The following is a 288,358-nucleotide window of genomic DNA, read 5'->3' on the forward strand; positions in this document are numbered from 1 at the left end:
ATTGTGTGTGTATGATACGCTGATAAAACTATGTGTTTATACACATAAGTTTCTTCATCAAAAATGATAATATCACCCTAGGTGAATGCTTATTTTAATTTAACACCATCATTTGCACTTGAGAATAATCCAGTTACATAAATTCATTGATTTGGTTTCATTCGTTAAACAAGTTTTGTTGTTTCAGTGTGAAAATGGTTAATTTTACTGGTAATTCAGAAGCTAGTAAAAAGAAAAAAATCACAACTTAGTTTTGATTAGCAAATAAACCAAAATGTATTTATTTTTAACTCAGAAAAAATGCTTTTGTTAGTTTTAAATTTAAGCATGGTGTATAGCTCAGGAGATTTGGATAAACTATTTCCATTCCAACAATGGTTTATACCTGAGATGGGTCTCTCTTCATACTCAGTCAAAAGCTTTTATGATTGTCTATTTTTAAATATATATACACATATATATGTATATACACACATACATATATACAGTTATGTATGTGTGTGTGTGTGTGTGTGTGTGTGTGTGTGTATGATTTTCCTAGCTGTTAAGGGAGTCAGAAAACTAGGAGATATTCTGCATTCCTTATTGATTTGCACTTCCAATTAGTATAAAGGATTGTTCCTGTCTGTGGTCTTGTTTCATCTGCTTCCCAGAAATTGGTATAGACAGGAAAAAGTAGATGCTGCCTCCATCTTGGGTTTAAGACCCACTGTGGCTTTTAACATGAAGTAACATTTTCATCTTAAAAAATATAAATTGTTCTATTTTGTAGCTGATTGGTTTGTGCTGCAAAACTAAGGAAACAGAAATAGGAAACCATGGGCTGAGCTTTTCGAAGTTAGAAACATTTTAACTTTATGGTTTATCAGAGGGCTTCCCAGGTGGATCAGTAGTAAAGAATCTGCCTGCCAATGCAAGGGACGCAGAAGTTAGGGGTTCAGTCCCTGAGTCGGGAAGATTCCCTGGAGGAGAAAATGGCAACCCACTCTAGTATCCTTGCCTGGGAAATCCCATGGACAGAGGAGCTTGGCAGGCTACAGTCCACGGGGTTCCAAATGGTAGGACATGACCCAGTGAGCACTCACGCACGAGCAACAATGGTTTATCTAGGTGACTGATTCTTCTAAACAGAAAAAATGAGACTAATAAATAAACAAAAATAGCTTATAATTTACACAGGTGAATGTTTTATAATATGACTTTCTTTCCTTTTTTTTTTTTTATTTATTTATTTTTTTAATTATTATTATTTTTTTTTTCCAGTGGGTTTTGTCATACATTGATATGAATCAGCCATGGATTTACATGTATTCCCAATCCCGATCCCCCCTCCCACCTCCCTCTCCACCCGATTCCTCTGGGTCTTCCCAGTGCACCAGGCCCGAGCACTTGTCTCATGCATCCCACCTGGGCTGGTGATCTGTTTCACCATAGATAGTATACATGCTGTTCTTTTGAAATATCCCACCCTCACATTCTCCCACAAAGTTCAAAAGTCTGTTCTGTATTTCTGTGTCTCTTTTTCTGTTCTGCATATAGGGTTATCGTTATCACCTTTCTAAATTCCATATACATGTGTCAGTATGCTGTAATGTTCTTTATCTTTCTGGCTTACTTCACTCTGTATAAGGGGCTCCAGCTTCATCCATCTCATTAGGACTGGTTCAAATGAATTCTTTTTAATGGCTGAGTAATATTCCATGGTGTATATGTACCACAGCTTCCTTATCCATTCATCTGCTGATGGGCATCTAGGTTGCTTCCATGTCCTGGCTATTATAAACAGTGCTGCGATGAACATTGGGGTGCACGTGCCTCTTTCAGATCTGGTTTCCTCAGTGTGTATGCCCAGAAGTGGGATTGCTGGGTCATATGGCAGTTCTATTTCCAGTTTTTTAAGAAATCTCCACACTGTTTTCCATAGCGGCTGTACTAGTTTGCATTCCCACCAACAGTGTAAGAGGGTTCCCTTTTCTCCACACCCTCTCCAGCATTTATTGCTTGTAGACTTTTGGATAGCAGCCATCCTGACTGGCGTGTAATGGTACCTCATTGTGGTTTTGATTTGCATTTCTCTAATAATGAGTGATGCTGAGCATCTTTTCATGTGTTTGTTAGCCATCTGTATGTCTTCTTTGGAGAAATGTCTGTTTAGTTCTTTGGCCCATTTTTTGATTGGGTCATTTATTTTTCTGGAATTGAGCTTCAGGAGTTGCTTGTATATTTTTGAGATTAATCCTTTGTCTGTTTCTTCATTTGCTATTATTTTCTCCCAATCTGAGGGCTGTCTTTTCACCTTACTTATAGTTTCCTTTGTAGTGCAAAAGCTTTTAAGTTTCATTAGGTCCCATTTGTTTAGTTTTGCTTTTATTTCCAATATTCTGGGAGGTGGGTCATAGAGGATCTTGCTGTGATTTATGTCGGAGAGTGTTTTGCCTATGTTCTCCTCTAGGAGTTTTATAGTTTCTGGTCTTACATTTAGATCTTTAATCCATTTCGAGTTTATTTTTGTGTATGGTGTTAGAAAGTGTTCTAGTTTCATTCTTTTACAAGTGGTTAAAAATCAGGGCAGAAATAAATGCAAAAGAAACTAAAGAGACCATAGCAAAAATCAACAAAGCTAAAAGCTGGTTTTTTGAAAAAATAAACAAAATTGACAAACCATTAGCAAGACTCATTAAGAAACAAAGAGAGAAAAACCAAATTAACAAAATTAGAAATGAAAATGGAGAGATCACAACAGACAACACTGAAATACAAAGGATCATAAGAGACTACTACCAGCAGCTCTATGCCAATAAAATGGACAACTTGGATGAAATGGACAAATTCTTAGAAAAGTATAACTTTCCAAAACTGAACCAGGAAGAAATAGAAGATCTTAACAGACCCATCACAAGCAAGGAAATCGAAACTGTCATCAAAAATCTTCCAGCAAACAAAAGCCCAGGACCAGATGGCTTCACAGCTGAATTCTACCAAAAATTTAGAGAAGAGCTAACACCTATCTTACTCAAACTCTTCCAGAAAATTGCAGAAGAAGGTAAGCTTCCAAACTCATTCTATGAGGCCACCATCACCCTAATTCCAAAACCAGACAAAGATGCCACAAAAAAAGAAAACTACAGGCCAATATCACTGATGAACATAGATGCAAAAATCCTTAACAAAATTCTAGCAAACAGAATCCAACAACATATTAAAAAAATCATACACCATGACCAAGTGGGCTTTATCCCAGGAATGCAAGGATTCTTTAATATGACTTTCTTTCCTTTTAAGCTCACACTTAGGAGAAGCAACTTGCCCACACCTAGGAGTAGTTTTAATAAGATAGTCATGAAATCAGAGAAATAGGTTCTATGTCCCTGTATTGCTAGAGTCTTCTAGAAACTTCTAGATCCTCTTGTTAACCTTCTCAAAACTTTACAAGGTGCTTGTTCTGCTTCTGGGTCTTTTTACCTGTACCCATTTCCCAGGTCTCTTTACCTGCCTTGAAGTTCATACATGGCAGAGGATTAGAGAAATTGATGTTTTTGAATGCCAACTGTGGGGAGAGAACAAATTAGCCAAGATGTCATGGTCACGGTTAGGCTCTCTCGTCCTATGTTTTGTAAATAACAACTATGTAACAGCTGAGTTCATTTATAGCACTGTACATACACGTCATGGGGTACTCACTTGGTCACGAGGTGCTCACTTGGTCATGAGCTGCTTTGTGCAGTACACCTCCAAGAGCTTCACCATGAAAGCTCTGGCTGCTACAGCATTGGGGCTACATTGGAATGGCATCATGGTTATGTTATGTGAGGTTATGTCATGGCTATGTTATGGTTATATTATGGTTATGTTGTGGCTGCTGCTATGACTGCTGCATCAGCCAGGAGAGAGGCTGTGTTATGGCTGCCAAGCCAACCAGGAGAGAATAAACGTGTCTGCAATTCCTACAGCTCCTCGAGTTCCCTTCTATCTTCTGAGCTCATGCCTTGCCTACCCTGGATTCAGTGAACAGTATGCCCAGTGTAAACAGCGAGACAATTGGCGCTATGAACAGGAGGAAAAGTAGTACACTAACTGTACCAAAGTAAGATCAAATGGGCTTTAAGGATGTTATAGGGCAATGATTAAGCTCTGTATCTTGCAAGCTGAGAAGATTTGGGCAATTACTTAACCTCACTGCCCTTGTTTTGCTCATCAGTAAAATGAGATGGCAATGGTAGCTTCCTCTCATTGACATGGTGGAATTTAAATGAGGTAACAGATTCTTAGAACAATGTCTGGACAGAGGATAAACTGGTAAGGATAGCTATTTCTCTTTTCATTCTTCTTGACTGCTGCCAAGAAGGAATTTCAAAAGCAGACACAGTAAGCCTTCCTCCTTTTTTTTTTTCATTTATTTTTATTAGTTGGAGGCTTATTACTTTACAACATTGTAGTGGTTTTTGCCATACACTGACATGAATCAGCCATGGATTTACATGTGTTCCCCATCCCAATCCCTACTCCCGCCTGCCTCCCCGTCCCATCCCTCTGGGTCTTCCCAGTGCACCAGCCCTGAGCACTTGTCTCATGCATCCAACCTGGGCTGGTGATCTGTTTCACCCTTGATAGTATACTTGTTTCAATGCTATTCTCTCAGAACAACCCACCCTCGCCTTCTCCCACAGAATCCAAAAGTCTGTTCTGTACATCTGTGTCTCTTTCTCTGTTTTGCATATAGGGTTATCGTTACCATCTTTTTAAATTCCATATATATGCATTAGTATACTGTATTGGTCTTTATCTTTCTGGCTTACTTCACTCTGTATAATGGGCTCCAGTTTCATCCATCTCATTAGAACTGATTCAAATGAATTCTTTTTAATGGTAAGCCTTCCTTCTGGGTGCCTCATTTGCTGACCAGGGTGCAATGTACTTATACAGAACAGAAAAGGCAGATGCCACTGAAGGGCAGGGAAGGAAGGAGACCATAAGTGTGCCAGTTCCCTTCCTCCTGAACCCTTGTCATTTTTCTCAAATGAACACTTGCTGAAGGCATAAATACCATGTCCTGATTTTTGCACTCAGTTATAAATAAGGCTCTCAAAGCCACCTATAGAGAGGAGACACATTAGGACATCAAACGCTTCGGAGCATAAAACATTAACTGCAGGGAACTGCCAAATTCTCACATTCATAAGTGAACCACATAAAAATTAAAACATGAAAGAAATCCAGTTTGGGGCCATCTTTCCAGGACCTAGCACTGCTCACTGGTGTTCTTAATCAACCACCTTCTTTCTGCTAAAGGGACCAACCAACACACTATTACTGAAAATCATACAAATGGCTTTTGGGTTTTGTAATTCATTTCCATCAATGTGGATTTTGAATGCTCTTCAGCTTTTAAAGAAATTTTTTTGTTTTTCAAAGCATTGTTGAAAAGGTTTGTCATTTGGGGCTATTAATACAACAAGGACCCTTAACAAAACCATCGGCAAAACTTTAAATGAAGAATAAAATGGTAAGGGGTGACATGGAGCAGAGCTTATAGGGCGAGGTCGGGGATAAAGGCAGTGGTGTTGACAGTCAGCACAGACTGGCAGTGGCTAGGACTATAGGTGGGCAAAGTAAAGCCTGGCTCAAACTCAAAATATTTGGAGCTGCAGTGGGGGAAGTCCTGCCATACCAGCCTGATCTGTGTCCCAGCTTGCTTCCATCTTTGATTTTAAAGCAGTTACAAAGATTACCACAATGGTTGCTCATCTACTGAGGTCAGTTTTCTTGTGACAAACAAGATATTATTTACATTCATTTTAGCTCTTCATTAGAAATTGTCATGTAATTCCAAGGCAGCATTATTGGTTCAAATGCCAGTGTGATGGCTGTGTGCATTCTCTGTAAAGAAACTTGATGGAAAAGGGTATGTGTGCCATAGATCATTAACTATACGTGAGGCAAAAGCAATCTACTTTGCACGTTTGCACACAATCACTTCTACGCCTTTGCAGCACTTTGCACGCCTGTCTGTGCATGTGTCCTCTTGAAATTGTGCTTCTCTACCGGAGATTTCTGCATGTGTGTCCTTGCAAACATTGCTCCAGCATAATGGTGCAGTGGCCTCAGGCAAAACATTTCCTCTGAGCTCAGTTTTCTAATTTGAGAAATAAGAACCAGAAGGATTCTGAAGTCCTTTCCAAATCTGAGTCCATGCTTCACTGGCTGCCCTGGCTGCCCATACAGCCATGTGAAAGCTGAAACTCATGCCCCACAACTGTTAGGGAGAGCTGTCCATTTATAAGCCTGTCTGCAACCTTAAAAGGTTCAATCCCAAATTGTAGCTTTGGCAAACCATTCCACCCAAAGTTTGACAGATAATTCTATTCCTGAGGTTTTAATAAGGAGAGAAATGGAGAAGCAAAAGTAGCAGAGTCTAGAGCCTGAATCATAGAGCATCCAATGATTCAGATCCATAAACGGCAGTTTTTAAGGCAAGGCTTGGCACCTGCTCTTAGCCCCAGTTTCGCCCCCTGGAAAAGGTCTTGTGACATCAGCCAGTCACCTGAATATATCTCTGCTCTGAAAGGGGACGTGACTTGGGACCACACACACTTAGTTTCTGGCAAGACATCAGTATAAGCCTTGCCTCTCCTAATAAAAAACACCTATCCAATAAACAACTTCTGTACCCACCAGGAGAGGCTAGTAGAATGTTGGCAGGAGCCCTCCATGAGGAAATGTGAATCCAGGATAGAAAGCAAAGCTTCCAATTGAGCCCTGTGTACCATAGCAGATTTCCTCAAGTCACCTCCTTGATTTCCTCCACTCTGACCTGGCAGTGGAAGCCTAGGCCTTCTGCACTGCCAAGCCCCACAGAGGGAAATTCATGTCCTTTTATCAGTAGCTATCTTACCATTTTTGTGTGCTGTCTCAAGTCTGACACGCTGTATTTGGTGCACAAAGATGCAATGAGCTCTCCCACATTGTCCTCTTTGCGGTCTTGCTTTGACGGCCACCTTGCCAGCATCCTTGGTGCCTACCTGGCTTTCTTGGGCATCCCTAGTGCACACCTGCTCTCCAGAGTGTCTCTCTTGACTATTTTGGTTGACCATTGTGCTCTTAGCCTCCTGAGCTATAGACAGCTCACAGTTAGTTACTTTCATATTCAGTTTGAGCAAATTTTAAAGGGGAGGGGTTTATTTTTATCTTTTTTCTTTATATTCCATTATATCAAGTTACTTTTATTTACATGACAGATGAGCTTAGCCTTCTGTCATTTTATAAGAATTTCATCTTAAAACTTCCATTTTCATGTCTTTGCACTTGATCTTTGCTTTATATATGAATGCTCACCTGTGTCAGATTTCTGCAAATTGGAAAGTCGTATGTCTACTGTCCGTTCTTCTCTTGCTTAATTGTCTTTATAAAATTGATATAAGCCTCAGTTTATTGCATTTTAACTCAGGATAGGCCTGAAATATCCTTTGACTCTATAAACAATGAGCAAATTTTCCAATAACTCTGCTATTTTTCTCTCCCTATCACTTTTGCATGTTTTTCAATTGTATGATGATTTTTCCACTCTTCTATTTTGTAAAATTTACCCGTCATTCTGTAACCGTAGCTCCCATACAGTTCAGCTTGAATTCTATCACCCTAGTCCTCTTACCACAATTTTCCAATTTATCTCTTGTTTTTCTGGAGTTCCCCATTCCTCTGACATAAGGTCTTATGCTAGCTAGTATTTTAATTTCGCTCTGTGAAAACATTTGGCTTATGTCATTTTGTGTGTGTGTGAGTTAGTGACAGTATATCTAGGGGTAATAGTCTATGTCTAATTTTATTGAACATTGTCCTAAAACTCTTCTATAAAGTTTCCATTTTCTACATGGAATGTGTTGTGGAGAAAGTCTACAGCAGCCAACCTAAATCCCTGCCTTTCAGGGGGTTTTGCTTCTGCAGGAAGGAGGAGGACCAGATATTTATCAGATCAAATTCTTTATTTAAAAGACAATAAACAGCTCATGTTCAGGGTTAATTATTCTGTGTTTACCTTTCCTAGGACATGTCATGTCTTTTAAATACATACAATTAGTTTATTTGTTTCAGAGAAGTGTTTTTCATTGCATGTATGTTTAGTCATCCTTTTCTGTTCAATTTTTCTAGGAAGACCATTTATACCTAGATCAGTATTCCTTTCCCTATCTTCCATACTTATACATTTCTCTCCATATTGGGGGGCATGGTTTCAGTGGCAAGAAAAATAATACTCACAGAAATTGAGCAAATATAAGACGACACATGCCTGTGCCTAAGTATTACACTCACTGTGATGCCCTCTTTCCTCTTCTTCTGTCTTCTTTCAGAGACTGCCAAGATTGCATTTTGCCCTTTTTACCCCATTCCAATGCAGAGTATATCTATCAACGGCAGAAGAAGGTAAATCTAGAGAGGAGATCTCAGGTGGACAGGGTCTGGTCCTGCAGAGCAGACCCTCCAGATCCAACTTTCCCCATATCCCCACTGTGTTCTCAAACTCATTGTAACTGAGGACAGAGTGAAAGGGAGAACCCTCCTTTCCTCTCCCAGGGCGTATCTGGGGAGATTATTTCAACAATATCACAAATTCAGATTATTTAATCCCTTGTGGTTTTTGAAGTACCCTTTCTGATAGACAAGCAGCTAAAATCCCAGCCTCCGCACAGCAGCTGTGGTTCTATCTAAGCAGGCAGGTGCATTACAGCCCCCATGAGGGATGCCCACAGAGTGCCTGACTCGTGACCACGGCAGGTGGGGGGGATTGAGTTTCTGGGCCACGTGGAGCAACTCTTACACAGACCACTCCTCAAAACTGAGAAAGGCAGCTGTTTTATCTAATACATACAGACAAACACACAGAGACAAGCAAAATGAGGAGACAGAGGAATAAGTTTCAAAGCAAAGAACAAGGCGAATCCTCCCCAAAAAGAACTTAATGAAATAAAGATAAGCAACCTAGCTGGTGAGGAGTTAAAAGTAACAGTCATAAATATGCTAAGTGGTCTTGAAAGAAGAATAAATGAATACAGTGAGAACTTCAATAAAGACAGAAAATACCAAATAGAAGTTATAGTTGAATTGGAAAATACAGTGACAGTGAAAGTTGCTCAGTTGAGTCTGACTCTTTGTGACCCCCCATAGACTATACAGTCCATGGAATTCTCCAGGCCAGAATACTGGAGTGGATAGCCTTTCCCTTCTCCAGAGGGTCTTCCCAACCCAGGGATCGAACTGGGGTCATCCTGCATTGCAGGTGGATTCTTTACCAATTGAGCTATCAGGAACGCTCAGGGAAATTACAGTGGAGGTGTTCAAAGGACTTTTTTTTTTAATGAAAAGAAGTGAGGGCAACTTCAGTTATCTCCGAGACAATATCAACTAGAATAAGATGCATATTATGCGAGTTCCAGAAGTAAACATACAGAAGAAGAGCCATAAAACTTATTTGAACAAATAATGGCTGAAAAATTCTCTAATCTGGGGAAGGAAACAGACAATCCAGGAGCATCAGAGAGTTCCAAATAAGACGAACACAAAAAGAAACACACCAAGAAACATTAAACTTTAAAAGGTGAATGTTAAAGAAAGAATCTTAAAAACAGCAAGAGAAAAATACACCACATATCCAAGTTTATTTATATACAAGGGAAATCCAATAAGTCTATCAGCAGATTTTGCAAGAGAAAATTTACAGACCAACAGGACAGACAGGAGTGGCGTGATATTTACAAAGGGCTGACAAATACCACATGGTCATCTCAATAGACACAGAAAGGCATTTGACAAAATTCAACATCCATTCATGATAAAAACTCTCACCAACATACATATAGAGGGAACCTGTTTCAACATAATAAAAGTCATTTATAACAAATGCACAGCCAACATACTCAATGATGAAAAGCTGAAAGCTTTTCCATTAAATCTGGGAACAGATATTTATATTTATTATTTTATTTTCCTTGCTAATTATATTATTTGTACTGCTGTTGCCTTTAGTTACTTGAGTCAGTCAGTAGTTAACTGACAATGAAGACTTGATTCCACCTTTTAATAGTATGTTGAAAATTTTAGAAAGCAATTATCCTTTAATTAAAAATAAATAAATTTAAAAAATATTACATTGAAATAGATTTCCTATTGTATTTCCTGCTATTTTTTGCTTTATTAATTCTGAAGCCATATTAATGGTGCATAATCATTTATAACACCAGGGATATAAAAAGTTTGTCTTTCCTAAATACTGATTTTGGTCTTCTGTAATAATTTTTTGACTTGAATACAAAATTGTTAAAACAAAATTAACAAGATCTCAAGCCATTGTTGTTTTCTTCTTCTCATTCATCTTCTTCCTCCTCCTCCTCATTATCACAATCCTTTTATTTTTCCGTGATTTTCTTTTTGTACCAATTGTCTAGAATTCTGTTTCTTACCTTCTCAATGATCAACCTGTTGGTGTGCCCTTCTTTCGGGAACAGAAGTATACCAAAAGGTTGATCTATAGATAGATAGATAGATAGATAGATAGATAGATAGATAGATAGATAGATAGACTGATCTATATATATATATATAAGAGTTCCCCACTTGGTGCTAGTGGTAAGGAATCTGCCTGCCAATGCAGGAGACATACGAGACATGGGTTTGATCCCTGGATCAGGAAGATCCCTTGGAGTAGGAAGTGGCAACCCACTGCAGTATTCTTGCCTTGGAGATTCCATGGCGAGAGGAGCCTGGCAGGCTGTAGTCTATGGGACCTCAAAGAGTCGGATACAACTGAGCAGCACAGCGCAGCACAGCACAACAAAAATATGGCTTATTTTTCAAATTGAAATATTTCTTTAATTGTGGTTTATTCATATTATATTATTTTTATATTATTTTGATTGAGATATTTTCTTTAATTGTAGTTTACCCCAATTATATTTTTGAGATATTGTCTATAATAGTGATATTTTGAGATATTTTCTTTATGATATTTTCTTTAATTGTAGATATTTTCTTTAACTGTGAATTGAGATATTTTATTTAATTGTGGTTTTAATTGTTGTTAATTATGTTATTTTTATATCATTTTGGTTATTTTGATATGGCCTAATTCAATCAATTTATATGACAGTATGCTGAAACTGCATATTCATTTTTGATCAATATTTGTATTCTTTTACTGTAATCATGCTTGTGAGTATGTGTGTATATGCCAATATATAAATATGTTGTACTGTGCCTTCTATGAAGTTAGAGGTTTGTATCCTGATTTCTTTTATTTCCCACTAATTATTTTTACAATTCTAATTAGTATAAAAAAATTTGTGTGTCTTTAGTAAAATTTGAGGCTGCTGACTCTCTAGGAAAGATGAGGAAGCTAGCACAATTATACTTTTTTTTTTAATCCTGTACTTTGCTATTTTAATTTGACTATTATTGTTATCTCTGGTAGTTACTTTTAGAATACTGAATAAGATACCTAATTTTCTTCTGCTTTCACTTTCTATTAACATGGATGAGTAAAAGGATGTATTGATAATAGATGACATCATCCTTCACCACCTCGGGGCTTGTGTTTATACTGACAATTATTTAGTACTTTTTTCTCTTTAAGCATATTCTTTGTACCTTTTTAGTTTTTTCATGTAAGTAAGTATTGGAAGACAATTCTCTTGATCCTCTCACATTTGTGCTTCTCTGAGGAATAAGACACTGATTGCATCTTACCTTGAATTATGTTTCTAAGAAAACTTGTATAGCAAACAGCCTTGGAAGATAGAGACTGGCTTGGGACAATAGGACCCAAGAATCAACACAATGGCAATTTCCATGGGTTTTTTCCCTCGGACTTTTATGTCCCAAACTCGATGCTAAAGAAACCAGCAGCTAGAAACACCAACAAACAAAAGCCTCCAAACAATCTTGCTGTCTCTCTAGTCAAACATTCAGAAACATGGGAACCAAGCAAGACAGAAAGTTTTCAGATAATTGCTCTACTCCAACCAAACACTCAGAAAACTCTGAACTCCCTTGCATAAACTCATCAGCAAAGTCTAGTAGGAAGCCTAGATGTGTACTCTCGCATGCTGTAATGAGAAGTATCTCTTCTCCCAGACCACCTTTCCTTCTGAGCGGTGTCAGAGGGGGCCAAGCACAGAGCCTAGACTTCCACCCCTACCCAGTAGTAATGAGGGACTTCTCTCTGCAGTGTAAATAAAGAATAACATCTGCAGCAGCAGCAACGCAACCTAGTTCTCTCAGGAAGAGTGGTATCTTCAGAGGCCTTTTTCAGGGCCCGAACACCCCTCTCCATCCAGCAGAAATGAGGCACCCCTGCCTTCTTAGGGCGCCAATTGAGGCCAGTAGGGAACAAATAAGTGAAAATTAAATTAAAAAATAAATGAAATAATTAAAAAAAAAAATGGAAAGCCTCTCCACAGAGATAAAAATATGAAGATAAGCCAAGTAGAATTTTTAATCACTCTCACTTTTAGTGCCGTAATAATGGTGTTAGGAGAAAAGTCATGGTAAACAAGGGTCATGGAAATCAAGGATAAATTTTTTCATAGAAAATAGTCAATAATCTCTAAAAGATATTATCAGTAAGTACATGAACTCTAATTCCTGGATATTGAGCTAAGCCACATGGGTAGGATAACAGATTTCTTAAAGATGGATATCATAAATATATATAATTGATATGGTCCATTTTACCAACTTGAGATACAAATGTAAGCATTTCTCACTTATTTATGCAATCTTTTTCTTAATACCATATGTTTCCATCAATAAGAAATTCAGTAGCTCCCTTTTGGCCCTTTCTCTAGTGCCCATTCCACTAGTCCAACAAACCTCAGGTTAATTTGGGTTTAGACCTACTCAATTCAAAAGGGATAGAGACCAACTTCAAATTCCAAGCTTACAGGGAGAACTGAGAAATTCAATCAACCCACTAGCACTGCAGCTTCTGTTACTGAAAAATCTTGACTAACAGAGACCCACAACACTTGTTTACTGCTGTGCAGTCCTCACTGGTCCATATCCCTGTGGGGTCCCCTGCTTAGACTTCAAAGTTATAACTCTTCTAATTCGTATCCATGTGGTCAGTATCCTATCAAAGCTTGCTAGAACATCAGAGTGTCTAGTGTTAAAAGCATACACATGATTGGTAGAAACATGCCTCTCAGAGTCTCATGTCTGCACTCTTCTTAAAATTTCTTTCCCTCCAAGAGTTGCACCTGGGGCATAGGAAGTGTTTCAAAAGCTTTGTATCTCTTGGTGGTATAAGTTAAAGTCTTAGACTTGTTATTATGTATTGTATGTGGTAGGCAGAATAATGGCCACCCAAAGAAGATTACATCCTAGTCCCTGGGAACTGCGAATATGTTATGCTATATAGCAAAGTATAGTTAAGTTTGCTAATCAGCTGATCCTAAAATAGATTATACTGAAATATCTAGGTGAGTCCAATGTAATCACAAATATCTTTAAAAATATGAAAGAGAAACAGAAGAGTTGGTGTGATTTGATGTGAAAAATATTTATCTAATCATTCCTGGAAGAAGGAGTCATGATCCAAGAAATACAGGTAGCCGACAGAAGCTGGAGAGAGCTAGGAAATGGATTATTCTTCCTAGAAACTCCAGGAAGGAGTGCAGTTCTGCTGACTCCTTGGTTTTAGCCTTATGAGTCTCATGTCAGACTCTGACCTACAGAGCTATAAGATAATATATGTGTGCCTTTTAGGGCCACTAAGTTTGTGGTAAATTGTTGTAGCAGCAGTAGAAAACTTAACACACCTTATCTTTGCACAATGAAGAAGTCACAGAGGGCCTCTTTGAAGAATAGAGTGCTCCCAAAGTGCCTCTCCACCTCTGCTCATAGAGAAGCAGCTGGCAGATAATCTAGACCAACAAGGGGTCCCTTTGACTACAACTGGAAGTAAAGTGGCCATTTTCACCCATGAGCATAGCTTCTGGTCTTCATACATGTACACAATGTTGCAGGAAAGGGGACCCCTTCCAGGGCCCGAAACTGGGCTCTTGTCTAACACTCGGAAATGAATTGTCCAAGGAGACACATGTGCTGACAAAGGAAGAGATTTTATTGGGAAAGGGCACCCGGGCAGAGAGCAGTGGGATAAGGGAAGCCAAGAGAACGTCTCTGTCACATGGCTTGCAGTCTCAGGTTTTATGGTGATAGGATAAGTTTTCGGGTTGTCTTTAGCCAATCATTCTGACTCATAGTCCTTTCTGGTTGTTCACGCCTTGTTCAGCTAAGATGGGTTCCAGAGAGAAGGATTCTGGGAGGGGGTCAAACATGTGGTGCCTCCTTTTGAGCTTTCCAGAACTGTTCTGGTTGGTGGAGGCTTATTAGTTCCGTGTTCCTTACCAGAACCTCCTGTCGTAAAACTCAGGCAAATAGTTACTATGGAGCCTGGCCACGGTGGGCGATTTCAGTCAGTGTGCTTCCCCTAACACATACATGCTTATGTTGAGGTGGTTGTAGACATTTTCTTTTTATTTCCCAGTAAGCATTGAAAAAGAACTAAAAGAAAGAAAACTTAAGCATTGAACTCCCAAGTTTACAAATTTTATCTTCCTGCCAAACTCTAAAATTGAATTTTACTTAAAGGGATCCCATGCTATTGTTGGGCCTGCTTCCTCTGTGAAAGCTGCCAAACCACTTAAGGAGGAGTTAACCTTTTACCCTAAAAACTTCTTTGTAAGAAGTCTTCAGAATTCACCAAGACAACCTGCTCTTACACATTGTGCAACTTTGGTTTTCAAATCATTTCAGCAGGCAGATAGGAAGTATTTACTCAGCTAAAATGGAAAAATTTGCATAGTAAAAGATAGAAGCCATGCTATTACCATAATAATACAGAATTGTTCTGCAAACATGAGTGGAGCTGTGAATATAGCAGTATTCTTAGTCTGAAAGGGTAACTTTATATACCCAATTAATATAGGAACTCATCAGACTTCTACGGAGAAAAGGGGGAAGTTGCTTCTTACAAGAAATGTATTTAAACAGAGAAATTAAGGAACTGTTTTTCGAAAGTTTTGAATACAAAGACATAATTAACATTGATGAGCCCATACCTATTAGAAAGCAAAATGTAAGAAATATTAGGAAAAACTGGTGGCTATTAAACTGTTAGGTGGCATTTTGGGGGCTCCAAGAAGCTCTGGTCTTTTATGTCTCAGGGAAAAAAAGTGTTCAGTGAGAGGCAAAATGATAGTTATGCAAATAGGATGTGATTTATTCAATTTACTTATTTATTCAAATACTGATTTATTTGAATTGGATGCTTGTGAGGCTTACAAGTGAGTAGGTGAGAACTTAGATCTTAGTGGGCTACAGTTTTGTAATCAAAGGAAAAGTGGTGAAGAGGAGAAGGCCACATTCTTTCTCATTCTTTAGCTGGGTGAAGGAGTTTGCTAGTTTCTACATGGTCAAGTCAAGACAGTTACGGCACAATGAAAATGAACAAAACCTGGTAACATATGCTAAAAATGGTAAGTCATCTCAGGTTTCAGTATAATGTCCCCTTTTTCTTATATTTTTGTTTTTAGTGTACTGAGAGGAGGGTGTCCTAGGAATAATTAACTTACTGAAATCGCTGGGCAGGATATGGGTCTCATGCCACCGTTGTTTTACTGTTTGGGGTCATGTCTCATGCTTCTGCTGCATGGCTTTGTTGCTAAAACAAACCTGCTTGGTTTTGTGGTTAAGCAAACCTGCATTCTTCTTGTTGTTCAGTAGGTCAGTCATCTAATTCTTTGTGACCGCATGGACTGCAGCATGCCAGGTGTCCGTGGCTTTCACTGTCTCCTGGAGTTTGCTCAGACTCATGTCCATTGAATCGATGTGGCTATCTAACCATCTCATCTGCCACCCCCTTCTCCTTTTGCCTTCAATCCTTCCCAGCATCAGGGTCTTACCAGTGAATAAGCTTTTTGCATCAGGTAGCCAAAGTATTCTTGAGTGATCTTTAACTGACAGGGGTCTCCATACTTTTTTCTCTACTTACAGTCCCCTGGGGGATTAGCTATTTAATTACCTACTTTGTGCCTTTCTTGTTGTTGTTGTTTAGTTGCTAAGTCACGTCTGACTCTTTTGCAACCCCATGGGCTGTCGCCTGCCAGGCTCCTCTGTCCATGAGATTTCCAAAGCAAGAATACTGGAGTGGGTTGCTATTTCCTTCTGCAGAGGATCTTCCCAATCCAGGAATCAAACCCACATCTCCTGCATTGGCAGACTTCTTTACCACTGAGCTTACTTTGCCCCTTTACTCTGCCCCTATCAACTATGGGCATCACTTGAAGATCTGTGTTTTTGTTTTTGTTTTTAATTTATTGGAATAATTATGAGATACTTTTAAATGAGCATGAGTTGAGTAAAGAATGACCAGACAGAAGGTCTGAAGATTTCTCAGGGCTTCTATTTAAGGCATGTCCTAACCAGTCATTTCAGTGAATGACCTAGAGGGGGAAAGTATAGAGAAGGAGGAGGATATAGGAAGGGTATTATAGACAACAATACTCAGAGAGATTTAATTTCAGAAAGAAAGAATAAGGAGACAGAAAGGCAATGTTGAGTCAGAGAAAAGGAGGAAGAAATGGAAAGAAAAAAATTAAGACAAATGCAGAAAGTGAGAAAGAAACTGGCATTCCTGGCTGGAACTGCTCAGGGTGATGATGTCCTTGTCAAGCCTGGTCTCTTGTCCAGCACGGATGTGAAAGACTGTCCATCACAGCTTGCCATACTACTGCCGTGTCATCCACATTGAGGAAGTGTCTGAAAAATGCTTAGCGAAGACTCAATATGATGGGGATGGGGGCATAGGCCTCTTTCTTAAGGGGAAATTCAGGTCTCACCTTCCATTACTAGTGAAATTTCCAGAGAGAAGAGACGTCACAGCCAGCACTTCTTTGGCCTCTGAGAGAGAGAGAGTTTTTCATACCTCATTCTTTGTTTACCTCTTTGTGAGGCTGGGATGTCCCAGACTACTCATTATTTCACCAGCACTTGTATGTTCTTATTGATGCAAATAACCAGCAGGCAATCTATAGTAAGGATACATGGCCATTTTATTCCAACCAAATGTAGCCCAGGAAGCATCCACTCAGTGTCTCTGAGGGGACTGCTTTGAAAAGTAGGGGATAAGTAAGTACTTGTGAAATTTCTTTTGGCTGAGGAAATATATGTAGTCAAGCAAACATCTTGGTAAAATATTACTGCTAATCACGAAGAACAGATATCTCATGTTAGTGAATTTAATGCCTTTCTTTTTTTAATTAAACTTTTTATTTTATATTAGCATACAGTTGATTAACGATGTTGTGACAGTTTCAGGTGGACAGCAAAGAGATTCAACATATACATGTATCCTTTCTCTTCCAAACTCCGCTCCCATCCAGGCTGCCACATAACATTGAGCAGAGTTCCATGTGCTATATAGTAAGTTCTTATTGGTTATCCATTTTAAATATACCAGTAGGTACCCATCTATTCCAAACTCCCTAACTATCCCTCCTTCCTATCCTTCCCCCTGGCAACTATAAATTCATTCTCTAAGTCTGTGAGTCTGTTTCATAAATAAGTACATGTGTATCATTTGTTTTTCAGATTCTGCATATAAAGGATGTCATATAATTCTACTGCTTCTCTGTCTGACTTACCTCCCTCAGTGTGACAATCTCTAGGTCTATCCATGTTGCTGAAAATGGCATTATTTCATTCTTTCTGAGTAACATTGTATATATGTACCACATAATATTCATTCATTCTTCATCTGATGGTCATTTAGGTCGTGTCCAAGTCTTTGCTATTGTAAACAGTGCTGCAATGAACATTGGAGTGCATGTATCATTTTGGATTATGTTTTTCTACAGATGCATACCCCAGAGTGGGAATGCAGGGTCATATGGTAGCTCTAATTTTTGTTTTTTAAGGAACCTCCATGTGGTTCTCCTTAGTGGCTCTACCAATTTACATGCCCATTAACAGTGTAGGAAGGTTCCCTTCTCTCCACACCATCACCAGCATCTACTGTTTGTGGAATTTTTTTTTATCATAGCCATTTTGACTATTGTGAAGTGATATCTCATTGTAGTTTTGATTTGCATTTCTCTAATAATTAGTGATGCTGAACATCTTTTCATGTGCCTTTTGGTCATCCATATGTCTTCTTTGGAGAAATGTTTATTTAAGCCTTCTGCCCATTTTATGATTGGGATTTTTATTTTAATGATGTTGAGCTTTTAAGAAATATTTGTAGATTTTGGAGACTAATCCCTTGTCACTTGCTAATCCCTTGTCACAATAAAAAAAATCCCTTATTTTCTTCCAATCTGTGGGTTATCTTCTTGTTTTGTTTACTGCTTCTTTCACTGTGCCCAAGCTTTTGAGTTTAAGTAGGTCCCATTTGTTTATTTTTGCTTTTATTTTCACTATTCTGGAAGATGGATCAAAAATATACTGCTGCAATTTATGTCAGAGAATGTTTTGCCTATGTTTTCCTCTTGGAGTTTTATATTGTTTGGTCCAACATGTAGGTCTTTAATCCACTTTGAGCTTATATTTGTGTATGGGGTTAAAGAATGATCTAATTTCACTTTTTTACCTGTAGCTGTCCAATTTTCCTAGCACTGTTTGTTGAAGAGACATTTGACCACAGGTGCATGGGTTTATTTCTGGACTGGCTATCCTGTTCCATTTATATATAATTCTATTTTTGTGCCAGTATCATACTATTTTGATCACTATAGTTTTGTAGTATAGTCTGAAGTCAGAGAAACTGATTCCTCCATATTCAATTTTCTTTCTCAAGGTTGTTTTCACTATTCAAGGTCTTTTGTGTCTCATACAAATTTTAAGACATTTTGTTCGAGTTCTGTGAAAAATGTCATTGGTAATTTGATAGGGATTGCATTGAATCTATAGATTGCCTTCAAGGGTATAGTCATTTTGACAATATTTATTCTTCCAATCCAATAGCATGGTATATCTTTCCACCTGTTTATGTACTTCCATCAGTGTCTGATGGTTTTCAGAGTAAAGATCTTTAGTCTCCTTGGTTAGGTTTATCCCTAGGTATTTTATTCTTTCTTAATGTGATGGTAAATGGAATTGTTTCTTAAGTTTCTCTTTCTGATCTTTTGTTGTTAGTATATAGAAATGCAACAGATTTTGGTGTGTTGGTTTTGTAACCTGCAGCTTTACAAAATTCACTGATGAGCCCTAGTGATTTTACCAGTTCTCTGGTAGTGTCTTTAGGATCTTCTATGTACAGTATCAAGTCATCTGCAAAGAGTGACATTTAACTTCTTCTTTTCCTAGTTGAATTACTTTTATTTCTTTTTCTTCCCTGATTGCTATAGCTAGGACTTCCACAACTATGTTGAATAAAATTGGTGACCGTAGACATTCCTGATCTTAGAGGAAATGCCTTCAGCTGTGCACCATTGAGTATGATGTTAGCTGTAGGTTTGTTGTAAATGGCTTTTATTATGTTGAGGTATGTTTCCTTTATGCCCACTTTCTGGAGAGTTTTTATCATAAATGGGTGCTGAATTTTGTCAAAACCTTTATCTGCATCTATTGAGATGATCATATGATTTTTACTCTTCAATTTGTTGATGTGGGGTGCCACACTGATTAACTTGAGGATACTGAAAAATCCTTGAATCCCTAGGATAAATCCCATTTGATTGTGATGTATGATCCTTTTAATATATTGTTGGATTTGGATTGCTAGTATTTTGTTGAGGATTTTTACATCTATGTTCATCAATGATATTGGCCTCTAATTTTCTTTTTCTGTGGTATCTTTGCATGGCTTTAGTATTAGGGTGATGATGGCCTCATAAAATGAGTTTGGAAGTATTCCTTCCTCTGCAACTTTTTGGAAGCATTTCAGAAGGATAGGTGTTAGCTCTTCTCTAAACACTTGATAGAATTTGCCTATAAAGCAATCAGGTCCTGGACTTTTGTTTGTTGGGAGTTTTTAAATCAAAATTTCAACTATAAAACACTGATGAAAGAAATCAAAGAGGACACAAATAGATGGAGAAATATACCATGTTCTTGGATTGGAAGACTCAATATTGTGAAAATGGCTATACTACCCAAAGCAATCTATAGTTTCAATGCAATCCCTATCAAGCTACCAACAGTATTGTTCACAGAACTAGAACAAATAATTTCACAATTTGTATGGAAATACAAAAAACCTCAAATAGCCAAAGCAATCTTGAGAAAGAAGAATGGAACTGGAGGAATCAACCTGCCTGACTTCAGACTCTACTACAAAGCCACAGTCATCAAGACAGTATGGTACTGGCACAAAGACAGAAATATAGATCAATGGAACAGAATAGAAAGCCCAGAGATAAATCCACGAACCTATGGACACCTTATCTTTGACAAAGGAGGCAAGGATATACAATGGAAAAAAGACAACCTCTTTAACAAGTGGTGCTGGGAAAACTGGTCAACCACTTGTAAAAGAATGAAACTAGAACACTTTCTAACACCATACACAAAAATAAACTCAAAATGGATTAAAGATCTAAATGTAAGACCAGAAACTATAAAACTCCTAGAGGAGAACATAGGCAAAACACTCTCCGACATAAATCACAGCAAGATCCTCTATGACCCACCTCCCAGAATATTGGAAATAAAAGCAAAAATACACAAATGGGACCTAATGAAACTTAAAAGCTTTTGTACAACAAAGGAAACTATAAGTAAGGTGAAAAGACAGCCCTCAGAATGGGAGAAAATAGTAGCAAACGAAGCAACAAAGGATTAATCTAAAAAATACACAAGCAGCTCCTGCAGCTCAATTCCAGAAAAATAAATGACCCAATCAAAAAATGGGCCAAAGAACTAAACAGACATTTCTCCAAAGAAGACATACAGATGGCTAACAAACACATGAAAAGATGCTCAGCATCACTCATTATCAGAGAAATGCAAATCAAAACCACATGCCAGTCAGGATGACTGCTATCCAAATGTCTACAAGCAATAAATGCTGGAGAGGGTGTGGAGAAAAGGGAACCCTCTTACACTGTTGGTGGGAATGCAAACTAGTACAGCCACTATGGAGAACAGTGTGGACATTCCTTAAAAAACTAGAAATAGAACTGTCATATGACCCAGTAATCCCACTCCTGGGCATACACACCAAGGAAACTAGATCTGAAAGAGACATGTGCACCCAAATGTTCATTGCAGCATTGTTTATAATTGCCAGGACATGGAAGCAACCTAGATGCCCATCAGCAGATGAATGGATAAGGAAGCTGTGGTACATATACACCATGGAATATTACTCAGCCATTAAAAAGAATTCATTTGAACCAGTCCTAATGAGATGGATGAAACTGGAGCCCATTATACAGAGTGAAGTAAGCCAGAAAGATAAAGACCAATACAGTATACTAATGCATATATATGGAATTTAGAAAGATGGTAACGATAACCCTATATGCAAAACAGAAAAAGAGACACAGAAGTACAGAACAGACTTTTAGACTCTGTGGGAGAAGGCGAGGGTGGGATGTTCTGAGAGAATAGCATTGAAACAAGTATACTATCAAGGGTGAAACAGACCACCAGCCCAGGTTGGATGCATGAGACAAGTGCTCAGGGCTGGTGCACTGGGAAGACCCAGAGGGATGGAATGGGGAGGGAGGTGGGACGGGGGATCAGGATGGGGAACACATGTAAATCCATGGCTGATTCATGTCAATGTATGGCAAAAACCACTACAATATTGTAAAGTAATTAGCCTCCAACTAATAAAAATAAATGAAAAAAAAAAAATCACCATTTCAATTTCAGTGCTTGTGACTCATCTGTTCATATTTTCTATTTCTTCTCAATTCAGTCTTGGGAGATTGTACCTTTCTAAGAATCTGTCCATTTCTTCCAGGTTGTCCATTTTATTTGCATACATTTGCTTGTTGTAATATCTTTTATCCTTTGTATTTTTGTGGTGTCAGTTGTAATTTCTTTTTCATTTCTAATTTTATTGATTTGAGTCCTGTCCATCTTTTCCTTGACGTGTCTGGCTAAAGGTTTATTAATTTTGTTTATCTTTTCAAAGAAGCAGCTTTTGTTTTCTCTTTCTCTATTTCACTTATTTCTGTTCTGATCTTTATGATTTCTTCTACTCATTTTAGGTTTTATTTGTTCTTTTTCTCATTGTTTTAAGTATAAATTTAATTTCTTTGAGATTTTGCATGTTTCTTGCCATAAACTTCCCTCTTAGAACTGCTATCACTGCCTCCCATAGGTTTTGGATCATTGTTCTTTCATTTTCATTTGTCTCTAGATATTTTCTAATTCTCTATTTAATTTCTTCAGTGATCCATTGGTTAGTAGTATATTGTTTACCCTCCACATTTGTGATTTTTATAGTTTTTTCTTGTAGTTTATTTCTAAACTTATAGCATTGTGTGGAAAAGATGCTTGATACTACTTCAATTTTCTTAAATTTACTAAGGCTCATCATGTGGCCCAGCATGGGTTCAATCCTGGTGAATGTTCTGTTTGCACTTGAGAAGAATGTGCGATCTGCTGCTTTTGGATAAGTCATTCTGGTCAGATGTGTCATTAAAGCCTTGTGTTTCCTTATTAATTTTCTGTTTGGATGATCTGTCCATGACGAAACTGGGGTGTTAAAAGCCCCCCACTATATTGTATTACTGTTAATTTCTCCATTTATGGTTGTTAACATTTCCCTTATGTATTGAGGTACTCCTATATTGGGTACATATATATATACAACTGTTATATATTCTTAGATTGATATCTTAATCATTATGTAGTGTCCTTTGTCTCTTGTAACAGTCATTGTTTTAAGATCTATTTTGTCTAATATGAGTATTGCTACTCCAGCTTTCTTTTGATTTCCGTTTTTGTGGAATAACTTCTACTGCCCCCTCACTTTCAATATGCATGTGTTCCTAGGTCAGAATTGGGTCTCTTGTAGATAGCACACATACAAGTCTTGTTTTTGTATCCACTCAGCTAGTCTATGTCTTCTGGTTAGTGCATTTAATCTGTTTGCATTTAAGTTAATTATTGATATGTATGTTCCTATTACCATTTTCTTAATTTTTTTTCTTGGTAGCCTTTTTCGTTCTTTTGTGCTTCCTGTCTAGAGAAGTTCCTTTAGCATTTGTTGTAAGGCTGGTTTAGTGCTGAATTCTCTTATTGTTTGTTTGTATGCAAAGTTTTTGATTTCTCCATCAATCTGAATGAGAGCTTCACTGCATAGAGTATTCTTGGTTCTAGGTTCTTCCCTTTCATCACTTTAAATATATCATGCCAGATCCTTCTGCATGATATATTTTTCTGCTGAGAAATCAGCTGTTAACTTTATGAGAGTTCCCTTATATATTATTTTTCTTTTTTCCCTTGTTGTTTTTAGCATTTTATCTTTGTCTTTAATTTTTATCAATTTGATTTCTATGTGTCTTTAAATGTTCCTCCTTGGATTTATGCTGCTTGAGACTTTCTGTGCTTCCTGGATTTTCTTGATGGTTTCCTTTCTCGTGTTAGGAAAAATTTCAAATTTCAGTTATTATCTATTTAAATATTTTCTCAGATCCTTTCTCTCTCTCTTCTCCTTCTAGGATCCCTATAGTGGAAAGATTGGTGCATTTAATGTTGCCCCAGAGGTGTTTTAAGCCGTCTTCATTGTTTTCATTCTTTTTTCTTTTTTCTACTCTGTGGTAGTGATTTCCACCATACTTTCTTTTGGGTCACTTTTCTATTCTTCTGCCTCAGTTATTCTGCTATCGAGTCCTTCTGTTGTATTTTTCATTTCAATTATTGTATTGTTCATCTCTGTTCGTTCTGTAGTTCTTCCAAATCTTTGTTAAACATTCCTTACATCTTCTCAATTTTTGCCTAAATTGCTTCCATTCTTTTTCTGAGATCCTAGATCATCTTCACCATCACTATTCTGAAATCTTTTTCTGGTAAGCTGCCTATCTCCACCTCATTTAGTTATTTTTCTGGTGTTTTACTTGTTTCTTCATCTGGGACATAATCGTCTGCATTTTCATTGTGATTAACTTTCTGTGATTGTGTTTTTCATTCTGGAGGCTGCAGAAATGTAGTTTTTTCTTATTTCTGCTGCCTGTGCTCTGTGGATGAGGCTATCCATGAGGTCTGTATAAGGTTCCTGATGGGAAAAACTGTTGGTGGGTAGAACTAGGCCTTGTTCTGGTGGACAAGGGCACTGGCAGCAGCAATCCTAAAAAATACCCATTGGCATAAACCCTCATGGAAGTTATTACCATTAGCCCTACCTGTAGCTCCAGGGCTGGATTGCCTCAGGTCAAACAACTAACCAGGAAGGAGTACAGCTCCAGCCATCAGCAAATTAGAGTAGATTAAATTAGCCATCAGCCATCAGAGTAGATTAAATCTTTACTGAGCACAGCCTGTTCAATCCCTGGGTTGGGAAGATCCTCTGGAGGAGGGCATGGCAACCCACTCCAGTATTTTTGCCTGGAGAATCCCCATGGACAGAGGAGCCTGGTGGGCTACAGTCCATGGGGTTGCAAAGAGCTGGACATGACTGAGTGACTAAGAATAGCACAGGACTGCACATAGGCATAATACACAGAAGAACTGCACAAGAGAGGCATTAATGACTAAGCACAGCAGTTTTGGTGGTTTTTACACTTCCCATCATGGAGCCAGTGGAATATAAAGCATCAGGACTCCACCTACAGTAGGTCATGTGTAAGCCCCAGGCCAACTCTTTGCTTGTGTGATATCTACCAAGATTCTAAAGCCTTAAATTTCAGTTCTTTCTCCATAAAACAGGCGTCATGGTGGTTTACAGGATTAAATAAAAGAACATATATAAACCACTCAAGACCAAATAGTGTATAACCTATGGACAAAATACCCAGAAGACTTAGTGATGGTGCTGCATGAGTTTCCTATTGTTGCTACAACAAGCTTTCAAAAATTTGAAACAATACAAAAGTTATCACCTTACAGTTCTGAAGATCAGAGGTCTGAAACAGGTCTCACTCGGCTAAAATCAAGGTGTTGACAGGGTTGTGCTTTTTCTGGAGCCTCTGGGAAAAAATCTTTTTCCTTGTCCTTCTGGCTTCTTAAGACCACTGTGTTCCTTGGTTCCTATGACCCTGGCTCCCTCCTATTCTGACCTCTGTTTCCATCACATCTGCTCTACTCTGACCCTCCAGCCTCTCTCCTTCCCTTGTGAGGACACTTATGCTGACCTTGAGCCTACCAGGATAATCCTCCCAATTTAAGATTTCCTTAACTTAATCCCATCTGCAAAATTTCTTTCTTATACAAAGTAATGTATTTCCAGGCTTTGAAAATTGTTGTGGGTGTTGTTGGGCACTATTGTTCCAACTACCTCAAGTACTAGAACACAATGCAAGTGCTTTGAGTCTCAATCAAGCAAAAGCAAAGATGTGGTTGGAGAGAACTGAGAGGGAGCAGTAAGAGTGAAATCCTCTTGTCCTATGTGGGAGGGGGTATGTGTCCAGAGATAGATCTAAATGGACCAAATAAGATAGAGTCTGAATGCTACTTAAAGATACTAGGAAGCTAATAGAGAAATTGGAATAACTCATGTCAAAATTAGAAGGCTGTGAAGACAAGTAAACAACAGGTTAAAAGTGAGCTAAAATGTACATTCATTTTGTGAAATCTAAAGGTATAATATGAACTTAAGAAATACGGCACTTAAAGCTATGGCAATAACCAGTGGCAGAATTTAAATATTTTTTTGTGTGTTACAATATCCATATTCTTTCTCTCAATACCTCTTCTTCTTTCTCTCTCTCTCTTTAGTTTGCTTCTTTTTACTTTTCTTTTGCTGGAGTGAAACATCTGGAGAGACAAAGCATCTTTTGAGGTCTGTGCTTATTGAAAATTCCCCTTGTTTGGCTCTCACAGAACAAAGTTACGTCCTCTGGAAATAGAAGCTCTAGTCTGCTGGCGTTGCTCATCCAGTGTTCTTTGCTATAACATGCTGTCCCTTTTCTTCAAATCTTGGCTGATGGAACCTCAAGTGGGTGGGGGGTTAAGCACACGTGCTCAGCCAACTGCATTCAACCAGACATTCTGGAGCCGTATCTGTGCAGGCCTGTAACGCCTTCCCGAAACCAAGGGCATGAACCTTGCAAAGAGCAGCTGGGTGAATCACTGCCCTTGACACCTTCATGCCATGTACCCTGGAAACATACCCCAGCACCAGCTAAAGGAGGCAATCCCTGAGGGTGTGCACTGATTTGATTTGTGTGCACTGATTTGCTTTTTAAAAACTATGAGGCACAGATGTCTTGCTGGAGAAAGAACTGTGTAAAAGACATCAGTAAGGATGTTGCTGGAAAGGAGTCAAGCATGAATAAGAAAAAGAAGAACTTGGGAACCCTCTTCTATCTTTGGTTTTGGTTCTGTCATTGGAAAGTATAAAACAAAAGGTAGCAGAAAAGTAGTTACAGGCTGGGGCTCTGACACAAGGAGTCTGGGTTTGTGAAGTCCTGTAGGCACCACTCACACATTGTAATTCATGCAAGCAAAGCACTTATAATCATGCCTGGCACATAGGAAACAGTCAATTAAGCTATTAAAAGGACCCCCCAGTTCATAGAATCAATTGATTAACCACTAGCATAAATAGAGTGCCCTCCTTCAGGCAGAAAAGCAGTCATCAAAGGGAGTCTACCTTTCGGCTTTAAATCCAAGCGGAAGAGATTCTTCCTCACACAGACTGTAAACCGGGCCTAGCTCCAGGAAGGTGGGCACAGATCTGAAAACAGGTACAATGCACAGATCTGAATACAGGTACAAAACAGGAGCAAGGCCACAGTCATTGGTGTTAGATCTGGACACTCAGACCCCTTACTGTCCTTCTTCCCCCAGAAGCAGAGCTGGAGATGGAACCCCAGTTTATCCAGCAAGAATAAATGGAGGAGTTTATCCAGCAAGTGTGGCCGGCAGCGTAGTGAGAAGGGGGACAGGAGACAGGAAGGGAAAAGGACAAGAAGGCAGTCATTAAGGGGCCGTGATCAGGTCAGCATCACTGCAAGCCATGGAGCTCCACCCAACCAGGAAACTGTGGAACCACATCTTAGAGGGGTGAGGAAGGTGGGCATTTATACACCAACCTGTCAATCATGGTGGAGGCACTGCCAAGATTACTAATTCCCAGCACTGAGACCATCTGGACATGGGCAGAGAGGCTCCTGAGGTTTAGGAGATGCTCTCAGGTCATGAGGAGATGCAGACAGAAGCGGGGGCAGAATCCACAAGCCAGACAAGTGTGTTGGTGACATACCAACAGTTTCTGCAACATTTACATTTAAGGAGAAGGTTCTGGAACCTGCCAGAGATAGATCTAGGTAAAGATCATCTCGTCCAGAAAGCAGCTTGGATATACCAATCCTCACAAGACTTGTTGTTCCTGATGCTGAGGGCAAGAATGGTAGGTGAGAGGAACACAGTTTCGGAAGACACACTGTCTGGAACAGAATCTCTGCTCTGCCACCTGCTAGCTCTGGGCTCTTGAGCAAGTCACTTATTGTCTCTGTGCCTCACCTTCCCCCTCTGTAAAATGGGAATGATAATCATACTTCCCTGATAGAGTTGCTGTGAAGGTTTTCTTTTTAATTGGAAGGTAATTGCTTTATAAAGTTGTGCTAGTTTCTGCTGACAACAACCTGAGCCAGCTACAAGCATACATATATCCTTTCCCTCCCGAGCCTCCCTCCCACCCTGCCCCACACCACCCTTCTAGCTCATCACAGGGCAATGAGCTGAGCTCCTTGTGTTACACAGCAGTTGCTGTGAGGGTTTAATGTGTTCATATACATAAAGCACTTAAAAAGTGCCCAGTCACAATAAGTGCTCAAACACATTTTATTTTATTATCCTTTGTGAATTGCTTATAAATGCTTTGAAAAAACAGGTGCTCAAAGGTTTTAGCAATCATTCATCCACTATAATGCACCAAGAACTGATGGAGTAATTGCTGTGAAGAGAAGGCCTCCATTCTACATGAGCTGGTCTCCAGAGAATAAGGGAACGTGTGTGGCCAATGAGCTGGCTGTAGAGGCCACTTAGACAGAATAGCTTGTTACCTGAAGAGCCCGTGCTAGTTTATGATGATAGTATGACCTTCAGTTCAGAATCCTAGTAGCTTAAATATCTAAAAGGAAGTAACTAGAAAATAAATAAGGTTTTAAGGTTGTGACATGTGCAAATTCTTTAAATAGGTAGTTTTCAAAACATCTGACTATATCTAATGCTAGGCAGCAGGAGACCATGTTCTCTGTCATTTAGCATCACAATCTGTTCCAGCGAAAGTGAGATAGCTTCTGTTAGAGATACAATAATAAAGTTTATACATAGGGATGAAAGAAAGCACAAAACCTTTATCACTTCTCTTTCATGCAAGGAATAGAAGGAGAATTCTATTTTTTTTAATGCTTTTTCTGGTGCCTTCCAAAGAACAATGTTCAAACTGTGTCTCCTAATGAGGTAGGATTTCATCTGAATCTGTTGCTACGCATTCCTCAACGTCCTCTCCAGGTGGATTCAGTGGTTTCCAGCTGAGACTGGTTTTTGTTAGAAACGGTTTTTCACAATCCCACCCAAAGGAAGGCAAGTGCACTGGCCTGGGACTACAGCGCCCTCTGCTGGACGACAGGGGCCAAGTCAGGCAGGGAAATTCTCAAAAGTGTCAGTCTTCATTTTAAATAAATCTTATAAACATTATACAGGAGGGTCGCACCGAAAGCAAATTTGAGGCTGTTACAGTTGCAAAGCCTCCCACTCTTCAGAGGTAAACTCAGATGGTCAGTGGTGTATTTGGAGACCAAGGGGCTGTGTTTCAAGGACAGCTGGATCTCAGGTCTGATGGTCCCAGCTGTGCCATCTTGAGCAAAATTGGTCAATCCCTCTAAGTCTGTTATCTCATCTGTGGAATGGGATAATTCATTAGGATATCCAAAAATTAAAGGAGAAAGTATATACCAAATCATTCTTTAGCAGAATGACACATATTATGTCAATAAAAGGTGGTTATCATCAACCTCCTCCTTTAAGATGCAGAAATTCGAAGGTCTTGACTGAGGTTTCCAACCTTATGTGTCTGCTTAGGAATGGAGAAAGGGCAATTCTAGGCTAGAACCTCCCACCTTCCCCCAGGGGTCCTGGACTCCAGTGAGCTCCTTTTGATTCACCCGCCCTAGGTGCTGCCTCAGCGGACACTTGGACTTGGCCCTTGCCTGACCAATCACATCACCCCACAGGAGGAAGAAAATGTTGAAATGCTGCTTTCTCCCCCAGCAGAGAAGATCACTGGTAGGCACTACAGGCTCTGCTCTGCAGAGAGCAGTGTGAAGTGAGTACAGTTCTCAAAGTGGAGAGAAAGTTCCCTATGTCGTGAGCAACTGGATTGGGGCAGCAGGATCCAAGACCAGAGACAATCAACTGACTGACCTTACTGAACTATCCGAATGTTCATTCATTAATATTGTATTTATTCATTTGTAAGTATTTACTAGCACCACTTGCCAATCAAGCCTTCTCAGAACTCACAGAGCAAAAAGAAAAACAGAGTATGAAAATGTGGCTCCAGATGGGTTCTGAAACACCCTTGAGCACCTGGTAGGTGGACTGGTTCCCCTTTTGTGTGGTTTGTCACACTCCCAAGACTGTGACTGAAACCCCTACCACGGTATTTCCATAAGATACTGCAGAGTGAATAGTCCCTCCAGTAAACAAGTTTGAGAAGATGAAGGCTCACATTGCCTTAAAACACTGTGCGACCAAAACAACATATGTGCTAACCAGGGCAATCGACACTATGGTTGTCCTTTTAGGGGATTCCGGTAAAGAATCCGCTTGCAATGCGAGAGACCTGGGTTCGATCCCTGGGTTGGAGGAGAGCATGGCAACCCACTCCAGTATTCTTGTCTGGAGAATCCCCATGGATAGAGGAGCCTGGGGGCTACAGTCCATGGGGTCACAAAGAATCGGACACTACTGAGCAATTAAGCACAGCACAGCACATAGGCATGATACACAGGAGAACTGTACAAGAAAGGTATTAATGACCCAGATAATCATGATGGTGTGATCGCTCACCTAGAACCAGAGTGTGAAGTCGAGTGGGCCTAGGAAGCATACTATGAACAAAGCTAGTGGAGATGGTGAAATTCAAGCTAAACTATTTCAAATCCTAAAAGATCCAAAAGATGCTGTTAAAGTGCTGCACTCAATATGCCAACAAATTTGGAAAACTCAGCAGTGGCCATAGAAATGGAAAAGATCAGTTTTCATTCCAATTCCGAAGAAGGGCAATGCCAAGTAATGTTCAAACTATCCCACAAGTGCATTCATTTCACACACTAGCAAGGTAATGTTCAAAATGTTTCAAACCAGGCTTCAACAGTACATGAACCAAGAAATTCCAGATATACAAGCTGGATTTAGGAAAGGCAGAGGAACCAGAGATCAAAATGCTAACATCCATTGGATCATAGAAAAAGCAAGGGGATTCCAGAAAAAAATATCTACTTCTGCTTCATTGACTACGCTAAAGACTTTGACTGTGTGGGTCACAACAAACTGTGGAAAGTTCTTAAAGAGATGAGAATACCAGACCACTTTACATGCCTCCTAAGAATCCTGTATGCAGGTCAAAAAACAACAGTTAGAACCAGACATGGAACAGTGGCTGGTTCAAAACTGGGAAAAGCATATATCAAGGCTGTATATTGTCACCTTGCTTATTTAACTTATATGCAGAGTACAGCATACAAAATGCCAGGTGAGATGAAGCTCAAGTTGGAATCAAGATTGCTTGGAGAAATATCAATAATCTCAGATATGCAGATGATACCACTCTAATGGCAGAACGTGAAGAGGAACTAAAGAGCCTCTTGATGAAGATGAAAGAGGAGAGTGAAAAAGCTGGCTTAAAACTCAACATTCACAAAACTAAGATTATGGCACCCAGTTCCATCACTTCATGGCAATAGATGGGGAAACAATGGAAACATGGACAGACTTTATTTTCTTGGGCTTCAAAATCACTGCAGATGGTGACTGCAGCCATGAGATTAAAAGATGCTTGCTCCGTTGAAGAAAAGCTATGAGAAACATAGACAACATATTAAAAAGAAGAGACATCACTTTGCTGACAAAGGCCCATCTAGTCAAAGCTATGGTTTTTCCATAGTCATCTATGGATGTGAGAGTTGGACAGTAAAGAAGTCTGAGCACCAAAGAATTGAAGCTTTTGAACTGTGGTGATTGAGAGTCCATTGGACTGCAAGGATATCAAATCAGTCAATCCTGAAGGAAATCAACCTTGAATATTTACTGGAAGGACTGATGCTAAAGCTGAAGTTCCAATACTTTGGCCACCTGATGTGAAGTACCTACTCACTGGAAAAGATATTGATGTTGTGAAAGATTGAGGGCAGGCAGAGAAGGGGGTGACAAAGGATGAGATGGTTGGATGGCATCACTGACTCTGTGGACATGAGTTTGAACAACTATGAGAGAAATGCAGGACATGGAAGCCTGGCATGCTGCAGTCCATGAGGTCACAAAGAGTCAGACACGACTGAATGAACAACAACAGGCATAACTGAGCATCAGGCCCTCCGAGTCATTACACAAGGACAGATCTAAATCATTACTGCTAATGGGTTTGAATTGAAATTCCACAAAAAAACCCCAGATAGGTTATATTAAGTAGAATATTCAATCTTTCCTGTCTTCAAATTCTTATTGCGTCATAGGAATGATCATATTAATCTTGAAAAATTCTGGAAAAATTAGGGAAAGTTAATGTCAAGCTCCTAGTTTCCTAAATAGTATGGACACTAAGTAAATGGTTATTATTTTAGCCATAGTAAGCATATTTATCCCTTGTAGTATCAAGAGTATCATTCTTTCCTCTTTTCTAATATAGACTAAATATTTTACATACAGAAACAGGAATCAGCATGCATGTTTTTACAATGCACCAATATGTGCATGTAAACTTACATATACATACTTCACATGTGTACTTTGTTTGGGTGTGAAATAATAACAAGGGCTATGTATACCCATTTTTGTATGTAAAATATTTACTCTATATTGGAAAAGAGGAAAGAATAATACTCTTGATACTATAAGGGGTAAATATGCTTACTCAGCCAAACGAAAAATAAAAAGGATACTGCTTTGGGTAATGAAGATAGTTACTTTCTCATCCTTTGAGGCAATGAAAAGACATATTATAAGGAAAGCTGTGGAGACAGTCACTAAATTAAAATGTGATTTAAAATTTGGGGGGGGGGTATGAAATAAGTGTTCCTACTCATTTGTTTTCTTAAGTATTTTGAAGAAATAAAAGAGAATTATATCTATGTAAGTATGTACTGTAGGTTGACTTACTTACATCTTTGTCACGCAAGAAGTTATAACCACGCCATAGAAATGTGCTGCTACCATCACATTAAGCAGTCATCACATTTCCATCCCTAAAGAAGGTACTGTTCACTAGCCTCTGCTACTTTTGTGTGAGCAAGTGAACGTAGAAGGGAGTTACAAAGACAGCAAAACCACACATGAGGTTTTAGGAGCAGATCTTCAAGTAGGAATCACAGAGAATCCCAAACAAGGTGAATCCAAAGAGACACACACCAACACATATTTAAAGTCGTTAAAGATTATCTCAATAGATGCAGAGAAAGCCTTTGACAAAATTCAACACCTATTTATGATTAAAACTCTCCAGAAAGCAGGAATACAAGGAACATACTTCAACATAATAAAAGCTATATATGACAAACCCACAGCAAGCATTACCCTCAATGGTGAAAAATTGAAAGTTAAAGAGATGATTTTAAAGACAGCAAGAGAAAAACAAAGAGCCACATACAAGGTAACCCTTATAAGGTTGTAAGCTGATTTCACTGCAGAAACTTTACAGGCCAGAAGGGAGTGTCATGATATATTGAAAGTGCTAAAGGGGGAAAAACCTACAACCTAAGTTAATCTATTCAGCAAGATTATCATTCAGAAGTGAAGGATAGATAAAGAATTTCTAGGACAAGCAAAAACCAAAAGAATTCATTAATACTAAAATGACCATATAAGAAGTATGAAAGGGCCTTTTCTAAGTGGAAAAGAAAAGGCTACAACACAAAGAAAAGAATTTATAGGAAAGAAAAACCCCACTAGTAAAATATAAATATATAATAAAGGCTGTGTATCAACCACTTAAACAAACAACTATAAAGACTAAAAGATAAAAATTGTAAAATAAACTATAACTACAATAAACATTAAGGGATGGACATAAGAGAAAGAGAAGTCGCTCAGTTGTGTCCGACTCTGCAACCCCATGGACTGTAGCCTACACAGGCTCCTCCATCCATGGGAATTTCCAGGCAAGAGTGCTGGAGTGGGTTGCCATTTCCTTCCCCAGGAGATCTTCCTGACCCAGGGATAGAACTCAGATCTCCCGCATTGCAGGCAGACACTTTACAGTCTGAGCCACCAGGAAAGATAAAGATACACAATACAACATCAAAAACATCAAAACATCAAAACACAAAACATAAAGGAGGGGAGTAAAAAATGCAGAACTTTAAAAATATGTTTGAACTTAAATGACTAGCAGTATAAAAAACAAGTAGATATAGGTATAGGTCGACAAATATGAACCACATGGTAATCACAAATCAAAACTCTTTAAATAGATACATAAAAACCAAAGAAAAACGAACACAAGCATATCGCTAAAGAAAATCATCAAACCACAAGGGAAGAAACTAAAAGGACAAAAGAACATAGAATAACTATAAAAACAATCAGAAAATAAGTAACAAAATGGTAATAAGTATATAATTATCCAAGATCACTTTAGATGCTAAAGACTTAATGTTTCTGTCAACAGACATAGGGTGTTGGACTCATAGAATGAGTTTAGAAGCATTTCTTCTTCTGCAATTTTTTGGGCTAAGTTTGAGAAGGATAGATTTTAACTCTTTTCTAACATCTGTGTTTGGTAGAATTTACCTGTGAAGCCATATGATTCTGGACTTTTGTGTGTTGGGTTTATTATTATTACAGATTAAATTTCTTTACTGGTTATTGATCTGTATTTTCTGTTTCTTCCTGGTTCAGTCATGGGGGATTGTACATTTCTAATAATTTGTCCACTTCTTCTAGGCTGTCCACTTTATTGGCATGTAGTTTTTGACAGCAGTTTCTTATGATCTTTTGTACTTCTGCAATGCCAGTTGTAACTTCCTTTTTTCATTTCTGATATTATTAATTTAGGCCCTCTCTTTTTTTTTTCTTAATGAAAAAATAGTTTATCAATTTTGTTGATCTTTTCAAATAAACAGCTCTTAGTTTCATTGAACTTTCTATTTTTTTTCTTAGTCTCTATTTCATTGATTTATGCATGAATGTAAGGACAAAAGTCTTCAACAAAATATTAGCAAACCAAATGCAACAATACAGTAAAAGCATCATACATCATGATCAGTGGGAATTTACTCCAGGAATATGAGGATTTTTCAATATCTGCAAATCAATCAATGTGATATATCACATTAACAAACTGAGTTTTTAAAATCATATGAACATCTCCATAGATGCAGAAAAAAAATTTTTGACAAAATTCAACATTCATTTATGATTTTAAAAAACTCCAGAAAGTAAGTATAGAGAGAACATATCTCAACATAATAAAGGTCATATATGACAAATCCATAGGTAATATCATACTCAACAGTGAAAACCTGAAAGCATTTGCTCCAAGATCAGGAAAAGACAAGGATGTTCACTTTAATCACTTTTATTCAAAATAGTATTGGAAGTCCTAGCCATAGTAATCAGAAAAGGAAAAGAAATAAAAGGAATCCAAATTAGAAAGGAAGAAGCAAAACTATCACTGTTTGCAGATGACATGAAAATATACATAGAAAATTCTAAAGATGCCACCAGAAAACTACTAGAGCTCACCAATGAATTTGATAAAATTGCAAGATACAAACCTAATATAAAGAAATTGATTGCATTTCTATATACTAATAATGAACTATCATGAAGAGAAATTAAGGAAACAATCCCATTTATCATACCATCAAAAAGAATAAAATATCTAGAAATAAACCTACTTATTGAAGTAAAGCACCAGTACTTGGAAAACTATGAGACACTGATATAACAAATCGAAGATGACACAAACAGATGGAAAAGTATACGGTGTTCATGGATTGGCAGAATTAATATTGTTAAGATGACCATACTACCCAAGGCAATCTACAGATTTAATGTAATCTCTGTGCTGTGCTGTCCTTAGTCACTTCAGTCATGTCTGACTCTTTGCACCCTAAAGACTGGAGCCCACCAGTCTCCTCTGTCCATGGAATTTTCTAGGTGAGAATACTGGAGTGGGTTGTCATGCCCTCCTCCAGGTCATCTCCACAACCCAGGGAATGAACCTGTATCTCTTATGTTTCCTGCATTGGAAGGTGGGTTCACTACTACTAGTGCCACTTGGGAAGCTCAATGTAATCCCTCAGTTCAGTTCAGTTCAGTCTCTCAGCTGTGTCTGACTCTTTGCAACCCCATGGACTGCAGCACACCAGGCTTCCCTGTCCATCACCAACTCCTGGAGCTTGCTCAAACTCATGTCCATTGAGTTGGTGATGTCATCTAACCATCTCATCCTCTGTCATCCCCTTCTCCTCCTGCCTTCAATCTTTCTCAGCATTAGGGTCTTTTCCAAGGAGTCAGTTCTTTGCAGAGAGGGAAATGGCAACCCACTCCAGTACTCTTGCCTGGAAAATCCCATGGACGGAGGAGCCTAGTAGGCTACAGTCCATGGGGTCTCGAAGAGTTGGACACGACTGAGCGACTTCACTTTCATTTTCACTTTCATGCATTGGAGAGGGAAATGGCAACTCACTCCAGTGTTCTTGCCTGGAGAATCCCAAGGACAGGGGAGCCTGGTGGTCTGTTGTCTATGGGGCTGCACAGAGTCAGACATGACTGAAGTGACTTAGCAGCAGCAGCAGCAGTTCTTTGCATCAGGTGGCCAAAGTAAATTGGAGTTTCAGCCTCAGCATCAGTCCTTCCAATGAATATTCAGGACTGATTTCCTTTAGGGTTGACTGGTTTGCTCTCCTTGCAGTCCAAGGGACTCTCAAGAGTCTTCTCCAACACCACAGTTCAAAAGCATCAATTCTTTGGCACTCAGCTTTCTTTATAGTCCAACTCTCACATCCATACATGACCACTGGAAAAACCATAGCCTTGACCAGATGGACCTTTGTTGGCAAAGTAATGTTTCTGCTTTTTAATATGCTGTCTAGATTGGTCATAACTTTCTTTCCAAGGACTAAGCGTCTTTTAATTTCATGGCTGCAATCACCATCTGCAGTGATTTTGGAGCCCAGAAAAATAAAATCAGCTACTGTTTCCACTGTTTCCCCATCTATTTGCCATGAAGTGATGGGACTGGATGCCATGATCTTAGTTTTCTGAATGTTGAGCTTTAAGCCAACTTTTTCACTCTCCTCTTTCACTTTCATCAAGAGGCTCTTTAGTTCTTCATTTTCTGCCATAAGGGTGGTATCATTAGAGCAATGCAAATTAAAGCCACAATGAGATATCACCTCACACTTGTCCGAATGGCTGTTATCAAAAAGAACACAAATAACAAATGTTGTAAAGGATTTGGAGAATAAGGAACACTCATTCACTATTGGTGAGAATGTAAATTGGTACAGCCATTGTGGAAAACAGTATGCAAGTTTCTCAAAAACCCAAAAATCAAACTATCATATGATCCAGCAATTCTACTCCAGAATATGTATCTGAAGAAAATGAAAACACTAATTAGAAAAGATATATGCACCCCTCAATGTTCCTAGCAGCATCTTTACAATTACCAAGATATGGAAGCAACCTAAATGTCTATCAACAGATGAATGGATAAAGAAGATTTAGCATGTATATATGTATACACACAATGGAATATTATTCCACCATAAAAAAGAATGAAATTTTGCCATTTGCAACAATATGGATGGATCTGGAGAGTATTAAGCTTAGTGAAATGTCAGACAGGGAAAGACAAATACATGCTTTCACTCATATGTGGAATCTAAGGTATAAAACAAATGAATTTATATAATAAAACAGAAAGAGGCTTCCAAATATAGAGAAAATTTGTGGTTACCAGCAGGAAGAGGGATGACAGGTGGTGGAAGGGACAAGACACAGACAGTAGATTAAGAGGTACAAACTAAATAAATATAAGATACAAGATACAAGGATGCAATGTACATCACAGGAATGTAGCCAACATTTTATAACTTTAAATAAGCTTTAATCGATAAAAATATTGAATCACTCTATTGTATACCTTAGAGATTCCTTGGAGGATGTATGGCAACCCACCCCAGTATTGTTGCCTGGAGAATTTCATAGACAGAGGAGCCTGGCAGGCCACAGTCCATAGGATTGCAGAGTCAGACATGACTGAAGCAACTCAGCATGCATTGTATACCTTAAACTAACATAAAATTATAAATCAATTCTGTATGTGTACATTAATTTTAAAAATAATAATAGAAATGTCATTATGCATATAGATTATGTTTAACAACCATTGGTTGTCAGAGTAACTAACATCACAGTGAGCTATCACTACACCCCCACAAGGTCAAGGATAGTCATATAACATCAAGCATTGGCAAAGATGCAAAGCAACTGGAATTCTTTGCACAAATCTTTTACATAAAATGGTACAATCACTCTGGAAGTATTTGGCAGCTTCCCTTAATTAAACAAAATCCTATGTAGAGGATCATGTCATCTGCAAACAGTGAGAGTTTCACTTCTTCTTTTCCTATCTGGATTCCTTTTACTTCTTTTTCTGCTCTGATTGCTGTGGCCAAAACTTCCAACACTATGTTGAATAGTAGTGGTGAGAGTGGGCACCCTTGTCTTGTTCCTGATTTCAGGGGAAATGCTTTCAATTTTTCACCATTGAGGGTGATGCTTGCTGTGGGTTTGTCATATATAGCTTTTATTATGTTGAGGTATGTTCCTTCTGTTCCTGCTTTTTGGAGAGTTTTAATCATAAATGAGTGTTGAATTTTGTCAAAGGCTTTCTCTGCACCTATTGAGATAATCATATGGTTTTTATCTTTCAATTTGTTAATGTGGTGTATTACATTGATTGATTTGCGGATATTAAAGAATCCTTGCATTCCTGGGATAAAGCCCACTTGGTCATGGTGTATGATTTTTTTAATATGCTGTTGGATTCTGTTTGCTAGAATTTTGTTAAGGATTTTTGCATCTATGTTCATCAGTGATATTGGCCTGTAGTTTTCTTTTTTTGTGGCATCTTTATCTGGTTTTGGAATTAGGGTGATGGTGGCCTCATAGAATGAGTTTGGAAGCTTACCTTCATCTGCAATTTTCTGGAAGAGTTTGAGTAAGATAGGTGTTAGCTCTTCTCTAAATTTTTGGTAGAATTCAGCTGTGAAGCCATCTGGTCCTGGGCTTTTGTTTGCTGGAAGATTTTTGATGACAGTTTCGATTTCCTTGCTTGTGATGGGTCTGTTAAGATCTATTTCTTCCTGGTTCAGTTTTGGAAAGTTATACTTTTCTAAGAATTTGTCCATTTCATCCAAGTTGTCCATTTTATTGGCATAGAGCTGCTGGTAGTAGTCTCTTATGATCCTTTGTATTTCAGTGTTGTCTGTTGTGATCTCTCCATTTTCATTTCTAATTTTGTTAATTTGGTTCTTCTCTCTTTGTTTCTTAATGAGTCTTGCTAATGGTTTGTCAATTTTGTTTATTTTTCCAAAAAACCAGCTTTTAGCTTTGTTGATTTTTGCTATGGTCTCTTTAGTTTCTTTTGCATTTATTTCTGCCCTGATTTTTAAGATTTCTTTCCTTCTGCTAATCCTGGGGTTCTTCATTTCTTCCTTCTCTAATTGCTTTAGGTGTAGAGTTAGGTTATTTATTTGGTTTTTTTCTTGTTTCTTGATGTAAGCCTGTAATGCTATGAACCTTCCCCTTAGCACTGCGTTTACAGTGTCCCATAGGTTTTGGGTTGTTGTGTTTTCATTTTCATTCATTTCTATACATATTTTGATTTCTTTTTTGATTTCTTCTATGGTTTGCTGGTTATTCAGAAGCATGTTATTTAGCCTCCATATGTTTGAATTTTTAACAATTTTTTTCCTGTAATTGAGATCTAATCTTACTGCACTGTGGTCAGAAAAGATGACTGGAATGATTTCAATGTTTTTGAATTTTCCAAGACCAGATTTATGGCCCAGGATGTGATCTATTCTGGAGAAGGTTCCGTGTGCACTTGAGAAAAAGGTGAGGTTGATTGTTTTGGGGTGAAATGTCCTATAGATATCAATTAGGTCTAGCTGGTCCATTGTGTCATTTAAGGTTTGTGTTTCCTTGTTAATTTTCTGTTTAATTGATCTATCCATAGTTGTGAGTGGGGTATTAAAGTCTCCCACTATTATTGTGTTACTATTAATTTCCTCTTTCATACTCGTTAGTGTTTGCCGTACATATTGCGGTGCTCCTATGTTGGGTGCATATATATTTATAATTGTTATATCTTCTTCTTGGATTGATCCTTTGATCATTATGTAGTGTCCTTCTTTGTCTCTTTTCACAGCCTTTATTTGAAAGTCTATTTTATCTGATATGAGTATTGCGACTCCTGCTTTCTTTTGGTCTCCGTTTGCATGAAATATTTTTTTCCAGCCCTTCACTTTTAGTCTGTATGTGTCTCTTGTTTTGAGGTGGGTCTCTTGTAGACAGCATATATAGGGGTCTTGTTTTTGTATCCATTCAGCCAATCTTTGTCTTTTGGTTGGGGCATTCAACCCATTTACATTTAGGGTAATTATTGATAGGTGTGGTCCTGTTGCCATTTACTTTGTTGTTTTGGGTTCACGTTTATACAACCTTTCTGCATTTCCTGTCTAGAGAAGATCCTTTAGCATTTGTTGAAGAGCTGGTTTGGTGGTGCTGAATTCTCTCAGCAGAAAATTACTAGAGCTAATCAATGAATATAGTAAAGTTGCAGGATATAAAATTAACACACAGAAATCCCTTGCATTCCTATATACTAACAATGAAAAAACAGACAGAGAAATTAAGGAAACAATACCATTCACCATTGCAACAAAAAGAATAAAATACTTAGGAGTATATCTACCTAAAGAAACAAAAGACTTATACATGGAAAACTATAAAACACTGATGAAAGAAATCAAAGAGGACACAAACAGATGGAGAAACATACCATGCTCATGGATTGGAAGAATCAATATTGTCAAAATGGCTATTCTACCCAAAGCAATCTATAGATTCAATGCAATCCCTATCAAGCTACCAACAGTATTGTTCACAGAACTAGAACAAATAATTTCACAATTTGTATGGAAATACAAAAAACCTTGAATAGCCAAAGCAATCTTGAGAAAGAAGAATGGAACTGGAGGAATCAACCTGCCTGACTTCAGACTCTACTACAAAGCCACAGTCATCAAGACAGCATGGTACTGGCACAAAGACAGAAATATAGATCAATGGAACAGAATAGAAAGCCCAGAGATAAATCCACGAACCTATGGACACCTTATCTTTGACAAAGGAGGCAAGGATATACAATGGAAAAAAGACAACCTCTTTAACAAGTGGTGCTGGGAAAACTGGTCAACCACTTGTAAAAGAATGAAACTAGAACACTTTCTAACACCATACACAAAAATAAACTCAAAATGGATTAAAGATCTAAATGTAAGACCAGAAACTATAAAACTCCTAGAGGAGAACATAGGCAAAACACTCTCCGACATAAATCAAAGCAAGATCCTCTATGACCCACCTCCCAGAATATTGGAAATAAAAGCAAAACTAAACAAATGGGACCTAATGAAACTTAAAAGCTTTTGCACTACAAAGGAAACTATAAGTAAGGTGAAAAGACAGCCCTCAGATTGGGAGAAAATAATAGCAAATGAAGAAACAGACAAAGGATTAATCTCAAAAATATACAAGCAACTCCTGAAGCTCAATTCCAGAAAAATAAATGACCCAATCAAAAAATGGGCCAAAGAACTAAACAGACATTTCTCCAAAGAAGACATACAGATGGCTAACAAACACATGAAAAGATGCTCAGCATCACTCATTATTAGAGAAATGCAAATCAAAACCACAATGAGGTACCATTACACGCCAGTCAGGATGGCTGCTATCCAAAAGTCTACAAGCAATAAATGCTGGAGAGGGTGTGGAGAAAAGGGAACCCTCTTACACTGTTGGTGGGAATGCAAACTAGTACAGCTGCTATGGAAAACAGTGTGGAGATTTCTTAAAAAACTGGAAATAGAACTGCCATATGACCCAGCAATACCACTTCTGGGCATACACACCGAGGAAACCAGATCTGAAAGAGACACATGCACCCCAATGTTCATCGCAGCACTGTTTATAATAGCCAGGACATGGAAGCAACCTAGATGCCCATCAGCAGATGAATGGATAAGGAAGCTGTGGTATATATACACCATGGAATATTACTCAGCCATTAAAAAGAATTCATTTGAACCAGTCCTAATGAGATGGATGAAACTGGAGCCCATTATACAGAGTGAAGTAAGCCAGAAAGATAAAGAACATTACAGCATACTAACACATATATATGGAACTTAGAAAGATGGTAACGATAACCCTATATGCAAAACAGAAAAAGAGACACAGAAATACAGAACAGACTTTTGAACTCTGTGGGAGAATGTGAGGGTGGGATATTTCAAAAGAACAGCATGTATACTATCTATGGTGAAACAGATCACCAGCCCAGGTGGGATGCATGAGACAAGTGCTCGGGCCTGGTGCACTGGGAAGACCCAGAGGAATCGGGTGGAGAGGGAGGTGGGGGGGGGGGGGATCTGGATGGGGAATACGTGTAAATCTATGGCTGATTCATATCAATGTATGACAAAACCCACTGAAATGTTGTGAAGTAATTAGCCTCCAACTAATAAAAAAAAATAAATAAAATTCACAGTTTAAGTCTAAAAAAAAAAAAAAAAATCCATGATGCACCAATTCCATTCTTGATTCTCTGAATTTTCTCAAGAAGAATAAAAACAAAATTCCACAAAAAAGAGACTTATACAAGAATTTTCGTAACAGCTCTATGTAGAACAACCAAAAACTGGAAGCAGCTCAAATATTCACTAATAGGACAATGGACAAATAAATATATACCCAATAAAAATAAATGAACAAATAACATGGATTAATTTTCAGAAAATGACAATGAGGAAATGAAGCCAGACACACAAGAGTACATTAAGCATATGATTTCTTTTAAATAAAGTTCAAGAACAGGGAAAACTAAGGTGACAGAAATGAGAATTTTTGACTCTGGGGGAACAGAGCCTTGCTGCAATGGGGCAATTTCTTGAGAATGAAAGTTCGCTATGTCATCATTGTGGTGGTGGTTACCTAAGTATGTACATATATATACATTTGTCAAAACTAACTAAAAATATGCCTATAAAATTTGTATATTTATCATACGTGAATGATGCCTTAATTTTACAAATAGATCAGGGTCAATTCAGTGAAATTAAAGTTTTGCAATGCAATAGCTTCCTATGTCTATTAATTTAAAAATAATCCAACAAAGTCCCTCTTGTCATCAAAATTTTCCTATGGCCTCTTTGGTCTTTTCACAAAATCAAAGTGATTTCTGTGATTTACAAGATGGACCTGACGTGGCCTCTCTCTTGGCCACAGTTCAGCTATCACGCACCCTAATGCTCACTTCATCCCAAACACCCTGGCTTAAACAGTCCAGGTCCCTTGCACTTCCCTTGGCTTCTCTTTAGAACACTCTTGCTCTACATCTTCCCACAGAATGTTAACTCATGAACCCCTTCATTTATTCATACCCCAGATGTCTTTGCTTCAGAGATACCTTCACTAACACTCCATCTCTTCCTTCCCATTTGTTACAATTCTTCATAGCACTAACTTTACCTGGGATATAACTGCTTATGTATCAGTTAGCTAATTTATCACTTATCTTCCCCTGGACTGTCAGTTTCTGGAGACAGAGACCTTGCCCGTCTTGTGTCTCAGGACTTAGAACTGCCTGGTGCACATTAAATGTGACATATATACATACACACATGTCCAATAAGAAGAGTGGGCAGAGTCATGTAAGACAGCTTCTCATTGATTTGTACTTACAAGGTACTTATTTCCACTAGAAAGATAAGATCTTATAAAGCTCAACTATCTGGCTTGGGTCATTTTTCTTGAAAAGTAAGAATATTGTTTCAATTATATCTCAAATTTAAATAGATAAATAAAAGGGTAAAACAATTAAACTTCAATTTTAAAAGAAAGAAAGAGGAAAAGAAGGGGAAATGGATGGATAAATAAATTTGTAAGAATTGAACTAGGTAAGTTAGATAGTAAATTGTAAAGATATTGAATGTCATGCTAATTTGTCTTGCTGGCTAAATGTATGAATTCAATCAGTAGCAGTCTGATCAACTATACATTAGTAATAGCATTCTTTTGTCAGCAGTACCCAGGCCCTTTCTAAGGCCAAAGTTACTGAATTTCACACAGAAATAGCCTGCTTTCAATAATGCTCCCAAGTCTTGACAAATCTATAAAATTTATTCCCCAGGCACATCTCTGAATTAGCTATGTGAAAATTGCAGTGGAATGTGACATGTAAATATGACTGTCATTCTAATTTGGGAGTTTCTTTGATCCCATAAGAAGAATGATAATAACCTCTCTCCCCTCAGCTCTTCTTATACTATCCCAACATGCACTCTGGACCTCAAGGGCCATTTCTGGTTCCTACATCAGATGAAGGAAGATTACAATCCCCGGTGGCTGCTGCGCTCTGGACCTGTGTGTTTCTCCCAAGTTGAGGTAGCAGCCTGCAAGAATGATCACATGAAGGACTCAAGGAGTCACCATTGGTGACACTTGTCTTTTCTCATTTTTCTGGGATCCCAAAAACATCCTTCTTGTTTGGTGGACTAATACAAAGTCATTAGTCTGTGTTTTGAACTGTGAAAATGCAGTACAGAGGTTCTGAAATAATTGTACCCTTACTCCAGAAAACTATTCTCTGGGTTGGTATGTACACTCTCTGGTCCCTGGAATATTAAAGATGAAGTCAGGAACAGGGGTCCAGAAACAGAGAAATCTGGGTTCAGATTTTGGTTCTAAAACTTCCTGCCTATGTGACCACGGCACATTACTTCACCTCCTCTTCCTCAGCATCTCCATCTATACAACAGAAATAATAATGATCTCTAATTCACAGGCTATGGTAAAGAAAAAATATAGATAATATGTGTAAAGAATATATTATTTAAAAGCCTAGAGCTTCTAAGTATATATTTAGAGATGGCCAATAAACACATGAAAAGATGCTCAACATTGCTCATTATTAGAGAAAACAAAAACTATAATCAGGTATCATTTCATTTTATACTAGTCAGAATGGCCATCATCAAAAAGTTCATGAATAATAAATGTCAGAGAGAATTTGGAGAAAAGGGAACCATACTGCACTGTTGGTGGGAATGTAAATTGATACAGCCACTGTTGTGAACAGTATCAGCCAGTTCAGTTCAGTTGCTCAGTCGTGTCCAACTCTTTGCGACCCCATGAACTGCAGCCTGCCAGGCCTCCCTGTCCATCACCAACTCCCAGAGTTTACTCAAACTCATGTCCATTGAGTCAGTGATGCCATCCAACCATCTCATCCTCTGTTGTCCCCTTCTTCTCCCACCTTCAATCTTTTCCAGCATCAGGGTCTTTTCCAGTCAGTCAGCTCTTCACATCAGGTGGCCAAAATATTGGAGTTTCAGCTTCAACATCAGTCCCTCCAATGAATATTCAGGACTGATCTCCGTTAGGATAGACTGGTTGGATCTCCTTGCAGTCCAAGAGACTCTCAAGAATCTTCTACAACACCACAGTTCAAAAGCATCAATTCTTCAGCACTCATTTTTCTTTATAGTCCAACTCTCACATACATAAATGACTACTGGAAAAACCATAGCCTTGACTAGACAGACCTTTGTTGGCAAAGTAATGTCTCTGCTTTTTAATATGCTGTCTAGGTTGGTCATAACTTTCCTTCCAAGGAGTAAATGTCTTTTAATTTCATGGTTGCAATCACCATCTGCAGTGATTTTGGAGCCCAAAAAAGTAAAGTCTGTTACTGTTTCCACTGTTTCTCCATCTACTTGCCAGGAAGTGATGGGACCGGATGCCATGATCCTTGTTTTCTGAATGTTGAGCTTTAAGCCAACTTTTTCACTCTCCTCTTTCACTTTCATCAAGAGGCTCTTTAGTTTTTCATCATTTTCTGCCATAAGGGTGGTGTCATCTGCATATCTGAGGTTATTGATATTTCTCCCGGCAATCATGATTTCAGCTTGTGCTTCTTCCAGCCCAGCATTTCTCATGATGTATTCTGCATATGAGTTAAATAAGCAGGGTGACAATATACAGCCTTGATGTACTCCTTTTCCTATTTGGAACCAGTGTGTTGTTCCATGTCCAGTTCTAACTGTTGCTTCTTGACCTGCATACAGATTTCTCAAGAGGCAGGTCAGGTGGTCTGGTATTCCATCCCTTTCAGAATTTTCCACAGTTTATTGTCATCCACACAGTCAAAGGCTTTGGCGTAGTCAATAAAGCAGTTGTTTTCCTGGAACTCTCTTGCTTTTTCGATGATCCACTGGATGTTGGCCATTTGATCTCTGGTTCCTCTGCTTTTTCTAAAACCAGCTTGAACACCTGGAAGTTCACGGTTCACATATTGCTGAAGCTTGGCTTGGAGAATTTTGAGCATTACTTTACTAGCATTGAGATGAGTATAATTCTGTGGTAGTTTGAGCATTCTTTGGCATTGACTTTCTTAGGGACTGGAATGAAAATGGACCTTTTCCAGTCCTGTGCCCACTGCTGAGTTTTCCAAATTTGCTGGCATATTGAGTGCAGCACTTTCACAGCATCATCTTTTAGGATTTGAAATAGCTCAACTGGAATTCCATCACCTCCACTAGCTTTGTTCATAGTGATGCTTCCTAAGACCCACTTGACTTCACATTCCAGGATGTCTGGTTCTAGGTGAGTGATCACACTATTGTGATTATCTGGGTCGTGGAGATCTTTTTTGTATAATTCTTCTGTGTATTCTTGCCACCTCTTCTTAATATCTTCTGCTTCTGTTAGGTCCATACCATTTCTGTCCTTTATTGAGCCCATCTTTTCATGAAATGTTCCCTTGGTATCTCTGATTTTCTTGAAGAGATCTCTAGTCTTTCCCATTCTATTGTTTTCCTCTATTTCTTTGCATTGATCGCTGAGGAAGGTTTTCTTATCTCTCCTTGCTATTCTTTGGAACTCTGCATTCATATGGGTATATCTTTCTTTTTCTCCTTTGCTTTTTGCTTCTCTTCTTTTCACAGCTATTCGTAAGGCCTCCTGAGACAGCCATTTTGCTTTTTTGCATTTCTTTTTCTTGGGGTTGGTCTTGCTTCCTGTCTCCTGTACAATGTCATGAACCTCTATCCATAGTTCATTAGGCACTCTCTCTATCAGACCTAGTCCCTTAAATCTGTTTGTTACTTCCACTGTATAATCATAAGGGATTTGATTTAGGTCATACCTGAATGGTCTAGTGGTTTTCCCCACTTTTTTCAATTTCAGTCTGAATTTGGCAGTAAGGAGTTCATGGTCTGAGCCATAGTCAGCTCCTGGTCTTGTTTTTCCAGGTTCCTATGCAATATTGCTCTTTACAGCATTGGACCTTGCTTCCATTGTAAACAGTATGGAGATTCTTTGAGACTAGGAATAAAACTACCATATGACCAAACTATCCCACTACTGGGCATATACCCTGAGAAAGCCACAACTCAAAAAGACACAGGTACTCCAATGTTCATTGCATCACTATTGCCAGGACATGGAAGCAACCTAGATGCCCAATGATAGATGAATGGATAAAGAAGTTATGGTACCTACAAATAATGAGTAAAGAGAGTGAATCAGTAATTAAAAAGTTCTCAGTAAAGAAAAGCCCAGGGCCAGATGCCTTCACTGGTGAATTTTACCAAACTTTCAAAGATTTAATGCTATTCTTTCTTAAACTCTTCCAAAAACCTGAAGAGGATGAAACACTTCCTAATTCACTTTATGAAGCCAGTATTACTTGTTATCAAAACTAGGAAAATATACCACAAGAAAACAAAACTACAGACCGATATCCCTGATGACGATAGATGGAAAAATCCTCAATAAAATACTAACAGACTGAATTCAACAGCACATAAGAAGGATATACACCACGATCAGGTGGGATTTATCTCTGAGATGCAAGGATGGTTCAATATAGGCAAATCAATAGATGTGATACATTACATTAACAAAATGAAGAATAAAAAAAAAATCACATAATCATCTTAACAAATGCAGAAAAAGTAATTGACCAGATTTAGCATCCTTTCATGATAAAAACTCTTGATACACTATGAACAGAAGGAAATGATTTCAACGAAGGCCTTGTATGAAAAGCCCATGGCCAACGTAATAATCAGCAGTAAAAAAAAAACTGAATATTTCCCCCCTCATACCAAGAAGATGCTCTTACCACTTCTATTCAGCACGGTGCTAGAAGTCCAAGCCAGAGAAGCCCAGAGTCTATGAACTTGACTACACTGGTAACATCTCTAAACTAGACTTTTGTGACAATAAAAGATCAAGTTTTAGTTCCAGATGGCAGCCTTAACACCAAGAGGAGATACATTACGAAGAACAAGTGTTAAACAATGTGAGAAAGAACTTTATAAAAATTGGGTTCTCCAAAGATGGAAGAGACTCTGGGACTGCTCTGATCCTACGTGCAGGAACCTAGGAACATAATGGCGGCCTTTTGATGCATCAAACTGGCCCCAAAGCAGAGTCAAGTTTCTAAGGGTGTGCCTACCACTGTAGGCACACATGCTCAGATGCAGAGTTTCTGCCACTGGACGGAGTTCAGGGGCGATCACGTACTAAGTAGAAGCACAAATCTCTTAACACAAGCCTGCTCCTGGTGGGCTGGGCTCTCTGAGTTCCCTCAGGGGAGGGATGTCTCCAGCACAGCTAAGGCTGACCTTGGGAGAATCACTTGGAAGCAGAGATGGAGCTGCCTTTCCCTCTCTTGACCTGGTACACTGGCAATTTTCCTGGAAGCAGAACTGACATCCTGATGGAATACGAGTGAATTCAACTGTCTCTCTCCAAGGTCATCGACAGAATGATGTTTTCTGGAAACACAAGAACATGTGGTTTCTTCAAACCAAGAAAAAGGGAAACAATTTTAAATACAAAGGCGCATGTTCAGTGTGAAGCCTCAGCTGGCAGGAGGAAGCTGATATGCTCCCTGTGGTGTAACTGCCACTTTTTCTGAGAGGTTTTCAGGGGGGTTTTGGCAAGGTTTTAGGTGTTTTGCCCCTGACTTTGATTTCTAGTCATCGGAAACTAAACAAACCCTGATGCAACTATTCACTCAACCGAGACTGTTCTAAAGTAGAAATGCTGACAGCTTTGACAAGAGACTCAGTGAAGCCAGGGTGGCTGGGGGGCATGCAGCCTCTGGGGTCTTACCCCACACTCACTTGGTGAAAAGAAGGGGTGTCCTGGCAAAGCCAGCAGCCCTGTCAGAGGGAGTGCTTCTGTCTCTCTTGCCACAGCAAGGAGACTCTTCTGTGGTTCTTGACTTGCTTTTTCTCTGATGGCCCCCAAACTTCCCACCAGGACCCTGATTCTCATGATGAGTTAAAGCAAACAACCGTTGATTCTACTTTTAATGATGACAATGATAAACTCTTTGTTGTTTCTGCTGAATTAGATTGCCACAGAAAGAATTTAATTTGGAATTTAGGAAGAATTTTCTATCAATAATTTATGAGAGTTTTGAATTTCTAAGAAAAATTACTAAGGATTTCTTTCTGTCAGTATGGCATCTGTCCAAAAATCTTTGTTATTTAAAAGCACTTGAAGGTAGAGGAGTTTTTTTGTCTCTTTCTCTCATTGGTTTTTACATTACAGAATGAAGGAAAATCATATCTTAAAAGAATCTTCAAAAGTAGAAAGTCCAGTCTTTTCATTAAACACCTAAGTCTGAATGTGATATTGTCTTAGAGGAGTTTAAGCCCAAAAGGGCACTGACTGCAGCCTTGAACCTTGGTATGGATCCTGAAACAGGAAAGCTAGTGCAGTAGGATAAAATCTTCAGTTTAGCTAACAACATTGCACCAATATTGCACCAACGGTAATCCTTCTGTTTTGATGACTGCTTCATGGCTATATAAGATGTTAATGCTGGGGAAGTTGGCAGAAGGGTACATGGCCACTCTCTGTAGCTTTATGGCAACTTTTCTGTAATCTAAAATTATTCTAAAATTGAAAGTCTTTTTCTTAAAAAAAAAAAAAAGTAAAGGACAGATTTCCACCTATTAGTATGTTTCTCTGAGTCAAGTTTGTTTTTCTGAATTGAGTAATAATACATTTTTAATATTTTAATGTATGATTAAATCAGGATCTTTATTCAAGATTCCCAAAGTTAAGCAAATCAACACCGCTTTCTCATTGCCATCCATAAAGTAAAATGAAGATATTCAGAACAGTTAAAATCTTTATAAATTTTAAGAAGAACTTAGAGTGAGCACCACAAATGGATACAAAAACATTTGAACCTGATATTTTTATGTAAATCAGTATGCATCCTAATTTTTTGAACAGAATCATTCTTTTAAAAAGTTTGCATAAAACTTCAATGAAAGGTAACAGAACTTTCTTTTATCCTTTCATCTTTTTGCACTTTCTTCCTTTCATTATTGGGCTTCCCTGGTGGCTCAGTGGTAAAGAATCCACCTGCAATACAGGAGGCATGGGCTCAATCCCTGGGTCGGGAAGATCCCCAGAAGAAGGAAATGGCAACCCATTCCAGTATTCTTGCCTGAGAAATCCCAGGGTCAGAGAAGCCTGGCAGAATTACCCTCATGGGGGCACAAGAGTCAGACACAACTTTGTGACTAAACCACCACCATCACATTTCATTATCATATGTAAAAGAGCGAGAGTGGGAAAGCTGAAGACAAATATTTCATATTTAATACAAGATCTAGTATAAGCTTAGACATAACCTCTGGCTTCTGGAGGGCTGTGGGTGGGTGGGGTAGTGTAGGAGGTGATCAGGTCCTTGCAAAGGTCACATGGAAGAAGGCAGGAGTCGGCAGACTTGGGATTAGAGGCAGCCTCGGTGTACTCTGTGGGTGGTGAGACCCTTTTCTCTTTTCCCTGACTATGACCAGGGTAAACCAGCTCAGAACAGCTAGCTATTCAATCCCAATGACTTGCATGTGCATTTCAAAGTAAAACCTAACTTCCGGTTAAATAGTTTCCATCTCTTAGACCTACTTAGGGCTTCCCCGGTGACTCAGTGGTAAAGAACCCACCTGCCAATGCAGGAGATGCAGTACACACAGGTTTGATCCCTAGGTTGGGAAAATCTCCTAGAGGAGGAAATGGCAGCTCGATTAGGTACTCTCGCCTGGGAAATCCCATGGACAGTGGGGCCTGGCAGGCTACCATCCATGGGGTCACAAAGAGTCAGATGTGACTGAACGACTGAGCACATAGTACCCAAACTTACTTAACGTGTTCTCTCCGACGATGCACTAAGCCGCCTGTCTCTGACCTAAATGTAAGGAATTCCTTAGTGTAAGGAATCCATGCACTGTACAGAAGGACCACAATACTCTTACTTAATAAACACCTTGAATAATTTAGATTATCTATGTCACAGGGGAGAAGGAAATGGCAACGCATTCCAGTACTCTTGCCTGGAAAATCCCATAAATGGAGGAGCCTGGTAGGCTGCAGTCCATGGGGTCCCAAGGGTTGGACACGACTGAGCAACTTCACTTTCACTTTTCACTTTCATGCATTGCAGAAGGAAATGGCAACCCACTCCAGTGTTCTTGCCTGGAGAATCCCAGGGATGGGGGAGCCTGGTGGGCTGCTGTCCATGCGGTTGCACAGAGTCGGACACGACTGAAGTGACTTAGCAGCAGCAGCGGCAGCAGCATGTCACAGGTCCACACACTTATTACAGAGAGCCAGAGAGTAAAAATGTTAGGTTTTAATGTTAGCAAAATTGCCCAGGCCACAAGGAATCTCTGAGGCATAGTCAACAGTGTTTAGTTGTTCTTTCTTTCTTTTTTTTTTTTTATAAAGAGAAAGTTTATTTTCATCAGGAGAAGCACACAGACTATATATAGTACACTCCAACAGAAGGAAAAACAAAAGTACATTATGCATCTTTTTCTGCAAATTTATAGTACAAGAGATACTGGCTTTTAAGTATACCATATAAAAAAAACAAGAACAACAATATAATTTTAAAAATCATTGATATCATAACACAACACACAGAAACCCACTGGCAGCTTCTGAAAACCAAAAGGCAGCCCATCTTGGGGACTCCTGATTGGAGGGGTAGTTTGTACCTGAATTTTTTTTCAAAAGAGAGGAAAACAGGATGGCCTATGTGGCAATAAAAACTCTACCAAACAGGAGAACAATTGTGTGATGGGGGAGATAGAGGAGGGACTGGGCTACAGTCCAGTGTTTAATTCTTGTGTGAGTTTTTAAACACCCTTTAAACAGTCGTTTAAAACTGTAAAAACCATTCTTGGTGTGGGAGGGCATATACAAAAGAGGCCACTGGCCAAATCTGGTCAGCTGTTGCAGTTTACCAATCTCTGACCGCTGTTCACAGCATCTTTAATTTTTACTTTTTATAAAATGCCTAAAAGACAAAAAACAAATGAAAAGAGCTGTTAAAAAATGTAAAACAATGTTCCCGTGATGACAAAACATTCCTAAATTTACAGCGCTATTCCCTGAGTCAGGGTTTGTTCAGACAGCACCCTCTGCAGATTCCAGGTAGGAGGTTGTGGATTGTGCCAATAAGCAGAAGCTCACGCAACCACTGGTTAAGGATCTTCCTCCCAGATGCAGAGGGTCCCCGAGAGCTCACCAGCGTCTGAGAGTCCAGACCCTGGAGGTACAGCCTGCAGCCTCTGACTTCAGGTGTGTATATGAGTCTACCTGATGACTGCTCAGCTGATGCCCACTCACCAAAGTTCAGTAGCCAGCTGCCTACCCAACTTCTTCTCCCCTGCATTTCATACCCGCTTCCCTTCACAACCTGCTCAGACAGCACCCCCAGGAAGCTCTAGTCCTGCTTCTCCTCTGAGATGTCCCTGCACTACAAGGACTCTAAGACCAGGAGGACAGTAGAGGACGGCCCAGTCCTGATGGAGCCATCGTTAGCTTCTCACCAATCAGGAGTTATTCTAATGCTCTGGTTGCTCAAGATGTTTTCAGTTCTGGTGTAGCCTCTGACAAGCAGAACGGAGGACCTATTTTGGGTCGCTCCAACCCACACCTTCCATGATACTGAAGTTGATTCCCTCTGCGGCTGAGAACTCCACAGGCTGGAATGTAGGACTCTGATAGAGCCCCTGCTCCCTAGATGTCTGTCTCTAGATGCCCATTCTCTGACTGTGACCACAGACACAGTTCTTTCAAAATCCTCAATGGTCCCAGCCCATGTTCTAACATTTACCTTCTCTAATACAGAAAGTTAGAGTAGGGAATGTGTCTACATATCACCTTACAAGCTATAGTCCTCTTAACTGTAGAAGAAATAAATAGTTTTTAAGCTCTAAGTTCTATGTAGTTTGTTTGTCTGTTTCATGTAACAGAAAGGTTGTCCAATGTATACTTTCTGTTAAGGATTATCTCCATAACATCAAACATATACTGAAAGGGGGACTGTCTAGTTATAACAATCATAAAAGAAACTGTTGTCAACAGCCATCAGCCTCTAAATTATAAATTAACATAAACATATTCTATATCATAAATTATAGTTTAATAAATTTATATTAAATACAAATAATTCCAGCTGCATGTGTGAAGAGACAACAACATGTAGAGTGACCCACACTTGTTTTTTTAGCAGTTCACTCTGCTGCAAGTCACCAGAAATATCAGAAAAATTTAACACTCAGTGTAGACCACTGTTAGAGAAATGTGTTGTATCACTATACCAGACTTGCTTTTCCACTTAACAACCATGAATTGGAGAACAACTTCCCTCTGTTTTCCTCCTTTAGCTCCTCAAAACTGAATCAGAGAATCTGTGATCTAAGAATGCACATGCATATGTGTTTTCTCAGCCTACTGAAAATAAAAGTAAACATCCTATCATGTTGGGGGAAGGACTTTTGCTAGCAAAGAAGACATTTTCAAATCTTGAAAAAGAATCAGAATGAAACAAAATTACAAAGCATCAAAATTACAAAGGTAAAGCAATTAAAAAAGTAATGTCCTAGCATATTAGACAGATAAATGAAACAGAACAAAAAGACCAGAAATAGCTCCAAGTATTTAGCAATTCAGTATCTGATAAAACTTAATTACTAATCTTTGAAAAGATGGACTATTGAATGAACTGACTAATCATTTGGGGGAAGAGACTGAATATCTATTTCACTCCTTATGCCAAGTAAATTTCCCATGGATTATAATGGATTCTAAAGATTTAAATGCAAAAACATGTGAATACTTTTATATATTTGAAGATAACAAAGGCATTAAAGCTAAAAACAATAGGTAATTTTTCCATATAAAATACTGAAATATTATTTTGGTACAGATACATAAACAAATGAAATATAGAAAGCTGAAAGATAAAGAATAAATGGGAGGAAACATTTACAACATAACTGGTGAACACAGAAATAAGGTTTATAATCTACAAAAACTTTTTATAAATCAACACAAAAGTTAGCACCTGGTGAAAGTACTGTGAAATGCAATGAGTAGGCACTTCCCAAGAGAAGTAAATATTAATAATCAATGAACCTATAAAACTACATTCAATCTCTCTAGTTAAAATGATATACATTAGAAATTAAAACGAGATGCTTTTCACCTCTCACATTACCTGATACAAAGGCATCATTAAGCAGAGTGCATGCTAGACTTTGGCTCCACCCAATCCTGAGCTGAGTGCCCCCTGTACAAGGTGGAAGAATACTATTATCGGGGTCACATCTCCCCAGAGTGCAATTAAGCAAAAAGCATCATAGATAAAATTGCACCTCCTCTGACTAAGTAAGTTTGTAGAAATTTATCCCAGAAAGATCCATTAAGGATCAAAGATGTACAAACAGGGATTTTTATGGCAAGGCAGTTCATAATAGCAAATCTCTGGAAACAATTAATGGTATATCATCAGCGATTGGTTATCATTCATGGTTCATGCATTACAGTCAGTAGGAAGATAAAAAGCATTTCCTGACATGCTATCTAATCCTATAATCAAGTAATAAAAAACATAAATAATCACACATTTATATGTATGCAGACAAATGACTAAAACCACATCAAGAAAAGTTTTAGTTGCCTCTAAAATTGTAACTTGGGTGTCTTTTATATTTTACCCCTTTTATTAAAGTGTCTATGGCTCAGTGGGTAAAGAATCTGCCTGCAGTGCAGCAGACATAGGAGATGCAGATTAGATTCCTGGGTTGAGAAGACATTCTGGAGAAGGGTGTGGCAACCCACTCCAGTGTTCTTGCTTGAAGAATCCCATGGATAAAGGAGCCTGGCAGGCTACAGTCAAAGGCCACAGAGGATCGGACATGACTGAGCGATTACACACACACATATTAGATATATATTTTCTTTGGAAAATCAGAGTTCTTTCTTGAGCCATTTCTATGTATAAATTCTGTCTTCATTTAACCCTGCCTGTCTAGTAGCCCCTTGTCTCTCCTAGCCATCTATTTTGTCTTTGACTCAAATCAGAGCCACCATTTAGAAAGCAGGGAGCCTTGAGGACCCACAGACTCAAAAGCAAAGAATGTAGATAAATTCAATCAATCATTCCTTGCTTCAGTTTCTATATGGCAACAAATTTTACAACAAACTATATTAATAGTTATAAAAGATACATTAATTTGAAACCTTTTCATTTTTAACTTTAAAAATAAAGTTTATTTAAACAACAAAAAAAGACAAAAACAGCTCATTCATTTCGCTTAACTTCCCAACTCCTAGTTCATAAACCACCACTCTGGTCTCTGCATACCTATATATATATGTGTGTGTGTATAAATCTAATATATATATTAGATCCCACATTTAAGTGAGATCATATGGTACTTGTCTTTCTCTGTCTGCCTTATTTCACTTAGCATTATGTTCTCGAAGTTTACCTATGTTTTCACAAATGGAGGGTTTTAATTTATTTACATGGCTAAATAATGTTCCACTGTATATATGTATATATATACATATGTGTATATATGCCACATATTCTTTATCTGTTCATTAATCAACCAACACTTAGGTTATTTTCTTATCTTGGCTATTGTAAATAATGCTGCAAAGAACCTGAGGGCGCAGATACCTTTTTGAGTTTATGTTCTTATTTTCTTTAGACAAATACTGAGAAGTGGAATTCCTGGATGATATGGTAGTTCTATTTTCAATGTTTGGAGAACTCTCCTTACTGTTTTCCATAGTGCTTGTATCAATTTAGTGCCCACTAACAGCACAGAAGGAGAAGGGAATGGCAACCCACCCCAGTATTCTTGCCTGGAGAATCCCAGGGATGGGGGAGCCTGGTGGGCTGCCATCTGTGGGGTCGCACAGAGTCGGACACAACTGAAGCGACTTAGCAGCAGCAGCAGCAACAGCACAGAAGTGTTCCCTTTTCACTACATTTTCACCAACGCTTGTTATTTCTAGCCTTTTTGATAATAACCATTCTAACAGGTGCAGGGTAGTATCTCACTGTGGTTGGATTTGCATTTCCCTGATGATCAGTGGTGTAGAACATCTTTTCATGTGTCTATTGGGCATCTGTATGCCTTCACGTACCTATTTGCCATTTGTATGAATGAAAAGAATGACAATTTTTCATTCCTAACTGAGTTTCAAAGTGACAACTTCAACGCCAGATCAAAACTGAAGATTCAAATCAGTCAAGATTTTCAAACATTATCAATGGAAGAGATGTATGGGCAAGAAGGAAATGCCCATTCATGGAACTGAAACATATTCTGGATCAGAAAAAAATAGCGTCTATTCTTTGTTTCTAAGAATATTTTTTCTAAGTAAAATTGAAATAGATTATGATTCCCAGGGGAGATGTAGGCTGAGTTGCTCCAGCTGTGTCTGACTCTTTGTGAGCCTATGGACCATAGCCCACCGGGCTCCTCTGACCGTGGAGTTCTCTAAGCAAGAATACTGGAGTGATCCCCATGCCCTCTTCCAGGGGATCTTTCTGACCCAGGAATAGAACCTGCATTTCTTACATCTCCTGCATTGGTAGGCAGGTTCTTCACCACTAGTGCCACTGGGAAGGGTAATAATATTTAATAGGGTTTCATACCAATATGCTTAATACTTTATATTAGAAAATTTTTAAAAATATTATATTTTTCAAGTTATTTACTTTTATATTTAACTTAATTTCCTCCACAAATCACTCACCATCTCCCTAAGACCACATATACTGGCACTAGCCACAGTACTGGCACTGACTTAAAGAAACAAAATTCACTTGAGTACTGCTTAACTAAAAGAAAAATGCCAGTGATATTTTAGAAAGCATCAATTTTATAAGTTTAATTTTCTACTGTCTGAGATAGATATATATATAATCTTTAGCACAAATGTCGATGAGGGTACAACAATTATTTGTCTGGGTCAGGGGTGAGTAGGTTCATAAGAACCAATGTTAATTAACGAGAGTAGAACATAAGGAAGTTCACATCATATTCTTCAATATATGAAAACCAATCAAGTGATACACTATATTAACAAATTAAAACATAAAAACCATATGATAAACTCAACAGATGCAGAAAAAGCTTTTAACAAAATTCAGCATCCATTGATGACAAAAAAAAAAAAAACTCTTCAAAATATGGGCATAGAAGGAACCTACCTCAACATGATAAAGGCCATATATTGCAAATCCACAGCAAACATTCTTAATGGTGAAAAACTGAAAGCATTTCCTCGAAGATCAGGGACAAAACAAGGGTGTCCATTCTCACCACTATTATTCAACAAAGCTCTGGAAATGCTAGCCATGGCAATCAGAGAAGAAAAAGAAATAGAAGGAATCTAGATTGGAAAAGAAGTAAAACACTCACTGTTTGCAGATTACATGATACTATACATAGAAAACCCTAAAGATACTATCAGAAAAGTACTAGAGCTAATAAGTGAATTTAGTAAAGGATATAAAACAATATACAGAAATCACTTGCATTCCTATACACTAGCAATGAAAAAATTAGAAAGAGAAATTAAGGAATCAATCCCGTTTATCATAGCAACGAAAAGAATAAACCTACCTAAAGAGACAAAAGAGTTGTATACAGAAAATTATAAGACATTGATGAAAAAAATGAAAGGTGACATAAACAGATGGAGAGATATTCCATGTTCCTGAATTTGGAAGAATCAATATTGTGAAAATGACTATACTACCAAAGCAACCTACAGATTCAAGGCAATCCTTACCAAATTACCAGTGGCATTTTTCACAGAGCTAGAACAAAAAATTTCACAATTTGCATGGAAACACAGAAGACCCCAAATAGCCAAAGCAGTCTTAAGAAAGAAGAATGGAGCTGGAGGAATCAACTTTCAGATTTTAGACTAAACTACAAAGCTGCAGTCATCAAGGCAGTATGGTACTGGCACAAAACCAAAAATATAGACCAATGGAACAAGACAGAAAGGTCTGATATAAACCCACGCGCTAATGGGCAACTTATCTTTGACAAAGGAGTCAATAATATACAATGAATGAAAAAAACATCTTTTCAAAAATCGATCCTAGGAAAAATGGACAGCTGTACATTAAACAATGAAATTAGAACACTTCCTGATACCATACACAGAGATAAACTCAAACTGGATTAAAGAACTAAGTGTAAGACCAAAAAATATAAAATTCTTAGAGGAAAACAGAGGCAGAACACTCTATGACATAAATCACAGCAAGATCCTCAATGACCCACCTCCTGGAGTAAAGGAAATAAAAACAAACAAACAAACAAAAGTGGGACATAATTAAAAGCTTTTGCACAGCAAAGGAAACTATAAACAAGGTGAAATGACTACCCTTGGAATGGGAAAAAAAAATAATAGCAAATGAAACAAATGACAAAGGATTAATTCCAAAAATATACAAGCAGCCCATGCAACTCAATACCAGAAAAACAAACTACCCAATCAAAATGTGGGGAAAAGACCTAAACAGACATTTCACCAAAGAAGACATTAGGAGGGCTAATAAACACATGAAAAGATGCTCAATATTGCTCATTAGAGAAAAGCAAATCAAAACTACAATGAGATATCACCTCACATCAATCACAATAGCCATCATCAAAACATCTACAAACAATCAATGCTGGAGAGGGAGCAAAAGGAACCCTCTTGCACTGTTGGTGGGAATATGAATTGATACAGTGATTATGGAGGACAGTAGGGCGATTCCTTAAAAAACTAGGAATATAACTACCAATCAATCCCACTATTGGGCATATACCCAGAGAAAACCACAAATGAAAAAGATACATGTATTTCAATGTTCATCATAGCACTATTTACAATAGCTAGGACATGGAAGCAAAATGTTAAACAGAGTGAGGTAAGTCAGAAAGAGTAAAACAAATGTCATATATTAATGCATAAATATGGAATCATGCACTATATGCAGAGCAGCAGTAGAGATGCAGACATAAAGAACAGGCTTGTGGACACAGCAGGGGAGGAAGAGGGTGGGATGAATTGAGAGACTAGCATTGAAATATATACATTACTTGCTGTATGCAGAACAGATAGCAGTGGGAAGTGGCTATATAATTCAGGGGACCCAACCTGGTACTCTGTGACAACCTAGAGAGGTGGGATGGGGTCAGGAATGGGAAGGAGGTTCAAGGGGGTGGAGACAGATGTATACTTATGACTGATTCACACTGTTGTATGGCAGAAATCAAAACAACATTGTAAAGCAATTTTTCTCCAAATTTAAAAAAAAACAACACCTTAATATCATCAAGATGGAAATGTTCCCAAATCGATCTACAGAGTCAACAAAATTCCTTTCAAAACTCTAGCTTCTGTTTTTGCATAAATTGATGTTAGTCCTAAATTTCATATAAAAATGCAAAAGAAACTATTACAGCCAGAACAATCTTGAGTTAGAACAGAGCTGAACGCACACTTTCCCATTTCCAAGTTCACCACAAAATGACAGTAATTAAGATTCTCTAGTGCTGGTATAAGGACAGATACATAGATCACTGAGATGGAATGGGAAGTCCAGAATAAATCTTTACATTGATCTCCAACAGGGTGTTGAAATGACTGTGGACAGAATAGCTGTTTCCACAACTAATGTGGAACAACTGGATATGCCCCTGCATAAAGGCTGAAGCTGGACCTCAGTTTTATTATTATGTGTAAAAATTATATGCTGAAATTTATATGTAAAATAAATTTATATACTCAAAGTTATATGTAAAAATTAACTCAAAACGGATCTGAAACATGAATGTATGACCTAAAGCTATAAAATTCCAGAAACAGAATGAAAACAAAAGAAGAAAACAGAAGAGTAAAATTTTAAGATCTTGAGTAAGACAATGGTTTCTTAGATACACCACAAAACTATAAGCAAAAAAATAGAAAAACTGGAAAAATTGAACTTCTTCAAAATTAAAGCTTATGTTTGGCATATGATATAATAAAAAAGTGACATACAGATGTTCATGGCAGGATTATTTATAATAGTCAAAGAATATCCAATGTGTGGATAAATAAAAGAGTGTAGGTATATCCATACAAAGTGATACCATTTGGTAATAAAAAGGAATGAGATACAAATATATGCTACGAGAACACAACTTGAAAACATAATAAAGAAGTCAGTTGCAATGAGCACATATTGTATAATTCTATTTGTATGAAATGCCCAGAATAGGCATAACTATAGAGAAAGAAATAAAGATTGGTGCTTTCCTAAGGTATGTGTGAAGGGGTGGAATGTGTGAGGTGGGGAGAATGGAGAGTGACTACTGATGGGTACAGCATTTCTTTTCGTGGTTTAAAGAAAAAAATCTTAATATTGAATTTGGTGATGGTTATACAACTTTGTGAATATACTTAAAATAACTGAATTATACATTTTAATTTGTTAAACTGTGTAAATGTCAATTATATAAAAAATAAGTTTAAAACTGAATTGCATTTTTATAAAATAAGAATTGAAAGATCTTCCTATGAGAAAATCCTTTTGATTGAAGTGATTTTGATTAAGTCAAAAATAACAGCTTGAACTTCCTTCCAATTAAGTAATTCTATTTTTTAATTAATTAATTAATTTTAATTGGGGGCTAATCACTTTACAATATTGTAATGGTTTTCGACATGCATTGACATGAATCAACCACGGCTGTACATGTGGCCCCCATCCTGAACCTCCTCCCACCTCCCTCCCCATCCCATCCCTCAGGATTGTCCCAGTGCACCAGCTTTGAGTGCCCTGTTTCATGCATCGAACTTGGACTGGTGCTCTATTTCACATATGGTAACATACATGTTTCAATACTATTCTCTCAAATCATCCCACCCTCGCCTTCTCCCACAGAGTCCAAAAGTCTGTTCTTTTCATCTGTGTCTCTTTTGCTGTCTCGCATATAGGGTCATTGTTATCATATTTCTAAATTCCATATATATGCGTTAATATACTGTATTGGTGTTTTCCTTTCTGACTTACCTCACTCTGTATAATAGGCTCCAGTTTCATCCTCCTCATTAGAATTGATTCAAATGCATTTTTAATAGCTGAATAATATTCCATTGTGTATATGTACCACAGCTTTCTTATCTATTCATCTGACGAAGGACATCTAGGTTGCTTCCATGTCCTGGCTATTGTAAACAGTGCTGCGGTGAAGATTGAGGTACATGTGTCTCTTTCATTCTGGTTTCCTCGGTGTGTATGCCCAGCAGTGGGATTGTCGTATGGCAGTTCTATTTCCAGTTTTTTAAGGAATCTCCACACTATTCTCCATAGTCTCTGTTCTAGTTTGCATTCCCACCAACAATGTAAGAGGGTTCCCTTTTCTCCGCACCCTCTCCAGCATTTATCGTTTGTAGACGTTTTGATAGCAGCCATTCTGTCCGGCATGAGATGGTACCTAATTGTGGTTTTGATTTGCATTTCTCTGAAAATGAGTGATGTTGAGCATCTTTTTATGTGTTTGTTAGCCATCTGTGTGGTTTGTTAGCCATCTGTGTGTCTTCTTTGGAGAAATGTCTATTTAGTTCTTTGGCCCATTTTTTGATTGGGTCGTTTATTTTTCTGGTATTGAGCTGCATGAGCTGCTTATATATTTTTGAGATTAATTCTTTGTCAGTTGCTTCGTTTGCTACTATTATCTCCCATTCTGAAGACTGTTCTTTCACCTTGCTTATTGTTTCCTTCGTTGTGCAAAACCTTTTAAGTTTAATTAGGTCCCATTTATTTTTGCTTAGTAATTATATTTTTAAAGAGTAGCCTTCTAGGCAAATGTATGCCTACCTGTTCAGACTTGTGAAGCTCTCTTCACACTTATTTTTTTTTTTTTCAAGTTGATAAGCATCTTTTTTTTTTTATTATTAGTTGGAGGCCAATCACTTCACAACATTTCAGTGGGTTTTGTCATACATCACACTTATTTTTGAGCATAAATTTTCCCAACCTTTTAAATCTCCAGTGCTTAGGATTATGTCTGACAATAAATGATACACAATACTTGCTTGCTGACTTAAACTTCATGGAAAACAAGAAACCAGAAATTCACACAGACTTGATTTGCTCAGAGCCACAAGGAAGGGGGAGCACGGGGATGACAGCCCAGGCTTTGCAGCCTCTGCTCAATGTTCTCACCACTAGCTTAGATGCTGGCGTCCAAGTTCCAATGCTTTACTTGGTTCTTAAGTAATTTTTCTCCTTCTCTTTCTGTTCAAAGCCTCACTAACTATAGAAAAGGAAGGAAGTCTGTAATTTGTAGGTGGAAAGTCACATTGAGATCAGGGTTGAATTGGCAGGGGACCCCAGCAGCAGAAAGAGGCTCTTCCTCCTGCTGTGTTCAGTGGCATTTTAGAAGAGAGATGGATGTGGCCAGGTTGGAGAAATCACTGAGATAAAGGAATTCATCTCATTATTCTGGCAGTGATTCTGCCTAATTAATCAAAATTAACTTGTCTTCATAAGATAAGAAAGGGCTGAGCTACAACATTTTTAAAAGTTTCACCTACATTATAAAATGATTAAAATGGTAGATTTTGTGTCACATAACTTTTATCTCAACTTAAAATAATTTGTATAAAAGTACACTTGATACTGTCCTAATTCTGGGATTTTCCTCCTTTATATGTCAGCAAAATTTTACTATTCAATCTTCTTATTTCATTTTTAAGTATTTATTTATTTGGCTGTGCTGGGTCTTAGCTGTGGCACATGGGATCTTTGGTCTTTGCTGTCACATGTGGGATCTTTAATTGAGGCATGCAGGATCTAGTTCCCTGACCAGGGATCGAACCTGGGCCCCTTGCCTTGGGATCTCGGAGTCTCAGTCACTGGACCACCATAAATTGAATTACAGTTGATCTACAATGTTGTGCTAGTTTCAGGTATATAGCAATGTGATTCAGTATACACACACACACACACACACACACACACACACATATAGTTACAAATAAATGTTCTTTTTCAGATTATTTTGCCTTATAGGTTATTATAAGATATGGAGAACAGTTCCCTGTGCTGTATAGTAGGTTCTTGTTGGCTATTTATTTTATACATAGTTAGCATGTATATGTTAATCCCAAACTCCTAATTTATCCTTCTCCTTTGGTAAGTATAAGCTTGTTCCTTATATCTATGAGTCTATTTCTGCTTTGTAAATAAGTTCATTTGTATCATTTTTTTGATCTCATATATAAGTGGTATTATAGATATTTGTATTTCTCTGTCTGGCTTATTTCATTTAGTATGACAATCTCTAGGTTCATCCATGTTGCTGCAAATGGTATTATTTCCTTCTCTTTATGGCTGAGCAATATTCCATTGTATATGTATACTACATCTTCTTTATCCATTCAGGGTGTGGAGAAAAAGGAACCCTCCTACACTGTTAGTATCTATTAATCTAACATCATTGTTAGAATGTATGAATGAATTGGTACAGCCACTATGGAGAGCAACATGGAAATTCCTTAAAAAACTAAAAATAGAGCTAAGATATAATTCAGGAATCCCATTCCTGAGCATATATCTGAAAAAAACTAGAACTCCAATATATACATGCACTCCAATGTTCATAGCAGCACTATTTACAATAGCCAAGACATGGAAGCAATCAAAATGTCCAATGGCAGATGAATCAATTTTACTGTTTCAGCAGTAGTAGTTAAATACTATTTTATTTGCAACCTAAAGTGTCATGTGTAATTGTGTATTTTTCATCTGAAAGAGAAAAATGAGGACTTTGCATTCTAAATTTTAAAATATATGATCTATACTCTATAAAAAAATATGTGGCATTAAATTCTGGATAAAAGCGGAGAGATATTCAGGGAGTATCAAGTTTCTACCATCTAGAAAAAATATAAAGAACCCTTCCTCCCCTTTCACCCCCACCTCTCTTCTACCCTACCCAATAAAAAAAGGAAGGGGAAGAAATAAAAATGTAAAAGTTACCAACAGTAACCAAATAAGAAAAGGAGAAGCCCTTAATGGCATAAACTTAGAAAAGTGCTGGCTCATCCACAAAACAGAACTTTGAGAGTGTCACGATGAGGTCATGTCCCCACCTCCCAGAAACTACATCTTGCGAGTTTACAAAATCCTGCCAATTCTCACAGAAATCTTGAGAGAAGTAAAAATGACTGTTTATTCTTAGCTTTCCCCAATTTTGACCAAGAAGTAGTAAAAATAGTTGCTGTGGAGATTAGGGCAAAAAGAAAAATGTCAGGAATCTGGCACGACTCTCATGCGTGTGAAGAGCTGGGGAACTGAGCGAATGCCCAAAAGTGCTCCCCAAAGAGTTAACTCTCCCTTCTTCCTCTGCCAGGGAGGATTGCACATGCTCACTCAGTCGTGTCTGACTCTTTGTGACCCCAAGGACTGTAGCCCACCAGGCTCATCTGTCCATGGCATTCTCCAGGCAATAATACTGGAGTGGGTTGCCTCCTCCAAGGGATCTTCCCTTGTCTCCTGCGTCTCCTGCATTGGCAGGTAGATTTTTTACCACTAGTGCCACCTAGGAAGTCCCAAGGAGGAGTGAACCCTCATATATTTATCATGCGGGATGTGGGAGAGAGGAGCCCAGTTAGTACAACATAACTCCAGCTAAACACCCCCACCTTCCCTGTGCAAAGCCTATAGTAAAACAGGCATTAAGTGAATAAATATTAATAGTTATTATTCATGTCAATAATAATATTTTATTATTAATATCAAACTATCAATATTACCCAGAAAGAGCAAAGAAAAAGATTCTGATACAAGATTCAAGGAGCTATCTCTCACGAGTGTGCTAAGTCACTTCAGTCAGGTATGACTCTTTGCAACCCTATGGACTGTAGCCCTCCAGGCTCCTCTGTCCATGGGATTCTCCATGCAAGAATACTGGAGTGGGTCGCCATGTCCTCCTCCATGAGATCTTCCCTACCCAGGGACTGAACTCAGGCCTCTTATGTTTCCCATATTGGCAGACTGGTTCCTTACCACTAGCACCACCTGGGAAGCCAGTCTGGCACAAAGAAGCGAACAAAATGAAGGGTTGCCAGCATGGGTAAAACAATGAACTAGTAACAATGCTGAGAAGATAAAGAATCAGAATAAAAGTAGAAGGATGCAAGATGAAGAATCAGAATGGTTTGGAATTCTCAACAGCAACACTAAAAGCAAAAAAGCAATAGAATAATAACTTTAAAATGTGAAGAGAAGTCATTTTTGAACTACTATTTGAACTACTATTTTCTATACAATCTAAAAGTGAAAGTGAAGTCGCTCAGTCGTGTCCGACTCTTTGCGACCCCATGAACTGCAGTCCACCAGGCTCCTCTGTCCATGGGATTTTCCAGGCAAGAGTACTGGAGTGGGTTGCCATTTCCTTCTCTAGGGGATCTTCCGGACCCATGGATCGAACCTGGGTCTCTCGCATTGTAGGCAGACGCTTTTACCGTCTAAGCCACCAGGGAAGTCCCATATATTCTAAACCATCAATCAAATTTGACAGTAGAAGCATTTTGGATATGGAAGGTCTTTAAAATACCTATTTCCACTTCCTTACCTGGAAGTCACATCCCCGTTGGCGGTCAGCTAGAGTTCTAACCACTCTGGAGGCCAACCACTACATGGCTTATCTTATCAGTGTTAAGATACCCACCACAGGTATTGATAATTACCATAAGAGACATTAAATATAGAGATATATGACTGCCTATCATCAAAAAAGCAAGAGAGTTCCAGAAATACATCTATTTCTGCTTTATTGACTATGCTAAAGCCTTTGACTGTGTAGATCACAATAAACTGTGGAAAATTCTGAAAGAGATGGGCATACCAGACCACCTGACCTGCCTCTTAAGAAACCTATATGCAGGTCAGGAAGCAACAGTTAGAACTGAACATGGAACAACAGACTGGTTCCAAATAGGAAAAGGAGTACATCAAGGCTGTATATTGTCACCCTGCTTATGTAACTTATATGCAGAGTACATCATGAGAAACGCTGGGCTGGATGAAGCACAAGCTGGAATCAAGATTGCCGGGAGAAATATCAATAACCTCAGATATGCAGATGACACCACCCTTATGGCAGAAAGTGAAGGTGAACTAAAAAGCCTCTTGATGAAAGTGAAAGAGGAGGGTGAAAAAGTTGGCTTAAAGCTCAACATTTAGAAAACTAAGATCATGGCATCTGGTCCCATCACTTCACGGGAAATAGATGGAGAAACAGTGGAAACAGTGTCAGACTTTATTTTGGGGGGCTCCAAAATCACTGCAGATGGTGATTGCAGCCATGAAATTAAAAGACGCTTACTCCTTGGCAGGAAAGTTATGACCAACCTAGACAGCATATTAAAAAGCAGAGGCATTACTTGCCAACAAAGGTCCATCTAGTAAAGGCTATGGTTTTTCCAGTGGTCATGTATGGATGTGAGAGCTGAACTGTGAAGAAAGCTGAGCACCGAAAATTGATGCTTTTGAACTGTGGTGTTGGAGAAGACTCTTGAGAGTCCCTTGGACGGCAAGGAGATCCAACCAGTCCATCCTAAAGGAGATCAGTCCTGGGTGTTCATTGGAAGGACTGATGCTGAAGCTGAAACTCCAATACTTTGGCCACCTGATGCAAAGAGTTGACTCATTGGAAAACACCCTGATGCTGAGAGGGATTGGGGGCAGGAGGAGAAGGGGATGAGAGAGGATGAGATGGCTGGATGGCATCACCGACTCGAAGGACATGAGTTTGAGTGGACTCCGGGAGTTGGTGATAGACAGGGAGGCCTGGCGTGCTGCGATTGGTGGGGTTGCAAAGAGTTGGATACGACTGAGCAACTGAACTGAACTGAAAGTATTTTAGAGACATGCATCACTCTTAAAGATGAATTGTGCTGTATCTTCTTATTATGTTTCTTTATTTTGTTTTATTATGTTTCTTTTTTAAAATAAATATCTATGTAGAAATTGTGTTCTACCAAACGATGGAGTGAACTAAGGGAGAAAAAAAACATGGAATACAAAAAATATGGACTTAAAGATAGAAGAAATGTGAAAAGAAGCACAAAGCAGAATCAAAGCAAATGAATCCTTGAGAAACTGCAGCCACGAGTTGAACATAGAAAGAAAGAAAGTGAAGTCGCTCAGTCATGTCTGGCTGTTTGCAACCCCATGGACTGTAAGCTACCATGCTCCTCTGTCCACAGGATTTTCCAGGCAAGAGTACTCGAGTGGGTTGCCATTTCCTTCTCCAGAGGATCTTCCCACCAGAGGGATCGAACCCTGGTCTCCCACATTGTAGACAGACAATTTACCATCTGAGCCAGCAGAGAAGTCCAAGTTGACCATAATAGGGCCCAAATTTCCAGTCCAGATTCATGTTCCCTAGGTGGTCGCTAAAGACATAAGCTGAGAAGTTACCTTAAATTGTTGACATACTAGTTGCACTCCAGACTGCTGACAGAAGCAAAGGCAAATTCTCTCTGAAATCAAAAACAGATAAACAAACAAACATAATTTCACCCTGGACCTCAACTAATTTCCATAAATAACTTTTCAAGGACAAGGAGTGGCTCACAGTCCAGCGTAACTGCTGCTGCTAAGTCGCATCAGTCGTGTCCGACTCTATGCGACCCCACAGACAGCCGCCCACCAGGCTCCCTCATCCCTGGGATTCTCCAGGCAAGAACACTGGAGTGGGTTGCCATTTCCTTCTCCAATGCATGAAAGTGAAAACTGAAAGTGAAGTCGCTCAGTCGTGTCCGACTCTTAGCGACCCCATGGACTGTAGCTCACCAGGCTCCTCGTCCAGTGTAACTAAGTACAACTAAAAAAGCCAGGCTCTGTAACACTCAGACAATATAAGTATATATTCAAGATTTCATAAGGTGAAATTAACATGGCAAAATCATATATATAAATATATTTAGTTTTTGAAGAAATAAAAAAATAAAGAATCTATAAGGAACAGGAGATTTTAAAAAAGTAACTGTATCTGGAGTCTGTAGCACCCTTTGGGTACAGGGCTTTGTTAGGAAGGCTTCCAGGACTCAGCATATAATCATAGCTAAGATTTATTTCAATGAAAGCTAAAACAGCATAGTCAGCGAAGGGAAATGACACATGCAGTGAAGGAAGAAAGAAAGACTGGAAGAAACATGTTGACTTTTAGGAAGTTTTTTTTTCCCCTAGGTATTTGTGGATGATTTTATTTTTTAAATTTTATCTATTTATTTCTGACTGCACTGGGTCTTTGTTGCTATGTGCAAGCTTTCTCTAGCCGCCACAAGCTGAGGCTGCTCTCTAGTTGAGGTCCACAGGCTTCTCATATCAGCTCTGGCTCTAGCTCACACAGGCTAGGTAATTGTGCTGCATGGGTTTAGTTGTCCTTCCTCCCCCTCCCCAGGTGGAATCTTCCCAGACTAAGGATCAAACTCACGTCCCCTGCACTGGCAGATGGATTCTTAACCCCTGGAAAACCAGCAATGTGATAATTTTAACATTTTTTAAAAAGATCATTAAAAGCATGCTCATTAACTTTTAAGATGACTCAGAGGTGGGAAGGACTATAGCAGTGCTAAAAGGTGGCTTAGAGATGGATGGAAAACCTCATCTTATCTCCCATAAGCATTACCTAAGGAAACACTGTAATCTTAGTAAAAGCAAGACAGATTCTGTAGCCTCTGTTTAGACAACAATGGCTATTTCCTTGGCTATTTGCAGTAAAATTAAGTCCAGTGGTTAACAAATAAAACCATAATAAAAATCCTTCACTTAGTTAAAATTTTAGTGGTAAAAATAAATGGAAGAGACTGTTCCAGTGGAAAAGTCTGAGGGGCCCCACTGGAGTCTAAAGGCCTCCTATTAATGTTTTTCTCCACGGCAACTTTAATCTAACACCCTATATATTTTATTTTATTGATTATATTTTGGTTCAGCTTTTTCAAACGGGCAATAGTAGCCAGAGTTACCAAGGCAGCCAGGGTCTGGAAGCTGTTTTATGGGAAGATTCTAAAGAGGGCTAACAGAAAAAAAAGGGGGTAGGGGGTGGGGAGAGAACCACCTGGTGTTTTTAAACCATTTTAAAGACTACAGAGAAAGATGAAACTTTATTTAATGTAACGTCAGAACCTTGTGGGTAAGAGGGAAGCAAGTTTAACTCACTGTCAAGAACCTCGTAATAATTAAATCCCTCACACAACTAACCTTGTTGGACAGGCTGGCCTCACCCAAAGGTGAGTTGTGAAATCTGATGTTCGCTTATGTCAGGAGACCACCTGTGAGGAAGACATGAGCCTTCCGATCACCAGTCAGCAGGAGCGTCTTGGGCTGATGATTAGGAATAGACCATACTGTGAACAAAATTCTCTTCCCAAACAATTGCACCGGAAATGGGCGTGACCCTGAGTGCCTGTTGGTCCTTGGAAGAATCACGCAGCAGGCAGGACAGGTGGCCAGAGGGTCCAGTTGTTGGCCATGCCCCCTTTTTGCATATGAAGTCCCCTCGTCTGGGCTTCCTGCGCCCGGGGAGTTGGGGCCGAGCGCCCACCTGGCTCCCTTCCCTTCTCCCCTCCTGCCTCCTGCCTCTCGGGCCGACCCCGCGAGCCGGGTTCCGGCGCGCTCTGGCGGCCGATCCCCTGCGCTGGGCGCTGGGGGCGCACGGGCGGCTGGGCGGGCCTGGGGCAGCGGGGCGCGGCAGCAGGGAGGAAGTTCAGGGCCTGCCAGGGCGCGTTAAGGAAGTTGCCCAAAATAAGGAAGCGTCGTGCACTGGGCGACTGAGGTGACTCCGGCGATTGGAGCAGCGAGGAGGAGCGCGGGTGGCCCGGCGCAGTGCCCGAGCTGCCCCCGCCATCTCGCCCGTCCGGTTCTCGGAGCCCCGCGCCCCGCCCTCGCCTCACCTGGCACAGGTAGGTGTGGCCGCGCGATCCCGCCGCTTTGGCTGCCGGGCTGGGGAAGGCGGCGTGGGAAGGGAGAAGGCGCCGGCGCCCAGAGAGGGAAAGATGCGGCCCTTCCTCGGCCCGCACAAGACCCGTGCGCCCAGGCACAGTCGGGCAGGTCCTCTCAGGGCCTTCCTGCTTTGAAAGTCGGAGGGAACATTTGATAAAATATTTCGATTGAGAGTTAGTCGATTGTGCCAGCTTTTCTCCTAAACCTAGTTAGTGTCTCTTGGGCTCCGGTTTCTGTACGGGAAGCCAGGGGCTGGGCCTGGGGGGCTGGGGGGCTGGGGGCTGGACGATGGGGCCCCCAAACTCCAGGTGCTGCCGCGTGCGCACGAAGTGCGGAAGCTGCTGGGTCCTGGGAGACTAGCTGGAATCCGCAGGCACAAGAAACTCGGTGTCGGGTCTCGGAAAGAACGTTTTCGTTTGGCCATTTACAGAGGTCACTGGAAAATTCCGCTGAATTTATGGAAGTGACTCAATGTAGAGATGTTCATACGCATGCAAAGGTTTTATTTATACTTTTACTACAGAAAGAGCAATTGTATAAAAACATGAGTTTCTGAACCTTTACTAAATGTAGCATGATTGCCTTTTTTATCCTTCCTTCACATTCTCATGGTAAAATAACTTAATTAACCAGTAAATGACTCGAAGAGCAGGAAAGCTGGGTGTAGTAAAATGCGATTTTGAGTTAAAGATTTTTTTTTTTTGCACTATGGCAGTATGGCTTTAAAGGGCTTCCCCTGTGGCTCAGCGGTAAAGAATCTGCCTGCAATGCAGGAGACGCGGATTGGATCCCTGTATCAGGAAAATCCCCTCGAGTAGGGTATGGGGTCGTCAGTATTCTTGCCTGGACAGAGGAGCCTGACGGGCCACATCTCATCGGGTCGCAAAGAGTCAGACACTACTGAAGCGACTTCACACATGCATGCACGGCTTCAAAACTTTAAACCTAACCTACATAATGATACAAAGGCGATTCATTTTTTGGTTTATTTGAATATCAAGAACTAAAAAGACAACCATTGGAGAAGTTAGAGTTTGAATCTTTGGCCGTTTGCAGTGCAGTTGTTTGGCAAAGAGACTCCTTCATTGTGCTGTATTCACGGGAACCAACCCAAGACACCCCTGCTGACTGGTGACCAGCTGGCCCTTGCAATCTTGCCAGGTGGCCTTTGGACACCGGATTGCAGATTATTTTAATGAGTTTGCCTGACTCCGTCAAAGATTCCCATTGACCCAAATAAAACTCTTGGCTGGAGTTGTTCTTTTTCTTAAACCCTAGAGGTGGTTCAGTATGTAGTTAAAAAACTTGGAGATACCTCACATCTGAATCTTTGTGTTAAAAAAAAAGGTGGGGAGGGGGGATGATGGAGAATTCCTGAAAGAAATGGAATTGATTCTAGCATGTGTTTTCTTTGTTGTAGTAAGAACAAATTCATTGCTGTTACTCAGGCAACATTTTCATTAGATGCAACTAAATTTGTTGATGTGCACATCCCTCTCCTGTCCCCAGATATGTTTGTCTTTGAACTAAAAGGTTTACATACTTGTAAAGTATTAGATGTTTTAAGTGAAAAATCTTGTCTACTAAAATTATTTTATTAAATTGTTTTATCTACACTGAACTTTTGCTTTGATCTGTTTAGAGAAATGTTGCAGGAAGATAGAAACTTTATTTTACTTTTATATAAATAAAAAATTTATTCTTTGTATTTAGAGTGCTTCAATATGTAGGATTTTAGGAATCGTCTAAATAACTATAATGTTCTTAATGTTTTAATCCAGGAATAAAAATGTGTTTATTTTAGCTCTTTACCTTTCCTGAGGGCTAAAATTGTCAGAAAGTTCATTTTATCGCTAGATTTGCGTTTCAGAAACCATTTATCTTAGCCTTCTTTAGGTTTGTTATTTATTGTTCTAAGTGCAGGTCTGATTTCTCTGTTTTTAAATCAAAGACTTCTTAATAGAATGTAACTTATGCAGCACATAGCATATCCATAATCATTATCCAAAACCCTGTGCCAAGATAATGTTTTGGAATTCAAGATTCCTCAGAATTTAGAATTCAAATTTAGAATATGAGTTTCAGCCTTGAGAAATCCATTTCTCAGAATTTAGAAAAGTGTGCATGCAAACTGACGCTATATATTGCACACCACTCCAACACAGCCTGGGCAGCCTCCTGTAATCTCACATGTTCATATTTCTGCACCAATAGTGTGAAAAGTCTCACTAAGTGGAATAAAGAGAGGCTACAAATAATTGTGTGCCAGTTCAGGGCAAGTGTTGTCACTTATGAGGTTCCCTACAAAGTTCACCAAAAACCTTATTTTTCAGAGCTTTGTGGAATTAGGGCTAAGGAACTGAGTCTGTGTTAGACTTCATGGAGCTACTGTTTGCTTTTGAAAGCAACTTGCATTTCTGTTGCCCAACAAGTCACACTTTCCAGTAATGAGACAAATAGTTCCTCCACCTTTACAGAAAGTTTGAAATAGCAAGACTTCCGTGAATTTTCAATGATAATCAAAATACAGATCCTCCAAGTGAGAATAGGAGGTTTCATCCTTACTTATAGACTTTTCAACAGCAAAGTTTCTGCCACTCTGATTCTAAAAAAAGAATGCAGTAGTTACTTAAAGAAGAGGTATTATCACCCTTCACAACTAAGCCTGTCCTTGGAAGAAATATTGCTTCCTGTTCACTTTGTTCTGTCTCCATTATCTGTGCCTAAGGAATGGCCCGGTATTTTGTACAATCTAAGTTACTGTTTGCTTTCTCAGTTCTCCACCATATAGATTTTTTTCTGATTCCCTAAGTCACCACCCCCCCCCCAACAATTTCTTCCACTTCTGTACTGTTTAGCAGCAAATGAAGGAGAGAAAATTAGGAACTTAGGCCAGTGAGTGAAATTTTTTAAAAAACATATATACGCTGATCATTGCTTTTCTTTTAAAGCAACTGAAATCAAAAGGCAGAGTCTTAAAGAGAGACTGGAATTAAATTGCTTGACTTAATTATGTCTCACCATCTTACCTTCTACTTTGGAACTGAACAAGTTGGGTTTGCTTTTTTCATTCAGAAAAAAGGAGATTTTTTTTTTTTTCCTTTCTCTTTAAAAGTGGGTGAAAAAGAAAGGAATTGTGAGAAGATTAAAAAAAAAACTCAGCTGATTGGATTTTAAAGGAAAAGCTTTATTCATTCACTGTGGCTTAGCATCAGCAGGAATATTTTCTATTAGCTTAGAATTTTTTCTGGCAAAATGTTAGCTTGTATCAATTTGATTTTTTTCTTTTAAGAATTAATTATGTAAGTTTTGCCCTATGAATCCTGAAAGGTGGTTAAATTGGAATCTTAAATATAGTCAAATTTAGCCACTGCCAAAGACACCAATAGAAGGAAGAATATTTTTTTTTCATTTATTTTTATTAGTTGGAGGCTAATTACTTCACAACATTGCAGTGGGTTTTGTCATACATTGACATGAATCAGCCATGGAGTTACATGCATTCTCAAGGAAGATTATTTAGTTTCTATTGCAGTGGGTCTAACAAATCAAAAAGGACTCTCTCGATTCTTTTGTTTCTGGGAAATTATGTATCTATTTTTGGTGGCTGCCAAAGGCTGAAGATAGGAAGAGAACGGTGAGGATGATGTAACACCTCCATTACCAAGGGGGGTGTACCGAAAACTTATGATGGACAGTTTCTGGTAAGCAGCATTCTCTGTCCTGAGGGTACCTGGCTCTGACACTGGAATCCTAGCTCCTGTTGGTGGAGAAGGCAGTACCTCTCAGTACTGTGCTGGAGCCCTGGGGGGAGGACAGATTTCAGAGGACACTGGGCTTCCGGACAGGCACACTGTTAGTGAGATATTTGATCTGATCTGAGCAGAGGCCGGGCAGACAGCAGGGTTGACGAGGAGAGTGTAGGGCTGGTGTCAGGTAAGTGAGGCTTAGGCCTGGATACAGTCAGTGGGGGCATTGTGAAAGGATGGAAGAGGGCTGAGCGCCAAATTTTTGAAAAAGTCACAATTTAAACATTGGTTTCTTTAGTTACACTCAGTGAGGCTACAAAGAGCATTTGAATGTGCAACAATTAATCTTCTACCTTCCCACTCCATCCTCTGTCTTAAATGCTAAATCTTCATGCTGTTCTGGTCAGTCTGACAATTTATTAAATCTATCCATTTCTTTTCAGTCATGGAAATGTTTTGGTGCAACCAGAGTTAATCTTTTTATTTGATTTCAATTTATAACAATACCTTCCCATTCTCTAGTATTGTTCCCCCAATGCAATCTTTTAATATTTTTAGCTATTTCTTCTAGAATTTTCCTTCTTATTTCCTGATGCTATGTTCAATTGCTTTATATATATATACATCAGTTTAGACAATGCTGACTTCCTATTCTGAGAAGTAAGGACATGGCAACCCTAGGATAATTATTATTATTACCCAAGATAATCTTTCTGTGTGCTTCCCCGATCAATGGCTCAAGGGGTAAAGAATCCACCTGCAATGCAGGAGACACAGGAGACATGGGTTCAGTCCCTGGGTCGGGAAGATCCCCTCGAGGGGGAAATGGCAACCCACTTCAGTATTCTTGCCTGGAAAATTCCATAAATAGAGGAGCCTGGCAGGCTACAGTCCGAGGGGTCACAAAGACTCAGACCCTACTGAACACATGATGAATGGATGGCAGGAAGCTTAACCTAGGGTTAAGATGCTATTTGGTATTTACCTTGTGATTTTGTTTACTAATAGAGCATGTTGTATAGTATAGTTCCATTTTCTTTCTTGTACCTCAAACTGTTTTTCATGGGGTAAATTCTTGTTTCATTTTTGTGTTTTCTCAGTTGGTCCTGGGCCTGTGATGGTTCTCCCCAACTCTCTGACATGAAGCTAAACCGCACCCCCCCTCCCAACTTGGACTCAATTTCCTACTGAGTCAAATATATCAAGCACTCTATGAGTTCCATTTCTTTCTTTTTCTGGAAACCCCTGCCTCTTTGCATCAGTCTGACAGTTTCTTTTCAGTCTTGCTACGCACCTATTAATAACTGAAGCATATTTGGGGGTGTTGGTTAGCTAAATATATTTTCTGCGAGTTGCTGTCCTGTACGTATTTTGTAGTCTTAACATAATTCTTATCAACATTCATGTACCTTTTAAATCCCTTGGAAATCCATTGTCATAATTGTTGAAAACATTTCCCCCAAACTTTTGATTTCTATGGTTATTTGCTTATTTGTATAATTTATTACTTTTTGTAGTTTTTGGAACTTTTATACTTTCTCAGGTCGGGGCATATTCTGAATCATATTTAGTGAATGATTATTCTTAGCTCCAATTTAGCAGTTAGCATCTATATTTTAAATCAGTCTCAGTGTCACCTCTGTATTTGCTCTGACCCTGATGTTTTATTATTTGATTAATGGGAATATGTACTTTCCTGGGAATGGGGACTCCACAGATTTTAAAAATCAGATGACTGGCCTCAATTCTCTTGATTTCTGAAGCTGGTGCTATGCAATTTTAAATGATATTTCCTAGGAAGCTTTCCTTGTTTAAGCTTCCCTTGTTCCCTTATCCTTAGACAGAATAAAGGCGAGTAAGCAGGATAATTGTGCTGGGCTTGTTCATGACGGAGGTGCAGGTGGTATGCATGGTCAGGGCGCATGTCACTGAACTCTCACACCCCTGTGATCATGGGGTACACTGGTTCTTGGAGCATCTTGTATACAGGGGCTCCCCAGGTCTACTGTGGGAAAAAGCGGGTAACCTGCTGCCCCTTAACAAGATCCTCAGGCTTTGCTTAGATGGAGGCAGAATGCTAGGTTTATTTTCACCTCACACACTAAGAGTATTTGAAGCACTTGATTGCCCTAATGCTTCAGTCCCTGAATATTTTTTATCAACAGTGGTTGAGAGTAGGGGGTCTGAACTCTCATTGGGTTCAAATCCCACTGTTTTCAAGCTACTCTTTCAGTCTTTGTAGACGGAAGGATTACAGGGGATTTCCTCATGGAGCATCGTGGAGACAACGTGTGCAGTAATTGTACCTGGCCTGTGGTTATAACGGTCACAGTCTTTCCCGGGTGGGTAGCTCTGGGAGTCTGCCCTGTAGTCTTGGCTGGAGACTAATAACAGCAGTCCCAAATAGGTCACAGATGAGTAAGTACTGTCTCTGAAGTTTTTTTTTTTCTCTGACCTCCAAGATGGGAGGACTTTCTATCATTTTCTTTTTGAAAAGTGTTGACTCACATAACTGATGTCTGAGTACATAACCACTGGTGAAGAATTCATATATGACAGGTGACACTGGAACCCTCCGTGACCACCACCCTTAGCCCCAGCCCACCCCAGCTGAGGGAAGGCAGCTTGATCTATCATCCTGTGCATTCATGCGTGTATATATACATGTGTATTTTTAGAAGATATACTGTGTGTCTTCTTAACACCAATGTCCTCCTGCAACTAACTTTTTTAATCAACAGGTTTGGGGGAGCCCTTCCTATCAGTGATCCCTGTGTTTTATTCCAGAGCAGAAAATATGATTACTTATTGATAGACATTTAGGATTTTTCTCTAATTTTTGATATTATATACAAAGCTGCAGGGAGTGTACTTTTTCTTTCATTCGTTCCCTCTCTTTTACCCTTTTCATTGCATTTCATGGAACTGACAAGTTGATCATTTGCTCAAGAAAGATCTTCAGCCCTGTCCATCCTGTTTTTCAGTCCATCTCTTGAGTCATTTGTATTTTATCAAGCAAGGAAGGAAGGTAGTTAATTCTTTATTTTTTAAGTGATACTTTAGGCTCTTCCAGATACTTGTTTTTGTACTGCTTCCAGCATGGACATTCTCTTCTCGCTTCATGAGCTCTATCTCCTTTACACCTACTCATTTGTTTGCCCATTTGGTTCCTCACCTTTGTGGGGTTAGCTTTCTTGTTGTGCTAGGATGTGTGCTGGTCTTGTTTCAGAGATGCCCTCGGAGTTAGTCTTTAAGGCTGTGTATGTTGCATGGCCCTCTTTCTACCTGTCACCCATGAGATGGGTCTGGAGAAGGGAATGGCAATCCACTCCAGTATTCTTGCCTGGAGGATCCCAAGGACAGAGGAGCCTGGTAGGCTACAGTTCGTGGGGAAGCAAAGAGTCGGAGACGACTGAGCGATTAACACACACACACATGAGATGGGAGGAGCCTGAGATGTGAGCAGGACAGGATGAGCCAGTAACCACGGTGTGGGGTGCAGGCACTCTCTGCTCTTTGCAGATGTGGCCATACTCTGCCTCTCCAAACGCACGTCTTTCCTGCAGAGGGCCTTCTGCTGCTCTTAGGGGTGCCAGCAGCTGAGGAGTTGGAGAGGGTTTGGCTGGCTGCCTGCTTCCCACTCTGCTTCTCCCCCACCTCACCCACCCCATCCCACCCAGGCTTTGTCATTTCCAACGCACCACACCCTTGACTCTTTGCAGCCATCCCCAACTGCCTGTACCTAGGCTGTGGTTTCCTAAGTTTGAGCCCATCTTTCTTTGAGTCCTTCGAGAGTAGTGAGAGTTTCCATTCCACTAGCAATCTGCTTCCTTTGCTCCCAGCATGGTTATGGATTTATATTCTATATTATTGTTTTTAGTGCTGTTTCTTTTCTTTCTCTGCATTTTTAGCTGCTGTTTATACTTGAAGGGGAAGTCCAACACTTCCTTTTTTTCAGCCACACCAATCAGCTGATGGTCATAGCTGTGAAGGAAGTGACAGGGAGGAGGAGGAGGAAGGGTAGCTCCTAGAGCAGCCGTGAAAGGCAGACTTGGGGCTTCTTTCGTCTTCCCTATTGCCCTGGGAGCTGGGCTAGCCCTTCTACAGCTTAGGCAGGAACTGTTTCTAGAGAGAGGGCTGCATTGTCAAGCCTCTACTGATCATTAGGCAATTGCTAGTCCTGAATCATGTTTCTTAGAAGTGTGTGTAAGGATGCCTGGGATGTTAGAGGGGGGAGGGATCTTAGGGACCATCTAATTCAACGCCCTGAGAAGCCGTGAGATGCAGAAAGATGATGTCACTTGGACTTGTCCAGCCGCTAAGTGATGCTGCTGTGAGTTGAAACCTAAGACCCAGGTGTTTCCAATCCAGAATTAGACTCTGTGTCCACTTCTGTAATGAGGAGCCTAAAGGGACCTGCTGTCATGCCTGGTGCTAAGAAGATTTAAAGTCCTGTCAGTGGAGGCAGCCAGGGGGCAGAAGCCCAGTTTGACATGTTGATTTTACTCTTTTATCAGCAGTTTTAGAAAACTTGTTATCTTCATAAGTTTGTGTTGAGAAATTAAGCAAATTCAGTAGGAATAGGACAAAAAATTCCTGAATCTATGAGAGGTTAACGTGGGAATGTCTGATGCTTTTGCACATGTTGCTATCCAACTGAGATTGAGCTGACTTTCAGATCTACCACCCAGAGTGAACTAAAGTAATGTGAGAAGCTTTAAGTAAGGTTTAAAAGGATACTCTGAGCCTTTGTCTGCTCAGATATCAGGCTGATATCTCTGCCACTGTCCCCACACAGGATAGAATCACTGCTCTCTGCACATGTTATTGTTGAGACGGTTGGGAGGGTTCATACATGGGGTCCTGAAGATTAGAATGAAGCAGGAGATAAAGGAAAATTTCAAATGAAGTTCTGTTCCATGGTGGAAATATTTGTGATGCAGGTGGGATTTCAATGGTTTCAGTAAAGGAACGCAGGTTAACAACTGCAGGGGAAGGATGCCTTCTAGAAAGAATATAGAAAAGTCATGTATGTTTCCCCAAGAAGCCAATACCTGCAAAAATATGTGCAAGATATTCCTTCTAGCTTATCCCTTTTCTAGAGAAAACTCTGGAAACTATCAGCATTCACTAATAGAGGAATGGTGTGTTAGTTTCCTAGGGTCCTGGAGCACAGTACCACAGACATGTATCGCATCACAGCCCTGAAGGCTGAAAGTCTGAGATTAAGGTGTAGGCAGAGTTGGTTTCTTCTGAGGCCTATCTCTTTGGCTTATGGATGGCGTCTTCTCTCTGTATCTTTACATCTTCTTCTCTTTGTGCATGTTTCTGTAATTTCCTCTTTTTATAAGGATATCAGTCATAGGGAATTAGGTCCTATGCTAATGACCTCATTTTAACTTACCTCTGTAAAGGCCTGATTTCCAGCATCCCATTCTGAGGTACTGGGGGTCTGGACTTCACCATGTTTATTTGCAAAGGGAAGTGGTTCCTCCCACAACAGGTAGTTAAGTGGAGCCTGCCAACCCCCCCATCCCCATCCCCCGACCATGGACTTGCTCTGTAGCCCCAGGAGCATGAAGGAGCTCTCCATTATCACGATGGAGAGATTTCTAAGCCAGCCGATGTGAGCTCTGTGCACAGAAGCTTATGGAACAAGATGTACATCACACAGAAAACTAAACAAGTTAAAATGCTCGAGATATGATCTTCCTTCCACCTGAGACTGGCAATTTTATTTTTTTTTTAAATGAAACCTATGAGACCCAAAGGAAAAAAAAATGAAAAGTAAGAATGATGAAGAGAGACAAATTCTACAAGATCTTAAGGGAAAACTGCAAAGGAAAGTGGGGCAACAGACCCAAATTCCACATGGAATTTGGTGCAAAGCAAGGGTGGCCTTTCCCATCAGTCAGGAAAGGGAGCATAGGTTATTAATTATTGGTTGTGAGAAAGCTGACTGATGATTTGGGAAAAATAAAGCTTTGCTCTGTATATGAAAATAAGTTCTGGACTGAACAAAGAATAAAAATATAACAGTGAAATTGTAAAAGTGCTAGAAGAAAAGAGTTGAATTATAAAATAACTCTGGAGTGAAGGCCTCTCTAAATATGGTAGAAAATAGGAAACCATAATAGAAAAAGGTTGATGAGTATGATTTCCTAAAATTGCAAACAAGTCCTTATACAAAGGGAAAATATAAATAAGTGAGGGGGGGAACACAAAAGATACATTTATTTTCAAGGTCTGTGGTAAAGGATTAGTAGCTTTCATATGCAGTGCTGTGCTTAGGTGCTCAGTCGTATCCGACTCTTTTCAACCCCATGAACTGTAGCCTGCCAGGCTCCTCTGTCCATGGGATTCTCCAGGCAAAAATACTGAAGTGGGTTGCCATACCCTTCTCCAGTGGATCTTCCCAACCCAGGGATCAAACCTTGGTCTCCCACATTGCGGGCAGATTCTTTACCATCTGAGCTACCAGGGAAGCCCTCATATGCAGTGAGTTCTTTCAAATCAATGAGAAAAATAAACACATTCCAATAGAAAGATCAGTCAAGGACACAAACAAGCAGCCCCAAATGCAAAGGAACCAAAAGCACAAGAATATGCTTTGCCTCTCTGTAAACTCACGTTGATTTAAGGGTTTACAGGATGGTGAGATGTGGGGCAAAGGGCCACTCCCACAGGTCAGCGCCTGCAGGGCGGTTGGGTAATTTCTTTGGAAACGTAAAACACACGTGTTTGACTCAACAATTTCACTTTTAGGAACTCATTACACACATAAATGGATAAAACTGGGGAAATATACATATGCATACGGTAACTCATTGCAACATTTTATTTTGTAATAGGAAAGAAGGAAGGAAGAAAGAAATTTGTATCAGGCTTGTTTAAATGAACTGTGGTCTATCCATGCACTGGAATCATATGTGGTCTTTTTCTTAAATGTGGAATCTTATAAAGTAAAATATAAAGATGGTCAAGTTAAATTCAGTGAAAAAGCAAGATGTAGTATATCACTACATTTTTAAAAACGCATGCACATAACAATGTAGGCTACATTGGAATGTTATTTGCTATATAAAGATGCAGGTCTGCTTATACCAGTGTGTGTGTGTGTGTGTGTGTGTGTGTGTGTGTGTGTGTGTAAATATGCAGAGAGATTCTAAAGCAAAGGCACCAAACTGTGAGCAGCAGTTATCTAGTGAGGGCAGCAGGGGAATTGGTTTGGAGAAAAAGAAGTGAAATGTGCATTTTTACTTTGCATACAGATGTTTCAGTGATTGTAATGAAATGATGAGGTTTGCTTATGGGGCTGCAGGCTAAGGAGGAAGAGACCAGGAAAAGAATTCAGAAACAAAGCATCAGTTATGACTGTTGGGACCCTACTACTGTCCCCAAGGTGTTAGACTTGGAGAGGTTGGGTAGTTTGCCCAGAGATGTACAGCCAAGGTTTGCAACATGCCCGTACATAGCCATCATCTGAGCTTGTCTCACTCACAGATGCCCAGGCTGCCTCCAAAGTTTCTGACGTGGTCTGGCATGTGACCTGCCTTGGATATTTATCGTTAAGGTCTCCGTACCCCTCTTGCACCAAGGGCAGCAGCCAAGGCTGAGAACCACTGGTTTAGAATTAGTTAATGGGATTGTATAGCACATAAGCACAGCCTGACACAGTTCCATCAAATGTGATTTTATTGGTACACTGGGTATAGTGGAAGCTATGTGTGCCTTTGATCGAAGAGACTGGGCAGATTAGGTGTGTGTGAGAGAGAGAGAAGGGGAAAGGGAGAGAGAGATTGATTGAGAGGAGAGTAATGGAGATAGAGAAAACTCACATATTTTTATGCTTCAAGCACTCTACTCCTTGGAAACTTGCACTCATAACATCTGGAGGCCTGTGGAAGTTTTGGAAGCATGAGTGAGAACATGAATGTGTTCTCAGCACCCTGCTGTGAGACTTGTAGGAGGTGAGCGCACCTGAAATGACTGTCCAAGAAAGAATGTGTGCACTGGTCTGATTAGACAAACCACTCAAAACATTTTTTACCCAAGATAATGTGAACGATTAGTCCATCTTTCGGACTAGTTTTTAGCATTACTCCAAGTCCGCTGGCCTTATTTACTCTCAGACAGTGTGTCGTCTGCCTGTTTCATGTGAGATGGTTTTTTCCCTCATGAGAAGGATGTAAATGAACTTACTCTGGGTGGAGAGCTGGGGGGTGGGGGCTGGGTTTCTTGGTGACTGTGGCTTCTGGGCTTCGAAGGCTGCAGCATATGTTGACGGAAGGGCCGCTCTCTGGGTGGACCATTGGGGGATTCCCGGGTTCTGGGCTTCCTGGTACTGGCCCTGTCCATCCAGGCATACACGAGGAAGCATTGAGCAGCACCCACATGGGAAGCCCTGGGGGGTCATCACGTGCACTCACATTTATATTTTATAATGAAACTTCTAGGACCATGACTGTGACCTATAAATGTCCAGCTCTGAAAGTCCCTCTGGGAGGTGGTATGGGTGGTGGGAGCAAACCAAGCCCATGGCTCTAATTCTGTTACTGACCAGGGCTTGTGGCCTCCTTAATCAATGGAAACTGGTCAGAAGCCAGACAAGAAATTCAAGCAAGGCTTTACTGGGGCCCCCACAGCAGTGGGGAGCAAAAACAAGGAACAGTTTTCCTTGCTTGCTGCTCTAGGGGAAGCGCCTTAGTTCCTTGTATGAAGTGAGGGTAGGGGTGGGTCCGGGGGTCAGACTGGAGGGGTGGCTTATGTGGGCTGCCCATTCCTTTAGTGGTGCTGAGTGCAGGCGGCTTGCACAGTATCCTACGTTTGCTTTCAGTCCACAGCTTTTGTTCCTGGCTCTTCAGAAGTGATGGTTGAGGCTTGTAGGTCTTTTTTGTATCTCATCCATAATTTGCCCCAATTGCACATGCACGCAGTTACTTTAGTCCCTTAAAGCTTCTCTGTAATTTTTTGCTTGAGGAGATGTTTGTCCAGGTACAAACACTGCAGTAAAGGGTCCCAGGTCCCAGCCTGAGCTAGGTGTCCTTACCTGGGGTAGGTGTCAGAGGTGAGCAGCAGGCAGTGCTCAATTCCATCGTTCCTTGAAATTGCTTCAGCCCTGGCCACTTACTCACCAAAACAAGGCTGAAAAGACCTGCCCCAGGGTGACTGTGGCTCCAGTGCAGAGCGCTCAGCAGACTGGCTTGCAGACAGGTAGGTGTTCTGCAGAGCAGTCATGGTTGGGTACAGGTAGTCAAGGAGCTACGTAGCCTCTGGTTACCTGAGGATTGAAAAGGAGGGCCTCCCGGGGCAAAATGATATTAGAGGACTTTATGGGAAGGTCACAGAAAGAGTCAGACCTAGACAATGTAGTAAAAAGCAGAGACATCACTTTGCCAACAAAGGCCTGTACAGTCAAAGCTATGGTTTTCCAGTAGTCATGTACGGATGTGAGAGTTGAACCATAAAGAAGGCTGAATGCCAAAGAATTGATCCTTTTGAACTGTGGTGCTGGAGAAGACTCTTGAGAGTCCCTTGGACTGAAAGATCAAACTAGTCAGTCCTAAAGGAAATCAACCCTGAAAGGACTGATGCCGAAGCTGAAGCTTCAGTCCTTTGGCCACCACCTGATGTGAAGGGCCTACTCAGTGGAAAAGACCCTGATGCTGGGAAGGATTGAGGGCGGGAGGAGAAGGGGACAACAGAGGATGAGCTGGTTGGATGGCATCATCAGCTCAATGGACATGAGTTTGAGCAAACTTTGGGTGATAGTGAAGGAGAGAGAAGCCTGGCATGCTATGCTTCATGGGGTTGCAAAGAGTCAGATGTGACTGAGCTACTGAACAATGACAACAACACAGAAAGAGTGGCTCTGGCCCAAGTATCACTTGACTCTGAAGCAAGTGTGTGTCTATTCTTTGGTGGTGCCCTGGGGAACCCTGCTGGGTTTTAACAGGCAGCTCTTATGGAGTGTTCTTTCCTGTCCCCAAGTGACTGGATGAGGACAATCAGCTCAGGGGCACTCTAACCCTGAAGCTCTAAAATACAATATGACCTTATTTTGGACCCCAGTCATGTACTTTTACATTGGTTTGGAGACCATGCTGAGGACATTGTTGTGAGCTCTATGCTTCCAGCATGGAGCTCTCTGCTCATGAGACTTTTAATGTCCCCTCCTTACATTTCAATATGTCATGTAGGGTTTGAATACAGTAATCTAGGTATTTGGAATAAAGTGTGTCTCTTGTTAATTAAGAGAAAACCTAGAGCCCCAAGCTTGGCACAAGTAGGAAAAACATCTGGAAGGGAGAGGTGTCTGGACCACATAGTGTGTTCCTTGGGGTGAATTTATGAGATTGCCTTTGCTGACCTGCAGTCCTATCTCATTGGTCCAATGGGGGAACTGCCTGCTGCTCCCCTCTGACATCTTGCCCAGTTGAGGACACGTGGCCTCTCTCCAGCTTCCCTGGCAAGGATCTAGAACTGTGCTGCTCAGAGCATTGCTCGCAGCCACATCTGGCTATTTCTACTGCAAATACTTAAAATGAAATAAAATGTAAAAATCAGTTCTTGGTCACAGTGGCCACATTTCAGGGGTCACTAGCCTCATGTGGCAGGTGACTCTGTGTGGGGCAGAGTAGAACTAGTATCTCCATCACTGCAGTATGGTCTTGGGACAGATTAACCACTCTGTGTTATACCCGGGCCCTATGGGGTCCTTCCTGGGGAGTCAGGAGACACAAGTTTCTCTCCCCTGCACACCTTTCCTCATTCTTGATACTGCTGTGTGTCAGCAGTGCATTGTTGCACTCTTTTCCATGTCTGGATCCTGGGTGCCTCCTGTTTCTTTAAAGGACTGCAGCCTCGGAGGTGATGGCGGCAGCAGGATGCCCACATCCCTGAGATGAGACCACAAGAATCAGTTCTGGCCCTTTCATTCCCAACACAGCAACCTCCATCAACACAGATACACACACAGCACACATACATGTGCATGCATACGCATGCACATGTGCACACACCATGACAATCTAGTTTAGTGACAGGTTACTCACATAGGGCCTGAAATGGTTCCCAGATGTGCTCTTGGAGCAGTCTAATGGGAACCTCATCTTGGAGAATACTAAGTAATATATCTTGGAGTTAAGCACACTTGATTCAGTATAGTTTTTGAAAGAATAGTCTAGTTTTTTGTTCAAAAGGATTTAGAGGTAATGGGGAAAATTTTAGTACTGATGAACTTCTCTGCAGTAAAATAGAAAATCCAACGCCATTTTCTCAAAATATCTGGAATCCAAAGTCTGTCTATTTTAAAAGGAAGATTTGAAGAGGGAGCGTATTCTTCCTCCAGGCAGAATGAGGAAAACGCCATGCTGATCACATGACCATGCTCTGTTCCTGCCAATACAAGAAAACAAGACTCTCACTTCTGGGAACGGAACGTGACCACGTGCATCTGAGAACTCCGAGGGCAGTGGAAAGGGCAAGGCGGGCCGAGAGGCAGGTGCATCCTGTAGCGGGCGGCACCCGTGGAGCCTGTGATGGGGAGGGGACGGGCAGAGGGACCCACCCCGTGCGGGGGACCCACCCCAGCTGGGCGCCTGCCCCTCCCAGGTTCCAGCTTTGCCTCTTCCTCCTTCTGGGCGGCGTGAGAGAGATGTGACATTTGCCTGTCTCTGAAATTCCTGTGCTGCTCAATTTCGGGAGAGATAAAATACCACAAGAGAAGCAGTTGGAAGGGTTTGCGAATTATAGAACTTCCTTTCATGATTCAGCCCGACATCAGGAAGTGGAGCAACACGTGTGGATTCCCAAGCTGACTTCATGCCCCACCCCGTGCCCGGCTGTTACGCATGCGCGATGGGCAAGGAGGCCTGGAGAGCAAGATGCTTTTACCTGAATCGCTGAGTTCGCAAAATCAGTATGTCTAAAAATCAGTGTGTGAGGAGGCTTTATTGAACTAAACATGGTTTCCTGAATGCCTTTCTTATTTCTTCTTTAGAGTTCTATGTAAAACTTTGAATTTTCTACTCTGCATTTTTCTTCCATTCGGTAGCCCACGCTGTTGCTCACGTCATCAGCCAGCTCTGTTTGGGCCAGTTTTGAACCTTCGGTACAGAGGCAGCAATTCTAGAACTGTGGTTCTCTGTCCCCACTGCTCACGAGAATCACTTGGAAAATTAAACAGACAGTGCTATCTGGGCCCCACCTCTGGAAGTTCTGAGTTTGGGTTAAGGCATGGTCACCAGTACTTAAGGTACCCGGGTGGTTGTTACCTGCTGTCCCCGTGAAGATTCACTGTTCCGGCCTAGAGCTTTGCTATTGAACTTACTGTTGAAAACATTCTTCTGTGATTTTATGTGCTCACCCAACACTGGGGGCAGCAGCACAGGCCCTCAGACTTAGACTCTGTAGGCTGCTGTACTGACCTCTGTCCTCCCACCCCGATCTGCACAGGTAAGAAGCATCTGGAGTGATTTTGAAGCAGTCTTGGAGGTGTAATGGGCTTGCTTGGCCTTTGGACTTTTAGCAGAAGCATTAGAACCTTCCTACCACCGACAGTACTTTTAGTCCCTGTCCTGAAATTGTGATGTTTGCAGCCAGCCCTTAGCCCAGCTGAACCTTTTGTTTGTGGTCTAGACATGCCCGACCCCTCTGGGAACATCGGCCCTCTGTCTGCTGGCTTGGAGCATGGCTGAGAAGAAGTCTGAAGCCCAGAACTTTCTTTTCTTTTGTAAGATCCTGGATAAGGGAATCCAGGGGAAGTTGAAATTTAATTGAAACTCTAAACATCTGTACCACCCCTTTATTTAAATTCTCCACTTCAGGAATGTCAATCTTACATACTTTGGATCTCCTTTGTCCTTCTAGTCTTCTTCTGTTGAATTCTTCCACTCTTTGTTCATTTCATTTTTCTCAAGCTACTCCATCCTGTCCACCGCCTTATTCACGGTGTTAGTGTCTGTTCTCTTTTTTTCTGTTGGAAATGACAGACATCATTTCTTTCCTGTGTTTTCCCCTGAGTGCCAGCTTATTTTCCACGACTTTTCTTGCCTCCCCACCTCATCCTCTGCCTTTCATGTCTCCATTTAGAGCTACTGTTTCTAACAGTGGCTGTTCTGTTAAGTCCTTTGGCTCCATGGCTGTATGTGTGGCTGTGATTTCATCTGCCCCTTGGGATGATTTTCCAGCCACTGTTCTTTGTGTGCTATTTGTTTCTCTTGTTGCTTCTCTCCTTTTTCTCCTCTTAGTGTCACTGTACAGATGCAAGGTAAGTTCCTCATCTTGGAAATGAATCATGTCAGGGAGAAGCTTAGGATGTGTTCTAGCCTAACAGAATCTTTTCTTCATTTTCAGTAATGTTGTGTGTGTGTCTGCGTGTGTGTATGTGTGTGAGAAGGAGGGGAGAAAAGAAGGAAGGAAAAAGGAAGGAAGGAAGAAGGAAAGAAAGGAAGGAAGGAAGGGAGAGAATTGGCTAAATCTTTACTTCGAAAAGGTCAGTTTTCATTCCAATCCCAAAGAAAGGCCATGCCAAAGAATGCTCAAACTACTGCACAATTGCACTCATCTCACACGCTAGTAAAGTGATGCTTAAAATTCTCCAAGCCAGGCCTCAGCAGCATGTGAACCGTGAACTTCCAGATGTTCAAGCTGGTTTTAGAAAAGGCAGCGGAACCAGAGATCAAATTGCCAACATCTGCTGGATCATCGAAAAAGCAAGAGAGTTCCAGAAAAACACCTATTTCTGCATTATTGACTATGCCTAAGCCTTTGACTGTGTGGATGACAATAAACTGTGGAAAATTCTGAAAGGGATGGAATACCAGACCACCTGACCTGCCTCTTAAGAAACCTATATGCAGGTCAAGAAGCAACAGTTAGAACTGGACATGGAACAACAGACTGGTTCCAAATAGGAAAAGGAGTATGTCAAGGCTTTATATTGTCACCCTGCTTATGTAACTTATATGCAGAGTACATCATGAGAAACGCTGGGCTGGATGAAGCACAAGCTGGAATCAGAATTGCCAGGAGAAATATCAATAACCTCAGATATGCAGATGACACCACCTTTATGGCAGAAAGTGAAGAAGAACCTAAGAGCCTCTTGATGAAAGTGAAAGAGGAGAGTGAAAAAGTTGGCTTAAAGCTCAACACTCAGAAAAACTAAGATCATGGCATCCGGTCCCATCACTTCATGGGAAATAGATGGAGAAACAGTGGAAATAGTGTCAGACTTTATTTTGGGGGGCTCCCAAATAACTGCAGTTGGTGATTGCAGCCATGAAATTAAAAGACACTTACTTCTTGGAAGGAAAGTTATGACCAACCTAGACAGCATATTAAAAAGCAGAGGCATTACTTTGCCAAGAAAGGTCCATCTGGTCAAGGTTATGGTTTTTCCAGTGGTCATGTATGGATGTGAGAGCTGAACTGTGAAGAAAGCTGAGCACCGAAGTATTGATGCTTTTGAACTGTGGTGTTGGAGAAGACTCTTGAGAGTCCCTTGGACTGCAAGGAGATCCAACCAGTCCATCCTAAAGGAGATCAGACCTGGGTGTTCATTGGAAGGACTGATGTTGAAGCTGAAACTCCAATCCTTTGGCCACCTCATGCGAAGAGCTGACTCATTTGAAAAGACCCTGATGCTGGGAAAGATTGAGGGCAGCAGGAGAAGGGGACGACAGAGGATGAGATGGTTGGATGGCATCACCGACTCAATGGACAGGGGTTTGGGTGGACTCGGAGTTGGTGATGGACAGGGAGGCCTGGCGTGTTGCGGTTCATGGGGTTGCAAAGAGTCGGACACCACTGAGCAACTGAACTGGACTGATTACTTCTTTCAGGGAGGCTGCCAGACATTTAGAATCTCCTCTCTACCCCCAGGGGATGGCTGGCTTCCTTCCCCCTGCTTAGTAGAAGCTCCAGCTCTGCAGGCTTTGGCGTCTGCAGAAGCACCTCTGCTTCCTTGACCATCTTCCTTAAAGGTATTCATGCTCCCAGGACAAGCCTTTGCTGCATCTTGCTGCTCCCCTCAGATTGTTGATCAGGGTGAGTAGGGTCTATTAGTTCCATGGCATTTCTCTTGTTCTTCCTAGAGGGTGATTTTAAAGTGAAGGGAATTGTGACATCTTTACTCTACCAACATCCAAGCTATCTGATATTTTGATATTTATCATATATGACAACCTAGCATGTTTCGCATTTTCATGGAACAACTACATTTCTACAGGAACAGTTAAGAACAAACACAGAGAAAACAACTTCAGAATGACCAAAAAAGTTCATGTGACACTCTTTGCTTCTGCCAGCCTCTCCAATCTACCTGTCCAGCCAAGGCTGTTTTGTTGGCTGGCTTCTTGATCTGTTCATTATATTGATTCACTGAATACCTCTCACCAGCAGGAACGGTGCTAGGTGCTGGGACTATTGCAGTAGCCAAGATCCCTCTCTGCACTTAAACGGTTTACAGTCAAGTTGAAAGAAAGAGCAGGCCCAGCACCAGGTCTTGATCAGATATAATCTCATTTATTCTTCACTGCAACCATTTAAAAATTTCAGAAAAGTGCAACATCACTTATAATTAACAAACACTGCCAATTTACCATTTTTTCCCTTTCTTTCCTCTAAAAGAAGAGCATCCCCAATAAAGTAGAAGTCCTACCCTTTTTGTGGAGAGTAACTTCTCAAGGCTGGAGAGCTGGTGAGCAACAGGCCCCTCTGGGTGCAAAGTCTGCTTATTCCCTTACTTATTTGCTGCATTGCCTTGTGTACGTGGCGTTGATTATGTCTTGTCAGCTGTACAGCTCATCTACAGCAAACATCAACACCCACGATAGTAAACCAGACAGATTTTTTTTTACATAGTAGACTGATTTTTAGTAAATGTAAATACTGCTTACATTTTTTTGAGAGTGCCAAGACACATCTTATTCAAGAGCAAAGCAAATAAAGGAAAACGTGGTTATCAGGAGCTGAGATGAATTGAGATATAAATTTTCCAAATATTAGTATCTCTTAACCCTTGTATTGATGTTTTACAATAGCCTGTACTTTCCCATCTAGTTTGTGACCACTGAGCCCCCTTGTGAATAAAAAATGAATCTAAGACTTATATTTCACTTTCTGCAGATTCCATATTTGTCAATTTGCCTACTCATCACAAATTTTTTTTGTGATCCTTGAATCAGTACCCATGGTGCTTCTGTGGCTCTTTGTGGACATGTGCAGAGCAGCAGAAAACTTGAGTCATCTGATGTGCTTGTTCCTAGCTGAGGCTGAATAAGGTGAAGTTCTCAGCTCACCCCAAGAAGAGTGTTCTTTTTGACATCAATTGAGTAGTGTATTTTTTGTGCTTTTTGTTGATGATTTTGCTGTTTAAATTGACTCCCAAACACAGTGCTGAAGTGCCGTCTGGTGAGCTGCGCTCAGGAAGGCTGTGATGTACCTTAACAGGGAAAACACATGTGTAGGATAAGTTTCCTTTCAGCATGGGTCATAGGGCTTTTGTTGTGAGTTCAATATTAACGAATCAACTATATATATATATATATATATAATATACATATATATATATATAAAATAAGGTTTCTTTAAACAGGAACATCCATAAAACAAGGTTATGTATTATTTGGTTGATGAAAAGATGCTCTGAGACTCTTAGGAACTTAGCCGTGTATTGCCCCTAGCGGCAATGGGTTCAATATTTGCTAATCCAGTGTTAGTGGCAACTTTATAAAACATAACTACCACAAATAACTAGGGATGGCTGTATTTTATTTCATTTTTGTACAAATCAGGGAAATAATTTTTAAAACCCAGTAAAATTTGACTGTTTTTATGAGACATGGTTTTGAAACAAATGGACTGTTTTATAATCCAGTGAACATCTCCTCAGCCTTGCATTTTGTATAGTTATTAAATTAGCATGTTTTTTCTTGAGCTCCTACCGTGTGCCTGTCACTACTCTGGTACCAGGAGGACATTGGTGAACAGGTCCAGAGGTCAAGTGAATCCTTTTAATTCATCAGTATTTAAAGTCCTAACAGTAGGACTTCCCTGGCAGTCCAGTGGTTAAGTCTTCTCCTTCTCGTGTGGGGGATGCAGGTTCGACTCTTGGTTGGGGAGCTAAGATCCCACATGCTATGCAGCCAAAAAAACTGAAGCATTATTGTAACAAGTTCTTTAAAGATTTTTTAAATGGTCCACATCAAAAAAATCATGTCCTGACATTTCATCAAGGTCATTTCTGTTTAAACTTGGTAGCAAACCTCCTGATTTCTCAAAATAAGAATCAAATTCTTACACAAGTGTTTTTCTTATGAGAGATTAATTTTTCATAGCCAGTGTTTTTAAGTAAATATCTTTATCATAACCAGGGACTGATTTTATGGCAAGTTCCCTCCCCTCTAGCTGCAGAGTGGGAAGCTGGTAATGATATACAGTAATATGCACCCACCAGAAGGTCCTCGTGGCCCACTGTATTCAGACCCCTCAGTCCTCACAGGTCATATTTGGCCTAGGCTGACTCAGAGGCTGTCAGACACAAACCCCTCTGCACAGCAGGATGCCGACAAGCATTGTCCTCCAGTGAGGTCTTTACTGCATCATACAGCTCAGGTGTAAAGAGACAGGTCCACACCTGGAGCATGCCTGGGGAGCCAGCACTCTCCTTGTACAATATTCAAGACAGCTTCAGGGTCCCACTGGAAACAGGCCAAAGCTTTGGTTTTTGTCAGAAATTTATAGTTCCCCCAGTCCAGATGCAATTTATAAAATAAAATATTAACTAGCAACATGAGCGTAAGCAGTGCTGCCTAAATAGGTGGGCACCACCCAGCCAATAGGAGAAGGACATCTTCTAGGGGGAGCAGAGCCTATTTTTTAGGTGGGAAATGTTGAACCTAAACAATTCTTGTGAGAAAGGTCGTATGTTCCTTGGAGGGTAAAATGGTAGTCATTTTAGCAGCTGGAGGTTTCTGTGAACAAAATATTTTAGGTAACATCATAATAGAGAATCTTTTGTTTCAGGCTCTCTGTTTTCAAAGTTTCTTGTACCTAATTCTTTGATACTGTCCATCACTTTATGTGCTTGGAGGGAGGGTGTTTGGGTCTAGCAGGCTGTTGTCATCCCCACTTTTTCCAATAAGACCCAGGTGCTGTCCTTAGACACTCAGTCATGTCCAACTCTTTGCGACCCCATAGACTGTAGCCCACCAGACTCCTTTGTGATGGGATCCTCCAGACAAGAATACTGGAATCTCCTCCTCCAGGAGATCTTCCCAACCCAGGGATAGAACCAAGGTCTCCCACATTTCAGGCAGATTCTTTACCATCTGAGCCATCTGGTTAGCCCTAGTAAGACCCATAAATCCACACTTTTTCCAGTAAGATCCATAAAACCCAGAGATGTCCTCGTGTATAATCATGGACCCTCATGCAGTCAAAGTGGAGGCTGATAAGGACAGGCTTAAAATTTGTCTTTAAAGCCCATATTATGCAAGATGCATTTTATGCTTATTTTTAAAAATATTTTTGCATGAAAAAACTTACATTTTATCTTGAATATTTTCTAATAAGCAGACCCTAATACTCAAAGCTTAGCTGTGGTACTATTTTGCCTTTTTTTTCCTGAAGTGCATTCCAAGTAAACTACAGATGTTATGAAATTTCACCCCTAAACACCTCAATGTTCCTTTCTGAAAAAAGGCATGATAATAATATAGTTATCCCCCTCCCACCACAATTAGCATTAGGGGAACACTTGTAATTATGGTGTCATCTGAGCCTGCTTACAGCCACAGAACCATGGAGACAGGTGAACAGGCCATCCTAGGAGTGAAAGGATGAGAAAATCTACCCAAGGAAGTCATTTCCACCAATAGTGAAGGTGTGCACTGTTGTTACCCTGACTGCCACTAGGCCACCCTCATTATCAACCCGGGGCATGTCCCAGGTGCCAGGCCATACACTGTGAGCACTTCACACAGATTGGCAATGGAATCCCCACACCACTATTGGAAGTGGGTTCCAAAATGATCCTTATTTTGCTAAGGAAGAAACCTGAGGCTCAGCTGCATGATTTAAAAGCAGTGGAGTCAGTGTTTGGACCCCGGGACTCTGTCTTGAGCTGGGTCCTGTGACCCTGTCACAGACCACCTCTCCACCCCAAGAATGCAAGACTTTCTGTGACTCTACAAGTGGGTTGACTGCCTAAAATAGGGCATGGAAAATGCAGCTTGATCTTGCTATTCAAGTAAAAGGGAAATGTGAACATTGCTTTCAAAGCACAAGACCCTTAATTTTGCAGAGTTATTGTAATTTTCTTGGTTTAGGCCTCAAATGTTTTTAATAGTTATGCAGAAGGAAAAGAAGGGAATTAAGACAATAAGGTCTACAATGTCCCTGTAATTTGGGACAAGATTATGATTTATTAATTAACCAGGGCTTCCCAGGTAGTGCTAGTGGTTAAGAATCCACCTGCCAATGCAGGAGACTTAAGAGACGTGAGTTCAATCCCTGGGTTGGGAAGATCCCCTGGAGAAGGGCATGGCAACCCACTCCAATATTCTTGCCTGGAGAATTCCATTGACAGAGGAGCCTGGTGGGCTACAGTCCATAGGGTTGCAAAGAGTCAGACATGACTGAAGTGACTTAGCATACACGTGTGCAAGTAACACTGGACAGTATCTAAATGGGACATATGAAGGTTTTCTAACTGTATTGTACTGGGGGGAGTGTAATTTTTTTTTTTCCTTTTGCATTCCAGATCCACATGAAAAAAAAAAAAAGGAGATCCAGTCAGTTGAGGCAGAAGTAGTTTAGGACTGGTCTTAGAGTTCCTGGGGAGAAAGTAGAGAAAGGGTCTGCACTGTATGTCAGAAGAGGTTGGGTTCTCTAGTTATTTAGAGTGAAATTGGGTGGACCAGACTTAGGACCCTGAAGCACCCATGGGTTGCCTTAGATTTGAGATGGGTTGCCTGTCTGGAAAAAAACTGCAATCACATCTCATTCACTCACTCATTCATTATTCATTTGACAAATGTTTATGGATCAGATAATCACATCTGAATCATTTATTAATTCATTCATAAATTCATAGGTATGATGTAGTTATAGACCATCTACTATAGAGTAATCATACCTGATTATTCACTCTTTCACTTGACAAATGCACATGGATCATCTGTTAAGGAGTAATCACATCTTATTACTTATTCATTTATTTATTTATCTGCCAAATATTTGTGGGGTGGGCCATCTCTAATAGGATAGACACCAGTAGGGTAAAGAAAAGAGACACCATCTTCCAGTTTCAGCTCCAACAAGTAAAGAACTTAAAATAGGTGTTGTCACTTTTATTCTTAGACTATTACAAAGCTGGACCAATTGAGAATCAGTGATACTTTTTTTAGACTTAGGAAACAGAGGTGTTAGGACAGATTGCCACCTAGAAATTTTAGATTTGAGATGAGCAATTGGGGCACCCATCTGGATAAAACTGCAGTTACATCTCACTCACTCATTCATTATTCATTTGAGAAATGTTTATGGACCAAATGTTATGTTTGGTGCTTCCAGAAACACCAAATCCTGCTTACCTAGAGCAGAAGCTATTGGAGCCCTAAAGAGACAGAACTCTTAGATGATCATTTTGGTGAGGCCAATTGTGGACTAGGTTGAAAGAGAGAAATTTCAGTGAGTCATAGTCTCAGGAAGGTCTCCACTTTCTCTGGCTTTATCTCTAAAAACCTTGTTTTAAGGGTACCTGGGGTATGGTAAGACACACAGGCACAGAAATAACTGTCATGAAGACAGAAGTTTTTATATCCACAGATCCCTAGAAATAGGAGGTATAGCACACCATGCAGGGCTACATTAGGAAGCACCAGGGTTTGCCAGGATGCAAAGGGAGAGAAGAAAATACTTACAAGAGCCTTTGTTGTGATTTCTGTGGGAAAGAACAAGTGAGATAGAGTAAGTAAGCTTGGAATTGGCTAGTTTGAATAATTTCAGTGGACTCTAGTGCATGCAGGCTGTTCCTAGTTGCCTGGTACCTGACCCTGGGATGACTGAGGAATACTGACTTGGCATGTAAATGAGATGGGTGGGGGACTGGTTGTTTCAAATATAAAGGATACACTTGTAGGAGAGTCCAGTTGAAAAAACAAAACTGAAACTCTTACCTACAGAGGAATAAGGATAAGAATCATAGCAGACTTCTCATCAAAAACAATGCAAATGAGAAATGGTGTGGTGAAAGATATGAAAGAAAAGAGAAAAAAAGTAACAACCTAGAATATTATATCCATCAAATTTACCCTTCAAAAGTGAAGGATAAATAAAGACTTTTCAGAAACAGAAAATTTGGGGACTTCCCTGGTAGTCCAGTGGTTAAGACTTCACCTTCCAATACAGAGGGTGCAGGTGCAATTCCTGGTAGGAGAGCTGAGATCCCACATGCCTCATGGCCAAAAGAACAGAACATAAAACTGAAATACTATTGTAACAAACTCAATAAAGACTTAAAAAAAAATTCACCACTAGCTGACTGCCCCTACAGCAAATATTAAAAGAAATTCTTACTATTTAACAGTAAAAGGAAAATGATATAGGTCCAAAGCTTGGATCTATGTGAAAAAAGAAAAAAAAAGTAAGTTATTTTGTTTTTCATAATCGTAATTGATCAAAAGATAACTGTTTAAAGCAATAGAAGTAACAGCATATTGGATTATTATAGCATATGGATACACAAAATGAGTGACAGCATTGTTTTAAAGATAGGATGGAGGAATTGAGAATACCCTGTTATGAGGTCCTTGTATATGTAAAGTGGTGTAGTGTTACTTAAAGATGGAATTTAAGTTTTAAAATGTATAATGTAAGCTACAGGACAATCACTAAAATTTTTAAAGGATATGCTGAGAAGATATAAAATGCTTGATTAAAACCAGAGAAAGCTAAAACAGGAGAAAAAAAAGAAACAGCAAATAGCAGTGAGTTAAAAAAAAAGATACAAGCATTGTAGATATTAATCCAAGTAAGTCAATAATCAGTTTAAATGCAGATGGTCTAAGCATACAAATTAAAGCACAGAGATTGTCAGAATGGTTTAAAGAACAAGACACAGTTATCTACTATCTACAAGAAACCCACTTTAAGTGTAAAAACACATATAAAGTAAAAGTAAAGTGATGGAGAAAGATATTCCATGCTAACACTAATCAAAAGAATATCAGAACAGCTATATTAATTTTAGACAAAGCAGACTTCAGAAAATGGAAGATTATCAGAGATAAAGAGGCATGTTACATAATAATAAATGGATCAACTATCTAAGGAGACACAACAATCTTAAACATGTGTGCACATGTTTAAGCATCAGAATACATAAGCCAACCACAGATAGAACTGCAAGGAGATTAGGCAAATCCACTATTACAACTGAAAATTTCCATCACCTCTGTCAGAAATTGATATATGAAGTAGATAGAAAATCAGAAAGTATATATATGACCTGAGCAGCACTGTTTCATCTACTTGATACTTATAAGATATCCAATCCAACAATGAAAAAAATCAAGCAGACCTTATTTTATTGCACTTAGCTTTATTGTACTTCATGGGTATTGATGCTTTTTAAAAATTGAAGGTTTGTTGCAACACTATGTCAAGTGATTCTGTCAGTGCAGTGTTTGCAACAGCACTTGCTCACTTCATGTTTCTGCATCACATTTTGGTAATTCTCACAATATTTCAAACTTTTTCATTACTATATTTGATATGGTGATCTATGATCAGTAATCTTTGGTGTTACTATTGCAAAAACTTTGTGACTCACTGAAGGGTCAGTTGATGGTTAATATTTTTTAGTAATGAAGTATTTTAAATTAAGATATTTATATTGTTTTTAAAACAATGCTACTTCTCACCAGTATAGTACAAACATAACACTTATTAATATATGCATGCACTTCTTGAGAAACAAAAAAATTCATGTGACTAGTTTTATTGATATTTGCTTGTGTGCCAGTACCCATTCTTCTCAAGCTCACATGGAACATTCACCAAGACAGAACAAATTCTTGAAAACCATGTGAACAAATTTAAGTGAAAAACAAATGCAAATTATGTTCTCAGAACACAATGGAATTAAACCAAAAATTAGCAACAGAAAGTTATAAAATCCCCAAATGTTTGGAAATTGAACAACTAACTTTGAAATACAATGTGGGTTCAGAAAGAAGTCTGAAGATAGATTTTAAAATATTTTGAACTGAATAAAAATGAAAATACAACTTACCAAAATTCATGGGGTGCATCAAAAGCAATGCACACGTTATAGCATTAAGTGCATACGTTAGATAAAAAGAAAATATAAAATCAGCAACCTGTTTTTTAACATGAGAAAACTACAGGAAAAAAGAGCACATTTCTCTAAAACAAGAAGAAGAAAATAAATAATTAAAATTGAAATAGAAATAACTGACATTGAAAACAGGAAGACAATAGAGAAAGCTGACAAAATTCAAAAGGGGTTCTTTGAAAAAGATCAATAAACTTAAAAAACTTTTAGTTAAGGTAAACAGCAAAAAAGAGAGAATACACAAATTAGCAATATCAGAAATAAAAGAGAGGTTAGTGCCACTGATTCAGTGGACAAGTGGACAATAATGAAATATTGTAACTCAATTCTGTTCTCACTAATGTGGTAAATTAAGTGAAGTAGTCTGTCTTGAAAGACACAAACTGTTGAAACTTGTAGAAAGAAAACTAGCTTGAATATCCATGTCTTTTCAATTTAAATCAATAATTTGTAACCTCCCTCCCAAAAAAGCACCCAGAAAAGAAGGTTTCATTGGTGAATTACTTAAGGAAGAGATTATATCGATTTTCAACAATTTTCTCTTCCAGAAAACAGGAATGGAGGCGTCAGTAGAAACTCTCATGTGGATTAATACAGATACAGATGGATATATACAGAAATACCTTAGACATGTATTACATATACAGGTTAAGTAGACACATGTATTTCTTTGCTCTGTCATGTGACAAGGTCTAGAAATAATGACATCGTGGTAGCAGCAAGCTTGCCTAGTGCCCAGATCTTGGTTTCTAATACCCTCTCAAGAAAACGGAATCCAAACCATAGATTCTGGGATAGGAACAGGAAACATACAAGATAAGCTTGGAGTATCTTGTCATGCCAAAGGTAAAAAAAAAAAAAAAAAAAAAAGGTGCTCAAAAAGCCCCACAGTGATGGAGGTGTGTCAGAGAGACACAGAAGCCAGCCGTAAGTGCTCCCATAACCAGGCTGGAGTAATTTAAACCACAAAATAAAGTAGTATTAGATTACCACCTAATGGATAAAAAATGAATAACAAGGAATCCATACTTACCTAAATAAATTATTAAATAAATGAATAAATGGAGAGAATAGACAAATCTACTCTGCAGGAGAATTTCAAACAATTGATATAGATACTCTCCCCTCAAGGAGGTATCTCAGCTGTCCTTAAGTGCAGGTCATGCAGAAATTCTTCCTTCCAAGGAGGGTGATATGGAAAGGGGATGGGGTGGGAGAGCAGCGTTATGGTGGAGAAACCTGAGAACAACCACCTCTGCCAAGGATCAAAGATTAACATCAGTGGTGACAAGCCATGTTGATAGGACACACCTTACCTCTGTGTTCTTCCTCCCCGAAACACATAACCCCCAGTGTAACCATGAGAAAAACATCAGACAAACCTCAGTTGAAGCACATTCTGCAAACCACTTGACCAGTACTTCTCAAAACTGTCAAGATTATCAAAAACAAGGGAAGTCTGAGAACATGTTGTAGCCAAACAATTGCCTAAGGAGGTATAACAACTAAGTATAATATGATATGTTGGCTGGGTTCCTAGAACAGAAAAAAAAAAAAAAAAAAAAGACATTAGGTAAAGACTAAGGAAACCCAAAGAAAATAATAAAGTATAATATAATAATTTGTCACTGTTGGTTCACTAATTATGAGAAATGTACCATAATCATGTAAGATGTTAATAATAAAGGAAGCTGGATGTAGGGATATAGGAAAGCTCCCTGTACAATCTTTGCAACTTTTCTGTAAATCTAAATAATATCATAAAATTAAAAGTTCATTTAAAAAGTAAAAGAGAGAGAGGGATAAATAGGTATCTCAGCCTGCATTTTTCAAGATAGGAATTCATCAAATAATCACGCACATCTAAGTAAAGGTAAATTAAAATTAAGTCAGAACTGTGGTCAGGATTACAACAGAAGGGCACTTGGTACCTTGAGGGGAGGTGGATGGTCTGAGTGCATCTGGGATGCTGTACAGAGAAAGCCCAGGATAGTGAGATCTGAGGGTAACTGATGTGGATGCTAAGAAATTGGTGTTCATCCTGAGATCAGAGAGCAGTGATGAATCTTTAGCAGAGAAGTGGTATGATTAGGTTTTGTTTGAAGAGTGGACGTGTTTAGAAGGTTAGAAGATAAGATGCATGAGATTGGTGATGCATTATTTGCAGGAATGAGGAGGAGAGAGAACTGTCTGAGAGGGCTTAGCCTTTTTGTCCTCAGCAGTTATATGGATGGAGTTCTTAAACCAAAATTCTTGCAAGTTCCTGGTGATGCTGGTGTTGCAAAGCCCTGATCTTGCATTTGGATGTGCTGATAGAAGCGTGTTTTCACACTCAGCTGAGGTCCTAAAGGCAGTAGCTAAGAGAAGGGCTGGCTTCCCACACTGGCTCTCCCACTAATAGCTGTGCGTTTTTTGAGAAGTAACTGACTTTTCAGAGCCCAATACCCGGATATGTGAGTTATGGATTACAGAGCCACTACCTTTAGGGATATTGTGCAGGTCAGCCAATGCCCTGCAAGGGAGCTGCTTCTGGTTGCCATCCTTGTCATCATCCATCTCACAGTCATCAGATGTCAGCACGAAGCCTGTTTGTGCCTTGGGTTTATCACTCGTAAAATGGTAATGCTTTTTTTGCATTGAGCTATCATTTTTGCTAGCTTTAGGTACAGGTTGGCTACTGTTACTTTTCTGAACACATCCTTGCGAGTGTCCTGGCCTCACCCAAGTAAACCACCCACCGAACTCCTTCCAGCTTCAAGTATCTGGAGAGGGTGTTTCTCCATCTTGCCTTTCCAAGGACATTCCCTCACCTGTTTCTGGGTGAAGCCTGGCTAGGCTCCTCCCAGCTGTTTTTCCAGGTGAAAGGAAGGGCACAGCCTGGAGTGAGACATTCAAATTTGTGCTTCCTGCAGAGCATGTGGATGTTTAGTAGATCCTCGGAAAGCACCTCCTGTCTCCACTTGAAGGACCTCATAAAAGGCCCTTTCTGATGTTGTGTCTCCTGCTGGTACTATGGGTGGCTGTCTGCCAGGAGGTCTGAGAGCAGAGTCAGAGATGGCTGACACAGGTACTCTGACCCTGAACTCTGGCCTTCCTGCCATAAAGACCATATCTGCTCACCTCTCCAGTCTCCAGACAGGAATTAGCATCCTAAGATCACTGATAAGTCCTTTCCTAGGATTTCTCTCTTATTTGATCCAGAGTTCAGGTGGAATTTGATATTTATAATGTCCTAGGGCTGTTTAACGGAGAAGGCAATGGCACCCCACTCCAGTACTCTTGCCTGGAAAATCCCATGGATGGAGGAGCCTGGTGGGCTGCAGTCCATGGGGTCCCTAAGAGTCAGACATGACTGAGCAACTTCACTTTCACTTTTCACTTTCATGCACTGGAGAAGGAAAGGCAACCCACTCCAGTGTTCTTGCCTAGAGAATCCCAGGGACGGGGAAGCCTGGTGGGCTGCCGTCTATGGGGTCGCACAGAGTCGGACACAACTGAAGCGACTTAGCAGCAGCAGCAGCAGCAGCAGGGCTGTTTAAGGGATTTCCCGGGTGGCGCTACTGGTAAAGAACCTGCCTGCCAATGCGAGAGACCTAAGAATTGCAGGTTCAATTCCTGGGTTGGTAAGATCCCCTGGAGGAGAGCATGGCAACCCACTGCAGCATTCTTGCCTGGAGAATCACATGGACAGAGGAGTGTGGCGGGCTACAGTCCATAGGGTCTCAAAAAGTCGGACCTGACTAAAGTGACTTATCACATATGCATGCACGCAAGGGCTATTTAAAGTATAAAATAACCAAGATGACTTTGGTGTACCCCACCTAGCACTTCTGGGCGTCCCTGGTGGCTCAGACGGTGAAGAATCTTCCTGCAATGCGGGAGGCCCAGGTTTAATCCCTGAGTCAGGAAGATCCCCTGGATAAGGGACTGGCTATCCACTCTATGGGCTTCCCTGGTCGCTCAGCATAAAGAGTCTGCCTGCAATGCAGGAGACCCGGCTTCAGTCCCTGGGTCTGGAGGATCCCCTGGAGGAGGGCATGGCAACCCACTCTAGTCCCTGGGTCTGGAGGATCCCCTGGAAGAGGGCATGGCAACCCACTCTAGTACCCTTGCCTGGAGAATCCAACGGACAGAAGAGCCTGGCAGGCTGCCTCCATAGGGTCACACAGAGTTGGACACGACTGAAGTGAGTAAGCAGCAGCATCAGCAGCATCTACTCCTGTGTTCTTGCCTGGAGAATCCCCACGGACAGATGAGCCTGGTGGGCTGCAGCCCTTGGGGTCACAAAGAGTCAGACACACACCTAGCACTTCAGGACACAGTTCCTTCAGTAAGAACTCTTGGGAGGGTGAATTTCCGTCAAGCAGGCTCAGCCATTGGCACGCTGTGTGTTCTGGTGGGTTCCATGTCCCTGGGGTGTCGATTTGTATGTGCAAGTGAACGAGGCCCGTTGTGTGGGGATCTGCACTTCTGCTTTCTGGCTGGTTCGCTGAGATGGGAGGAGAAGGCCCACTTCCCTAATTGCAGACACAGCGCAGACAGGAAGTACTCCAGTTGGTAAGGCTTGTCTTCTGCTTTCTCTCCATATCTCCTATTCTCCCTTTAAACACTTCTCTCTGTCTTGGGCTTTTTTTGCTTCCCACACTCCATGCTGTCCTGGGCTTCTAACTGCAGACCTGCACTTGAATCCAGGAAAGGAAGGTAGGTCAGATGTGTGGGAATCAAGGAAATCCAGAACGGTGACCTTGGAGCTCTCCCCTCTGTGACTGCCCGCAGGAAGGGTAGTGCACTTGTGTTTCAGGGAGTGCACTTGTGTGTTCTCTGCCCTGTGAAGGCAGTTTTTTCCCACTGAACACATACCCAGAAGAGCGGGACTCAGGTCTTTGCCATCCTACTTCTTGCCTATGGTTGCTGTGTAGTCAGACCATCTCTCTCTCTTTCATAGAACCCTTTGCCAGCTATGGAAGCACTGGATATATTTATGTCACAGGTTTATGAAATCTAAGGATACCATCATAAGCTTCTATAGTATTTTGCCATCATGAATCACCCATAATTCTTCTTTCACCGACCAGAAAAAAGTGATGGCAATTTTTCATATATGCCTAGTAAAACTTTTAGTAGTTGTAATCCTTTCATTTGTGTGTGTATGTGTGTATGCTCAGTTGTGCCTGAATCTTTGCCACCCTATGGACTGTAGCCCTCCAGGCTCTTCTGTCCATGGGATTTTCCAAGCAAGAATACTGGAGTGGGTTGCCATTTCCTCCTCCAGGGGATCTTCCTGACCCAGGGATTGAACCTGTGTCTCTTGAGTCTCCTGCATTGAAGTGAATTCTTTACCACTGTGCCTCTTGATTTAAATGTGTCATTTAAATAACATGGTGTGGTTTCTCCAGCAGCTGCAGGATCCCTGTGAATATCGTGTGAATGAGGCAGGGGTACAGGAAAGTAAAATAGTGCTCAGAAGCTAAAATCTTTTTCCAGGCACCACCAGAAGGGACAGGAGAGGCCAAGTCACTGTGACCATGGCTTTGCCAACAGGTCCAGACGTTCTCTGAGTGGGAAGGGGTCTTGGAGGGTCATCTGGATCAGGACCAGGGAAAACTCAGTAATTTTGCTGCCTGTTCAAATTCCCTATGTGATATGCCCAAAGGAAGAGAAGGGCAGTGAGGGATATCAGCCACCAACAATGTGAATTCTCTCATCTGTGACTTTATCTGTTGTTTTTAAATTTCCCCAGAGCAGAGTGGAAGACAAGGTGGTTTTCAGGACACAATGGTTGAGTGAAGTTCATGGTGGGGGGTGCAGGTGGGGAGATGTCCTAGGAACCTCTCTGGGTTGACCCAGGCTTCAGCCCACAGTCAACAACCCCAAGAGAGCATGAGGGGGCATCACTAGCGACCACTTGGATGTGTTCCTGTGCCCACTGATTCTTCACTGAATCTAGCTCACTTTTAATAACTGAGTCCTTGTGCATAAATCCAGCTTCATGACGAGCATGCCTCTGACCCGGTGCCCTGGCAGAGGAGTTTCTGAATAACCTTCCCTCCCTAAGGGAGTTGGAGCTGGATTTTCCTGCCTTGAGGTCAGCAGGCACCATGTAGGGGACTTTAATCTTCTTCCCTGGTTCCCTTCCCTGCTGTGGCAGCAGACAGCCCAGTTTCACCCCATCTCCAGACTCCCTTCTTCCCTACATCCTGGAGGGAGACAGCTCAATTCCCTTTTCTCTCTACCAGCCCCACTTGGGAAATGAGATATTGGATTATGGCAGAGGTTCGCAAAAAAGTGCTTGAAAATTGCCAGGAAGTTATTTAAAATCCAGACTTGCCTTCTGTATGCTGTATCTCTGGGCCCAAGCTGGGTCAGGAGCCCCATTTCAAGCTCTGAGCCTCAAGCGCACAGCGTGGTGAATTTCCGCCAAGTTACATCTGCAGTGGCTCTGGCCAGTCACACTGGGAGGTGAGGAGAAATGTAGACAGTAGAGAATCACAGTCCTGGGGATGGAAGCAGGGCCCCCGGAGAAGATCCTACCACCCATGAGCCACTTCTGCTTACTCATTGTTTGGAGGCAGAGAAGTCCCCTTCCTATTCCATGGGGTCCTCGACAAAATGAATTGCACATAGAAGATGCCCAACAAACATCCTGAATGAATAAATGATTCATATTTTGAAATTAAATTCATGATGGTTGGCTGGTTGCTTATTTGTAACCAAATATTTTGAGAGTTTATGTTAAGTGTTAATGTTTCTGTAGGCATTGTATCTGTGATTTATGCCAATTATGTTGAGGGAGTATTGGGTGGATATAGTAAAGAAGTTCTTGAACATCTTTGTGGAGCCTGAAAATCCAGATGTTGGCTGAGATACATCAGTATTTCCTTGATGCATTCCTTCAGGGTTTTGAAGGCAAGGCCAAATAACTTGGTTTTGAAGGTTTGGATAACATTTTCAAGTATTGGAACATCTCATCTCTTCTAAATATCAGTGTAACATCATGTTTTCTCCAGCCTCAGACTTACTTTCTGTTTCTTAAATGCGTGTCTCTGTATCTAAGAATCTTTGTGCTTTACCACAAATGCAGAACAGGGGCCACTCCGCAGAAGTTGTGAAGTATGCCGCTGCCTCGGGAGTCCCGGTCTGAGGCAGTGCGGCCAGCCCAGCAGGCCTCAGAGGGCCTGGGGACAGCCCTTCAGGGTGGTCTCCCAGAAGGCCAGCTGGTATCACTCAGGAAACTGGACGGACCTGGGGCCAACTCAGGCTGGGGACTTGGGTTCTGTTTCTCCGTGTTGCGGCCGCAGGTCTGTTCACCTGTTTTTTTTAATTGCAGCCAAACCCTATTGCGGAGGGCAGCGCCCAGGGCCCTTTGCAGACGGATGGAGGGCAGTCACCTGCTGGTGTTGTTTGGGATGGTCCCCCTGCGTCTCCCTGCGCCTGGTCATTTCTCATAACTCATCAGCCAGAACCTGACTGGCCCAGGAAGAACTCTTCTCCTGCCCCGGGCCAAACTCTGTCCTCTTACATATGAAAATGAATCAAAACTACAGATGCGGTTTTGCCTTTTACCCGAGTCCAAGTACTTAATTTTCTCAGCTTGAAACTGCAGAGGGAATTCCCAGGCAAATTTTATCAGGGTTGCTTTGCATTGAGGTGCCTGTGTGGCTTTGAGCAAGATATCTTTTTCTATCTTCCTGGTTTTGTTCCCCTAAGTGGTAGGGCTAGGACAGAAATTCTCCCCAGATGGTGTTCCCCCCAGAGTACCATCTACTTTTGCCGCTGTCACCTCCGTCATAAGGGGAAACTGATCCTATGATGAGAAATCAGCCACCTTTAACGTGCGAAGTGCTGTTGAAACGTTCTCCACAGGAAGTAGAAGGGGCTGAATGCTTAGTCAGGGGCAGCACCTGCAGTGGCCATGGTTTGATGGGTCTTAAGAAAAGCCTTGAAGTGCAGGTCAGGGCTGGTGATAACCAGGGCAGATGGGGTTTCTAAAAAAGAACTTGAAAAAGAATAGACACATGTATTTGTATAACTGAATTACTTTACTGCACACCTAAAACTAATATAATATTGTTCATCAACAATACTAAAATATACAATAAAAATTTTTTTAAATATGAGGGAGAAAAAGAAAAAAAAATACAAATAAGCAAATGATCATTTTGTAGCTGAAATTTTTAGCATTAAAATATTGGGATTTTTATGGAATCTATGATTAAGATAGACATTATGATCAATAAAAATATTCCTCACTCTAAAAAATGAAATTAAATTTTTTAAAAAATTACAAAGACATAGGCTTTGTATATACCTAGTTTATACCAAGTTCTATAGTTCTATACCAAGTTTAAAAGCACTGAAATGAACACAGATTTAGAAAACAAGAATAATACATTTAAGTACACAATCTTATGTTGCTGTTGTTTATGCACTAAGTCATATCTCACTCTTGCGATCCCATGGACTGTAACCCACCAGGCTCCTCTGTCCACGGGATTTCCTAGGCAAGAATATTAGAATGAGTTGCCGTTTCCTACTCCAGGGGATCTTCCCAACCCAGGGATCAAACCTAAGTCTGCCGCATTGCATGCAGATTCTTTACCACTGAGCTACCGGCAAATCCCTTATACCAAGGCATCCTTGTGTTTCTACCCATGAAGTGGAGGCTCTTCGGGGCAAGTGGAAGAGAGTGACGGAGAGTCACATAGAGCCGATCCTCATTATTCATGGATTCCCTTTTTACAAATTCACCTTCTTGCTAAAATAGATTTGCAACCCCCACATCAATACTCACCTCGCTTTTGTGGTCATTTGTCTACATGCACAGGACAGTGAAAAATGTGAGTCACTCAAGTTGTTTCCAGCTGAGGTTGAATGAAGACTCACTCTGTCCTCTTGTCTCAGCTCGTCCTGCAAACAAGTATCCTTTCCTTGGTCTCTTTCATGACATGTTTTTTGTATATTTTTGTGTGTTTGTTGTTGTTGTTTAAAAGGGCCCCAAGCATAGTGCTGAAGTGCTGTCTGGTGTTTCTAAGGGCAAGAAGGCTGTGAAGTGACTTATGGAGAAAACACTAGATAAGCTTCCCTCCGGCATACATTATAGTGTTGTTGGCCATGAGTGAGCTGTTGATGTCAATGATGTCTATGAAATGAGTTTCTTTAAACAGGAACACACATAAAACAAAATTATATGTTGATCTGTTGACAAAAATATCGTGGATCAGAGGCTCGAAAGAACCCAGCCCAATCTTTCTCTACGAGCAGTAGTTCAACATTTGAAAATTCATTGTTCACAGCACCTATACAGAACGTATATATGCACACTAAGTTGCTTCAGTGGTGCCTAACTCATTGTGACTCTGGACTGTAGCCTGCCAGTCTCCTGTGTCCATGGGATTCTCCAGGCAAGAATACTGGAGTGGGTTGCCATTCCCTTCTCCAGAGGATCTTCCCAACCCAGGGATCAAACTCGCATCTCTTATGTTTTCCTGCATTGGCAGGCGGGTTCTTTACCACTAGCACCACCATAGAACATAACCACAAATAATGACAGCCAACTATGGTTTGTTTCATGCATTGGATGAAGAGAGAATATGGGAAAGGATGCTATGAAAGTGAGTGACTTACAATGTTGTCAGAGACAGTAACTTACTCTGAACTTTGGGGTTTGCCTCTGATCCCGGTTTCCAGGCTGGGATACCAAGGCCTTTGCAGGACTTGGGGTCAGTGCCTCTGATGGTCTTCAGTGTGAAGTGGGGATAGAGGAAAACAGACTGAGGTGGCAGTTCCTAGGGGCACTCACTAGGTACGTGTACCGTAGTTCCCTCCCTTCTGACCTTAGGGGTTCATCTCTTCCAGCCTCAATACCTGGAAGTTTTATTCTGACTCTGCCAGAACCTAGCCTCTAGGTACCTCCCTCACTCAGTCCAAGATCTGGGGGCCTTGTTTGTCAACAAGTCATTCAGATATTTATGAAGCAGCTTTGTTCCTCTCATCTGACCCTATTCCACATGATGTATTAGTTATCTGTTGTTCCACAACTGATTTCCCTTGGTTTAGTAGCTTAAAACAGCAATAATCATGTGCTATCCCTCACAGTGGCTGGGGGTCAGGTTTTGAGGTGGCCTGGCCTGGCTCACGGTCTCCTGTGAGGCTGCAGTCACAAGTGCTGCATTGTCTGAAAGCCCATTGTCCTCCCTCTTCTGAGGTGGCTTTCCTCCTGGCAAGTCCACTCTGGCTGTTGGCTGGATGCCTCAGTTCCTCAAAGAGCTGCTTGAACATCCTCATGACTTGTTATCTGGCTTTCCCCAGATTGGGACTTCCCTGATGGCTCAGATGGTTCAGAATCTGTGTGGGTTCAATCCCTGGGTCAGGAAGATCCCCTGGAGAAGGGAATGGCAACCCACTCAAATATTTTTGCCTGGAAAATTTCATGCACAGAGGAGCCTGGCAGGCTCTAGTCCCTGGGGTTCCAAAGAGTCAGACATGACTGAGCAACTAACACTTTCACTTCTTTTTCCCCAGGGTGAGTGATCCAGAGACAGGGGAAAATTGTAAAGGCCTTTATAGACTAGCCTCAGGCATCGCACATTATCACTGTGCAGTCAGCCCTCAGTCAGGGTGGGAAGGCTGGGAAGGATCTGTGGAGCCATCATGGAGACTGGCTGCCATGTACACATTCTAATTCTCCACCAAGCTTTGCAAGGTTGAGGCCCATTTTTAGGGGCGCTTCTGTTCTAGACAGGGCTTCCCTAGTGCCTCCAGACCTGCAATGTGGGGAACTCAGGTTTGATCCCTGGGTTTAAAAGATCCCTGGAGAAGGGCAAGCAAACCCACTCTAGTATTCTTGTATGGAAAATTCCATGGACAAAGGAGCCTGGTGGGCTACAGTCCATGGGGTCACAAAGAGTCAGACACAACTGAGTGACTAACACTTTCTGTTCTAGGCAGCAGAAAACAATACAGTAAACACACTGATCCTTATGAAGTATCTATTCTAATGGCTTTCAAGATGCAGGCAAGGAAAAAAATAGAAGATTTTAAAAGCTGAGGTGGGTGGGTGTGCAGACTCCAGCCCTCCTTTCTCATGCTGAATTCACTCTGGTTGTTCTCTGCTAGGGACAAAATTTCTTTCCACCTGAGTCGTGGGTTCCAAACAGCTTTTGTAGCTGTTATCCTGGGTGTGAGCAGCTGTACCTAACCTTGCACGCAGGCTGCCCCCAGAAGCATGACTTTTTCTTTTAATTTTGCTTATCTTATCTGAGACATTGTGTTTATGATGGCAAGCATGGGCTATTCCTCTTAATCTATGAAACTGCTGTGTGATAAGCTAGAACTACACAAGTGATATTTCCAAGCTAAATGCATTGTAAAGGGCAAAGGTTGTGCAGGCAGCCTTGGCCCTGGGACTGGGGAAAATGGACTTTGAGAGGCTAGTTGGAAGGGAAGATTGTAACATGACAGAAGTGCAGAAGAAAACAGTGCTGCTTAAATGGAACAAGGAAGTAATGAGGATGCTCATCGGATTCAAGGGGTTCATCATCTGTCCCAGGAATTAGTCTCTGTAGGCTCAAGGGGGGGCTGCTGATGGGGCTCCTTGGGTGAGGCAGCCAGAATCAAAGCCCAGTGATGAAATAGGCTCTATTCTAGAGATAGCTCCTCAGAGGGGAGTTGAATGCAGGATGAAGCCTTACCTGATTAGGCAGGGTTTGGCTTCCCTGGTGGCTCAGACGGTACAGCGTCCACCTGCAATGTGGGAGACCAGGGTTCGATCCCTGGGTTGGGAACATCCCCTGGAGAAGGAAATGGCAACCCACTCCAGTACTCTTGCCTGAAAAATCCCATGGATGGAGGAGCCTGGTAGGCTACAGTCCATGGGGTCACAAAGAGTCGGACATGACTGAGCGACTTCACTTTCTTTCTTTTTCTTTTTTAAAGTAAGGAATCATTGTCTGTGGTTTAATTCAAGCTTCCATCATCCTTGTGTGAGAATGTCTGTTGGGGGTGGTGTGTGCACATGCACATACACACAGATACACACTCACATACACACACTCCTTTCAAGTGTGGGCTGACCATACCTCCCCTTTTACCATCCTACCATGCACCATTCCTTTTGCTTTTCATTCAGAGCCTCCGTTCATGAAGCCCCAGTTGCCATGGGCAGCCCCCTCGCTATCCATTGTGACTGTAGTGAGTTGTGGTGACTTTGGTGCTACTGCCACCACTTTCAGAGGTACAGAGCTGTGGCTCTAATGGGTCTGGGAATCAGGAACTGGGATGGGATGCCAGCCTGTATGGCGCTCAGGCTCTGCTCTGCACCCGACTCTGCTACCTTCGGAGTCAAGACACACTTACCTCCACAGGGCTCTGTTCCTTTCCGCCCCTCCCTGTCCTGAGCTTGGAGTGATCGTGGTAATAAATGAGACAGGGATATTCATTTATCTAGTTTATTGGTGAAGGTGCTCTAGCAATGGAAAGAACACACAGATGTGTGGGCAGACCTAATGATTAACGCAATGACTTCCAGTCAGGGGACATTTGGGGACTGTGTCCAGGGAACTTTTGGCAGTGTCTGGGGATGGTTTTCATGACTGGGAGATGGGGGGAAGCTGTTGGCATTACTGGTGGAGGCCAGGATTGCTGCCACCCGGCCTATAGTTGATAAAAAGGCCCAGAGCAAAGAACAATCTGGCCCAGATGTCAAGTGTATGAGGTTGAGAAGCATGCTGCTGATGCAATGAGAGGTGACAGATGGAAATGGGTGATACCAATCAAAAGGGTATGAGTTGGGCACATGCAGCCTTCGTAGTATGTAAATAGAGGGTGGAGGACATGCTTTGATCACATGCCAGTAGCCCAGTATGGATACCAGGAACTGAGGCCAGCCAGGGCCACGTCTATAGGCCACTGACAGCAGCTCCAGAGGGACCTGTGCATTTGCGTGTTTAGATCTCGGCGGTGGTGGCACATAGCCAGCTACACCATTAATAGGGTCTTGGGCAAAATGGAATCGTGTGGATCTTGAAAGAGGCTGGACACACACCACGGTTCTCTCAGTCTGGCACCATGCTCTCCACCCGGGCAGGGCAGCAGCTGCACAGTGAGAGTTCATATTACTAAAGCAGTGTGTATTCACTGTGGAAACTCTAACATGGTGTGATCAGCACATCTCCATTTATCAGGTATTTTGCGAGCCCCTGGGAAGCCCCTAAGTGTTTGGGATGCAGGTCAGCTGTTGGGGTTGCAGGTCAATTGGTAGACCTCGGAGCTTACATTACACATGGGCCTGCTTGTGGTGAATGGATTCAGGAAATAAACCTTTTCAGGAGATGAAGATAAATGGGTCATGAAGCCACCTTAGACTCGGCCATCAGCATCACCCCTCTGAGGAGGTGACATGAGCTGAGACCACAGGCGTGAGCAGGAGGAAACCAGCGGTCAGTGGGAGGGGGTAGGGGGTGCGGGGGAAAGTGCCAGGACAGGAAGAAGGGCCACGTGGCTGGATGTGGTGAGCACGGGTGAGATGGGCAAATGGGCAAGAGGAGGGAGGAGGATTTGGGATGTATCTGAGAGAGAGTGATGCTTCTGCCTGCTGTGGTGGGGAATGGACCAGAAGGAGGGTCGGGCGGAAGGGGGAATGAACGAGGTAAGACTTCCATTCACGTGAGTGAGAGCTGATGAACATTTCACTCAGGAAATGTCAAGGGAAATGAAGTGAAGCCATGACTTTGGGATACCTTTAAGAGGAAAACTGATGAGAGCTTCCTGGAGATCAGCTGGTCCAACTTCCTTCAAGAGTCCCCAGGCCTTGATGGAGCCCCTTTGGGCTTTGAATGAAGCTCAGTGTTTCCCAAGGGGGCACATTACTGGGTGGGCTGGACCCATCTGAAAGAAAATATGTTCTTTTTCTTAATTTATTTTTACTGAAGTATAGCTGATTTACAATGTTGTGTTGTTAGTTTCTACCATACAGCAGAGTGAATCAACTATATGTATACATGTATCTCTTCTTTTTTGGATTTCCTCCCCGTTTAGGTCACCACAGAACATTGAGTAGAGTTTCCTGAGCTATACAGTAGGTTTTCATTACTTATCTGTTTTATACATTGTGGCATATATATGTTCATCTCAATCTCCCGGTTCATCTTGCCTTCTCTTTTCTCCTTTGTATCCATATGTTTGTTCTCTGTATCTGTGTCTCTATTTCTGCTTTGCAAATAAGATCATCCAGTTAGCAGATTGGGCTTCCCAGGTGGCTCAGTGGTAAAGAATCTGCCAAAGCAGGAGACGCAGGTTCCATCCCTGGGTTGGGAAGATCCCTGGATGAGGGCACGGCAACCTACTCTAGTATTCTTACCTGGAGAATCCCATGGACAGAGGAGCCTGGCAGGGTACAGTCCATGGGGTTTCAAAAGAGCTGGACATGATTTAGCAACTAAACAGCAGCAACAAGTGAGTGGATTAAACATGCATGATGAGTGAAAGGGAGGGATCCTGAAAGTCTTTAGGGTCTTGTCCTGAGCAACTGGTTAGAGTTAATGTCATTTCCTCAATTAAGAGGGGCTCAGGGGAAAAAAAAAAGAGGGGCCCAGGGAGACCATACATGAGCAATTGAAAGCCCGTTTGGGGCCCCTGAAGGTTGAGTTGCCTTTTAGATTTTCAGTGGAAGCATCAGATAAGCAGCATTTAGTTCAGAAGCTCAGCCAGGAGAGGTGGATGTGGGATCCATGGGCACATGGGGGCCATGTGCAGGGAGAAGACGCAGATGAAGACCCCACACTGGGCTTCAGAGTAAGCAAAGGAAGGAGCCATGGATGGGGGAGGAGCTGGCCAAGCAGAGGGACTGATCCACTAAAGTGTGGGTGCTGGGCAGCATCCACTGCTAATGGGAGGTCAGGCAGGACAGGGCCCTCGGAATGACCTCGAGTTTGGCCATGTGAAGATTGATGATACTGGTGAGAGCAGATTCATGGAGCATGGAGTAAAGGCCAGGCAGAGGCAGGTAGACAGAAGAAGATGGGGCAGAGCGGACGCTTTGACAGAAAATACAAAAGAGGCCAGTAAAACCAGCCACAGCCCTTCCTCCATACCCACCGTCCCTTCAGACCTTCTCCCTCTCTAGCTATATATTATTATATACTTTCGTACATACAACCTTTTAAAAGCAAAACTGGATTACTCTGGACACATTATTTTGAAAGCTGCTTTCACTTAATCATACGGTTACCAAGCCCGAGATCGCCACACCGCAGGCCAATAAGTTGAGCACGAGGTGTGGGGACAAGGAATAGCAGCTTTATTCAGACCGAGAAGATGATGGAGTGGTGTCCCCATCTTGCCGGGGTTTGGATGCTAGTTTCTTTTCTAGAGCAAAGCGGGGAGGTGAGAAGATAAAACGAAGTTGGCGCTAAGTTGTTGCAAATATTTCCTGGTTCCGGACAGACTCTGCAGGGGGTGTGCTAATTTCTTCTTTCCTGCAGTCATTTGCAGGTTGACCAGGTCAGGATATTTCCTGTGAGCTAATCAAAGATATTTTAGCTTAATGCTCAGGCATGGAGGGTAGGGTTCCCGGAGGTGCGTTCTTATGTGTACTTTCAGCTATTGGGCTTCCCTTGTGGCTCAGCTGGTAAAGAATCTGCCTGCAATGAGGGAGACCTGGGTTCAATCCCTGGGTTGGGAAGATCCCTTGGAGAAGGGAATGGCTACCCAGTCAAGTATTCTAGCCTGGAGAATTCCATGGACTGTATAGTCCACGGAGTCAAAAAGAGTCAGACACGACTTTTACTTAAGCTATAGGCAGCATCCTTTTAGAGACTTCTCAAAGCCAAAGCAATAGAATACAAAGGTTAAAGAGAAATAGATCCAATATGGAGTCAGACTTGTTCTTCCCATTATAATACCTAGGGCTTCCCCAGTGGCTCAGCAGTAAAGAATCCACCTGCCAATCCAGGAGACACGGGTTTGATCCCTGGGTTGGGAAGATCCCTTGGGGAAGGAAATGGCAACTCACTCCAGTATTTTTGCTTGGGAAATCCCATAGACAGAGGAGCCTGGTGGGCTACAATCCAAGGGGTCACAAAGAGTCAAACATGACTTAGCAATGAAACAACAACAACATCACAATGCCTATTTATTTGCCAGCAAATAGTTTGGCCACCTGCCATATACCAGGAACTGTTCCAGGCATCAGGACAGGGCAGTGAACAAAATCTTTCCCTTTTCACCTCCCAGAGCTGGCACTCTGGGGGGAGGACCAAGACAAGAATCTGTCTTCAATATCAAATTACCACATATTAAAAACTTGTCACCCATGGAGATGTGCTCTGGAGAGAGATCAAACTAAGCTGGGAAGAGGAATGGGCTACCTCCGGCATCACAAAACATTATTTCATGTTATAAAACATTTTCTGAGTGTGAAATCCACCTTGAACCTGTGTCATAAAAAAGCCCCAAAGAGCCAGTCATGCTGCAGTGTTTTTGGTTTTGCTTTTAAGCTGAAGTGTAGCTGATTTACAATGTCGTATTAACTTCAGGTATATAGCAAAGTGATTCAGCTATACTTATATACACATTCTTTTTCATCTTCTTTTTCATTATAGTTTACTACAGGACATTGAATATGGTTCCCTGTTCTATACACTAGGGCCTTGTTGTGTATCCATTCTACATAGAATCATTTGCATCCGCTAGTCCCAAACTCCCAATCCAGCTCTCCCCAGTGCTGCCATGTTTTGAGGCTCTCATCTGGCAATAGCGTGAAGCCTCACCTTACTCAAGAGCTACCTGTGCAGGTATGCACCAGCCGAGCTGCTGGGGGTGTTTGGGAAGATTTGAAGGACCTGGTCCATGGAGACCAATGGCCTTTTTTGCCTCTCAGTTTTTGAACTTTAGAATAAAGTGATTTCACACATGGCAGAAAATAGCTGGGAAAGTTGAAATAGACAAAAAATGGGTAGCAAGTTCTAGGCACTGTCGAGGAGAATATTACCCTTGTTGTTACTTAGTCACTCAGTTGTATTTGACTCTTTGTGGCCCCATGGGCTGTAGCCCGCCAGGCTTCTCTGTCCATGGAATTTCCCAGGCAAGAAGACTGGAATTGGTTGCCGTTTCCTCCTTCAAGGGGATCTTCCTGACCCTGGGATAGAACCCGCATCTCTTGCATCTTCTGCATTGGAAGACAGATTCTTTACCAGTGCACCACCTGGGAAACCCCAGGTGGAATATTATCCTATTATCCTGGAAGGCATATTATCCATCACAGTGGGTGTTAAACAGAGTTTGAGCTACAGATTTCCTCTGGGGTCCAGGGAAATGGAAGATTTAAGCAGTGCCTGTGAGCAAGTGCAAGCGGAGAGGGGAGCATTGCAGCGGGGAAGCTGCTGTCTGTACCACTTCAACAAAGTGAGCGAGAGCTACTGTCTGAGAAGCAGGGCTGAGAACAGCAGGGCGGGGATGCAGCTTCTGGGCACAGTGGCTACAGCCGAGGTGACCGTCGCCCATCACCACAGCCTGTGTTATGGAGAAGGTGCCAGGTGGGTGCTGGTGGGAGCTGTCTGAAGAAGACATAAGCGGGGCATCACAGATATTGTTCCCCCCCAAATTAAATAGCCCAAGAATCTTCCTTAAGCTGTCCTTGCAATAAACCATCTCTACTGTCAAAACCACCACCAAGAGCAACGGCCCAGTGCATCTTTGTCAGGCCCTTGCCCAGTGTCACCTCCAGAACAGGAAATCACACCATCAGAAAACAGCTACTCGGCCAGACACTGCTCACACTGAGGGCAGCCAGGCTTTGCTCTCGCAGGGAAGCCAGAGAGGTGCCACCTGCTGGGGGTGAGCCTGCCATCTCCATCAGAGCCATTCAGGAGCCTCCTACTTGGGGCCTGGAGGATGGGCCGGCAGGCTGCCTCTCTGCCTGTTTCCTGTCCTGTCACATTGATTCACTTCAATGTGGGATTCACAGCAGAGGGCCAGCACCGATGTAAATATTAGTGGCAAACTGACGAAGTTTCAAAGTGATAGTGGTTAAAGGTTTAGATAAATTAAAAATATTTATTAACACTTACAGTATTGTTTTTGAAGACTTAACGGTTTTCGTTGAGCCTAAGGGTGGGTGGCAGCTCTGTAAAAAGTCCCAAGAAGTAGGAACAGCCGAGAGTGAGGGTGCATCTGAGGCAGGTGTGCAAGATGGTGTGTGACCCAAGCAGAGGGGGTGTGTGAGCCAGGAAACAGGAGGGGGCAGCCATGGCCTGTGGACTGAGCCTGCTAGGAATGAAGCTGACAGGAAGACAGGGATGGGGTGAGCTGTAGAGAACAGTGTGGGTATGGGCAGATGAAGCAGGAATAAGAGGGGAGAGGAGGGGAAGGGGAGAGCAGCGATGCTTACAGCTGTGCATTTGGGGGTGATGCGAATTAAAGAGCCAGTGGTAAGAAATACAGGGGGCTTCCCGGGTGGTACTAGTGGTAAAGAACATGCTTGCCAATGCTGGAAATAAGAGATGTGGGTTCGATCCCTGGGTCAAGAAGATCCCCTGGAGGAGAGCATAGCAACCCACTTCAGTATTCTTGCCTGAAGAATCCCATGGACAGAGGAGCCTGGAGGGCTACAATCCAGAGGGTCGCAAAGAATTGGACACGATGGAAGCAACTTTACATACATGTATAAGGGATACAGAGAAACAGAACACATGCTAAAGCCATTTGAAAAACAAGCCCAAGAAAAAGCAAGTATTTTCAAAGGACTGTGGGTTCCTGGCTGGGGCAACGCCTGGGCTTTGGAAGGTAGGCACGTAGTACATGGAATTCTCAGCCTCAGATGCAGTCAGAGCCAGCTTCAACATCACCTAGATTGTTGGCACGGCAATGAGGCTGGTCCTTGCTCTTAACAGAGTTCAGGTGATGTGCAGGCACATGGAAGTTGGAAAACTGATGGGCTGCAGGGGACAGGAGTTGGAAAGGCAGGTGGGCTCACCGCACATGGCAGGTGAGGACCTGAAAGACCCGTTGCAAGATCAGAGCAGAGCATGAGAAAGGAGTGCTTGGGCCATCACTGCGGAGAGGGGCCTGAACTTGTAACACAAATGGCACAGAGGGGTTATTAGCCTGAGAAGGAGGAAGAAGCAGAAGAGCAATATTGTTCCCAAAAGACATGTCTACTCACTGTCTTTCCAGAGAGGGCTTTTGGTTAATAGCAGATGTCTTTGCTTTAAGAGCAAATACGAACTGTGCTTTTAAGAGAAAACAAAACCTTGCTGAGTGATGAATGTTTAGAAATTTCCACAAAGAAAAATTAATGATTGATGGTCAAATATTAAGTAAGCAATAAAATTATTTGTACAACCAAATTATAATAAAACCTATGTCTTTTTTGGGGGGGGATGGTGCTCACTGAGAAATAGCGATTTGGCAATATTACCTGGAGAAAAATTGTACCTCTACCAGGCAGGTATTACGTCCTATGGTCCTTTTAAGGTAATTCGTATTGAGAAGAAACTGTTTCATGTAATCATGTGTGTGTACAGGTGTTTGTGTATCTGCATCTCTGAGTGTGTAGAGTGTGTGTGTGTGTGTGTGTGACATGAAGGGGTATGTGCTTTGCTTTCTCAATGCACAGATGCAGCCATCTAGATACTTTTCCATTGATGACAAGCCCCTCTTGGTTATACCCTTTTGTATACTTTTTAGACTGGTAATTTAGATTCTTCTCATCTACAACCACAACTGATCAAACAATCTTCCTGTCAAATTGTCTTCACGCTTCCCTTCTGAAGTGTGTGTCTGTTTAGTGCAAGAGGGAGCTTTTTGTGTGACAGATGTCTTTATCAAATGTGGAACCTACACCATATGTTCAATATCAGCCGTGTGTTTGGTACAAGGTGGGTGCCAGGAAGTGCTGTAGAGGAGAGCAGGGAGGGGTCTGCATGTTACTGAGGCCTGGGGCTTCGGGAGGATGCCACTGTTCACGCCTCAGGGCACCTGCTTGCCTGTCCTACCTCCCAGCCAAAGGTTGGACGTGGTATATAAACATGGCCAGTGCTCAGCTCTCTGGGGTCCAACTATAGCATGTGACACAGTAGTCCCTCAGTGTTTATGTAAAAGGACTCCAGTAACATCTTCACTGAAGGTAACTGACCAACATGAGTGGTCTTGACAGCCATCTCCAGCTCCAGAGAGGAATGGACTCCTCTGGGTTCGGTCCCTGTGTCCCGGTGACCAGAGTGAGGGCTCCTAAGCCCTGTTTTGCAGAGGGACTTCTCTTTTTAGTTTGTCTCTTATAATTCTCTGTCTCCAACTACAACTTCAAAAAAAGAGAGATTGATTTGGCCACATTGGTCCAATGCTCTCTTTTTTGGTTCAATATTGAGAGGGTGTATCTGAAAATCTAATGGTTACATGGGCAGAAAGGAAGAGGGCAGATTAGCTCAGGCTCTAGACCTGAGTCCCAGAAGGAAGAGCATCCCGCTGACTGGAGGACTTTCCTCCAGGGCTGGAGGGTGGGTCCTCCAACAGTATCTTGCCATTCGGGTCTTGACCACTGCCCGGTCCTTGTTTTGCCAGGTGGACACCTGAAGGAAAGGCGCAGGCATGGGGGACAGCGCCAACCACCTGCCCTTCTTCTTTGGCAACATCACGCGGGAGGAGGCGGAAGACTACCTGGTCCAGGGGGGCATGAGCGATGGGCTCTACCTGCTGCGCCAGAGCCGCAACTACCTGGGTGGCTTCGCCCTGTCCGTGGCGCACGACAGGAAGGCGCATCACTACACCATCGAGAGGGAGCTGAATGGCACCTATGCCATCACGGGTGGCCGGGCCCATGGCAGCCCAGCCGAGCTCTGCCACTACCACTCCCAGGAGCTGGACGGCCTCGTCTGCCTCCTCAAGAAGCCCTTCAACCGGCCACCGGGGGTGCAGCCCAAGACGGGCCCCTTTGAGGACCTGAAGGAGAACCTCATCCGAGAATACGTGAAACAGACGTGGAACCTACAGGTGGGTGGCGGGCGGTCCTCTGGCAGGTGCGAGGCAGGGTCTCGTTGCTCACAGGGGCCCTGGAATTCCACACAGGCACCCAGTTGCATGAGAGCTGTGCAGTGCTGCTTCAGATAAGCAACCTTCTTCTTAGTCATCAACATGGGCCCCCAAATGCCTCACTCCAAGAAGGCAGCCTTTCCTCTTTTGTGGTCACGCTTGAGGGGTGGGCCCCTTCGTGCCAGCGATGTGGGTTTCTCCACCACAGGAAACCACTGTCACCCAATTCACGCTGGGCCCTTTCAGAGCGGGATCACAGGGCAAATACTGGTTTTTGTTTACCTAAGAGGGTCATACTGAACACACTGATTGGCATTTGATTTTACCCCTTCCTAACATCTCTTCCAGAATTTTCCATGTCAACAAACACACAGCTGCATCAGCCCCTTACCAGCCATATGATAGTTCTTCCTGTGAACTGTAATTCATTTTACTAGTACATATTGGTAGACATCTTCATTGTTTATAAATAATGCCCCCCCAACATTCTCCTAACCTTTTATGCAGTATCAGCAGGGTAACCCCAAACTGGTTGGATTGAACACAGTGAAGGATTTGGATGTGATGACAGGTTGTCATCCAAAAAGGTTCCAAAGGTTGTGACAACTTACATTCCCGTCAAACCCTCCGTAGCACTTGGTATCAGGAGCCACCAGTCTGGTTGACAGTCTTCTGATCGGACTCATGTGTTGAACCATTTCTTTGCACTTTTTGGATATATGCTTTTTATATATACATGTGGATAATGGTAAAGACTTCTTGAGGATTCTATCCACTCCTTTACTCCTATAATATGCTCTGCACTGAATTCAGTCTTGCAGACCAATACTATGGATTCAGTATTTTTCATTAATATTTATTGGATATGATTTACACCAGGGGTCCTCTAGGATCTAATGCTTGATGATCTGAGGTGGAGCTGTTTCAGTAATAATAGAAATAAAGCTCACCATAAATGTAATGTGCTTGAATCATCCAGAAACCATCCCCCACGAGGTCAGTGGAAAAATTATCTTCCATGAAATTGGTCCCTGGCGCCAAGACTTAGACCATCTTTTTACTCTTTTAGTCAGATTTACTGAGGTATAATTTACACACTATGAAAATTCATCCTTTTTGAGTGTACAGTTCTATGATTTTTTATTTTTTTTTAATTTTTTTTTATTTAAAGCTTCTTTATTTATTTATTTATTTTTTCTCCTGCATTAGCAGGTTGATTCTTTTTTTTTTTTTTTTTTAATTTTTTTATTAGTTGGAGGCTAATTACTTCACAACATTTCAGTGGGTTTTGTCATACATTGATATGAATCAGCCATGGATTTACACACGTTTTTTTTTAATTTTTATGTTTTATGATTTTTTTTTTAACAGACAGGTGATACCTACCCCCACCCCCAATCAAGATGCACAACAGTTCCATCACCCATCAAGCACCCTCAGGACCACCCCCTGGCAACCCTGGCAACCCCTTACCTGATTTCTGTCCCTATAGTTTTGCCTTGTCCAGAATGTCATGTAAATGGACTCACACAGCATGTAGCCTTTTCAGACTGGTTCCTTGCACCCAGTATAACACATTTGTGAGCCAGCTATGTGTCAGCGGTCCCTTCTTTATTGTGGCTGAGTAGTATTCCACACTCTGTTGATTTTGCCCTTTGCTAACTTTGAACCGGTTACCTCCTTGGTATGTAACTGTTACTGCTTTTGTTTTTCATCCCATCTATGAAGCATGACAAAGTGTTCAGGTTCACCTTCCCTTCTGCCTCCCCTCCTCTCTTTCCTCTCCTCAGAGGTTGGTTATGTTTTTGTTTTCACTTCTTCTGGTTCTTTTTATAACTTTGAATTATCAACTTGTGTTCTTCATTTACTACTGTGATAGGTATCTGTTTCTCTCCCACTAAGTATGATTAGAAAGTTAATTCACCCAGCTGTCAGCCTCCTTCTCATTCTTGTTTTCCATGTTGTCATTTCTGCATTGTCAAGGTTTATCTCTTTTTTCTGTGATCACATCTCCTGCAGTTACAGGCAGCAGCATGTATAAACTACTCAGAGTGAAGCCTTTTAGGGGCAGACAGAGAAAAGCATGTCTCCTTGGTTGCACACGTCTTTAAGTCTTCCAGATGGTCATTAAATGATAAGGGTCTAATATAAAACAATCAGTTCTAGGAGGTGATTGATTGGGAGAGGGCAGGAGGCCCCTTCTCTAGACCTCATGGATTATACCTGATGGTTTCTAAAGCCCAATGTGTCTTTGCAAAGGCCAGCATCTATTCTAAAATCTATTTTGTTAGTATATACATTTGAAGATACTTTAACATATAAGGTCTATTGACTTTCTTTATTGAATGAACAAACAAACAGATGTGATTTCATTTTACCGTATCAGGACTTAGGACAGATTGGACCTGCTTCATGTGTCTTTCTTATCACTTTCACTTATTATGGCTCCATCTCCTCTCCTCGTGACAGGGCCAAGCTCTTGAGCAGGCCATCATCAGCCAGAAACCTCAGCTGGAGAAACTGATCGCCACCACAGCCCATGAAAAAATGCCCTGGTTCCATGGAAAAATCTCTCGGGATGAATCTGAGCAGATTGTCCTGATAGGATCAAAGACAAATGGAAAGTTTTTGTAAGTATTGTGTCTTTTCCCTTCAACCACTAGTGCCAGGCCTGCTTGGACAGTTAGGGGTCACTCAGCCTTCCCATCCCTGAACTCCTGGTGATCCTGGGGAAGGGATCATGGGCTATCAACTGAGACACACATGTTGGTCGGCCTCATAGACATCTCAAATTGAAGCCACCTCAAGTAATTCAGCATTTGTTTTGCTCAGTCTGGCCCCAAAGTGAACCCTCTTCTTGGGCACTGAGGGACATCATTTAAGAAAGTCTTTTCAGCCACATATTCTGCTTTTAATGACAAAACATGGCATATGTAATAGTATGCATTCATCCATGTTAAAAAACAGTGCAATATATTTGCCCCAAGATCTCAGACTTTGCTTCTCTTTTTGCCTGGAGAGACATGCCAATGGGGCAGATAGAAAAGAAAATTTTCTGATAGTCGCTCATATGAAAGGTTAGCACAGGAACTTGATCACAAGCAGGTGTGAACTCTGGCCTCATAATCTCAGAAATGAGGTGTGCATCCCGAGCCCTGCTCACTGTTACCCTTGATGGTCAATGCCAGAGCTGCTGAAGATGCAGGCCATCTCGGGGCAGGGTTGGTGGTCCAGGGAAGGCAAGGAGCTGTCTCAGACAGCTGTTGACTTGTTCCCCCAAGATGCTGTGACCAAGGGGATGGAGGTATGCTCACCTGTGCTTGTCACTGTTCAGTAATCACCCCCTGGCCATGCCGACTGGGTGCCCCATCCTGGCCTTGGACATTTGGACAGCAGTGTAGCCCTGTAACCAAGAATGTGGAAACACACCCAGCTGGTGTTTTAAACTTTTTCTGGAAATAAAAGTGTTTTCTCTGAGTATCCATCTATTTAAAGAATTTTCCTCAGACTTTACCGTAAAAGTAAAAGTAAATTTAGTTGCTCAGTTGTGTCCAACTCTTTGCAACCCTATGGACTATAACCCACCAGGCTTCTCCCTCCGTGGAATTCTCCAGGCAAGAATACTGGAGTGGGTAACCATTCCCTTCTCCAGGGGATCTTCCCCATCCAGGAATCAAACCCCGGTCTCCTGCACTGCAGGCAGATTCTTTCCCATCTGAGCCACCAGGGAAGCCTGACTTTACCATGATCCCTTTTATTTAAGAGATGATCTTAGACACAATATTCTTTAAAAAGTGATCCTAAAAGCAAGCATGGAGCAGCCCGAGTGGGCACACAAGCTGACTGGGATGATGCTTAGTGGATGCAGAAACAGCCACGGGCAGAGATCCTGGAGCAGCAGGATGTTTTCCCCTCAGTGTAGCACCTCTTGGCTCATTGTCCCCTGAGGTTTGGACTTTTACCACCTTCTTAAGAGTAATTTCCAACACACGTGTCATGGACTGGGGCTATAGCCTCCTGTGGGTTAAGTCAGCCCTAAGTTGTGTTATCCAGACAGCAGGGCCTCGTGCCTTCTTGCCGGTTCAGAAGCCTGCTGTCAGGCTTGCTGGGGAGTGCTGCACTTAAGGAAGCTGCCTTCTCCCGACTTAGACGAGGGGTTGCTGCAGGGGGCACCCACCATGGAACAGCCCCACAGCTATAGAGTCCTTCCCACTGAGTCTTCTTGGGCCTCATTCAGGTTTCCCTAAAGAATGTGCCTCCTCCACACTTTCCCATCATTTAAATGAACTTGTCCACCTGTGGACCAGCATTTACCAATGTCCACAGCTGTGTGTGTTCTTGGGCTTCCCTCATGGTTCAGATGGTAAAGAATCTGCCTGAAATGCAGGAAACCCAGGTTCGATCCCTGGATCAGGACGATCCACTGGAGGAGGGAATGGCTACCCACTCCAGTATTCTTGCCTGGAGAATCCCATGGACAGAGGAGCCTGGTGGGCTACAGTCCGTGGGGTCACAAAGAGTCGGACATGACTGAGTGACTAACACTTTCAGAGTCGTGTGAGGTGCTAGATGCTGACTCCACCTTGGGCTTTGGAGATGGGGGTCTCTGCCTTGTGAAGTCCACATCACACTGGCAGAAGTAGACACTGAACAATTGAACAAGAGCTGCCCAGTTCATTGGCGCATTTAAGGAAGGGACTAGAACTTGCTGTGATTGGCGGTCTGGGATTCTGTTTTATGCTGGGTGATCAGGAGGGGCCTTGCTATGAAGGAGACATTTGAGCAGAGACCTGAGGGCAGCTGGGAGCCATCCTGATTGAGGGAAAAGCACTTGTGGGTTCCCAGAGACAGGAGTGTGTTCGGAAGGTCAGGCCACCATGAGGCCCCTGTGGATGGTACAGAGTGTGGCAGGGAGGGATGGAGAATAGGGGCTAGGCCACTGAGGGCTTTCTGGCATTGACACTTTTCTTTGGGCAAATTAGTGCATATACTTTTGGGAAGATGTTGGGGCAAATACAGTTGAAGTTCACGGTGACCCATCTGGCTGGGCACCAGCCAGTGCAGAGGAACAAAAAGGAGCAGGCTCACCAGCCACACTTGTGTGCATTTATATACATTTAAACCAAAGTATGATGTCTATTTTTCTGCAGAGATTTCAAGGTCTTCACCTTCTCATGTCTGAGCACAAGAACTGCCTTTAATGAATGTTGGGAGGAGGAGAGGCATGGGTGCTGGTGGCTGCACCAGCATGGCTGGGCTCTGAGTCTCTTCTGTGCAGACAGGCTCTTATTGTTGGGAGCAGCAGTTCATTTGCCTCCTCTGTTGTCCCCAGTGACCCTGGGGAGGAGGCCGATTTCAGCACCAACCTCTGTTACCCTGATGTTTACAGTTCCTTGTCCAATCTCATCTTGCTGCTTGATTTTATCACTGAGGGCTGATGATCCAGCTCATCATTTTTGCAGTTCTTATGCAGATCCATTCCCAGCCCTCTGGACATGGTTTGGCTCCAGTTGGCTGCCCATGACCACCATGTGCTTCTTATACCCCCACCAACCTCTTCACACCTGCTCAGAGGTGTTGTTTCCTGTGCCACCTTGTCTAAGACTTGCCAAGACTGGCAGATCTTACCTGGAACACCCCCACAGCACCTGGAAGATGCTGAGAAATGTAGGAGGCTTTCAGATTCAGAAACAGAACCTATTCTCTGTGATTCCTAATAATGGGCTTTGCTGTGGCTCAGACAGTAAAGAATACGCCTGCAATGCAGGGACGTGGGTTCAATCCCTGGGTCAGGGAGACCGCCTGGAGAAATGAATGGCTACCCACTCCAGTATTCTTACCTGGAGAATCCCAGGGACAGAGGAGCCTGGTGGGCTACAGTTCATGGGGTCAAAAAGAGTGAGACCTGACTGAGTAACACATACATATTCGGATAACACACGAATAGTCACACATAATGTTAAGTACTTCATAGAAGGTTAATAAATATTAGTGGATTTTGAGTCATTAATGAACATAGGATGAAAGGCCAAGGGACACCCATGGCTAATGTTGAAGGTTTACAGTTCCCATTTAGGAATATCTTGGAGAATCGAGTGTGAAAATATTAGATTCATTTTGGAATCTCTGGTCTGCATTGTGGTTCAATGGAGCAGATCCCCAGCCTCCATCTTAGAAAAACAGTCTTCTTGCCACCCACAGAAACCAGGGATGAAAAGGCAGCATATCTCAAAATGTCTGAGACCTAAATGAGGTTATAAATCCTCTCTAATGCAGTTTAAAATGCAGAAGGTATGTTCCAAAGACTCTAAACTGTTGAGATGGATTGTGTCTGGGGAATCTGGCCAACTCAGATTGTAGTTTTTCCTCCTCTTGAATTATGGTATTAGGTACATTTGTGGTGGCAGAACTTCTGAGCCAAGAGGGGCCTCACTGCTAAAGGTCTAAATTCTTTGATTTTCAATCAAGGACTTAGACAGAGAAGGCAGTGACACCCCACTCCAGTACTCTTGCCTGGAAAATCCCATAGACGGAGGAGCCTGGTGGGCTGCAGTCCATGGGGTCGTGAAGAGTCGGACACGACTGAGCAACTTCACTTTCACTTTTCACTTTCATGCATTGGAGAAGGAAATGGCAACCCACTCCAGTGTCCTTGCCTGGAGAATCCCAGGGATGGGGTGGCCTAGTGGGCTGCCGTCTATGGGGTCGCACATAGTTGGACATGACTGAAGCAACTTAGCAGCAGCAGCAGCCTTAAACTGGCTGATTAGATTTAGCTGAGGCTTCTCAGGGGGCACTAGTGGTAAAGAACCCACCTGTGAATGCAGGAGACATAAGAGACACGAGTTTGATCCCAAGGTTGATAAGATCCTCTGGTGGAGGGCATGGCAACCCACTCCAGTATTCTTGCTCGGAGAATCCCATGGACACAGGAGCCTAGTGGCTACAGTCCACAGGGTCGAAAAGTGTCAGACACGACTGAAGTGACTTAGCATGCACACACACACGAGATGGTGAAAAGGCAGGCCTGACCATCAGGAGGCCTGACCTCCTCCAGCAGGAGGGAGGAAAAGTCTCAGTGGGAAGAGTGCTGGGCGACTGTACCCAGAGCCGCTGGGTGAGGACAGTGGAAGGAAAGGGGTGGGTTGCAGGTGCTGACTGCAGGTCTTATTTTTGGAAATGCCTGGTGATGCCAGGCCAGCATTGCCACGGGGCTGGGAGGTGGAGGGGATTGAAATAGAGATCCCAGGAGAGTGGTGGGTGTGAGGTGCTGCCAGGCCGAGTCTCCAGGGCCAAACCAGTGGGGCTGTCAGGTCTGGGAGACTTGTGAGGTCCTGAGGGAGACCCTGACCTCTGGGCTTGCCCCCTCCCCGAGTGTCAAGAGAGGGGGATGAGGCTTCTGTTGGGGGAGAGATGGCAGTCAGGTCTTGGACCAGGCACAGTAGTTTGCAGAAGTCAAGAGCGAATGTGGCCTATGTGGTAGCTGGGTTGGGCAGGCAGGGGCAGGAAGGTGAAAACTGAGGCCAAGAGGAAGCCCAGGGGAGCTGGAGTCCAAGGGTCTGAGAGGCACCTGTGCTGGGGAGCCTGTGAGGAGGGCGAGAGTTGTGGCCTGTGGGCTTCCCCCATCCTGAGGTCATAGAGCGTTACAGCTCCTGCACTTGGGGTGGGCCCCAGCACCCTGCGCCGGCCTGTGGTTGTTGCATGTGATGGGTGGGACTCCTCCGCCTGCTCCTTTCCCATGGCAGCTTTTTAATATGTCAAACATCATCTCGGGTACCCCGGGGCCCTGTATACCGAGTGAAGAAGAGAGTGCAGAGGCTTCTGAGCAGGTTCCAAGGTGCCATTTGCCCATCTCAGGCCCTCCACAATCATCTTCCCACCCAGCCCAGTGGAACAACTGAGTCCTCTTATGTGCTCTGCATCTGAAATCCAGGTGCTCCAGACCTTCCTTCTTCATACGTTTCAAGGAGAAATAAGCCCTTTGATCTTTGCATTGTCCCTTCCTCATTAGCCATTTTCCAGAAGGAGTGTCACCCTCTCATCATTTCCTCCCTTGCTCCCTTCCATTGCCCACTGTATTGATTTTCATTATAACCCCATGCCCTTCACACCCTCACCTCCCTTACACACATGGGTGCACAAATTATGCACACACACACACATTCACTTATTCATGCCTCTTAAGTTTCGGGGCCCTGTGGGAAGCCCTCCAGGAGAACTTACAGGTAAAGAAATGAGCAGCATGTATAGATGGTCTGATGAGGGTGTACCCAATTCAGTACACAGCTGGTCATTGGAAGATTTGGTGACAATGCCTTTCTAAGGGAAAAGGTTGTGTCCAGCCAGAATCAGAGGTCTACAAAACCACATGGTCCTTGTCCAGGATGGACTTGGCTTGGGCACACCAGATAACATATTACCTGCCACCCCTGAATCTTAGAACCATACCTTTCACTAATGCCCTCCCCCATCCCCTGCCCCTGTCCCTCCAGATGGACTGGGAGGCAGGTGGATGCCTCTCTTTGGAAAGAGCTATGAGGTATCTTTTTCAGTGTAAGTACAATTCAGTATAAGGTAGCCAGGGAAGAAAATGTATTCAGAATGTGACACATTTTTCAGAGACATTGAGATAGCTTGTAAGAATATACACTTGTATTCCCTATGAGCAAGGAACAAATGTAAGCTAGGAGAAAGGATGAAGAATGAGGTTCCACAGGATGGATACAAAGTCCAGAGCAGATGATGTAAGCAGTGGTTCGCAACCTTCTGTTTGTGTGCAAATCACCTGGAGGCTGGTTAAAGCACAGATTGCTGGGTCAAACCACAACCCCCCCACCCAGTTTTTAGCTTAGGTCATAACCTAAGTTTGGGTTATGACTCAGAAATTTGGATTTCTGACAAGTTCCCAAGTGATGCTGGCCTGGGGACCACATTTGAGCCTGTTCAAGGGGCCCAGTGCCTACCTAAGCAAAACTAAGAATAGTGATAATTTGAGGTGTTCCCAGTTCATTGGAGGATCTTTAAGTATATGTGCAGTAAGGAATGTTTCTGTTTTATTTAATTGATTGAGACATAGTTAACCTTGAAACTGCTTCTATTTGTAGAAACTTAAGTTCAGACAAGCACAACCATTTAATAGCTCTGTGATTTAGACAGCCTAGTTAATCTCTCTGACCTCAGTTTACTGAAAGATAAAAAGGGAAAGCTAGTATGCTATCTGATTTGTTAATCGAGATGAACCAAGGTAATGTGTTCATTACAACCATAAGATTGTCCTATAGTTGTGCTTCCTGCAACTATGAATCTCTTTCTTTCATCAGTTCTGGAAAATACTCGTCAATTTTTTTTTCAAGTATTACTATCCTTCTTTCTTATCATTTCTTCCTTCATAGGTTGCTATTAAACATATTTTAGACCTTACTCCATCCTCTATTCTTTCTTATTTTCTGTTGCCTTTTCTCTATGTGCTGTGCTATTTAATGTTCTTGGATTGTCTTTTGGTTCATTAATTTTCACTTCATCTATATCTAATCTGCTTTAAACTCATCCACTGTATTTTTCCATCAGTTATATTTTTTAAAAATTTCTAGCAGTCCTGTTTGTTCTGGTTGTTTCTCAAATAGTCCTGTACATTTTTGAGAGCATCTTATTGCTTGCTAGTTTTTGTGAGTCCCTCATTTTTTTTTAAACATTTGATGTATAATTAGCTTACATTCTGATTCTAACGATTTCAATACAGAAAATCCTTAGTGTATAAATCTATGTCTCTCCTGCTGCTGCTCTTTTTCTCTTCCTGCCCTCTTTCTCATAACTCCTTTTTCCTTTGATTTCGAGTGATCTTTTGAGCTTGTATTTGAGATATTTATCTGTGGGACTCCTGAGTGTTCTGTGCCAGGGACACTGTCCTCCAGGGTTGAAGAGGTTTTCTTCTTCATGGTCCTTGCTTCGTTGTGGGAATCCCAGGTTCAGATGCTCACCTTGCTGCTGACTCCAAGAATGGGATGTTCTCCCTGTGTCCACGCCAGTACTGATATTGGTATTTGTCATTAGGTGAAACACACTTTTTTTCCCCTTATTTGTCACTCACTTTTCCTTGCTCAAGTTATAGCTTACTTTTTTCTGATATACCTACATTTCAAAAGCAATCTGTGGGTTTAGGAAAAAAATCTTACTTTTGCTCATTGATGAATGAGACTGCGTGACCCTCATATGCCCACAGTAAAAGCTGAGTTCTTTGAGTGCCCGCAGGTGCTGCCATCAGGGATCAAAATGTGCCATTTCATTCGGCACGTGTGGCCCTGCAGCTATAGGTCAGCATAGAGAGTCATGGCCTGTCTGAAGTGAAAAGTTTAAAGGGGATTGTGGACTGATGTGAGTATCTCTTCACTGGTCTGATTAAGGTCCCCATGAAGCTGGAGCAGAAGCAGTGTGACCTGGTTTCACCTCATGAATTAGAGCAGAGGGAGAGAGCGGGGAGTTTGTGATAAAACTTTTAAGAAGGCAGATGTGTGAAAGAAGAGCTTGGCGTGGCCCCATGTTTGGACCTGTATTCCAGCTTATCCTGCTTTCACTGCATGTGTGGAAGTTTCACGTGCCTAAATTTTGCTGAAGTGCAAGACAGAAGCACCCAGAAGTTGCGTTTTCTTTTCCATTCTGTGGATCATTAAGGCTGGTACCTCTCCTGAGTCCAAGGATGCTCTTGGCATTATGCTGGCAAGCCAAGTACTGAGCAGGCTTCCCAGGGCCTGCCATTCCCATATCTTCTTCCCCGCTCCCAGCTCCTCTCTTAAGAAGCCACTGTCGGGCCCCATGCTGCAGTATCTGACCGCCTGATACAGCATGAACTCTGGAAGGGAGCCCCCCTCCATGTCTCTCTGTACCTCCCGTCCGCACTGTAGGTATACAACTCATCCCCAGCGCCCTCCTTCCCCCCCAGCCAGCCATGCTCTGCTCTGACATGGGGGGGGGGGGGGCAAATATTACGCAGACAGTGAGAATGCCTGGTAGGCCAGGCTGTGCCCCGGCTGTTCTGTTCTGTCTGCAGCAGATGCCATGACCCCAGACCTTGGTGGGTGAAGATCACCTTGAAGGTCCTACCACCTCTTGGGTGGTATTGTCTGGGCATCGTTACTACATGTTTTCTCTGATCCAGGAAGTCATAGGAAGGGGGAGCCCCTCCAGGCTGCGTCTTGCAGAATGAACACTCTCCTGACCTCAGTTTTGCCTCCTGCCTCATGTCCGATGTGCAAAACCTGCTCATGGCAGAGCCTGAGACGCCTGGAGGCAAGGTGGAGCTCCTGCTGTCTCACCAGGGACCTCAAGTCAATCTTAAGGCCAGTTAGGACAGCGTCACACTTTGAAAGCGCTGAAGTCCCACACCTTGTAACAGCAAAACACAAATCTGTCGTGAGCCAAGATTTGTCTTGGCTTCTTCTGTCTGCTTCTTCCAAGAGACTCCCTGGAAAAAAATTCTTCTGGGGCTTCTGGGGACATGCTAAAGATAGTGTTGACCTGGAAGGTGGTCAACCTCAAGAGAGGCTGCAAGACTGGCCTTTGCTTTTTCCACTTTGGGCACCCACGTGACAAAGCCGGTGGGTGTCCCAGGACAGTGGGGGTCTTTCTGATGAACAGGAGGGGGCCAGGAGGAGGAGGAGCTACTTCAGCTTCCAAGCCAGTATTTTCCGTGTGTTAGATTAAAAATAACCCAGCCCAGGATCTGCCTGCAGCCAGCCAGCAGACACCTCACAGTTGCTGGCCGTTAGTGTCACCAAGCCTCTGGTCTTTGCCACCTACAGATGCTGGGCCTGTGGGTTTCCCTTCTTTGCCTCGTTTCCTGCCAGCTGCCTCGGGGGCTGCTCAGGCTGCATGTCCACGGCCTGTCCCTGGGCCTGCTGTTCCTTAGACTGTGCTCGCCAGGTAGCTGTTGTCCCGGGAGTTGGCATAGGCTGCCTGTCTGGAGCGCTGCAAGAGACTCCTCCAGGGCCTGTTCTTGGGAGGATCCTCAAGGAAGTGTGTGCCTTTACAGAAATCACTGGTCTGTTTCTGTCTCACACCCGCTCTCTTCTAATGCCATTTTTCTTATGAAATATTCAACACACACCAAAGTGCCTCACTCTATACGTGTATCTTAGTGGATAATTATAAAGCGAATGCTGCCAAAGTCAAGAACTAAAATAGGAGCAGCGTCACAGAAGGCCCCTCACTCACACCCATCCCGGAGAGGACATCACTTTCTGTACGCTTGTGTCCAGCATGCTCTGGCTCTAGAAAAGAGCCAGAGCTCTTTTTTTTCTTTCACTTTTTACCACCTAGGTATACATTTCTCAATGAAATCGTTCAAATTGACCTACCTGGAAACTTCATACCGGTAGAGTCACAGTGTCCATTTATACTTATGAGAGTCACTTTTGCTTTGTATCACTGTCGTTTGCTCATTTTATTCATGACCTTCTGTGGTATGAATACCCCAAGACTGACTTACTCTGTACTCAGCAGATACTTAGCTTGTTTATAATTTTTCATAGTGACAGATAAAACTGATATAAACATCCCCAGACAAGTTACAGGTGCAGAATGCATGCATTTTGTATATCTTGGAGTGGATTGCTGACTCGGGGAATAAATAGGTTCAGTTTCAGTAGAGAATTCCAATTTGTTTTTTCCAAAAATGATTGAACCAATTCATGCGCCTGCTGGCAGTAAATGAAGGTGCCTATTGCCCTCATTCCCAGCAATTTATTCAGCCTTTTTAACTTTTGCCAGTCTGGAGAGGGCATAATGTTATTTCAGTTGTGGGCTTCATTTCCATTTCCCCATTTCTAATGAGGTGATTGCACCATTTCCCTGTTATTCTGCAATCCTCTGTCTGTTTTAACAATAAAAGTTCAATCAAGACTTAAGGCAAGATAGACTGGTGGGCACTGGGCATGGATTCAGAAAGTCAGACTTCAGATCCAGTTAATTGTCTCCAGGACCCAGAGGTCCAAGATACAAAGGTAAAAGTAAAGTTAGTTGCTCACTCGTGTCCGACACTTTGTGACCCCATGGACTGCAGCCCGCCAGGCTCCTCCATCTATGGAATTTTCCAGGCAAGAATACCAGAGTGGGTTGCCATTTCCTTCTCCAGGGGATCTTCCCAACCCAGGGACTGAACCCAGTCTCCAGCATTGCAGGCAGACTCTAAGCCAGCAGGGAAGCCCAAGACACCAAAGACTTGAAATCAAAGAGAATGTATTTTGGAATGGCCTATGGACATCGTTATCCTGTTAACCTTTTATATATATTTGCATAAATTCTTAATGCTTAGTATTTAGAATTTGTATAATTGTTTGAATCTTCAAACTATCCTATTTGTTTGCCACTGATGCTTATAAACTAAGCAAAGCAGGGGTGAGTAACCCTGCCTTATAAAATAGCTTCCCTAAGAGATAAACTCAGTTCTTCCTCATATAAAAATATGTTTTTCCTTTTCTGTGTGGTTGTTTTTCGATTTGACAGCAACCAACTTGCCTTAATGGGCCATGTGACCATGAAAGGGAGCTTACACTTTGGGGTGCAGGCGACCTGCTTGGGTTTGGGGGAAGAGCTGTTTTCACAGTGCAGAAGGTTTCAGAAGCAGTCCTGCAGAGGTCGAGGGGAGTCTGGGTGTGTCCCACCACCCACACCAGCTGCCCTGAGCACTGAGGCATGGAAGGAGCCTGTTCGCCGCGCACAGCCAAGCACAACTTAAAAGAAACTTATTTTTAAAACAAAGTTCCAGCCCCATGTGACACAGCTTAGCTCTCATGTCCTGGGTTCACTTTTTGAGATGAATCTACAAGGCCAAAAGTGACTGCATCAGCTTCCAAAGCTGGTCCTATGGACGTGGTCTCTTACAGCCAAGGGGAGGCATCAGAAATTTCCCCACGACAGGGAAATCCCACGACAGTTTTGGCACATTTGGCCTCTTCCCAAAGTATAGTTGAATGGACACATTGCTTAACAATTGGGGGCCTCAGTTTCCTCATTTTAGAAAATGACAAGGCCGCCGAGGCTTTCTGGGACCTTCTGAGATCTTGGTGACTCACCCTCTCACATCTTGTGATCCCAAAGGCTTGAGTTGCTGAGAGGGGAAGATGGGCTGAGGATGGTGATGACTAAGGAGTTCAGTTGGGGAAGGGGATTCATCTCCATTCTGTGCCTTTGCAGCCCTCACCTATACTGCACCCTCCCACAGTCCCGCAGGTCTTCCTGGTCAGGCCAGACCTCCCCCTACAGTGCAATGGGTGCTCTGATTGGCATCAGGCTCACAAGTCTCATCCCTGGATAAGGGAAGGGAGTGGCATCAGGGAGGGGACCAGGAGTCAGAGCCTGGGCAGTCAGCACAGCCCTGGTTCTGCTCATTGGTCCCCAGCTCCCAGTGGAGGACATTTTCTTCTCCTGGTGACATCATCTGACGCTCTCGCATGGTGGTTTAGTCACTGAGTCGTGTCTGACCCCATGGACTGTAGCCTACCAGGCTCCACTGTCCATGGGATTCTCCAGGCAAGAATACTGGAGTGTGTTGTTATTTCCTTCTCCAGGGGATCTTCCTGACCCAGGAAACGAACCCAAGTCTCCTGCATTGTAGGCAGAGTCTTTACCATGGGACATTTTAAATCCCAGTCCTGCTTTCTCCTCCCAGTAAAAGGGAGAGTGAGCTTAAGGGAATGAAGAGAGTCCTAGGGAGGGGGAGCCTTTCCCGGCCTCCATCTGGGGTCGAGAATATTCCTAGTTAAAATGCCCAGCAAGCACCCCCTCCAGTGGCACACCCTGGGCTGGGTGGGGGATCTGCCCTGTCTGGAATCTAACCCAAAAGCAGACCTCAGGGAAGAGAGGACCCGAGTGCAGAGGGCTGCACAGACTCCACTGTTCTGGGGTGCTGTGGGGTTCACATGCCCGTGCCCTGAGCCAAATTGTATTCCAGATGAATGGAGGACTCACCCCCAGAGCCTGGGCCTCTCCTGACGTCCCCTCAGTGCTCCCAAGCCCGCTGGGTGTTCTTTGTCTGGGACTCGAGGTGTCATCGAGCTGTGAGCTGGGCCTCCCTGGGTACAAAGCCCTTGACCCCGAGGTCAAGGCGCTGCTGCAGGCTGCCTGCCCAGGGCACTCCTGCCCACCCCCGGCGGGCAGTAGGAGTGATGGTGACACCCTGTCTTCTCTCTTCCAGGATCAGGGCCAGGGACAACGGGTCCTACGCGCTGTGCCTCCTGCATGAGGGCAAGGTGCTGCACTACCGCATCGACAAGGACAAAACGGGGAAGCTCTCCATCCCTGGCGGGAAGAATTTCGACACACTCTGGCAGGTACCTGTCCTCCTGGACCTTTATAGAAGACCTGGGTCCATGCCGAGACCTGCCCAATCAGAGTCCCCATTGTACGCTCCAGGCTCCTGGATGCACTGGTCTAGGGTTACCATGTTAGGTGACTGAGGCTCCCGTAGCTTGTCCAGGGCCCCTCAGCTCTTGGCACCAGGCAGCAGTACCTAGCCAGGATTACACGTGGTTTAACAGGAGACCCTGCCTTAAGGCACTAGAGACGTTCTACCTGGAATCCAGAGCATCCTTTCAGACAAATACAGAGTAGAGAAAGGTGTAGATGGCTGGGAAGGGAGTCTTAGAGGTGGCTAATCAGACTATTCTTTGAATCGCAAGAGGCCAAATTTAATACAAAATGTCAAGTGCCATTCTCGCTGCAAAATGAATCACTGCAAAATTAAGGCAACCTAGTGGTTATCATTTCCTGCGTGTCAGGCCAGGACTTGTATAGGATTATCCACCCCTGGCCTAAAAAGGGGTTCTTCTTGACCCACCTGATAGGAAAGCCCGAAGCAATGTGTAATATGAGAGTTCCTTGGGTGCTAGCTCTAACCCGATGTTCACCCCTGCTTTCCACCAGGTACGAACGACTTGGCTTCATTCTAAATCACAGCTCCATGAGGAAATGGCAAAACATCCTATAAACTGTAGTGGGCCCAGAGGCAGAGAAAACCAAAGGACTCTGCCACCCCAAGAACGACAGCTACGTTGAGTTTTGTAGGTGCAGGATGTCACTGGGGACAGATTCAAATGTCCACACCAGGCCCCACCAGGAACTTCATGGGTAGCACCAGCAGGAAAGTACCAGGCTCAAAAAATCTTGTCTTTTTAAAATCTGAGATCAGGGATCCCCATTACCTTGAAAGCACTCAGAGTAACCATCACATGATGTATTTTGGCTCCTAACTGTAGTTGGAAGAAAATCTTCTTCTTTGAATGCTGGGTATTTTAATATTCATGCATATTAGTCATAATGCTGACATTATCTTTTGGTTTGTAGCTCATTGACGTGTAGCTCATTATTGACCACAGACTTTGCTTTATTTTAATGGTATCGTTTTGAAAGAGTGTTTGCCCAGTGCAAATCAGAGAGATGAGTAGGGAACATTGCCTTCTGGAATTAATTTCCCATCAGAGACTCTCACCTCCTACAAGAATCGCTGATGGTGTGCATTGAAAGGCACTGGCCTCCATCCGTCAGTCTGATGCTTGAAGGTCCTGGGCTCCATCACTGCTACACGGCCATTGGATTTCTCCTGAATGACCATTTTCCCTGAGTGAGTCCACTCACAGTCTCCAAGTCTGCATGCTGACTTTAATGTTAAACATCTTTAATTGTTGGAAAATTCCTTCCCAAGACTTTTTCCCGTATTTACTGATTCCGCTACCATATTGTAGTAAGTAAGTAAGTAAGTAAAGTCGCTCAGTCGTGTCCGACTCTTTGTGACCCCATGGACTGTAGCCTACCAGGCTTCTCCCATGGGATTTTAGCAGTCAGCCTTAATTAAATCTTTCCCTTGTATGTCTGTTTAAGAAAGAGCCTCGAAAGTGCCAGGAGTACCTTCCATTTTCATGAGTGTGATTTCATTGTTCTTTCTTGATAACAGTAAGGTTCCATGGCACCCTTCCCCTACCCAGGAATCTGGTGCTGTTTTTCTGAGAGTTGGTAATTGCTACACTCCTCTAGTTTTCCTTTCTGTAGAGAAAGAATCAACACACTTATGGATCACGTCTGGCCCTGAGCTGCTTTTGTGTAGTCCTTGAAGAAAAATGGTTTCTATATTTTAAAGGGTGATTGTTTATTTTAAATAAAGAACTATGTGACAGAGATGATACCTGGAATGAAAAGACCTAAAATATCACTGTCTGGCCCTTTACAGAAAATGTTTGTGTACCCTTGCCCAAGAGGGAAATCTTTATGTGCATGCCCACCTCCCACCCATCCTTTTGGGTAGATTGTCTGAAACCGTAAGCATGTAAGGAGATATTTGAATGATACTGGAGAGATGCATGGGATATTTCAGCTATTGTAGCGACCTCAATACTATGTCTGAGAACACACTGTTGCATTTAACAGAACAGAGAGAGCTTTGCTCTCCATTTCAGGAGTGTGTTAGTGTTGGTCATATTGGAATATTTATTAAGAGGGTGGATCTCCTTTATTGTGTTCTTTCACAATAAAATAAAATTTAAAAAAAGAATGCTCCCTGGAAGGATAAAATATATTCATTCAATGAACATTTACCCAAATAGGTAAGTTTTGAGAGAAAGAAAGGTTTAGGAGCCCGGAGTCCATAACTGGAAAAGGAATTAATAAATAGGTAAGAAAAAAATATTGGATAGAAGGATTTTAGTTTGTCTGCAGAGGAAATGTCTGTTTGAGAAAAGAAAATGTGAAAACTAAGGCTGTCTTCCTGTTGCATAATTTTGACTAGGTATAAATAAATCTACTTGCCATTCATTTCCTTTTTAATGTAGGAATCAGACATCATGATTCATAGTTTCCTGGGCACCATTAGCCAAGGGTGTCCATGTTCTGTGAACATAAGGCCATTCTTCAAAGGGTCAGCTTTCTCCAGGCCCTCGTTCTTATATCACTCATGCTGTGATGTCTTCTCTCTGAAACTTTTGGGTTGCGTTATTTGGTCCCTCCAAAGTCTTTGCCCAAAGCACTAATACAGAATCAATTACTCTACTTTATAATTCATTTATAGCCTTCTCCACCAAGGAAGTAAGCACCTCAACAGTAGGAAATGTGTCTCATTCACCATAGTTTACCTTTTGTCCTGTCTCAGGGCCTACCAAACAACAGAATGTTTGTTGAAAGACCGAATAAATGAATTCATTATTATAGTATCACATGGATATAGAAGAATATAAACAAAGACATACAACTTACCACCAAAGAAAGAAGGAAGGAAAGGAAGGAAGGAGGGAAGGGAGCCAAGGGTAGAATAAGGTCAAAAAGGGAAGGTGGCATGTGGACTTCTGCCAGAAGTCTGAGGGTGGCAGGAAAGAGGAGTGGGGAGGAATCAGGAAGACCACCAAAGAAGCACCTTTTGTTGTTTAGGGCTGTCCTTGAATCACTTTTAAAATCCAAAAGGGGAGTCAGCTGCTCCAGGTAAGGAGCATTTCCTGCCCCCATTATTTATGATACTTTCTTACTTTTTTTCTTTTTCAGCTGGTCGAGCACTACTCTTATAAATCAGATGGTTTGTTAAGAGTTCTTACAGTTCCATGTCAAAAAATTGGTGGTCAATCGGGTGAGTAGCCAAGACACTGGAGTCTCCCTCTTTCAGATGCTGATAATAATCAGCCTCATTATAGATTTGATCTGTTGCAAAGTCAAACCAGATGGGATGAGACTTTGTTTTTACTGATTGATTAAAATGATTACTCCAACTGTATATTTATCATTCATCAAAAACTAGTCAATAATTTTAAAATGGATTTGTTTTTATTGCTTATATGAGAAAATTGAGTGAAAGAGGATAACAAGAAATGTATGCAGAAAATATATCTGCTCCTCAAGCAGTAATATTTTACAGTCACATTGATTGATATGCAGTGGGGGAGGAGATAAATAGATGGTTTTCACTGACACAGCAGTAATTGTGCATGTTCTTTCTAACCAGGAAATATTAACTTCCGTCCACAACTTCCAATTTCTCATCCTGGGGTAAGTGTTACTTAGCCAGGCCATTAAAGATGAAGCAGTTGTATATTAGCACAATGAAAAGTATTTTTAGACAAAGGAGTAATGGTCATTGTTCTTATCACACTTGATAAACTGGGATTGCTGGTGCAGCTAGAATCAGCCTATTTTCAGTTCTTAGCTAGCTAAGTTAGTTTCTTTGGTAGGTTAAAAATCCCTCCATTTTCTAAAAGTATATGAAATATCCATGTAACCCAATGTTAAATCAGAAATATACCTCCTGGTAGATTTTTGAAATGGTAACATATTGTTCAGGCTCAGCCCTGACCCATCCATGAGGAGTCACATATATGATCCATGTGACTACATGCATGATGGGTAGTAAGCTGGGTATATAAGTTGTCTCAGTGAGGTTGACTGCCAAACTCTTTTGGTTAAATCAACCAAGACATTGTTAGCAGAAAACCCACCCTTTCCAGGGGAGCTGCTTTGGCTATAGCTTGGTGGAGGAAAGCTTGGAATGGGGGTGCCTGGTGCTATCACTTGAGAGAAGAAGCCTCTAGAAAAGGATGGAGTTGAAGGCTTGGCAAGAACCCACCACCCCCTCCACATCAGTGGGTGGTGAGAATGTGATCTATCCATACTTCTACATGTGGGTTTGGCCAACACATGCCTGATGCTTCTGAAGAGAGAGAGTTCCAGCTCTCTCTTCCCTCCAGACTATTAGGAGGTGACACACAGATTTATACTCCAAGCAGGAATGATGTCCTGCTACTTTGAAGGGGACCTCACTGTGGACCTTTGATGCCCTTTAATGCCATTTGTGAGTTCTGAAAATTCCCCCAACACGAACTGTGTGCTCTGTACCTCACTTTCTGCCTGTTAACCCTTAAAATCTGCAGAAGGTGGAATGAACCCTCCACCCGTGGCAGGGGCTATTGACTTGTTCAGAAGCTGCACCAATACTGAACCAAGCAGTCTTCCTGCAGCAGCTCTTGTCCCTGAATCAGGGGAGCTGAAATGCCAGTGAACTTTGGGATCAACTTCTAAAGTAAAGCCCCTTTATGGAGTCATCATTTTGTTTTACCCTTTACATAACTCATGGGCCTGGCGAGTCAACTTTAAGATTTTATCCACCATGAGGCAGGTCCACTTTGCTCTAAGAGGCAGGTGGGCTTGAGATGAGAACTTTAAAAGAATATCAAGGCTTCTATTTAGTTGTGCATGACGTAATGGCTTCAAGGTGTTAGACATTGTGGAAAAACTTTTTACTGACTATATAAAAATATGCATGTTCCCTAAGGGTCCAACTCAGTGAATTTCCACAAATATCATGGAACCAGCACCCATAAGTAACAAAATTGGGCTCTCAGAATTAGTTTCTTTAGGATGATTTGTCTTCAGTTTGACAATAATTATATATGAAAAGTGGGCTATTTAATATGAAAACTTGAATCTTATAGCCTTCCATGGAAAATATTGCCAAAATATTTTTCCAGATCCTTCTATTCAAATAGTAGGCTTTTCCTGAAGGCTTTCTAATGATCACATGTTACCTCTAGTGCATTTCATCAACAGAATCTGGAGGGGGTTACTGTAATGATAAGAACAGCTAAAATAACATGTCATGTAAAGTAGCCTGTATTTGTTTTCTGAAACATTTACTATTCCTCTTTGCCATTATGGTTTCTAGAGTTGGTCAGCGGGTGGAATAATCTCAAGAATCAAATCATACTCCTTCCCAAAGCGTGACCACAGAAAGGTGCTAAGCGTCCCCTGCTTGCTGCCCCTGACTAAGTGGTAGGACAGACCCGCACGCAGCACCCGCGCGCTGCCCTTGGCTGCCCCTCCGTGCGCACCGCTGCCCACCTCCCTCTGCTCTGGTCTCATGTCCCTGCCATGTGTAGCCTCCCGGGCAGCCCATGCCCATTCCTCATCGTGCTTTCCGTGTGGGTCCAAGTCCCTCTGCTGCAAAGTCCCTCACCGTGAGCACACTCTCTCTGCTACAATGTGCCCTTGGAAGTCGTCTCTGTCAGTGTGATAGGTGGGAGGGATTTCTCATGTGGGAAGGTCTTTTCCAAGGAAACCAGGATCAGATGCGGCAGTGGTATGGTAATTGACTAGATAAATTACACGTTGGTGGAAAGAATAGCCAAAGTAGTGTGGATCCTGCCCAGTGACTACACAAGGTCACTGATTTTATAAATATCAAGTGCCATAGTAACGTCATTGTGGCTGTAGAGTTCCAACACAGAACCTGAAGTATAACATATACAAAGACAAGGTGGAATTTGAGGATTAGAAAAACATCATTTTTATTTATGAGACAGTAAAGTTGACATCATATGGGCTTTCCTGGTGGCTCAGTGGCAAAGAACCCGCCTGCCAATGCAGGATACGTGGGTTTGATCTCTGGCTCGGGAAAATCACCTGGAGAAGGAAATGGCAACCTACTCCAGTATTCTTGCCTGAGAAACCCCATGGACAGTGGAGCCTGGTGGGCTACAGTCCACAGGGTTGCAAAAGACATGATATAGTGACTAAACAACAGCAACAAAATCTGATATATAATGCATATTCATATTTTGCTATATGATTGAATTATGGGGTAAATAAAAAGTTTTTTTAACAACTCAGTTATAATGAATCACCTCCCTCAAGAAAGATTTATAACATGTATATGGATTTCTTTTTTTTTTTTTAGTTTTATCATTGTGGTATAAAATTATTTTATTAATAATTCTTTCCGTTTTCATATCCAATTAGTACTTTTCCAGACATGTGTGCTTAGTCACTCAGTCGTGTCTGACTCTTTGTGGCCCCATGGATTGTAGCCCACCAGGTTCCTCTGTCCATGGGATTCTCCAGGCTAGAATACTGGAGTGAGTTGCCATGCCCTCCCCCAGGGGATCTTCCCAACCCGGGGATCAAACCCAGGTCTCCGCATTGCAGTTGGATTCTTTACCATCTGAACCACCAGGGAAGCTCAAGAATAATGGAGTGGATAGCCTATCCCTTCCTTCAGGGGAGCTTCCCAATCCAGCAGTTGAACCGGGATCTCCTGTATTGCAGGCAGATTCTTTATCAACTGAGCTACGCAGAAAGCCCCTTTTCTAGACATGTCAGCATATAATCAAGCATTAGTTCATGAAGCAGATTGGCTGAAGTACTTAGCAGAAACAACGTAAATGAAAAGCATAAAAGCCCTGAGATTTTCTTTCCAAGTGGGCTGTTATATTCTAGATATGTTCAATCTTGTTGACTACAAAAAAGAGAAGTGAGTTTAATGTAGTGTTTGAGGGGGGAAGTTAGGTGATAAACCTGAACGGAGTAACTATCTGTTTTGAGGCCACATTCCCAGTCAGGGTGGATCAGCTTGTGGGGAACATCCGGTATGATGGGGTGTTGCTCTTAGAGGGGTGACCCTGAGGGCTGTCCATGCCAGGGTGGCGTGTTAGGAGCTGGAAGGCTGGGGAGTTTTCAAGGGAATGCACGCTCTATGCCAGTACCCCCTTTGCCCCATGACTTGGGGTTTGTTTCAAGTCACCAAGGCAAATAGGCGATTGAGGCTTTGACCTTGAGGAGGTCAACATTCCCCATGGTCCAAGGTGAAACTCTCCACGGCTGCCACTTTCTGGCCCTCCTGGCCCTCAACCCCTGTCGGCATTCAGCCCTTCTCCTTGGGGAGGGTGCACCTAGTTGTCAAGATGGCATCTCATAGGACTATATTCTGGGGAAAATAGGCCAGATGGTGCCTCATCAACTGAGGTGATTCAAAGTATGCTCTGGTTCAGGGTGCTTTTCAACCATAAGTCATCTCTTTGAGTCCTTAATCAAATACTGCATTGACAAAACATCATATTATAGCACAACTTGGGGAAGGACACTCAGTTGCCCATTCGTGGAGCCCCATCGGTAGGCTCAGAACCTTTCACTCACCGGGCTTCCGTGGCCCCTCCGTGCATGGAGTCTGTGTGGCAGCCATGAAGGAGTCCCTGTGGGCTTGGACCACACTCTTGACTCTCACCACTTGTTTATTCATCATTGTCTTTCTGACGGCCCAAGGCCAGTGTGCCGATGCACAGCCCTCCACCCATGTGCAGACCCAGACATAAGTAGTTTCACTGCAGAGAAGACACAGCTTTCCACATTTACCTTAATTCTGTAGTGTCCAAGGGCTTCATTCAGGGTTCTACCAGGAGAATGTGATCAGTCAGAGGTTTATGCATGAAACACACCCACAGCACACTCTCACACGCACACACACACACACACACACACACAGAGGTACATTTTCAACACACATAAGTACATACTTATATACACATCTGTATACATGTACACACACATATTGGCTTATCACTAGGACTTGCCTTACACAACTGTTGGGGCAAGTTCAATGTCCATAGGGCAAGTCATCAGGAAGGGAGGGTAAGCAAGGTGGAGCTGTCATTAACACCAAGGGTCAGTCACCCCCCACCCCACCCCTCTTAGCAAAGTCTCAACCTCTTCTAAGAACTTTTGACTGAGTAAGTCAAGCCCACCCAGGATAATCTCCCTAAATAAAATCAACTAATTAAGAATTTTAGTTACCTCTCCAGTATCCCTCCACAGCAGTACCATGATCGTAGTTTGAGTCAATAACACAGCATTATCATTCAGGTCAGCCAGGGTGACACATCAAGACGCTATCACCCCAGGAAACAGTAACCCAGCACTGTGAAGAAATAAGCCCCACTCCCACCCCATCCTTGTCCCATGCAGCCTGAAGCCCACTCCCCTACAGTGATTATAGAAATATCCACAATTTAAGATTTAGTAGGTCTTTAGATTAAAGAAGAATGTCTAATGAAATTGAAGAAAATATCAGTAAGACTACCAAAAAATAAAATACATTTGTGGATAAGAACCAAAACATCTTCCAAAGAAGCATAATAAACTTAGAATAAATATTAGCAGTGATCATATATATATATATATATATATATATATATATATATATATATATCCATATAGGAGGTCAATATCTTTATAAAGAAATTATATAAATCAATAAAAGTTTTAACTATCTAATAGGTTAGTGGGCATAGGATAGTTTATAGGAGAGAAAATGTAAATAGTTCTCAAGCATAGGAAAAGCTGTTCTGTTTCATAATAAGAGAAATCAGAGTTAAAACTATGGTGCTCTCTTATGTCCATCTGTAAAACTAGCCCAAATAAACAAGTTTGGTGACACCACACAACAAGTGTGTGTTGAGTAAGCTGTACTTTATTGGAGAAGTGTGAAATGGTACATGTCTAACATTGTATCATTGACATTCTGACATTCTAACATTCTAACACTGTATCATTGACAAAGTCTGGAAATAATTTAGAAATCAATGGGAAATAAGTGAAATCAGTTGTTAAAATTCATACCATGATGGGTAGTTGAGATATAAAGTCATTTCCAAAATGCAATGTTAATTGAAGATGACAAAGTCAGGCACATATATGTGTGCTGATACAGTATAGAAGGTTCTAGAAGAATATAGCAAATACTGATAGCACTAGTTGCCTTGGGAGTAGGAAATGGCATGTCAAGGAGACCCATTTTTTCATTGAAACCCTGTTGTGCCTTTTAAAATTTGCCCCTCTTAAATTACTTAATCACTTTTAAAAGATAATTAAATATTAGAAGCTAATTAATCTGGTTAATACTGTGAAAATACTTTTCTGGCTAAACAAGGGCTGTTGTCTATTTAAATTTATAACAGCTTTGAAGTATGCATTGAACTTTCATAAAAGCCAAAAATATCAGTAGTTCATTGATAAAGAGAAGCATTATATGATTTAAGCAATGAATTAAAAATATTTTAATTGCTCAACAGAAATATTTTAGGAGACCTAATACTTAAAAATAAAAGAAGAATTTTCCATTATTTAACCAGTCATGAAAAAGACTTGTGGGAATTATGTCAAATATCCCATCTGTTAAGGTATAAATAACTTTCTTGAATTTTTTTGTTCAATATGAAGTTGTTTTTTAAATAATTCAGGCACAAAATGGACATGATAGAACCTGAATGAACTCTAGCATGCAGATAGTTAATGACAAATGTGTTATGATTGGCAGAATATTATTAATCAGATAATTTTGAAATTTTATAACAAAAACTTAAGGGCAGGAGTATTTTTAAGAGATTAGTAACATTTTAACACTTGAAAATATGAATGAATTTAACTGAAGAATAATACAAGTATAATCTACTCTCTCCTTGCTTCCTGCCATCACTTACTCTAAGGACTGGTAATCCTTACATGAATAAAATTCCTCCTATTAGCATTGGAATATTTTTCTTTGCTACTTTAAGTATGTAAACCAATCTTTCTATTGAGGATGGCTGTCAGTTTGAACAAAGCAGCCTTAAAGACTGTGCTTCTGTGTCAGAGTTCAAAGGCACATTCTCTAAGATGAAACATAGCATTCACATTTTGTCTTAGTTGTGGAAAAATGTTCTAGAATTTCAAATTAAAATTCATTTTTCATGTTTTATTCCAGCACCTACATTGCTGATTGGAACACTTTTAGACATTTTAACACAATTTACTAAGAATCAGCTAGGAGAAAGAAAGAAGGGGCTCTTAAATCGTACTCATGTACTTGGTAATGTGGAAGCAGTGGACCAAACCCTGGAGAAAATGTTTCCACATCATTATAAAGGACCAGCTTTTAGATCTTTGCTTCTAAGTTGAAGGAAGATTAATTATGACAGCCAAGTGCTTATTTTTATGGATCTGAAGCAAACCAAAGATTATTTCAAGCCCTGGCCAAGCAGAGTCTGCCTTTAGCTCTGGAGCCTTGGACTGGGACCAAAGTCATTCCACTGAAAACCAGAACTGTGTTTGGTTTGAGCAGCTAAAATTTGTGAAGCCTACTGGCTCTTTTTGTCATTGCAGTGGTGACAAGCATTAAATATATTGTCATCATTATTACCGCTGTTACCTGACTTGAAAATGTGTTTTAAGTCTAAAAATTAAGGTCTAGAAATGAAAATCAGAATACCTGGCAAACAATGTTCCCGAGTCAGGAAACTCTGAATTAGCTCCTTAAAAGCAATGCATTTTTCTCTTTTGTTCACTTCTGAATCTGTACTTCTTAAAAATAGGTACTCAAAGGATATTTGTCAAATATATTCTCTACTTGCAGCTGAGTAGCCAACAAGAGATCAGGGATCATAACTCATAACCTGTGCGGTGCTTCGTCACCCAGTCGTGCCTGACACTTTTCAAGCCCATGGACTGGAGCGCGCCAGGCTCCTCCGTCCATGGGGATTCTCCAGGCAAGAATACTGGAGTAGGTTGCCATGCCCTCCTCCAGGGGATCTTCCCAACCTAAACAAATATTATTTTTATTATTGTGGAGTGATCTGTTTTTACTTGAATTTACAAAACTTAAAACTCTCAAATTGCTCTTTGGAAGGTGGAAAGCTAAAGTAGCTAGTGCCATCTAGTGGTGTCCTGCGGGTTTGACTTCAGTTTCAAATGTCAGCAAAAGTAGGGGGAAAGCAACAGTCAACATTCATTTATACCTTGTTCTCTATGCAGAAAAGGGGATGTTACTGATTAGGGCAGAATAGATGATAAAATACAGAGCAGAAATAATAACGACAGATGATGGAATGGATCAGCAATACGTTTTTCATTAAATTAAAAGGCATTTCAATTCTAAGCATTAACAATACTTTCCTAATTTATCATTTTGCCTTAGAGTTCATTGTTTACAAAGTCCTCAAATCTTCTTTTCAATCAAGCATTTGATTCCATACGGTTTTGCTGTTGTTCTACTGAATGGTAGAATCACCAAGTGCTTTGGGAAAGATGAAACTTGCATTTGTAGCTTCATCTTCAAATAAAGTCAATACGGCCTTTTTAACAGACACAGTAGAAAAACCTCCCATTCCTTCCAAAGAGCATTCTCTTTGGAGTGTATTTCCATTTCTGTCCCAGTCAGGGCAGGGAGGGCCGAGGGGTCCAGGCAGGGAGCTGATGTGGTTATTGAGGGAAACTCAGGGTTTAGACTGCAAAGGTTGGTCTAAGTGGGCAGTGTTGAAATGAAGCCCTTGAACCACCTCGGCTTAAAAGATGGGGTTCAACCTTCTTGAGAGGAGACCTGCAACCCATTTTCTTATCCATAGACAAGACAGGCAAGGGATGAACACCACACAGCCAATCAGAGTATGCATCCCTCTGTGCAGGGCTGTAGGCAAACTGTGGCCATCACTACTGATTCCTACTCCTCATGCCCTAGTGTCTTTTTCAGTACTTTTTACATCCCCACCTCTGTTTCTAAATTCTCCATGGGAGGATTCATATTGCAGATCATTGCATCCTGACTTCAAATGTAACAGCCCTTATGAAGTCTTTCTGCTCCAGAGAACATCGCGTCAGGGTGGAGGGGCTGCAGTCCTGGGATACATCCCTAAGTGGGCAAATAGTGGGAGGTCTTCCAGTGCAGAGAAGGGGTATCAATGCCTTCTCCGTGTCCATGGTGGCTGGTCCTGGGGTTGTGGTTTTGCTTTTGAGTTCAGAACCTTCCTACCTCAAGGGAAAAAATCAGAGCAGTTGAAATGATAGTCAATGTGAACCTAAAAGAGAATTTATTTTTTAGTTTAAAAACTATTTCAGCCTTATAGTTTGATTACCAGAGGGGACTAAGCAGAGCAGGAGTATGGCAAGCTTTGGGAATTACCTAGTTTCCCCTAGGACAGTTCTGTTGAGACAGGGTAATTATATCATAAATAAAAAGTGAATGAACCGTATATCCAAGAGTCTTATAATCATATGTTAATTTTTTAAAGTGGTGTATTGTTATTTGGAATTAGCCACACCTATTAATAGAAGAACTTGAGAGAGAACTCGTTTTTAAATCACATTAAAAGTGTTTGCATTTCACACCTCCCAGTTTGAAATTTATCTCCATTCACTCATTCATTCATTCATGTTATGTTTGTTGAACACATTTTTATTTAGCAGTGGTTGAATGAACAATTTAGCAACAAAGCTCTGATGCAGTGACTAAATGATTATATCCCCTGTAACTTATATTCTCTTTTCATTCTTGATACATCACAGCTGTTTCTATTAAACAATTTGATAAGAATGCTGAGATAGTCATCAGAAAATGGATACAATGGCATTCCATTGACCCATAAGAGCGGATGTTCTTTGGCTTCTCAGAAGGGCCTTTGCCATGGTGAGCCGGGGCTCTATAGAGCTCGATTAGCAGGAGGAAGACAGTTTCAGGAACAAGTGACCATGTCGCAGCAGTGATGCACTGTGACTTCATTATTGTACTTTCGGATCCCGAGCTGGGGATGTCAGGAAGGCAGGTGAACATTTCGTGTGTGCCAGTAGATAAGCGACTGTGTAAAATTCAGCTTACTGTCTCTGTTCCTCTAAATTTCTCCAAAATATGGCAGTATCTCATTTCTTCATGGCCAGTGTTTGGGCACTGCTAAAAAAAAAAAAATCGGTATATAAAATTTCTTTGTACTCAACTCATGCCAAAAAGATTATTTGAATCGTGGTTTTCCTGTGAACCAAATTTAGTAATAATACCCTTGCTTGGGGGGCTTCCCAGTTAGCTCAGCTGGTAAAGAATCCGCTTGCAATGCAGGATGACCCTGGTTCGATTCCTGAGTCAGGAAGATCCCCTGGAGAAGGGATAGGCTACCCACTCCAGTATTCTTGGACTCCCTTGGTGGCTCAGACAGTAAATAATCCACCTGCAATGCGGGAGACCTAGGTTCAGTCTCTGGGTTGGGAAGATCCCCTGGAGGAGGGCATGGCAACTCACTCCAGTATTCTTGCTGGAGAATCCCCATGAACTCAGGAGCCTGGTGGGCTACAGTCCATGGGGTCACAAAGAGTCAGACATGAGTGAGTGACTAAGCACAGACCTTTGTTTTCAGTTGAGGATAAAGGTGGATCAGGCAGAATTGAGATAGAGACTTTTGGAAGGGAAAAGATATAGGAATATAACAGTGGATTCCCCCCCCCCATTATTTCCTGCTGCAAATTGATGCAAATCAAATAAATAATAAGGAAAGTTGCCATTAATAATGGCCAGCAGGGCTTTTTTATACACGTCAGTTACCTACTCTGGGTTCAAGGAAGAAATACCTTCCTTCAGGTTAGCAAAAATAGGCTTCCCTGTCTCAAAGAGTTAGTTGATGATGATGACGACGATAGTGACAATTAACAGGTGGGGCACTTAGATCCTGGGATGCTAGCAGCCGCTTAATCTCGGTACCTCTAGCTTACTGACCAGACCACCACTACCCTCTGGCATCTACCCAAATGTTGCCAGATCTCCACATATTGTAAAGATACATGTGGATACTGGGAATTCATGGATGCTTTAGAGTTGGGAAATGGGTTGAAGCAGCTGGTAGATACTTAATGTTTCTTTTTCAATAACTTCTCTGTAATATTAGAAAGAATTAATGGAGGAGACTGAATCCAAGGGGATAATGAAAATCCTCAGCATCTTTTAGCAAGTGGAAGTAGGATTTGAAAGGGCGAGTAAGTAGGCGGGAATTCCACCGAAACAGTTCTGGTTAATTCTCTCACAACACCGCCTGGGATCCCTGCAGGCCCCTTCTGTTACAGGAGCATGAGCTTTATTTAGCCTTCACAGCAACCCATCAGTTGCCCGGAGAATGAGATAAGCCATGTCGTCCTTGTTGTTGTTTTCCTGTCTCTTTGCCTGGTTCCTTCCTTTGTCTTCCCTGCTTAAGTTAAGACGTGATTATTTGAAAATAAAAATTAGTATGCAGGCCAACTGAACAGTGTTATTCATGAAGAAAAATGAGCTGTTATCATCTGTGTGCCTCAGGCCTCCACATCCCCAGGGAACCAGGCAGATAGCTCTGCAACATTCAACCCTTACGAGCCAGACCGAGGGCCGTGGGCCAACGAGAGAGGTAAGAGCTGCCCCTTTGGTCCTGGGTGTTCACAGCACGAGGATGCCTCCCACAGTCCCTCGCAAATGGCAGGGCCGGCTCTCCCTGCTGTCGGCGGCTGTTACAGCGCTGCCTAGCAGGGAGTGATCCTGTCATCTGGGGGCAGGTGGAAGATGCCACGTGTCTGCGAGTAGTGGTGTCTGTTGGATGAAATGGTCTCTACAGCCTCCCTCGCAATAAATCAGCCATGTTGAAAATATCCTTCAAACCCACTGCTTCAGAATGCCTCACCTTTTCCAGTAATAACTGAAGCTACTTAAAGTTTCCATTTCTAAGATCTATTCTTGAAAAGATGTCTGTGTCCAGGAGTAAATTCAAATGGAAGTCCAGCAACAGGTAGCTAGTAAAAACTGAAGAAATGTCTTAAGTTTGGGGATTCTAGACACGTTCAGGGAACTGCAGCGATTCTGTGAGGCCAGGACAGGAAACACCCCTTCAAACTCACAAGGCCTCTGTTATACTGGTCAGAAATGGGGCCTCTGGATCAGCTTCTTAGGTTTTCTAGGTGGACCCAGGTTTTTGTGTTAGTTGGTAAACTTGATCTATTTAATGCTACAAAAAATCAGCCCCAAACTTTGTAGCTTAAATCAGCAGCAGTTATTTAATTATCTCATGCAGGTCAGGAATCTGGGCAAGGCTGAACCGGGCCGTGGCGGCATGGGGCCTCTTGCAGGCAGATCGGGGGTGGAGCTGGGCCAGCAGGAGTGGAGACCATGGTGGGACTAGAACCAGGGCGCTGGAGGCCGGCCAGCATCTTTCATCTCCAGGGTACGGAGCCTCAGATGCTCTTCATCTGGTCTTTCCACCTGGACTGGCTGGGGCATTCTCACAGCATAGAAGGAGCCAGGGCAGTTAAACAGCTGCATGGAGTCTGAAGCTTCAAGATTCCCAGCAACCCAGACAGAAGGTGCATGACCTTTAGGACCTGAGTATATCACAAATATCACTACTGATGTACTCTATCAGTGGACATGATTACAGAAACCACAGAGGGGAGGTGATGTAGACCCTGCCTCTCAGTGAAGGAGGGCCAGATTTTCAGAGTTTAAAGGCACCACAGTCCATTAGGAGGGCCACATCCCAGGAGGTGCTAATGGTAAAGAATCCACCTGCCAGTGCAGGAGAGGCAAGAGATACAGGCTCAGCCCCTGGGTTGGGGGGATCCTCTGGAGTAGGGGGTGGCAGCCCACTCCAGTATGCTTGCCTGGAAAATTCCAGAGGAGCCTGGCAGACTACAGTCCATGCGACCCCAAAGATTTGGACACGACTGAGCACACCTGTCTCTTGCTGCTGACAGGAAAACTCTTTCTTGATGTACATTAGTGCAAGAACAGGGGTCAAGTACAACAAAGATGAGGGCCTTTTTCCTACCCTGACATAGCCGGGAAAGGCTATGTCTCGAGTGCTCACAGGCGCTATAAATGCCCAAGGTAACCAAGATCACGAAAGGCAAGGCACGACCCCAGGAGGCAAGAGCAGGGGACGATGGCAATTTCACGTGGGATCAGGTTCACAGGCTGTAAGTTTCTTAACTCCTTTTCAGAAGCTCAGAGAGAAGCCTTGCCCATGGACACTGAGGTCTACGAAAGCCCCTATGCAGACCCCGAGGAGATCCGGCCCAAGGAGGTCTACCTGGACCGGAAGCTGCTGACCCTGGAGGACAAGGAACTGGGCTCTGGGAATTTTGGGACCGTGAAGAAGGGCTATTACCAGATGAAAAAGTAAGTCAAAAGTTTGCACCATTTCCCTGCACTTATTCTCACGTGAGCTTACATTCTAGAAACTACCACATATACATGTATCATGTTCTTTTAATCCCAGACACAAAATGTAACGTGACATGGCTAAATGCTTTGTGATTGACCGTGTAATTTTTGTTCATTTCTGGTACAATTACAATGAAAGCATCCATTATATATATTAACTGTGTATGTAATCATTATGTACATATTAGTTTAGATGTATTGTGTGTCCCTTATAGAGAATTAAGAAATAGAGTCAATGACAATATAAGAAAATAAAAACATCATATTTTACCACCCAAACATAACTGTTAACAAACCTGAGTGTGTATAATTTTTAGATCTTTATATGCACATGCATACACATATGTATTATTTAAGATGCAATCATTCATTGATAACAGTGTTTTCCCTTATTTTCTTTGATTTTTAAAAATTGTGTCTCACTTCTCTTAACCAGAAAATTCTTGATGACAAGTATCATTACTATAATTTTTTATTTGCTCTAGTCTATAATTTCAAAGAGCAGTATGTATTATATGTGTGCACGTGTGTGTTAAGTTGCTCCAGTCGGGTCCGATTCTTTGCAACCCCATGGACTGTAGCCCATCAGACTTCCCTGTCCATTGGATTCTTCAGCCAAGAATACTGGAGTGGGTTACCATTTCCTTTTCCTGAGGCTCTTCCCAACCCAAGGATTGAACCCATGTCTTTTACGTCTCCTGCATTGGTAGGAGGGTTCTTTACCACTAGCACCACCCAGAAAACCCTAGTATGTATTATATAACCCATGGCTGATTCATATCAATGTATGACAAAACCCACTGGAAAAAAAAATAATAATAATAAAAATAAAAAAAATAAATAAAATAAAATTGCTAAATTACTAAAAATCTCTTTGTATTTTATTAGGTGCTTAGAAGGTATCTGTCGTGGAATTTTCAGTAAGATTATTGGTTTCTAAAGTCCTTTAAAACAAATCCTCTGGAAATCTATGTCCAAGCTAGGATGTTACTGATATGAATATAATTGGGTTTGATTGTTTGATGCTATTTTAAATTTAAGGAATTTGTATACAGTTTTTTCTTGAGTAGATAATTTACATGGCTCAAGGGTCAAAAATACATGCAAGAGTATGCACAGACACTTATGCTTTTAATCCTGCCCCTTTCACCATTTGTGTTTATACATGTATATATATGTTTGTTGTTCAGTCACTAAGTCATGTCTGACTTTTTGGGTATATATGTATATATATATATGACATGTGACAGATATATAAAGTCATATATATATAGATATATGACTGCTATGCTTACTTTTAAATAAATTAAAATGATATATGTCCATTATCTTATAAAATTAATATAAATTATCCTGTATTAAGGCATAAATTTTCTCAACTAGTTTGTAATACTCAATTCCCTGCTTAATTAAATATGCAAATTGACATGGACATGACTATACATACATAATTTCAACTCGAGATGTGGAGAGAGGAGAGGCCATATAGGTTAACTGTGGGCAAAATGATGTCTTTGCTGTATTGAGTCTTCATATCAATAAGCATGACCCATCCTTCCATCTACTTAGGTCTTTAGTTTCTCTGAGCAAAATTATTTAGTTTTTTGTGTAGAGGTCTTGTACAGCTTCTTTGCTGGATTCATTCATAGGTATTTAGTATTTTTGGTTTTAATATATGTGGTATAATTTTAAAATTTTTACTTGCTATTCCTTGGCATTGCTTGAATGCAAGAATATGATTTAGTCTGTTTGCCTGATGTCCAACAACTTTTCTTAAAGTCTTCTATTATTTTTCACTCATTATTTCCAGTAGTTTATTTGTGTTTTGTTTGACCCAGAAATATGTCATCTATAAATAACAACAGTTTGATTTCATCCTGTCCAATTCTTATACTTTTATACTTCTTCCTTGCCTGTTGTATCAGCTAGAAACTGTGGTTCAATGTTAAATAAAAGTGCCAGTGGTCACATTCCTCATTCCTGATTTCAGGGGGAAAACTTTCAATATTTCACCACTCGGTTCACAGCTGCCCTTTATCATATTATGGAAGTTTCCTTTTTTTCTACTTTTCTGAGAGATTTGTTTTTAATCATAAATGTGTGTTACATTTTTTCTTTACTTTTTCTCCTCTGCTGATAGGACCACAGACTTTTTCTTCTTTATTGTGTTTGTGGATGAATTACACTGATTGATTTTCAGATGTTAAACCTTGCATTCCTGGAATAAACTTATCTTATTCATGAATTATATATTCACTATATCTTTCTCATAAAACATTGAATTAAATTTTCTAATATTTCCCTTTGAATTTTTGCATCTACATTCATGGGAGATATCAGTAAATTATTTTCCTGTAATTTCTTTGTCTGGTTTTGGCATCAGGTTAATGCTAACTTCATAAAATGAGTTGGGAAGTTTCCTTCCTCTTTTTGTTTCTGGAAGAGTTTGTGAATGTTCTTTCTTCCTTAAACATTGGAAGAATCAAGAGATTTGTGCTTGTTAATTCTGAGCCCTACCTCACACCATACATGAAACTAGTTCCAGATGGATGGTAGACTGAAATGTGAAAGGTAGAACAATAAACTATCTAGAGATGGCATAAGATTATATTTCCTTGATCTCAGGAGGAGAATGCAGAGGCTTCTTAGGTACTGGAGAGGTTCTATACTTCCATCTGTGTAGGAACGACATCTTGTGTCTAATGTGTAAATACTCTTGAGTTCTACACTGCAGCTATATGTTCCTTTCTGAATGTATGTCAGACTCACTCTGTTATTCTGTTATTTAACCTATTTTATTTGATACTTCTGTTTTTAATTTCTACTTTTGAAGTTCAACAAAAGAGTTATACTTCCTGCATTTGTGGGAACTGTATCATGAAAAGATGCAGTTTTTCAAATCGTACATAGTTAAGTGCTATGTATTTATTTAAGCCCCACTATGTCAGAATATTTTCAAGAGTTCAAACATGACTTAGATGATGCTTTTATTTGAAAATGGAAAAGAATTAGTTTTTTTCAAACTTGTTGAAGCATGCTTAAAATTAGCAAAACTCAGTTTTTAGAAGTGTTTTGTAGATTATAAGCTTCAACAGTGTATGCTTTTTAATTCTGCAGCTAGAAATTCATTGTAACATATATTAAAGGCATGTTGTAATTACATACATTACACATAATGATGTGATAAATCTCAAGATGTTACCGGAATCTGTGCATGTCATAGTTTTTAAAGGTTTATTTGAAAGTTATTTAAATATTCTACAGTGTGTCAGCTTTCTGGTTGGTTGTGGCATTCTTCAGCACTCTCCCATTATTTTCAACTAATTAGGTATTACTCTCTGTCTATAAAATGAGAGAACATGATTGAAGAATTAGCCATGTACAACATGGCTTCTTCAGACACATTTCCTCTCTGTGGTAGGTATTTCCATAACATCATTTCCAGCACAGGAATTATGTTTCATGGGAGATAATTATCTATACGTGAGACACTTTGAAAAGTTTCTTATGTGTTCCAATTTCTTTTGCAGAGTTGTGAAAACAGTAGCTGTGAAAATCCTGAAAAATGAGGCCAATGACCCTGCTCTTAAGGATGAGTTATTAGCAGAAGCAAATGTCATGCAGCAGCTTGACAACCCTTACATTGTGCGCATGATAGGGATTTGTGAAGCTGAGTCCTGGATGCTGGTCATGGAGATGGCAGAACTTGGTCCACTCAACAAATATTTACAACAGAACAGGTATCCTTAGGTGCCCCAGCAGCTCATATGTGAGGGTCAGGGCCTGCCTGCCCAATGCACATCATAGCCTGATTTCTTCCAGAACCCTTGTCTCCTCCCATGCCTTCCCAGAGTTGGCCACTCAGGGACCTTGAGTGGGGAGGTTTGAGAGCTGTAGTCTTTGGATCGAGTGTTCTTTAACTCTTAATACATAAACTCTAATTCAACAATTTGGACTCCTTTGCTCACGTCATACTGGCCTGGTGATAGAGTCAGCTCTAGACTATCTTGGCAAGCATTCTCCTCTCACCAGGCAGAAAGAATGTGCTCTTTTAAAAGAAACAATTAAATAAACATTTTATATGGGAAAACCGTGATATTTTACATATCTGGCTGACTACTGCATTCCCATAAATAATTATTTTTTAAAATATCCATTGCTGTTAATTCATTGCAACCATCAATGGAGTAATCATGCTATGCTCATCTCCAGCCATGGTTGAGATAGAGAGTCATGAGGAATAAATCATAATAACAGCCACTGATTACTTTATCCCATTTGCACCTATGTTTGTACTTAAGTGGGACTCAGGGTTGGCATTCTTACCTTTTCAATATTGGAATGAGGGTTCTAACTGAATCCTGGTTCTCCATGAGCCAGGTCTGACCACCCTGTTATCCTGCTTTTCATGTAATTCAAAGCACACATTGAAAATTCTAGCAGCTGAATACCAGTCACTACCACTTGTGATTCTTGCTTTAGAAGAATAGGAAATAAGTGAGTTCATATTCTCTCTGTATGAGAAGCATGGTTGGTTGTTCTGAAATGTACTCCTGTTCACTATCATTAATGACATATGTGTGACTTTCAGGCATGTCAAGGATAAAAACATCATAGAGCTGGTTCATCAGGTGTCTATGGGAATGAAATATTTGGAAGAGTGCAATTTTGTGCACAGAGATCTGGCTGCAAGGAATGTATTGCTGGTTACTCAACATTATGCCAAGATCAGTGATTTTGGACTTTCTAAAGCACTTCGTGCTGATGAAAACTACTATAAGGTACGAACAACTTACCCACCATTCGGAGCAGCTAGTAGTAAAAATCTGAAATGCAAATATATGTTTTCTTTATTTTATTTTGGTAAGATTTCAAGAAGCAATTTCCCCATAGAAAAATAACTGTGTAAGAAATGTTCTTCTTAAGCTTTGATTCTATCGTTAAAAAGATGGAAATACTCTAATATGTCACAACTTAAGATTTACTCAGAATAGTATCTTCAAACTATGTTCCTTAGAACAATAGGGAATCAAGGTATTAATGATGATTCATCTGGAAAAAAACAAGAATAGAATTCATTTGTTAAATTACTTTGGAAAATACGTATTGGACAGGTTGACTCTAGTAGGATTTTTCAAAGCTCCTCTATAAACCCTCAAATGAACTAATAGCAAGTAAAAGAAGGGGAAAAAGTCTTTATATGAACTCAGTCAGAGTGTATGTAGAGTCTAACCTGACCCATTGGAAAATGTAACAGAGACCAGATAGTAGAAAAGGGTGTCAAGAACATGTTCTCAGTTCTTCGTGTCCCTGGGAATGTCCAGCAGTCTTAGAAGTAGATGACATACCCTGATGATCTAACTAGTGAATGGCAGGATGAGAGTTGTGGAGTTTCCCTGAGTGCCACACCACAAAGTGGCTGGAGAAGACACCTAAGTGACCACATACACCCACCCATGCTTTCTCTGAGAGACAGCAGTGGATATGGCAGATGGTGATGGATAGCAGATCTTAGTCAGCTAAGGGTCAGCACAAAGGCTGAGCAACAGAAGCAGAGCTCCCATCACAGCTCCTCACTCCATTCTTCATAGACAAGCTGGCCCCAGAGAAGCCACTTCAGAAATGAGCCAGAATGTGTAAAGCATCAAATGATCCCTTTGATGGGACTGCTAGAAGATGGAGCAAAGGAAACAATAGCCCTCAAGTAATAACCACACATACACACCAGAAAAAAATAGATTTTAAAGTTAGAGACACTTTGGAACATACACTTCCATGATGATAAGTAGGAAGAAGAAAATAGAGACTATCTAAAGCAAGGGCTTAAAGAGGAGACAGAGAAGTTGAGATAACAAATAGTCCCAAAACTTAGTGCATTAAAACAACACCAAGCACTTATTTACTCTCAGTTCTGCAGTGTGAGCAGGGCTTGGTGGAAATGGTGCATCTCTGCTCCATACAGTGTCATGGGGGTGGTTCCAAGAGGTCAGGAGGATTTATTTCCATTCTGCTCACTCACACCACTAATGACTGATTTGACATGGGCCATAATCTGGGACTTTCACTGGTCTGTATCCATTTAACAATAACTTATCTACATGTGGCCTCTCCATGTACCTCTGGGCTTCCTCACAGCATGGTGACTGGGTCCTAAGACCAAGTTATTCAAGAGGCAGGAAGTAGAGATTGTCACACTCCTAACTTCAGGGCCTAGGAACTGGCTTAGAGTCTTGTCCACTTACTCTATTGGTCAGAGCAACCACAGATCACCCATATTCAAGGCAGAAGGGAGGAATGTCAAAGAACATGAGGGTCAATTTTTCCAACTGCCACAGATATTAAACAGCATATTTTGAAAAGGGAACAAGCAGATCTCTGAAAATCTATAAAGAAGGGGAAGAAGATATAGAAGACAGTATAGAAATAAAAGGCAGTGGATCAGGAACAAGACAATGGGGTAGGAGATCCAGATTCTGTCCTCCAAAAATGATCAATGGTCAGATAGCTATCCATGAATGAAACAGCTTTGAGAGAACTCTTGTTGTTCAATCACTCAGTAATGCCCGACTCTTTGCAACCCCATGGACTACAGCACACCAGGCTTTCCTGTCCTTCACCGTCTCACAGAGCTCCAGGGAGAACTCTGGAGTCCACTTAAAAAGCTTTAGCAACACAGCAGAATGAAAAACATGAGAATAACTGCAATAAAAGGAAAGAACAATAGCTTCATTTTGCCTGCATCATCTCATCCTTCAGGTCAGTACTACTCAGTGCCAGGCGAGAACCCAGCTAGAAAGAGTTCTCTTCATCAGGAAAGGGAAAGCCTCAAGAATTCCAGACCACTATCTCTGACTTCTTATCAACCTGCCTAGGAAGTGATTCCCTCAGGACTTCCCCAGTGGTCCAGTGGTTAAGAATCCACCTTCCAATACCAGGAACATGGGTTCAATCCCTGGTCAGAGAACTAAGATCCCACATACTTCAGGGTAGCTAAGCCTATGCACCATGACTAGATAGCCCATGCACTGCGATTGGAGAAAGCTTGCGTACCACGGCAAAGGCTCAACACAACCAAAAAACTGTCTTAAAGAAAGGAATGGGGAAAGCCTATAGGACTTAAGGGACACCATAAAGCAAAATGAGTTATGTATTATTGAAGTCCAAGAAGAGAGAATGAAAGGGGCAGAAAGTGTGTTTTTAGAAATAATGACTGAGACTTCCAAAATCTGAGGAGAGATTTAGGTGTCCAAGTTCATGAAGCTCATAAGTCCCAGATAAATTCAGTTGAAAGAGATCTTCTCCAAGACATACAATAATAAAACTGTCAAAAATCAGAAAAAAGAATCATAAAAGCAGCAAGAGAAAAAAAAATCTTGTCACTTACAAGGGAGCTCCCCCTAAGGCTACCAACAGATTTCTCAGCACACATCTATAAGCCATAAGAGAGTAGAATGATAGAGTCAGTGTACTGAAAGAAAAAAAAAACAGCATGCCAACCCAGAATACTATATATCCCAAAGAACGCTTTATATCCTTCAGAAATGAAGATGAGATAAAGACTTTCCCAGCCAAAAAAAAGCTGAGGGAGTATATTACCACTAGACTTATGTTACAAGAAATTCTGAGTTCTTCAAGCTAAAATAAAAGGAGGCTAATTAGTAACATGAAAAATATGAAAATATAAAGCACACTGATAAAGGTAAGTATATAATCAAATTTAGCATTCCCCATTACTCTAATATGGTATTGTGTTAATCACTTGATGCTGGCATAAGGGATAAAGGACAAAAATATTAAAAATAGCTATGGCTACAATAGTTTATTATTGGATATATGATATAAAAAGACTTTAATTGTGATATCGAAAACATAGCATGTATGGGGAAGAGTGAAAGGGTAAGAGTATTTGCATACAATCAAAGTTAAGTTGTTATCACCTTAAAATAGATTTTTATTTGTAAGATATTTTATGTAAGCCTTAGGGTAACCACAAGGAAAAAACCTGCAGTAGATGTGTAAAAGATAGAGCAAAAGAAACTAAATATACCACTATGGAAAATCTTCAAATCACAAAGGAAGACAACAAGAGAGGATGAAATGAACAAAGGAAATCTAAAATATCCAGAAAACAATAATATGATATTACTAAATCTTTACCTGTGAATAATTTTTGTAATTGTAAATGGATTAAATTTGTCAATGAAAAATCATACAGTGACTAAAAGGACCAAAAAAAAAAAAAAGACCCAGCTAATATGCTGCCTACAAGAGACTCATTTCAACTTTAAGGACACACAAAATCTCCATGTGAAGAGATAGAAAAATATATCCCTTACAAATGGAAACCAAAAAGTAGCAAATGTACCTACGTTTATATCATACAAAATAGACTTCAATCTAAAAACCTTAGCCAGAGACAAAGGAAGTCAGTCATCATATAATGGTAAAGGGGTCAGTCCATAAAGAAGATATAATAATTGTAAATATACATGCCCCAACATTGGAGAACCTAAATATATTAAGCAAATACTATCATATATGAAGGGAGAAATAGATAACAATATAATAATTGTGGGAGCTTTCAGTACCCCACTTTTAACCATAGATAGGTCATACAAACAGAAAATCAGTAAAGAAATATTGGGCTTGACCTATACTTTAGACCAAATGGACCTGGCAGAATTCATAAGAGAATTCTACCAAACATATCAAAAAGAATTAATGCCCAAAATGGAAGAGGAGGAAATACTCACAAATTCATTTTACAAGGCCCATGTTCTTTTGATACCAAAGCCAGATACAAGGAAAGAAAACTATAGGCCAATATCCCTGATGAACTTAGATGCAAAAATTCTCAACAAAATACTAGCAAACTAAATTTAGCAACACGTTACAAAGATCACACATCATAGTGAAGTGGGATTTACTTTTGAATGCAAGGATAGTTCAATATATGCAAATCAGTAAATGTGATACCCCATATTAATAGAATGAAGGATAAAAATCATATGGTCATCTCTTTAGATGCATAAAAGGCATTTGATAGAATTCACATCATTTCATGATAAACAGTCTTATAAAGGTTGGTGTAAAAGGAACATACCTCAACACAATAAAGGCCATGTAATGGCAAGCCCACAACTGACGTCAAACTCAGTGGAGAATGGTTGAAAGCTTTTTATCTAAGATCAGGAATAAGATGAGTACTTATTAAACAGTACCAGAAGTCCTAGCCAGAGCAATTAGGGAAAAAAAGGCTTATGTATCAAAGTTACCTCAAGTTAAAAAAAGAAATAAAAGGCATCCATACCTGAAAGGTAGAATAAAGTTGTCTTTATTTACAGATGACATAATCTTATACAGTTGACCCTTAAACAACACAGGTCTGGATTGTGCAGGTCCACTTGCACATGGATTTCTCTCACTAAGTCTGTACTCTAGCACTACACATTTCACTATTGGTTGAATCTATAGATGCAGAACCATGAAGATGGAGAGCCAACTGTAAGGTTATACGTGGATTTTTGAGTATATGAAGTGTTGGCATCCTGAACCTCCACATCGTTTAACCCCTACATTGTATACAGAAAACCCAAAGACTGCATCAAAAAGCTGTGAAAACAAATAAACAAATAAAGTAAAATAGCAAAACACAAAATCAACATACAAAAATCAGTTGCATGTCTATACACTAACAGTAAACTATCTGAAAAAGACATGAAGGAAAAACTGTCATTTACAATTGCTTCATAACAATAGATATTTAGGAATAAATTTAGCCAAGAAAGTTAAAAGATCTACAGACTGAAAATAAGACATTGATGAAAAATTGAAGAATACACAAATAAATGGAAAGATATCCTTTGTTCATGGATCAGTAGAGTTAATATTGTTAAAATTACCGTACTACACAAAGTCAACTACAGATTCAATACAAATCCCTACAAGAATTCCATTTTTCACAAAAATGGAAGAAACAATCCTAAAATTCATATGGAACCCCCAAAGACTCTGAATAGACAAAGCAATCCTCTGAAATAATGAAGCTGGATGCATTATGCTTCCTGACTTCAAACTATTCTACAAAACTATAGTAAACAAAACAGTGTGGTACTGACATAAAAACAAACTTGAAAACCAATGGAACAGAAGCAAGAGCCCATAAAACTATGCATATATAGTCAAGTAATATTTGATAAGGGAGTCAAGGATATCTAATGGGGAAAAATACTCTTCAAAAACTGAATATTCACATTCAAAAGAATGAAATTGGACCCCTGGACTATAACACTCACAAAACTTAACTCAAAGTGGATTAATGAATTAAATGTAAGACTTGAAACTATAAAACTCCTGGAAGAAAACTTATGAAAAAAGCTCCTCAGCATTGGTCTTGGCAATGATTTTTTTTGGCTATGACACCCCAAAGTACAAGCAACAAAAGCAGAAATCAACAAGCAGGACTACATCAAACTAAAAAGTTTTCTGTATAGAAAAAGAAACAATCAACAGAATTAAAGGTCAACCTAGAGAATGGGAGAAAATGTTTGAAAACCATCTATCTTGGGTAACTGGTAATTATCCAAAATACATAAGGAACTCATACAACTCAGTAGCAAAAAATCCAAATAATCTGGTTTTTAAATGGGCAAAGGACCAGAATGGAAAGATTCTGTTTTTCATATGTTTCTATAACAAAAGAAGACCTACAAATAGCCAACAAGTATGTGTAAGGGTATTCAACACCTCTAAGCAACAGAGAAATGCAAATCAGAACCACCATATGTCTCCTCATACCTGCTAAAATGGCTGTCACCAAAAAGATAAGAGATAGAAAATGTTATTGAGGATGTGGAGAAAGAGGAACCCTTGTGTACTATTGGTGGAAATATAAAGTTGTACAGTCACTATGGAAAGCAATGTAGAGTTTCTCCAAAAAATAAGAATAGAACTATTGTTATCATTCAGCAGTCCCATTTCCAAGTATGTATTCAAAGATAATGAAATCGCTATCTGGTAAAGATATCTTAACTCTCATGTTCATTGCAGTATTATTCACAATGGCCAAGACATGGAAGCAATCTAATATCCATCAACAGATGAATGGATAAAGAAAATGTGATGTGTGTGTGAGTGTGTGCATGTGTGTGTGAGTGTGTGCATGTGTGTGTATGTGTGTGTTGGCTTAAAACTGTAGACAAATACATGGGATATATCCAGCCATAAAAAAGAAGGAAATCCTGCCATTTGAAACAACATCAACGTACCTTGGGGGCTTTCCTGGTGGCTCAGCTGGTAAAGAATCCACCTGCAATGCAGGAGACTCTGGTTGAATTCCTGGGTTGGGAAGATCCCCTGGAGAAGGGATAGGCTACCCACTCCGGTATTCTTGGGCTTCCCTGGTGGCTCAGATGGTAAAGAATCCACCTGCAATGAACCCAGGGAGACCTGGGTTCAATCCCTGGGTTGGGAAGATCCCCTGGAGGAAGGCATGGCAACCCACTCCAGTATTCTTGCCTGGAGAATCCCCATGGACAGAGAAGCCTAACTAGCTAAAGTCCATGGAGTCACAAAGAGTTGGACACAACCGAACGACTAAGCACAGCACAGCATACAGACATACCTTGAGGACATCATGCTAAGTGAAATAAGTCAGAGAAAGACAAATACTGTAAGATCTTGCTTATATGGTAGAATCTAAAAAATACTGAAATCATAGAAACAGAGAGTAGACTGTGGTTGCCAGGAGCTGGGAGGTGGGGGAAATGAGAATATTGGTCAAAGGGTACAAACTTCTATAAACTTGTTATAAAATAAATTCTGGAGCTCTAACCTACAGTGTGGAGCCTAGAATTAAGAGTACTACATTGTATGTGCCCGTACTCATTTGTGTCCAACTCTCTGTGACCCCATGGACTGTAGCCCACCAGGCTCCTCTGTCCATGGTGTACTCTAGCTGAGAATACTGGAGTGGATTGCCATTTCCTTCAGGGGATCTTCCTGACCCAGGAATAGAACCCATATCACCTGGGTCTCCTGCATTGGCAGGTGGATTCTTTACCACTAAGCCACCTGGGAAGTCCACTACATTGTAAACTTGGAAGTTACTAAGAAAGTAGATCTTAAGTGTTCTCACCATTTCAACAACAACAACAAAAAAAAATGGTAATCTTTTCAGGTGAAGAATGTGTTAACTAATCTTATTGTTGTAAATATTTTGCAGTATATACATGTCTCAGTCATCAAACTGTGTCAAAAAAAGCCATGTTAGAAGCAACCGAAAGAAACTGCTTACACGTGAAAATATGGGAATGTGAAGAATTTCTTTAAGAAAACAAAGTGAAGTGAAAAACTTTAAAAAGTTAAGAAAGATTAAAGAGAGATGATAGTGGTAGGAGCAAATTAGCTGGGCTCTTGGAGAACTCTGCATGGCATCATGAACTTGTGCAGCACCAGGACCATAAACACAAATGCTCTTTGATCCAGCAACTCCTTACAAGTACTCCATACACAAGGCAAATACACACTGTCAGTAATGTTCATTCTAGCATGATGTATAAGAGCAAAAATCAGGAAAAAAATCTCAATGACCTCTCAGCAGGAGGCTGGCTAAATGAATCATAGCAGATTTATGGAAAGCATGCAATTAACTCTTCTAAAAGTGACTTCCTTTGCAAGTGCTGACAGAAATATATCTATGACACATGGCTAAGTGGAAAAATTGAAAAGTAAAGTATAAGAAGTATATGCCTGTAGCTGGATTACCTCTCAAAAAAGCATATATTACTTATTTATACTTGTATATAGATTTTTCTGGAAGGACTGAAGAAAAATAATCAAACATGCTGTCTCTGTTGATGAGGACTTGGAGTTTGTGGTGGAAAGAGACTCACTTTCCATCATATTTAGGGTTTGTCAAAGGTTTATCCTGTAATCAAAATTCAGAATAAACTTGAAATAACATACATGACTAGATTGTTCAAAAACATCTGAAATCAAAATCTACAAATAGTGCATAAAGTAAATGAGACAGAAGTATAAGCAATGTGCCATTTAGAGAAGTGTGCTGGCTTCAATGATCTCAGATTAAAATCCCTGAGTTGTCCCCCTCTGGCCAGCATAGGGCAGCCGGCCTCCCACTGTCCACCCCAAGAGATGCCACCAGAGTTATAGTGACTTCCAGGGGAGGTAGTAAGACATACATGTCACACTGAACCTCATGTCCCTCAGAAAGGGTTTTTCTGGGCAAAATTTTGATCTTTTTACCACCACTTGCTTCTTTAAATTAGAAAGTTTGCAACTTCGTTTTAAATGATACTAGGAAACCATCTCCCCAAAAATAATCAGTGCTGACTTAAAACTGTAGACAAACGTACAATAATAGTTAAATATATTGTAAACAGCCCAGTATTTCTTGGAACAAAACCATTAAGTAGTACTCAGGTCTGACTCTTCCATTGTCATGCCAAACTCCAAGAAGCTGTGAGCAACCGGAGAGGTGAGAGAAAGAGACTTAGAAGATATAAAAAATCAGTCCGAATCTTAACAATGCATATTTAAATCTTAAAACTTAAAGATTTAATCATATTTTAAGATTCAGACAGAACATATATATACACAGGCATTTTGTGAATCATGATTTTATTGATTTTTAAAATTGCAGTAAAATATACTTAACGTCTGGAGGAAGAAATGGTAACCCACTCCAGTATTCTTGCCTGGAGAATCCCATGGACAGAGGAGCCCGGCAGGTTATAATCCACAGAGGTGCAAAGACTCGGACACAACTGAAGCAACTTAGCATGAGCATACATAACTTAAATTTTACCGTCTTAACCATTTCAAGAGTACAGTTCAATAATGTTCATTCACGTTGCTCACAACCAGTCTCCAGAATCCTTTTCATCTTCCCAAACTGAAACTCTGTACCCATTAATCAGCTCCTCTCCATCTCTCCCCCTCCTCTGGCCCCAGGCAACAGTTATTCTACCTTCCGTCTCTGTGACTCCAGAGGTCTCAGTTGTGTGGAATCATATATTAGTCCTTTAGTGACTTGACCAGCTTATTTCACTGAGCATAATAAAAGGTAACTGCGTGGTTCATCTATGTCATGGCATCTATCAGAATCCCCTTCCTTCTTAAACGTACATCCACTATATCAGTATACCCCATTTTGTGTATCCGTTTATTTGTCAGTGGACACTTGGGGAGCTCACACCTTCGGTTGTTGTGAATAGTGCTGCTATGAACAAGCATGGTGCATCATTTTATTCTTAATGGAACACCTCCATTTGCCTGGTTTTCAGGCCCAGACCCACGGAAAGTGGCCTGTGAAGTGGTATGCTCCGGAATGCATCAACTACTACAAGTTCTCCAGCAAGAGTGATGTTTGGAGCTTCGGAGTGTTAATGTGGGAAGCGTTTTCTTATGGGCAGAAGCCATATCGGGTGAGTTACTTGTGCTTCATTTCCTAATTATCAGGCCATCAGAACAGATAAGCACCAGATTATCTTTACAGGACCCTGAAAAACATCAAATTTGGTCACCTTTCCTGAGTCTGTATCTTTTGAGAGTGCAGTTAATGTGATCTCAATTTATTCTAAACTGAAAGAAATATTTGAAACTATCTGGACAATATATGTGTTTATTTTCATTGTGTATTATACACATAAATATGCATTAATTTGTCAACAAAAATTCAGTTAACTATCAAGTTCAGAAGGATAAAAGGGAGTTTTATTTGAGCCAAACTGAGGATCATAACCCAGGAAGCAAATTCTTAGAAGGCACTGGGAGTTATTCCACCTGTTAAAAGCCAAAGGCACAGTCTTTGAAACAAGATCGTTTGAGACAAAAGATTATACATCAAAATGACATACTCGTTCACTAAGGATACACAGTCCAGGTAAGCATGTACAAAGGGAGCAGCAAGTCACCACGACCCCCTACAGAGCTAAGAAAGAACACTGTTTTTTAAAGACAGGACATTGCCAGTGTCAGAAGAGAGAAAGAAAATTGATCTCTATGGTCATGCAGGTATTCCTGTCTTTGAGGAGCCCTGGTTAATGTGTACACAGTGCCCAGTAGGGAGGGAGAGAGGAGGTCAAAACACACAGAGAGGATTTTATATTTAATTTTTTTTTGTCCTGCCTTAAAATACAAATTTTACTGAAACATTTACCCAAATCAACATTCATTAGAGTTGAAATGAAAATAATGGCTACTCTCATTAGCAAATGTGCAGTTCAGTAATCTTTTCTAAGATTTTTTTTTTCACATCAAAATATATATACAGAAAAGCACACAAATCCTAGGCTACAGCTTGATGGAATTTCATAATTGGGACATATCCATGAAGCCAGCCCCCCAAAGCAGAAACAGAAGCTCCCTTTTCCCCCTACATGCACAAGACTTACGCCAAGGGTCACCCCACCTGATTCCTAGCATCGTAGGTTAGCTGCTTCTGTTTCTTGTACTTTATGTAATTGAAGTCACACAGCATCGACTCTTTGGTTTCTTTTCAGGGATGGGTTCTAATTGTTTTGTTTTGCTGAATACTTGCTTGGTTTTGCATGGTTTAGGGAATGAAAGGCAGTGAAGTTTCTGCTATGCTGGAGAAAGGAGAGAGGATGGGGTGCCCAGCAGGGTGTCCGAGAGAGATGTACGAGCTGATGACCCTGTGCTGGACCTATGAGTGAGTACCTAGCCCTTCCTGCCATTTAGCCCAATCCTGTGGAGGCAGATGGAATTGCCAGGCACTAACAAGGAGCTTAAATGCTATCCTTTCATGAATCAGGGATGGTCTCCCTTCTAAACAAACAATCGGGGACAGGTCTTGCTTCCTGGACCATACACTTCTGTTCTTTAGTCTAAAGAGTATAAGTGAAGTGAAGTCGCTCAGTCCTGTCCGACTCTTTGCCACCCCATGGACTGTAGCCTACCAGGCTCCTCCGTCTGTGGGACTCTCCAGGCAAGAATACTGGAGTGGGTTTCCATTTATACAATTACTCTAATTCCAGGTATGAAAATTTAAATGTAGATGATACCAGTCAGGGTTAAGGGGTGTTCAAAATACAAAACAAATGTTCTTAAGTGTCTGGTCTGGGGATGCGTGCCATGTTTGGTAAGAGAAGATGATGGAAGTACTTAGCAGGGAGATGTCATACTGTCCTAATTCCTGATCACCTCTCAGCCTGAGGCATGATCACGGATGGGTTGACTCAGGTTGCACTCCCCAAAAGTGAATCAGAATTTGAAACAGTAACCCTAGAGTCTGCCCCAGTGGCCTGCCAGGTAGAGCACATGTGACATTGTAGGCAGGTGATGTGCAGGGGAGCTCAGCTGGCAAGGGAAACACATTGCCCCCGAGAATCAGGGACATGGCCTTTGACCTTGCCTGGATTTGGCAGCCTGGATGTGCATTGTGGGGAAACCCAGGGCCAGGGTCTCTGTCCCTCTGACACTAAAGCATGTCTGCAGAGCCCTTGTAGCTTGGAAAAGATGCAGGTCTGTAATGGGGAGGAACTCATATATCTGCCAATAGATTTAATATTTTGAGGATCAGGTTTCTTCTCAGGTATGACAGCTGATGCTGCAGAGGCATCTCCAAGATGATGGATATTCTAAGTGCTTCCAGATGCCACCTGGAATTCTGCAACATCCCAGGAAGCATCTTCCATGACTGTAGCTGGGAATGGAAGTTAAGAATCTCTTTATTATCTAGAAGTGACCCAGGGTGTCAGCCAAGGGAAAGAGCACTGTCCTCGTGGAAGTTAACAATTCTGGGCTGGGCGAACAGGAAACAAATTAACCAAGCACTTAAACGCATGATTACATATTGTGATGGTGCTATAGAGCAAACCACAGGGAGCTCTGAGTGAGAGTAGAGAATTTCCATCCCTGGGTGGGGAAGATCCCCTGGAGGAGGAAATGGCAACCCACTCCAATATGCTTGCCTGGAGAATTCTATTGACAGAGGAGCCTGGAGGGCTACAGGCACATAGAGTTGGACACTACTCCGACTGACAGTCGAACTCTACTACCATAGAATCACAAGGAGTCGGACACTTCTAAGCAACTGAGTACACTACAGCACACACAGTCGATTCTCGAGAGGTGGGGATCATACTTCCATTGATGAGTCCACATTGGCCTCTTTCAGGAAGGGGTGTTCCAACTGAGAACTGCAGGGTGAGGAACTTGAGTGCAGAAAATGAGAAGAGAAGGAGGCTGCTGGGCACCAGGGTCAGAGCAGCAAAAGCACCCCAGACCCCGGTACACAGAAGCGGGCAGGACGCCAGCAAGCACACAGGACACTTGGCCACGCTCCACTGCAGAAGCTCAGAGTTTCCCTGGCTTCCCGGCAGCAGCCTGACCCGTAATGTAAAGGAGAGAGTCTATGGGAAACCTGACCAGGCATCTTTGCTGAAGGTCATTTTGTATTCCTATTTCCCCACACTAGCTCACTTGGTATGTCAGCAGGATCCCCTGGAGAAAGGAGAGGTTACCCACGTCACTATTCATGGGCTTCCCTGGTGGCTTAGACAGTAAAGAAACTGCCTGCAATGCAGGAGACCTGGGTTCAATCCCTGAGTCGGGAAGATCCCCTGGAGGAGGAAGTAGCAATCCACTCCAGTGTTCTTGCCTGGGGAATCCCCATGGACAGAGGAGCCTGGCGGGTTACAGTCCATGGGGTCACAGAGTCGGACATGACTGAGCACCTAAGCATAGCACAGTACAGGCTATTAGGTGGATGAAACCCTCACAGTAAGACCCTTAGAGACTTTTTGTGCATTCGGTCAGAGGAGAACACCCTGTTTGGCAAAGATGATGAGGCTGTGCTCTTTAGTTTTAGTATCAGGAGGGAAGGTTTCCCTCTGTGTGGACTCATGTTTCCACTTGTGGTTCTGCATTCCTGGCTTGGCCATCACTTCCACTCCTGAACACACCTTGGTGGCTGTAGACACATCTTCCCACAGTGAGACAGAGGAAGCTTCTGTCTCTAACCATGACCACAGATGACATACTTCAAGCAGCCTTATTGCTTGCTCTTGAAAACCATAAGTGCAACCATTTATTTTGATGCCATTTGCTAGAACAACCCATTTTGGTTCTGTAGAAACCACTGCTCTTATAACAGTGAGTGAGTGATTTCGGGTCCCCATGTGTGGTGCCTGGCTATTCTCTCATACTTAGACTGAACCATGTGAAACTGCAGCTGTTGTTGGTCAAAAAGGTTGGATGTGGACAGTGTATGCAGTTTAACCTCAAGTTCTGTGTCACTTACTGGGCAATTTTACCCACTTGCAATATTGCCAAAAATCTTGCATAATAAAATGACTTCCAAGCAAGGACATATTCTCAGAGTTTTAAGAAATACTTGCTTTCAGCTGATCATGCTCAGTATGCCCACGTTAGAGGAAACAGTTCAGTTCAGTTCAGTTCAGTCACTCAGTCGTGTCCGACTCTTTGCAGCCCATGAACCTTAGCACACCAGGCCTCCCTGTCCATCACCAACTCCCAGAGTCCACCCAAACCCATGTCCATCGAGTCGGTAATGCCATCCAACCATCTCATTCTCTGTCGTCCCCTTCTCCTCCCACCCTCAATCTTTCCCAGCATCAGGGTCTTTTCCAACGAGTCAGCTTTTCGCATCAGGTGGCCAAAATATTGGAGTTTCAGCTTGAACATCAGTCCTTCCAATGAACACCCAGGACTGATCTCCTTTAGGATGGACTGGTTGGATCTCCTTACAGTCCAAGGGACTCCCAAGAGTCTTCTCCAACACCCCAGTTCAAAAGCATCAATTCTTCGGCAGTCAGCTTTCTTTATAGTCCAACTCTCACATCCATACATGACCACTGGAAAAACCATAGCCTTGACTAGTTGGACCTTTGTTGGCAAAGTAATGTCTCTGCTTTTTAATATGCTGTCTAGGTTGGTTATAACTTTCCTTCCAAGAAGTAAGTGTCTTTTAATTTCATGGCTACAATCACCATGTGCAGTGATTTTGGAGCCCAGAAAAATAAAGTCAGCCACCGTTTCCACTGTTTCCCCATCTATTGTCCATGAAGTGATGGGACCAGATGCCATGATCTTAGTTTTCTGAATGTTGAGCTTTAAGCCAACCTTTTCACTCTCCTCTTTCACTTTCATCAAGAGGCTCTTTAGTTCTTCTTCAGTTTCTGCCATAAGGGTGGTGTCATCTGCATATCTGAAGTTATTGATAGTTCTCCTGGCAATCTTGATGCCAGCTTGTGCTTCTTCCAGCCCAGCGTTTCTTATGATGTACTCTGCATATAAGTTAAATAAAGCAGGGTGACAATATACAGCCTTTTCCTATTAGGAACCAGTCTGTTGTTCTAACTGTTGCTTCCTGACCTGCATACAGGTTTCTCAAGAGGCAGGTCAGGTGGTCTGGTATGCCCATCTCTTTCAGAATTTTCCACAGTTTATTGTGATCCACACAGTCAAAGGCTTTGGCATAGTCAATAAAGCAGAAATAGATGTTTTTCTGGAACTCTCTTGCTTTTTCCATGATCCAGTGGATGTTTCCAATTTGATCTCTGGTTCCTCTGCCTTTTCTAAATCCAGCTTGAACATCTGGAAGTTCACGGTTCATGTATTGCTGAAGCCTGGCTTGGAGAATTTTAAGCATTACTTTACTAGCTGTGAAATGAGTGCAATTGTGTGGTAGTTTGAGCATTCTTTGGCATTGCCTTTCTTTGGGATTGGAATGAAAACTGACCTTTTCCAGTCCTGTGGCCACTGCTGAGTTTTCCAAATTTGCTGGCATATTGAGTGCAGCACTTTCACAATGTCATCTTTCAGGATTTGAAATAGCTCGACTGGAATTCCATCACCTCCACTAGCTTTGTTCGTAGTGATGCTTCCTAAGGCCCACCTGACTTCAAATTCCAGGATGTCTGACTCAAGGTGAGTGATCACACCATCGTGATTATCTGGGTGGTGAAGATCTTTTTTATACAGTTCCTCTGTGTATTCTTGCCACCTCTTCTTAATATCTTCTGCTTCTGTTAAGTCCCTACCATTTCTGTCCTTTATTGAGCCCATCTTTGCATGAAATGTTCCCTTGGTATCTCTCATTTTCTTGAAGAGGTCTCTAGTCTTTCCCATTCTATTGTTTTCCTCTATTTCTTTGCACTGATCACTGAGGAAGGCTTTCTTATCTCTCCTTTCTATTCTTTAGAACTCTGCATTCTAATGGGTTTATCTTCCTTTTCTCCTTTGCTTTTCTCTTCCCTTCTTTTCACAGCTATTTGTAAGGCCTCCTCAGACAGCCATTTTGCTTTTTTGCATTTCTTTTTCTTGGGAATGGTCTTGATTCCTGTTTCCTGTACAGTGTCACAAACCTCCATCCATAGTTCATCTGGCACTCTGTCTATCAGATCTAGTCCCTTAAATCTATTTCTCACTTCTACTGTATAGCCATAAGGGATTTGATTTAGGTCATACCTGAATGGTCTAGTGGTTTTCTCCCCTTTCTTCAGTTTAAGCTGAATTTGGCAATAAGGAGTTCATGATCCGAGCCACAGTCAGCTCCTGGTCTTGTTTTTGCTGACTGTATAGAGCTCCATCTTTGGCTGCAAAGAATATAATCAATCTGATTTTGGTGTCGACCATCTGGTGATGTTCATGTGTAGAGTCTTCTCTTGTGTTGTTGGAAGATGGTGTTTGCTATGACCAGTGCGTTCTCTTGGCAAAACTCTGTTAGCCTTTGCCCTGCTTCATTTTGTACTCCAAGGCCAAATTTGCCTGTTACTCCAGGTGTTTCTTGACTTCCTACTTTTGCATTCTAGTCCCCTATAATGAAAAGGACATCTTTTTTGGGTGTTAGTTGTAGAAGGTCTTGTAGTTCTTCATAGAACTGTTCAACTTCAGCTTCTTCATCGTTACTGGTTGGGGCATAGGCTTGGGTTACCATGATATTGAATGGTTTGCCTTGGAAATTAACAGAGATCATTCTGTCTTTCTTGAGGTTGCATCCAAGTATTGCCTTTCAGACTCTTTCGTTGACTATGACGGCTACTCCATTTATTCAGGGATTTCTGCCCACAGTAGTAGATATAATGTTTGTCTGAGTTAAATTCACCCATTCCAGTCCATCTTGGTTCACTGATTCCTAGAATGTCGATGTTCACTCTTGTCATCTGTTTGACCACTTCCAGTTTGCCTTGATTCATGGACCTAACATTCCAGGTTCCTATGCAATATTGCTCTTTACAGCATCAAACCCTGCTTCCATCACCAGTCCCATTCACAACTGGGTGTTGTTTTTGCCTTGGCTCCATCCCTTCATTCTTTCTGGAGTTATTTCTCCACTGATCTCCAGTAACATATTGGGCATCTACCGACCTGGGGAGTTCATCTTTCAGTGTCCAATCTTTTTGCCTTTTCATACTGTTCATGGGGTTCTCAAGGCAAGAATACTACAGTGGTCTGCCATTCCCTTCTCCAGTGGACCACATTCTGTCAGACCGCTCCACCATGACCCGGCTGTCTTGGGTGGCCCCACACATCATGGCTTAGTTTCATTGAGTTAGACAAGGCTGTGGTCCATGTGATCAGATTGGCTAGTTCTCTGTGATTGTGGTTTCAGTCTGTCTGCCCTCTGATCCCCTCTCTCAGTGCCTACCATCTTACTTGGGTTTCTCTTACCTTGGACGTGAGGTCTCTCTTCACGGCTGCTCCAGCAAAGAGGAAACAGAGATGCCTATACATGTTTGTTTAGAGGTTGCAGATTGTGAAAAACTTTTACCCATGGTTTGCATACACCATCACCTCACCTGCTAACAGTGACAAAAGTAAGACCGTGCCACATTACGGTGTGTAATAGCAGCATGTTTTTAGAAAATCTAGAGCCATCTACTGGAGCCATCTACTGGGGCACAACTTTAAATTGTGTCCATATTTTTTTCTTAAAAAGATTAGGAGCTAAGTATTAAATATATATCTACAGCACACTGGTCAACGAAGTATTTTCAGATGCATTCTGTTTTGCTAGATCATAACGAGACCATCTCTGAAAGTGGGGTTTAAAGAGCCTGACTCTGATACAAAACTTTCCCACCTTAAGTGGACAGGAGAAACCTGGGCACTCTGTAGTATGCAGGTTAGTTCTGTGGGTCTAGGGTGGGTATGACGCTGTGTTCCCCAGAGGCTTCTGCCCATCTGAGCCCAGAGCAGGGCTGTGCTGTGACTGCGGGTTCCTGAGGAAGCCAGCAGAGGGCGCTGCCACTCCACTCGCACTTGGCCTCCAAAGGCCCCCGGCTGTGATCAGCGCTTTTTCACAAGCATTGATAACAACCAGTAATACCTCGCTTCCCTTTGCAGCGTGGAGAACAGGCCTGGATTCGTAGCTGTGGAACTGCGGCTGCGCAATTACTACTACGACGTGGTGAACTAAAGGCTCCCACGCCGTCTGTGGCTGCCTTTCAGCAGATGAGCGGCTGCGGAAAGACTATTCTAGTGCGTTGATTTTGAGCCTTCATCTCCCTCTGCCCATCGGGAGAGACGGCTCAGGTGGACCGTGTCCGTGACTGTTATTCCCCCAAAGCCTGTCCTGGAACACGCCCTCCACAAAGTAAACCCGTCCCAGAGAAGCGGTGGGAAGACAGACAGACACCAGGACTAAGGAGCCTGTGGCTTCGTGAGTGTCTCTTGTCCATGTGGCACATTGTTTGCAGGATTTGTTTGCAAATTCCTTTCTCACTTTCCAGTTCTCCGGCTCCTGGGTTGCATTTGAACACTCAGCATCACCACGGCGTGCTGAGTGAGCCCTCTTGCCGACCTCGGCTGCAATTTCTGGAGGATGCCTTTGGCTTGTGGCACCTGCCAGGGAGGGAAAGGAGAGGAGGAGGGGTTTGACTGCCTCTAGAACATGGCTCGGACAGGTCCTGAGACTGAGTCCTGCCACTGAAAAACTTTCCCCAATAAAAGTGCTTTGGGGCTTAAAAACCAACAAACAAATCAGGCTGCATCAGTGCAGTTTTTAAGCCTGTAGCCCAGTTCAGGGAAAAGAGAAAGTTTGGATCCTGCTTTTGCTCCGTGTGTTCTAAGGCAGAAAGTTCGGGTCTACGTGGAAAATGGGGCCTGCTGGAATGAATTGGCTTGGCCTAGTCTCCCCGCAACAGCCCCTCTCCTTCAGACTCTCTGAAGACTATACTTGACTGAAGACTAATAAAGAAGGTTTTTTGTAAAGATCCAGTATGGGAGAAGGTGCCCATCATCTCAGGTCTGACCAAGGACAGACTGCAGGGTGCTGTGGGCTGTTGTCTGCTTATCCAAGCTTCCTCTGCTGCAGTTGGAATTCCCTGACTTTTTCTGTATTCATAGTAAGGGACAACCTGATGGCCAAGGCCATCTAAAGATAAGTTTCTGAGGCAAGTATTAATTCAAAATAAAGCCAAAGACCCTGCCCTGCCCACAAGTAAGCCTCACTGAGTTTGATTTTCAGTTGAAGCTACAAGACCCAGGAAATCTTTTCTAGTCCCCTACTTCTTAGTTAATCCTGACTGTTTGATCATATGCAGGGCATCAGCTCATTGATATCAGGTTTGCTGTAGCCCTTAAAGGTAGGTGTTAATTGGCCATCCTTCTTAGGTCTGTCAAGACACATAAACTCAGACCATCTCATCATCAGTTGCGTCTACATCCAGCTGATGGCCAGAGGAGGAGGCCCCACTCCTAACAGGGGAGCTAGGCACAGAGAAAGGCATCAGTCAGCACTCCAGCTTAACCAGAAAAGACATGAGTCCCCTGGTGGAACTTGTGTTAAAAAACTTTCAGAAACTACCCATGCTTTTTGGAATCATGCCACCTGGTGGTTTATTCACTGTGTTAAAGAGAGGATCCCTATGTGCTGAGCAGATACTCAATGCATAGCACATTGAAATTATAAAGATTAGTGACACAATCGCTGTGGTCAGGCTGTGTAGAATTATCAGAGGAAGATCTGGATAAAGCGAGGATGGCATCTAAGAAAGAGGCCACATGCATACACACTGCTGGACTCCCAGCGTCCTTCTTCAGCCCTAAAGTGTGTCTGTAGCCGAGGCCACATGCATACAGGAATAAGGGGCGTGCGTGTAGTGAGTGTGCAGAGCTCTTTCCTTCTTTCCAGTGGGATTGTCCACTGCCTCTCATCTCCTCACCCCTCCCCGGAGTCAGGGGAGGAAGGACATCTAGAATGCTAGTGGGCAAGAGAAACCCAGCCTGGGAGGCAGCCAGCGCTTCCCCCTCCCACTCTGTCCTCTGCTTCTCGCCCAGCGGAGAGACACCTGAGTGTAGAATTCCTCCTGTGGCCAGTGTCCACGTCTCATCCAGTGAAAATTGTGTCCTGTGTGATGGGTAACTCTCCTTTCCCCTGGGGTCACAGAGGAGGGGACACAGGGAAAGGCAACCTTGTAGAAGAGGAATTTGTGATGTAAATGAGCAAAATTTGGAAGGTCAGGGCCTCCCATGGGGCATCTGGCCTGGGCTGGGCTTTCACATGCGTGCTGCCCTTCTGATGGTTCTAAGCGCGTCTTTACCCTGATCTGGGCTCACTCCATGTGCCTACACCTTTCAGTTCACATTTAACAGGAACAAAAGGACAGCGTGATGGACACATTGCCGTAGCCAGCATCAGTTGTCTGCTGATGCCACAAACACCTTGTTCCTTAGTGGGACCACAAGTTTTTGTAACAGAAACATAATTCATTCTGTGGGTAAAACAATAAATGCTTTTTGTCTGAACCTGTTCTTTCCCTGCAATTGCTGGTATCAGCCTTGCCTTTGCCACTGGATGGTGACTTCACATTTACCCCCAACCAATGACTGCAGAACCCCACCCGGGTTTTCACATGTGGGGCCGACTGCTGGAGTGTCAGGCCTCCAGCCTTCCAAGGAGCACAGTTGACCAGTTAATCGGGGCGTCGTATTCTCCATTCATTTCAGAAGAGCAATCTTTTGTCACTGGACTTTTTTTCAACTGTAATTTTTAATAAAAAATTTAAATGAGCTTTGTGATGAGTTGCATGGATGCAATTAAAATGTGATAGTTGTACTCGGACGCTACTGTGTCCGACTCTTTGTGACCCTATGGACTGTAGCCTGCCAGGCTTCTCTGTCAATGGGATTTCCCAGGCAAGAATACTGGAGGGGGTTACCATTTCCTCCTCCAGGGGATCTTCCCAATCCAGGGGTCAAACCTGTGTCTCTTACGCCTCCTGCATTGAAAGGTGGGTTCTTCACCACTAGCACCACCTGGGAAGCCCAAAATAGGATAAGTATACTGTCAAATACACTGTGTCAAACAAGCATGTCCAATGTGCAGCGTGTTTAAAAACAATGTTAAGTCCCCAGCCACAGTCTAAAATGGTGGATGTTTGCAGGCTGGTGGGAGTGGATCTGGAAGTTTCTCCCGTGCACAGAAGGGAAAGGCTTATTGATGAGGGCCCTGGGCCACTGAGCTCCTTTGTTCACGGGCAGGGGTCTGCCCAGCAAGAGCCTTGCAGCTCACAATGTATCCTAACGGGTGTGGGCCGACAACACAGAAATCCCAAAAGGGGCCAGAGCAGGGCTGTGGGTGTGAACTTTCCCTTTGTACACACAGCTTATGGAGCATTGGGGGTGACAAGGAAAGAAATCCAGAGCCCTCATTCCGTTTTAAAGGAGGTTACACACACATGCATGGACATCACATAGACACATACCTTGCACATAACATACCTCATAAACACACATGCCACACACATGTACTGAACCTTATTCCAAATGACCACTTCATTGGAATTCAGTGCAAGTGTAAGGCAGACAGCCTGCCGTGGGGTACATAACGGCGGCTCTGTCAGATCTCTTCTACCTGCTGTATGCCAGGGTCAAGTACCAGAGTCTCTCCTGGCTGCCAGCCTCCCTCCAGTGCCACTAGAATTTCTCCGGCTCCTGGCAGGCAGAGGTCTGAAGGAAACCTGGGTTGACTGGCCTCGGTGGGCCCTGAGATGAGGACAGCCCCGGGACAGGAACAACACAGCCCGCCAAATAGCCCCTTGGCGGGTTGCCCCGGAAGCAGAGCATGACAGGTGGTCTCCAGCACTAACCCTGGGGGAGTCACACAAACTCAGCCTCCTGATGTGCAAAACTGCCGCTGAGGGTTACCCACTGACTGCCCTGGCACACGTAAGTGCCAGGCGCAGAGGCGGGATGGAGAGCGGGGCTGCATATTCTAAAAACGCGGGGGTCACCACGGCACCTGGCCTGTGGGAGCTCTGCCGGCCGGCAGGTGGCGCTGAGTGACGGCGCAGGAAATGACTTCTTCAACCTCAGGGAGAGAGCAGAAAACTAGCAATCCCATTTGTGGTCACTGTGAGGGAGCAGAACCCAGGCAATCACATGTTTGTGACCACTGGAAACGGTGACGTGACGTGGCTTTATCACCAAACTGAGCTTGGGCTGAGAGAGATTTTAAGACCTGTGGCTTGACTTTCCAAAGGCAGGAAGGAGGGACTTCAAAACCAGTTAATAAACACTTTCTCACTTCAGAAAAAGCACCTGTTAGACTTGTCTGTCCCAAGCTGCAGTTAGGATGAGAGTTGCTGGGGCCCAAGGGAAAGGGGTTAGCAGAGAACAGCTGCCTTCCTGTAAGCTGGGGTGACTTCTTGTCCACTCAGTCGTTCCATTGAAATTGTCGACTTGAGAAAGAGAAGGCATTTTCCCCATTGCACCCACACAGGCCAAACTGAGGAGCCTGAGAAGTAACCCCCCTTATGGAAAGTCCTGTGATTACTATAAAGAAACATACCCAGTGACCACCTGATACAAGGAAATGGCAACTCCTCATGTGATCCTGAACTGCCCACCAATTTGTAGACACCTAAGACCAGGAGTGGCGATGGCTCCCAGCTTCTGAAACATACAGCTGATTTTCAGAAAAATAAAAACAACTCAAAGTGCCAGGATGAGATCTTAATTCAGGACAAACGATGCCGGCATTTCCCACTTTAGGTAGTAATTGCTTCCTTCTGGACATTGGCTTGTAGCCTCAGGATGGAATTCGTCCCCACCCTCAGAGAAAACCAGTCCTCTTGAATCATGGCCTTTCTCAGGCAATGGAAGCCCAGCAAAGGCAAAGTGCTGTCAAGCACCCAAGCCCTACCCCTTCTCCTTCTCCCTACCATGCACCCAAAGAGAAGGCCAATAAACAGCTCACAAGTGTCTTCTCTACAAATGTGAGTCTGGAGACAGAGCAGTTCCCTGGTGAAATAACATGGCTAAGTGCATTTCCACACAAGAATCCCAGTGTCCCCTTAGTCCAAGCTTCAGGGAATAGTGCAGCAAAGACCTTTTCACACATTTTTTCTAGCTTATCATTTTCCTGACTTCTTTGAACATAGGGCCACCATTGTGCTCAAGGACTACTAGCAAGATGGAGATGGTGCTCCTCACAGACTGGGAAACATCACACTTAACATGCAGGAGGGAGGGTCTCTACAGCGGATGCAGTGTGTTTGTGGGAAGGTGATTCTGTCCCTGAAATCAGCCAGGGAAGCTGTTGTTGTCTAATTGTTAAGTCTTGTCTGACTCTTGTGTGACGCTATGAACTGTAGCCATGGGATTCTCCAGGCAAGAATACTGGAGTGGGTTGCCATCACTTTCTCTAGGGGATCTTCCTGACCCAAGGATTGAACTCGTGTCTACTGCATTGGCAGGCGGATTCTTTACCACTGACCACCAGGGAAGCTCAAGGAAGCAGTTACCATGTATTTATTGCTGAAAAACCAGCCCCATTCAGTTCTCATATGTGGGTTCTTTACACACCGTATTCTCTCTCTCTCTCATTCGCACACACACAATGCCAGGACACATATAATCCCTCTTTCCTTCAAAGAAAAATAAATCAAACGATGGCATTTTCATACAGAAGGAGGGCGCAGGGCACATAACTTGATGTTTCATTACATAGAACTCTTTTTAAGACCACTTACTATTTTGTAGTTTTACAGTATTAACCTACATTAAGAAAGAACATGGACTTTCCTAGCAGTCCAATGATTAAGACTCCGCACTTGCACTGCAGGGGACGTGGATCCAGTCCCTGGTCAGGGAACTAAGATTCCGCATGCCACACAGTGTGGCCAAAAAACGAAAGAAAGAAAGAACATATTCCCAGAGCCACTACCACCATGTCCAGCAAGCATCCACCTGGATGACCAGCACACCCTGAGCTGTGATTCGGCCCGTCTGTGCCTGTTTGAACTCGTGATCTCACCAGCCTGGTGCTGCGAGTCACCGCCCTCCTATGGGGTATTCGCTGACCAAGCGATGCTCTCAGCCCACATGCCACTCAGCTGAGGCCATTTCCAGGAGCTATTTTTTCAGCTAGGCGTTATTTTACCAAAGCCGTGAGTCATGAGACTTGATGCCTTTGCAATCTTTGAGGTCTTTGAATGACTCAATTTTCCATGACTACCATTCAGCTGTGGAACAGTGAGTGGAAAATGAATATTGTTCACAAACAACTCTTCCTCATTCATAAAAGTAAAGAGCCAGTGCCTAGTTGCTGTTTATTCTCCACAGCACATATGAAGTAATGACATCATGAATTTTCTATAAACCATCAAGGCTGTCAAAGCTGTTTGGAAGACGATGCTGTAAATACTCACGGACTGTAAACAGCTGCTGAGTCCCTTCTTCCCTGACTTGGGGGCAGGGCAGAGGCGTCAGCCTCGAAGGCAGCGAGCAGGTGAGGAAAGGCAGGAAAGATCACTGATCAAGAAAACCATTTTGGTAAGTTCAAGCCCTCCTCAGGGGGCTTAGGCCAGAAAGAAAATGATTTTCACCAGGGTAGGCAAGTCACCTGCATTCTCTGTGCAGGAAGTGGGTTTTTGATTCCGTGATGTGCCCGGTGATGCTTGAAGAACATCAGGAGTGGCATCTCCTCTCATACTGAAGGCACCCAGGACAGCACGACCTCTGGGCACTGGATGTGTTCCCAGGGAGGTCAGGGAGCTTTCTGCCTGCTCAGGTGCCCAAGTGAGCAACCTTACATAGCTGCGACCCCAGCACCTGCCAGAAATGAGGCACATGAGCTGCCCAATAAGCCCCCAGCCCACCACCTCCCGCCTCCTCTTCTTGCTTCTATCAACATTCAACCCTGAAGAAAAAAAAAAAAACAGGATGCTTGATGAAACCAAACCCACTTATCTCTACCTTTTACCTCAAGCGATTATGTACACGGCAGGAAAACCAGACAGAAAGAAGGTGACCTAAATACACAGTCTATATCAGGACACCAGGACCTGAGCAGACTCCACTCGGCTCAGATGAAGCCAACCTTTCGAGACAGACAGAATTGAGCAGAGGTGATCGCTCCTGAGAAAAGGGCTGCCCAGCTAGATCACAGGATAGTGCAGAGAGCCATGGCAACTGATCTACTCTGCAATCAGAACATTTAGACACTTGTTCAGTCTGGAACTTTCCTTCTCTTCAAGTCAGTACAATGTCCATTCCTGAATGTCCTGCAATTAGATTTTTCTGTATCTTTCCTGGGCTTCATTCTTGGATACTAAGTCGTCATGTCCCCCAGTCTGCTTTCTCATTTAAGATGAGGGTTTGCCCTAAAGTGCTAGTGAGTTCCTTGTACTCCAAAACCCTACTTCTGTATGTCATCATTTGAAAACACAGGGTCCAAAATTGGCTCATGGGGTCTATATTCTTTTGTAATGTTCCCCAGGGATTATGTGTGTGTGTGTGTGTGTGTGTGTGTGTGTGTGTGTGTGTGTGTGTGTGTGAAATTGTGTCAAACAGGTGTTCAGGTTTTTTTTTCCTTTTTTTCAGACCTGCTTGTACTTAAAAAAAGGAAAAAAAAAAGCCTTTTTCTTGGAGTATAGCTGAATAACAGCGTTGTGATCGTTTCAGTGGACAGCAAAGGGACTCAGCCACACACATCCATGTACTCATTCTCTCCCAAACACCCCTCTCATCCAGGCTGCCACATGACATTGAGCAGAGTTCCCTGTGGTATACAGTAGGTCCTTGCTGGTTATCCATTTTAATATAGCAATGTGTACGCATGGATCCCAGACTCCCTAACTATTCCTTTCCCACATCCTTCCCCCTGGCCACTGTAAGTTTGTTCTCTAAGTCTATGAGTCTGTTTTTGCTTTTTTTTTTTGTTTGTACCAGATCTTTTTAGATTCCACATACAAGAAATGACATATGATATTTTTCCTTCTCCGACTTGCTTCACTCAGTATGACACTCTCTAGGCCCATCCATGTTGCTGCAAAGGGCATTATGTCATTCTTTTTAATGGCTGAGTACTATTTCATCGTATGTGAGGTACCACATCTATTTAATCCATTCGTCTGTTGATGGACATTTAGGTTGCTTCCATGTTTGGGCTATTATAAACAGTGCTGAAATGAACACGGAGGTGTATATATCCTTTCAGACCATGTTTTTCTGGATATGTGTCCAGGAGTGGGATTGCAGGGTCATATGCAGACTTTCTTGTACTTTGAATACTCTTCTCAACAGAAAAATAACTGTTTATTGTTACCAACCTGATCACCGCTTTCCACTTCCGTTCTCAGCGTGCAGAACTAGTCTCCCCCACTTCCCAGCATGGACCGAGGGCACTGTTGTTGATATCTTTATAAGAGCTAATGTCTCAGCACAAGAAAAGCTGCTTTGCCTGCACTGCACAGAGACTCACCTGCTGCTCTGCAGTGAGAGGGTGGTGTGGGTGCTGGGGAGCCCCATGTCAGGAGAGAAGCAGGTCTACTGAAAGCAGGTGGCATCTTTTCCACCCCTGCAGGAGCACCCTCAGTGGAACTTAGGCTTTTGCTGTGACTCCTGGTCCCCCTGCCCCTGAGGAACCAGCCCCCTGGCAGAGTGGCCGTGCATGGTGCTTGGAAGCCAGCCATGGCCCAGGTTGTCTCAAAGACAACTCCCTGCATGGCTAACAGGGCAACGACGCTTCCTCGGCCTCGTGTGAAGCCTCAAGCCACTGTTGATTCTTAAAGACTTCACCAGGAGAGAAAACAATGTTAGACCACTCATCCATGTCACTCAAAAGTGACATGAGAATCTATGGGGTCACAGTCTTCCTCTCTCCTCATTCTCAGCTTTTGGATCGTGCCCGGTGAACACACATGGGTCAGAAGAAAGAACTTCCACGTGATGCCTTCTGGCAACCCATGGCCTGCACCTCTGACCACTGTGACAACCAGCATGCCAAGGGCCTTAAAATTGATTTTAAAAAATCAAGCAAAGTGTGGATGCCCAGAACACTGCTCACACACACACGGTCTAGCTTGCTTTGGTAGACTAGGTGTGTGTGGTGTCATTTTTGAGCACTCTGTAATAGAAGTTGCATTTGCATAATGTAGCTTGCAAAGCCTTTTCAGGTACATTTTCTATTTTTAGTCTAAAACCAATCAACTTTTGAGATGATTGTGATCACTGATTCCTCATTTTACAAATGGAAATTTCCTGATTCAGAAAAGAGCTACCCAAAAGAGGGCAACCCAGATGTCTTCATCTAATACCACTGGTTCTTAGGCCTGGCTGCACAGTAGAGTCAGCTGGAACCTTAAAAATGCTGGTGTCCGGGCTGCATTCTCTACAGCATTCCCACAGCAATACTCCATCCATCTGGAGTGGAGCCCCGGGGGCCAAGGCATTGATAATACTTAACAGTGCAACCCATCCCCCTTGTGTTGTCCATCACTGTTGCTCCTCTGTATCATGGCTCTGACTTGGGTGACTTGGAACCATTTGGTGTCCTGGGACAGGAAGTTCAAGTCAGAGCCCCACCTGAGTTCTGGGAGATTCGGTTTCTTCAATGAAGGCCAAGTGGCATTGACCGACATTCTCTATGATGGGTCATTGAACACCCACCAGGACAGTTCTCTAAGGGGCTCCAGCAATTGCAAAGCATCTCAGTGAAAAGTGAAGGTCTTGAATTCTCTTGGCTGATAGAAATCTGACTTGGTGGTTTTCACTGTTAAACTTCATCACTTCCCTGTGATTTGGGTTCCAACTTTTCATGAAAGAATTGAGGAATCTGTGGCATGAAGAAGTCAGTGTCATGATCAGCTTGTCAGTGTTGGCCGGCAAATTGGGAAACAGCCTAGAAACTGAGCTGCCTCCTTCACTCATAAATCTCACAAATAGGACGATAGGGTGTCAGGGGGCCTGAGAAGGTGTCAGGAGCTGTCATCAGCAGAGGCTGACTTGGAGGAAACTGTGAGGTTCAGGTCTCATCCAGGAAAAGAATCTGGGGACCTCAGCCTCAAAAGCACAGCCAGCACCTGTGTCCCCAGATGACTTGCAGGATGCCCAGCAATGAGCTAAATCCATGGTGATGTCAGTCTGAGCCATTACCTTACACACATCTCAGTAGAGACCCACAACCTGGAAGACTTGGTTGTATAACCCCCTTGAACAGGGGGACTAAATATCTTTTATGTTTATCCTGGAGGTTGTAGATGGTGTGAGAGGGGGTGGATGGACAGTGGCTAAAAAGAGGAGAGCAGTCACCTTCTAGGTGACTTCCCACACTCTACTGTGGATTTTGCCTGGATGCTTACTACCTGCTTTGCACTCCCAAGCATGTTTTACATGCCTCTTCCCTGTGCCCAACCATTGCCGAAGCCAGCAGCACTGAGTCCTCCCTGGGCCAGCATCCCTGGGTGCGGCAGTGTCCCAGGGCTGCCGTAACAAAGCACCAAACACAGGGCAACTTATATAATAGACATCTCTCGCCTCACAGTCCTAGAGGCTGGAAGGTCAAGGTCAAGGCATCAGCAGGGTTGGTTTCTCCTGAGGCCTCTCTCTTTGGCTTGCGGACAGCTGTTTTCTCCCTATAAAACATGTTAGTCCTTCTGTGAACATCTGTCTTTGAGACAAAATTTTCCCTTCATTAGCATTTTAACATGGATTTGGGGAACATGACTCAGCCCATAACACTGTACAGATGGACTCTTCTGTCACCGTGCTCACTGGTTCATCTCAAGAGCCTGGAAATAGCTGGGTCCCCACCGGAGTCCAACCAGAACCTCACTCCCAGCACGGAGAGATTCTAGCTGACTGACCCCATAGTTCCTTCAGAGATGGGCCCCAAGGCCATGCCGTGTCTTTCTGAAGATGACGGGGCAGCCAAAGCCAGGATGTGCCTTCTAAGGGACTTGCTGTGTTTCCTTTGGCCAAGGGTGGCTCTAGCCAGTTAGGAGGGGGTTGCAGCACCGACCTCACCCTGAGACACTCTGGGAAAGGTGTGGTTGGGCTGTGTCCCCAACAAGATGCTGAAATACTAGCCCAGTACCTGTGAGCATGATCTTACTGACAGATGAGGGTCTTTGCACATGATTTAGGTAAGATGGGGCTTTCCTGGTGGCTCTGACAGTAAAGAATCCACCTGCAATGAAGAATACCAGAGTTCGATTCCTGGGTCAGGAAGACCCTCTGGAGGAGAGAATGGCTACCCAGTCCAGTGTTCTTGCTTGGAGAATCCCATGGACAGAGGAACCTGGCAGGCTACAGTCCACGGGGTCGCAAGAGTCAGACACGACTGAGCAGCTCACACTTTCACTTTACTTTTCACTTTCAGATAAGATGAGGTCACGTGGGTGGGCCCTGATCCAACACTACTTTGTCCTTATAAAAACGGGAAACTGGACAGAAAGACATGCACACCAGGAGATGACTTGTGAACCTGAAGACGGTCGTTTATAGGCCAAGGAGAGAGGCCAGGAGCAGATCCTTCCCTCACAATGTCAGAAGGAACCATCCAGGCCCATGGTTTGATCTTGAACATCCAGCCACCAGGGCTGTGAGGCAACGTGTTTCTGTTGTTTAAGTTGCTTATTCTGCAGTGCTGTGTTACAATGGTTCCAGAAAACGACCCCGAGTGTCCTCAGGGAAGCCCGGGGTCCGGCGGCCCTGCCCTCACCAGGTACCCCTTCTCTCTGTGGAGTGGAATTAGTGCCAGGGAGACCTGGGAGGGGGCCAAATGGCTCCCAGTCGCCGTTCTCAATGCCTTCCCGGGCTCACGGATCACACAGATCTGGTTGAAAAGCAGAGTCTGAGGCAGTGGGTCTGGGATAGCATGCTTCATGCCTCCCAGCTCCTGGGTGGGGCTCACGTGGCCCCAAGCGGAATAACAAGGGGCCCGAGGTCTGGTGGTTGACCTGCTGCCCTCCAGACTTGCCTGCAGGGGTACACGGTGCTGCTCTCCAGGGTCTAGGCTGTGGCCTGGGTGTTGACAATGTTTAAAGGCCAGTGGGTGAGTCTGATGTGTGGTCTCCGGGAGGAACAGGCTCCCAGGGTGTTTGGGGCGGGGCGGGGGGAGCAGAAGCACTTCCAGTTCAGTGGGGCCTGAATCCGGTGCAGTCTGGGAACCGCTTGTAGGAACAGACAAATGTGGATACACCAGGGAAGTCCAGAAGGGAGACCACAGTCTCATGCACTGGGGTCAAAATGTGTCACTTTCGCTTCCCTGGCGGCTCAGACGGTAAAGAATCTGCCCACAAAGCGGGAGACCCCAGTTTGATCCCTGGATTGGGAAGATCCCCTGGAGGAGGAAATGACAACCCATCCCAGTATTCTTGCCTGGAGAATTCCATGGACAGAGGAGCCTGGCGAGCTATAGTCCACGGGGTCCCAGAGAGTTGGACACGACTGAGCGACTAACATGTTCACTTTCACTTCACTAGAACACAGGGTCACGTGAACGCGTCATTGAGGTGCCTCCCTGTCCTGGGGGGCAGAGAGCGAGGCCCACCCTGACCATTTTCAGCTGCGCAGTGAGCCCCTCTCCGGTCGCAAGTGGAGCCACAGGGAGGAGCTCCCAGGACGGAGCCTGAAGCTGTCCCAGAGGGAAGCCCAGGGCCTGGAGGCATATCTCGGGTTCCCAGGGGCCCCATTTCAGCCAGGGGGTAGTTAAAGGCCCTCGAAGCTTCCTGGCACAGACGGACATCCTGAGGGAGACGGGTCCTCGTCCAGGTGGGCTGTACAGGTCTGTGCAGGTCCGGCGATTGGCCCTCCTGGGACAGCTCTGCTGGGCCACACGAGCCCCATGGGAAGGCGGCTGTGGCCCTGCCTCTCTCCACTCCTTCTGGTGTGGAACCCACGCTCTAGCTGATAAACACTTGCCCTTAGAGTCGGCTTCTCGGAGGACCACCTGCTTCCAGGCTCTTTCCAAATAACCCAGTGCCCCCAGGACTCTGGTCCTGTGAGTCCTGTGCTTCGATAAGTGTGAACTGCTGGGGGTCAGAGGGCGCTGCACCTCAGATGCTGACAGCTCTGGTCCGACTGTCTCCAGGACACCACCGCTATCTCAGTGAGGGTGCTCGGCCTGACTCCTCCTGCTCCCTGCAGCACTAGGCAGCTTCCTGATGCCTGAGCCAGAGGAGGCAGGATTCTGTCCCCACAGAGTCTGCAAGTCTGCAGGGGTCAGGGTCAGGGTCACAGGCAGCAGGGCAGTACCCGTCCACTGGGTCCTGCTCACCCCGGGTCCCAGCGCGCAGATCAGCACAGGGTCAGAACTCAGGGCTGTGTAACTGGGGACATCTGTGGGCCGGTAGCTGACCAGGACGGGTTGTCCCTGCCCTGAGGCTCTCTCTCTTTCTGTAACATGGGCTTGCCCACCTGCAACAGACCAGGCTCTGGCCAGGCCACCCCAGCAAAAGTGCAGGGCCCTGAGAGTCCTTTGAGAAGCCAGGCGCCATCGCTGTGTACCCGTGTATCTCTTCCTGTGTCCCTTCAAGGCCCATGGGCTCAGAAATGCTGACCTTAGAGGAATATTCTCACTTGGAGAACCTGTGATTCAGCTGACTCGTGGCTCAGATAGTAAAGAATCTGCCTGCAATGTGGGAGACCCAGGTTCGATCCCTGGATCAAGAAGATCCCCTGGAGGAGGGCACAGCACCCCACTCCAGTATTCTTGCCTGGAGAATCCCATGGACAGAGGAGCCTGGCAGGCCAGAGTCCATGGTGTAGCAAAGAGTTGGGCACGACTGAGCAACTAACCCTTAGTTTCACACATGATTATATTTGCATAAAGAAATACTTTTACCACGGGTCCATGCCTCCAAGAGCCTGGCTGGGCACTACCACCCCCCACCCAGGTCCCCCTCCTTCCAGGTCAGGTGGAGAAATGAGAACCATCTGAAGCACCCCACTATGATCTCTGAATGGCTGTGTTTAACAGCCTAGAGACCCCGCTCATGTTCATGGCCACAGATTCTTTCTCTGGCCCCAGCATTCACCCCAATTCTGGCCAGTCAGAACAGTGGGCGTGGCGGTGGTGGTGGTGGGGAGACAGATGTCAGAAGTCGCCTGGACAAGAGGGGGCTCTGCTAGAATCCAGGATTCCTTCCCCCCTGCTCCCCAATGTCCAGCCCATCCCACATGGCCCCAACAGCTTTTCACAGACAAGGCCAGCCACAGGGAGACACAGATTTGCTGGGAGCTGGGGGAGGTCAGGCTCACCTGGAGAAAATGCCCAGGCATTGATAGTTGGTGTCAAACAGCCGCTGTGTTTACCTGGTGCTGGGCATGGGCCACCCAGGTGGGGAGCAGGCAGGTAAAGGCACCAAACGGGTTTCCCAAGACCCTCACCCACCTGGACAAGAGAACAGTGACAGGGTAGACAGGCGGGTCTGCCCAGGGCCATGTCCCCACAAGCTGTGGCTTCCTGGCGCTCATCAAGTCCTCTCCGTGTGGGTTTGTTCAGCCAGATCTGAGGAGGGATTGTGCGCAGTCCAGCCACTGTGTTCTGGCTTTGCCCTAGGACCCCACAGAGCCTTGGTCATCACAACCCCAAGGTCGTCAGTTCTAACCCCGAACTGTAGGGCCTCAGGGTGGAGCCCCTCTGCTCTCCAGCCCCCTTCCAAGTGAAAGAGCTCAAGGACTTTGGAGGTCAAAGGCAAATGTCAACCTCCCACCCATTGTCATCCGGAGGGACAGAGAAACCCTGGAGAGTTGAGATTATATGTGGGAGACCAAGAGAGAGAGTGTGTGATTAAAAAAAAAAAAAAAACTGGAGAAGAGAGAAGAAAAAGCCCACAGAAGGTTTTCTACAGCCCAGAGAAGCCCCAGAGCTATTACCTGAGGAAACATCCCACGTGGCATTTTGTTCTAGTAAAGGTGAATTCTAACCTCCTAGGTAGTGGTGGTTTAGTCGCTAAGTCATGTCCAACTATTGTGACCCCGTGGACTGTAGCCCACCAGGCTCCTCTGTCCATGGGATTCTCCAGGCAAGAATACTGGAGTGGTTTGCCATTTCCTTCTCCGGGGATCTTCCCGACCCAGGGATCAAACCCGGGTCTCCTGCATTTAACCTTCTAGGGAAGGACCACTGTGGAAGAGGAACCCAGAGTCTGTTCGTGAAATTGGACCAGGCCCCAGTTCCCTCCACCCCTCTCACAGGTGCCTGGAGAAAGCCACCTCCTCCCTGGCACTGCTTTAGCTGCCAAATCAGGGATAACCATCCCACCTGTACAGAAGGCCTCTTGGGGAGGAGCTGGTGGGAAGCCTGATCAGGGCAGGAGGCAGGAAGGGAACCGGGTGTGGGAGCCTGGGTTCCTGCCACCCAGAGCCCACTGCCCCTTGGGCCCACAAGCCTGTCTGCAGCCTGTTTCTCAAGCCGTCTGAGAAGCCCACAGGCACCAGCTCCGGGCTCACCCAGGAGTGGGACAGCAGCTCTGCGAAGGTCATGTTCAGGGAGGCACCGACATCCCACAAGTATGAGCCGCTCTGAAGCCACGAGGGGACATCCTGGTGCGGTCATCTGGGCCGCTAGGCACCCTGTTATAATGACCTAGTGAACCAAGGGTGCCAGGGCAGAACCAAGATCCCCAAGTGAGCCTTATTCCTGAAACTCTGAAGGTTAGGGGTCCGGTCCTCCTGAATCTAATGGCGTAGTCCTAGCCCACTGGGATTCAGTCTACCTGTGCCAGGGCCAAATCCAGGGTAATTTCTGAGACTTAGAAGCCTCCTCTCCAAGTAAAAACCTTGCCATGTGCTGCAGAGGTGGAGGGTTATTTCATTGGATTGAACCCTTTTTAAGAGATGGGAGGTGAGGAAAAGAAGGGAAAGACAAAGATGGGAGGGATGACCATCCCATTGAGTCAACATAGGCGGCCTGGACAGACCATGGCAGGAAGGCAGCAGGCTCCTTGGCTCCCTCCCAGGAGCGTTGGCTGACACTTAGGGGAGCCCTCGGCTGCAGGACGAACTCCCAGCGCGGCCGCGCCCCGAGAGCCCACTAGGTGGCAGCGTAGCACCTGGGAGAGAGTTCACCCGTCCCGGAGGCAGCGGTTTGCACGCCTGCGGGCAAAGTGACTTCAGTCCTGTCTTGACTCTCTGCGACGCTGCGGACTGCAGCCTGCCAGGCTCCTCTGTCCATGGGATTCTCCAGGCAAGAGTACTGGAGTGGGTTGCCGTGCCCTCCTCCAGGGGATCTGCCTGACCCAGGGATCGAACCCGTTTCTCTTAGGCCTACTGGGTTCTTTACCACTAGCGCCACCTGGGAAGCCCCGGAGGCAGAGATTTAGATTCCGCCTATTTCCACAGACGCCTGAAAGTCAACAACAGGTTGCAGCATTGGAAATCACATTTTGGCAGGTAAAAAGATGTAGTGAGTGATTTACTTCAAATGTAAGTGGTTGGCAGATGGCTACTCTATTTAGAGAAGCAATTTCTAATCTTTGCCATTAGGTATTGACCAGTAGAGGGGATTTGAAAGGTTTCTTTTATGTCCTCTTGTTAAAGATCTGCCTGGCGCGTGTTCATTCCTGCTGGCCTGACCTTGAGATGGGCTCATTTTGAGGTGGGAAGCTGAATGGTTGAGGTGGAAGGGCCCCTCATTCAAGCCTGTTCTTCCCCAGTCTAGAATCTTTGGGAACTAAAGGACTCACCACATATTCCTGGAGAAGGCCACTCAGACATCAGAAATACTCAGATTGCTTAACTCAGGTTTGTATAGTCCAAGCCTTTGATTAAAAGGAATCTACAAACAATGTATTTACTATGTAGTCAGCGTGGTTTGGATGCAGGTTCTAAGGGGGTAACACAAAGGGTCCCAGGTCTAACCCACCCTGTTTTACAAGGGGAGCAACTAAGTCCCCAAAATGGGTGTGGTTAGAGCCCATGGAGTTCATAAATACTTACTCAGAGCTCTTTCTATTCCACCTGGGTCAGGGATCATCAGCAAGTGGAGGCAATCCCACTGCAGGGCTAAAGTGTTGTTTCCTGATTCCCAGACATGGAGCAAAGCCAAGGATGAGCTGCCTCCTTGACACACCCCCAAATATCTGAGAAATGTCAAGAGTGACAGATCACTCTTCTAGGTTGGTGTTTCTACATTTTCTCTGACTTCCTTCTAGTTACCTGTGCATCACGCCTTATCACATTTTTCTGCAGCATGAGAGGGTGAGGCTAGAGTTAGAACTTATGTGCAGGCTGAGGAATAGATTAGAGAAAGAAGGGCAGGCTTTGAGGGCGGTGGGGGATTGTTGTTGTTCAGGCACTAAGTCATGTCCAATTTTTTGTGACCCCGTGGACTGCAGCACACCAGGCTTTCCTGTCCATCATTATCTCACAGTTTGCTCACACTCATGACCATTGACTTGGTGATGACATCAATCATCTCATCCTCTTCTCCTCTTGCCTTCAATCTTTCCCAGAATCAGGGTCTTTTCTAATGAGTTGGCTCTCACATCAGGTGGCCAAAGTATTCTAGCTTCAGCTTCAGCATCAATCCTTCTAATGAATATTCAGAGTTGATCCCTTTAGGATAGACTAGTTTGATCTCCTTGCTGTCCAAGAGGCTCTCAAGAGTCTTCTCCAGCACCACAGTTCGAAAGCATCAATTCTTTGGCAGCAGTGGGGGGAGTCTTCCTAAACTTTGCCTCCCAGGCATTTACAGAGCCTGGCCTTACACAAGGAGTCCAAGAGGTCCTCAGCACCCAGGGGGCAACTCTGGAAACAGATGCCAAAGCTGGACACATAAGAGCAAGGGCAGCTACCACATGGTCTTCTTTTGTCCAGACTTTCCAGAATCAAGGGCCAAAGGCCTCTCTGTTCACACGTGGACCCCAAGGCTGAGGGTTCTTTGTGCCTGGGAGGTACTGCTAAAACCCAGGGTCAAACTTGGACCTGGCACCCTTGGATGGTCCAGAGTGAGTCTCCAGGCCTCAACCCCAGCACAGAGACTGCTTCTACGGTGTAGTTGCTACCAGATCTGCATCACCCCCTCCCACAGGAATCCCCATTATCAATATACACTTATCTCTGTTTATAAATGACTGGACTTGGAGATTTCTCTGTGCACCTTCTCTTTTCAACCACAGAGAGAACGATCAACTAAGATCCATTCCCTCATCTCTTATTCACCCCCTCAACCCAGGGTCAGTCCTTTTTAGCCAACAGTGACTTTCCAGCTCCGCATGCTGTTGATCTAGCAAACTGGATTAACTCCGCTGTGTGTTAGAGTCAGGATCCTCTTGTCCTGTCTTCCGGCTACAACCCGTCACCTCCTCACAACCCTCACAGCCTCCACCATCTGCTCACATCAGGATTTACAGGCTGCATCCTGCTGAGCAGAATAGAGTCTGTGATTGAATTCTTACAGAAACCTGTGTAGATAATATCCCCCTATCAGAGATCCAGAAAGCACATTGAAAATGCACAGAACTAAGTGGATGAAACTAGAGCATGTTATACAGAGTAAAGTAAGTCAGAAAGAGAAAAACAAGTATCATATATTAACAATGTATGTTCTTATATTAAACTAGTATCATATATTCCATATATGTCACATATATATGGAATATAGAAAAGTGGTACGGATGAACATATTTGCAGGGCAGGAATAGAGGCTCAGACATAGAGAACAGTCTGTGGACACAGCAGGGGAAAGAGAGGGTGAGACGAATTGAGAGAATAGCCTTGAAATATATACATTAGCACATGTAAAATACATAGCTAGTGGAAAGTTGCTATATAACACAAGGAGGTCAGCCTGGTGCCCTGTGATGACTTCGAAGGGTGAGATGGGGTGGCAAGTGGGTAGGAGGTTCAAGAGGGAGGTATACACATATACATGTGTATACCTATGGCTGATTCATGTTGATGTATGGCAGAAACCAACACAACATTGTAATCCAATTATCTTCCCAATTAAAAATAAATTTTTAGAAAATGCATAGAACTCCTGCAGCATAAGAACCTGTTAACATGACTCCATATGTCCTCGGGGTCCTTGGCTAGAAGTTTCCCTTCACACCAGCCCAGTGAGGGTGCTTGTGCGCCTGCCCTGGCCTCACTCTCTGGCCTGAGCCCTTCCAACCAAACACGTTAGCCCATGCCTCTTTCCCCATAAATCTTCCCCTCCTTCCACTGCCCAGCACCCACTCCCTTGCATTCCTTCACTCTCATGGTCCCTGTAACACAGTGTACCGTCCAACTTGAGATGTGTGTTTTACGGACGTCCAGCTATAAGTCCTTTGAAGCAGGAGTCATGTTTCATTCCTTTCTGAGCCTGGACCAGCCCAGCAAGGATGGGAATGAGTGCTCATCTAGGGGTTTTCCAACACCCCAGCCGACTGGACTGTTTTGCTCTATATCCCTCCTCCTGGATGGCTTGGCTGGGTTTGTTCATTAGTGCCTCTTCCGAGGGATGAAGGGGAAGGGATGAAAGAGAACCCAGACTCCCTGTGTAGTTCACCAGCTCCTAACATTGCCCAGGAGCTTGCTTGGCCAAAGTGAATGGTTTGTATATTTCCTTCCCTGGTTTCTGTATTTAAAGAGCCAAAGGAGAAATTTTCATCTTCTGTGTGTGTGTGTGTGTGTATGTCTATGTGTGTGTCTGCATATGTGCATGTCTGTGTGCATTCTTAAGTATATGTCTGCATGTGTCCATGAGTTTGTGTGTGTGTCTATGTATATATCTATGGAATGTATTTTAGTATATGTATGTTGTGTGTTTCTCTAGGGGGGTGTGTGTATGTCTGTAAATGTGTGTGTCTCTGTGTGTCTGTCTGCAGATGTGTATGTGTGTCTGTTTGTAGCTGTGTGTGCGTGTGCCTACAAGTGCATGAACTCAAGAGTCAGTCCTGGCCATCCTGACACGGGGAACAGCAGTCTCCCAGGTGGCTCAAGTGTCCTTTAGTCCTGGCTGCGTCTGTCGCAGCCTCCCCCACCCACGCCATCCTCCTGGGCTTTCTGCTGGGCCCCAGTGTCCAGGTGCCAGAGAAGTGGGCGCTTTGTTCCAACCTGTCCTTGAACCACAGCCCTGCCTAGAGCCCCGCGGGGACAGCCCAGCAGGCTGCGTCTCTGCACGTCCGGGAACCTGGCCCGGGTCCAGAGCCAGCCCTGCCGGTTCTGCGAGGACAGGGCCCTGGGGATTTCACAACCAGCCACCTTACTGCCCTGGGACACTGGCTTCTCCACCTGCTCTGCTTTCTAGACCAGATGAAGACAAGGTGCGGCCTGGGCCACCCAACTGTTGAGAGGCTGTGGGCCTTGCCTGCATGGCCTCACCAAGTAGGGAGCCCCGAGGGGCACCCCACGGTGCTCACATCCAAAGTGACACAGTCTTGATCAGCAACGAAATCCTTACCCAGCTCAGCCATCACTTGTCCTGGTCACTCTCATTTCTTGTCATTGAGCTCTCTTTCTGTCTCTGAAAAGCTCAAAAAATTCCCCTTTACCTTTGAATTTCCAAAAGAAACATGTTTAAAGTATATTCTGCTGTGAATCCATCAGGCCTGTTAAAGAGGGCCTGTTCCCTCATTCACAGTACCCCGTGAAAAATGTAAATGCGGGACCCTGTAAGACAGCATACTTACAGATACCATAGTATAAAGCTTTCCTTTCCATCACAGACTCTCTTGACTTGAATGGTGTTTTGGTTTTCATTTATTTTTTTGATGTAAAATTATTTATTTATATGCTTACCTTAAGAACCTTCTTATATTTTCCCATACTTGTGCCAGTATATCCGTTTCATTATATTTTTTAAACTTTTTATTTTGTATCAGAGTACAGTTGATTAACGATGTTGTTATAGTTTCAGGTGGACAGTGGAGGGACCCAGCCATATGTATACATGTATCTTCTCCCCCAGACTCCCTTCCCACTCAGGCAGCCACATATATAGAGCAGAGTTCCATGTGCAGTACACTAGATCCTTGTTGGTTATCCTTTTTAAATATAGCAGTGTGTACATGTCCATCCCAAACTGCCTGTCTTTCCCCCTATCCTTCCCTCTAGCAACCATCAGTTTGTTCTCTAAGGCTGTGGGTTTGTTTCTGTTTTGTAAGTTCAATGATACCATTTTGTTTTAGGTTCCACATAAAAGGGATGTCCTATGACATTTCTCCTTCTCCGACTTGCTTCACTCAGTATGATACTCTCTAGGTTCGTCCATGTTGCTTCAAATGGCATTATTTCATTCTTTTAAATGGCTGACTAATATTCCACTGTGCATGGTGTTTTTAATGTTGTTCCAAATAAATAAAAGTTAAAGTTTTTAATAATTAGCATACATTTTAGCATTCACCATTATGCTGTGTAATATCGCTTTAAATGTAAAGGCAAGAGTGTCTGAGTCACGTGAAGAACCATTGAAATTACATAGTTTATTTGTGTAGCTCATGCAGGTGTATTTCTTTCTTTAAAGAAAAAAAATTATTTGGCTGTGCTGGGTCTTAGTTGCAGCATACAGAATCTTTGTTGCCATATCGGAGAACTAGTTCCCTGACCAGGGATCAAACCTGGGTCCCCTGCACTGGGAGCCCAGAATCTTAACCCCTGGACCACCAGGGAAGTCCCCATGCAGGTCTATTTCATTCTTACCAGAGCAATGGAAGTACTGCACAGAACTAACTCATGCACTCTTATTGACACTTGGGCCTGATGAGGAGAAAGGAAGAGCTAAAGAAGAATGTGCTTCCCTTTCCTGCTGTGTTAGTACTTTAGGGCAGTGGTTGGCTGATACAGAGATGTAAATGGGTAAGAGAGGCTAGGCCAGGGTGCCTTGGTTCTTCATGTTGCCGAGACAGCCACTGCCTTCCCTATGCATTTGAAGCAAGTTCTGGTTCAAGTAGAGAGTGGCTTCGCAGAGCTGTCACCGCCCCTTCACTTGGCCGTAAAGCTCCACGCTTACCTTACTCACTCTGAGCCTTGCTGAATGGACTCCCTGCGTCCTGGTGCACAATTACTCTGCTTCTGGGGCGCTGTGAATCTGAATCAGGCAAGAGGAAACCAGCAGACGCCAGTTCTGCACAGTGTCTCCTCTGTTCACATGTACACGCCATTATCCCCATCAGACCTCACTTACAAAACATAAATTCAAAGCTTAAATTATTAACAATTTCAAGTCAGTGACAGCAAGGCATTAAGTCAAGTCGACAGCCTTCCAAGCACAGGGCCCCATAGATTGCAAAGGCCACACGGTGGTAAGGCTAGTCCCGCTTAGAAATGAAAATATCTGGTAAAGATTCCGTTATTTGTTATTTTTAATGACTGAGTAATATTCCATTGTGTATATGTACCACAACTTTCTTTTCCATTCATCTGCTGATGGACATCTAGGTTGCTTCCATGTCCTGGCTATTATAAACAGTGCTGCGATGAACACTGGGGTACACGTGTCTCTTTCAACTCTGGTTTCCTCGGTGTGTATGCCCAGCAATGGGATTGCTGGGTCATATGGCAGTTCTATTTCCAGTTTTTTAAGGAATCTCCACCCTGTTCTCCATAGTGGCTGTACTAGTTTGCATTCAAACATTGTGGGATCCCTTATGGAGAACACTCATACTTGAAATCTGTGAAATCCTTTCCTACATATTCATTCGGGCATGGTTCTAGAAATAGAAGCAGCCCCCCTGGCAGGTATACTTGCAGTGACTCGAATACCACCCCACTTTGGATGGGAACAAACCTCCCATGAGAAGCTTCCAGATAAAGTCTTGACAAGAAAAGCTGCACATAACAGCAGTGACGTAAGTTACCAGGGAACACGCAATTCTGTTTCTTTAAGTGGTCCTCCTGATTCAAAGGAATCATTTCCAGAAAAGACCAAGCTCCGGTCCTGACCTCTGTGTATCATATCAGAGTAGATGCTAAAAGCAGTACATTCTTGGCATTTGATCATGAAAAAGACAAAACTGGCTTTCTGGCTTGACCCCACGCTGCTCTTTCCCATGCTCCGTGAAGAGCAAATGCCAGGTGGGACAGGGCTCTGTGATAGGACCTGCAATCCAGTTTCTGGTCTAGAAATAAGTCAAAGCACCAATGTGGAAATACCTGCTGTTCTTAAAATAGACCCGTGTACCTCAGTCTTTTGTTTTTTCCTTAAGTTCCCTTGAGATTCAACAAAAGAAATGAGGAAGTGAAAGTTTTGAATTGGTTTGTGCTCTTTTATCTCAAAGAGGATGGTTCTGTTTTTAAGGGTTTCTGAGAGGAAAACTGAGCTAATTCCTCTTAAGAGGTCAGTTTTACATGAATCAAACAAATAACAGCAACAACGATGATGATAAATCCTGGATTATATCCACAAAAGAAGTTTGCCACGGGAAACCCATTTCCTTGGCTCTGGGAGGTTTTCATCTCTCATCCTCTCCCAGGCTTCTCCTCCTAGAGCTCTGGGACCAAGAGCTGCCCCTCACACCTTTGCTTCTTCTTGTACTTGTATCTGTTTGTCCTTCTGCATACATTCTAGAATAAACCTGGATCTTCAATGTCAGGCATCAAAACGCTCTTCAGGGTTTTCACTGTTCTGGATAATCTGGAGTCTTAATGTTAAGAGCAGCAATAATGACACATATATTTATTTATTTATTTATTTTCCCTTTTGTCAGCCACCTCAAAGCCGTGATCATACAGTGGGTGACATTGGGGATCCCACTTCAGTCTGTACTGGCCACCCCCTACTATAACCCCAGCTTGTCACTTACAGCCCACGGACAGAAAACAAAGACCACGACACCAATCAGGAGGGAAGTGCCATGGACAAGGAAAGTGGTGTCCGTGGGCCTCTCCTTCCCAAAGACCCACATGGATCTTCCAAACTCCTCACTCCACACAGATGTGGCCCTTGAATTTTTTTTTACTTATAAATGTGAAATACACACACACACACATATAGCACATTTTATAAGTGCATGATTTATTGAAGTCTCACTAACTGTTCAACCCACACGTCCAGCCTCAGAACAAGAGCAGATGTCAGCAGCCCCAAAAAAGGACCACCTGGTTAGAGGGGGACCAGGGCCACTGGTACCCTGACTTCCATCAGCAGAGCTTAGTTTCCCTGATTAGATGGGAATACCAGACCATCTTATCTGTCTCCTGAAAAACCTCTATGCAGGTCAGGAAGCAACAGTGAGTACAAGACATGGAACAACAGACTGGTTCAAAATTGGAAAGGAGTGTGACAAAGTTGTATCACTCTGTTTATTTAACTTCTATACAGAGTACATCATGTGAAATGTCAGGCTGGATGAATCACAAGCTGAAAGCAATATTGCCAGGAGAAATAGCAACAACCTCAGATATGCAGACGACACCACTCTAATGGCAGAAAGCAAAGAGGAACTAAAGAGCCTCTTGATGAAAGAGGAGAGTGAAAAATCTGGCTTGAAACTCATCGAAAAATCTAAGATCATGGCATTTGGTCCCATCACTTCATGGCATATAGATGAGGAAAAAGTAGAAGCAGTTTCAGATTTTATTTACTTGTGCTCCAAAATGTCTGAGGACAGTGACTGCAGCCATGAAATTAAAAGATGCTTGCTCCTTAGAAGAAAAGCTATGACAAACTTAGGCAACATATTAAAAAGCAAAGACATCATTTGTCAACAGAGCTCTGTTTAGTCAAAGCTATGATTTTTCTAGTAGTCATGTATAGATATGAGGGTTGGACCATAAAGAAAACTGAGGGCCAAAGAATGATACTTTAAAATTGTGGTGCTGGAGAAGATTCTTGAGAGTCCCTTGGGCTGCAAGGAGATCACACCAGTCAATCCTAAAGAAAATCAACCCTGAAAATTTATGAGAGGGACTGACGCTGAAACTGAAGCTCCAATATTTTGGCCACCTGATGTGAACACCAAGGCTGTATATTATCACTCTGCTTATTTAACATATGCAGAGTACATCATGTGAAATGCTGGGCTGGATGAAGCACAAGATTGCTGGGAGGAAGGTCAATAACCTCAAATATGCAGATGACACTACCCTCATGGCAAAAAGTAAAGAAGAACTAAAGAGCCTCTTGATGAAAGTGAAAGAAGAGAGTGAAAAAGTTGACTTAAAACTCAACATTCAGAAAACTAAGATCATGGCATCTGGTCCCATCACTTCATGGCAAATAAATGGGGAAGCAATGAAAACAGTGACAGACTTTATTTTGGGGGGCTCCAAAATCACTGCAGATGGTGACTGCAGCCATGAAATTAAAAAGCACTTGCTCCTTGGAAGAAAAGCTATGACCAACCTAGACAGCATATTAAAAAACAGAGACATTACTTTACCAACAAAAGTCTGTCTAGTCAAAGCTATGGTTTTTCCAGTAGTCATGTACAGATGTGAGAATTGGACTATAAAGAAAGCTGAATGCCAAAGAATTGATGCTTTTGAACTGTGGTATTGGAGAAGACTCTTGAGAGTCCCTTGGACTGCAAGGAGATCTAACCAGTCCATCCTAAAGGAAATCAGTCCTGAATATTCATTGGAAGGACTGATGTTAAAGGTGAAACTCCAATACTTTGGCCACTTGATGCGAATAACTGACTCCTTGGAAAAGACCCTGATGCTGGGAAAGAGTGAAGGCAAAAGGAGAAGAGGGCAGCAGAGAATGAGATGATTAGATGGCATCACTAATTCAATGGACATGAGTTTGAGTAGACTCCGGGAATTGGTGATGGACAGGGAAGCCTGGCATGCTGCAATCCATGGGGTCGCAAAGAGTTGAACATGACTGAGCAACTGAACTGACTGATGTGAAGAGTCACCTCATTGGCAAAGACCCTGATGCTGGGGAAGATTGAAGGCAGAAGGAGAAGAGGGCAGCAGAGAATGAGATGATTAGATGGCATCACTAATTCAATGGACATGAGTTTGAGCAAACTCAGGGAGATAGTGAAGGACAGGGAAGCTTGGTGTGATGCAGTCCATGGGGGTCACAGAGTCGGACACAACTTAGTGACTGAACAACAAACAGCACAAATGGAATCACAGTTTGTACTTTCCTGTTCAGCTTCTTTGGCTCATGTTACATTTGCAAGCTCCTCCCCTGCATTGTCTCATGAGCTTGTAGGTCACGGTGTCCCAGTTCCAAGTGGCATTCCCTCTCTGGGAAGAATGGGGTGTCAGGTGATGCATTCGTGCATTTCTTTGCTGATGGGCACTTGTGCCCTTACTCCCATTCTCTTGGATGAGGGGCCAGCACTTTCAAGAGTACAGCCACTACTGTCTAAAGAATTGAGAAATAAACCAACCAAGTCCCACTAAATGTACAATTCTATCTGTACAAAAGTGTGGCAGGGAGGGGTGGGAGAAATCACTTCTAGATCCCTGAATCATTGCCTCTTTCCTGCATTCTCTGGGACCGGCAGTGTTGACTAAGCTTATAAAGATCTTAGCTGATGAAACCTGGGAAGCTGCTCACCACTCCCACACTTGGTTCACTGGAAGATCTCATCAGAGAAGGAGAGATGAGTGGGTAGGAGAGGAAAGAAAGGAGGAGCAGGTGACCTCTTTCAAAGGGAACATTTGTTTTAGAAACACCTATATGCTGGACTCCATGGATGTCTTCAATCTTGAAGGTTTTGTGTAAAACATGACCACTTTATCTTGTCCCACTAAGAAGAAAGTACAGTCGCAAAGAGTCAGACATGACTTGGTGACCGAACAACAGCAACAACTTCTAACTGTGCTCAGGATCTGAACTTATAAAGAAGACAAAATAAATAAGGAGAAAGAGGAGGCAGAGGACTGACTACACATCTGAGAGCCCCTCCCTTTCCTTTCCTCTGCCTGTTAGACGTGTTCTCAAGGAGGGTGAATGTTATGGAAGGAATTTATCAAAGAAGAAAGAGCCCCACATACAACATTTAGCCTCTAACAGAGACTGTCTCTATTGAGACAACAGTATCAAAAGGCAAACCTTTCAATCTGCAAGAGAAAAGTATTTTGATACTCAAAAACTAATTTAAAAGGATTTAAAAACCCAAAGACTGGTGGGCAGGGCATCATGTTATCCATGAATAATAAATTGAATATGTAACTGGCCTATCCAAGGCTGGGGAAAGGTGGGAGTAAGGAAGATCAGCCAGGGTTGTGGTCACAGCATCAGAGGGAGGAGGCCATTGGCCCTGGGGGACATGAAAGGACAAGGTTGAGAGGAGCCAAGGTAGGGCCACTGGCCTTGAGGGAGAGGAGCTCATGCCTGCCACCCTCCATCTGGTCCAGTGAGCCTGGGGCATATTCCATGGAGAGGGATGACATTAGCAGCCTCCTGGCTGTTGACCAGCATCACACCCTTCAGCTGTACTCCTCATGTTGGCTGTCCCATAAGAGTGACTCTCAGGTTTGCCTAAGCACAAGTCTCAGTTTTTCTCAATAATTCCATGTGTCCCGGATGCTTCTCAGTCGCCTCCAGAACAATGGTGAGTCCCAAGGCACCCAGAGATCATAGCTATGCACAACAAGGTTAATTGTATGTGTCACTTTGGCTGGGCCATGCGGTGCCCAGGCATCAGCTTAAATGTGATTCTGATTGTGTCTGTGAGTATAATTCTGGATGAAATTAGCATCAGAATTGGTGGACTGAATGAAGCAGATTGCCCTCCTCAATGTGGTGGGCCTCACCCAATCAGTTGATGGTCTGCATAGAACAAAAAAAAAGTGGAGGAAGGGAGAATTTGCTACCTGTGCCCATCTTGAAGTTGTGACATAGTCTTATTCTGCCCTTGAAATGTGACCTTCAGCATCCCTGGTTCTCAGACTTTCAGACTTAGACTGTACTATTCTATCAACTCTCAACCCTTTCAGAGAGTAGAGAGTATGACTTCTCAGTCTCCATTATTATATGGACCAATTCCTCAAAAGAAATTCCTATATATGAATATCTATCTATCTCCTCCTCTTGGTTTTTCTCCTCTGGAGAACCCTGATGAACAGAGCCTCTATTGTTTGTCTGCTGGTTGAAAAGAAGATATGATTTAACTGCCTCTTTGAATAGAACAATCAGTTCTCTCCTCTCTCCCCATTCTTCCATCCTTCTGCTCCCCTGGAGAGAAGGTGCAGAAAGGAATTGTAGCAGAGGAATAATATTAAGCTCATTGTCATGGGAAGTTAAGTTCTTTAGGGTCAGAGTTATTGTTAATTGCTAAGTGCTGTCCAACTTTTTGTGACCCCATGAACTGCAGCATACCAGGATTCCCTCCCTTCACTGTCTTCTGGTATTTGCTCAAACTCATGTTCATTGAATCAGTAATGCTATCCAACCATCTCATTCTCTGCTGCCCCTTTCTCCTCCTGCCCTCGCTTTTTCCCAATATCAGGGTCTTTGCCAGTGAGTTGACTCTTCACACCAGGTGGCCAAAGGATTGGAGCTTCATCTTCAGCAACAGTCCTTCTATTCAGGGTTGGTTTCCTTTAGGATTGACTGGGTGGATCTCCTTAAGTCAAGAGACTCAAGGGACAAGGGTCAGGATAGCCAAGCTTAAGCCTTCACTCTGGAGTCCCATCCAGAAGCTACCAAAGGGGCCCAGAGACCCCTATAAGAAAAAAGGGGTCAAGAAAGTAAACCCGGAATTGCTACTGGGGCCAAGATGGGAGCCCAGGCATGAATGTGGGGAAGAGAGCACAGGCCAAAGGGCTGACCAATGCAAGATGAGGGTCTGGAGAGGTGAGTGGTGTCATACACATAATAGAGGTCCCCAAACACCCTGATTTGTGCAGAGGCAGTACTTTGGGGAACATCCTCAGGATCAGTACCTGTGGGGGTAAGGGAGCAGGACCAGACAGAGGGAGAATTTTGAGTCTGGAGGCAGCACCAATGAAGGGTATCATCCCGGCCCTTCAGTCTTGCCCCAGTGGAAGAAATGGAGCTGGGTTTCAGGGATCCCCAAGAGCATGGGAGCAACCTCAGGGCATGACTGTCTCTCATGGGGACAGCTCCTCCTGGCTGAGGCAGCACTGAGAAGGCTTCAGCCAGAGGCCTGCAGCAGTGTGGGGGTCTGTGTGGGGGTCCATGTGGAACCTCAGGGTCTAGCACTGGCAGGAATAGCCAGAGTCCTTGATAGGCAGTGACTGGAGGTCCCTGAGCAATAGTTCTCAGATAGGTCTAGAAACACAGGGGCAGAAAATATTCCAATAGTGCCAACTGGCAATGTTTGTGTGGACGTTAACTAGGATCTGGGCTTGCAAATAAAGACATGCGGTATGAGAGTTCAATAACACAGTGACAGTTGCAACTTAACAACAGAAAAAGCAGCAGTTTGTGTAATATAGCATATATATTTCAAGTTTAGGCCAACCACATGCAGAAAAATCAAAAAGGGCTTGGATGTCCACCCCAGGCAAGGTCCAGTGGAACAGGCCTGGTACATTTACATCCAGGACAGATCATTGTTAACACTCATTTCTTAGTAAGATGAAACTATTGCCCATGATAATCATGAAACAAAATGGAGTCCACATAGGAACCAAAATCTGAACTTGCCAAACAAAAATACTGCACTCAGTTCTAACTTAAATCCCTGCATGGAATTTTAAACACAAACAACAATGCAAACTGGTCACTTTGAGGAACTCAGTTCTATTTTGTCATCATTTTTTCCATTATTGAGCAGTCATCGTGCATTTCATCAGCTGTTTTGATGCAGGAACATGTAGCTCCCCAGAACTGGAGACCCCAAATAAGCCTGAAGTGAGTTTGAATGGCCAGAGCCCTTAAGAGCATGCGCTCACAGCCAGAGTGTAGCTGTAGCTGAGTGTCCAGGACCAAGAGCTGCCCAGGGTCCCCTGACCATGTATTGAAGGGTCAGAAAGGACCACATCCTTGTCTGCAGCTGACATCACATCACCAAGGCTCCGGGAACCGCAGCAACATTTCCAGACCTGCAATGACACAGATTTGGGGGGGGGGAAAGGTGTGTCATCACTGACCTTGTTTAGGATACCTAGTGCATGGTGACGGTAAAAATATTCAGTAAATTGTTTTGAGAGTCTCTGCAGTCAATGACCACCTCCCAACGTCAGCACCAGGATAATTATCCCCTGCACACACCATGTCCTTGGTACACTGCTGCCATGATGCTTCTTCCCACATAGAATGCCAACACGGCCTGGCCCTCTCCTGCAACCTTACAAGTTTTTGCCCCAAAGTTTCACTAAACACAGACCTGACCTCTCCAAAACAGAGCAACATGCCTCAGGAATGAAAGCTGAAATGATTCAGAATCATATCATTGTGAACCCAAAACTTCCTTCCCCGTGTCTGGTGAGGGGGATGTGTGTTTGCATGTTAGGTGTCACTGGAGAACCAAGACTGTGAAGATGGGATCAGGAGGAGAAGCTGTTATTGGAAATATGAATTCAATAAGCATCTAGAGGCCTTGCTTCCTCTACTATTAAATGGGGACCATAATTGCACCTAAAAGTCAGGAGGTGTAAGAGTGAAATAAGGTAACCCTCCTGAAGGAACATGCTCAGGAACTGCTAGCTCTGTAACTCCAAGACTTGAAACATCTCTATGCCTTTGTCCTAGCCACAAAACCACAGAGGCAGCTCATGGAGAACCCTCCTCATTGACCCATGTCCAGGCCCTCCTGCTGAGCATGCCTGGGATGTGCAGTAGTCATGCTGCCCCTGCATTGCCACGGGCCTGGTGAGGTGACTCATGACCCAGGTGGTTCATACAAGCAGAGCAAGGTTTCTCTGATCTTGAAGGGCTGAGAATTAGACAGGTACACACATAATTTAAAACATGAAATCAGTCCATAAATCAGGTCATTACATTTCTATGGATTTTCTTTAACTCTGAATTAGGAAACTAACCCTACTATGATTCAGTGACATAAGGCATTTCTAGAAGGCAAGGATACAATAACAATAAGCTGACATGGGTTGAATATTCATTGTATGCCTTCTCAAGACCCCACCAAGGTCTGTCTTAGTTCAGCTGCCCCTGCAAGCAGATGCTGAGACATGGACTAGAGAGCTGGCCATTTATCTCAGAGGTGGTCTAAAAGACCTCTTGAGGGAGACAGAGTGTGATGGAGGTGGAAAGAAAGCCACTGAGGTTGCACCAATGAACAGACACTGCTTGGCAACTGGGCTCAATGTCCCAAGAGCCCCCCAAGTCACATGCTTCCGAATCATTCTACCGTGGGGTGGGGACACTGAGGGCCATATACTTACTCCTTCTCCTGTTGGCTAGGGTTAATTCCTTGGGAAGTTAAATAGCCAGCACTCTGGTTGCCTACACTGCCCTGAGCAAGCCCCTGGGGCACCAGGGAAGGCCCTCAGACACTGAGGCAGAGCAGGCTCCAAGTGGGATGTTGTAGGATAAGGGACTACCATCTGTCTTGACTCCCTGTTATCTCAGGTGGATTATGGTAGATTAAACCAGACCACACATTTTTTTCTACTTCTTCACTGATACACAGAATCTGGGTACCTACCTTCCTGAATTCCTTGACCCATAGAATATGATAGAAATGATGTTTTGGGACTTCAGAAACAACATCTTATGCAGGTTTACAACTCCCACCCAGGCCTCTTGGAATACCCACTCCTGGAGCCTTGAGTAGTGATGGATAAGTTTGACTAACCTGGGTCTGCCATGCTATAAGAAGCCCAAGATTAACACTTAGAAAGTTATGTGATAATAGAGAGAGAAATGCCTGGTCTGCATTCTCCCAGCTGCTGTTCCCGACATACGAACCAGAAATGAGCCAGTCCAGCTCCACCACATCTACATTTCTGACCCACAGAATCATGAAATATAATAATAACAAATTTCTGTTTTGGAGGAATTTGTTGGAAGCAGTGGATAAATAGATATGAGGATATGAATAGTGAGGGGATATGAAATAGGATGTGAAACAGTGTTTCCTATAGCCTGGGGCTGGAGAGACCATCATAGACCCTCAAACCCAACTGTATTACTTTATAGGAGGACACAAAAGTCCACCAACATTGGCCTGGGGATCTTTTGCTGCCCTGTGGGATTTTCTGGTGCACCAGTCAGGAGGGTGATACCCAGAGCTTGCTTGGCCACCAGCCCCAAGCAGGGTGTGTAGAAGGATCTGTGGTCAGGAGTGGGGGGAACCCGAGAAAAACCAGAACCCACTGACAGGATGGGAGAGGCTTCTGGTACCACTCCAACCGGGGGGCAAGGAAAGAGCAGCAACCTGAGGGATTTGTCATCCAGCGGTTCTCCAGATGTGATCTCAACCACAGCATCTGCATCCCTGGAAAGCTGGCTTAAAATGAAGTTTCAGGCCTCCCTCTAGACCAGCTGACTCAGGAACTCTGGAGCGGGGGCTTTCATAAGGCCCTGACCCTCTTGGATTCTAGTGCTTGCCAAGGCCTGGGCGGCCTAGTTGTGAAGGACAGACACATGAAGAAAAATGTGGCTCTGTAGACAGCCTGACCAGAGCTCCCTCACAGACATGCCGCAGGAGGACCCAGGCCCTGAGACTAGGCTGCAGCATTTGTCTCTGAGGAAATAACTTCCCACACCTGCTGGAATTCATGTCCATCCACAACCCCAGAAAATGGGGCTAGATGGACAGAACTGTCTAGCTCAGATGTTCTACCCACTAGAGACCAGGTCATCCTAAGTCAAGTGGCCTGGGGGCACTTCTATAAGCTGGGCCTTCCCTGGGATGGGAAGATCCCCTGGAGAAGGAAATGGCAACCCACTCCAGTACTCCTGCCTGGAAAATTCCATGGACAGAGGAGCCTGGTAGGCTATAGTCAGTGGGGTCGCAGAGAGTTGGACACGACTGAGTGACTTCACTTTCACTTCAGGCAGCAGGATCCCTGAGGGGCCCCTGGGGATGGTGATGAGAGAAGGAGCTGGCCGGGAACCCTGCAGCATCACTGCCCAGTCACAGGGAGGAAGGTCCCGCCTCCCCGGGTCAGCTCCTTTCCCTGGTGATAATACTTGGGGAGCAAGGGTGAGGGGATGGCTCTGCTCTAATCAGACATGGCCTTGGTGTCCCCCTCCCACCCAGAACCCACAAGTCAAAGTAGAGGCACATGAAGCACTGGCAGGGAGCTTTCCACGCTAGGGGGAGGCAGGAGGCCTGGGTCACCTCTGACTTGTGGAGCCTTGGCACTACTCTCTGTTTCCTTAGCTCTACATAAGGGCCTGTTCTCCTGAGTCCCTCCAAGGTCCCCTGCATGTCTAATACACCCTACCTTCCAGGAAGTCAGCCTATCAGGAAGGACAGTACAAATGCAGTGAGTTTGCTTGACTTGTTTCAAAGTCCAGCTCAGTGCATTAGCAAAGACCCTACAAAAAAAAGTGCAACCCCGACCACTGATACTCAATGGTGATGACATTTACACGGACACAACCAGCTTCATCACTGGCAGAAGCAGCATATATTGTTTTAATTTATAGCTTAACAACCTTCTAGTCAAATTAGACAGAAAAGGCATTAACCACTTCTGACTACGCCCCTCAAGGGCTAGTAAGCAATAGAATATTCTGAATAATTTTGTGAGTGATATTTGCTGCTGCTGGAGATAAATCAGTAGAGATGAGGTTTCCCCAAAAATCTTATCTTAAGCAAACGAGGAGCTGAGTAGGTATCTGAGGGAAAGCACCGAGTGGGATTCACTCTGTGTCCCTTCCATTGTGGGGTATGGGACCCACAAATCTCCCAGCTCCGGTCACAGACACTGGAGAAGTGAAATGACGCTTACTATCAGCCAGGGCTGAATTAAGTTCCACCTTATAAGTAATTTATGGTCCAGGCCAATCACAATTGCCATTTTAGGCCAATGCCTAAAAATCACTCCGTGATACGTATCTCCTAGGACTCATCTTTTTTGTCTTCTAAAGATGTGGCTTTTAATGATAAACCCAATGCCCCAAGGAGAAGAAAGAATATTTGCTTTCTACTGGCTAAGTCCCTCTTCACCGTGGCTACTCTGCTGGGTGTTGTTAGGACTATGGACAGGGGTGGTATCCAATTATTGCTCAAACTAAAGCACCAGCAGCACCTGAGAACTTGAAAGAAATAAAAATTCTAGAGCCCTTCCAGATCTATTGACTCAGAAGCTCTGAGGTGAGCCCAGGACCCTCTGCTTTCACAAGTTTTCTGGTGATTCTTAGGATGGCTAGTGTTTGACAAGCAGTGACCTCCAGGGTTGCCCTACTTTCTCCCAGGAGCATTCCTATCTCTGAGGTCTACTGAGGAGTCCTTCTCTTCCTACCCCTAGGATAAAACAATCATAGCACCCATCAGAAACCATATCATGTGGGGAGAATAATCTTACTATTTTTTAAAATAATATATCCTAAAAGTCATCCTCCATGGTTATCAAAATGGTGTCGGGCTGCATTAACCAGAGTATTAAGGGCTGAATCGTACCCCTACCTCAAAAATCCATAAGCTGAAGTCCTAATTCCCAGGACTTCAGAGTATAATAGTATTTGGAGATAGGGTACTTAAAGAAGTCATTAAATGAAAATGAGGTCATTAGGATGGGCCCTAATCCAATATGATGGTGTCTTATAAGAAGAGGAAATGTGGATAAGAACTAGCTTGTGAAGATACAAGGAGAAGATGACCAGCCAGGGAGTGAGGCCTGGAACAGATTAACCCTTAGAAGAAACTAACCCTGCCAGTACTTTGGTATCAGACTTCCAGTTTCCAGAACTGTGCAAAAATATGTTCCTGTTGTTTAAGTCACTTGGTCTGTGATGCTTTGTCATAGCATTCCTAGCAAACTACTACACAGACTGAACATCTATATGTCACAAAACACTGAAGCCCCATGTGCAAAATACTCTGGCTATCGAGAGGTAGTTTCTGAGTTAAACAATTTTTAAGGAAAAGAGGGAGCATCATGTTACAGACATCTTTGTAAGATGAGGGCACCTGCTCATTGCAATGAGATGTTAGATCCACACAGCATGAGTCCACTTATTTCCCAATCCACAAGCAACATGAATCACTCCATGACAACTTTCACATAATTGGACCTGATTTGACGAGTTCAACTCCATAATTAAATAAATTAAAAAGGCAAGTCCATTGGATCAGATACTTATCTTTAAACTCATGAACATATTTTGCATGAATGTTCAGTCCTGATAAAGATGGTTTTACAGTGTTTTTGTCCGACGCCATGTCTACCACAACCAATTCACTGTGGAATCTCAAGCACCTGTTGGACCTTGTCTGTCCTAAGCTGCAGTTAGGATGAGAGTTGCAGGGGCCTGAGGGAAAGGGGGAGACAGAGAACAGCTGACTTCCTATAAGACTGGGTGACTTTTTGTCCACTCAAGAGTTTCATTTCATTGAAACTGACCCATTCCGGTGTTGTCAACTAGATGAAGAGAATGCATTTTCCCCATCCCTCCCACAAAGGCCAAACCAAAGAGTGTGAAAAGTAACCCCTTGTATGAGGAGTCCTGTGAATGACATTGCTATAAATAAATGTATCCAATGACCACCTGATACAAGGAAGTGACCACTGACTGTGTGATCCTATACTGCCCAACAATTTGTAAAACACCTAAGACAAGGAGCATCAGTGGCTCCCAGCTTCCGAAACACAATGCTGATCTTCAGAAAAATTAAAATGATTTAAACCAAGTTATATAACTGATATCTGATCTGAAAACCTGTGAAAACTTGACAAAAACCCATGGCCTTGACCCTACAACCCTGGGCACCACTATGCCCAGAATCGGAATCCCCAGAGCATTGTCGGGTTGCTGCCCGCAGGTCATGAGATGTCATCACATGCACCTGCCCAGATGGCTCTTCACTGCATAGTGCAGGCCCTGCACAGAGAGCAAAGCAAACAAATTGTGTAGGCTGACAAATGATGAACTGAAGGAGATGCTCTCTCTGGACTGGGCATTAATTTCTAAATGGCAGATGCCATGAGTAGAGTGGTGGTCAGATGCCAGTTCAACAAAATCACCCACACCTCTCATGTAAACATCCTCAGTCAGTTCAGTTCAGTCACTTAATCATGTCCGACTCTTTGCGACCCCATGGACTGCAGCATGCCAGGCTTCCCTGTCCATCACCAACTCCCAAAGCCTGCTCAAATTCATGTCCATCACATCGGTGATGCCATCCAACCATCTCATCCTCTGTCATCCCCTTCTCCTCCTGCCCTCAATCTTTTCCAGCATCAGGGTCTTTTCAAAAGAGTCAGTTCTTCGCTTCAGGTGGCCAAAGTATTGGAGTTTCAGCTTCAGCATCAGTTCCTCCAATGAATATTCAGGACTGATTTTCTTTAGGATGGACTGGTTGAATCTCCTTGCAGTCCAAGGGACTCTCAAGAGTCTTTTCCAACACCACAGTTCAAAAGCATCAGTTCTTCGGCTCTCAGCTTTCTTTATAGTCCAACTCTCTCACATCCATACATAACTACTGGAAAAAGCATAGCCTTGATTAGACAGACCTTTGTTGACAAAGTAATGTCTCGGCTTTTTATTTATTTATTTATTTTTTCTTCTCATAGATGATTTTATTATAACTGACAATCCAACTTAGAGTCATAAATAGGTAAAGTGATATCTGCAGTCATATATTTTATTTTTCTATTTGTTGTTGTTCTTTAGTTACTAGGCCATGTCCAACTCTTTGAGACCCCATGGATTGGAGCCCACCAGGCTCCTTTGTTCAAGGGATTTCCCAGCCAAGAATATTGGAGTTGGTTGCCATTTTAATATGCTGTCTAGGTTGGTCATAACTTTTCTCCCAAGGAGTAAGCATCTTTTAATTTCATGGCTGCAGTCACCATCTGCAGTAATTTTGAGCCCAAATAAATAAAGTCTGCCAACATCCTCAGAGGACCCCTAAACAGTGCCCAGCATTCATCTTTTGGTCTCCCAAAGGCAGTCCTCTACACAGCAGCTGAGGGTCTTTAACGTAGACCCAGTCCTAGGACTTCGTTCCTGTTACATGGAGAATAGAATCCCCCACTGACCCCGACCTGGCCCTGCTGCTCCCCCAGCTCAGGCCCTGCCTCTATGGCCTCAAGGTCTTTGCATGGTCACCTTTCCTTTCTGGAATGTTCATTCATTCTTCCCCTGGATCTTCAGTTGACTTCTTCCCTTCATTGGCTCTCATTTAATTGTCACTTCCTTTCCAAATCACCCAGTGTGAAGTAGCCACCCAATCACTCCATCACTTGTTTTTGTACTTATCTTTTGCACAGCCTTTTCACTTCTGATACTTTCCTTTGCCTTATTCATGAGTTTACGGTTGGTATCCACAACCATGGATGTAGAACTTGTGGATACTATGTCATGTTATATGAGGAACTGGAGCATTCATGGACTGCAGTATCTGTGGGGTTCCTGGAACTAATGCCCAACAGACACTGGAGGATGATGGGATTTGCCTCCCTTTCCTGCCATCCCAGCCTCCTCTGTGCCAAAAACAGTGCCTGGAAAATAGTAGGTGACCAATAAATGCCAGTTAAGTGCATGAGTGTACTGTGTAAATCTAGGGAGACCAAAGCAGACTGAGATATTAGGAACAACAACCAGCTCAAGCTTGTTCCTGTGTCAAGGAAGAGAGTGGGGGTGGCGGGAGCAGGGGGTGGTGATGGGGTGAGGTGGGAGTGAATGCACTGTTTACATCAGTTTCCATCTTCTGCTTAGTCTCAATACTGATTGAAACTTGGGAAACCCAGCTTCTTTTTGAGTGCTATTCATGATTCAGAGCACTCTAATGAGCACAGCTTCATTTGTTCTTCACAATACTCTGTGAGATGGGGCAACAGCAATCAGCTATTATCTCATAGTAAGCCATCCCAAACTTCACTGGCCTCAAACAGCAAGCGTTTCTTTAACTCATGACTCAGTTAGCAGCAAAGGCTGGAGCAGCTAGGGAATTATGGTATTTGGGCCATGCTTCCTCAGGTCATTCCCTGGAAAACTGTGGGTCTCTAGGCATTGGCTATGCTCATGGGGTCCAGGGAGCTGTCAGCTTGGTTCACCTGGTTCTCAGCTCATGGGGACACTTCGGTTCTCAACTTACTCTCTCTCCTCCCAGAAAGCCAGCCCAGGCTTGTTCCCAGGCAAAAGCAAAAGGACAAGAGCCAGGGCAGTGCACTAGCCTCCAGGCAGCTCCCTGGCCAGCCCTGCTTCTTGTACTTAAGCAAGTCCAAAGGCAACCGAGTTGGGGCATGGGGAATTGGATTCTAACAATGGGAAGGCTGATAAAGGTACAACAGAAAGTATACAGATACAAGGGAGCCAGCGGAATTAGTGCCATTTTTTGCCCTCAATCCACCATAGTCACCTTTTTACAGAAAAGAAAAGCTCAGAGAAAATTCAATAGCTTATCTTAGGTCAAGTGGCTCAGAGAGCTGAATGTGGGTTTTCTGCTCCCAAACTCACTGCTCAGTTCTGGGTTCTAAGCACACTGGAAGTTCTCATAAATGCTCCTTCTCTTTCCTTTCTTCATTAAGCAGCTGATCAACAAGTATATTTTCCTATACCTCCTAATCCAGGCTGACTGCTGTGATTGTGGATCCATTCACATGTGGATTGATCATAAGCCAGAGGGGAAGACAGTGTCTCTTTTTGAGTAAAAATACCTGGCTGTGATTAGCTATTGATGTTATAGGAGCAGTATTGTGCTTCTGGCTCAAGCGTAATTCTCCATCACAGATGGTACAAGCATCATCTTTGGCGACACTTGTTTGGCATCTTTGGTACATTAAGAACTGTGTGGGCGCTCAGGCTCTCAGAGACAGTGAAAACTGCAAGGCCAGGTGGATATGAAGATAGTGGGTGACAAAACAGGAAAGTCCACACTCTCCAGAGATCGTACAAATAGGAACAGAAAGAACTGTGAGAGTCTGACTCACCCACTGTGTAACTCCATTAGAAATTTCCAGTGCAGTTACTCAGGCAGCAAATCAGGTACAAAAGACCAGATGCCTTACATGGTAAGAAGGAAGATTCCAGGCTGCCTTTCCCCTTTGTTGGCCAATTATGAAGCCATTAAAATGGAATGGCAATTAACAATGTCATTAACAAGTGTTGAAATCAAATAGTAAGTTAAAATGAAAGGACGATTATAAACAATTTTACATAATTCTTTTTTCCATGAAAAATAGAATTAATGATTTAGATCAGAAGTTGGTAAACTACAGCCTGTGGGCCAAATCTAAAGCTGACTGTCTGTTAATTAAGTTTTGTGGGTGGACAGCCCCACCCACTCATTTATAATCTGTCAATGGCCATTTTCATGCTGCAGAGCAGGGTTGAATAGTTGGAATGTAGACCATGCAGCCTTCGAAGACTAAATTATTTACTCTCTGTCTCTTAACAGGAAACATTTGCTGGGCCATCTTCTGCATCCTCAAATACCAGTCTCTGAAGAAGGTCCTGGGATGTGGCAGACAGGTTTCTCTTCTATCTGTAGAGCAAGCATGACTTATTAACCTCCAGGTCACCAGATCACTCCTGGGGTGTGTTGACTTAACCAAACGGTATAAAATAGAGACCAAACTGATTTCTGGGTTGGAAAGCATGTACATGATGACTTTTCTTGGTCCAGTCAGCTAGAGTCTCAAAGAACCAGTTCAACTCAGGTCTGCCCCCAACTCCAAATAAAGCAAACTACAGCCTATGTCTCTCCATTTGTGTTAAGGCACCTCTGAACCAGAATTACCATCTGAACCTCATGCTCCCAAGATGGAGACTCCATCATGCTTGGGGAAGGCCCAGACTAGCTAGAGGACCAAAGGATGAGTCAGTGAACACCTCAGGAAGCTCAGCCAGCCCCCAAAGTCACACTCAGAAAGGGCCAGACCTCTAGTCAGGCATGAGTGGTTGCCTGAGTTCAATCATATGAGTGCTGTTGGGGTTTCCATCATCTCCAATGGATGGTTGCATCTGAAAAGGTCAAGAATGATGAGGGCCCCACTCATGCTTGGCTTTTTCCAAGGTTCACATCAGTCTGAGTGGTCCTGAGCCAGCAATATTGGCAGTCCATTGTTGTTTAGTAGCTCAGTTATGTCTAACTCTTTGTGACCCCACGGACTACAGCACTCCAGGCTTCCCTGTCTTTCACCATCTCCCAGAGCTTTCTCAAACCCATTGAGTCAGTGATGCCATCCAACTATATCATCCTCTGTTGTCCCCTTTTTCTCCTGTAGTTCATTATTGAGACATTATTCCCTCACGGGACATCCATTATTTTTGTTCAACATGAACCAATCCTATGACCCTCCAAAGCCTCTAGTCTGCAAACTGGGAGTAGGGTTGACTTACCTGTACAAGGAGGTTGGCAGTTCAGACCCAGAACCCTGTAGACTGGCCTGATGGAGCTTTCCAGGTGATGAAAGTAGGGAAGGGAGGAGAGAAAAGGCTAAGAATGCTTTTCCTAGAAGTCAAGCAACTATGCTGCCCCCACCTCTGGCTTGGTGACTGTCCTCACTCCTTTCCCTTTTGTTGCCTTTCTTCCTCCATCTCCCCTCTCACCTTTCCATCCCTTCCCTATATCAGTGTCCCTACCCTGGCCTGGACTTTATTAACAGACCTGTGTGTCCATGAGCCTCTTTTCTTTCTTCCTCCTCCCATGCATTATGCAAATGCACTCTTACTGTGCCCTCCTGTCTCCCACTTCCCAGAAGCCCACAGCATCTTTCTGCGGGCCGCTGGTGGGCACATCCCAGTTCCAAAGGATGAGTCCACCAATCACACTGGTACCACCCTGCTTCCAGTGGTTAGGTCAGGCATGGACAGTCCAGACTATTGAGACTGAAGAAACAGGAGAGGAAGTCTTCAGGAGGTTTCTGGGGAAGGTTGTCCTAGCTGTTGAGAAGAGTCACCAAGAGGAGTATGGGAAAGAGCGATGCTCCCCATCTCACTGTCCATCGCTGTCACTAGATACGGAGCCAGGACAGTGTAGCCCACTTGTGAGGAGGAAGATGCTGAGGAAGATGGAGAGAATCCATGTTCTTAATGATGTTCCAGGTAGGTGGTGAATTCATCAACTCAGGAACCACCCTGACTACAGAATTTGCAATATGTAATAAAATACACTTCCTTTGTCATTTAAGCCATTCTGAATTTATTTGCATGGTTCTTGCAGCTAAAGTCACCTAGTGCTTATGCCTGCCACCTTACAAAATGCCCCTGCATGAACTTGAGGCCTTCCCTTCACTAGACATGACCTCTAGCCTATAGCATCTTCTGGAGGGGCATTTATGTCACTCCGTGAAGCTAACACACTCCCTAAGCCCATAGAAGGCATCACTGGATCTTTGAAGCCTTCATGTTCACCTGCTTTATCCTCTCCCCTTCTCTTGCCATTCTCAAAGATATTGTGTACATTATTTAAAACAGAATCACCAAATTTTTGCTTCTAGTAATGATAAAATAGTTTATTTGAAATAAAATTCTGACTGGGGTCAAGATAAGAGCCAAATACAATATGAAAACATGAGTTTGAAAACATCGGAGAACTACAAGTAAAGTTGAGAATTCCTGAGCTGGATCAGAGTGAAGAGAGCTCAGCTGGCACTGCTTTCTCCTGAGGTGGGTGTTGAGGGGTGAGGTGGTTTCCAGTTTTTAAGAAGATAGTTGAGAGGTAAGGTAGCACATTTAACAGACTCAAAGAGTAGTAACTAAAGGCAAAGTATAGACAGACTATAAAGCCAAGGAAATGCTGGCCTGGGAGAAAGGAAATTCTTTTTACTACATGGCACTGCTTCAGTTGGAGATACACAGAGAAGTAAAAGGAAATCAGTGTTACCTTACACCATACACGTATTTGCAGCTCTAAATTTGAAAGGCAACACAACAAATGTTTCAGAAAAAAATATATATTTTCTTGAACATAAGATAGAGAAAGAGAAATAAAACAAGAAGCATTAACCATAAAGAGAAAGATTTGATCAATTGTACTACAATAATCCTAAACCCTTGTATAAAAAAAAAAAAAAAACCCACCAGTAGGAAGAGAACAGATAAACCATAAAGAGTAAGGAAACCTCTGCAGTGAATTGACCTTACAAAGGGCTCTTTCCCAGTGTATAAGGATTTCTACAAATTGATTAAGAAAATGACAGTCAGAAAATTGAGCAATAGATTTTAAATGGATAAATCTATGAACAGGTACTTAAGGTTATTAATCATCAAGAAAAATTAAAATCACAATGCAATGGCCCTATACACACCAGAATGGCCAAAATGAAAAAGGCAGACAGCACCACAGCTTTGGTGTAATGTGGAGGTTCAGAGCTCTCACACACTGTGGTAAGGGGTGTCCATTAGTACCACCACTTTGGAAGACAGCTTGGCATCATTAATTAAAGTCAAGGACACTAATAAAGTAGGACTCAACTGATGTATGTATGTATGTTCCCAAACAGAATAGCATAGATATGTACACCAAAAGATTTATGCAATAATACTCATTGGAGCAGTATTTATTACAGCCCCAAACTGAAAATAACTCAAATGTATTTCAAGGATGGAAATATATTTACAAGGTGCTGTGCTAGGCAGGGATGAAAAGGAAAAAAATCGATAGCAAGCCATATACAAAAGAATACTTCCTGCATGCTGTCATTAAGATAAAAATCAAAACCAGCAAAACCAAACCATAGTATTCAGTTGCTAAAGGAAGCAAGGAAGTGATTTCCATCAAAGGATAATTGTTACCTTTAGGGACAGAGGCAGATGGAAGGTTCTCCAAGAGAAGCAATGTTATCATTCTTGACCTGGGTGTTTGCTATGCAAGTATTTACTTTGCGATAAATTATCTTGATTCTGTGATAATTTTCTGGTTGTGTTTTATATTTCACAATAAAAAGGAGATAAAAGGAAAATTTGCATCAACATCATTCAACAAAGCCACAGGGAATAAGTTGCCTGGCTTCTTATTCTCCAGGCCTTTGTATTATTCCTATGCCTTTGTATTCATGATTTATTATTATAATGTGCATTTATTCATATCAGTGGCCCATGATGAGCCACTCGATACTCTGACTGAGTATCAAATCTCAGTGTTTACGCATAGACAAACAGTCCAACAGGCTACTGTGTTTTTCCCACTGGACACTGTCAGCCTCATAAATGGTCACGTCTCCTCATTTGGTTTCGGTGCAGGAAGTTTAAGACAACTGCAATCATTCAGGATGCAATTGCAAGCTTTTCTGTGAGTTGATCGTACTTAGGACTTTATTATTTTTTTTACTCCTAATCTTTCTGTGTAACGTCCTCACTGGGTCTTTTGATCCTTTTTTATTGTGTGTATTTTGATAAATAATTTTATCTTTCTCAATCTTCTAGTAGTTTTTACAAGTAGTACTGTCTGAATTGTCTATTACTGTGCTACCAACGACACTAAAATTTAATGAGCTGAAACAATGATTATTCTTCATGACTCATGCATGACTCAGCTACCTGAGCTGGAACATCCAAGGTGGTTTCTTTAGTCGGCTGAGCATTTTTTCCCTCCACCTGGTTTTCTCAGTGGGATAGCTGCATCTCTACATGGGACTGAGGGCACCAAGAAACCATGTCCCGAGAAGAGCTCAGCATGCAAGCTCTCACCAAGCCTCTTTGTCATGCTTGCTGATGCTGCATTGGTCAGAGCAAGACATATGAATAAGTTCACTGGGAGGGGAAAACATGAGAGTGTGAAGATCAGGACTCATCATGTGAATGTTGAATAAATGTGAATAAATGCACATCATAATAATAAATCATAAATATATCATAAATACAAAGGCCTAGGAATAATCAAATACTTATATTCAAGAATATATGGTAAAGCAATAAAAAGACTTCAAAATATTGGTATATTTCTCTGCACATTTTCCCTCTTTGATGATCTGACCAACAGTTCACAAGGATCAAAAGGTACATTGGTTACACACTCTCCATTCATAGCATAGCTTACTAGAAAGCATTTCAAGAGTAGGCATTTTTATGAAGACCAAAACACATACACCTCAGAAGTGGGAGGTCCAAGTGGAAAGTATCATGTTCCATGTATGTACCATTAATGGGCACAGCCATGTTGAAAACTGTACAGTAAGCTGAGGAATTTGGGGCCCGGGATTTGGGGGCTCCGCCGCCTTCTCTGAATTCTATCTATGACTCAGCACTGATCCTGAGCTTCTCAGAGCATCCTTCCTGATCAAGCTGTCCCACTATTGGAAATCACTGCCTTGGTGTTTGGCAGTGTCCACCCCAAAAGTGTAGGAATTACTAAAACTGTTCACCTGAACAACATAAGAATATGAAAATGTCCAATAATAAGGCATTATCCTCAGATAGGATAACAGTGTAGCTGGGTGAAAAGTAGCTGAGTTTGTCAAAACTTTGAATTGTTAATGTGTGATCACCCAGGGGCTGCTTCCTGGAAAGCCTCTGGAGTCGTCCCTGCCTTCCTCACCTTCCCTCCCAAGCAGATCTGAATCCAGTGTCTGTGAACACAGGTAAACAGCAGAGAGTTCCAGGCTGCATTCTATTTTCACCGCTGAACAGTTCAGGCTGCTGAGTTATTCTTCTTGTTGGAATTTTCATAGAGCTGCCAACAGACACTCACCATCAGCTCCACTCCTTGCCTGTCTAAGGTGTGTACCATCACTTCCCCAAGGTAGAGTGGTCCCAACACAAGATACTGCCAAAGGCATCTTTTTCTGTGCTCCATATAAGGATATGCTTCATAAATGATGCTGGCAGCACTGTTTAAACAACCAGTAAGTGTATATTAAAAGTCCTTTCATTTGGCCAAAGTCAGGGAACCAACCATTTGTGAGGATTTACTATATGCCAGATGCTTTATCACCTGTCTTAATCTTCACAATGTTTGAGAGATATCACTGTGCCATATTCACAGCCATGCAAACTGAGGTGAGGAAGGTTAAGTCACTCAGCCAAGGTCTCAAAGCTAATGAAAAGAGGAAGGAGGACTAAATCTGCCTCTCTTTAAACAGGAGCCTAATTCTTTCTTCTCATTTAACATCCTCCTATGCACGGTACTTAGCCCAGAATTCAGAAATGAGACTTGGCTAGTGTTTAGAGCAGTTCCACCCCATAAAAATATAATGCAGTCACAGATGTGAGTCACATTAGGTATTTTGAATTTTCTGGTAGACACACAGAAAAATTAAAATAAAGTAAGATGAATTTCAATATATAAGGAAATATCATCTCATCATGCAGTTAATGTGAAACATTACTAGTGAGAATTTCACTTTCCTTTTGTACCATAGGGCTTCCCTGGTGTCTCAGATGGTAAACAATCTGCGTGCAATACAGGAAACCCAGGTTCAATCCCTGGGTAGGGAAGATTCCCCGGAGAAGGGAATGGCTATCCACTCCAGTATTCTTGCCTGCAGAATCCCATGAACAGAAGAGCCTGGAGGGCTACAGTCCATGGGATCACAAAAGAGTCCATATGTAACCATCCCAACTTAGAGTAGCCACATTTCAAACAGTATTAGCCCTGTGAGCTCCTGGCTGCCCTATTGGGCCATGCAGGTCTTGGTGCTTTGATATATCATAGTTTCTCAGAAAGTGTTCAAACCAATGTTAACTATAAAGATGTATTTGTTCTCCAAAGCACATGGATGTGAGTGGGTACAGGAAGAAAAACAAAATCAGATATGATCGAAATCAACCAGAAGTAAACTACCATACCTCCTACAAGTTCACAAAGCTGAAAGTCTGAGATCCAGCCTGAGCTCCAGCCACCAGGGCTTCTTTTACCCAAAGACCCTAAAGTCCTGAGAGCTTTGGGAGAAACATACTGGAAAATATTTCTGAGAAATATTCTGATCTGCCTAAAATATTTGAGCGATGTTGAAAGAGGAAAAATAAAACAACTCTACTGACCTGGAATCTAAGAAATTACTTTTTCTGCTCTTTTTTGTTTTAATGCTTAGGGCTGTTTTAGGAGAGAAAATCCATCAGATGTTTGATATGGATTAGTAGTCCTTAGATAGAAACATAATCAGCACCAATAAATAAGACCAATAAGACTAATGAAGGTCAACTTTGATTCTCATCAGGGACAAGTAGTCTCAGGGACACTGATTAGGATGAATGTCCCTGTTGTGTTTTCTCAGAGGATTTTCTTCCATAATCTGTGATGCAAGAAGGCAGAAGAGAATGAATGGAAACACTAAAGCACTATTAGCCAAGACTTTTGCTGATTCCCCAACAATGAAAAACAGAGTGGTTGGGGGAAGCCCTCCTCCAATCTAATTAGAGAAGTCAAGAGAAAAAAAAGTTAGACTTGACTAACAAGCAGAAAATAGAAAAGTGGCGGCCATGCCTTTAGAACCAGCCTGGAGATCACACAGCCTGTAGAGCAACACATTGTCAGATAGTGCGGGAGGAGGGTTACAAATCAAATGTGTTACAGTGATGGCTAGAAGTCAAGTTACACGTATCTATTTAGCACCTCCTTGGTATGTGCCAGATTTTGTGTGCTAGAGATACAATGATGCTGACCTTAAAGGATATACAATAAAATAAAGAATGCAACAGTCCTAAGTATTTGAAATATTGACAAATACTGAATGTCTGTTTAATTGTATCTCAGGATATAACTATAACCATTTTATCCTATTTTAATTATATATAAGTGGTGATGATGGTGGTAGTGGTGGTTTAGTCACTACGTCATGCCCAACTCTTGTGATCCCGTGGACGGTAGCCTGCCAGGCTCCTCTGTCCATGGGAGTCTCTAGGCAAGAATACTGGAGTGGGTTGCCATTTCCTTCTCCAAGGGATCTCCCTGACCCAGGAACTGAACCCAGGTCTCCTGAATTGCAGACAGATTCTTTACTGATTGAGCTACAAGGGAAGCCCCAAGTAAGTGGTAGTTTTCTAGAAAAAAAAAAATCCTTTATTTTTTGGCTTTATTTGCCTAAGTTTGTAATTTCCTGATAACATTTCCACTTTGGGTATATATAAACTTAGTAGATGGAGAAGGAAATGGCAACCCACTCCAGTACTCTTGCCTGGAAAATCCCATGGATGGAGGAGTGTGGTAGGCTGCAGCCCATGGGGTCACTAGGAGTCGGACATGACTGAGCGACTTCACTTTCACTTTTCATTTTCATGCACTGGAGAAGGAAATGGCAACCCACTCCAGTGTTCTTGCCTGGAAAATCCCACGGATGGAGGAGCCTGGTAGGCTGCCATCTATGGAGTTGCACAGAGTCGGACACGACTGAAGTGACTTAGCATCAGCAAACTTAGTAGATACAATGGTTCTCCTAGAAGGAGCTACTTCAATGAAGGAGTCATGAGAGACATTAAGAAATACTCAATGTCTCATGATGTATTTGCAAAACCATTCCCCTTGAGAAATAGTGGCTTTAAACAAAGCATATCAGAAAACATGCTTAATCTCTATCTTCAGGTTACTTATGAAGTACCAGGATGGATACAGCAATCTACTAATAAAGGAAAGTGGATACACTAAAATAAGTGATTCTAAATCTAGCCTGAACCTCACAAGATCTGACTGTATCATAATGGCATAAAATCTTTGTTTCTCTGTTTCCTTCTGAGAGATCCAGCAACAACAAAGGATCTGGGAAAGAGAAATTACATCTCTGATGAGCCTAGAGATATTCAAAGATCCAAACTCTAAAATAAAAAGAAGAGCTGTCCACAGCAGTTGTCAATCAGGGTGCTGGAAACATGGGAGGAAGGTCATTGGCGAAGCTTTCTCAAAGTAAGTGATGTGCTTGAAATACCATCCACCAACCAACCCCCTTGTTTGCAGTAATGGGAATAGAAAAGCAGATGTGTCATGCTATACCACCCTCTATGTAAGTACTTAAGAAGTTGGAAAGGCAGAGAAGCAAGCCATGTTTGCTGGGAGCAGTTTGCTGATGAAGAGGGCTGGAAAATAGAGATTTTGAGCTGTGAGCTGAAATCTCTGCAGGAGGAAAAAACAAAGGCTAAAATAACTCTATGACACACACAAGCCTTTTTGGTCACCCAAAGTAACCAAAAATATTTGAACCCAACCAGATGGTTGTTTAATTTAAGAAGCAAGAAGGAAAAACATTTTTCATACTTGTAATAGAGAAACTGCTACAGGAGACACTTGAGACAAGAGACTAGATGAATGAGAAGTCATGGCAGAAAGTCGGCTGTGAGTATCGTATGTTTTATTGTTGGACGAAGGCTAAAGCAGGGCTGCCCTGGAGGTTCAGTAGTAAAGAATCTGCCTACCAATACAGAAGAAGTGGTTTCAATCCCTGGGTTGGGAAGATCCCCTGGAGAAGGAAATGGCAACCCACTCTAGTATTCTTGCCTGAGAAGTCCCAGGAACATAGGAGCCTGGCAGGCTACAGTCCATGGATTTGTGAACGAGTCGGGTACAATTTAGCGACTAAACAATAGCAACAAAGACTAAAGCAAAACTAGGATTATGAGCACATAACAGAATGCAACAGAAGCGTTATAATGTGGTAGGTGAAAGTGCTATTGGCTCAGTCATGTCCAGCTCTTTGTGGAGTGATTACATAATCACTTTTTTCAAATGCCAATGCTACATAAAAAGTGACCATTTAATATGACATACAGAAAACCTCAATATAGCCCAGGAATTAAACATAAGCATCATCATCAGTCTCTGATCGTTGTTGTTATTTAGTTGTTAAGTCATGTCTGACTCTTTAGCCACCCCATGGACTGTGGCCCTCCAGGCTCTTCTGTCCGTGGAATTTCCCAGGCAAGAATACTGGAATGTGTTGCCATTTCCTTCTCCAGGGATCTTCCTGACCCAGGAATCAAACCTGTGTCTCCTGCTTGCAGGAGAATTCTTTATCATTGGGCCACCTGGGAAGTCCTCATTCTCTGATCAAACTGCAGTAAAACAAACAAAAAAAAATTAATAACAAAAATAAGAAAAAAAATAGCCATAAACAAACAGCCCTTATGATCTGGAATTTTTTTAACCCATCTCTTAACCAATTCTTAACTCAAAAGGGAAATTAAAACCAAATAGCAAAATACCTAGACTGGCAATAATAAAAGCTCAACATACCAGGACCTATTAATTACACCTAAAGATGTACTCAGAAGAACTTTTATAGCTTTGAATAACATATTATATTCACTTATTTAGATCAATCAGAAAATATTGGGAGTCTACTCTATGTCAAGCATTATTCTAACAGTATATAGAACAAATAAAACCCCCTGTACGTATAAAGCATACTTTCCAGTGAGAACAGACAATAATGAAAAAATAAATATGTACTTGTACTGAAGGTCATATTAGACCTTCAGTATTAGAAGAAGGTCTAATATTAGAGAAGAAAATTAGGAAAAGTTAGGAAAAGAGAATTAAAAAGTGCTGAGAGCTGTGGAAAATAGGTTGAAATTTTAAATAAGATGGTCAGGAAAGACTAGTTGAGAAGGTGGCATTTGAGTAAAGAGAAAGGTGAGTGATGTGTGTCTCTGGGGAAAAAGAGTTCCCTTGCAGTAGGAACAGAATGTGCAAAGGTCCTGAGGCAGGAATAAGGAGGTCAAGGTGCCTAGGAAGTACTCACTTCTAAACGAGAACTCTATATTCCTTTCTTCTCTAAGTATTATGAGAGTGCCTCCCACTAGTGGAATTTAACCAGAACCCTGTTGCCAAGAATTTTGGGAAATGTAGTTCCTAGGCATCCATCTCATGTAGGACAGGGGAAAACACAGACAATATCCAGCACAGGGCTATGGCTGGAGGTAGATGTGAAGCCAAAAGATTTCTGTTGTTGTTGTTGTTGTTATTGTTTTTATTTTAAATGATAAAACTACTGTGCATTGTTATACTGATGGTAATGATCCACTACTGTGGGAAATGCTTAGTATGAAAGAGAGAAGAAGGGAGAATTTCTAGAGCAATGTGCTAGGGGCATAGCATCTCATGAACAAGTGGAGAAATTTTCCTAGATGGTAGAATCGACAGTTGAAAATGGCAGGAGGGAAAACGGAATATACTCTCAGATGTGTCAATATGTTGGTTTCTGTGGTGGTGGATTGTCCTTGCTGTCTTTTTTTCCCAGTGATATAGGAAGCAAGGTGATCAGCTGAGAAGAGGAGGCAGAAGAAGTTTGGGAGGTGTGGGGAAAGAAAGACTGCCGATCATCCAGGCATGAGACTAAATAGACCAGAAAATGTAAAGTGACAGCTGAAAACTTATAGGTCCCCTTCAATGTTATGAAATTAAAGTAAAGCCAGTCAACATGCTGGAGGGTATTTTTCTAGCCACCAGCAGCTGCACATGCGCAGGCGCATAAGTGATGAAAGTTTCACTGGTGAGCTTCAAAACATCTAACAGTCAATGTGGCACAGGCGTCGATCAGTCAGGACACACCAGAGCCACACTCATGAGAACCAGCCAAAGTGCCAGTCCTGGGGAAATTGGGTTTGCCAGTTCGGGACATTTTCCAAAAAGATATGACAGAGCTGAAGAGGAATATGTGAGTTAAGGATGTACATAGGGCATGATCATGATGATGGATTATTTAACTGAGATAAGGAAAGGCAGTGTATGCAAGTCCCAGTGCAGCTGAAGAGTTCATTATAGCACCAAACAGATGGGAGAAAGTGATCTGGGAGACAAGAGGAGGATGCCTGAAATGGTGACGGTGGCAGGATTGGAAGTGCAACCGCTAGTAATGACATGTGTGCATGCTAAGTCACTTCAGTTGCGCCCAGTCATTTGCAATACTATGGACTGTAGCCTGCCAGGCTCCTCTGTCCTTGGGATTCTCCAGGCTAGAATACTGGAGTGGGTTGTCATGCCCTCCTCCAGGGGATCTTCCCGACCCAGGAATAGAACCCAAGTCTCTTACATCTCATGAACTGACAAGAGGGTTCTTTACCACTAGCACCAGCTGGGAAGCCCCCAGTAATGACATAAGTAATGATAATTACATTGTGACTCTGGAAGAGAGTGGCTGAAGAGGGTGGAGAACAAGAGCCTGGGAGGGAAGGAAGGCTAGCATATTTAAAGGATCTTCTCTATAGCCATTGAAACTGGCAAGCATGCTGATAGGAGTGAAATTGGAAAAAATGACAGGAAGCTAAGAGATAAGTCTCTGATGATCCAATGGAGAGAGAGTAATACAAGAGAGGTGGAGATGACTGCAGAAGAAGAGAGAACGTGGTTGGATCTGCTGTCAAAATATTAGATCTGCTGAGGGAGGAGTGGTTGGGGGGAGGGGAAGAGGGAAGAATGTCCAAGAAGCAAAAGTGGGGTACCCAAACTTGGATTCTATCACCATTTTAAATAGGTCTACCCAGAACAACTCTGATATGTAAATATCCTTAAGTTTTAGCTAGTACACAATAATTTCTGTTGTGCTAATCCTATGACTTCTTTGTGAGTAATGGGGATGTTAAAATGATGTTAAAAATGGAACCATCTCGGTCCCAGTCTTACCTCATTCTAAAGGGATGGCAGTGGTGGCAGATCCCAATGTTATATCAGAGCAGGCAGGTTCCTTTGGGAAAAGTCTGGAGAATATGACCTTAGGGGCAGCTCTTCTTCTAAGGGCAGCACTGAGATTTACTCAAAAGTCCAATCCACTGTGCTAGGTTGCCTCATTTTGATCATGGGCTCCTTTTTTTTTTTCTTAAACCAAAAACAGGTACTGGGGAGAATGTGAACCATGAAATCCAAAATTCCCCATCTTCCTTGATGAGTCAGAGATTTTTAAATAGACAGAGGTGACTACAACATCATGCTGGTACCAGCATGAGCTCTTCATCCATCCGAAGTGTATTTACTGAATTCCTACTCTGCTTTTAGGGGCTGCACTTACAGATGAAAATAAGACAACATCCCTGGCTTTCTGGGGAGTCTGTTGCAATGAGGGGAAAGAAAAACAAATAACCATACAGCTTCAGGTAGTGATAAGAGGGATCAAGGATGTGACACAAGTGGGACAAGAGAGACAGCGTAGAGAGGATGCTATTTCAGACAGGATTGGCTGCAGAAGCTGCTCTTGGCAAAAAACCGGGGGCAGGTGGTCCAGACAGGATACGAGGAACCTGGATAGAGGCTGAGCAGGTGCCCCTGAACCAGCCAGATGGCCAGTGTGGCCGAAACTGTGTGCAGAAAAGGAGGCTGGGTGAAGGGAGGTCCAACACATGGGGGGCAAGTCAAGGAGTACCTACACTGCAATGAAGAATTTGGATTTTTAAAAAGTATACAATTTTTAAAGATTACTTTCCATTTATAATTATTATAAAATACTAGCTACATTCCTCATATTGTACAATACATCCTTGAGCTTATCTTATACCCAATAGTCTGTATCTCCCATTCCCCAATTCTATCTTGTCCCTTCTCCCCTCCCTCTGGTAACCACTAATTGCTCTTTATATCTGTGAGTCTGCTTATTTCATGTTATATTCACTAGTTAGTTGTATTATTTAGATTTCACATGTAATTGGTATCATACAGCATTTGTCTTTTTCTGACTGGTTTATTTCACTTAATATAATATCCTCCAAGTCCATCTGGATTACCACAAGTGACCATTTTTGTTCTTTTTTATGGTTGAGTAGTATTCCATATGAGCTTCCCTGGTGGCTCAGTGGTAAAGAATCTGCCTGCAATGCAGGAGACCCAGGTTCAGTCTCTGGGTCGGGGAGATCCCCTGGAAGAGGTCATGGCAACACACTCTGGTACTCTTGCCTAGAGAATCCCATGGGTGGAGGAGCCTGACAGGCTGCAGTCCATAGCATCATGAAGAGTTGGACATGTCTTAAGTGACTAGGCGGTGGCAGTATTCCATATCTGTATACTTGGACCACATCTTCATCCGTTCATCTGTTAATGGACACTTAGGCTGCTTCCATATCTTGGGCAATTGAAAATAATGCTGCTATGAACACCAGAGTGCATGGATCTTTTCGGATTAGTGTCTTTCTTTCTTTGTTTTTCAGATATATACTCAGGTGTGACATTACTGGGTCATATGTTAGTTCTATTTTTTTAATTTTTTGAGAAAAACCCTATACTATTTTCCACAGTGGTTGCACTAATTTACAAGGAATTTCAATTTTAATTGTATGAAATGGGAAATCATTGGCGACTCTGGGGTTTTTAAACATCCACTCCACTTGTTGGATTAGAAATGGCTGGGGGTGGGGGGCAAAGGAGAGAACTCAGGGGCAAGTTAGAGGTATGGAGACTTGAATATGGCTCTGATAGGAAGTGGAGATTCTGCAACTTTCCTCAGTGACTGACAGAGTCTGAGGCTGGATTGGCTGGGGACCAGTGAGGAAACGAGAATGAACAGTGAGTCCTGTTCGGAGGCAAGTGAATCAGCCAAGAATAGTGCGGTTCCCCAAGCCTGGGACCAATCTGGTTGGTGCCTGTGATGTTTCAGCTTCTCCATGGACACCCAGAGTCACTATAAGATGACCTGTAGGACACAAGATTTTTACAGGGAAGAGCCAATTTTGATTCCATGTTGGATCTGTTTCTTTATTACTTTAACTTTTGCTTTTTGGTGCTTCTGTCATTATAATCATGCATAATGGCCTGCCCCAGGGAACCCTGCCCCTCTCCCTTAATGTTAAACCAAAATATCTTTGTTCTAGACCATGTCCACCTGGTCTACAGGAAGGAAGAAATTAACACATTGCCTCCTGAGACTGGCCACTTCAGGAGATATTGGCAAGCCTTTTTACCTTATTTCCTCACTTCTTTCCCCTCTCTGATCTATAAAAGAACCTGGTATCCAGACCCTGATAATAAGATTAATTTGGATACACCAGTCTGCCATCTTCTTGGTCATCCAGCTTTCTGAATAAAGTCGTATTCCTTGCCTCAGACCAAATCCACGTCTCTTGGATTTATTGACCTGTTGTGCATTGAGCAGAGGGGTCTTGGACTCAGTAACAGTTTGAGGCATATGTCTGGGGGCCGTCAGGTCCAGGGGCCATTGACTCCAGGGGAGCAGACCTAGCGCGTTAGGAACACCACGGGAACATGGACATTTCAGTGTCACATGATGGGTGGGAAGTGGGGTATGAAATGGCGTGGGCCCATTCTTCTGTGGTCCATCCTGACTCGTCTTACGATTGCTCCAAACCAACCTCCCACAAATAACTTTTATCAAATTTTATATTCTCCCACCTGGGAATTTGCCACAGAGGTGCTAAGAGTTTTCTTTTTTTTTCTTTCAATTTATGTGACATAAAACAGGGATTTTGGGGGTGGAGGATAGCAAATTAAAATCTTTTGGAGTTTGGAACTCCCAAAGGGAAGATCCAAGATGTTTTAAGAGGTGACGTAGGACTTCCTGGGACCCACAAGCTTCAGGCTAAAACTAGAGATTGTATAAATTTGTAGCTCCGCAGATTAGCCCATACTTTTGGCTTGCATTTTGCTGACTTGGGGGCAAACACATACTGCTCTGCACTGAAAATGTTGTCTTTTTTAATGTGGACAACCTGCCTCCCCATTCTACAGGTACGGAAACTGAGAAGGGAGAGGTTATGTAACTTGCCTTGATTTCCCTGGCTAGACAGAGGGACTGAAGGGGCCAAAATAACGCAAGCAACCCATCTCCACACTCTGTACAGAGCCCCTGTCTTCTTATCATCAGGAGCTGGTGTGCCTCATGAAAGAGCCTTCAGACCCCAGGCATGGGTCGTGGCCTGCTCCTTCCACCCTGAAATACAACGAAATGCCTGCACCAGCAGTGAACAAGCCCTTCCGATGCACACACAAGCAATTCAGGGAGTGTAAGTCAGGGGTTGCTCATATCTGATGCCTATGTGGGAGGTGGGGCTGGGTCACAAACACAGTGAAGCTTTCAGTCCAAAAAGAGGTTGGGTGGCACGACAGAATCCTGACCTGGTAGGAATTTTTGTCCCTCCAGCTAGGAGAGTGAGGATAGAGTACAGAGGATCCTAGATGAGATTCGTGTTTTCACAGTCAGCCGTTAACTCTCCCACAGGGAGCGATCTCCTCTCCTCCTGGCTCTCAGCTAATGCCCATGGGCTGTTTTCAGCGCTCACTCGGGCAGGGATGACATTGAGGCAGGACTTGCCTGAAACCTGTTAGCAGCTGCAGGAGGGGCTGAACTAGCAATGGCCCCATGGTGGCTTACAAGACACGGAAGCAAGCAACAGACACACCAGCCTGGGGGAAGGCGAGCACTATGAGAGAGGGTGAGTGGGGAGACTCAGTGCTGTGAAATTCTTAAGTGGCACAAAAATTCCCATAGACCTGCCTGCAGGTTACCGATGATGCTCGCGTGTCACCGGCATGAGAGCTCACCATGAGGGAGGTTCCTCCCCTCTGGAGCTGCGCAGCATGGATGAGGTTGAAATGGAACACTCTCCTATCCATTTCATAGTTTCTTAAAAAACCTGACACTTTCAGTCCTGTTGGGGAATAAGCAAACAGTCCTGGCACTGGAATGGACCCTCAGGTCAGTAAAACCCTGTTTCCCCTGGGAATAAGTGTCACAGGAACACATTCAAATATGTACTCTAAGTAAAAATGAGATATAACAAAAAATAAAATTATATATATAAAACTTGAGATATATATATATAGCAACATATATATATATATATGTATTGTACATATATATATGTATACACATATATATGTATTCATATGTATGGGCTTCCCAGATGGTGCTAGTGGTAAAGAACCAGCCTGCCAATGCAGGAGATGTAAGAAATGCGGGTTTGATCCTTTGGTTAGGAAGATCCCCTAAAGGAGGACATGGCAGCCCACTCCAGTTATTCTTGCCCGGAGAATTCCATGGACAGAGGAGCCTGGTTGACTACAATCCATAAGTTTGCAAAGAGTTGGAAACTGCTGAAGCAATTTAGTGTGCACACATAGGTATGTATATATATAACTTTTTTCATGAAATTTGCTGAAACAGATCTGCTCCTTATATTAAAGTAGGATTTTCCAAAGTGATTCAAAATGTGACATAGACAAATATTGTAACCTAAAAGCTATTTATTTTGGAGCATATTAAAAAAAAAAACACAGATGGTACATCAAACTTATGGCTTTAGTAGCAGTGAAAGTTTTCTCTATATGTTTATACAGAAAGAATCATTTTCAGGCAAAATGTGAGATAATAACCAAGTTGGTATGTTGCCATGGCAAATGGTGGGGACCTGGAACTAACAGTGTGTGGAGGTAAAATGCCTCTCAGGGCTCAGGGGCAGGGCCTGCCTACCATGGATCAAAATAGCTCCCTTTTAAAAAGAGGCACTGGGTTTTAGGTATGGTTTAGCATATCTGAACAAATTACAGTGAACCAATCCAGTGTTCTTAAGCATCCATTCAGAAGCTAGAGGGAAAAGACAGGATTAATGACCATTTGGATACAAAATAGTGGTGATGGTTTAGTCACTAAGTTGTGTCTGGCTGTTTGTGACCCCATGGACTGTTGCCTGACAGGCTCCTCTGTCCATAAGATTTTCCCAGGGAAGAATATTGGAGTAGATTGCCATTTCTTTCTCCAGGGGATCTTCCCAACCCAGGGACTGAACCAGGATCTCCTGCATTGCAGGCAGATTCTTTACCAACTGAGCCACCAGGGCAGCCAGAGATACAAGTTAAATCCTCACAATGCTTTAGACCCCTGGGGTCTCTCCACTATATGGTGGAGATGTATATGGTGATATTCTCTCCACTATATCACCTGGGAATTCGCTCCTGGTCTATTTCTTATAGCAGGTCTCCAGGAAGCAAGGGGACTCTGGGCTCAAAGGGGCTGAAGAGAGCGCTCTGTTCAGTAAACACACAGGAGGCGGCAGGAGGAAGAGCATGGTCATGACTATGGCAGGCTGGTCACCCATCCAGGGGCTCACAGACCCCTAGAACACAACAGAGAAAATCCCACAGAGCACCAGGCTGTGTGCAGAAATTTGAAACTTTTTTTCTGAGCACAGAAAATCTCCATCCTTTACACTCAAAACTATGAAAAGGGTGTTTTGGAGTGTGAGGTGTTCAACAACTGAATCCAGCTGTACTGAATCGAAAGAGGTACAGCCTGGGGATGCTGGCAGCAAGCCCATTCCAGGATCCAAGTCCATCTGTAATGTGTGGGCAGGATTCTAAGGCACCTCTAGGTTCCTGCCTCTCCTCCCTTTGAACCCACAAGGGACCGACCTGGGATGTAAGAGGATTATTGTTGTTGTTTGGTCTCTCTCTATGAGACGGAAGTCACATCTGACTTTATGACCCATGGACTCCTGCACAGCCAGGCTTCCCTGTCCTTCACTAGCTCCCAGAGTTTGCTCAAACTCATGTCCATTCAGTCAGTAATGCTATCTAACTATCTCATCCTCCACTTCCCCCTTCCCCTCCTGCCCTCAATCTTTTCCAGCATCTAGGTTTTTCCAATGAGTTGGCTCTTCGCATCAGGTGGCCAAAATATTGGAGCTTCAGCTTCAACATCAGTCCTTCCAATGAATATTCAGTGTTGATTTCCTTTAGGATTGATTGGTTTGACCTCCCTGCTATGGGATATCATTCCTGTAATTATTGTATCTTATGTGGCTGGGTCCCACCTAATTTTATGATGCTTTTAAAGTGTTGAATTTTCCGTAGCTAGTTGCAGAGGAAGAAGTAGGGAACAATATTCCACTCTGAGTGGAAAAAGAAGCAATCAGCCTGCTGTGAACTGCCTCTGGGCAGTTCTGGGAGCTGGGAGGGGTCTGGCTGACAGCTGCTGGGGAAGCAGAGGCCTCAGTCCTACAGTCCTGCTGCCCCCCGACTTCAGCCTCTGAGACACTGACGGTAGTCAGACTCTGGATGGGCTTGTGAGATGATATCTTGGTGGTGTTTCGTGTGGCTGAGCACTGAGTCTGTGATGTTTGTTAAGCAGCTAGAGAAGACACCTGCAGGGACCAGGGTCTTTTCTTACTTGAAATGGGGCATCCGTGCATGGTTTGCAGCCGTCCAGTCCCCCCCAGACACACAAGAGGAGAAGCAGTATACACCGATATAAGGACATTTCCGTGAAAGGCACACTTGTTTGCTTCTACAGCATGTCCACAGTCACAATAAAATCTCGTCAGTCATTATTTCCTGAGCTAAGAACCAAACTGACTTTGGAGAAACAATTCTGTCCTCCACCTACCTCAGCGGAGACCATGATTTTCTTCATGTCTGGATTCTGCTAAGGAATACAATTTTTTAATTGAAGTTTAGCTGATTTGCAATTTTGGTTTCAGGCGCACAGCAAAGTAATTCAGTGTGTGTGTGTCTGTGTGTGTGTTCAGTTCAGTTCAGTCACTCAGTCGTGTCTGACTCTTTGTGACCCCATGGACTGCAGCACGCCAGGCCTCCCTGTCCATCACCAACTCCCGGAGTTTACCCAAACTCATGTCCATTGAGTCGGTGATGCCATCCAGCCATCTCATCCTCTGTCGTCCCCTTCTCCTCCTGCCTTCAATCTTTCCCAGCACCAGGATCTTTTCAAGTGAGTCAGCTCTTTGCATGAGGTGGCCAGAGTATTGGAGTTTCAGCTTCAACATCAGTCCTTCCAATGAACACCCTGGACTGATCTCCTTTAGAATGGGCTGGTTGGATCTCCTTGCAGTCCAAGGGACTCTCAAGAGTCTTCTCCAACACCACAGTTCAAAAGCATCAATTCTTCAGCACTCAGCTTTCTTGATAGTCCAATTCTCACATCCATATATAACTGCTGGAAAAATCATAGCCTTGACTAGACGGACCTTTGTTGACAAAGTAATGTCTCTGCTTTTTAATATGCTGTCTAGGTTGGTCATAACTTTCCTTCCAGGGAGTAAGCGTCTTTTAATTTCATGGCTGCAATCACCATCTGCAATGATTTTGGAGCCCCCAAAAGTAAAGTCAGCCACTGTTTCCACTGTTTCCCCATCTATTTGCCATGAAGTGATGGGACCAGATGCCATGATCTTAGTTTTCTGAATGTTGAGCTTTAAGCCAACTTTTTCACTCTCCTCTTTCACTTTCATCAAGAGGCTCTTGAGTTACTCTTCACTTTCTGCTATAAGGGTGTTGTCATCTGCATATCTGAGGTAACTGATATTTCTCCCGGCTATCTTGATTCCAGCTTGTGCTTCATCCAGCCCAGCATTTCTCATGATGTACTCTGCATATAAGTTAAAGAAGCAGGGTCACAATATACAGCCTTGACGTACTCCTTTTCCTATTTGGAACCAGTCTGTTGTTCCATGTCCAGTTCTACCTGTTGCTTCCTGACCTGCATATAGGTTTCCCAAGAGGCAGATCAGGTAGTTTGGGATTCCCATCTCTTTCATGGCGGCTCCAGCAAAGTGCAGCCATCACTGCTGACCTTGGACATGGGGTATCTCCTCTCGGCCGCTCTCCACTCCAGGGAGTGTGTGTGTATATACATATATTTGTATATATACATATTCCTTTTCAAATTCTTTCCCATTATAGGTTATTACAAGATATTGAATTTATTATAAGAAATTGAATATCACTCCCTCTGCTATATAGTAGATACTTGTGGTTTCAGTAATGAAGCTTTTATAAAAGCCAAATTTGACAAGAATACACTTTGAGAAACAATGGCATATTTCACTCTGGAGCATCCTGGCATACCCAGGGCTTGAAGTTGTGCTCTGAAGGGTCTGCCTGAGAGGTGGGAATGGCTGTTAGGATTCCCTGGGCCAAGCGCCCTAGCCGAGCTATTGTCCCAAGCACACAGCTGGTTGGAAGCCAGGCTGTGTGGTGTCATTGCTGATAAGGCACACTGCCGCCCCCAGCACAACACGAAGCAGGTGTGTGTTTGCCGAAAAGGAGCTGCTTTCTCTGCTTTCTCACACCCCAAGACAACCAGGACTTTCTCAGGACCTGCTTCTGCCTCCCTCCTCGGTCTGGATGGGCTGGACCCTGGTCCAAGGGGCTCCTGGGCCATAGACTCAGCTTTCAGCCCTCTGCTGTTCCACTCGCTTCTTAAATTATTGTCCTCTGCTCATGGTTCTGCAGACTATGAGATTTGACAGTCTCATTTCTCAGATTTCTCTTTACAGCCTTTGCCTCAAACCAGTAACGACTGTTTCAAGCATAAGAAAGGCCAGGAGGGCAGAGGTTACTGTACCCCTTTTACTCCTCTAGATGACATGTCCTCTGCACCAGTGGCACTGCCCTTTTCTGGCCCCACTTTCAGCAGCACCGCTCTCTCCCACCCTCCTCGCAGCCCCAGAACAAGGTCACCAGGGAGCGGGGCAGAAGGATCAATAGGAGAAGGTGCATTTGGTCCCAACACCACCCTCTCCCACCTACAGGTCAGGATATCTGGATGCTCATCAGCACGCAGACACCACAGCGCAGGCCCCCTCTGCATCTTCCGCGTGTCCTCCATCATCCCCACCTCAGAGCAGGGCCCAACCTCTGAGGCAGCAACCTTGCCATCTTCCTCTCTGGTGCTCTAGGGAGAGTGTCCTGCAGATGGTTTTTCCCCTCCGCACTGCAGAGGCTGGGATTCTCACTCTGTCCCGAGCACTGAGCAGGTACTCCCTTTCAGACATGTGGTGCTGGGAAAAGGCTGGGATTCATGCACCAGGGGGAAACCGGGCCTGTGGCCCTCCTCTCTTGGACTTGTTCTGATCCAATGGTGCTTCTGTAGGAGAAGCTGGAGTCCCCGTTTCCTTTAAAAAAGGCCATTGTGGGTGTGCTCCTCTACTCCCACTCAGAAAACATCCCCCCGGTTTTGGTTGATCACACCTATTTTCACATCATCTCTGGAAATATCAACGTTTCCTTTACCTTCTTTCTTATGAAAAGCCACATGATGCAGCTACCAGAGTGAGCATGGAGTATTACAGACTGTGCAACCATGGTAAGAGATCTGGAGATGACTATCTCTGGAGAAAGACCCCAGTAAATGTTCCAGCACAAACTCCTGAAGTATCACAGAGCCACATGCAGCCAGAGCAGATACAGTGTCCCTGCTTCTCCATCCCTCAGCTGCATACTCACAGAGAACGTAGTCATTGCAGAAAAGAGCAAAACAATGGAGATTTTCCATCCTGGCTGGAGTAGCTCCACCCTAGACCAGCAAACTCACAGAGCTCATTCCATCGCTGTTGTCAGTTGGAAATCCACGTTTGGTGAAACTGAAATCTCCCCATTTTACTCAAACCCATGCCTTTCTGAAGGCTTCCCAGGTGGCACTAGTGGTAAAGAATCTGCCTTTCAATGCAGAAGTGTGTTGTCCCAAGTTTTCACTTTCGTCTCAGGTTCAAAGGATTTGTTAACAAAATAAGTCACTCATTATATACAAATAAATAGTACAAATAGTTATTAGAGAATTATCTAGCTTACTCTCAATATACTAATATTAAAAGAAAAGAGGAATAGGAAAAGCAGAGGATACATCATCAAATTGGGTTTTGACCAATATCCAGACTTAATCAGCACTGGGAAGTCTCATGTCATAGTACATCTGGAGTCCCAATTGGGAAAAAGTTCCAGGCAGCACTGCTCCATGAGTGAGACTTCAAATATTGCAGTTTGGGGTTCCCATTTATAATTCCAGGATGAAAACTGATATTTTCATCAATCTGTGACCAAATTGCGGCTCGGGCTTCATGTTAACGCTGTTGGTTTTGTTGTGTAAAACTTGGAATGTAGTTAAGCCTGGTGCTCCGTTGGCCAGGCCCCATCCAAGGGCTCAGTTCAGCTCAGTTCAGTCACTCAGTCATGTCCAACTCTTTGTGACCCCAAGGACTGCAGCATGCCAGGCCTCTCTGTCTATCACCAACTCCCAGAGTTTCTCAAACTCATGTCCATTGAGTTGATGATACCATCCAACCATCTCATCCTCTGTCATCCACTTCTCCCACCCTCAATCTTTCCCAGCATCAGGATCTTTTCAAATGAGTCAGTTCTTCACATCAGGTGGCCAAAGTACTAGAGTTTCAGCCTCAGCGTCAGTCCTTCCAATGAATATTCAGGACTGATCTCCTTTAGGATGGACTGGTTGCTGACGGGTCATGGTGGACAGTTCTGACAAAACATGGTCCACTGGAGAAGGGAATGGCAAACCGTTTCAGTATCCTTGCCTTGAGCACCCCATGAATAGGAGATCCAACCAGTCCATCCAAGGGCTCAACAATCTCAAAATTCTTCCCCATCTTATCTATGGTGCCGCAATGCTTGCACTCACAGCAGGCAGCCACTCACAGTCACTCCCAGTCAGGTAGGGTCCAGGCAGGTTAGAAACGAGGTCAGAGGTCTGCTCTGCTTTTTCTCTGAAGCCTAAACAAGACTGTTTATTGAATTTCCCTAACAAGGAGATTTAAGAGATATGGGTTCAATCCCTGAGTCAAGAAGATTCCTTGGAGAAGGGAGTGGCTCCCAGTATTCCTGCCTGAAGAATCCCATGGAAGAGGAGCCTGGTGGCTACACTCCATGGGGCCAACTCAGCTTCTGAGCACAGTAGCATAGCAGCATACCTGCCTGAATATTATAATATCAAAAAGTGCAGGCCTATTTCTTGGCATGACTCAATCTCATTCCTCACTTCATTCAAGAAGAGCAGTTCTCTAGAAGCAAAAATTTTTATGCTTAAAAAAATAATAACATTTCCTGGGTACTTAGAAATGGGGTGGATTCCTTTTGAGGATTTTATTGACTTAAGTCACAATAATGCTGAGCCCAATAGAAGCATGGTTACCATTTTACAGACAAGGAAGCTGCCTTTACAAACTTCCAGGAAAGAGAGGTAACTGGGAGCCTTGAAAGCAGGAAAGCCCAGTGGGCCTTGGACTTTTCCAGAACCTCACTTCCATCCCATCCCATGCCACTCATCCTAGCTACAGCCTTGGGGACCCAGGACACACATGTGTGACCCTTCCCTTCCACACAAGGCCGCATGTGAAAGTGCAGGTGAGGAAGTGATGTCCCTGGGTTCTTATTAGGGAAGTGTAGACACAGATTTTATTTTCTTGGGCTCCAAAATCACTGAGGATGGTGACTGCAGCCGTGAAATTAAAAGATGCTTGTTCTTTGGAAGGGAAGCTATAACAAACCTAGACAGCATATTAAAAAGCGGACACCACATTGCTGACAAAGATCCATGTAGTCAAAGCTATGGGTTTTGCAGTAGTCATGTATGGATGTGAGAGTTGGGCCATAAAGAAGGCTGAGTGCCAAAGAATTGATGCTTTTGAACTGTGGTGTTGGAGAAGACTCTGTAGAGTCCCTTGGACTGCAAGGAGATCAAACCAGTCAATCCTAAAGGAGATCAGTCCTGAATAGTCATTGGAAGGACTGATGCTGAAGCTGAAGCTCCAATGCTTTGGCTACCTAATGCGAAGAATCGACTCATTGGAAAAGACCCTGATGTCTGGAAAGACTAAAAGTAAAAGGAGAAGGGGAAAGCAGAGGATGAGATGGTTAGATAGCATCACTGACTCAATGGCTATGAATCTGAGCAAACTCCGGGAGATAGTGAAGGACAGGGAAACCTGGTGTGCAGAGAATCAGACATGACTTAGTGACTGAACAACAAGACCCAGACTGAGAAGCCAGGGGATCAGGGCGGCAAATACTGTGATGTGACTGGATTCAGAAGCGAAAGCTCCATCCTTTTCCTTTCCTTCCCTTGCTGAGTCAGTTGAAAGTGAGTTACAGTCACGACAAGTCACCTCTAAATTCTTTATGCCTGCTCTATTCCTAGAGAACATCACACTAAGTGAAGTCAGCCAGAGAGACAAATATCGTATGATATTGCTTACATGTGGAATCTCAAAAAAAAAAAAAAAAAAAAATAGTACAAATGAACATATCTACAAAACAGAAAGACTCACAAACATAGAAAACATACTTATGGCTACCAAAGGGGAAGACAGTGGGGAGGGATGTTAGGAGCTTGGGATTAACATATACATACTACTATATGTAAAATAGATGAACAACAAGGACCTACCTTATGGCACAGGGAACTACACTTAACATATTGTAATAAACCATAATGGAAAAGAATATGAAAAAGAATATATATATATATATATATACACACACACACACATACATACACATATATATAACTGAACCACTTTGCTGTACATCTGAAACTAATACACCATTATAAATCAACTATGCTTCAACTATGCCTCAAAAGGCTTCAAAGGTGGTGCTAGTGGTAAAGAACCTGCCTGCCAATGCTGGAGACTAAGAGATGTGGGTTCAATCCCTGAGTTGAGGAGATCCCCTGGAGGAAGGCAAGGCAACCCACTCCAGTATTCTTGCCTGGAGAATCCCCATGGACAGAGCAGCCTGGCAGGTTGCACAGATTCAAACATGACTGAAGCAACTTAGCACACATGTACTTCAATAAAGAGTTTTTTTTTTTTAATTAAAAAAAAAAAAAGACATAATCATTGTTTCAGCCAGGGATCTCCAGAGAAACAGAACCAATAGGCTGTGCATATAGAGGCAAATTTACCCTGAGAAATCATCTCCACAACTGTGGGACTGGCAAATGTGAAATCGGCAGGGTGGGCTGGCAGCCTGGAAATTCAGATCAGCGTTGGTTTTGCAGTCTTGAATCCGAAATCAATAGGGAAGACCCATAGACTGGAAACTCAGGCAAGGCTTCATGGGGGCAGACTTGAGACAGAATTCCTTCCTCAGGAAACCTGTGTTTGCTTTTAAGGCCTTCAACTGATTCAATGATACCCACCCACATAGAGCTGCTTTACCCAAAGGCTGCTGATTAAGTGTTAATCACTTGATTTCCAGTGCTCTAGATTGGTGTTTGGCCAAAAAACAGAGCATTTTAGCCTAGTCACTTTGACATAACTAAGCATCCCAATCATAACACCATTAGAAGTGATATTATTTGAATAATAGTGTGAAATTTATGGTTTAATACTTACTCCTTGGGAAGCAAAGGAGAAAAATACTACTCTTTGTATGAAAGAAGGAAAATAAAAGAAATGTTATTGCATTTTCTTACACTTGCATATGGAAAATCTGGAAGGATTCACTCAAAGCTCAAGAAGATGGAGAGGTGGACTGGAGGAGGACGTGGGACAGAAAAGAGTGAAGGATGGAAATGGTCACTCAAGGCTCGATTGGACTTATGGGCCATGGGAATGTACTACCTCTTAGGTACATGTATATATATTCGTATTAAATGGAGTGTAATTCCTAGCTAAAAACAAAAACAAAAATAAATGAAAACAAACCTTTTCATTGTGAATCACTGGTCCAGAGACCTCTGCATACCTTAATTTTTAGTTTTTCAAATAGAGGATTCACTCTGCCTCAAAGATTAGAATTCATCCTAAACAAAACAAAACAAAATTAGAAATAAAAATGTACAAAATCTTACCAGTTGATATTTGTACTAATCTTTAGCAAGACTGAGCAGAATCCAGGAATCCTTGAGCCAATGACTCTTAGCTTGTAAGTTCTGGTGGGTCCTCAGCCCCGCAGTAGCAGTGTGGCAGTGGTCAGGGGGTGGGGGGAGGGCAGGAGTCTGCATGCACTGAACTGACCCTCTGGCCTCTGCAGGTCTAAGACCACCCACATGCTCCATCTGTACCCTCAGAGCCAGCCCTTCTTGGGTCTCACAGCCTCGCAGTCAGTGAGCCCCCAGCATCTCCTGGGGAGACATTCGTGGAGTGTGACATCGTGCTCACACTGACCCCACTTTGACCCCTTTACCCACCAGGCAGGTGGCCCTGACAAGGTAGGTGCCTAGAAGATGGCAGGAAACATCACATGGAATTACTGTGGGTGAGAACAAATATATTTAAGGGAATATGTATAAACTCTCAGTTCCCAAACTCTTCACACTCTGGGAGTCCTTATTCCAGGGGTCCCTGGCCTCAAGCCTATCTTGTTGCTGCTAACCTTCCATAAAGACCGATGCTGGACTCATAAATGCAGGAAGGACGTTTCCCTGGGGTCCAGGATATTGCATTTCTGCCTTCACCTAATGAGGCCCTCTCGGTATTACTACCCAATGAACTTTCTTCCAGCCATCAAATATCTATGTGTGGGGTGATTTTTCCACCCTGATATTTTAACTAGGAAATTTCCAGATGACTAAGAACTCAGGGTATGTTTTTCAAGATGTGCTTTTCATTTCATTCTAAAACTGTACTTTGTGGGAAGGATATTAAGTTCTTTTCATTATTACAGCAGCATGACAAACCACCTCCAACTCTGTGATGTAAAATAACAACTCATGATCACAAATTCTGTAGGTCAGGGACAGGGCTGGGGGTGTGATGGAGGAAGATGTCTCTTCTTTGGCTTGTGTGGGGCTTAGCTGGGCTGACTCAGAGGCTGCGTTTGGAATCATCTAGCAGCCTCTCTGTGTGACCCAGAGGCTAGGCTCTTCTGAGCCTGTACTTCAGAGAGCCCTCATGCAGCTTCTCCATGGCTGGGTCTGCTCACAGTGTGACCCTTGCTGGGGCCTCTTTGAAGACTTAGTTTTCCATGCATTGTCACAACCACAGACCATCAGTCACCAGCTAGTTCCCACAAGTAGGTATAGTCCAGGGGAGAAATTGGGACCTCAGCATTTTACGGGAGGATGGTAAGGCCACAATGCAGACAGGCTTGTGGGATGGGAGCTATCCTTGAAGCCATCTTTGAAAAATCCAAGCTGCCCCTGATCTGATCATGTGGAGGGGAGAGAGGACTAAGAACCTCTCTCCTTCCTTCTGCAAACATCGAGACCCTGAGCAGAAGCTGACCCCTGGGTGTCCAGACCTCCAAGTCTGCTTCTACCAGGCCACACACACACCCCATTTGTGTTTGCTCTTTGCAAGTTTTGCTCTGCCTTCTGTGTTCTCTGGATCAGGTGAGGAAAGCCCATTCATTTATTATTTACCCCTGTTATGTTCCAGATGGAACAATTTCTGTTCTGTTATCGTTTAAGACAGAAATGAGGAGTAAGATAAAATGACTCTCACTGTGTCTTTTAAATGAGAGTTGAGTTGTACCCTCGGTTTTCAAAGCAGTGATCAGCATCATGCCTGTATGGCTTCTGTAACCCCTTAATCTCTTCCTTCAAGACTGCATTTAGCCGAATTAACTGAGGTATGGGAAGGGAAGACCACACACAGGTTCAGACATGTGGAAGACAGCCAGTTAGAGTGTTAACTTTGGTGGGCAGTGGGGGCTGGGGGAGCCAGAGAGAGAGAGACAAAGACAGAGGAAGGTGTGGGAAATTCTCTTATACTAATGATTCATCTGAAATTGACCTTGACCATTGGACTGCATGAGGTAGAATGTAGACTGAATGCCTATAACAAAGACCTAAAAATATGGTGGCTGAAATTTTATTTCTCTCTAACATAAGATGTCAAAGGCAAACAGCCCAGGCTGATGCCACTTCTCTGTCATTTTCAAAGCATGACTTCCATTTCTTGTGTGTGAATAGCTACTCCATTTGTTGCATTTTCCCAGCTGGAAGACAGGCAGGGGGCAGTAGTGGGCCATCTCCTGTATTTTTTAAGCAGCATCGCTTCTTCTCCCATCTTACTGGTCCATACTTGGTCATATGATCATATGTAGTGGCAAAGGAGACTGGGAAATGCAATCGCTTATCCCTGTGTCCAGTTTAAAACTCTGAGGGATTCCATTACTAAAAGGAATAAAGGGAGAATGGATATTGAAGAGAGTTGGCCGTCTCTGCCCTGCACTGGTATAATTCCCTTCCCCATTTTCTCTGAAGAAGTGGAGTTCATATTGCCATGGTGTTGGACAAAGGGAAATACTTGCTATTGGCCACTGGTACCAGTTATCTTGATGACCTCACTGAGTGGCTAGAACTTCCCACAATGTCATGTTATATTTTTTTTCTGTAACTTTTGCATAAATGACTTCTCTGAACAAGCAAGTCTGTCAGAAAAACAAATCTGCTGTGGACCAAATAGCCACTGTTTCTTGGTCATTGATTCTTTAAGACATTGTTAGTCTTGATTTTTGTTTTTGTGGGTGAAATTTGATTTGCAGATGAGAAACAAAAAAATGTGATTTACTAATACTTTTCCCTCCAAGTTACTTGAATGAAAGTTAATGTGCACATGTAGAGCCCAGTTTGGCAAGTTGTGAGCGTGTTGTGGGGTTGGGGGTGTAGAGGAGGAAGTTTGTCCTCTGGACCCCATCTCCTGCTTTGAGGGCCCTTCTTCAATTTTCCCTCTCCATATCTTGGCCCTGTCCTTATTTACCCATAGCTTCTCCCATCCAATGTGTCCAATTACCTTCCCCTGACATTGTATAAAGTTATGTTCTGTGGATCACTGCTTAATGAGATGCTAGTAGTGATTTAAACAAGCTGCATCTACTCTCCTAGACATTCACAGTTCACTAGAGAAAATTAGAGAATCTTTAGGAAAAGAAGTCGCATTATAGAAGCTTACAGCTAGTATTTGTCACATTTATTTGAGGGGAAAACACATATTGAAAAGCAGCTGGTGGGGAATGTCTAGCCTCATCTTGCTGCCGTATAGAGCACAGACAAGGCCACGAGCTTTTGAGCCAGATATGTCTGGGTCTCGATCCCAGTTCTGCCACTGGCTCTCAGCTTCTTCACCTAAAAATTGATCATCGTATTAACTACCACCATAGATTAGTGTGAGGATTGATGGAAGAATACAGAGAGAGAGCACAGTGTCTGATGTATAATGTAAAGAAAAGAGCTTCTGTTATTCTCACTGGACAGGACATTGACTAATAAGAGCCCAGTGTGCCAGTCTGATAAATGGTTTGTGTCAGGAGTGGTGAAGGATATCTCTAGAACCCTCTTCCATGCTGATTTTACTAGTGCTTCTACATCTTACCCATTGAAATGACTGGGGATGGACCAGGAAAACCTAATTAGTTTCATTCTGCCTGATTCTCACTTTTCCAGGGTCATATAGTATAAGCCCCAAGGACAAAATAGACCCACTTGGCTTTAGGGCCGAGCATCCTGGGAACACAGCTGATGGCCAGCACCTGGGTAAAGTTAGACACAGTGATGAGCCAGGAGTGTTCAGGGTTTCCCCTGCCTCATGACTCAGGTGGAGTCTGTTATCCAGGCATTGTTATCCATGTGCTGTTATCTAGGCATTGGTTGAGACATGCTCTCTTTGTAGGGGTCTGGGACTTGCAGCCATGGTTTAGTCTGGGAGCCCTGGTTAGGCCTCCCTTATTTAAGAGATCCCTTCACCAGTTTAAGGGCATCAGCTCTGACAGTCTCCATGACAACCCTGGGAAGCCTGGCGTGAGCAACCAGCAGGCATGCCAGCAGGGAGGCCCATCCCACTAATTGGATAATGCCTGTGGAGGAGACGATCCTACCTGGCACTCAAAGCAAAGGGTGAACTCAGCACACATGAATCACACAAGCCTTTTAAGTAGGTACAAGTGAGTTTGTTCCTGGCACAGGAGCGGTCCTGCTGGTAATTAACAATCATCCCTGCTGCTGCTACTAAGTCGCTTCAGTCGTGTCCGACTCTGTGCGACCCCATAGACAGCAGCCCACCAGGCTCCGCCGTCCATGGGATTTTCCAGGCAAGAGTACTGGAGTGGGTTGCCATTGCCTTCTCTGAACAATTATCCCTAATGTTTATCCAATGCCCATAATGTCCCCAGAGGAGTTTTGTCCATTCTATTTTGTAAATAACTGAGACAGAACTTGACCAGAACAGCAACAAAAAAAGAGTGGAAGAAGGAGGGAAGGAAGGGAGAAGAAAGGAAGAAGAACATAGTTAACCAGTTTGTATTAGTTCACAGATGTTAAAAAAAAAAAAAAGACTGCCACTATTACCTAACTCCCCATCACATGTTCAGAATCTGAAACAAATAAGTATCTGCTTAGAATGTCCTGAAGGACAGGTAGCAACTTTGATTGCCATGACCCCAGGGCCCCTATTTTTCTAATGTCCACTTAGATAGGTAACAACTTGAGTATGTCCCATGCAAGAAAATCACAGGAGGACAAGGCTGTATGTGCTACCCTCACATAAGCCTCCTTTCCTGCTTCCTCACAGGCCTCAGATGATGCCTAAAGGTTTTAAAATCAAGTCATCCATTTTGGGGGACTTTTGAGCTACTACATATGGGTAAAGTATTAGCAATTATTAACAAGATGCTGGACAGCATCACTGATGCAATGGACATGAACTTGGGCAAACTCCAAGAGATGGTGAGGGACACGGAGGCCTAGCATGCTACAGTCCATGGGGTCATGAAGAGTTGGACATGAGTGGGAGACTAAATAACAACAACAATTAACAGGTAACAGACCATTATATATATATATATATATATATATATTTCATAGTGTTAGTCAGTCATGTCTGACTCTTTGTGACCCCATGGACTGTAGCCCGCCACGCTCCTCCATCCATGGGGATTCTCCAGGCAAGGATACTGGAGTGGGTTGCCATGCCCTCCTCCAGTGAATCTTCCCAACCCAGGGATCAAACCTGGGCCTCCTGCATTGCAGGCAGACTCTTCACAGGCTTCCCTGGTGGCTCAGATGGAAAAGAGTCTGCCTACAACGCGGGAGACCTGTGTTCGATCTGAAAGACTTAGTATAATATGTGTGTGTATAGAAAAGATAGTATATTTTAAAGCAAAAACAAATAATTTGCATGAGAACAAGTTAAATGTTTTTGTTTGGTTCACTCTAAAATTAGAAAATTCGAAAGTGATGTCTGATGGTTTATGGGTACAAAGGAAATAAGTCAGTCTTGGGCGAAACTATCTTTGGCAAAATGTGATAACTGACTCAGAAATTCTTAAAAGGCAGAGGGTGTTTATATGATGGAGATGATGTGGAGCTATTTGCTATGCTGTTACATGTCAGCTCTGGTGCGTGCCTGGTAAAATCCTAGAGGCAAATACATGGGAAGGGACCTGAAAGGCTGAGCGTCGCATTAACAAAACCTCACTTTATCCATAGTGGGTAGGGTCTCACTCCTGCCTCATCACAACATGACACACCAGCTCTTCCAGGCCCTGACTCACTGGGGGATGTCCGTGTGATGGCCTCAGAGCAAGCGGAGATGTGCCCATGGCTGGCGAATGGGCTTGCTGCCACCTGCTCTGCCCCCAGCCTCTGAGCTCATTGTTCTGTGCCCACAAAGAACTGGCAAGTCTCAACTGGGTTTTGAAGTGGCATCTCTTCCCTTAGCAACGTGAAGTCATTTTTCTCTTAGAGCTAAGTCCTACTGCTGCATCGTAGGAGTTAAGTAATCATAACGGTAAATCCTAGAAAACTGAATTATACTGGGACGCAGTCCCAACAGGTATACTGTTGTTTGTTTTACTATCCTATAAGTTTCTCAGGGGCATGGTCCTGTGTTCCCTTAGAAGCAAGCAGAATAATAATGGCTCCCACTTATTGAGCATTTGCTATGTGACAGGTGGCTTTTACACATTCCCCATTCAATCCTATGGTCACTTTAATCACTAAAGATTGAAGCTGAGTGTTCCAGTCTGTGTTTTACAGATGAGGATGCAGAAGCCCAAGGACAGTGAATAATTAACAAAATCTCTCAGCTAATGAATGAGATTCAAGAACCAGCTATTTTGACCCTCAGACATCCTGCCAGGCACTCCCCGCCCCCTGCTGCCTTCCAGCCAGCAACAAAAGCAGCCAACACCACCCCCTCCCAGCCAGGCAGCCTCTGCTCAAATTCTTGTCTCCTGTAAGAAGTAGTCAGCCTTAGAGCATGTCTCCAAAATTCTCCACTTTGTTCAAATCAAGAACAAAACCGAGAGAGGGTAAGAACTTATACCAAGAATCGTCAGAATATTCCCTCTGTGAGTGCAGAAAAAGTATTTCTAGAAGACATTGAAGAAATGATGACATCCACTTTTGAAAACATTGACTGCAGACAAACATCCTGCTAAGTCAAATTACTTCAAAGACAGACCTAAATTAGGAGTGATGAATTTAAAAGGATGAACTGTGCTTCACTAGTGCTTCATTTGTATGTACGTGAATGTATCTAGATGGCAGTTTTCCCATCAGTGGTTCTCCTATCTGATTCATGTCTTTGTATGTGCTTATTCACATCCAGTAGTACTCACTTTCACAGAAACCTAGTTTCATAGGAACTTGGTGTCTCCTGAATTGACAAGTAGGACTGAAGAATAGCCATCAGAAACCAAAGTCTGTGTCACCATGACCCTAATTTGCCTCACTGCTTGGTGGGAAGGGAAATATGGAGACAGTGGCACACCTGTAAGGAAAAAGATGCCTGAGGGTCAAGGCAAAGGACTTTCAGGAGGCCAGCAGTTTCTGTGTCTGAAGACGTGATAGAGGAAGTCTTCAAGGAGCCCTCTAACTCCCAGAGCAGGGATCATCAGCGCCGGGTGCAGGTGGGGGAGCTCAGGGCCCAGTCCTGCCAGCTGGGGTGGTCACCATTATTCAGCTCAGAGCTGGGTTCACTGATCGTGCATCCACTGCCCTAGGACTCCTCTAGCCTCTCCCCTGGGTCTGAATTAATCTCATTCCTTTTGTGATGGGAACACTGCTCTCAGGGAAGGAGATCTGCCTGGGTCCACAGGACTCTATCCTGTGACAGTCACTCAGGACGATGGGTGTGGAAAATGTCAATTCACCTGTGAAAATACTGCAGTCTTGCTCTTTAAAACTGGAGAAGGAAATGGCAACCCACTCCAGTGTTCTTGCCTGGAGAATCCCAGGGACAGAGGAGGCTGGTGGGCTGCCATCTGTGGGGTCGCACAGAGTCGGACACGACTGATGTGACTTAGCAGCAGCAGCAGCAGCTCTTTAAAATGATCCACCCACTTAAAATAGATCTGTCAAAACTGGAGATTAGATTGGTGCTTATTTCAACAGTGAGGCAACTATACAAGAAAGGCCTCTTGGAGGTAAAAGAGTATCCTGGGAGGCCTAGTCTGCCATCACCACCGACAGTGATAGGCACCAGCCACCAGCTTTCAATCTTGGCTGCCTGAATTGTGGGCACAGCTGAAGCAAAGGGAGTCAAAACCAAATCTATCCAGCAGTGATACACCTCCCTCCCCTCTTACATTCCTCACTTGTTTCTTTCTTCTGTTTTAAACAGGAATCTAATCACCTCTGCTGCAAACTGAATGGCCTTTTATAAAAAATCACCTGGTACGCGGAGCAGCAGGATCCAGCTTCACTGCTGGTGGGAACACACATGGTCCAGTCACGGTGGAGGACAGTTTGGCAGTTTTTGACAAAACTAACTAAACTCTTGCCGTATGATCCAGCAATTGTGTTCCTTGGTGTTTACCTAAAGGAGCTGAAAACTTCTGTCCACACAAAACCCTGCACACAAATGTTTATAGCAGCTTTATGCACTATTGCCAAAATTTGCAAGCAACAATTGCACTCATCTCACAAGCTAGTAAAGTAATGCTCAAAATTCTCCAAGCCAGGCTTTAGCAATACGTGAACTGTGAACTTCCAGATGTTCAAGCTGGTTTTAGAAAAGGTGGAAGAACCAGACATCAAATTGCCAACATCCGCTGGATAATCAAAAAAGCAAGAGAGTTCCAGAAAAACATCTATTTTTGCTCTATTGACTATGCCAAAGCCTTTGACTGTGTGGGTCACAATAAACTGGAAAATTTTGAAAGAGATGGGAATACCAGACCACCTGACCTGCCTCTTGAGAAACCTGTATGCAGGTCAGGAAGCAACAGGTAGAACTGGACATGGAACAACAGACTGGTTCCAAATAGGAAAAGGAGTAGGTCAAAGCTGTATATTGTCACCCTGCTTCTTTAACTTATATGCAGAGTACATCATGAGAAATGCTGGGCTGGAGGAAGCACAAGCTGGAATCAAGATTGCTGGGAGAAATATCAATAACCTCAGATATGCAGATGACACTACCCTTATGGCAGAAAGTGAAGAGGAACTAAAAAGCCTCTTGATGAAAGTGAAAGCGGAGAGTGAAAAAGTTGGCTTCAAGCTTAACATTCAGAAAACTAAGATCATGGCATCTGGTCCCATCACTTCATGGCAAATAGATGGGGAAACAGTGGAAACAGTGGCTGACTTTATTTTTCTGGGCTCCAGAATCACTGCAGATGGTGATTGCAGCCAAGAAATTAAAAGACACTTACTTCTTGGAAGGAAAGTTATGACCAACCTAGACAGCATATTAAAAAGCAGAGACATTACTTTGCCAACAAAGGTCCATCTAGTCAAGGCTATGGGTTTTCCAGTGGTCATGTATGGATGTGAGAGTTCGACTGTGAAGAAAGCTGAGTGCCGAAGAATTGATGCTTTTGAACTGTGGTGTTGGAGAAGACTCTTGAGAGTCCCTTGGACTGCAAGGAGATCCAACCAGTCCATCCTAAAGGAGATCAGTCCAGGGTGTTCATTGGAAGGACTGATGCTGAAGCTGAAACTCCAATACTTTGGCCCCCTCATGTGAAGAGTTGACTCATTGGAAAAGACCCTGATCCTGGGAGGGATTGGGGGCAGGAGGAGAAGGGGACGACAGAGGATAAGACGGCTGGATGGCATCACCGGCTCGATGGACATGAGTTTGAGTAAACTCTGGGAGTTGGTGATGGACAGGGAGGCCTGGCATGCTGGGACTCATGGGGTCACAAAGAGTCAGACATGACTGAGCAACTGAACTGAACTGACTGACTGAGATATCCTTTAGTAGGTGAATGGACATAGAAGGTGTAGTTCATGCATGCATGCTAAGTCACTTCAACTGTGTTTGACTCTTTGTGACCCTATGGAGTGTAGCCCGCTAGGCTTCTCTGTCCATAGGATTTTCCAGGCAAGAATACTGGAGTGGGCTGTCCTGTGCCCTCCTCCAGGGGATCTTCCTGACCCAGGAATTGGACCCACTTCTCCTGACGCTCCTGTATCGCAGGCAGAGTTTTACCACTGATCCACAAGGGAAGCCCATAAGCTGTAATACATCCAGACAATGGAATGCTATTCATAGCTGAAGGGAAACACACTATCGAGTCATGAAAAGTCATGGAAGAATGTTAAACAGACATTACTAGTGGAAAGCAGCCAGTCTAAAAAGACTACATACTGTATGATTCCAACTATATCATATTTTGGAAAAGGCAAAAGTATGGAGACACAAAAAAGTTCAGTGGTCACCAGGGTTTAGGGGGAAGATGAATAGGTAGAGTACAGAGGATTTTAAGGCAGTAAAACTATTCTGCAAGATACTATAATAGTGGATATATGTCATCATACATTTGTCCAAACTCACAGAATGCACACCAAGAGTGAACCCTAATGTAAACTAGGGACTTGGGATGATTATGATGCATCAACGTAGGTTCATCAACTGTAACAAATGTATCGTCTGCTGGGGGACATTGATAACAAGGGAGGCCGGACATGAGAGGGGCAGGAGGTATACGGCAAATCTCTGTACCTTCCCCTCCATTTTTTTAACTTTTTATTTTATATTGAAGTACAGCCAATTAACAATGCTGTGACAGTTTCAGGCGGATGACAAAGGTACTCAGCCATACAAATACATTATCCATTATCCTCTCCCATCCAGACTGGCACATAACATTGAGCAGAGTTCCCTTCCCTTCAATGTTTCTGTGACCCTAAAACTGCTCTGTAAGATTGTCTTTGAAGTCCAGTGGTGGATTCAGAAGTCAGGAATAAGTGGTTGATTTTGGAGCATGTGGCTCTTGCAGTGAAATATCAAGTCACAGAAAGAGTTGGCAATTGTTCCTCCATCTCATCCTTTCTTTCTCTTTGGCAGACATAGAAGAGGAAAAAGATAAAGAGCCTGGACCCTGGAAAGGCCCTGGGCCTGTGGTCAATCTAGGTCGCTCCTGGGCCTGCCTCGGACCCCAAAGTGGCTGACCATCCAGGGGCTCAGCAGTACCCACCCAGCACCTTCTGTCACATAAGAGGAAGAGCTGGCCTTGGAGACAGGCTGGAAAAGCAATTTCACAACAACTGTCCCCAAAGTTTGGAAATATATGTGCTCTGATTTAGTCCAGCAAATACAGTTTGAAAATGCAGCTAAGTTTTTATAAGTGATTACTAACTATTGGTTTTCAAAGTAATTCATGTGTGGCTTTTCCCGACATCCAGATTTATGTGGGCAGACTTAGAATGTGAAGCATTCAGAAAACACAAACGTCAGATATCTTGAAGTTTGATACTCGGAAGTAAGGAGAACAGAGTGGAAATAGAAGCCTTGGTCGTCATAGGTGCCGCTGAAGAAATGATGGGCTTGATGGTGGTTTGGAAACATGACTGCACTGCAGAGCCCCTGGGAACTGGGAAATTCCTGCTGCCAGGCCCCGTGCAGACCTGTTTGGTCCAAAATTCTGGTACAGGCAGCACCGGGCATCTGTTTGGCTTTAATTCCGCAGGGGATCGTATTGTCCAGGCAAGGCTGGGACCACTGCCCACAGAGTCCATGAGGGAGCAGCTTGTTTTGTCCTGGAGAAGCAAGCATGGCCAGAGTCCTGGCTGAGCTCTTTACTCAGGGGGAAAGACCCTTCTACCAGAAATTAGCAATCAAGTTATTTTGCAACCTAAAAAAAAAGCAGAAGTGGCATCACCAAGAATGCTTGTTTTCCCTCCATGGCAACTGTGAAAGTGTCTCACCAGAAGGAGTGAGACACCAATGCCCAGAACGCTTTTACCTCTTGTATTTTCATGATCAGTCAGAACATGGAGCCCCTGGGTTTTGTCACAGAGGAAGAGACTTGGCGTCAGGGAGCCGGACAGTGCAGTGTCTCTGCACTTTCAAGGGGCACATCTGGCCACCAAGCACCTCCCTTTGCAGCTCACACCATCAACCCCTGCATGGGCTCTGGGGCAATGGGAGCCCAAAAGTCTCAAAAGCATGGACTTGTGGGGGCAAGAGATGAGTGCAGAAGAAAAACACACCATGTGACAAGAACAGAAATGATTCAAAAACTGGCTTCCTAACCACGTGGCACAGTTTTCAGCAAATGTGGTGGTTTAGTCACTAAGTCGTGTCCGACTCTTGCAACCCCATGGACTACAGCCTGCCAGGCTCCTCTGTCCATGGGATTTTCCAGGCCAGAATACTGAAGTAGGTTGCCATTCCCTTCTCCAGGGGATCTGCCTGACCCAGAAATTTACCCCAAGTCTCCTGCATTGCAGGCAGATTCTTTACCAACTGAGCTACAAGGGAAGCCCTTTCAGCAAATGGATAATACATTATCCCAACATAGCTCTTTCTCTAGGGGACATCATCTGATGAGTCTTCACAGTGTTTTCACAAGCTACGTTAAGAATCAAGAATTGTCTCTTTTTACAGGAAAAATAAAAGCAAGGACATGCTAAAGTGTGAGATGTGCCCAATGCATCTTCCCCTCTGGTTCCCAACCCATAGAGAATCCTAAGGCCAGCACCAAGGCAGAAGTGAATTGAGCCAGCAGTGAATGGTGAGTCAAGCTAGAAATCTACTTTCTACTCTAACAGTGGGGACTTGATCTCTAAGGATGGAAGTGTCCAGTCTTTCAGAGGCAGCAGCCCAGCCTTTGACACGTAACAAGCTGTGAGCACATTTGTCCTGGAGACTGTGGACACCAGCGGATGCCCCAACCAGGTTGTGTGTGTGTTCCAAGGGCCCAGCCTGCACCCCACTTTACTGCATTCTTGGAAAGTCTTCCAAGCCCCTCTTCCCAGTGCTGCTCAATGCAAGTGGCAAAACTCCATCCTGCTGCAAATGTACCCCTGAGACAGATACTTTGACACAAACAAAGCTTCAGGGCTAAGTGATGTGGGGTGAAGCACACAGGATGACCTCCAACAATTCATGTAGGCTTTTTTCACCAAGGAATTTCATTTTATTAGTTACTGAAGGAAGGAGTAAACAAATTGCACTTTATCTGGGGCTGTTGAACAAAAATGAAAGGTATCAATATACTTTAGTTTCCTATGTCTGTTTCACAAGTCCTATTAATAATTAAAATGCTTATTCCCTCCTTGTCACATTCTATATTGCTTTTTTGAGACAGTATCACCCATCACTTATTCAACATGTATCTTTATAATCATTATCAACACAGGAATTGTCAGTAGGGGAATTGTGCAATGCTGAGTGTTCTTTTAGCCTTGTTTGGGGAAATACACTTTCCCAAAGAAGCTGTGTGTCTGGAATTTGCCACAAATCATGGACAGATTGCCTTACACTCCACCCCAGAATGCCCTTCCCTCTTCCAAGATCTGACCCTCTGTGACCTCCCTGATCCCAGGTCTGATCCTCTAAGAACTCTAGAGTCCATGTTAAAGAAGAAAAACCCCCAAGGAGACGTTTGACTCTCTTTGCCCACCTCCTTAGAGGGACCATTTTACACCTTAAGATAGAAATTGAAAGATCAGTTAGGAACTGAGCCCTAACTTGGAAATAGCGGCCAATGTTCTCATTTCATCTTTAGTGGTCAGACTGAACTTGATCCCTGTAGCTAGAGGAGTTTCCTCTGTGGGTAATTTTAAAAATGGAACAGCAATGACGAAAAACTCACTAAAAATGTGGAATTTTCTTCTTACTTTGCCCCTTAATATTATAATTACTTTGTCCAAGTGTCCAAATAAAATGTCCAGAGATCATAATTCTGATTCCAACATGCTTACCCTGGAGCCACAGATCCCACAAGAGTCTATGGGTGGTATAGGGGAATAAGATGGGGAAATGAATCTTTGTTTTCATTCACCTTTAACTGAAACATAGTGCTGACCTTGGTTATGAATGTGACTGTGGGCAAGAAAGCATAGCTGGATAAGCAGTTCTCAAGGTCCTGTCATCTGAGAAGTCTCACGTGTTTGCAGGACTCGTGGCATTGTTGCCGACAGATACATAGAGGATTGTGTACATGTGTAAAAAAATATCGTTCTGAAAAGAAGCCCACAGACTTCACACTGTCAAGGGAGTCTGTTGTTCAAAAAGGTAAAAATGTATCCAGCAATGATAAATAAGACAGGAACAAGGTTCAACTGGGCAATAATATGCCCATATGTGTGTGTGTGTGTGATAAGTTGCTTCAGTCATGTCTGACTCTTTGAGACCCCATGGACTGTAGTCCTCCAGGCTCCTCTGTCCATGGGATTCTCCAGCCAAGAATATTGGAGTAGGTTGCCATTCCCTCCTCCAGGAAATCTTCTTGACCCAGGAATCAAACCTGTGTCTCTTGTCCATTAAGTCTCCTGCATAGGCAGGTGGGTTTTTACCATTAGGGCCACCTAGGAAGCCCAATATATCCATATCCCCTTGAAACTCAAGAACACACTAGTTAAGATGGAATTCACAGGGTGTACTTTACAATCTATCTTCAGACTTCACTCTCTGCTCATTGAAACCCTACCAGGGAGGCAAAGGAAACACAGATCAGGTTTTGTCACCCTCAGAGTGCTGGGCGCAGAGAGGCCTGCTGATGCGCAAGGTCACGCAGATGGGAAGCTGCCACACGAGACCTTGTCTCCGCGCCCGTGTTCTGTCTCCAGGCAGTCAGCCACTTGCAGGTGTGGAAGTGAGAAGAGCCACTCCTTTTGTCTTTTTGAATGCTGTCTAACTCTTTAGGGGATCCCAGTCCTCTTATGGGCTTCCCAAGTGGCGCTAGTGGTAAAGAATCTGCCTGCAATGCAGGAGATGTGGCAGGATCTGTGATTTCAATCCCTGGGTAGGGGAGATCTCCTGCAGGAGGAAATGGCAACCCCCTCCAGTCTTCTTGCCTGGGCTACAGTCCATGGGGTTGCAAAGAGTCGGACATAGCGACTGAGCACACACACAACCCTCTTTCAGCGCGGTTCTCGGAGCCTTGGATTGGCAGTTCCGTCATGTATTCTGTCCTCCAAAATATTTCCTGTCAGTCTGTCCCACACCTTTCTGGGGAGAATGTGGCTTCTCTGGGGAGAACCAGAGCACATTTCACAGGTACGGCAGCTTAGTGCATCCCACTGGAAAGATGAGCGTGCCGGTGAGCTCCTGGCCAAAGGGAGAAAAAAAAAATCTCATCACCTGCTCCAAAACAGGAGAGAAAGGAGCTGAGGTAGTAGCAGTAGGGAGGAGAGAGGGTAAGTCAGGGAAGGGAGGATGCAGGCAAGACGGTGAGAAGCAGGGCCAGGAGAACTGCGGAGGGCACGAGAGGATGCTTAGGACTGACCTGAGGGAGGGGGACGCGAGCGGGTGAGGTGAGGCTCAGGGGCCACCATGAGCTTGTCCTGCCCTCTTCGCCATTTATCTGGGGTGATTTGTGTGCTTTATAATAATAAATCTGTATAATTGGAAGTCCTCTGGTTTTCTCCGTTTTCAAAGCAATTCTCTTCCTGTGTTTCTTTGTATAGGGACCAGGGATACCTGGTTCAAATTCCATCCTGGGGTCTCCAAACAGTGACACCCTCCGCCTCATTTCCCCCATCTGCAAAGCCCCAGCCCCTTCTACAATGAGGACTGTGTCGGCGGGGTGGGGTAGGGAAGGGATGTGAACCCCAGAGGATGGCCTGGCTGCCCCAGCCCTCCACCTGCAAACGCACCTCACCAGCCTTCTCCCAGCAGCATCTCAAGCCCCCTGCAGCCACCCCCTGTCCACTCCACTCCCTCTTAGCTTCACTCTCCTGGGTGTTTTCTCCAGGGCATTTGACCCCATCCAACATACTATGTTGGAAAAGGAAATGGCAACCATTCCAGTATTCTTGCCTGGAAAACCCCAGGGACAGACAAGCTTGGTGGGCTGCCATCTATGGGGTCACACAGAGTCAGACACGACTGAAGTGACTTAGCAGCAGCAGCAGCAGCAACATACCATGTGGAGCTTCCCTTGTGGCTCAGATGGTAAAAATCTGCCTGCAATATGGGAGACCAGGGTTCAATCTCTAGGTTGGGAAGATCTAGAGAAGAAAGTGGCAACCCACTCCAGTATTCTTGCCTGGAGATTCCCACGAACAGAGGAGCCTGGTGGGCTATAGTCCATGGGATCGCAAAGGGTCGGACACAACTGAGCGACTAACGCTAACATACTACTTTGGCTTTCCCGGTGGCCCAGCAGTAGAGAATCTGCCTGCAGCGCAGGGTTAGGGTTAGGGTTAGGAGACATGTTGAATCCATGTCAGGAGACATGGGTTCAATCCCTGGGTCAGGAAGATTCCCTGGAAAAAGGCATGACAATCCCCTCCAAGTATTCCCGCCTGGAGAATCCCATGGACAGAGGAGCATGCCGGGCTATAGTCCATGGGGTTGCATAGAGTCAGACATGATTGAAGTGACTTAACATATATGCACAACGTACTGTCAACTTGCTTATCTGTTCATTGTGCAGGTACTCACCCCCTGGTCCCCAATATGAGCTCTGAAAAAGCAAAGCATTGTCCTGTGGTCCTCGCCACATCCCCACCCTAGGCCTGTGCTGTCTGGTGGTCCCAAAGAACCAGCCAACAGTTGTTCATACCAGGAGCTGAGAGGGCAGTTGTTGAGGGGCTTATTGGTTATTAATTCTGATGCAGTCTCCCAGGTCCTACCCTCAGCATCAGAGTCAGCCCTAGAAGGACGAAGGGCTGTCTGCATAGCTTGGCCCCTTCATTCAAGGTCAGATTCTGCAGAGGCCCCAGGGGACAGGAATCGGGGAAGAAGAAGCTTGGGCTGACAGCTGGGGCATCTGTCCTTGGAAGAGGGAGACTGGACTGCGGGCTCAGCCTTGTCTGGCTCTGTCCACACTGCAAGCTGGGTGCAACCATCCTGTGGCTGGCAGGTCACACTGTGCAGACCTTTTTTTACGCAACCATTCTTGTGGTGGGCTCTCCTGCCTGGTATCTGGGACATCTGCCGGAAATCAGGCACCGTCTGTGGGATTCCGCAGCCATCTCAGCTGGCCTCCTGCTGCCGTTGACTGAAGCCACAGCCCAGGCCTGCCCCTCAGCAAAGCGGTGAAAGAGGCAGCTTGGTGCGGGCCATCAATCAATCCTGGTGTTGTCATCCGAGGCGGATCTCACGCAAAAATAAAATCTAAACCCCCAATCCAAAATATCCTCGGAGGGAGGAGGCTGGGAGCTCTGCCTGCGGTGGGCAGGCTGGGACCACAGCATCTGGGATTCCTAATTATAGGGGGGCTCGGGTCCCAGCGCGTCACATGGGAGCGGAGATGTGCTTGTCTGCCAGCCTTCCAACTGTCGCCCTGGCCACCAGCTTCCTCACAGCATCAAGACAAAAACACAGACTTCCCTGTGCCCCAACGAGCTTTCCCACATCTGTCGGAAGATTTTTCACTTTTCTCTTAAGGGTCAATTTTAGATTTGGGGTCAGTTGGCAACCCACTCCCATTCTTAGATGAGGCCTGCATGTCCTAAAAGAATAGTTCTCTTTTTAAGTTCTCACCGCAGGTAAAATATATATTCACTAATATCTTTGCTGGGTGCGCGTGGGGGTGGGGAGGATTTATTGACAATGTGTTGGAAAAGTAATATTTCCCTCCAGACCTTCTGTTCTCTCAAGGAGCCTCCTATGTCTCTTCCTGTTGTGTCTCCTAGACCAGGAGTGAGGAGCTACAGCAAGTGTCACAGAGCTGGACCACTGGGGAATTCTAGAGGACACAGGCAGATTCAAAGATGCACTGGGCTCATCTGGAGTGCGACCCGAGGAAGGAAGGGGCCATCCATGTGGCCTGGGGTCCCTCAAGTAAAGAGAGAGAGGTGCTGACAGTGATGGAGGCAGGAAGTAAAATGCCCGGGGCAACAGACTGAAATCCTGAGACCACAGCTCTGAGGATAAAGCAATAACCATGTGAGTCACAGATGAAAGGAATATAAAACATGGGAGCAACAGTTCCCCCAACAGAAGAGTTCAAAAGGAGATTTGGAGAGTGTTTTGCCGAATCTCCTTTTGAACTCTTCTCTTGGGGGAACTGTTGCTCCCATGTTTTATATTCCTTTCATCTAAGACTCACATGGTCATGAGACAAATGCTTGGGCCTGGTGCACTGGGAAGACCCAGGGGAATCGGGTGGAGAGGGAGGTGGGAGGGGGGATCGGGATGGGGAATACATGTAAATTCATGGCTGATTCATGTCAATGTATGACAAAAACCACTACAATATTGTAAAGTAATTAGCCTCCAACTAATAAAAATAAATGGAAAAAAAATAATAAAACATACCTAGAGGACAAAAAAAAAAAGAAAAGGAGATTTGATTGGTAAAGAAGAAGGAAAACTTGTTTCAGGGACCACCAAGGTTTCGACAATGGGGGGGACATTGGTTTGGAGAGTGAGCTGACATTATAAGAGGAGACAAGGTCTCCAAGGAAGTAATTGCTGAAAAAAAATTGATCAAGGTGGGAAGTACACTCACATGCTCATTTGAAATAAAGAGAAAGAATTATTCACAAAAATAAATCCAGGAAGCAGCTGAAAGTAAGAAAATCCCATCAGGAAGTGATCATAATTACTGCCAAAGAGAAAGAGAAAGAGGCCTACATGGATGGAGAAACAAGAGCAGAGATAATAACAACCAAAGGTTTGAAGGGGCTTCCCTGGTGACTCAGATGGTAAAGAATCCACCTGCAATGCAGGAGACCTGGATTTGATCCCTGGGTTGGGAAGATCCCCTGGAGGAGGGTATGGCAACCCACTCCAGTATTTTTGCCTGGAGAATCCTCATGGACAGAAGAGCCTGACAGTCTACAGTCCGTGGGTTTGCAAAGAGTTGGACACAACTGAGCGACTAACCATAGCACAGCACACAAAGGTGTGAAGGAGAGAGGGATCTGGGTGATGTACCAGCCTCAGAGCTGGAGGAAAGTCCAATGATGGGTGGACTGGGAGCCACAGCCTGAGTAACCAGTCCAAGCACTGACACCTCCCCAGGCTGTGCTGAGCGGTGAGTGAAGGGAGGATTCCCACTGTAGGCCCCATAGGCTACAGGGTCAGAGACCAGAAGGTGAAGATGGGCCCCACCCCAGAAGGTAAGCCACCAGTTTGCCTTACCCAGCCCAATGTCATTCCCACAGTCACCTGGGCCAGTTCATGGCGTTGGAATTCTCCTTGGGAGGAAACGATTTTTTGTGTGCTCAGTCACTCAGTTGTGTCAGACTCTTTGTGACTCCCTGGACTATAGCCCACCAGGTTCCTCTGTTCATGGGATTTTGTAGGTAAGAATGCTGAAGTGGGTTGCTATGTCCTCCTCCAGGGGATCTTCCTAACCCAGGGATTGAACCCTGCATTGGCATGTAGATTCTCTACCATTGAGCCTCCTGGGAGGAGAGCAAGACTCATCAAGTCCAGAAGTTGAAAATTGATGCTCGGTACCACATGCCCAAGAGAAGTGAACATCATGAAGGTGTGCCAACACAACAAACATATAAGAAAACATCCAAGAATGGAATTAATACAGAAAGAGTAGAATACATTAAAATTAGCCTCATCAGTATCCTCAGAGAAGGTACAAGAGGATATTCCACACATAAAATAGGGAGGTGGAGTGGGGGGTAGGGGTTACATCACCTTGGGTGAATCATCTGTGCTCCTCCTGGGGGCGCCCTCTCCCTAGGGGCACAGACCTCCATGTCTTCTGTCTGCCCTTCCTTGTCAAGTTTACCCCCTTCAGTGGGGCATCTCAATAAACTTACAAGGCAGCACACCCAGCACTGGAAAAGGAAAGCTCACCTTTTATTTACTCAACCCCCAGCAATTGCCCCCTCCCTATGTTTTCCCTTAAGGGAAAAAAAAATCTAAAGATGAGTCCCAGGGTTCCAGATACCCATTTCTTTTTCCTTTGACAGCTCCCCACCAGACTTTCACCCCGTTCCCACAGGATAGCATTGATCTTGCAGACAGACTCAGTGTTGGGAGTGAATCACTCCTTTCCTCTGACCACTCTCCGGACTTGGCTCCCCAGTCATATACTCACCAGCCTCTCCTCCCCTCAATGAATGCTCCTCCTGGGCTCTGAGGTCAGACCCTGTCTTTATCTCAACTCCAAAGTGCTGACCCTGCCCTGGCTCATGTGGTGCCTCTGCAAGTCACCTACACATTGGTTGCCTCCAAATCTGCGCCTCCCACTGTGAAAGAAAAATTCCAATTGGAGTCGGTATTGCTAAGAGAGCTCTCTAAAAAGAACTGAAAGGCTATTGAGAAAGCGTGACTTACGCACATCGCAACCTGGATGGACTCTGACCTTTTGACTACTTATTGTCCTAATGAAGACACCCAAAACACTTGCCAGAAACTCAAGACACTTATCAAACCCTTAATCTAAAACAACTCATGACACCTATCCCTTAAGGATAAATATTTCTTTTCTTGTATTAGAGTACAGCCTCATGGCTTTTGCCTTTATCAGCCCCTGACTCTTTCTGTTCTCGGGAATATTTTTCAGTTTTGCCCAAATCTGTGTTTCCTGCTTTGTAATTCTTAGGATGCTTTATAAAGGTCCTCTTTGTTCTTCGCAGCCTCAATGCCACTTGTTGTTCAATACAGCCCAGTCTCCTGAAGTGCAAAATGTTTCTAGCTCAGTGTTGAACAGGCGTCACAAACATGCTCAGATATCAACCCCACCCTACTCCCTCCATCTACTGCTGCCCATTTCTCCCTACACTGAATGGCACCCAGTTGCTCAAGCTAAAATCTCAGAGTCACCCTTGACCCCTCCTCTCCTTCACATTTCAACATCGCCCATCTCCTGCCTGCGCTCTCTAGGGAGACTATAAGTCTGTATGCTTTCATGCATCCATCCCTCAAGAGGCCCCAAAGAAGGTTCTTAACAGATGAACTGGGCTGAGTCGCTCCCAGGGTACACTCCCCCCCAGGAATTCCCCACACCTCGAAGTCCTCACTGTGCCTTCCAGATCCAACGTGGTGCCAACACTCTGCCAACACTCCACCACTTGTCCTGCCCTCTCCCTGTGGGTCTCCTCACTGTTGCTGGCACCCATGTTTGTCAATGACATAAGAAAAAGAATGAGAAATCAATACTGGAAATGAATGGAAAAATACAGAGGAAGATAAAAAGGTCAGGCAATTTTGTGCCTGACAAAATAATCACAGGTATAGAAAACCCAAGATAATCCTTAAGAAATCATTAAAGCTTAGAATTCGATAAGTTCAACAGATGAAATATCCACAAATAAAAATCAAGTTTTTCTGTACACAGTAATAGCCAATAGAAAATGTAATTGGAAAAAATTCACAGTAGGAATAAAATCATATAATACCAATAAGAATTGTGCAAAACCTGCTGAAAATAAACCTCATAAAACTTTACTTAAAGCAAAAAGAATCGCTGAATATATGGAGACACAACAAACATCTTAATGTAGAATCAATTTTACAAAGATGCTAACTATCTTCCAACTAAATCTGTAAATTCACTGGAAGACTAACCAAAACTCAACAGGATTTCCTCCCAATATTTTATTGTGAAAAAATTTAGACAAAGAAAAGTTGAAAAAATTTACAGTGAGCATCCATATACCTGCCACCTAGATTCATCTTAATAATTTACCATATTTGTTTTATCACAAAATGTCCACCTATCCATTCCTCTAATTCACCCATCAATCCATCTTTTGTAATGCGTATCAAAGTTGAAAAACATCATTATATTTCACCCTAAACATTTCATGTACATATCATTAGCTAAAGTCAATATTCTTTACAGTTTTTTTTAACTTACATACAATTACACTCATAGATATTAAGTGAACATTTCCTAAGGTTTGAGATGGATACACTCATATAACACAAACTGGTATCAATTGTGAAATACTAACATCACTCTAGAAGTTTCTCTCATACATCACCAGTGGATCTCTACTCCCACTGTGAGGCAAACACCTTCTAATTTGTTCCACCATGGGTCTGTTTTGCCTCTTCCAGAAGTTTGTATAAACGAGATCTTATAGTATGTGCTTTTTCTGTGTCTAACTTTCTTCATTGAGTGTAGTTGTTTTGAGATTCAGTCAAGGGGTTGTATATATCTATAATTCAATCATTTAAAATTTTTGCTTAACAACCCACCATGTCAATGAACCACAGAGGGTCATTCATTCAATGGATGATGAATACTGGGTGGCTCACAACCAGTTTTTAAATGGAATTTGACAAGCTAATTCTAAAATATTAACGGGAGGAAAAAGTATAACAATGGCCAAGCAGAAATCTCTGAGAAATGGAACTTGATATGAAAGCACTACTAGATATGAAAGTACTTCATATAGTTATAATAGTTAAAAGAGTGAATTTTGACACAGAAAAGGCAAATAAATCAACAGGGTAGAATTTAAACATCTAGAAGCAGATGAATGCATATAAGAGAAATGTGTTTAAATAAAAACTGGGCATTTTATTAGCCCTCAAAAGGCATAGGTACACATATCTTAAAAAGGAAAAAGAAAAATATACATAACATGGAAGAGAATTTCCTAAGAAAAGTGTAAAAGTCAGATATCATACACGGAAAAACAAACCAATTTAGCCACAGAAAATGTAGAACTATTTGCACAATAAAAAGCATAAAAATTAAGAATATAAGAGATAATTGGAAAAAAGCATAATGTCCTTAGATATTTTTTAAGCTCTTAAAAATCATCAATAATGCCTAAAAAATTCAATGAAAAGAGCAATGTCACAGAAAGAAAGGATACAAATACAAGAGAAGTAAAGCACTATCTTAAATGTCCAATCTCACTCGTAAAGAAATCACTGCAAATAAAAGGCCACCAATTGACAATTTTTTTTAAATTGAAAATAAACACTCTTGACAAGTGTTTGAGACACTCTCATACATTCTGTCTGTTGGAGAGTAAATCGACAAATCCAGTAATATAAAAGGGCATCTCCATCAACCTGCAAATCCACTTCTGATATCTAGTCTTATATCTATCAAAACACTGAAACACATACTGTAGATTATAAAATTGAAAAAAATTAAAATGTTCACCAAGAAAAAAAAAAGGCTAAATGAAATATGGTTGATCCATACTTTATAAAGTAGTATTCAGCTCCTTGAAACAAAAAGAGAGAAGTTGCAAACTAACATAGAAAACAATCTTCAGGTTATGTTTATAAAAAGAGAGTCATAAACATTGGGTATCATATGATTCAAAACTGGTAAAAACAGAAAAATGATCTGAGTATGTTTCCATCTACAGGTTTATCAGTGCTGAGAAAAAGATTTTGAACGCTGTGTAACAGAGCCATTTCCAAGAACTGGATTTTTATTTCCTTTTATGTTGCTTTGATCTTTACACTGACACCATATTACTGTATTACTGATAAAAATACATGTGTGTGTGTGTTTTAAAAAGGGGAAAACAAGTTGAGGGAGGCCCATTTTTCCTTTGACTCTTGAATCCTAATAATTACAACTTATTTGTAGCACTTACAAATTTATTCATTTTATTTACAGATAGATTCTTGGCTCCTTTGATTGCCTGAAAAGTAGAAATGAAAGATGAGAAAAGAGTGAATTCATCATCTTCATCATCATCATCATTCTGGCTTGCAGTCATGAAGCACTCCCCAATCTCCATAGCAAACAAAATACCTAAGTCATAGCTGATGTCTACCAGAACCCCGCCAAGTGGATATTGCTGCCTCCACTTGACAGAGAGAAATCTGGGGCTCAAGGGTGTCCCGCCATGCCCAAGGTCTCATGGTCACAGAGCAGGGCCTGGATCCAAAGCCTCCCAGACGTCCTCTGCATCCCCACAGCCCTTAGAAGAATGGCTCAGGAGGGACCCTGCAGAAGCACTGACCTCCCAGTGAGACACACTAAGGACACCCTCACACACCTAGCTGGCACAGCCCCATGTCCAACTGGCGCTGAAATCACAGGGGTGTTCAGCTGGCAAGGATGCCCCTTGGTGTTCTAAAGTCAAGTTGACTCTGGTATGTCATCTAGATACCACCATCTTCACACACTTAGGTGTATACATACAAATACATGTGTATTAATATATACATTTATTACTAGATTCTCGGCTACTTTGGGTACCAAAAAACCACATTAAATAATATTGACTCTGGATAAAATTTTGAAGAATAAGAAAACATTCTTACAATTTCTTACACTTCATACTCATCCCATGATGTTATTTTTTTTTTTTTTTTTCTCAAAGAACACTTATTTATTAGCTCACAGTTGTGAAGGTCAGAAGTCCGGGCAGACTCAGCTGGGGTTTTTTCCATTTAGAATTTCATGAAACTGAGTTCAGAATATTCAAATGGGCCAGGTTCTTACCTGAAGACTCTGGGGAGGAAACCACTTCCAAATTCATTTAGGTTGTTGGCAGATTTCAGAATAAGGACATTCTCTTACATAACCACAGTGTAATTATCAAAGTCAGAAAACTCAATGTTGATCAAAATATTATTATGCTGCCCACAGTAATATTTAACTTATTTCATTTCTACCAATAAATCTATTATAACTATCTTCTTCAGCATCCTGCCCAGAATCAGCCATTATTACATGCAGTCATCGTGGGTGCTCAGCCTGTTCTGTGAACTACTGAAGGCAAAGCAGTGAGGGAGGAGAGAGTTGTTAAAATGGGAAGAAAGATGATGAGGAGTCCAGCCCAGAACACACTGTTAATTTCTTAAAACTCCTGGTATGTTGCCTTGGCGAGACCCTTGCACAGAAGGAGGTGGGGTGGGAGGGCTGGAAGAACAGCTGATTTAGTTCAACCAAGGGGCCATCACATCCTTGTGCTGCTGCTGCTGCTGCTGCTGAGTCGCTTCAGTCGTGTCCGACTCTGTGCGACCCCATAGACAGCAGCCCACCAGGCTCCTCCATCCCCGGGATTCTCCAGGCAAGAACAATGGAGTGGGTTGCCATTTCCTTCTCCAATGCGTGAAAGTGAAAAGTGAAAGTGAAGTCACTCAGTCGTATCTGACTCCTAGCGACCCCATGGACTGCAGCCTACCAGGCTCCTCCACCCATGGGATTTTCCAGGCAAGAGTACTGGAGTGGGGTGCCATTGCCTTCTCCCATCCTTGTGTTACCTGCCCACAAACTGGATGCCAAATAGCATCATGGACTTTAGTCACCATTGTCCCTTTAAAGCCCGTAATGTTACATGGCATCCAATGTGTGGTCAGGTAACACAAGGATGTGATGACCCCTTGGTTCAACTAGACCAGCTGTTCTTCCAGCCCTTCCACCCCCACCTTTCTGTGCAAGGGGCTCGCCAAGGCAACACACCAGGTGTTTTAAGAAATTAACAGCGTGGTCTCTCCTCCCTCAACTGCTTTGCCTTCAGTAGTTCACAGAATAGGCTGAGCGCCCATGCCACAATCACAGTGCTCAGTCTTCTAGTTCTCAAGTTCTGCCTGTACTTCCTTCTTTCTTCCCAGATTCTTTCTCTTTCTGACTCTCCTTGGGCCAGCTTCTCAGAAAAAATATTTTCATGCTTATAAACTGATGACAAATGATGGTTCCAAGCAGTCCCTATCTGAAACTTTCAAGAGCCAAAGCCAGGAATCTCTGGTACCAATGAGTACCAATGAAATACAGAAGAAAGAAATATTTGGGGATAAGCGAGACTCTTGGTCTCTAAATACCATCCATTCTCCCTTGTTATGTCTGCAATTACTGCTTTAATATTTTAGAGTTAAAATAAATGAGCCCAAAACAAAATGTCATCAAACTTCTCACATGCAATGACTCCCTGAGTTTCATGTCCTTAAATGCAGAAATATACTTATTCACCCATCCCTCAAACTTGTTGTTAGTTATCTTCTTTATACATCCCATTTTCATGGGGATTTTAGAATCCATTTTATTCATAACTGTCCCCTGTCAGCAATGAATAATCCCATCTGGATTGACAAATTCCTTACTCAATTTAAATCTTATATCATTGTCTATTAGACTGGGTTCACAGAAAGCTTTTTGAGGTCCCAAGCAATATGGGATGAGTGCCAAAGCATTACCCAAGATGAAGAGATGGAGAGAGAATGATGGCACAACTCCTCTTAGGAAGGGTGAAGGTCCTTTGTTTGGAAGAAGCTCCTGTGGGGGTGTGTGAGTGTTTAGAGGAATGAACAGTGAGAATGTAGAGCTTGAAGGTGGATGCAAATCTGAAGCCAAACAGAATCACAGGAGAAGAAGCCAAGCCAAGGGTGCCAGCAAAGGGCCCTTTCTTCTGCCTTCCCCGCTGTAGAGTTGAAAGTGTTATTTGCTCAGTCGTGACCAACTCTTTGCAGCCCCATGGACTGTATCCCACCAGGCCCCACTGTCCCTGGAATTCTCTAGGCAAGAAAACTGGAGTGGATAACCATTCCCTTCTCCAGGGGATCCTCCCAATCCAGAGATTTAACCTGGGTCTCCTGCATTGCAGGCAGATTCTTTACTGAATCTCTTTTCTTTACTCAAAATCTGATTCTTTGAGCCACCAGGGAAGCCCCTGCCTCTAAATACAAGCTGGACATATTGTCAAAGATCTTCCTCTTGTACTAAGATATATTTTGTCAAGCTCATAACCCAGATTTATTTGGCCAGAACATGCGCACACCAGCCCCTGCTGCTGTAAACTCCCCTCCTTAATGGATAAAACCACAGACTTCTCCTTCAGCTCAGCTTTCTATAAAGATCTACACAAATGCCCTGATCTGGTCTGGCCTTGTCCTGGGCAGTGATTCACGCACACAGATGGAGCAAATGACTTCCCTTCCCAGTTTTTCATGGTGGATTCACAAACACATGATTTCTGTCTGAATGTGTAGAAAACAATTATCTCATCCACTCATTGCCTGGCTGCCAGAACTTGCCCTTACAAGTCCAAAGTCCAGCTGTGTTTGTTCAATTACAGCATGATTTAGAGCACAGTTTGCTTTAAATTGCTTGAGGGTAGAAGACAATGATGACCAACAATGTAATTTTTGTTATATTTTGTTAACAGGGATTCATTTGTATAAAGCCATGTAGGGACTATAGAAGTAGAGCCTAGGAAGGGGGTCCTGTTGGCACTGTAATATGGGCTTGACCCTTTCTTATGTCACATACCCCATTATCAACCTCATACATTTTCTGCATCTTTCATTTTCTTCTACTTGAAAAAATATTTTCTACACTCACTTTTCTTTGAGGATTTTCTATTTCTTGACATGCTTCTTGATAACAGAATCAACTTTCTTCCAACATATCCAATTATTCTCTGCTTTAATATTGCATGAATGCATGGACTTCACCAAATTAGAGTCATTTCCAAACTTGAATTCTCTGGACAGAATTGTGTGTGCATACACAGACACACATACACACACACATATGCACATATTTCTCCAACAAACTCTTGCCTTCAACAAACTCTTGCCTTCATATGAACTACATCCTCGTGCTTTTGGGGGGCAGGAGTGAGAATCTCCACTAGGCCTATCCAAGAACCCAGATAAAATATGGAGATCAATTTCTGAGGTCTCAGAGCAGAACCTACAGCCTTATAAACATAGGTGCTCTTACAAGGAAAGTTGAATGAATTATTTCAAGATGAGTGTGAGTGCAGAAATCCATGGCATATAATAAACACTAGCTTGGGGTCCTCCTCATGGCCCAGTCTCTGATAATGCTTTTCGTCTATTGCTATGATCTTGTTGAACACTTCAGAATACCCTTAATTGGTTATCCGCCTTACTGTGAATGATGACTGTCACAGGTTGGATTCCCCAGGAAGCAGCTTCATGACCAAAATAAATGATTGTTGGTATTTTAAGCCACAAAGATGGCAGCATTGTTATTAGGCTATAGCCATTGGAACAGGTCCTTTTGTGAGATCTGGGACATCTCTATCAGCTTCGTCTTCCTGTTTCAGTAGGTCACTTGTACTCAATCCTATCCTGTTGATTTCATGTGCCATCACACTTTTGATGAGCACAGAACACAAGAAAAGATGATTTGTTTCATGTACCCCAGAAGCTCAAAATTTTGGCTCCCAAAATCCCTGGTATGAAAGTATAAGTAATCTTGACATCAGATGAGTACCAATTTAGTGCATATTTTAAAATACTTTCAAATTGGAATGTAAAATGATATGACATGTTTGTGTGTTATTCATTAATAATTAATATATAAGGTAATAACACTTAACATGGAAATTTCCCATGAGGCTTCTTGTAACAAATAGTACTAGTCTATATATCCTGGTACAGAGTAGATAGAAAATGCTTGGATTGAGTTAGAACTAAGTCCAATACCACATCACACAACTGCTGGTACCTGATGTGCATGCTGGCACAAAGAGACATAATAGTCTTTCTCGGAATGAATGAGCATCTCTTTAGTTTATCAGGACATTTTACAAGTCATCAGTCTTTATACACAAAAGGATGAGGATACTGGATGAGATATAACATGATATCCTTTGTGAAAAAATGTATAAGGATTTCATAGAATCTTCCCACTTGCAAGTGTATGGATTTGCTCTAAGTAATGTGAATAACTGTGGTATGACAATAAATCCATAAATATTATTGCTGTTCAATTGATAAGTCATGTCCAACTCTTTGTGACCCCATAGACTGCAGCACACTAGGCTTCCCTGTCTTTCACTATCTCCTGGAGTTTGCTCAAACTCATGTCCATTAAATCAGTATTGCCATCCAACTATCTTATTCTTTGCTGCCCTCTTCTCCTGCCCTCAATCTTCCCCAGGATCAGGGTTTTTTCCAGTGAGTTGATTCTTCACATCAGGTGGCCAAAGTGTCAGAGCTTCAACTTCAACATCAGTACTTCCAATGAATATTCAGGGTTGATTTCCTTTAGGACTAACTGGTTTGATCTTCTTGCAGTCCAAGGGACTCTCAAGAGTCTTCTCCAGCACCACAGCTCAAAAGCATCAATTTTTTGGCACTCAGCCATCTTTATGGTCCAACTCTCATATACCTTATCTCATATCTCATATTTCACATGACTACTGGAAAAACCAGAGCTTTGACTCGATGGACCTTTGTCAGCAAAGTAATGTCTCTGCTTTTTAATACACTGTCTAGGTTGCCATAACCTTTCTTTCAAGGAGCAAGCATCTTTTAATTTCATGGCTGCAGTCACCATCCACAGTGATTTTGGAGCCCCCCTCAAAAAAATCTGTCACTGTTTCCACTTTTCCCCCTTCCATTTGCCATGAAGTGATGAGACTGGATGCCATGATCTTCATTTTTTGTGTTTTTTTAATGTTAAATTTTAAGCCAGCTTTTCACTCTCCTCTTTCACCTTCATCAAGAGGCTCTTAGGTCCTCTTCACTTTCTGTCATTAAGGTGGTGTCATCTGCCTATCTGAGGTTGTTAACACTTCTCCCAGCAATCTTGATTCTGGTTTGTGCTTTTTCCAGTCTGGCATTTCACATAATGTACTCTGCATAGAAGTTAACTAATCAGGGTGACAATATAGAGCCTTGATGTACTCTTTTCCCAATTTTGAACAAGTCTGTTGCTCCATTTCCAGTTCTAACTATTGCTTCTTTGACCTGCATACAGGTTTCTCAGGAGGCAGGCAAGATGGTCTGGTAGTCCCATCTCTTTAAGAATTTTTCACAGTTTGATATGATCCACACAGTCAAAGTCTTTCTCGTAGTCAATGAAGCAGAAGCAGATGTTTTTCTGGAACTCTGTTGCTTTTTTGATGATCCAACAGATGTTGGCAATTTGATCTCTGGTTCCTCTGCCTTTTCTAAATCCAGCTTGAACATCTGGAAGTTCACAGTTCACGTACTGTTGAAGCCTAGTTTGAAGGCTTTTGAGCATTACCTTACTAGCATATGAAATGAATGCAATTGTGTGGTAGTTTGAACATTCTTTGGCATTGCCCTTCTTTGGGATTGGAATGAAAACTGGCCTCTTCCAGTCCTGTGGCCACGGCTGAGTTTTCCAAATTTGCTGATATATTGACTGCAGCACTTTAACAGCATCATTTAGCTCAGCTGGAATTTCATCACCTTCACTAGCTTTGTTCATAGTAAAGCTTCCTAAGGCCCGCTTGACATTACACTCCAGGATGTCTGTCTCTAGGTAAGTGACCACACCACTGTGGTTATTCGGATCATTAAGACCCTTTTTTTGTACAGTTCTTCGGTGTATTCTTGCCACCTCTTCTTAATGGTAAAATAAAGTGAGAGATCAATTGTCATTCCTACTTCCTTCCTACCTCTGGCTGAAGAAGCACAGGATCACAGTTCTTTTAATATTTCCAGCAACTCTCCAGACTGATGAATGTTCGGATACTAAGGTGGTTGGCAGGGAACTAATAAGTTGCTGCAGTCAAGAAGAATGTCTCTGGGATTTTATACAAAGAGCTAATGGATGTGTCCATATTCTCCATTATGACCCTGACTCTCTGTGAGTTCACATGATGTAAAACCTTGTGTGTCTGAACTGTTATTCTTTAAGATATTTTAGATATAACCTATATCCCTGCTACTGAAGAAAGAATTTTTCTTAAGGGACTCCATAGAAGATTGTATTTTCCAACTATGGCCCCAATAATTCTCTCTAATCCTCAGGTTCTTCTCAATGTGATGGTCAAACTTTCTAACTGCTTTGCCCAATTGAATATAGCAGAAGGGTTCTTAACTGGTCTGGAAGGTTCTGCTTCCTGTTTCTTGGAAGCCATTCACCATGAAAGAAACATGACAGTCCTGCTATCATGCTATAAGTAGTCCAAGCTCCATTTGAGGCTCTAAGGAGTGAGATAGGGCTCCAGGACTGCTGGGTAGAAAAAAAATAGTACTAAATCACCAGACATGAAAGGAAAGTGCCATCTTGGAAGTGGATATTCCAGTCCCAGCCAGGTGGAATAGAGATGAACCATCCCAACCAAACCCATTCCAAACTTCAGACCCACAGAATCACAAGTTTAAACCATTAAGTTTTTTTGATGTTGACCATTTAAAAAATCTCTATTTAATTTGTTTCAATATTGCTTCTGTTTTATGCTTTGGTTTCTTGGCCCATGGGGCATGTGAGATCTTAGCTCCCCAACCAGGGATCAAACCCACACCCCCTGTACTGGAAGATGACCTCCCAACCACTGGATAGCCAGGAAAATCCCTCAGCCATTAAGTTTTGAGGTTAACTGTTACACAACAATAAATAACTGAAACAACCTCTGGCACTGTTGCCAGTCCCAATTTCTCTGCCATTTTGTACAACCTATGTTCCATTTAGTCCAAGTCAGCAGTGTTTCTGATGATGCAATTTTTTTGAGAGGCTTGTGAGCCTTGAGTGTATTGTCACTGGGTTTCACCTAAGGTGTATCCACAGACCTTTTCCTAATAATCCCTTCTCTACCTTTGGTTTTTTTCTGAGGAAGAATGCTCTTAAGTCTCTCCAGGCCCTCTGTTTTGATATAGAAGATCTGGGAAGAATATCTTAATCTCTTGGAAAAGTTATTGATGTAAATAAATACTTCTATATTTTTAAGCTTTAGGGATTTCAGCAAAGAGTTGTACAGTCACATACTCAGCCTTTTCTCTTTGCCATGGTCTGGCATCCATTTCTGTCTTTTAGGATCTTTGGTCCTCTGCAGAGACTGAGAGTTTTCAAAATCACCAAGTCCTTCAGTGATTATTCCTTCAATTCATGTCTCTTCTCTCACATACTTACTATAAGCAGTAAGAAGAAACCAAGCAACACCTCCAACCCTTAGCTTGGAAATCTCCTTAGCTGTGCATTCCAGTTCATTGCTTATGAGTTCTGCCTTCCATGAACTACAGGGAGAAATGTCACTGAACTTCCTGCAGCAATATAGCAAGCATCTGCCTTCCTCCAGCTTCCAATGTTCCTACTTCCTTCTTTATCCTCAGAAGTAATATCCTTCAAGTCCAGATTTCTACTAACAATCTGTTCATGGTGACTCAGGCTTTCGTTATGATGCTCCGCAGTCTTTACTGGCAGTCTTAAACATCCATATTTCAATCAATCAAACAGGCTGGTAGAGTCCTTTCTAACCCATCAGGAAAAACACTGAATCTAGAATATCTTCTTAGAGAATGTGTATCAATAAATTCAGGCTAGTTCATCCTCATATTCTTTCCACCTTGATGTCACACCCTTAAGAGCCATTCCTATATGTATTCCTGATGACTCTGTCAATAGAAAATAGAAAATCACCCAGTTCTCTGCGTGCACACCACTCTTCTCTCTGGAGAAACTGTACCTCACCCTGTATGGCCTGCTGGGACTTGAGTTTAGTTATGGTCTAGACGCAGAGAGTGATCACGGGGGGTGAGTCCTAAGGAGAATCAGCACTGCCTTCAGGGCCACTGTCTCAGGGAGGCCATTGCACGTCTTCAGGTGAAGGGAGCTCACCTCTTCAGGTGAGGGAAGGGCTGATTGATTCTATTACTACACGGGCTCCCCAAGACCACCCCCAGTTCAATTCACAGGACTAGGCATATCAGTTGTACTCATGACTATTATTACCTCAAAGGGATATGAATCAAAACTGACCAAGGAAAAAGTCATATGGGACAAAACCTAGAGGAAACCAAGTACAAGCTTCTGAGATTCCCCACCCAATGAAGTCACATGGGAGGCATTTGATTCCTCTAGCAATGAACTGTGACGACACATGGGAATGTTGTCTACCAGGGAATCAGAGGTACAGCACCCAGGGTTTTTTACTGGGTTTTTAACCACCTGCTATTTTACATATAACAAAATTTCAGAGTCCTAGAAGGAAAAGAGGTCTCATGTAAATCCCACTGTTGGCACACTAAGACACTTTTATCATTTAAGGAAAGAAGGGATCTCTTCCAAAGTCCAAGTTCCTAGGAGTCAACTGAGGGTCACCTTGCAAGCAGGACTTTCTGTGTTAATTCTTTCCTATACAATTGTCTGGGAAGACATGGTAGCATTTAGGAGCTCAAGGTCCCCAGCTTCACTGCATCTGCTGCTATGTCCCTGCTCCAGTTTTCAGAATCCCGCTCTTGTCCAATCAGTGCAGTGTTGTGAGGTTAAGAATCGGGTTTCACTGTAATTCAGTCCTTATAAAATAAGATTCTTGGTTTGCTTGGTTGACATGATAATTGAGGGGTCTTCTGGCATTTACTGGCAAGAAAATAAGGATTCTAATCATCCTACAAAATAGTAAATTGCCCCTCATCTCATAAGATTTTTGAAAGCCCACTCAGATTTTCACATAGATGGGGAAACCTTTTTATGATGATCTGAACCTTTCTTATAACTCTTTACATGTAAATACAAAGGCTATTTTTACAAGGAATGAAACTATATTGAAATTTCCAAGAATGTATCTATCATGCAAATTAAGAGATTTTTTTTCTGTTTTGCCTGGAACTTTACCAAGAGTGGTTCATCATTCTAGAAAATCACGTTCCTAATGACAAAACCACTTACTTGAGTCACAAAAACAACACCTGCATCATCAGTCTGCATTTGTGGGTGGGGCATCCAAAGTGGTTCCATGCATGTGTGTGTGTGTGTGTGATTATTTCAAAATGCCAACTATAGAGACAAAATTTTTCAGCTGAGGATTGACTTTCTTCTCTCAATCCAACCTTGTCTATTGTAAGTAGGCACAACAATCTAGTTACCTCCTTGTCTCATGGTGAGTTTGCCCTGTCTCTTCTGTCATAATGCATGTTGTTGGGGAATGAATTTATTCATATGCCACGTCATGTATCCATTTCTAAACAACAAACTACCCTAAAAATAGCAGCTTTTAAAACAACAAAAATTGTTTATCATTGTTCTTAATTTTGCAAACTGACTGGAATGGATAGGTGGTTTTTCCAGCTTGCAAGAAATCACCTGGAAGTCTGGGCATCCAGAGTGGTGCATACAGCAAGCACTGACTATGTCAGCTGGTAGCTTAACTGTGTGTGACCTGGAGTGCCTTGCTACCCTCTGATAGCCTCATCCTGGTGTACAGGCATCTCCCAGCACTGCGTGGGCTCAAAGACACAGTATCCTCAGCCTGGAATGGCCCAGCCTCGGACATCACTGAGCATCAAGTCCACTGCACTGGATGGATCAAAGAAATCACAGACCCAGCCAAATTCCAGGGAAAGGGAAATGGGCTCCACCTCTCAAAAAGGGTGCAAAGAATTTACAGCCACCCATTATGATAAGAACAGATCAATTGGAGAATAAAATCACCTAATAACAATAAAGGGATTCCCAAGTGGTGTTAATGGTAAAGAACCCACCTGCTAATGCAGGAGATGTAAGAGACACGGGTGTGCATGTGTGCTTGGAATCTGTGTGTGGTACATGTGTGTGTGCTGCATGTATACAAACAGAACAAAGGAAACAAGAAGGAAAGTTTGCAGTTGTTCAGTTCTTGTGGTGTGACTTGTTTCCTTATAGGACAGACTGATGGGCCAGAAGCAACTAAGCCAGTTGATTCCCATCCAGTGATCCCTCCCTCCATAAAATGAGAGTAGGAACACCGACCACCTCCGCCTGTGCCTCTGTGGTACCCTACATGCCCTTGGGAACACAAGCTCAGTGACTGGAGTTTCACTGAAAACTTCTAGAATACAACATACTCTGCCCATTATGCCCATGTAATGGTGTGGCCAAGTAGGTCACCATGGAAAGTGATGGAAGCACTTTTTTCTACAAAATAAACCAAGGAAACACTAGTCTTTGGAGTTTTCTTGGCACACAGGAGACACTCAATAATTGTTCTATGAACAAGTGAATCCAGGTAGTTCTACACCTCCATTTCTTTGCCCTTCCCCTGAGCGACAGAATACAGGCTGAAACTTTTCCAGCCAACCAGTCTGGGCATGTTATGCTCAAAACAATTTGCTCCCTCTACACAGGGTGGTGACCATGAGTGCCAGAGCGGGACAAAGAAGCCAAAAAGGTATATTTTCAGATTCTTTGAACTTAAGAAAAGCTTCATCCTCAAAAGCATTTGGTTCCTGCTTACAATCAGGAGTTTGCGTAATATTACCTGGAAGCACCATGGATTGAGACAGCTACTATTGTTAGCCGCCTAACATGGATTAAGTCAGCTACTATGGTTATGTTTTTCAAAGTGTAAGCACAGGATATTGGCTTAAATGTAAATTCTGCACTGACAGATTAGGGATCATTGGGCCGTTCCTATTTTCAAGAACTAGTTTTTTATTTTCTTCCTCTACCAATGACCTTTGAGGTATTTGTCCTTAAACTCATGAAGAAAAGTTGGAGGTTGGATGGGAGTATAGAATGAAAGAGAAAACAAATAACAACAAAGACACCTAAACTCTTGAATTTTCCGTCATATATTTTTGCATAATAATCAAATAAGTGGGTGGCATAGCTTTGGAAGGCTCTCAGTCCATCACTCAGTGACTGAGCCGCATGGGGCTTGGGGGTGGGGGCACCTGCCCTGACTCATGGTGGCCAATAGAGCTTGGCAGTACTGGAGATTTTGCAAAGCACCAGGAGACCATGTCTTCATTCTGGCATGCAGCCCAACCCTAGCCACGCCCCAGCGTAACCCAGAAAACAGACTTAGATCATCTTAATGAAAGGTAGGACTGATGGCTTACCTGCGCTGGAAGCCATGATGTTATCTTGTTGTAATTGACTTCTAATGTGTCACCCTCAGCTCTTTTCTGTATGGAGCCAGTGTTCCTTTAGACCTGAAATCTCCTAATTAAGCTCGCCAAGCCTTGCCATCAGAGGTGACTTAATAAGGAAGCTGAGTTGCATAACAAAACATCCTCCCTATTCACCCACCTCCACTGTTGTGCAACAGGCCTTGGAGACTGGATGGAGCACACATCATAGAGTCAGGGATCATTCTGCACCTGGGAAATCATTCTGGCCATGGGCCAACTCTGCAGAAACAAGCAAAGCTAGGTCTTTCCCTTTTTTTAAATTTTATTGAAGTACAGTTGGTTTACAATTTGTGTTAATTTATGCTGTAAGGCAAAGTGATTCATTCATATATATATACAGGCTTACCAGTGGCTCAGCAGTAAAGAATCACCTGCAATGCAGGAGATTCTGGTTCAATCCCTGGGTCAAGAAGATCCCATGGAGGAGGGCATGGCAACCCACTCCAGTATTCTTGCCTGGAGAATCCCATGGACAGAGGAGCCTGGCGGGCTGAAGTCCATGGGGTCGCATAGAGTTGGACATGACTGACAGCATGCCTGCGTGTATATATATATATGTATATATTCTTTTTCATATTCTTTTCTACTATGGTTTTTCATAGGATATTTAATACAGTGCCTTGTATTATACAGTAGGACCTTTTGCTTATCTATCTTATCTATACTATTAATAGTTTGTGTGTACTAATCCCTAACTCCGAATCCATCCCTCTCCCACCCCTCTTCACTCAATCAGAGCAGCAGACAGAAAGCCAAATTAAAAAAAAAAAAAAGAAAACAATATAAGAGAGCTATGAGATAATATAAAGCATGCCAACCTATGCATATAGGGATCCCAGAAGGAGAAGACAATTCGGTCTCTAGCTATTTCTAATCCGGTCAACATCAGGGAGTTTTCCACCAAACCTGTTAAGATTGAGAGATACAGTTAGTCTTTGCCTTTTAATTTATTGAATAAAAAATATTATGACGTCTTTGTCTCTGGTTTATACATACAATAGACACATTTGTGCTATAAATTATAAATGATCTATATGAAGAAATGTGTGTCTGTTTAAATGCCTATAACTGGTGCATAAACATGAGGTATGTAGCAGTCAGGATTCAATTTAGGAAACCCAAAATTGTGTGTACTTGATCAAGAAAAGTTTTAATACTTAGACTTAACTATTTCAAAAATTATTGAAGGAACAGGTTTTAGGCTAGGGCTCTTGGAATGATTTTGGGACATTAAGAACCAGCCCAGCTGGGGGGTTACTGCCTCTGAGTTCATTTCTGGAGCCATACCAGTCTAAGTTCAGAGCTGGTGGAGCTGTGTCCCAGCACATCAAGGAGTGAGTCTCCTCACACTCAGGAAATGAGACATCAGAGGACACAACACTGGGGAGGCTCTTGGGGGAGAAAACTACAAAGACAGAAGCCACAGGAAAGGCAACCAGCCTCAACCCTGCCTTCCCAATCCTTCTCTAGACCAAAGGTGAGCCAACACTTCCCTGGAAAGTGCTAGATAGTACAGACTTTTGGTTCTCTGGGCTATAGAGTCTCTGTTACCAGTCACCTGGGATGTTAATAGCATCAAAACAGCATAGATAATATGTAAATGAAAAAATACTCCAAGCTGTTGTTCACAAAAACAAATAGCCCAATGGATTTGATCTGTGCTAGAGAAGGCAATGGCACCCCACTCCAGTACTCTTGCCTGGAAAATCCCAGGGACAGAGGAGCCTGGTAGGCTGCAGTCCCTGGGGTCGCTGCAAGTCAGACATGACTGAGTGGCTTCTCTTTCACTTTTAACTTTCATGCATTGGAGAAGGAAATGGCAACCCACTCCAGTGTTCTTGCCTGGAGAATCCCAGGGACTGGGGAGCCTGGTGGGCTGCAGTCTATGGGGTTGCAGAGTTGGACACGACTGTAGCGACTCAGCAGCAATGGGCCATGTTAGGCCAAGCCTTACTTTAGTGAATCTAAATAATTAAGAATTTGCCTTGCATTGCAGGGGACACAGTGAACAGTGAACAGGACACAGTGGTCAGTGAACTGGGTTCCCATGTGGTGTGGACCAACTAAGCCCTTGTGTTGCCACTACTGAGCCCATGCACCAAAAGTAGGGAGTTTGTGTGCCTCAAGGAAAGAACCCACATGACACAACTAAGACACTGAAGCAGCCAGATTAGTTAGAAATGTTAGAAATTAATTAGAAATGTTAAAGAATAAATGACGTGGAGAGTTCATGGTGGAGAGTTCTGACAAAACATGGTCCACTGGAGAAAGGAATGGCAAACCACTTCAGTATTCTTGCCTTGAGAACCCCATGAACAGTATGAGAAGGCAAAATGATAGGATACTGAAAGATGAACTCCCCAGGTCAGTAGGTGCCCAAGATACTACTGGAGAACAGTGGAGAAATAACTCCAGAAAGAATGAAGGGATGGAGCCAAAGCAAAAACAACACTCCACTGTGGATGTGACTGGTGATGGAAGTGAAGTCCAGTGCTGTAAAGAACAATATTGCATAGGAACCTGGAGTTAGATCTATGAATCAAGGTAAATTGGAAGTGGTCAAACGGGAGATGGCAAGAGTTAACATCAACATTTTAGGAATCAGTGACCTAAAATGGACTGGAATGGGTGAATTTAACTCAGATGACCATTGTATCTACTACTGTGGGCAAGAATCCCTTAGAAGAAATGGAGTAACCATCATAGTCAACAAAAGAGTCTGAAATGCAGTAGTTGGACGCAATCTCAAAAACGACAGAATGATCTCTGCTTGTTTCCAAGGAAAACCATTCAATATCACAGTAATCCAAGTCTATGCCCTAGCCAGTAATGCTGAAGAAGCTGAAGTTGAACGATTCTATGAAGACCTACAAGATCGTTTAGAACTAACACCCAAAAAAAGATGTCCTTTTCATTATAGGGGGCTGGAATGCAAAAGTAGGAAGTCAAGAGATACCTAGAATAACAGGCAAATTTGGCCTTGGAGTACAAAATGAAGCAGGGCAAAGGCTAACAGAGTTTTGCCAAGAGAATGCACTGGTCTTAGCAAACACCCTCTTCCAACAGCACAAGAGAAGACTTTACACATGGACATCATCAATATAATCAGATTGATTATATTCTTTGCAGCCAAAGATGGAGAAGCTCTACAGAGTCAGCAAAAACAAAACCAGAAGCTGACTGTGGCTTAGATCATGAACTCCTTATTGCCAAATTCAGGCTTAAATTGAAGAAGGTGGGGAAAACCACTAGACCATTCAGGTATGACCTAAATCAAATCCCTTATTATTATACAGTGGAATTGAGAAATAGATGCAAGGGACTAGATCTGATAGACAGAGTGCCTGAAGAACTATGGACAGAGGTTTGAGACATTGTACAGGAGGTAGTGATCAAGACCAATCCCAAGGAAAAGAAATGCAAAAAGGCAAAATGGTTGTCTGAGGAGGCCTTACAAATAACTGAGAAAAGAAGAGAGGATAAAGACAAAGGAGAAAAGGAAAGACATACATGTTTGAATGCAGAGTTCTGAAGAATAGCAAGGAGAGATAAGAAAGCCTTCCTCAGTGGCCAGTGCAAAGAAATAGAGGAAAACAATAAAATGGGAAAGACTAGAGACCTCTTCAAGAAAATGAGAGATACCAAGGGAACATTTTATGCAAAGATGGGCACGATTAAGGACAAAAGTGGTATGGACCTAACAGAAGCAGGAGATATTCTTAAGAAGAGGTGGCAAGAATACACAGAAGAACTATACAAAAAAGATCTTCATGATCCAGATAACCACAATGGTGTGATCAGCCACCTAGAGCTGGACATCCTGGAATGTGAAGTCAAGTGGGCCTTAGGAAGCATCACTATGAACAAAGCTAGTGGAGATGATGGAATTCGAGTTGAACTATTTCAAATCCTGAAAGATGATGCTGTGAAAGTGGCATCATATTGAGTCATATTGAGTGCTGGCACTCAATATGCCAGCAAATGAAAACTCAGCCGTGGCCACAGGACTGGAAAAGGCCAGTTTTCATTTCAATCCCAAAGAAAAGCAATGCCAAAGAATGGTCAAACTACTGCACAATTGCACTCCTCTCACATGCTAGTAAAGTAATGCTCAAAATTCTCCAAGCCAGACTTCAACAATACATGAACCATAAACTTCCAGATGTTCAAGCTGGATTTAGAAAAGGCAGAGGAACCAGATATCAAATTGCCAACATCTGTTGGATCATAGAAAAAGCAAGAGAGTTCCAGAAAAGCATCTACTTTTGCTTTACTGACTATACCAAAGCCTTTGACTATGTGGATCACAACAAACTGGAAAATTATTCAAGAGATGGAAATACCAAACCACCTGATCTGCCTCCTGAGAAATACATATGCAGGTCAAGAAGCAACAGTTAGAACTGGACATGGAACAACAGACTGGTTCCAAATCAGGAAAGGAGGACGTCAAGGCTGTGCATTGTCACCCTGCTTATTTAACTTCTATGCAGGGTACATCATGAGAAATGCTGGGCTGGATGAAGCACAAGCTGGAATCAAGATTGCCGGGAGAAATACCAAAAACCTCAAATATACAGATGACACCACTCTTATGGCAGAAAGCAAAGAAGAATGAAAGAGCCTCTTGATGAAAGTGAAAGAGGACAGTGAAAAGTTGGCTTAAAACTCAGCATTCAGAGAACTAAGATCATGGCATCTGGTCCCATCACTTTATGGCAAATAGATGGGGAAACAATGGAAACAGTGACAGATTTTATTTTGGGGTCATGTATGGATGTGAAAATTGGACTATAAAGAAAGTTGCGTGCCAAAGAATTGATGCTTTTGAACTGTGGTGCTGGAGAAGACTCTTGAGAGTCCCTTGGAGTGCAGAGATCCAACCAGTCCATCCTAAAGTAAATCAGTCCTGAATATTCATTGGAAGGACTGATGCTGAAGCTGAAACTCCAGTACTTTGGCCACCTGATGTGAAGAACTGACTCATTGGAAAAGACCCTAATGCTGGGAAAGATTGAAGGCAGGAGGGGAAGGGGACGACAGAAAATGAGATGGTTGGATGGCATCACCGACTCAAAGGACATGAGTTTGAGTAAGCTCCGGGAGTTGGCATTGGACAGGGAGGCCTGGTGTGCTGCAGTCCATGGGATTGCAAAGAGTTGGACACAACTAAGTGACTGAACTGAACTGAACTTACCTCCAGACTCCTTTCTGCAAAGGAATTTGGAAAATGTAATTCTCAGTTTCCCAGTGAAATGGCCTTGGAACAGTGAAGGAGTGTTGCTTTTCTGCCTGCTAAAAGTGTATTGCTTCTACTTTTATTTATTTGAATAAAGGAAAAGCACTAGCCAGAGTGAAAGTTTGTACCAGGCATCAAGGGCCGTGACGATTTTCCCTAGTAGAGACCACATCATGAAAAGTGCCTGCAGTTAGAGTCGTAAGTGATCAATTTAGGATAATTTATTGTTATTCTCAAGGAATTCCCTTCCTTTGCATCAGTTAATAAAATGGAGAGAAGGCAGAGTCACTATCTCTGTGTCTCAGTGTTTGATGGTGGTGCTCACCTTTGCAGTTCTCCCAGAGGTGCTGTATTGGTTTTGGTTGCACATGGAGGATGCTTCCCAAGGGTGCCATTGATCATTTGTGGCAGAGAGGCCCCTCCTCTATCAACAAGGGAACCCATGTGGGGATGCAGTTGATTATTCAGTATGTCTATCTTTTTTTTTAAATTATTGAGGTATAGTTGATTTACAGTAATGTATAAGTTTCAGGTGTACAGTATAGTGATTCACAAGTTTTTAGGTTATATGTCATTTATCATTATGAATATTTCTGTTCTAACTCTACATTCAGGAAACTAATATGAAAATAACTACCAGATGGGTTTCCAAAGTCACTGAGCCTACCAGGAAATAGATATGAGCCAAAACTCCATTTACCCTCTGACCCTCCCACCCTCCATGAAGTCCCAGCTCTGGGCAGATTCACATCAGCTCAGAGCTTGTGTCTATGGCTCCCTGAAAACTGGAGTCTCTGTCTCCCTCAAGCAGAGTCACCCTGATTAAGGGCTTCAGGTCATGTTCAGGAAGGCAGAGGAAGGCTCTCAGTGTGTTTCTGTGGCAGCTTCTCAGGGCCTAAGCTCAAGAGAACCAACCAACTCCTCACTCAAGGCCCCTCCTCTGGTTTCCTTGCTCCAGGCTTCCAAACGTTGACTCAATGCTTTTCAGTTTTATTGATCAAGCAGGGTGTCCATCTACTTCCCTGACCAGTATGACCAATGAGACTCACCCCAGAGACCTGTGGGCCCAGACACTCGACCACAGCTTGACCCTGCTACTGGTCACTGAGGTCACTCTTATCTTGTCTCTGAGGCAGGGGGTCCTTCCTCCTTCTGGTGGATAAGGCCTACTGCCATTTCTATCTAGGTCACGTGCCAAAGAATTTGCCACTTGCCTGATCATGATAAGAAGGATCATGTCTTTTTACTTTTTTCAATGAAAGAACTTTGATGTATTTAACACAGCTTCCATGCTTGACTTCTTTTCCTATTTATGTATTACTGATAACTATTAAAAACCTGTATTTTGGTTTTGTTTAAGTGCTCACCACAAACACAAAATTTGGAATTATTTGGTTGGCTCCAAATTAAGTGGTTGGCACCACTTGTATGTCAACCTACACCAGTATTCATCCAGAGAATCCCATGGACAGAGAAGCCTGGCATGCTATAGTCCATAGGGTTGCAGAGTCAGACACAACTGATGCAACTTAGCATGCACTCATGCACCACTTGGAGTTTTGCCTCTTTGCTGGAACTTATGCAAAAGCTAGTAGCAGCAGGCCTTACAGAGGTGTTTTCTGTAATCAATCTGACCTAGAGTAACTGAGGAATAAGATACGCTTTATGAATCAGAAATCTATTTAGCTGGAAATTTTTTAAGAATTCCTGACCCATATCCATTGTGACTGCAAACTTTGAAAAACTCTGTAGGTCTCTGAGACTTGGGGTGGTTTGTCTATGACAGTCAGATTACATAAAATCAGATTACATAATTTGGAAGCAGAGTTACATAAAGTCAGATTACATAACTTGGAAGCAGAGGAAAATAGGTGAGGGGCACCGCATGTGGAGAATTGTTTCTAAATGAGATATGACTCTAGAGAATGACCTAAATTCTCCTGTGTCATGGGCCAGGACTGGCTAAAATGAGGATGGCCTTCCTGCCTCTAGGAAGGAGAAGCCAACAGAATGGCTTTGTGCTCAGGACCAGATGAGGTTAGCAAAAAAATCACAGACCCTAGAACCAAACTTTCCGAGTTTTAATCTCACCTCCACCACTTGATGGATAAGCTACTAATTTATGGCTTAGTTTCTTCATCTGTAAAATGAGAGTGAGTGAGATTGTCTTGAGATCAAATAAATGAATTCACATAAAACATTATGAGTAGTACCTACACACTGAAGCTCAATATAATAGATACATCATCAATGTTGTGGGCAGATGGGACAGTGGCAGGGATTAGAGAGGAAGACAGAATGATACAGGGCTTACCTTATTTAACTAGGTTCCATTTATCCCTACGTGGTGTTTGGATGGAATTATGCTAACTTTTACAAATCTTTCTTGTGTATTTATAAATGATCTCTTTCAATAAAAACCATTAGGGTGAATAAAAGCTCATATTGTTAAAGACCACACTTGCCTTTCAGGCAAATAGCACACAGGAAAGCTGGTAGCTCACCCTCTTGCCCAGGTGTTCCAACCTAATAAATTGTTCCAGCCCCAGGTATCATGGGGCTTCCCTGGCGGCTCAGACAGTAAAGAATCTACCTGCCGTTCAGGACACCCAGGTCCAGTCCCTGGGCTGGGACGATCCCCTGAAGAAGGGAATGGCTACCCACTCTAGTATTCTTGCCTGAAGAATCCCATGGACAGACCACCCTGGCAGGCTACAGTTCAGGGGTCACAAAGAGTCAGACACAACTGAACTATCACGATCTGTAGCCACTCTTCACATGGCCACTAGATGTCTCAGCTCTGACTCTGTTGATGATTTCAAGGAGAGTAAATGGGAGAATAGCCCCTTCCACTGACTTTGCTCCTTCCTCTTTCTTTCCTCCCTCCCTCCCTCCCTCTCTCCTTCCCATCTTGATGTTTGTTGAACTAAACTGAATCCTAGAAGAAGTTGAAATAGTCTTAAGCTGCTGCTGCTGCTGTTAAATCACTTTAGTTGTGTCTGACTCTGTGCGACCCCATAGATGGCAGCCCACCAGTCTCCCCTGTCCCTGGGATTCTCCAGGCAAGAATAGTGGAGTGGGTTGCCATTTCCTTCTCCAATGCATGAAAGTGAAAAGTGAAAGTGAAGTCACTTAGTCTTGTCTGACTCCTAGCGACCCCATGGACTGAAGCCTACGAGGCTCCTTCATCCATGGGATTTTCCAGGCCAGAGTACTGGAGTGGGTTGCCTCTGCCTTCTCTGAGTCTTAAGCTACATCCTCTAAAAGCATCTAAAAACCTTACTGCTGAAAAAAAAAAAATGTGATTAGTGCCAGACAGAGTCACCAGTGATGAGCAGTCCACTTCATCAGTTTTTCCAGGATGAGTTTTCAGTTCTCAGTCAAGCCCATTCACCTGCCACAGATATTTCCTCTGCACTCGGGAGACACCAGCACAGGCAGCCACACCCTCTGTCCTCAAGGGCAGTCAATTTAGTTACCCATGCCTATCAGGGAGCACATGGACTTGTTGCAAAAGAGACACAAATGGCTGGAATCCATATGACTGGGCCACCAAGAGCTTTGTGGGCATCAACAGCTCTGAGGATGGCTAGAGCAGCTTTCAGTTCATAAATGAAAGCAGGAAGCTCTCTCAAGGCAGTCTTCATAAGCCCCTAAGCAGGAGTGATGGTAAAGAAGACAGGAGAGACCTATCAAAGGACAAAAAAAAAAGAAAGAAAAAAGATGGCATATGGTACCAGTGGACTTACTAATTCAGCCAGTCCTCTTTGAGATTAGCTTGAACAGTGAGTAAATACTAAAAAGAAAAAAAAAACAAAAGAAGAAAAATCTGCTTAAGCTACCAGAGGAAAAAAACAGCTAACAAAGAATTAGCAGAGAAAAATCTGAGTGTTAAAGGAAGGATGGAGGGAGGCCCAGTCTTCCCAGAGATATTGACCAGTTCCAAAAAAAAAAAAAGCAATTAAAAGAGAAATCAAGAGTTCCTGGCAGCCTTTCAGGAGGAGGTGAATCCTGGAGCCCAGTACCAACCAAAGGGCAGGAGAGTCACCCAGGCCACCCACACTCTGGGTGGGGACTGTAAGGTATGGTTTGGGTGAGGCAAAAAAGGAAAGACGACCTCAACAGAAGCAGGTTACCTTTATTCAGGCAAGGAGGGGCGACAGTTGGCCTAACGACCAGGCTGAGCACCAAGAGGGGTCAGGGAGTCTTCATATTTATAGGAAGGTTTGTGGAAGCGAAAAGGGAAATGTTAATCAGGTGGGATATTGTGAATATTCTTCTGTTGAGATGACATTTGTAGTTGGGCAGAGGGTGATAAGTTTTCTGGGCAGGTGTAGGGGGTGGAAGGTTTCCGGACAGGGGGTGATAAGTCCCAGATAGATGCAACCGGACTGGAGCATCAGGGTGGAACTGAAGTTCTGTTTTGTTTTCTCCGAAGTTAGATGATTCAGCAAGGGGCCTTTGAGACTGTTGTTTTCTTTTCTAGGCCCAAAAGACTCCTTCAGGGACTATGAAGAGCTCCCATCCTAGGAATAAGGGTGACCCAAATGTTGATTGTTTCTCAGACGGACTGAATCCCACCTTCAAATCATGTGTGAAACTGGATTATTGTGAATGTCCCAGCTGCCAGTTGGGAGAAAGCCCAAATCTTTCCTGGAGGAAGATATCAGATTAGGTCTCAAATTATTCCTACTACTTGTCACACACAGCCTACTACCTGTCATATACTCGTCATTTGACCCTCGATCAAAAATACCAAACATCCATGAGACAAAACACAGGAAAATAAACCAAAAAAAGCTAGAGGAAATAGAAGCAAACTCTGAGGAGTACCTCCCAGAAATTGAGTCATCAGAACAAGACTTATTAAAAACTTTTTTTATTATTATTTTGGAGAGTTTTAGGCATACATCAGAGAAAGAATAGTATACTGAACCCCCAATATTAGCACAAATTATTCAACAACTATATACAAATGCACATATATACACATGGGAAGGTGGCATTTTAAAACAAATCCCAGCCATAATATTTCACCTCTAAGGACTTCAATATATAATCTAACAACCTAGCCATCTGACCATTATCATATCTCATAAAATTAATAATAATTTATCAATAGAATCTAAAACCTAGTTTGACACTAAAATAACTACCCTTAATATTGTCAAGCAAATTAAGAACAAAACTGAAATTTCTGGCAGAATATTGGAAACTTTTAAATAAAAACAGTGAATATCCTAAAACAGAAAAAATAAAATTATTTGTATTAAAACTCAATGGACTTAACAGCAGATTAGACACAACCAAGGAGGAAAAAAGTGAATAGGAATACAGATTAGAAGAAAAGATTCTGGAAGAGATGAACAGATGGGAAACATAAAAGAAAGGGGAAAAGACACAAGAATGTAGTCTACCAACCAGAGGTAACAGACAAAATGGAGCAGAAACAATCTAAAGAGCTATTGGATGATGATTTCTGAAATCTGAAAATCTTGGCCCCTTGTTCATGGACATCCCAAGCTGCTGCCACCACGACTGCAGCTGCAGCTTCCACTATGTCACATCCAAAAGCCAGGATAGCTTGACCTCACTCCTGAGTGAAATCAAGCTCCTTCACATTCTGTGTTGGTAGCTGCGATGGTGGGAGCTGCAGCAACTCCAGTGCACAGGTGTGGCCTGACTAGGCTCTCAGGCTCCTGCCTTCCCACCTATCAACTCAGCTGCTGCTTGGGATCTGACTTCTCCAGGGCAGCATACTCAGAAGTATGGTGGGTAGGGAGGTGCCAAACCCTCAAGGGGAAACTTAATAAAGGGAGACAAGATAAGAGCACCAGGAAATAAACTCTCTCTTCCTTCCTCTGATGGGCTGTTCTAACACTGTCTTTCTGTTCTTTGTGTTCAGCCTGACTAAAAATACTCCAGATAATGAGCACCCTGCTATGCCATCCTATTAAGCTACAGTCAGTTCTTTTTGGCATTTGTTTCTCTTCCTTTCACTTCATTCCTTTTTCATAGTCACAGTGCTAGGATTGTATCTCCCTTCACCTTTAATAGCATCATGTTTGTCCACAGTTTGTGTGTACCATAGTTTCATCAGCAATTCCACCATAGATGGATATTCAGATGGTTTCCTGTGTTTTGCTATTATGAAAATGCTTAAGAATATCTTTAGACATACATTTCTGTGTTTTGTTTTTTTTTTTTTGTAAAATATATTGTTAAAAGTGGGATTTCTATACTCGCAGAGTTAACAGTTACTTCCAGATTGCTTCCCCAATTTCTACAAGTAGAAGTTGCAACAATTGACATTCCCATTAGTAAAGTTACAGGGTGCCAGTTTCTCCAAGCCTTTTTAGATCTTGGATCCTATCAGTTTTTTTGGGATTTAATAATCCCAAATTATTAAAATTTGCCAGGAAGCTTGATATTTTTTTGTTTTAATTTAAATTTTCTTAATCCTAGTGAACTAGTGAAATTAAGCATTTTAATCTTTTCTCACTTCTTGCATTTTGTCTAGCCTATTCATACTCTTTGATAGTTTTTTCAACTGGGTCTTTGCTATTTTTTCCCTTTATACAGAAATTCTTTGCAGTAGGAGCAATATTAAACTTTATATTTATTGCAAAATTTTCACCTTTCTATTATTTACTTGACTCCTCCAATATCCTTTGCCATATAGAAATGTTAGTCTGCAGTGAATCTATTATCATTTGTATCTCACTTGAGAAGGCCTTCCTCACTCTAAGGTTAGATACATATTCTTCTTCATTTCCTTCTAATATTTTTATAGGTTTGTTTTGTTTTACAGTTAGCTATTTAAACCTTTTGGGATTCATTTACATTGAACGAGGTTGAGGTCTTTTTTTCTTCCAAAAGGATGATTAATCCCTTTCTACTTCCTCCTTACCAATATAATCCCAGACTTTTCTCAGGAAACAAGTTCTGCCATGTTTTCATGGGAAGTTCAGTTCAGTTCAGTTACTCAGTCATGTCCGATTCTTTGCAACCTCATGGACTGCAGCACACCATGCTTCCCTGTCCATCACCAACTCCTGGAGCTTACTCGAACTCATGTCCATTGAGTTGGTGGTGCTATCCAACCATCTCATCCTCTGCTGTCCCCTTCTCCTCCCACCTTCAGTCTTTCCCAGCATCAGGGTCTTTTCAAATGAGTCAGTTCTTCACATCAGGTGGGCAAAGTATTGGAGTTCCAGCTTCAGCATCAGTCCTTCCAATGAATGGGAAGTTGTCCCCACTCAATTCCAAAGTAACGCTAACTTGTCTAATCTTTCCCCAAGGTTTGGTTTGAAAGTTGGCATACAGCCCAATTCTGGCCAAAAGGATGTGAGGAGAGCTATGTGGTCTTTGGAGAAAGCTATGTCTTTCTCAACTGGGTCAACACCCATAAGTTACCATCTCTCTTCTTTCTCTGGAAGTGGTCATGCTTGAGAAGAGGCCAAGACTTGCTATAGCATCTGAGCACCTGTAGGGGGCTTCCCAGGTGGTGCTGGTGGTAAAGAACCTGACTGCCAATGCAGGAGATGTAAGAGACGTGGGTTTGATCCCTGGGCCAGGAAGATCACCTGGAGAAGGAAATGGCAACCCACTCCTATACTCTCGCCTGGAGAACCCCATGGACAGAAGAGCCTCACTGGCTGTGGTCCATAGGGTCACAAAGAGTCAGACGTGACTGAAGTGACTTAGTATACATGTACCAGAGGAAGCCCATGAGGAGGGCAGAGCCAAGAGACTCAGAGAAGTTCTGAAGACTGCACATCTCTTAGCTCAACTCGTTCTGCATCACCTTGTCTAAATACTGTTTAATAGTCTTCCAATATGTTCTATTAAATTCATTTTCATTTTTTTAGTTTTTATTTTTATTATTAAATTCATTTCATTTCCATTGATTTTCTAGCTTTTTTGTTTTAAATGGGGTAGTTTTCCATTTAATTTCTATTGATTAATAATATTTTAAACTATTAATTTTATTTGTTTTGCTTGCAAAATTATCTCTTTAATTCAATAGGTTTTTTTTATTTGACCTGTTGTATTTTCCAAGCCTGCAATTCTATCATCTACAAATAAAGATAATGTTGTTACTTCTGTTCTAACAGTAATATGACTTATTTCCTCTTTCTTATTGTATTACATTAGCTAGACACTCCAAAATTGTGTCCTTTAATAGTGATGGTAGAGGGCATTGCAGTCATGTTTCACATTTTAGATACTTAATATTTCACAATTTCACATGTAGATTTCTGGTAAATTGCCTTCATTATGTTTCAGTAGTTTATTCTTAGTCCTATTTCATTTTTGGCTAACACTACCAATAGCTAAAAATTACTCAAATATTACTTTAAATCTGTTGCTATAATTACATGTTTCTTTAATGTGTTTATGTAATGAGTTTGCTAAACACACTGAGTCATTTTTACAGTCATGGAGTAAGTTCTACCTGGTCAAGCAAGATTTGTTTTCTAATTCACTCCTTAATTTTATTTGCTAATATTTAGAGTACTTTTGGGTTTCGCATCTATATTTACAAATGGAATTGATCCATTGTTTTCCCTCTTATTTTAATCTCTTTAAAGTCAGACTTTGGTATTTCACTGTAATGATTGAAATATAAAATGAATGAAAAGTTTTCTTCATTTTCTATGACCTGCTATATTTTCTTGAATAACAAGAAAACGATGTTTTATTTATTAGGACATGTCTTCTAAGGGCACCACACACTACGAAATGAAGTGATGTGTTTTCCTAGTGAATATAGTACCACAGAAGTATTTTTTTGCCTGAATAAATAGCTTTTTGGAAATCAGAGAAATAACACTGATTCATGAGACACATACATTTTAACATTTAGAGAAAACATATTTCATCCCAACTCTTCTAAAAGTCAAAAATAGTTTCATGCCCAAACTATATTGTCAAATCAATAGTATTCTTCATGAGAAATGTATTATTAAATGGCTTCATTGAAACACATAAAAATACACTTTTGAGGTGATGGAAATCGTACCAATAAAGGATTCACATAGCCCATCACAGTAACCAGAACAATAGAAAACCATAAAACCAAAGTTGTATAACAGAAATATATGAGAATAGCCCAATTCACTGAGCCTAAGGAAATGGTCATTTGACACAAACAATTACTCATCCCTTTCCTACTTTACAAGGATAAAGATAAAAAAGGTTTCCATGAGAATACTTCAGGGTGTTTCAAAGGAAACTGCATTCACTGCATAATCATCATTATTATTGAGACTGCCAATTTAAAAATGACCTATCTCTGGAATGACAAAAAGGTATGGCCATTTATGGTATTTTCAATGACTTCAACTATGAGAAATGATTGTTATTCTTGGCTCCACTATAAAACAGACTTATTCAATAGGTACTCTGTGCCAGGAAATAGTAGGTTTTTCCAGAGAGCTCGCAAGCTAAAATTAGATGATAGTTGCCCAGTCTAGGAGTGGGAAGAGACCAGTTATTAAAGGGTACATAATCATATTTCTAAGTCATCCCAGTTGAAAAAATGGGCATAATTTTACAATTCGGGCTTGAAGATTCACATAGAATGATGTGGTCTAGAGCAACTGATTTATAGAATGTAAGCTGATTCTTAAGATGAAACGATTTCAATAAGGTCTCATTTACTTTGCAAGCATATCAGAAATGGTACAAGAGGTTGAGGAAACAGTGATGAGAAAATATTAATTGTCCTGTTCTCAATATATTTATAGCTTAAAAGAAAAATATAAAGATCAAAACAGATAATCATGAATGGTATGCATATGAGGAGATAAAATGCTAATTAGCTTGACTGTACTAATCATTTCAATACTCATGCATGTTCGTGCTAAGTCACTTCAGTCGTACCCGACTCTTTGCGATCCTATGGCCTGAGGCCCACCAGGCTCCTCTGTCCAGGAGATTCCCCAGGCAAGAATCCTGGAGTGGGTTGCCATTTCCACCTCCAGGAATTTTCCCAACCCAAGGATCCAACCCAGGTGTCTCAAGTCTTCTGCATTGGCAGGTGGTTTCTTTACCCTTAGCCCCACCTGGGAAGCCCTTTCGATATATATATATATATATATATATATATGCATATCAAATCATCATGTTAGGGACTTACCTGCTGGTCTGGTGGTTAAGATTTTGCCTTCCATAGAGAGGATGCAGGTTTAATCCTGATTTGGGAACTAAGATCCCACATGCCTCATGGCCCCCCCTCCCAAAAAAAAAAGGAACATAAAACAGAGATAATATTGTAACAAATTCAACAAAGTCTTTAAAAATGGTCCACATAAAAAATATTTAAAAAATTATGTTGCACAACTTAAATATATACAATTTTTATTACCAAAAATGAATTGTTAGACCCCTATATCCACGGAATATAAAAATTGACTC

The 288,358-nt window shown here is 42.7% G+C and overlaps 1 protein-coding gene and 2 long non-coding RNA genes across 6 annotated transcripts; 1 reads left to right on the forward strand and 2 right to left on the reverse strand.

Annotated features, from left to right (window-relative positions):
• Positions 1 to 51,496: 51,496 nt before the first annotated feature.
• Positions 51,497 to 69,727, reverse strand: LOC133071166 (uncharacterized). Its single transcript, XR_009696369.1, has 3 exons — positions 69,302 to 69,727; positions 67,517 to 67,578; positions 51,497 to 52,021 (listed from the first exon to the last, which is right to left on the reverse strand). It is a non-coding gene; the product is annotated as an uncharacterized LOC133071166 (long non-coding RNA).
• A 120-nt stretch (positions 69,728 to 69,847) lies between these two features.
• SYK (spleen associated tyrosine kinase) lies at positions 69,848 to 174,963 on the forward strand. Of its 4 annotated transcripts, none has more exons than XM_061163577.1 (14): positions 69,848 to 70,002; positions 117,713 to 118,141; positions 120,650 to 120,810; positions 133,368 to 133,503; positions 136,697 to 136,778; positions 137,151 to 137,194; positions 138,864 to 138,932; positions 148,050 to 148,137; positions 149,723 to 149,897; positions 153,473 to 153,682; positions 154,534 to 154,723; positions 164,249 to 164,389; positions 165,524 to 165,636; positions 172,296 to 174,963. In XM_061163577.1, the coding sequence occupies exons 2-14, from the start codon at positions 117,740 to 117,742 to the stop codon at positions 172,366 to 172,368; spliced, it is 1,884 nt and encodes a 627-aa protein (XP_061019560.1). In that variant the 5' UTR covers positions 69,848 to 70,002; positions 117,713 to 117,739; the 3' UTR covers positions 172,369 to 174,963. The 4 variants fall into 4 exon arrangements, with proteins under 4 accessions (XP_061019560.1, XP_061019559.1, XP_061019561.1 ...); XM_061163576.1 differs by having other exon boundaries at positions 69,849 to 70,002; positions 149,720 to 149,897; XM_061163578.1 differs by lacking the exon at positions 138,864 to 138,932 and having other exon boundaries at positions 69,849 to 70,002; positions 149,720 to 149,897.
• On the reverse strand, positions 90,143 to 98,690 carry LOC133071419 (uncharacterized). The gene is made up of 4 exons (XR_009696419.1): positions 98,190 to 98,690; positions 94,722 to 94,741; positions 93,935 to 93,976; positions 90,143 to 90,238 (listed from the first exon to the last, which is right to left on the reverse strand). It is a non-coding gene; the product is annotated as an uncharacterized LOC133071419 (long non-coding RNA).
• Positions 174,964 to 288,358: the final 113,395 nt, after the last annotated feature.

This window comes from Dama dama, chromosome 16 (genome assembly GCF_033118175.1).
Source record: "Dama dama isolate Ldn47 chromosome 16, ASM3311817v1, whole genome shotgun sequence".
Lineage (NCBI taxonomy): Eukaryota > Metazoa > Chordata > Mammalia > Artiodactyla > Cervidae > Dama > Dama dama.

Coding starts and splice junctions, on each gene's coding strand:
- SYK (XM_061163576.1), top strand. CDS start 117,740: ATGGGGGACAGCGCCAACCACCTGCCCTTCTTCTTTGGCAACATCACG. Junction 148,138..149,719: donor GCCGTGGGCCAACGAGAGAG/GTAAGAGCTGCC, acceptor ACTCCTTTTCAG/AAGCTCAGAGAGAAGCCTTG. Junction 149,898..153,472: donor GGCTATTACCAGATGAAAAA/GTAAGTCAAAAG, acceptor TTTCTTTTGCAG/AGTTGTGAAAACAGTAGCTG.